The sequence below is a fragment of the Anguilla anguilla genome, chromosome 16 (assembly GCF_013347855.1).
Source record: "Anguilla anguilla isolate fAngAng1 chromosome 16, fAngAng1.pri, whole genome shotgun sequence".
NCBI lineage: Eukaryota > Metazoa > Chordata > Actinopteri > Anguilliformes > Anguillidae > Anguilla > Anguilla anguilla.
Window position 1 is genome coordinate 13,722,211 of NC_049216.1, and position 280,695 is coordinate 14,002,905.

The 280,695-nt window shown below is 41.4% G+C and overlaps 10 protein-coding genes and 1 long non-coding RNA gene across 25 annotated transcripts; 3 read left to right on the forward strand and 8 right to left on the reverse strand.

The window, feature by feature from the left end:
* Positions 1–4,523: 4,523 nt before the first annotated feature.
* On the reverse strand, positions 4,524–104,485 carry LOC118214916. Of its 6 annotated transcripts, XR_004762721.1 has the most exons (7): positions 104,361–104,485; positions 103,005–103,095; positions 88,223–88,283; positions 78,185–78,295; positions 16,024–16,217; positions 12,956–13,103; positions 4,524–5,776 (listed from the first exon to the last, which is right to left on the reverse strand). It is a non-coding gene; the product is annotated as an uncharacterized LOC118214916 (long non-coding RNA). The 6 variants fall into 6 exon arrangements; XR_004762722.1 differs by lacking the exon at positions 12,956–13,103; XR_004762718.1 differs by lacking the exons at positions 4,524–5,776; positions 12,956–13,103 and adding an exon at positions 64,255–64,331 and having other exon boundaries at positions 15,474–16,217.
* An 822-nt stretch (positions 104,486–105,307) lies between these two features.
* On the reverse strand, positions 105,308–118,252 carry LOC118215696 (very long-chain acyl-CoA synthetase-like). The gene is made up of 10 exons (XM_035396648.1): positions 117,639–118,252; positions 114,744–114,953; positions 114,081–114,239; positions 112,267–112,391; positions 110,026–110,220; positions 109,757–109,847; positions 107,777–107,975; positions 107,083–107,180; positions 106,130–106,260; positions 105,308–105,901 (listed from the first exon to the last, which is right to left on the reverse strand). Exons 1-10 carry the CDS (start codon positions 118,111–118,113, stop codon positions 105,725–105,727), a joined length of 1,860 nt encoding a protein of 619 aa, XP_035252539.1. The 5' UTR covers positions 118,114–118,252; the 3' UTR covers positions 105,308–105,724.
* Positions 118,253–122,920: 4,668 nt separating this feature from the next.
* On the forward strand, positions 122,921–159,931 carry LOC118215268 (high affinity cAMP-specific and IBMX-insensitive 3',5'-cyclic phosphodiesterase 8A-like). Of its 4 annotated transcripts, XM_035395880.1 has the most exons (23): positions 122,921–123,143; positions 124,082–124,208; positions 137,509–137,565; positions 139,913–140,103; positions 141,450–141,506; positions 141,612–141,666; positions 142,145–142,233; positions 142,587–142,665; positions 143,510–143,650; positions 144,342–144,430; positions 144,586–144,637; positions 144,723–144,765; positions 145,172–145,249; positions 145,593–145,663; positions 146,304–146,468; positions 147,968–148,016; positions 148,806–148,941; positions 149,494–149,692; positions 150,505–150,722; positions 151,967–152,099; positions 152,774–152,938; positions 156,664–156,793; positions 157,153–159,931. In XM_035395880.1, exons 3-23 carry the CDS (start codon positions 137,539–137,541, stop codon positions 157,257–157,259), a joined length of 2,274 nt encoding a protein of 757 aa, XP_035251771.1. In that variant the 5' UTR covers positions 122,921–123,143; positions 124,082–124,208; positions 137,509–137,538; the 3' UTR covers positions 157,260–159,931. The 4 variants fall into 4 exon arrangements, with proteins under 4 accessions (XP_035251771.1, XP_035251768.1, XP_035251769.1 ...); XM_035395877.1 differs by having other exon boundaries at positions 122,921–124,208; XM_035395878.1 differs by having other exon boundaries at positions 122,921–124,208; positions 142,587–142,656.
* Positions 159,932–162,212: 2,281 nt separating this feature from the next.
* LOC118214847 (fibronectin type III and SPRY domain-containing protein 2) lies at positions 162,213–171,155 on the reverse strand. The gene is made up of 13 exons (XM_035395111.1): positions 170,690–171,155; positions 169,323–170,118; positions 168,912–169,007; positions 168,344–168,577; positions 167,754–167,776; positions 167,087–167,208; positions 165,997–166,158; positions 165,286–165,420; positions 165,020–165,176; positions 164,185–164,318; positions 163,597–163,729; positions 163,124–163,300; positions 162,213–162,790 (listed from the first exon to the last, which is right to left on the reverse strand). Exons 2-13 carry the CDS (start codon positions 169,938–169,940, stop codon positions 162,538–162,540), a joined length of 2,244 nt encoding a protein of 747 aa, XP_035251002.1. The 5' UTR covers positions 169,941–170,118; positions 170,690–171,155; the 3' UTR covers positions 162,213–162,537.
* A 5,945-nt stretch (positions 171,156–177,100) lies between these two features.
* Positions 177,101–201,128, reverse strand: LOC118215382 (homer protein homolog 2-like). Of its 2 annotated transcripts, none has more exons than XM_035396113.1 (9): positions 200,980–201,128; positions 188,502–188,658; positions 182,519–182,650; positions 182,174–182,266; positions 181,198–181,334; positions 180,926–181,082; positions 180,325–180,435; positions 179,917–179,997; positions 177,101–178,866 (listed from the first exon to the last, which is right to left on the reverse strand). In XM_035396113.1, coding segments are annotated over exons 1-9 (1,059 nt in total). In that variant the 5' UTR covers positions 200,982–201,128; the 3' UTR covers positions 177,101–178,677. The 2 variants fall into 2 exon arrangements, with proteins under 2 accessions (XP_035252004.1, XP_035252003.1); XM_035396112.1 differs by lacking the exon at positions 200,980–201,128 and adding an exon at positions 200,209–200,663.
* Positions 201,129–201,191: 63 nt separating this feature from the next.
* On the forward strand, positions 201,192–205,170 carry LOC118215383 (RNA guanine-N7 methyltransferase activating subunit-like). Of its 3 annotated transcripts, none has more exons than XM_035396116.1 (3): positions 201,192–201,241; positions 202,804–202,974; positions 204,142–205,170. In XM_035396116.1, the coding sequence occupies exons 2-3, from the start codon at positions 202,805–202,807 to the stop codon at positions 204,305–204,307; spliced, it is 336 nt and encodes a 111-aa protein (XP_035252007.1). In that variant the 5' UTR covers positions 201,192–201,241; position 202,804; the 3' UTR covers positions 204,308–205,170. The 3 variants fall into 3 exon arrangements, with proteins under 3 accessions (XP_035252007.1, XP_035252006.1, XP_035252005.1); XM_035396115.1 differs by lacking the exon at positions 201,192–201,241 and adding an exon at positions 202,282–202,549; XM_035396114.1 differs by lacking the exon at positions 201,192–201,241 and adding an exon at positions 202,306–202,561.
* A 5,056-nt stretch (positions 205,171–210,226) lies between these two features.
* Positions 210,227–213,290, reverse strand: c16h15orf40 (chromosome 16 C15orf40 homolog). Its single transcript, XM_035396027.1, has 4 exons — positions 212,932–213,290; positions 212,561–212,678; positions 212,206–212,333; positions 210,227–211,934 (listed from the first exon to the last, which is right to left on the reverse strand). Exons 1-4 carry the CDS (start codon positions 213,145–213,147, stop codon positions 211,842–211,844), a joined length of 555 nt encoding a protein of 184 aa, XP_035251918.1. The 5' UTR covers positions 213,148–213,290; the 3' UTR covers positions 210,227–211,841.
* Positions 212,945–226,186, forward strand: glsl (glutaminase like). 2 transcript variants are annotated; one of them, XM_035396022.1, is made up of 22 exons: positions 212,945–213,080; positions 214,327–214,778; positions 215,746–215,846; positions 217,325–217,386; positions 218,517–218,610; positions 219,089–219,221; positions 219,460–219,526; positions 219,925–220,037; positions 220,573–220,702; positions 221,175–221,245; positions 221,638–221,801; positions 222,225–222,283; positions 222,370–222,414; positions 222,699–222,757; positions 222,839–222,905; positions 223,080–223,130; positions 223,388–223,564; positions 223,761–223,892; positions 224,051–224,143; positions 224,416–224,477; positions 224,784–224,924; positions 225,682–226,186. In XM_035396022.1, exons 2-22 carry the CDS (start codon positions 214,729–214,731, stop codon positions 225,779–225,781), a joined length of 1,971 nt encoding a protein of 656 aa, XP_035251913.1. In that variant the 5' UTR covers positions 212,945–213,080; positions 214,327–214,728; the 3' UTR covers positions 225,782–226,186. The 2 variants fall into 2 exon arrangements, with proteins under 2 accessions (XP_035251913.1, XP_035251914.1); XM_035396023.1 differs by having other exon boundaries at positions 221,178–221,245.
* A 194-nt stretch (positions 226,187–226,380) lies between these two features.
* Positions 226,381–231,591, reverse strand: LOC118215340 (BTB/POZ domain-containing protein 1-like). 2 transcript variants are annotated; one of them, XM_035396024.1, is made up of 8 exons: positions 231,029–231,591; positions 230,406–230,562; positions 228,708–228,813; positions 228,295–228,492; positions 227,802–227,994; positions 227,576–227,663; positions 227,323–227,469; positions 226,381–227,027 (listed from the first exon to the last, which is right to left on the reverse strand). In XM_035396024.1, exons 1-8 carry the CDS (start codon positions 231,565–231,567, stop codon positions 226,869–226,871), a joined length of 1,587 nt encoding a protein of 528 aa, XP_035251915.1. In that variant the 5' UTR covers positions 231,568–231,591; the 3' UTR covers positions 226,381–226,868. The 2 variants fall into 2 exon arrangements, with proteins under 2 accessions (XP_035251915.1, XP_035251917.1); XM_035396026.1 differs by having other exon boundaries at positions 227,802–227,931; positions 231,029–231,590.
* A 1,048-nt stretch (positions 231,592–232,639) lies between these two features.
* LOC118214781 (hepatoma-derived growth factor-related protein 3-like) lies at positions 232,640–239,453 on the reverse strand. 2 transcript variants are annotated; one of them, XM_035394998.1, is made up of 6 exons: positions 239,024–239,453; positions 236,819–236,895; positions 235,972–236,110; positions 235,529–235,672; positions 234,350–234,499; positions 232,640–233,890 (listed from the first exon to the last, which is right to left on the reverse strand). In XM_035394998.1, exons 1-6 carry the CDS (start codon positions 239,105–239,107, stop codon positions 233,864–233,866), a joined length of 621 nt encoding a protein of 206 aa, XP_035250889.1. In that variant the 5' UTR covers positions 239,108–239,453; the 3' UTR covers positions 232,640–233,863. The 2 variants fall into 2 exon arrangements, with proteins under 2 accessions (XP_035250889.1, XP_035250890.1); XM_035394999.1 differs by having other exon boundaries at positions 234,350–234,496; positions 239,024–239,449.
* A 3,931-nt stretch (positions 239,454–243,384) lies between these two features.
* Positions 243,385–256,863, reverse strand: LOC118214842 (zinc finger protein basonuclin-1-like). The gene is made up of 5 exons (XM_035395105.1): positions 256,575–256,863; positions 249,558–249,663; positions 248,741–248,976; positions 246,087–247,876; positions 243,385–245,794 (listed from the first exon to the last, which is right to left on the reverse strand). The coding sequence occupies exons 1-5, from the start codon at positions 256,581–256,583 to the stop codon at positions 245,080–245,082; spliced, it is 2,856 nt and encodes a 951-aa protein (XP_035250996.1). The 5' UTR covers positions 256,584–256,863; the 3' UTR covers positions 243,385–245,079.
* Between the last annotated feature and the right edge of the window lie 23,832 nt (positions 256,864–280,695).

Consider the following 280,695-nt stretch of genomic DNA (forward strand, 5'->3'; position numbering starts at 1 on the left):
CCTGTAGGCTGTTTCTCAAATCAATTTTGGGGATGTTTAAATTATCGGTCACCTGTACCAACTGAACATATTTTTAAGCGTCACTTGTTACAACCCATGACCTGACGATCTAATTGGAAATCAAATTTTAATTAAAAGTTAAACAAGATAGCATCAGAATAATATCAATAACCTAATCAAAATATCCAGAATTGATTCATAATCACAGGGGCTTGATATTGCAACGTAAATGAATTGCCCGAACGGCCATAAACCGTAACGGTAGTCGTTTTGTAGGCTACAAATGATTATTCAAACGTATATTTCATGAAATACCATCGGAATTCTAATCGAACCTGTTTCTTGCTGCCATTTTACTAAGCCAACAAGTTGTTACTTGTGTAGGAGTACAACAGTTTAGCCCCAAAAAACCATAAGATAACAAAAGCTGAACTTCAAAATGAATCGCCTGCATGCAGTAGGCCTATACATATCTTACATAACGTAGGCTTATAACAGTCATATAGGCCTACGTGTGATCTCGTTCTGGGCACCATGCTAATGGAACCTTCAGACCTACAGTAGACTAAAGCAAAGACGTCTACTATTATTTTGCCCCGTTTATACTCTCGTTAAGCATCAATCGCTGAACGCCTGATGATAAGTTCGTCTGCACAGAGCAAACAGAGACAGTTAAGCATTCAAAATGTTCGATTAAGCTGGTTAAATCTGTTAAAACAATCAGCACACAAAACATAAATGTCGGCAATCTCAGTCGCTCTTATCAGGGAAAAATCAATATGGTCATATTTCCCCCAGGTTCTATAATGCTATTATTCAAGGCAAAAGCAAGCAAGTGTCGGAAATCATCACACAAAATAGTCTAGACCATAATGAAACTACTTTCACTAATTTCATAAATTAAGATTAATTCCACAATAATTAATCATTAGGCTTTCATTAAGCATCAATAATATTAGCTAAACTTGGCTAAAGGAAGACTGGACTTAAAACTTTTTTTCTTGATTGCAGCGGTGCGTATGTCTTTCTTATTTTTAAACACGTACAGCAACTATCCATGACATAAGAATGCTGACCGGAAGAAATAAAGCTGGAATGTTCAGGTGAGTTAGAAAGGTACAGGAAAAAGAAAACAGGTGTTCATAGCATGTCTTTTATAATTAGGTGTTCATAGCATGTCTTTTATAATTAGAAGAGTGATGGTGGGATGGGGGAAGTGTGTGTGTGTGTGTGTGTGTGTAAATGAATGCCTTCAGATCCCGGTAAATATGAGCTGTAAATGCAGAAATAGAACAATTCTGCATGTGTCACTTCATTTTCATTATTTTTGATAATACAGATGGTGATTACGAAGAAATATGATTATCGCCAACGGTGAAAACAGTAACAACAACAACAAAAATAAAAGAATAATAATATTATTATTATTATTATTATTATTATTATTATTATTAATAATAATAATAATAATAATAATAATAATAATAATAAAAAGCCTGAGAGTCAGACCAGATTATGCCAATTATGCAAAACAAATACCAGCATATTTCACTGAGTCATTCAGAATTGAGAAAGCTATGATAGCTATTTTTCACCAAATCAAATTAAATTCTGAAATATTTCTCAACATTTAAAAAAGTAAGAATTTATCAAGAATTTATAAAAAATTATTTACATATTTACATTTACATTTATTCCAATTGGCTACATCGACCTACTAAAACAAACATACTGTTTTCATTCGCGAGACAATAATTACAAGTATATCCTTCGGTATTGAAAATATCTGATTCTAAATGTTGAGTGTATTGCATCAACGTTATTTGATACAGCTTTGACAAATATTTCTCAGAACATGTAAAGTATACACCCAAGCGATCCGCGTGCACTGTGATGCGAAACTTTCTTTCTAGTTGCTTTACCACTAAGCATTGGACTTCTGATGTTTTACAGGCGAGGAGTTACTTTATGATATTGTAGGTGCGAGAGCTTATGACGCTTGCTGACCTCTGTAGAGATTTAAACCCTATCTGCCAGACCACTAAAGCCTGAAAGGTGCCACATGTCACTGCATCACTCTTAAACAACACATAACCAGCGTATCCTTTTTGCCTTTTTCTAATCTCTTCATTCTTTCCTCGCTTTATTTTCCCGCTTACCCCTGGGATCCGCTGAGTTCAGCCGATTTCAGGGGATGCTGCATCTTTTGCCATCCCGCATTTAATGATCTGCACAAACCAAATAAAGTTGCATCATTTCGCCTGAAATAAACATGCCATGTTCCTCATTTCTGATTTAGATTTTTTAAATGCCGAATTGGCATTGAAAAACGTCAGTGAGTAGTTATCGCTGTCTGTCCGACCGAATCGTCTCCGTGTGGCGTTCCTCGCGCTCACCCCGATCAAGCGCTCCGTGTACCTGCATGCTCCGTCTCCACGTCGGGGGAAAAGATAATCGCGTTTCTCCATTTTCAGCATATGTTAGTCAACATCCAACGGAAAAACCCAGGTCTTTTTATCCCCTGACTCTTGGACAGCTCTTTTCGTCGGTCTGTGCCTGCGTTTAGAGACGCTACTTGCATTTGAATAGCTGCCTGAGTTGTTATGGATCCGCGGGGCTATGAAAGGGAATCAGTATGCAAATTGTTTCAGTTACAATCGAAAGGTTCGATCTGTAATAGCGGTCTTACGGAAGTTCGCTTCGCTCCTCATAAGATTGCACTTCCCCACCTTTCTCAAAGGCCTTTGCTTGGATAAGGTTTTATTATATTCATTTGTATAATTTGAATCAGTGTATTTATCGAAAAATAATTGTTCAGTGAATTTTTTGTGAAGGATGCCAATGATGTTTTTCGTTTATTCAAAAAACATTAATGCATTATTTGTTCTTAGACTACTGTAGGTTATAAAAGCAAACAAAATGTCAAACTGCAAGATGTTGTGTTTGCAATTCTGTACATTAAAATATACGTATAAGATATATTTATGCTGGTACAACAAATTATTCAAATATGGAAATGATTATTATCCATTAATGCGAATGGTTGAAGACTTTCCTTTTTTAACTAACATTGTTGTGTAAATGTCTCTGACGGAAATAAGGTGATTCCGACGGCTTCTTGCCATTCACCCTGCACTTCTACACTGACAACGCTTTTAGAGATGCAAAATAGAATGTAGCTACTTCTGACATATTTTATTCGTTTTCAAATCTGTAGAAATGAGCGGTGTCATATTTAGGTGGACAACGCTTTTGACAGACTACAAAATATTCTGACCAAGGAATCATCAGTATTCGAAGAAAGACGCCCGTTTCATATATGATCAGAATGTTATTTTAAAAAATGAGTGCAAAAATGTATTTCCTTACTTGCAAGTGAAACAGCCAATATTATAAATACAAAACAGGGCACACAATGAACACAATACTCTAGCCAATAAAATCCTAATCAGAATGATAATGAAATACGCAGCGTGTATCGATCCCCGTTCTTAAAGCACCCCACCTTATTCTAAGCAGTGTCAGCATGTAGCCTACTTGACGACCAGCTGAAAAAATAACGCTATGGTGGTTGCCAACGGTATAGTTTTCCATGACTTAACAAGTTGGATATGGTTTCATATTACTCTCCCAGTTAGTTGGACTGCGAAATGTACATTAGCTTGTTCGGTGGACGGATAAAAAGACCAAGATTTATGAAAGAGTCAGGCTATATACCGGTTTCAGATGAATTATTGGTCAGTCTGTATGTATTTAAACAATTATAAAATCAGATAAATAATACACCACTGTGTATAAAAAATACATCCCACACACGCACACAAACAAAATTCTCTTCATTATTGTTATCTTTTGTGAGGAAGTATATTTTCCTTTCTTTAAATTTGGAGACAACTGTAAACTTAAGGCAATATGGACACCTAAAAATTGCGACCATATTATATACTGGAGTATTTTTTTCCATAGTAGTACAGCAAAAGGATGATGAGTGACCAGAGAGAAGCAAAGGTGAAAGGTTTGTATTGCAGTGGTTGAGAGACACCCACATGCCACGGACATGGTAAGGCATGGAGCAGACTGCACTTTCAATGGCAAAGTGTTTCTGTAATATGCAAAACCGTGATACTGGATCAGCAGTCATATCCGAACATTATGGAGCCGTTCTTGTGCACTAGCTCATATAAGCGGACCATCTGCCATTCAATTAAGGTTCACGTGCAGCTGAAGGAGGAGTTGGGGGTCACTGACCCCAGGACAAAACGGCCTGCTGCTGCAGGAAAGACAAGTTCAAATGGTAAACGCTGAATACTCAAAGGGACCCATACCCACCCAAGCAACTGGCCTATGGGTTGGCATTATTGTGTATGGGTTTCAGGATTCAAGATTAAATCCTCTGTCAGCAAATACTTTGGTTACATCAATGCACCTCTAAGACTCTAGTGTAACCTTTAGCAAACTAATATATATCTATTGCGAAGCAATTACAAAACAAACAAAAAAACCCCATAAAATAATAATTTAATAAACATGTTTAAAAAGTTGCATTACATACGTTAAATATTTCAATAAATACAAAGTCCACCATAAACACTAAAAATGGTTTCCTGAAGTTACTTCCAGAAGACATGTAAACATTAACCATGTTTGTCATCACAATCAAACATACTGTGAAAGAACGTTAATTATAATTTAATGATAGCAGATAAACAACCATAAATTAATGATCACGGTCCTACACGTAGACTAAAATTGATAGATAGTGCCTTCACTGTGGATTCTTTGTGTTCTTTTGTGTTCTACTATGCAAAACATAAACAAAACAACAACACATGACTGTTGGGTGTGCTGTGTGGTCGACGTGCCAGCAAGGGCAGTTATGATGTCACTTTGAGCAAATACGTTGGATGTTAATGCAGTTGATGTCCTAGTGTGGGGATATCCAGGCTTCCCAGTAATACTCATTTAAATTCCCCTTTTGCATGTTCACTTCCTTCCTGATGGGAGTTTTGGCAGAGTGCTAGAGTCTGAAGGTACAAGGGGTCATTTTAAATAGGTCCAAATAACATGGATTATGGTGAGCGGAGCTGGAGGAGGAACATTAATAGTAGGTGTTAAAGGAGATTACACAGGTTCCTGTGTTGTGTAACTGCCATTTATAGGATTACGGTGACTTGCAAAGTATGGATATCTGTTTTCCACTTAGCGGGCACAAGCTTCATCAAAATGTACCGTGTGCAAAAAGGTTGCAGCTGCAATAGAATGTGAATTGTACATGGATTGGAACTTGGTTATACGCACATACCTGCATGCTTCATTGCCCTGTACACATGCACATACACAGAGAAACATATATCCACCCACCATTCCACCCTCAGCATACACATATACATACAAACCCACACAAATTCTATTGGGTGTAATTAACCAACATAAAAATAGAAACATGAGCAAAATCAACTATTGTACAAATACACACAAACACACGACAGAAGGACATCTTTGTCATCCACAAGCAAAAATGCAGGCTTTCTTTTTTTGTATGCAAGCAATTACATTTTAAATGCTTTCCAGTATCGCGAAAATGAAACCCAATCGTGTGTGGTATGTAACAAGCCTTTATCTTGCATCCATCTGTACTCTTTTGCTTTTGATGGCCATCTGAAATGGTCTGGCTGTGCTGAATTAGACGTGTGATATTTAAGAATGGCTGGCGGAGCCCAGCACACAGGTGCTGGGATGAAATGCAGCGTTTCATCCGCCTTTGTGTCTTTTGTGCCTGGGGAGCAGATAGAGGAGGGCATTTTACTCAGCGTGAACTATAAAGATAATCAATAACTAAGTGGTTGAGGAATGCAAGAGATTCTCCGCGGTTTCCAGGAGACGGGGGCTCGTCAGAGAGTACCACATTATCTAGGTGGGGTGACTGCTGATGTTGGCGATGCTGTCAAATGTTTGGGCTGCAGAATGTATGGCCCTGCTCAGCTTTCAGGGACTAACAGCATTGTTGCAGAAGGAGTTTGGGAATTAAATTAGTCAGTTTGATAATTATGTTTATATATATATATATATATATATATATATATATATATATACATATATAATATGTGCCTAGCAAAGGGCTAGACGGGAATCAGAATCAAACAAAAATAGGGTTAAATATGCAAAGTCAAATGAAGCAATCACTATGAACAAACTACCGGGCACAAGTTCGAAGAGCTAGTCTCCACTGGTAAGCGGCAAATGGTGACTTTTTCAAACAGATTAACCGGAGATGGAAATGACCAATCAGATGACAAGCCAGAAGAATGAAACACAAGCAACAGAGACAAATGGAAACAAAACTTATGACAGGGGTCGTTATGGGACAGCAGTAACGAACATGCCCACGCCTGTATCCTGAAGAGTGATTCTGATCTGCTTGACAGGTGTTTGGGATTTTTTTTCCATTAAGGTGAGAATTCTTCTGTCATCAACTGTAGAGGCCTTCCTTGGCCTACCACGTCCTTTGCAATTATTAAGCTCACCAGGGCTCCTTTCTTCTTAAGGATGATCCAAACAGTTGATTTTGGTAAGCCCAAGGTTTGGCCTATGTCTGACTGATTTATTCTTATTTCTTGGCCTCATAATAGCTTCCTTGACTTTCATTACCACAACCCTGGTCCTTATGTTGACAAATGCCAATAATAGACTCCAAAGGTAATCAAAGGCCTATAATCAAGCCTAGACACTGAAAGCTCTCTTATGCCTGCACTAAGGAAGCAACTGAACACAACTCACTAATCAGAAACACATGATGGAAATATATATGAGAATCTGCACTTTGACCACATGCAAATTGATTGATTACAAATGTAAAATTGTGGAATAGAGTTAAATCAAGAAAATAATACGCCTTTGTCCCAAACAAGGAACTCACTGTGTATATAATTGTAAGTCATTCATCTTATCGGTTTCCTTAGCAGATAGAGTCTGCTACAAAATGTCTCAAACAAAATGGTCATCATGTTCATACCATGACATATATAATCCTCAGTTCCTGTCTTCTTTTGTTTACCTTATTTTTTTTCACATGTCCCCATTTTATACAGCTGAGCTGAATACTTTCATAGTGGAGGAACAGCTGAAGTTTCTGACTCGGGTGTATCACAGTGTGATTCTAAAACCCCAGTGACTCAGCCCTCATGTAATTTTAAAATTTAGAGTGAGGCTATGGCAAAGTGAAAAAGTGTTGCTGCAGAATGAGAAATTGGTGTTAGATGTTGAATGTATGCCTCACTGTGTTTTAGCCATTGCAGGACTTCTAGTGGGTCACCAAGAACTTTTATTTAAAAGGTTCCTCCATCACAGTCCAGTTTCCATGGTAGAACCTATATATTAATTAGGGGTGTATGATATAGAAATACTCCACTGGCCATATCAGCCTATGCCGATAACTACATTTTACATTATAGCACAAAGGCAAACTGCAGCCAAGTTTCCACATTCATGGAAGTAGATGAGCACAGACCTCAATTTCTGGTGAAAAAATGTAAACCATCATATTAGTATAACAACATATTTTATATATTATAAATATTATTAAGAAGATAGCATTTAATATTATTAACCAAAGAGCATGAGTCTAGAGAGCTAGTAAGTATGGCTTTAACTTGTGAGTTCAGCTGGTAAAAATAAAAATACAAAAATAATATGCAAAAAAGGTTCAGATATTTACGACTTGACCACTTTTTGAGCAGGACATTTTCATGCATCAAATGTGTTGCCTCTCTGGCAGATATATGCTGATGTATTACCCTAATAAGTCTGTGAATTAAACTTTAGGCTAAGAACAACTGTGTATTGAATCCTGGCCTGTGTCTACTGGTCATGTGAGCTGACAATCACAGTCCTAGGTGATCCAGATTGAGGAGCACAGGAAAGCTGTGTTACATTGATGCTGTGTTACTCCTGCCATGATGTCTCACAGCTGAGGAATGCTATTTGAAATACATAAAAAAAATATGGGACAAACAGAGAGCTATCTATGCTTTATTGTCTTCTAAGGAAAATGAATCGTTGCTCCTGGTGACTGGTAACTGGACACCAAATGGCTCACCATTACTTAAGTCTTACTTACTTACATTCATTATTTTCCTTAGATTTGAACTGCATAGCCATTTCTACCAATTCCCACAGCTGGTCTCATATATAGAAATATTAAAATGCGTAAGTATGTATTTATATGTATGTGTGTGTCCGTACACACACACACATAGGGGAGTGTGTTGTCCAGGGGCCATAGGATCAACCGCCTCTTGGCTTTTTGATAGCATCTTTGAAATGGAAATGGCCAGCTGGTCAGCCTTCTGTGTGTCCAGTGACCTTTCAGCTCAATGTCAATGGCCAGGGCCCCCAAGCTGGTCAGCTTTGCGGACGGACACCATGACAATGACTGACACAGCAGTGTCACTGTTTACACTCTAGAAAGAAAATTTGAATTCTTACAAATCTCAGGTACACATTTTCAAATCTGATATTATCTTGTTTTTCTTTTGAGTGAAACAAAATAATGAATTTCACACTCTGACATAGATTAAATTCACCGTAAATATGTGGCTAATTTAAAAACATCTGCTTTGGGAGTTGTCCTTAACCTTGAAAAACACATTTAACTCGTGTTACTTAATTAATGCTATATTTGCCATAAATGCCTGTCACTCCTAAGTCATAATATTATGTAAATAAAAAAGAGACACTTATATTTGTTATATGAAGATAAGTGCAAAATGCAAACCAGTTGTGAAACCCATTAAGAGCATAATCCTATCCTTTTGATTTGCAGTTTTGCAGTTTTAATTTAGAAAGATAAATGGAAGCCCTTTGCTCTGCATTTGGTCTCAAATGGTATCATTTGTCTAATGGCACTCTGGGACCTAATAGTTGCAAATTACTAACAAAAGGGGATGATTTGCCAGATTATCAATCTGCCTCTTTATGGAGAAAAAGAAAAACGCTTTGGGACAGCCTAAAACATACATCTCCAAGAGAAACTGCTCCCTGATCAAAACTAGTGGTAAGGATAATGATACTTGTAATAATGAGTGCCTAATCTAGGTGATGAGAGTTTACCTTATCAAAAGCCCCCGTGTCAATTAGGTCAGCCTGGGAGAGATTAGCTGCCAGACAGCACAATAGTGGTACACAGTCATTATGGAGATGAGTCTGCTTAATGCCCCAGTGTTTGATTATCTAAGCCTTTTATTGCTCGTTTATGGTATCGCCAGGTTTTATAGGACTGTTTTGTGCATGCAGGTAGCAGCACAGTGCCTTGTTCAATGAGAGTGGGAGAGGGTAATGGCAGGCCCTTGCTTTCCGTTTCAGGTGACAAGGACCATACAGGCATTATGGGCCGTTCTGAGCTATACGGGCATTCACATAAGCACACGTACACCCATGAGCACAGACACACAGCTGTGATAACATCCCTATTCCATGTGAGGTCTTCCTTCTTCAAATAAGTACCTTCATTCACCTTATGGGAAGCATGTAATTATGACAAGCTTACGTAGGTGGAAAAAAAGTGATAACTGAAAGATTACAACTAAGCTAAATCATACAGACTCAGAAATATAAATGTATTTCTACATTTATTTCATCATCTTGTGGCATTACAATATGCTTATTTTGTTTTTGTAGGTCTGTAGCTCAGATCTGATCTTTCTACCTCCAAAGAATGCAGGCGCACTTTTTGTTGAAACTTACAGCAATAGGTCCTTCACAGTTAATATGGTAATGGAAATCAAGTCATAAAACGATGAAAGTGTTAACATGGTTCTAAATATTTTATATGGCTGTAAACAGAGAACAGCTCTAAAAATAGGAAGATACACACTACAGGCTCAGCCCTGAAAATGCACACTGATCAAGCCACAGCTCTGATAATGCACACTGATCAAGTCAAAGAACTGAAAATGCACACTTATCCAGTGCACAGCCCTGTATAGTCAAACTGTGCTCATGGCCAACAAAACGCAGACAGAAAGGTCAACAAAGATTTTATTTAATCTCAAATATACCTGTTCTCAAACTGGTATTTGTGCTCTTTACTAAGGGACACTAAGCAAAGATCCAGACAGCAACTGGAAGCAGGTGAATTTTGTGAGATAAACAACAAATAAGATACACAAGTTGAATGTATGTGATGTCTTAGAAGATTGCTGCTATTGATTAATGTCCTTGGGTTCGAAATGGCACCAGATGAGACATTCATTGGGCAGCAAGTGCATGAAGGGCACAGAATCAGCTTTGCTTCTTTACATGCCAATCATAAAAAACCCGAAACTGTTTACAAGGTTACATATAGCTACTTTGAGATATAATCAATTTGATTACTAGAGTGCTTTGGATAAAAAAAGTCTAAGAATCTCAACAAATCTATTCTGTGACAGCATAAAAAGGGAAATGATATCTGCATTTGACAACAATTGTCTTGTCACAGGATCCTTGCGTACAGAGGATATCTTTTACTGCATTGTCCAGCAGTCCACACTTCGGCTGTCAATCAGGCCGTGCTTCCAGTCTTGAGATGAGAGTTATTGAATTGGTGTACTTTGAGCCCCAAACTCATTGTCTTCAAATTACAGCAACAATTCAATACAAATTAACTCAACACATTGCTTTTGATATGACTCACGCTGAAAGGTCTGGCAATCTGGAAGCATTTCCAGTCCATGGGAGATGTTAATATCTAGATATTTATAATATTGACAGGCTATTTGAGTTTATGGGCTTGTGTGTTGTGCTAAAGCTATCTGTCAGCATGAGAACAATGGGGAAACTCTGCAACAATTTTTATTTAACATATTTGATTAAGCAGAAAGGCATGAAGATGTCCGCGCAGTAGAAGAATTTGTCTGTTTGACCAACCATATTTATTTGTAGTAACATGATCTTAGAAAATAATACAGGGCTTTCAATGTAATTTTCTGAATTTCAAGGCAATGGACAATCTTTCATCTTTCACAATGAACCTTTAAGTGGATAAAACATCAAATGTATAACAGAAGTTTAGAAGAAGCATCCAATGCTATTACTGAATGCATGCAGAAATACTGAATGCCAAAAGGTATGGATGGTGTTGATCATTTTCAGACTTCTTCAAAAGAGTGTTTCAGAGACCTGGTTGCAGTTGATGACTTCAAATAAATGCAGTTCAAATAGATGTGGAAGCAGACTGGGTTCAAAAAAGGCCTTTGTGCTAATGATTCTTCTATTTTATCTTTATAATATTTCTATTTGGTTAAATATGTATTAGTGTAGATAACACTAAATAATAAACAATGTTATATAATTTCAATTTCAAGTTTAAGCAGAATTGAAAAAAAAAACAGTCAGGACAAAATGGCCACACAAAAGTCATGGATGGAATATTTTTTCATGGCCACAGATCTCCTTTCTTTGTTTCCACGGATCTATTATTCTATCAAATCCCAGGGAAGGAGGGGAGGGGGAAAAATCAATGGCACATGGTCTGCCTCTGGCCAATCTGGCCACAGTAGAGTGAACTCAGGAAGTGGTAAGTAAAGGAAATGTAATAAATAAAGAGAGAGAGAAAGAGAGGGTGAGAGTGAGAAAGAGAGAGTGAGAGCAGGTGAGTGTGTGTGTGTGTGTGTGTGAGAGAGAGAGAGAGAGAGAGCACTCTGGACTAAAAACACAAGACTGTGGTTCTAAATCCAGCAGAACCTCCCAATTAACTGACAGGTGCAGTGAGGCCACTTGCATCTGAACTAATCTAATTCCTAGTGTGGCAGTGATTGTATCATTCATACACATTTCCCTTATGGAAGGCACATATTTTGAATGGCTTAATACGGTGAACTATGCTGCCCTGATGCACAAATGTACAAGCAGGCATACAAACACACATTCACAGAAACAAAAAGACACGAACACACACAAATGCATCCTCAAGCCACACCCTGTCCTGCACTGTACATGACTATGCCCCACACCCCTACTTGATCCCCCAGACACAGAGGCCACATTCTCCTCTCTTTCTTCTCCACTCATCTCCCTACTCTCCTCTTCCTCCTCTGTATCCTATCCTCCCCTTTCCTCTCCCGTGTTCCCCAGGGGTAGACCCAGAGGTGTTAGCCATTCTACAGCTGCTGCTCCTCTCACATTAATCTATAGGAATCAATGGACATTTCATTAGAGTAATCAAGTGTGGACACACGCCACATCCCCCAGCCTGCCCGTCTTTTCTCCCTGTGCTCCACCTAATTGGTCTGAGAGCGGAAAAAATGGGGGCAGAGTGGCGTTCAACTTTCAGAAGAGTGTCATGGCCGACTCTCGTTCTGGATGCTGGCGAGCACACCTAACATGGCCGTGCAAGGGGTGCATGGGAGACGGCAGTGTGCTCTGCAAACACAGCTACTTCACCTTCCCTGCCGTCTCTTCCTTTCTCCTCATGCTCATTCTAGTCTCGACCATGTTAATGTCTCACAATAACAGTTTTATCAGACAGGTCTTACTGACTTCTTTTTTCCTTGAACACTCATTCAAAAATTTGAAGGGTTTTTAGCATTAAAAATAAACATTGAGAACACCAGAACACACAGGGCGCTGAAGGAAAAGACAATCATAAAGAGTTGTGCTGATATACTTGGCCAAGAGAGCTTCCCTCCTGTTCTTTCAGGCAATAAAGCAGTGTATATCCAAGCATAACCTCTCCCACACCACATTTTTGTCTCAATTCAATAAACATTTTGCCATTAATTTAACTTATAAATACATACCAAGCTTGATTTGTTGACCATTTAATTAAAGACAAATGTTGACTGAATACCGGCACACACACATGCACACAGGCACGAGCACACACGCACACACGCACACACACACACACACACACACAAATATTAACAGCAAAGCTGGGTGGAGAAAAGAGAGTATGGGGGAGGGGTAACTGACTGACCTCCTGGCTGGAGGCACTCTAATTTGCCACATTGGGGCCTTCCCTGGAGGCCCCTCTGGACAGGTCATCCAATCAGCCTGGATCAGCTGCCCTCCATCATCCAATCAGCCTGTATCAGCTGCCCTCCATCTCCACAAGACCTTGAGCACTTAACAAGACAACAAGAGGGCCATCCTCTCACCTGACTCTAGCCCACAATCCTGTGTGAGTATGTGAGTCTAAAACAGGTGTGGCGATTGGGAGAAGTATGGGAAATTATATTTTGTGTGTGTGTCCACACTGTAAAATGAAGCTATAAAATCATGGAACTTTGCAAATAAACATGACTGGGTAAATATTGCTCAACTGGACCACAGACATTTTAATATTATGAGTAGGCCTGTATCACATAAGTTTTTTAAAAACTACGTCAGGATGCAGTTTCTCTGACACAAAACTTATTCATGTCTGCTGATGTTGCTTTTTGTTGATAATTTATGATTTATCTCCATAAATCCAGCATCTCTCTCATTCAGCATATACAAAAGACACATGCACACACACACACACACACTTGTGTATGTATTCTGCCCAAATGGCCTTTTTCCCCACCAAAGAAAGAAAATTCTGAGAAAACCTTTTCTTATTTTAGAAAAATGGCCGTTGGATCAGAGTTGATGAGTGCCTCCTTTCACATGCTGGAAACAGGGCCTCTGGACAGCCCTGGGAGACGTGAGGCAGGTCAGCTCATCTCTAGAGCAGCCATTAGCCCTCCTTAGGCCCTACCCTCACAGGCTCATTTGCTCTCCTCCAGGCTTTTAAAGGCAGCCAGGACTGCGGCTGCTTCAAGGCCAATGGCAGGTTCATTCCAGGAAAGCATCTTGAGGGGGGTAAGAGCTGGCGGAAGTGATTGTCCGCATCCTCCTGACCAATTATTATATCTGTGACGGCCCTCAAGATATCTCGATGTGAAGAGACAGAGAGTTTCTGAGCACCGCTGACATAATGGAGCCTCTCATAAGGACCAAACGCACATAATGGAGCTAACATCCTTTAATCTAATTCAGGGCTTCCTGGTTTTCTGTTCTTCTTTCATTGATTTCATTTCCACAAAGTTGACAAATACACTAATTGCTATGAGACCTGAAGAAAAAACTAAGTACATCATATAGGCTACTTCAGACTGAAATCTGCTATTAGAGGCTCCTACCTTGCCACAAAACATCTCCCTGAATGTGATGAATCAAACTTCCTGGAAAAAAAACCCTTTCTATATTTCGAGTCAGTGTTTTCAGACAGTGCCAGCTTCAGACAACCGCACTTAAATATACAGATTAGGTATATATCTTCCATCAGGTAAAGGAGAAATAACACAGTAATCAACAAACAAGCACGCTATGAAAGACATGTCAGTACATTTGACACGATCATTAGAGGTATCATACAGAGACTGCAGCTATGATTAATGTAGCCTGGGTTTTAATTGCATTAACTGCAGGGTAACCCAGGATTATGAGCAATGGAAAGCAGCTGGCTTTCTATTTCATGAAACAAGTATATGGTAGTTAGAATGAAGAACATAAAAGCAAATATTCCCACAAGAGAGCAGGAACGGTCTGAGAGGTTTCTGGATGGTGTGAGGTACGTGGAATATGAGAAGTGGTGGTGAAGCGCTGGCGTCTGTGTGCATGCGCATTAGCCCTGGTGAAGGGAGAGGATCTTGTGGAAGAGCAGCTGGGTCTGTCTCTGTATGCCTCAGTGAACAGACCAGTCAGTCAGTTCTGGAGCTGAAGTGTGCCATCCCAGAGGCCCCCAATCAACGAGTGGCCTTCAGGTGGTGGGGCTGGGGGGAGGGGGGGGCGTGTGTGGGGGGACTTGGGGTGATGTCCGACATGCTCACTTTGCCATGTCAAAGCTGTTGGAGATGCAAGCTTCCCTTTTCCAAGTCTGGAACCATGAGTGGTTGAAGGACATTTTGAAAGTCACTTGCAGCTGCTTTAAAAAAATTATATATATATATATATATATATATATATATTTACTTTCAACCTGCAGTTGGAACCCATGACTAACAAATATAATGCTCTGCCTCCACTTCTAACATGATTAAGCTAGTATTGCACACCCACAATTACAGTATAGCCACTTTGCCTAGAACTGCTTATATGCAGGACAGAGAGGGAGTGGTTTCAAGCATGGTGAAACACTGATCCTGACATGGTGACATAACTATTTCTGGCAATGGATCAATGTCCTCTCTCCAAAATGAATTATTCAACATTGAAGTATTCTATAAGTCATTCTGATTCAGAATATTAAAAACTGTAAAAGGTGTTATATTTCAGAATATAGGCTACAGCCAGTTTATCTGGAACTTAATGCTATTTGCTGAGAAAAATGCAATAGAAACAAGGAACCAGGCTTAAGTGGAGTATGCAATATCTTAGATGCATTTGATAACTTTAAACTTTATTCAGGGCATCATTTTAAAAACAATTACTTGAAAAGTTATAGACATAAAAAATGTATTATTTTTCTACACAAAAGCAATATGCTTTTAAAATTTTTTAAAGCACTTTTCCTGTACAGGCTTCCAGCTGAATCTGACATGATATAAAAATGACTGATGATGAAATGTTGGGAAACTGTTGAAAACTAGCATGGTCCCTTCCCTTTAATAGGTGGCTCTCTCAATGAACTGATGGATGACTCAATCTAAGTAAGAACTGATATTTTTCTGCAATGTTCCTCTTGCAATGTTGGTTTCTTGATAATTTCATACTGGTTACTATATACTAATCCCTTTTATCACAGATGTAGATGATCAGCGTTTTGTGTTTTATGCAACTGAAATCTGCATGACCATAATAAACCATTTCAGCACACAGAGAAATAAATAAAAACTACAAATCCCAATTCTCCTGTGAGCAGAGGGAAGAATAGTAGCAGACAGCCTGACATGAGCAAGCAAAAAGAGGTGCATTATGAACTTTTCCAGCCAAGATTCTCACATTTGCAAGGACTAATATCTAACATATCCCCAAAGTCTCACAGTGGGTCCTGATTGATAGGTCTTGCTGCCCACATACCTGTGGCTGATAGGAGGCTGTCCCCAGTGAGAATATTCTAGAACCCAGGAAACACCTTCCCTGTGAGACCCATGGGTGCAGGGGGAGTGGGAGGGGCACTTATTCTCAGTCACTCTCCCTGCCTGTCTGCTGAAAATGTCATTCCCTGGGAGCACAGCAGCCCTTTCCAGTCTCTACCTTTCCAGATTCAGCATCTAAAAAAATAATGAAATTAAGACATTCAGTCATGCTTAACCCAGTATCAAATCCCACACTGAAAGAACAAATATTTCCCTATAAACAACCTCAGATATGGATTTCCAACAAAACCAAGGGCAGTGCAAGACAGAATACAGGTGACTTGTTAATTGGAGTGGTGTGTGGTGTTACTGACTTGGTGAACAGAGCAGAGGACAACACTTCTTTTATTCCTGTTTTTTCATGTTACTCCAGTTGAAAGGATCATGCTTTTAAACACCCGGAGAAGTAATGCATCACCTTCAGGGTCAATCAAATAATCCAATCCATTAACACAGAGAGAACACTTGAGAGAATGAGACAGGATGGACGTTTTGCTCATCTAAAGGATTGAAATTTGTGGTTGATTTAGAAATTGTTATAATAACAATTTTATCGGCTCCTAATTAATACGTGACAACAGCATATTCATTGCAGAGCAAATATAAAATGAAAAGAAAGGTAAAAAAAAAAAAAAAACTGCAGTAAACCATGCTGTAAACTGAATGCAAAACCAGTCTTGAGAGTTTCACAAGGTCTTGCAAAAAAGTGTTGTCAGAATAGAAATTGATCAATAATGTGTAACGTAGAAACAGCACTTAAAAACAATTCACTCCACACAAGCTAGCCAATGCTTTTCTTATTTCATATGACACAGAATAACAAATGCTGGAAAACACATATACCAAAATTATCTATATGTTTAGCTATTTCAAATATTAAGATATATAAAATTTCAATATAAAACTTACATAGACTACAACTATTGAAGAGTTGAAGGCAAAAAAAGTTATGTTCAGGGTTCGGAGTACCACGGGTTCACATAAACAGTTGGAAAACAGCTTCACCAAATAAGGAAAAAGAAGAGAGGAAAGAATGAAAGGTATGGAAGAGAGAGATAGAGAGAGAGCGGAAGTATATGTGTGTGTGTGTGTGTGAGAGAGAGAGAGAGAAAGAGAGAGAGAAGCTGATCACCACTCCCCGCAGTAGTGCACCTGCATGCTCTAATTCCTGTTTTGGTGCAGAGGGCTAACACAAGAAAGAGGGTAAAAAAAGAAGAAAAAAAAAGAAAAAAATCTATGCAGGGAGGCAGGGTGAAAGAGAGCGAAAGGGAAAGAGAGCGCGCAGTCTGCACCGAGCCGCTTCCACAGGCAGACTGCGATCAATAAATCAATAGGAAATGCTGGTTGGCTGTAAAATGGGGGAGAGAAGCCGGTGTCAGGCTGTCTGAAGATGGATGGACAGAGAGACCGGGAGCCTGAGGAGAGGCCAGGGGTGACTGTCACCTTGAGACGAGATCGCGGGCTGCTGGCCTGACAGAGCTCTGAGCCTCCACTTCATGATGAAGTGCTGGGGCAGGGCTGGCTGGAGCACATGGCCCCTCCCCCTGCACCCCCCCCTCCCCTCCCCTCCCATCCCTCCAGTCCCTTTGCCCCTCCCTGCTGCCCCATCTGCTTCCCCCCACTGTTGAAAAGATAGTTTCGCCACCACCTTGGCCCTGGCAGTGGGCTCCACTCTACCTGCTGTGTCCAGTCCATTGAAGCAGTCGCTTCTTTTGCCTCAACCAAAATGGTCTAAATGCTTTGTGCGGGCTGAGAATCGATCCGGGTAGCAGGGGTCTTCTATTCAACAGCCAGACTTTTGCATAAAGGAAAAAGCTCCTAAATTAGCGGTGGATACACCTGCTATAGACCTTTAAAGGTCTCTCTACTCCCCGGTCTCTTTGGTTTCTGTGCAGTGGCGGTGGTGAGACATGACTACACCCACATACACAAACCTTAAACCCACAAGCTCATTCGACAGTACATGGTACATTCAAATTGACAAATTGGGGAACCTCATAAGCACCCATCACAATCTATATTTGAATTAAAAAAAGAAAAGACGTATTTTACATAAGACATATAGATACAGGTATACGCCTGTTTTTTTTATGTGAAAGCACACCATATGTACACGTTCACACATGTAAATTGATTTCTTGTGCTCCTATCCATTGATTGTGTGAATTGATTCTGTGTCTTCTTCTTACTCTCCCACTGCATTCAGAACCATGGCATCCATTTCACAGCATCTCATGCCCTTTCATTCCGCTTTCTTTCTCTGAGTACAAACCAGTTTTCAAGCAAACAATACCATTCTCTGATGATGGATTTTTCAAATGATCACGATGACATCTTTCACCCACTGCCTGGCTGAAAGCGCAGATAATCTTAAGACATACGCCTAGCCGTGTGTTGTTACAGGGCATTGATATAATGAGTATTCTTGTGTGCTACACTTATGCAATAATAAGAACATATGAAGCAGTGTAGCCATCCAATAATGCCTGCTCATTTCAGAAAACAGTACTTTCTAGCAATTAATTTTAAAAAATTATGATCAGTGCATAAAGCATGTTGTTCCAAGGATTTGCTTGCTTAACTCTACAACAGAGTGAAGGCCCATTCACAATATCCATGGGGAAAAAAATATAACAAATAATGCTCCATGTAAAACTATGGGATGCATGCTATTTACAGACAAATCTAGAAGATTAATTAAAATCCTACACACATTGGGATGCCTCGTACTGAGACGCACATTTCTAAATATACATTATTTTTTTTTAGTTCCCCTATTGAAAATTATCATAGAGAAACTAGAGGAACTGATCTGAAGGACGTTTAGATCAAGCCACCTGACATTAACCCAGAATTCAGCTGCATTTGTCCACTTAATTTAAACACAAATATTTGTCCTTTGATTTTAAGAACATTTCCAGAGAGCTTAATGTGGGAATATGGGAATTCACTCCTGTGGGGGTCAGTGCGATGGTGACTTACAGCTCTAGTATTATAAACACTCACACAGCACATTTAAAAAATATTTAATTTGGTACATTATAAATAAGTCATCAATCATCACTCATCAGTGTTTAATGTCTATGATCATTGTAATAATGAATTATTGTGCATTATTTCACACACGCAATTTTATCTGGTGTATGTACCCCGACAAACAGTGCATATCTTTTGACAAAACATGTTTAAATTTAAGATTTACATTTTTGAGGTTTTTTTTTTTTTTTTTTACATTTTATTGTATCATTTAGGCCCCTTCATGTGGACTACGCCAGGCAGGGCAGGGTGCAGGTTGTGGGCGGAGCTCTGTCGCCGGGTCAGGCAGGCTGGAACGGCACCGCGCGGGCACATGGTTCTGCTTGCTCATCAGCATGGCCGTATCTCGTAATTGAAATCTCAAAGGGGGGAAAAAGGAGGAGTAAAAAAGGATGATTTGTGTTAGCTCTTCCAGCCAATGAGGCAAACTCCTCGTTTTCTGTCTTCCTGATTTCTTTTTTCATTGCTCTTTTGCGCCGGAGGCTCTCTGGCCTTGTCAAAACATATCATCCAGTTAGAGGCTAAAAATATTTTCCTATTGATTGGGGCCCATTGATTTTTTTTTTTTTAAATCAGTACATTGGCTTAGAAAGCGTGCGGGGTGAGGGGTCATAGGTCACAAGCTTAGTCTGCGCTTTTTTATCTGGGTGCTGGGACACGGGCCTGCTGGGGAATTTGATTTCCCCCACCAGGCAGCCACAGTGCACTCTCTGCAGCGATTGGCCCATTCCCTCCCTCTTCCGACCCTGTTATTTTCTCTCAGCGCATTAGTGCATCGAGCACAGCGCTCAAATGTAATCATCCCCGCTCATGTATACATTTACAGCATTTTCTATTGATGAGCTGGTGATGCCTCTTTAATAAGTGGAAAGTGAAAATCCAGGCCAGGCTTTGCACGGGTTCTTTTTTATATTAGCAATGTGACGAGCTGCCCACCGAGCTCTCCTCCTATGCACGACGGGAAAATGAATCATTCTGTAAGGCAGTGGGCAGCATATGTACGCATTATTAAAGCACATTTATAGATAACATCAACTGTAATAACAAGCACAATAATCACGACTGTGACAACAATACAGATTTTCAATGCTCCTTTTAACGCCAGTGGCGCATCTCTTCCTCCAACACTGCAGACCTGGTGCATTGCTGCAGCACACACGGATGGAGAATGTCAGAACTGAGCTTAAGCAGATGTGGTTTAAACATGTACTGTTCTTTGAGGGAACAGTGAAGGAGCGATTAGCTCTTCAAGCACACAACCTCAGTCTGCAGCAGGCTTTTACAGCCAGGCACAAAACAGGACAGCTATGCAACATTACATCCATCAGACTGTACAAATTGTGAAACTGTCTGGAAGAGCATCATTTCAGGGCTAGCATGCTTGCGCATTGCATTGCAATAGGCTGTTAATAATAGGCTGTTGATCAATGTCACTCAAGGACAGGTGGCTTTGTGAGCAAGGCTGTAGCTTGATTCATATCAGGACAAGAATACTCAGCCTGTTCTTATAGCTTAAAGTTTTGAAAGCTCTGGAGAAGGGATGCAGAGCATTATATTAGTTAAGGAATTGGGCTTGTAACTAAAAAGTTGGGTCAATGCTGGGGCACTGAGATTGTACCCTTGAGCAAGATACTTAACCTGGATTGCTTCAGTAAATATCCAGCTGTATAAATGAACTGCAATGTAAAAATGTAATCTGCATAAGGTGGTCTGAATAAGATAAATTCTGAAATGTAATGTAATGGAAAATTGCTTATTCCAGGATTGGATTCGATTAGTCACTGTGTTCACCTCATTGTATCAAAAACATGCATCTCTCTTGTGATTAAACGTTAATTGTTTTAAAGCTAGAAGCCTATGAAAACAGAACGCTCAGCCACCATCCAGCTATCAAGCAAGACCCAGCAGATAGAATTGACGTGTCGACAGCCACCTAGAGAAGCACAAAGCATGTCCCTGCAGTGCTGATAAGAAGTGATATCACCAGAGACAATGAAATGTGAAAACATGTAGAAAAACACAATTATAGAAGAAAATAAAAAATAACCTAAAAGTTTAAGAAGGGGACTGGAAGAGGGAAGGAACAAATTTTTATTAAAAATATTTCTGGGATACTCGTATTGACGGGGGTGTTAATGCACCGGACATTCACCCCTGAGGTGAGGATTCTGGGAAGGATGAAAATGACCATTAATCATGGGGATCTGACAGCTGCAGCGGTCGCATGTGGGATGGAGTTTAATGGCTTCGGCCTTGTCTCCAGAGAGATGGGATTGTGTTGCAAAAATCATTGGGTGTAATGCTGAGATTCTGCAATTCTGTGCCATTAGTGGTGCTGAGGGGGAGAGAGAGAGAGGGGCTGCCCACATCAGGCTGCCTGGCTGTCCAGCTGCAGGACTCTCTCTCCTGCTTTAGAAAAGAAAGGAGTTTTGTGGAGGCGGGGGGGGGGGGGGGGGGGGGGGGGGGGTTTCATTGTGTATCCCTGGAGGTTTTTGTGTTTTCTCATTCAATTCTGTGAGAGAACCAAGTTACACATCCCAGTGAAAAATAAATAAATAAACCGTTTGCATGGAAAAAGTGTATTTAGCTCTAAGTCAAAGGACAAATGTTGGTTGAATCCGGGCATATATCATTTAAGGGACAAATACAGGGTTTCTTGGCAACAACCTCTTAAGAAATCCCTGTTTGTGGTTGTGCTTGCAGGCCCCTTCACCAACACACACTGATATGGTACGGTATGTGCGGATTGGTGCAACATACAGTTGTGCTCGTGCTTGTTCAGAATCACAAGGGGTGACTGTGTAGCATAGTGGTTAGGGAACTAGACTCACAATGTTCCGGCTGTAGCTTCAGTTCCCAGGTGGGGCACTGTCATTGCACCCATGAGCAAGGTACTTAACCTGAATTACTTCAGTAAACATCGAGCTGTATAAATGGATTGTATGTAAAGAATGTAAGCTGCATAAGTCGCTGTGGATAAGTGTGTCTGCTAAATGTAAGAAATGAAATGTGAGCTCTAGGACTTTCTCCCCCACTGGGTATACAGAAATTTTTTAAAATTTTTATTACACCCCCTCCAACAATACTAGAGGGTTAAAGCGCATGGTTTCCATTGTAAAAACATGAGACACTACCTGCTTGCATAAATCGAATATTAGAATAACAACATAACTCACATAGTATGATGAGATGAGAAATCAATGTGCTATTGACCCACTTCGGCATGGCGGTGTCCAGCTTGCCCTTTGCGGTTGGCTAAAGCCCACTTTGCGATTACAAAGAGCCCCAACCCAACTCCCATCCCCTCATCAGGCCAGACTGCACCATTTCAGTGTGCATACAGATTGCTATTTGTCAATGTTTTACGTCTGTACTGCACATAGATTGGGACGTGACACCTCTGTGCTGTTACGGTTGCGCAGGTGAGAGACGATCAGGGTTTACACCTGGCAACGGTGGGACAGTGGAGGCAGAGTTTTGATGCTTATGTGGAGTCAACGATCTGCATTTAATACATTTTTTGTTGCTATTTATGATACCAGATCCCAATCCACATAGAACGAACAAAAAAATCACCAAAAATGATCTTGTGACTGCAGTAGTTTGTAGAAAAACAAATCAACATTCATTTCATTTTTAGTTTTCATTTTGTTATTATAAAGGACTACTTGTTAAACAGTAAAATGAATATTTCACTCGAAATCTGAATGTTTAAATGCACTATCAGTCATGCAGACCTTCAGAGAAAAACCTTAACAACTACACCTCAATAGTTCTGGAACAAGACTAAAATGACAAATAAATTTTATGCAAAGCCAAACAAGACCAAAGCCTTATGCAAAATAGTCCCAGGGTAGGCCCTTAAAAAAAATCAAAAGCTTACAGACAGCACTTGCTGGACATACAAAGCAATTATTTGGCATATGGACTTATAGTGGGTGAATACAGTGCTTTAGTGGTCATGGGCATCCCTTTTGAAACTTGTGTCTGACCTCTGTGCCTGACAACAAAAACTTGGTAGTTTTCTTTAGTGGACACTAGAAAACTCTGTCAATCACCGGGTCCTGTCCTACTCCCCCCTGATCCTCCAAGTGCAGAGACAGCTCTGGAGTGGTCACAGTGGCCAGCGCCAGCCTGTGACCTACGGAGTCCGCACAAACCCCCACACCTCCCTCTCACATTACATCTCTGACTGTCCCTCTGCTCAGCATGAGGTCGGAGGTCAGAGGTCAGGGTGGCCCCATCCCCTTGGAGATGATGCGCATCAGGTCCCTGGCCTCTTGCCATCAGAGATGATCGCCTTTTGGGCTGACACCCCCCCCCCCCATTGCAGATGGTCCCATATTTCAGATTTTATCCTGAATGGCAGAGCCCTCTGAAAAGGTCATTTCTTTTCTTTCAGAGCAGCGGGATCAATTTTTCTATCTCTTTAGGTGAGTGTACCTGTATGTGTATGTGCATGAGTGTATGAGAGTGTGTGTGTATGTGAGTGTGTGTGTATGTGTTTATGTGTGTGTGTGCGTGTGTGGGCGTTTTTGCGTGTGCATGTGTATGCGTATGCCAACATAGGCTGGCTCAAACATCTGTAAACTGGCTGTTTTCCACATTACACTGAGGGCCAGACACATAAGGTTTAGGAGCCATTGAAAATGATGTGGCCTCATGTCTGGATCATCGAAACATCTGATCTCAGACAGCTGCGTAAGTGACCTTGTGATCTTGCTGGATGGGTGCACTTCTTATACTTTTATAAATATTTTAAAAAGTCATTATCTCACCTACTGTAGGATTTATAGCACAATAAGAAATCCATGGGGCCCAATATCCTGGATCTCTCAGACTCGGTAATTTGTAAATGATCAATAATCAAATCAATTAGGGATTCAACAAGCTGAAAGGCTACACAGTGGACAAACTCCATATGCCTATATATCTCTACTATTGCGGAGCGAGGCTCTTTCAAGCCTCTTTTTAAGGGACTTATTAAAACACAAAGTAGAACTCTGCAAAACTCTGTCTAATGTGTAGACACAAGGAGAGGACATGCCCTAGAAAACACAATAGGTGAAGACAGAAACAGCACTGATATTACAGATTCTCTGCATTTATCATGAAATCCAGTTATGGGAGCTTAGTCTTAATGAAATTTACTGCTACAATGCACTGAACCTAAGATGATATGACAGGAGAACAAAGGACAGCCACGTCAGTCAAAGTGCATTTGAAGCTGGGATTTTTGGATTGAAAAGCTCCCACAATCTAATTTTCCACCTACGTGTCCAGAGAGTTCCTGCCCCGTTGACATACTGCAGCCATGATGTCATGTAGGGAGCACTGTCCAAATGGCACGGTAAGATTTAAGAACGTCTCTAAATGTGCTCTGTTCGATTGGTTCCAAATGACTTATGGACACAGCATATTGTTTTGACCATCTGAGTTTCAGTTATACAACCGAAGAATGTAGCCTTGTGAAGTAATACAGAAGACAAATGAGCTGCTTTCAAAATTAGCTTTGTTTGTCAAGCAATAGCTGGAGTACAGTTCTTTAAAACCAAATGATATTACCCTTTTATATTTGATAAAAGTCATTAATAAATTGCACATATTGCTTCTAGTGTTATTTAAATGTCCAGATTAAAATGAATAGCTTATTATTATTTCCTGAATTATTTCTGCCTACTTTGATAAAGAAATATAAAAACTATCACACTGCTATTCTTGCATTGGGGTCTGTTGTACAGCAGTAATCAGCTGCAGAAACAGAAATGATAACGGGATCTTATTTTGAAGAAAAAATCACCTCATTTTCAAAGCTTGTGTATGCTTTGCACTTAGGCTTCCAAGATGCACAAATTCTGCATAAAACATAGCCTTTCATGTTTGAATATTTTCTATATATATGGAAAAATACATTTATGTTAATCACAATTCATATAAACACTAATACAGTACAACATGATATACAGCACCGGATCTCAAATACACAAAGATAGTATTCTGAGGCTTGACAAATATAAAAATTGAAGCCTTGCAGCTTCCTTGCGCTTTCCTTTGTCTGCCAATCAATGAGAATTTACAGCTCTGCATCTCTATCATATAATTCCCTTCAGAGCTCTTAAAACGCCCAGACTCACCATAATCCTACCACAGAACTGTAAAGAACAGTACAGCATCAGGAAGTCAGCCAGTTTAACTTGAAAACTATTTGTGGGAACTGAAATGAAGAAATATATGATGCGGTTGAACATATTCATCTGACATGGCTGACAGTTATGGGAAAGAGAATAGGCCCTGGTATTACTGGGACCAAGGCTAAAGAAGACGGCTCCCAAAATAGCAATTTTAGATCACTGATCTGTCGGATATTCATGGATTTGCAGACAACCACTGACATCTGGTGTGATGTAACACACATAGGATATCTACAATGTCTATATGCAATATTTCAGCACAGTTAACTTTTCACACATTGTAGCTAAAACAAAACAAAATTAAACCAATTGAACTAATTTAAAAACAACAACAACAACAACAACAACGGTGATAATAATAATCATCATCATCATAAAAATCATAATATATTAGAGAGCACATCTTATGAGAGACTGATGTTTCCATCAGACATTTTGTACCATTGCTGATTGCACTTGGTCCTCATTTGCTGAAAGAAATGGCCCTTCGCCAGCTGCTGACAGGTCACCCAATCACACTGCCAAATTTATTTCTGCTAATCAGGTGAAACTGACAGAATCTATCTCAATGAGGACAGAGAGAGAGAAAGAGAGAGAGAGAGAGAGAGAAAGGGAGAGGGAGAGAGAGAGAGAGAGAGAGACCTTCCAATTAACTGACAGGTGCAGCGAGACCACTTACATCTGAACTAATCTAATTCCGAATGTGGCAGTGATTGTATCATTAATAAACATTTCCTTTATGGAAGGCACACATTTTGAATGGTCTAAAACAGCAGTGAACACACATTCACATAAACAGGAAAACACAACAGCAAAAATAATAATAATAATAATAATAATGAGAGAGAGAGAGAGAGAGAGAGAGAGAGAGAGCTCTCTGGGCTTTGAATTGAGATCTTCTCAATCCTTTCTATTTGTCAGGAGCCACTGAGAACCACTGTGATACATTCAAGAATCCAATGTGCATTTAGAAAGTTTAAAAAAAAATAGCAGAATGGTCAGAGTTAGGGTTAAGACCATAAGATAGTGACTAAGAGTTTAAGATATGAAGCTAGCAGAAAGACAAGATTTGATCTTAGCAAAAATGATTAGATTTTACGTAGTGCATTATTATCATGTCATAACAGCTTTATAAATCATTCCTCTAATGTTCCAATACATTATGAAGGATGACATAACTTATGTAAAATGCTATTTTCATTACGATGTGCATGATTGCTTAAGGTCAACCACTTACATCAAAGGAACACACAAATTCATATGAATGATTTCTAAAGGTGGCATGGTGCTATAATCGTGCCATAGGATGGCATTAGAAAAGCACTCAAAATGGGGTGATCAAAAAGAAACCTGCATCACCCAGGTACAACTACATGTTGCACCTAATTAATGAGCTTTATGACAGGCATCTGGACTTCATGAGCCTCCAGCTCTTTGACTGGGCCGAGGAGGCACTGCACAGAGAGCTGAGCTCCTTGTGCAAGAGGTCAGGGGTTAACCCTTGTGAAAAGGGGGTCTAAAAATCAGCATTTAACCACCCAAAACAAACCGGCAGGCACTCCAAGGGGAGGGGCGGGGGTGGAGGTTTTAAGAGGAGGGGGTACGATGACAGCACTGTGGAGGATGTGACTGGGCTAAAACCTAGTTAATTTTTAAAGCCGATCCCAGGAGAGGTGGGGCTGATCAAACGGACAGAGGCTCAGGCAGAGCACACGCGTTAACTCCTTCCTCCCTGACCCTGACCCCGAGGCCGGCCCGGCACCCGCACGGCCTGTATTTACATTCACCGTGAAAGGAAAAACATCTCCGCCTAATGCTAATGACCAGAGCAGGGTGACAGGGTGAAGAACCAATAACGTCCTCCCCTCACTCCCTCACGCTCTGCCGGTGAGGGCGGGGACAGACGCATAGGGGCCTTACACGCTAGCTGCTCAATATGAGCACTGTTATTGCATGTGAATTCGTATTAAAAATATGGCAAGCATTCTCTCACACACACACACACACATATAAATATACAGTGAGCTACAGAATGTTTTGGACAAAGGGATATTTTTGTGCGTATACATGTGTGCATGCTTGCCATATTTTACATGTCTGCATATATACATACACATGCACATGCATGCACGCGCACGCGCACACACACACACACCTTATTCAGATTCGGGTCCTCATTTTTCTAGTGAATGAGCAAAAGCAGAACAGTCACCAGAAATCACAGACAGAACACAGTAAGCCAATTAGAATAATACCTTCCTCACTATTTGTTCATTGAAGAGCCTAATTACACAGCTTCCTAATTAAAGAGAGCATTTCTTGTCGCACTTACAAAGATAAAGAATAATCGTTGGGCTATTGAGAGATAATTACATTATATGGTACTATAAATAAAGACCACAATACTAACGGCTGTGGAAGGCCTGTTTAATGACTTCATCCTCTCAAAGCCTCACTGGAATTTTGCATTAATATAGAGTGAAGGCTGGTTTGAATCTCCAAAACAGCATTAGTGGTTTATCCTAAAGTCAAAACTGAACATGTATTTCTGGAAAAGAAAAGTATATATTTTTTTGTAATGTACTTGATAATCTAACATTATAATCAGCAATGACAGTAAAGACCATGCAAAACTTTTCAAGACCCATTACTGTAAAAACAGACATAAAAATATTTGAAAATAAAAAATACATTTTTTTTTTAATAAACACAAATGTTTTTAGGCTGGATCACAAAGGTTATCAACATAACAACAGCAATCAAATAACAGCCAACTACTATCAAACATGCTTTGCCATTATCAATTTTATACGCAATATTAAGATATATCAGCAGCTTATTGATGGATACAGGTCATACAAAAATAGTCATTAAACCATAAATGAGGCTTTCCAGCCCAATGTATTTATAATTTTATTCTAAACACTCATTTTGCAAAAAATTATGTTAGTTCATTGTAGATGGAAATAAACAGTTTTATGGTTCAGACATTAATTTCTGACGCAGTAATCATAGCACACTGTCAGACCGCTAAACCTCTTTTGTGTTCAGTGCAAAATGACACATATCCAGTAAGCATATTATGAAGGCTTTCCTGGGTATATTACTCTTTCGTCTAAGTGAACAGTTAAAAAATGAACGGCACGCATTTGACTCCAGCCGTTGTTGAAACAGCCGATTTATTTTGGTCTGGAAGTCACACAACCTAAATATTGTAATGAATGCCCCCCACCCCCACCCAACCCCCACCCCACCGTATCGATCTCTCCCTCAGCCTTTGTGAAAGGCGACATGTTTGCTGCCATACGATAGCCTCAAAAAAAATCTGTTTCTGCCGTTAATCACCACTGTGCTTACAAAACAATGCAGATCAGATGAGGTAAATTTATATACGTTTACCATTGCTTAAATGAACAGAAGACAGTTTGTCATTTCTGTGATTTTAGGCAGTCACATCAGCTGGATTTTAGTAAATAAATGACAGATGTATTATTTACAATGACTGGTTTGATGCAGTTGACTCTGAGCAGTTCCCTCTTGGATGATTAGATGTATCCAAGAGGGATACCTGCATGAAACCTGCATCCCTTCAAGAATGCAGGTTTCATGATGCGATTTCGGAGTTGATACACAGCACTGAGGTAGCGCTGTGGTAAAGCTGATAAAGTGTTTGGCTCTGTTTGAAAAATTCACTCAGTTATTGTATGGCGCTCACCAAAACAACATCCCAAACACAGCATAAGACATGTGCCATAGACAAATATGCAATCAACAATACTAATTATTAAGCCTTTTTAAGACATAATCATCATCATTGTCACCCATCTTCCTTCTCTGGGCTGTGGGCTGGACACTCGACGAGGAAGACTGTGTTCCTATAAGCTAATGTCTCCCCTCACATATGCCTCACTCCCGTTAACTGATCCACAATCCATGGTTGTCTGCATTATACTCAAAGAGATAAAGTGGATTCTCAGCACGGGAGATTCCCTAAATCAGGAAATGGTGTAAAGTGTAAGCTCTCAAGGTATAAGCTGAAAGGAAAGAGGAATGCCTTCAATTACTCTCTGACTCACAAACAGGACCTCCCTCCCTCTTTAAAACACACACACACACACACACACACGTGCGCATGCACTCATACGCAAGAACATGCACACATTCACAAACGCGCACGCAAGCACGCACGCACACACACACTTCCTGCTAATTGGCTGCGGAGCGCTCTCATTTTCTTAAAGGGTGACGGAATTCGGGGAGCGTAGAGGAGAGCGTGCGAAATCCCTAGTCATCGCGCACTGGCTTAATTCCCTTCACCTTAATTCCCGTAATTAATTGACTCCTTATTCCCATTTGATTTACGGGTTCACGAAACAAAAAGGTTACATCTCATTATGGGTTTTTATGTTGCTTTCGGTTGTGTTCTCTTCCCCTCTCCTTTTTCCCTGGCAGTAAACACCTGCAATCTCAGCGGTCCTAAGCCGCTCTGTCTCGGCCCGGCGAGGCCGTCAGTGGCACGAGCGCCCAGATCAATACTCCTTTCTCTCTCCCTGAGCCCACAATAATCTACACAGCACACGCCCGAATTCTACCTTTCTGCACACGTTCTCCATCAAAAGACAGGGCTTTTATGAGTCTGCAGTCAACCAACACGAGTCCTTCATCAACCATGAAGGCACGGCGCGTCTCCCAGAGCAGGCGCTCGCAGACCAAACAAACAAAAGAAAGCAGACACACGCAACACAAATACGAGAGCCATCGTTTGTTAAATGGCTCCTTTGTCTAGAGTGAGAGGACCAGGAGAGAACAAAATGAATACTGCTGTATTTTAATATTTCAAAAAGACGTTAAAATCAATATAACAATACTGCCAACGCGTTTTTGTGCTAAACCGATGCCGAAAAATTGATCTATATTCATCATGTAAAAATGTTTGACAGCAATAAATGAACTAGGATTCTATATTTTAACATGGCTATAGATGTCATGACCACTAATCAAAAAGCCACGAAAATCACTACATGGAAATCTAAATTAATACATTTAAAATGACAAATTTTTCGTATACATATTTTTGTATATTTTTCTTTTTACAAACACTGCAAACTAAATGCTGAAAGAAGCAACCGAAACAAAGACTGAATGTAAAAGAAGAAACGCATGATTTAATATCGCTCCATTGTTGTTGAGCTCATTTTTTTTTTGGAGGAAGGGGTCATCCGTGAGGTCGTGCCCTTGGCAGCTGCTCCGGACCCGCCGATCAGCCAGATTGACAGGACGACGCTCTGGCCTGTCCGGCCATGATGGCCATTTGGCGATCGCGCTGCCCGGCAGACCGGCCGGTGTCCGGCCCATTGTTCCTCTTGCCCTCTGCTGACCACCCCCCTCCCCTCTGCGCTGGCCTCAGAGGACCGGCTGCCATCGCCACGGTGAGGGGCTGGGCCGGACCGTGCTCCAGCCACCCCCCCCAGACCTTTCCTCCAGCAAAATCTACAATGTACACAAGCACACTTTGCGTGTTTTAAAGGGCTCTACACTGCATTGTCCAATGTATTAAGCAAAAATAAACAACACCAACAAAGAAAGCTCACTTGAATTTACTGCAGTGGGTATTGATATTATTGCCATTTGCTAAAGATCCTCGCAGTAAACCCAGTTTTAATGAACGCCTAATGATTGCAGCATTAATAATGTGTGCCATAGATGAGAATGTGAATAAACAAAACAACAGAAAGCAGACAAAATTAACAAAGCCCAGAATTGTGAGAAAAGATAGTGAGTTTAATTCCTAACATTTTACGCATGAAGATGGTCTTGCATACTGCCCAAGGTTTTGGCGCCTGTCTGAAAGGAGAGCTGGAGAAGCGCCGTTCACACAAAGCATTCTGAGTATCTTATTCTGTGCGGGAGAGAGCGCTAATGATTATTTGCTCTCCACGTGTATCTAAATCACACGGGGTGTTACGCAGAGCACAGTAAATAACTATAAAATAAGGTTTTCTGTGTGTCATAGTGCAAGCGCCGTTCACAGTGCTGTGTAAATTGAATTTAAAGCGTGGCTGATGTGCCTGCTCAGTGTGTGATTGGCTGTGAGGTGCAGAGGGGATCTGGGCTGTGTAGCACTGCCGGTGGAAAGCGTTCTATTGCTGCCTTTGTTGACGGTCTGCACAGGGGGACAACGCCCTCTAGCCACAGATACCGCACACAGCAGGAGGATAATGGAGGGGGATCAATAACCCATCCCCCTAAAACCAGCGAGCGTGCATATGAGCCTGCACAGCAGCAAAAACACAAGTGTTCACAATGCTCATACACACACACACACATGCACAAACAAACACAACCACAGCCACTGGTAATATTCAACTGATTAACTGAAATTTAGCAAAGAAACCCTGCAGGCTATAATGCATTCTTCATTATATTTTCCAATGTAGCCTTGCATCAATTCATTTATTTGCTTTAAACAGCTTGTGAAATAAGACAAAGGAGAAAGACTCAGAAAGATGTTTTCCTGAGATCCTGTGACTGTTGGGCAGTGTGGCCTGTACCATCCTGTGATGAGGATGTTGTGATCACACAGCACCACGTTGCTGTAACTAGCCCCTGTGATTTCACTGGCTAATAAGTCTGACTGTAGCCTGAAGCATTTGGCTGGGTTCTGTTATGCCCTTGGTCCTAGTATGACTTAGAGAGCTAGCCAATGCAGCAGTTTAACAGTGAGAGCACGGACCCATGTGTAATGTGAAGACCATGGTCCACGGAGGTCAATTAACACTACAGGAGAGGATTCTGTCAGAGAGGAATCTAGCAGGAAGACCTAAGCTTAATGACAGAAATTCAGAACAATCTGTTATCCTTGATGAGTCAGCAGACTGGCTTCAGGCATCAAGTGATTCCTTATGAATACAGCCACCCCAGCTTAATTTATCTCCAGGTGGGAAATGTGCGAGTCAAATAACTATTTTTTTCTCACTTATCAAAGAGTTGTGTGCATGCATGCTCTTCACCTCAAGTGCAAATCATACAGGGTCAATATCTTACACAAGAAACTGCAAAGTTTTTAATTCCTTCATAGTTAAACCTGAAGACCTCACACAGTGTCTTGTCTTATTGTATTTCCATATTCATAGAAGGAAATATTATAAGTGGCACTTCTACTGCCATGAAACATTTTAGCTGCATATGACATTTTTTATTACCAAACCAGATCCACAGAAACTCACACAATTTATACTTCATGACTTATCTGTTCACATGTCTCAATGATTTATTGAGTCAATGGAAGTACTGTACAGTGCCTTGGTCATGGCTCAAATCCAGACTGAAATCTGGTAGTTAGAAGCTCAATGTGTTATAGCACTTCGGTAGGGGAACTGTTGTTGGATAGGTATGAAAGCACTTGCCTCAAGTTAGGCTTTCACCAGCAAGCTCCCATTGGAACAGGAGGATGTGGCACACAGTATGGAATGCTTGTGTAGTGTGTATTTAAAAGTTATCTTTTTGAGTCTTGTAAAGCTTAATGCGATAATCTCTGCCTCCCCTACAGTCCATTTCATGAGCCATTTTGTAAGGTGTTCACACTGGGCAGCAGACAATATGGCAGTAAATCCAAATCCCCTCAAACACAGCTTCAATCTGTCTGGACAGCCTGACATTTTTATAAAGCTTCAAAGACCTCTCTGCTGAGTTTTAACATTCAATTTAAGGTACTGGCTATGTGCAGAAGCTCAGGTAACAATGCATAACAGTGAATGCGTGAGAGCATGTGCAGTCATTAGTGCAGTTCTAAAAAGGGTTCTGGCCCACATGCACAGTCTGGAGCTGCTGTGTTAGCCTGCATGTGCTGGGGCACATGGACCCAGCCCCTGAGTGTGTGGCTGCAGATCAGAGGATGCGTCTTCTGTAGCTCACTTCAGCATCACCAAAATACCACAGCCAACACTTGCATTATAACATCCCCAGGCAAAGACCTCAGATTTAGGGTCACAGGCATGACTAACTGTTTTGTCTTTCACAGTTATTTATTTTCTTACTTTACTTTCAAGTTTTAAATCTCAAAATGTGGCCCTTGAGTTGCCACGGTAGCAGCTGCACCTGTGAAAGAAACAGTGTGTACACTTCTAACACAGCCACCTGGGAGCCGGCCCACACCACAGGCCACACTGTACAATGGAAAGGTGTACCTCTCACAGCTGATAGTAACTTTATGCATAACGCACCTTTCATACAACTGTTAAAGACCAAAGTGCATACAGAGTAACAAATAAAAAGAATCAATCAAAGAGCCTAAAAAACAAATATGACAGCCGATAGCATGACTGCTGGCAACATTTCTAAGAAACATGTAATGTCAAAATGTATAAAAGTGGCTTTCATTCATTCTTGGCAGGACATTACAATATACTGCAAAGTAAGAAGTATATGGATGTTTGTGTGTCTCGAATGTAATAAAATTTGGTAAATGGCAATGAGTTTCTTACACTGTCCAAAAATACACTTTCAAAAATATGATGTGAATTCCTTCTTATAGTGAAACACCTCCAAAGCACCTGCCTGGTGACTTCCCCTCATAAAAGAGGAAGAAAATATAGCAATGTAGCTTTTAGCTCTTCTGAAAGGAAGAGCTGAAAGAGACCCAGCATGGGTTTCAAGGTCTCAAGCTAGCAGGTATCCAACCTTGAGTGGACTTCCTATTTATTTCTTGGGTGACTTTATTAATAATTCCCAGTGAAAGCCATAGTAATGAAGTTAAATTCTGGGCAAATAAAGGGGTGGCCATGACTCCTGGATATGTGCATGTGTGTACGTATGTGTGTACATGTGTGTGTGTGTATGGGTGTGTGCGTGTGTGTTCCCATCAGGCTACAGACACAAGACTGTGCTACATAAACAGAGGAGTATGACACGCATCAATATGCACCACGGGGCATCGGCCTCATGTCAAATTAAAGCCCCCAGAAGCCCCAGGAGAGGGTTCCGGGCCATAATAAAAATCCATAATCAGGACGCAATTATGAATAAAATACTTGGCCTGCCAAAAATGGCCTACAATGGAAAAATGTTTACCCATCACAAAGATTGAAGAAACATGGTACACAATGACCATTAAAAAACTAAAAGCACATTGTTTTTTCTTTTCAGAATATTACATAGAAATCTCAAGGACCAATGGTTCTCATTGCTCAGCAGTGTTTTTACACTTACTGTTTCAAAACGAAATGAGCATTACATTCAATTTGAATGTGTTATTTCAACATTATCTATCGGAGGTTCAGAAATGCAGGGCTTACTCACTTATCATATTAGTACTCTATTTTAATTCTGTACTTGGTGCCCTCAGTCACACAGTAAAGCCCCAGGTTAAGTTGACTCATGGGCCTCAGCACTACTAATTGATCTGGGAACATTGGGGATCGGTGTCAACAACAGCTCCGGTGGACTACTTATTCAAGCCAGCGAGAATATACAAGATGTCTGAACTGGGCGTGTGAAAATTATGAGAGCAGCTTTCTATCGAAACATTCAAAATCAGACATGAATGTACAATTACATAATGTAACCTGCACCACAAACATTAAACAGCGACACCGCCAAATCTCTGAGCGCGGCAGCCGTTAGCTAATTGGCCCACAGCTGATTCATTTCACAAACCTGAGATTTGGAGATTTATATTTGCGTGCGCTGGCAGGCTGCCAGGGGAGTGAGATGGCGGCCAGGAATCCAGAGCCAGAGTCAGACGCAGAGAAAGCAGACGTGCGTGTGCCTGAACACGGCTCAGTTCAGCCTCACACTCCGCCCCTCGCTGCCACGACATGCTCAGCACAGGGGGGACTTCATTGGAAAATTGATAATTGATTTAAGCCAGTCGCTTGGATTTTCTCTGCTTCAGCTGAAGCTTTCCAAATTAGAAAAGGGGATTTCCCTGAGAGTCCCTCCCCAATCACACCTAAAAGATGTCTGTCCGAGTGAGTCTTTGCAGCTGCGCTCCGCATTTTCACTGCCATGTTGGCCTCAATGATTATTGCTGAATGAGGCCCAAGCAATGGAAAGTAGAATCATAATATAAAGGATGCAACAGCATCAAGGGAATGTACATGACAGAAAAGATACAGGAGTCATGCAGAGGAGAGGTAATATGGGACTAAAGATGGCACATTATGGCTCCAAGTCATCAACTGTAAATGTTGGACGAATTGGATGCATCATTACCGAATATGTGATCAAGGTTCTCTGGAAGCCTTGTGGTTGTGTACACAATTAAATTGCTTTTCCTTTTTCTTTCATCGCTTGTCTAGTTCCCTTCATCATAACTCACTACTGCCCACCCCCATCTCCCAGCACACCCACCCCACATCACTCTCTACAAATAGCCGGAAGGAAGAATTTGTAGACGTTATTTATTTTGTAAGGTCTATTTTTTTCCTGCCAAATCCCTGCCTGCTGTCTCTGTAAACCTGTTTGAGTGGGCACAGGCTCAACAGCAGAAACATCAACCATTTTGGCTCCAGGCATTTTCTCCTTCTCTCCCTTCTGAGGGCCAAATGAAATTACCTACTTCTCATGACCAGGGGGGTGTGAAACCGTGGCAACTGGGACACTTCCTGGCTCAGACCAACCAGATGGACTCCTAAGGCTCACAAATTAACAATACATCCATAGAGTCCATATCAACACACACAGGTCTCCATTCCCTACGATGCTGTCAATAATTAATACTAAAATTTCAATAAAATGTCAGTCCAATAGGTGCGATTGGAGATTTAAATTAATTTAGGCTGCTAATTTATATACATGAATGTAGCAGATCCACCAATAAATGCAGCTGGTTCAGATTTGCTTCACAGGTTCGAACGCTAACATTAGCTAGCTAGCTACTGCTGGCTAAGTATGTCAGCAAGACATTATTTATAGTACTTCATTGTGGGATGTAATTTCAGCTGAGCATCCTGCTGTAAAAGAGTAAACAATCCTGACATTAGTCTGCAGCTAGTTACAACTCCTTATATTTAACTATACAGCTAGCTTGCTAATTAGCACACTTATTGAATACTCATTGAAAGATTCACTGATCCAAATTTATTATTTCAAGTTTAGTGTTAAAGTGATTTTGATCCTGGCATTTGTTTTAGAATTATATTGAGCATCAAGCATGCTACATCTATTCAGTAATACTGAATGCAGTTCCAAACAGCTTGACATCTACTAACAGATGACTGAATTTTGTGATGACAAGAAAAAAATGAATGTTCTCATATCTATATTCTTATATAAAAACATTTACCCATCCAGAAACTCTTCTAGATAAAAAAAAAAAAGCGGGTTTCAATATTTTTGAGACTTTGAGAAACGTCCAGACTAAATGTTTTTAGAAGGCCGTGTTTATTTGGAGGCCATGTGGGAAGCGTAATAGGATGACACGTACAAGACTGTCAGTGCCAAATATTTTACTCTTATTATCATTCCATGCTTATGACTGCTGCTTTATTTTACAGAGCTGATGGGTATTTACTCATTTACTGTTTAAGAGGACGCATCTTCCTGGGAGGAAAAATGGCCGTTGTCATTTATTGGAATGCCTTTTACCCCAGCAGCTCTTCCTGGGCATTACATTTTATAGTTCCCAAATAAAAAATGAATCATCCCATGTTTCAAAAGAGGAATATTTAACAAGTCAACGGTGGCATGTTTTTTTTTCTTCTCCTGAGTGTACACCGTCATTCATCAACAGGAGCGCACTTTAATTAAAGGCCGGCCTCTGGGCTGTCATAGCGGAACAGTGGTTGATGGGTTTTGAGTGAATTGCAAGATACCAGGCCTATAATTACAGTGGGCCTCATCGCAACTCTGAGGTTACCGTATTTTCATTCCGTGCTGGGAGCAGCATAAGGCTTTGGAAATGGCTTTTACTTTGCATATAATATGCATAATGAATTCCTGAGTGTTAACCTCCCCTACATAATCACTGGAGTCCCTTCGCTCAAACATCTATATACCAAATGGGACAATGTCAACAAAATCCTTCTCTGCATCAGTGCAAATGGGATAGTGCACTAGAAATACAGCCCATCGAATAAAATAAACCTAAACACAATGTTGTTAAAAGGCTGGAACACTGCTGATCTCAATACATTGTTGGCTCTTCTCATTCCCTGCCAGAGAGAACCAATACTGCCCCAGTCCTACACAAGTGTCGAGAGGCACTTTTGAGCCCTGTGAGGGGGTGTCCAGGTTGTGATTAGACAGGAAGTGCAGACAGGATGGTGTGAAGAGGGGGCTGTTATTGTACCCTTGATGCCAAAGCAATTTACTCTCACAATCCTCTCACAATTATCTGAAATCAATGAAATGGGCCCGCCCACACGCCGCCACCACTACCCCCAAAAAACCTTTATTGGATTCTTTTAGTGCTTCATGCATTTAACCTTTCCCTCGTCCCTGAAGCAGCGCACACACGAAAAAGGCTTCCCCATTAGAGGGAACAGCTGTGGGACTGCAGCACAGCCACAGCAATTTGTATGTGCAAAAGAGAGTCAGGGATGAGCTTCATTTTATGGGGGGGGGGGGAGCAAGATATGTGATATGTGGTTTGGATTACATTTCTATTGTACTGCTTTAGTTACTGATTTCTTTGGGCGAACAATTGTTTATTCCCTCCCTTCCCTCCAATTCGGAATGGCAAATCATAATTGTGCCCATCCATTAAAACAGCAGCTTTCCTAAGCACATTGAAAAAAAATCCTTGGTTGCTTTAGCAGTATATTTGGGGTCATTGTCCTGCTGCAAGAGAAAGCACCAATGACTTTTGAGGCATTTGGTTGGATCTAAGCAGTTAGGTGTTTCTGCACACTTCAGAAGACAGTACATCCTGCAGCAGCACATCACCAATGAAGGCAAGGGAGCCAGTTCCAATGGCAGCCAAACATGCCCGAGCCATTACACTACCTCCACCACATTTCACAGATGATGGGGTGGGGGGCTTTTGGAGCAGTTCCTTTCTCTCTCCACACTTTCTTCTTTTCATCACTTTGAGCTGCAATTCCTACACGGATCACCCAGTATGGATGTAAATATCCTCAAATTAAAGCTGACATTCTGCACTTTTACCTCATATTCACCGTTTTATTTCAAATCCAATGTGCTGGAGTACAAAGCCAAAATAACAAAAATTGTGTCACTGCCCCAATACTTTTAACGCATTTAAATGTAGATAGAAACTGGGCCAGTATGTGAAAGAAAAAGAAAAACTCTTGGGACTGTGAGACTTTCTCTCAAGACTGCTTCAGGCAACAGTCCTCTCTTTGTTGAATATTTCATCAATCCTGGACAGTGCAAGTAATTAATCCAGACAGCCAACAGATCACTCACCTCAAAAGGAAACAATGCCTTTTCAACCACATATAAACATTACCATTTTTGTGAAGGCCAAAATGCAAGCAGAGGTGCAAAATCAGTTACATTACATTACAGTTACAAATAATGTCTGAGAACTCTGTGGTATTTAAACTTACACATACCTGAAGGCAATACCCACACACTGTGTGGTGTTTTTAAACATCACTAGCAACAACTAATAACTCCCTATTATGTCATAGTGTTTACATTTTCTGTCTTGTTATGCAAATTTTACACAACTTCTAAATCTGCCTGTTTTTATTGGTCTCCGCTTGTTATTTTAAAAGCATAGTTTTTATGATTTAATTCTGCATTTTTGCTAAATTACTCATTACAGTAATTATTTTCTCATTACAGTAATCATTATCTCATTGCTGTAAAATGTTATAAAGAAATAAAGCAAAATGTTACCCTAAATCACAACAAAGCTAATACCTGAAGCTCCCAAAGACATGGGATCATTCCACCAACAAAAGGTGATCTAACATACCGCTGACCCAAAATTAATTTATATTGGCATTTAATTCTTATAAAGCTGTTACTGCTGCAACAGCAAATGCCACTTAACATTAGCAAAGCAGCTGCTGATTAAAAGGGTTAAACTGGGGTTCAAGGTTCAGAGCTCGACTCTGCCTCGCTCTCCACAAAGAAATCAATGACTGAGGCACAGTGACATTTTCGTCTAAAGGTCTTGCGTATTTGTTTTCTGGACTACGGAAATTATCCCTAATGTACATAGCGGGACCCAGAGGATGAAGGCCACAAAGGAATTTTTTTCTTCTTCCTTTTAATCCATCTCCTCCACCTTCTACTCTTCCTCCAGCCCCCCTTCCCCAATCATCCCGTTTCCTTCCCCCTTTCTTCTGGTCCCATCACAGAGACAATCACCAATTACCCTTATCCGCCTGTGCTATCTCATCTGGGTTCATTTTGGAGATGAAGTTTCCTAGGTGGGACTGTGGCTGCCCAATCCTCTCTCTGTCTATCAGGGAACCCCTCTACTGCTGTTCCCTGATTGACAGCTGGTGAGCAAATCAATAATTATCAAATTGCAGGTGCTGTTGCCCAGGTTGGTGCAGAGTAAACATTCACACGTACAGCACTGCTAATCTAACTATGCAAGCGTGCAGTCGCAGCGGATTTGGTCAAACACGCCACAGATTAACAGCCAGGGGTTTGTGCATATTTTACTTTGGCCATTCTATTTGCGAAATACCCTTTACTTTTATCCATCTGCCACAAGCCCAGTTAAGTGGAAAAACAAAAACAAAATGCACACACATATATTGCCACCAATTAATTTAAGATATACAGATAAATAAAAATGAAGTATGCTGACTAATTTGAAATCCCAAAGAAAAGAATATTAATTAATTGAGCAGATGGAGAATGTCTATCCCTATTAGTGGTGCACATAAAGGGAATTGTGGGGTATGTTGATCCTGACCAACTCTCACAACACTCTGCAGTGTGAGAGCCAATGCTGGTCAGGCCATAAGCAATGTTCAGTTAATGACTGCTTACTGCTTTCCATACCATTGTGGTTTGTGAACATATTTCATGATAAAGGTTTGCGGAACTTAAGCTGCAGATTTCATGGAATTCCAAATTTCTTTGCTTGAGCAATCACACGTGAACATCTTACATATCTTTCAGATTATAATTCATGAAGCATGGAAAGGCTAAGGCACAGGTTCTCCAGACAGAGCGAACAGCATTGTTTTATTACAGATCATACAATAAAAGGAGAGTAAAAGGAAGTGAAGTGAAAAAACAAGCGCTGCTACTATGAGTGGAGCTTCGCTCACCTTCAGCCTTCCATTTAACTCACTGTTCTCCTCTCTGAGTTCCTACTGCATAAAGGTGGACGTGGTCCAGGTGATACAATCTGGAGTGTTTTAGGACCTGCGTTTAAAACACATCCAGTGCACAGCTGGGTAGGGTGGGGTGATGCGGGTGCCCCTCGACGGCCCACCACTGGGTCACGAGGATGATGAGTGTACACAGAAATCAATACGAGCGAAGCCATCGCCATTGGAAGATGGTTCCCTGGAAGGTCATCGATGAGTGTCCTCATTCCATACCACTCCTGGAGAGTGACATTCTGACTGACACTGGAACAGCTAATGAGTATCAATTAAATTTGACAGCTGATACCAGCAAGAACCAACACAGAAGAAAAAACAACACAGGCTTTTCTCTTTGGGGGCTCACAACCGATCCAATGAAGTTACAGTATGCTTAGCTGAACACACATTAATATTCAGAAAATCATAACTTTAAACCCAGCTAATATATTTTGATCAAACTTTTAAAAAATCTGTGACACAATGTATCAACCAAGCTGACAAATGCAGTGAGAATAAATTCTGCACTACAATGTAGAGACACTTACAGCTATTCATTTATTTACATTAAAATCTCCCAAAAGCAAAAGAATGGGCATTACAAAAATAAACAAGTCACACATTTTGCGGATAAAAATGACTATAAATACCATCAAAATTGGACAAAAGGGCACATTCTCAGCTCTATTTCTAAAGAATATTAGGAAGGCAGAGTTTGATCTAACGAAGGACCAGAACAAAAGGGATCAGTTTGCAATCCCAATTGCTGCTGGGTTGGTTACTTCTTATGAACTTAAACTAAGGTTTGTAACTACTAATTAAAATTATATCATAATTAAAAAAGATTTAAAAAGTCAACAGGAATTTAAGTGATGTTTCTTATAAATAAAGAATTCAGATACATTAAATAGGTACATTTTAAGGTTCTGAATATTTCATAGTGCTGAACAACCTTCCAACAACCTTCATTGTGTCTAGAAGTGATAGAAAGTAAAGGTTTCATGCACTGTATTCCTGTATAACACTAGGATGTTTGAGAACAAATTATAATCTCTACTCTTGTTCCCCTCATGCAGTATTATTACTTAAATTCTGAGCTACAATCATGTTTGTATCTTTCATGTTGACTTTCTCTTTAAATTAATGACAAAATCGCTGGCAACAGCTGTATCCTCTTGGAAAATTTCAGAACTATCCGAGCACTGACACATTGACAAGATTTCCAGTAATTTTCCATCTCTTTTTTTGTGAACCCCATATGATGACAGCCAAGGCTCTCTCTCTCTTCCTCTATCGATGTTACGTGCCCTTTGTAAGACACCCTGCAGACTCAGGCTCCTCCCCCCCACGGTTTTATCGGACTTGGGAAAGCGGCGGGGCTTCTCACACATTAGGCCCTGTGACATTGCATCACATGAGGTCAGTTATTGCTCCAGAATTCAACTGGAGCTCCATCTATTTGCCAGCGTGGATCAATCCTCACAGCACGCAGAGCATCAGTGGTCAGGCACTCTGGACTCCACACCCTGGGACTGGGTCCATCCGACAACAGTGTGAACATCCGCACATCTGACTGAGAACACAAGCCAACAAGCAAGGACCGTGTTGCACTGAGCCGATCATTCAATGAAATTGGCGTTTATTAAACTTCTTGCTGTTTCATTTTTTATATATTTATTTTTCATAAACTTGGCACCCAAGGTGGGGCTGAACATGTCCAAATTTCTACCCTAATTTGGAATGTCCAGTTATCTGCAACTGCAGCCACGAGATCATGCGTGAACCCCACTGCTGATTTGGGATTGATTAAAACATGCAATATCACCAGCCTGCTTCTTTTCACACCAGTCCACAGCTAAGCCTGCACAGAGTGGAGTTGGAGGAAGACCATTCATATCCTGCTTTAATTTGCAGTCTATGGGTGACCGATCGCCCAGGAGGGGTCCCCTTAGAGCAATGAAATACAGACCCCTAACCGACTGAACCCTCCCCACACCCTGGGTAACCAATTGCACATAGCCCTGTGGAGCTACCAACCACATTTGGCACTGGCACGGTCTGGATGCGATCTGAGATTGTGGGGCTCATCCTTGCACCACAGCCAAAAGCCCAGCAGTCCATTTGATAAACTTTAGTACATGCACACTTAAATACTACCACAAAGCAATCCAAAAATTATACAGTATTTTCTTTTTTTTTTTTTTACAAACGAAATAATGGAAATAATCTCATCTGTTGAGGAACACAGCAAGATCAGTTTGGTACCCGCATGTTTTTAGCTCCAATAAATTCCCCAAAGTTGTTTAATGAGACGAGGCAGAATCACAGTCAAAGCAGGATTTGTCCAGAGGACGCGAGAGTAATTCATTAGGAGAGTGGCCTGTCAATACGCAGTCCATCTCCCCTCTCACAGCTTCTCTAATGGAATTACCCACTGTCTGATCACCATGATTCTGTCCAGCATTAGCACAATGGAACATGCACATATATTTTCCTGACAATCTGCTCATACTGTCCTGCCTATAAATAACAGAATTTAAAGATGTACAGGGCAAAGAGGGCATTTTTCCTCCTAAGAGCAGTCAATGCCATATACAGCTGAAGATCTCATTTTCAAAATTACTTTTGCTAAAAATTTTACAGAGGCCTAACCAGTTTGTTGAAATTAAACGCACACTCAGGCATTCTGTTTTCACTTGCCTGCTTGCATATGCATACAAATCAAACTATTTTCATTTTGTTTGTATAACTTTCTTAATCGGTCAGCTGATAAGTTGTCAATTGAGCCTGCTTTTCTTGTACTTTCTGTTTGTTTTTGGGGCTATATTTTCACCCTGTAGGGAATTACTGCACATCAATCCCTGGTTGTAAGTTGTTAGATGCCAGGAAAATAAAGGAAATTAAAATAAACATGTTAAGAATGATCACTTAAACTCTCAAAAGCCTAAACTGCCAATGAAGTGAGAGGTCTTCATTCAGTTAGGAAGCAGTCTTGTCCACCACCATAAAGGCATGATGATTAAGTTTTCAGGCTACATGTGAGATAATGGCTTTCAGTGCTCAGAAACATGGTGCAGGTCAGCACCAATCTCATGCTAATCCAGTCATGTGGAGCATCTGCCATGCACTTTGCTAAGAGCTGGGTTTTACACTGACACGTAAAGGATCCAGATAAGATCAATGAAACTCAAAAAGAGGAAAATATCAGTTGACCAGGTTATGCCCAGAGAATTGCCATGGCTGTTTTTTAGTCACTCTACTGTAGTTGCAATTTGGCATCCAATAAATCAAACATCAATAATTTATCTGAGGTATTCTCTGTCATACTGGTTAATGGTGAATCTGTGCTGCATGTTCATGGAAGGTAACCGTAGGACACTCATGACACTGCACTCTAGGTTTCAAGCAATTGATATTGAAAACATTGCATTTTTTTCCCCCTTCAAATACTTTTTGCAAATCATGGAAAAATTAAATAATAACTATATCTGTCCACAGGAGTTCTGCAGAAATGTTATGCTTGGCTTAACTTAAATTTTAAAATAAATACAATTGTTGATTAAATATGTATAATTTGGCCTAGTTTCCATTTTTTTTTTTGATTTTTTAAAAAATTCCTATTTTTCCAATGTTTGGAATGAATGCATCCTCATATTCAAATTGAAGATCCAGCCAAAGAAACTGATTCATCCCTCCTTCGTCCAACAACTGAAGCTTCATGCATGAACAGCTTCTATTGGAATCCATGGAACCGGTAAGCGGAAACTGTCTACGGTTCTTGTACTGTATGTCTTCACGGCTTTTCTGGAGTGGGAGTGTGAGCAGGAGATGGGAGGAGAGCTCGTGTCATACCCGGTCAGTTAACCAATGAAAAGAGAGCATGTGAAAAAATGTGCAATGCCCACCAAAAACTGCCTGTTCAGCTTGAAGGGTCTCACTGGGTTGTTGTACGGCAATATTTTTTTCCTTTTTTTCCCTTATAAATGTGTTTGGTAGACCTGAAAAATAGTATAGAGGGGACTTTTAAGGTGTGAGGCAACTCAGATCATGGTTCTGCATGTCCAAGGTTTACATAAAAAAAACAATAAACCAAGAGACAGGATCAAATGCAGGGATATATAAAATATTCCAGATGAAAGCAGGATCCCAGACCGTGTGCAGGGAGTGATGGGATGCTGCTCCCTGTGGGCCCGTCCTGTGATGGGCAGGTGAGAGGTGATCTCCTGAACAATCAAGAAGCTGCATTCACTGTCGGACGAGGGTGGAGAGAAATGAAGACTGACATGGACAGCATCAAATGGGACAGCCTCACTGCTCCAGAACAGACTGGAGAAGATAAACAGAGCCAGTTTGTTTCATGCTTTAGCCCATTGAACTGGCTTTACAGGGTACCCAAGTCAAAGATCAGGGAATTTTGTATGGTATTAGATGGTGGATAAGGACACCTGGCACACTGGGGTAAACTGCTTTCCGGAGACTGGGGGTTAAAATACGTAATTATGTGAAAATGCCCAAAGAGGTGAGGTAAAAAAAAAAAAAAAACTGGAGATGCTTTTTGAAAACAGAAAAGTCTCTGCATGAACAGTCACAGTTGTCGCAGTTGTCCCAGGGGCATGTATCAGAAAGCCTGGGTTTTCTATTCTCGTTGAATATGATTTGGCTGCAGCTAAGAAGGTTGTCTGTGAAATGTGTTCAGTGGATCCACACCCAGCTCCCACTGAATATCTGACTGAGAGCAGAACTGGCCAGCAATCTGGGGAGGTGGTGGAGGGGGGCAGGGACATTTGGGGGGAGGAGGGGGCGGGAAATATTGCTGAGGCCGTTATCTTGCGGATACATTCCCCAGATTCTGAGGAGAGGTAGGACTCTGGTCTAATGGTTTATGGTGAGCGGCTAGGAGGTCACTGATCCTGGCTTTGAATGTCATTGACCCCTGTCGTGACCTTAAGAGAGTCACTCAGGGGTTAGGGAATGACCACCTCCTGAGGTGGATGTGATAGGAGGTAAAAGGGTATTGGATGCTCTTCCCAAAAGACCCAAGTGCCTTATAAGACCAGGCATCATTTCAGACAGCACTGTTCACCACAAAGGGCTAACACCTTGACCTGACTTTAAAAACAAATAACTGTAACACACTGTAACACTTCCAAAAGCTGCATCCATAACTGTTCTTAAAAAACCTAGACAGAAATGAAATATACATATTTTTTAAAACTTGTGGACTATTTCTATGTCACAGTACTATTTGAAACCTGGGGTAGCCCTCTACAGTATGCAGTTACAAACAGCTGCTGTGTGTGAAATGATGAATCACTGTCATCTGAGAATCTGAGATTATGACCTGGGATCAGAGTTAATCTCAAATACGTAACCATCTGGGCTGTAATCCAGAGTTTCACCAGTCATCCACCAAGTGTCCCTGTAGGCACTTCAAGTTCAGCAATCATTCGGCAATTAGCTGATGTTTGTGTGTGTGTGCGTGTGTGTGTGTGTTTGTGTGTGAGTGTTTGTGTGTGTTTTTATGTGTGCGCGTGTTCTTGATGGAGGACTTTAACAGTGACATTTCTTTCAGACACTGCAATCTCAATAGCAAATTCAACAATGTAAAAGGGCAGCTACAATATAAATATAAAAAAAGAATTACTATATAAAAATAGTCTCTGTGTGATTGTCACAGACAGAATTTGTCTTTAGTTTACAGGGTAAATATAATTGCTGAAAACTCTTTTTCCTTTATTTATTTACACATAAATAGGGGACATCATCCAGTCTGCCTTTCAGCCCAATTATATAACCAACCAGCATTCATTTTCAGCAACCATGGACTTATTCATGTAGTGACAGTAACAGACAAAGAGACTTTGATTATTTTTGATTGCATTTTTAGATTAGGACTGCTCTGTTCAAAAGCACACCCAAGCCTGCAATTTCCAGCTTCAACCTGGATTACTGTTATTTATGAATGTTAAAAGTTTCTTCCCCCAGAGTCTTTAAAAACTTTCAGAACTCAACATGACACCTCTTACTTGAGGTCCAACACCAAATATGAAATAAATTTAAATTCAGCCACTCCATTACAGCATATTTTACCAGTAAAATAAGTAATATATTTCATCTTATAATGATCAGTGCTCATTATTGCAAATGGCCCAGGCAAACTTGCTCATCCAGCTCGTCTTGAGGTTAAATTATGTCCACTGCATTCACACTTGACTGGTTATGCAGCGTATTTTAGTAAAGAATTGTCGACAAATAGAGAATATCTTTTATACTTCTACCCATGCCTATGAAAGTCTGACCTACGGTGCTCCCTCTCCACAACATAATTAAATATGAAAAATGGATTGTGGTTTCTAGTGCTTTTTTTCAGGCAATAGGAAATATATTTTACAATGCCCAGCCTTAAACCCGACCACATGCACGCACAGTCAAGAAACTTGCATTTTGGAACTACGGCTCCACTCTGGGCAATGCCCAGAAGGTTGCAGGTTCTAGTTTTGGTGCCTGCCTGCTGCGAGACCCAGGTGGAGATTCAGAACACATCTGGGAGCTGCTGCACTCGTCCAACAAGAAGACCATCAAACGGCCCTGGTGGCAATGGCCTCACTGAATCTGAGGTGAGTCCTCACTTCCAACGTGGGAACTAAAGTGGGGCCGGTAAATGGCCTCCTTACTTTGGTGGGGAGCTGTGGAAGTCTCATTTTATCTGTCTGTTTAGAGATAGGAAAAGAGGTCATTCCCGGCTGCTGTCGAAATTAGTTTGCGTTTGATATTGATTGTGTGCGTGTGTGTGTGTGTGTGCGTACGCGTATGTGTGTGTGTGTGTGTGTTGGCACAGGCAGCAAGATTGTGGGGTGCCATGGGCCTTATCATGGATGATCTGGACGGAGGAAATCAGCACCTTAATTTCCCAGAGGCCTCTGCTGCTCTTGACTTAGGCCTCATTCTGGTTAATCACACTGTCATTCCCCCCAGAGACTGCCATTCTGACATCTTCATCTTAGGGCAGAAATTATACAGCTCTATGGCTACCGTGCTATATGAATAAAGCAGAAGTAAGTTACACTGAACATCTCTGTTTTATCTAGAAATATTTACAAGCTAATGCTGACTATTTTTACTTTTAGTGCCTGGTTCTGCAGTCTGAACTAGCCACAGTTACAGAATGACAAAAGGTTTCTTTTTGCGCTAACCACCTTGACTGCTCCGATCAGTCTCCTTAGACCTTACAACTTGATCATTTCACAAGCAAATTTATTCTTAAATTGAGTGCATTTGAAAATGCAATGAAAACCATTTACACTATACTTTCTTACACACTTGGATATTTAAAAACACTGATTGTGATTATGAATTAATAATGAAATATTTACAAAGGAATGCACTTCACCTTTATAACAAATGATAATGTTGGTCTTATACATGATTTGAAAGAAATAGATTACAGTTATATTGCTTAGGATTTATTTGGAGATTTTGAGAATGACTGACACCTCAATGATGCAGGTTCCCTCTGAGTCATGTGACTCAGGGATAATCAACTGACCTTTCACCTTTGCTCTGTCAGCTCTATTAGTTTGGTGAAATAGATAAAGACTGAATTTCTGATGATTACCTGTCTTCATCCTCCACACAGAAGCTAAATGTGCTCTCCTCACACATGTGCATTGAGTAAAGAGCTTTGGGAAACCTTTGACAGCAAAAGATAAGGGGAGTTTGAGGTTAGTTTAATATTGGGTAGCCATTGTTGAAACCACAAAATTCCACCCGTCAAAAACACACACCACTTTTATAAATGAAAAATTATCTATACACAAATTTTATATCACATACATTTTTATATTGCAACATAATGCACAGTCACAACACTTTAACTTATGCACAAGGCTGGTAAAATACCATAACATGGTGGCACTACTTCAACAATATTATTGCAACCCTTGAACATAACTGGCGAAAAAGCCTAGAGAAAATTATACAACCTATTTGTTTTCATTATTTCTTATTGTGCTCAATACCTGAGGCTATATAGAGATAACCAGAGACTGACAAACAATGGAACACTGCAATCAAGGCAGAAAAATAAGGAATGACCACAGCCATTGACATGTTTAAGTGTTGTCAGGAGTCAAATCTGAGTACAAAACCCAATAGTACAATAATCTTAACAAACAAATCTTTAACTAAAAACCCAATCGGTCGACCAGAAGAACATGGATAGGAAAGGAAGCCTTAATCGTGCTGGCTTACTTTAGTCAGAGACAAGCGATTTTTCTTTGGAGGCACCAACACAAAAGCACATCTACTGTCATCTCTGGGGGGAAAAAAACAAGCTATTTTAAAAAGTACAGATCTGACATGACAATCCCTGTCTTGCATGGCTTCCCCACTGAATGACTTCTCCTTTGCTTTGAGCATCTCACTGGAAATGAGGGCCTGGATGCAGGACACCAGCGGTATAATTTCTGTGGCAGGATGCCCAGTGGTCACACAGGCAGTGCTTTACAATGCCCTTGTATGATTGGAGCAGAAGAGTTGATCCATGAAAAAGCCCTGTTCTGCAGTCTGCACCTCTGAAGGCAAGATCTTGAGGTGGGGGAAAAAGGCAGTTTTCCTACAATGAATAACACTGACAGCTTTGTTCCATCTCCTCCATCACATTACTGCACTATGCTACACTGCATTACTCCAGCTACAGCCATTTAATACTGCACGTTCATTTCATAAAGAATAAATTCACCTTACTGTATTTCAATATTTCCAATATTCAAAATAAATAATGAATAACCTTCATTAAAAACAGTCTTGAGCGGCTGTTTTGCATTTTGAAGGCAGAAGGGCTAAATGCCAGCGAGTAGTTCATGCCTTTCACATAGGGATGACAAGGAATTCCTTACACTAAGGAATGAGACTACATTGACTGAAAGTGCTGGCGTTGAAATTCTATAATGATTGGTGGTTCAGTATTTCAAATGAATACTGGAGACACAAGAACCCATAGTGGAAGCACTGAAACACCACTGCTTAAAGCTAAAATTTCTTTGACCTCCAGCATTCAATTAGTCAAACTAGAGAGTGCAATTTTTACAGAATCATGGTGTAGTGCAAAGCAAAGCCTTTTATTTCACCCTTTATTTCTCACATGACTTCCCTTAATCCTAACTACAGAGCCTTTGTAGTCTTTAGCTAAATTAAAAGCAGAAGAGTCTTTCAATTTGAAAACAGGGGTAATTTAAAATAAACTGCAGTAAAATGGGTGAAGAGCTTTAAAAGTGTCGTATTGATTGCTAAAGACTCCATCCAGATGAAACTGAAAGAAACACATGTAGCTGTTTTCCACCGAGCAAAACTGAATAGTTCAAAGGATGAGAGAATATGCCTTTCTCCACATCTGAAGGAACTCTGAACAAAAAAAAAAATAAAAGTTTCACTCGCTGCATTCCAGGAATGTTTTTTTCGCCCAGTTTTTGTTAACGCAAACTACAGCACTCACAATTAAAAAGATCGCCGCATGTATGGCTGCTACTACTAAAATAGGGTCATTGGTCAAAGAGTATTCCGTTTGAAGCGCACCAACAAAAAACAGGCTTTAAATTTCAGCACACCGTTAAAACCAACAGAAGGGATCAGACTGGGGGGAGAAGAGGAGCAATCCCCATGCATGGGGTCAGAGATGATTTGATTCCCCCGGCTCTTTCATCTTCAGCATGGGGATGGCCAGAAGACACATGGATTTACGGGAGCACAAGTTCACCCAATTAGTAAAGTAAGAATCAATAGCCTGAGAAAAGGAAGATCCCTTTTCCAATAGCTCGGTTGCAAACTATTCTCTCTGCAGTAGCTGCAGTAGGACTCTCAATTTCAATTCAATTTAATTTTATTTGTTTAGCGCTGTACAGAGACACTGTGATAGACTTTTTTTTTTTTACAGAACTTTACTTTCAGATTTGAAATCTAGAGGAACTCCATAGTGATCGAATCATATTATGCACTCTTCTCTTTATGGACTAAAGGGTGAAATCGCAGACGAAACGTTTGATGATGCTACTGTGATGATACTGGTGTTTTTTAGTCAAATGTTTATGTGAACTTTATGTTTAAGTATGTTTCTTATCGTTTATCCTTTACATGGCCCTATTTTAAAAGACACAATCCCATACACACCAAAAATACACAGAATGATGCCGTAGCACCACTCAGAACAAGATAATTTTTTTCTTGTGAAATAGAAGACAGTGGCCTGGATTCAAACATTTATTATTTTCTGTGAATTAAATGCAAACATTTGTTATTTCTCTTTTTTTCTTTGTCAAAAAAGAGATACTACTTGCATTTTTAATTCAAAGTTCAGAACAAAATATTGATTTTATCCAGACCCATCTCATGTGAGACTGTCAAAGTAACTTTGACGAATCAGAAGTGACAAAATGAGCAGGCTGATTTGGTTTCCGCATTTTCCAAAGGCTGTTATATGTTTGCGGTTAAGTGTGTGGTTCAGGCTCAGCTGACCTTCTTGAAAAATCAACCACTGTAATTAAGTCCATTAAGTCAGCTCTGGATGGATGTTTTCTTATCCTAAGTGGGCAAACACACATCAATCCACACAGTAGTCACTTTTACACGGAGCATAGGATGATGATAATTGCTACTCCGGTGACATGTCCTCTACACAGACCCTCATTTTGACATGGATTGGAAAAACAAACAATGATCACAGGAAAATAGACTAAATCTCAAGAGTAACAGAATAACCTTCTCCCCAGACACTTTGATTTACAATTCTAACCAAAAGTCCTGTATGCAAGGAATAAATCTTTTTAAAAATATTGCTATGACTGATGAATGAATTTATGTTCAGAAGTCATTTCTAATTCTGTACCGTGCACAAACTGTATTAGCACAAATACGCCAACAATAACCTGCATTTCTAGTTCCAGAGATAGACACTAGTTTTTCAGGTTGTACATCCCTCTATCACATCTTATGATTATTAGTTTCTATTTATTAGTGATAGGTTGCAGGAGAGCACATTGTATTTAGATTTCATTGGAATCCAAGGGCGAAAGGTTTAAGAACCATGGTTTAATGCAATTACACACAACACATAGTACTCACTGCGCATGTTATGTACTTGCAGGCATACAGTGTGCTCACGTAACACTACAGGCAAGACTGAGGTTTTTATTACCATGCCATTTACTCCCAAAGCACCACTGTGTCACACCACACCTCCAGTCCAGTCAAGCCTACAAACGCATCACAGCCATTTTCCCTGAAGCAGCACTACGATGCTTTTTCCTCTGTGACATCACAGCTACTCTCCAGGCTTCCCACACAAAATGGCATCCTTTCAGACAGAATCAGGCATTCATAAAGGCTTGATTAATTTCAACCCAACACAGCACAAGACACCGTTTTATCAAACAGCTGCATCAAGTCCCAAAATCCTTTTATCATTCATCCTTGGAAGCACACAAGAAAGGGAAGGGGGCCATTTGTCTTTCCACCCTCCTTGACTGCTCCTATGAGGAATGGGACAGTCAACCAAAGTGTGCGAATTGCAAAATTTAATAAAAAACAGGACATTTCCCATTCTGCTTTTTAAAAGCTAAAAGCTTTTAAACTAAACATGTTTGAAAGATGCAAAATGCAAACTGTTCCCTAAACTGAGCCAAAAAATGTGAACATATCTGTTCCCTGATGTCTTTAATATCTATGAAATATATATGATGTCTTTTTAGAGTGTTAATGTAGTTCTACACCTCAATTCAGTCATGGGTATGCAGAAAAAAAAATCAATGGGCAAAAGCAAGAGAATGCCCTATGTGGTCAAGCAGAAGAACAGAAAGTTTGCTGCTTTGTTGTTGTGGCGCTGTTCCAGTCCCCTCAATACCACAAGGGTAAATGTGAACAATTTAAGCCTCAGTAAACACAGACTTACCCTCCCATTCCCCTCACTTCACAATACAGAGCACCATTCCCCCAAAGGAAAGCTCAAGATTAATTTATGCAGTGACCCCAGATGTTGTTAAACTATAGGTTTGCACAAATACCCGAATGTCTTCCCAATGCAATTATAAACTTAGATATTGTTGTTTGTTGAATTTAATCCATATTAGCCTATTGTTTATGCTTCTGAGACCTTGATTAAATCAATACTGGACATTTACTTTGACAATTAAACAAAGGTATGATTTGCTAATCTGTAACTTGTGAAAAAAGAAATTGCTTACAGAATACTGTGAAGTCAGCGAGTGGTTATAGTTTTATAAATATAATATTATCAATACTCTTTGAGCAGGTCAGTACTAATGTTCCTTTACCTTTAAATCTGCTAGCAGTCATTTATTCTATGTTATACAGTGATCGCTTCCGGTTTTTCTGGATAAGATCATTTTTTAAAAGTTCTGTCATGGTTAACCTGGTAATAAATGCAGGGTTAACCATAAAGAGAGCAGACTCAAGGCTCATATTTTATAATTACGTTTTACTTTTGGAGCTTGGTGAGCATCTTCCCTGTCACGCAGACAGATATTTTGCAAGGACATTTAGAAACTGAATCCACTCAATTGCACAAAATACTGTATACTCTAACCACAAAATAGTGTCTGCATGACACCCTGTATCGCCCAGACAGAAAACAAAAACAATTGTCGACAGTGCAGTATTTTGGACAGTAATATGGGTTACTGCCTATTAGCTCTGTTAAAGGAGTATTTGCATCATTTTATTTCGACTGTCCTTTTCTATGATTCATTCAAAGGCCACAAGCTCTACAAAGCAGCACCGCATTAGTGGGCCAAGAAGGCCTAAAACACACATAGGTGAAAGCAAAAAGTTCAGAACTTGCATCTGGTCAAATCATTTAGTTCAGCTTCTGCACATCCACCATCCCACCGCTCTCAGGGGGCAAAGCAGCTCTGTCGCTTTAACTCACGATTACAAGAAGCACATGCGAGTTAAGAGGGAAGGTAGAGGAAAATCAAAGCTTCTCAAAATTCCCTTGGCAGGCCCTTCCCTTGCCCATGCTTCTGTAACCCCCCCCCCCCCTCCCCCTTACAAACTGATCTGTGGCCAGACTCCTGGCGAGGCATAGGGAGGGGTAATAATGGGGACACCCCATTCACCAAATGACCACATCGGTTTGCCAGTGGCCACAGAGCACATTGTTCTGGTCCATCTACCACATTTGTCCTTAAATACCGGCTTCCCTCAGGGCTCCGGTGAACCCGACTCGGCTCCCCAGATCGATACGGTCAACTCCGGTTCAGGAAGCTGCCTCCCCACTTCCACATAAAATAGCAGAGAGACGAAAACATCTCTGCTTTGAACTGGCTGCCAAAGTGTCTTTTTCTTCCAAATGTCCAACCTTTTATGTGGACTGAGGATAAAGGTTGAAAAAACTTCAGATATGAAAGTTTCACTTGTTTTAATAAAATACACAAAATTTCATATTTAATCAGTGCTAGAAATTGTACCAAATAGCCTTGTTGGATAATTCAGGCATGACAATATTATGACCCTTAATGAAATGGCAGCTCAATCAATAAAAATACGGTGCCAATGTGTCTAAAAAAAACCACGTTAACCTGAGCAAAATTTACATGAATCTGACACAGAACCTAATGTGCTTCCACAGCCAGTTAGCCAGTCAGCCACTCATCTATCTGGATAAAAGAACATAAAATTGACAACATAAACCAAACCAAACCAAACCAAAATAAACCATAATAAATCAAACCAAACCAACGGACGGTGTGTGTGTGTGTGAGAATGGGGGGGGGGGGGGGGGGGGGGGGGGGGGTGTTCACCAAAAGATTTAGTCAAAAGAAATCTCCCCCCAGTAATTACACAAAGCACATCCATTGCCAGGCATTCATAAAGGTCCTAATGAAGGCAACAAGGAAAACCTTGGCAAAACACCAACCAACCTCTCTGCTCTTCCTTTACCCCACCCAGAATCATACTTAAATGTTAGCTATTTTGAATTTGAGGGACTGCAGATGTGAATTAGCTTGAGGCTAACTCTAGTGCAACTTAATTTTAATTCTGCATGGCCCCTGCTGAAAAAACAATCAAATAAGCTAAACTAATTCTTATTTTTCACAAAGATCGGTCCAGTGCATCTCAAGGGCTCTGGACACTCTGGAATTTTCCAGAAATGGCAGATGGCCTGGCCAGTCCTGGTTGCAACTAGCTGATCTCATCTCAGTGGGTCATAAAAGCATATGAATAAGGAATGGGAAGAATGATAAAATACATAAAATTATAAGAAGGTTAAAAAGTAACTAAGTACCATTCAAGGTCTTGGAGGAGGAAAGTGCACATAGAGATGATAGGGCCTGAGATGAAGCTATTTCTGTTGACTTCAATGTTTTTCTTTTTTTGCCTCAGCCCCTAAGGGAAAGAACTGTTAAAGTGTTAGAGGTTTGATGTGCAGGCTCAAAGGGGGTGCAACATTTTGAAGAAAATATATATTTTTTGTAACTCCACACAGCACTTAACGATTAAAAGAAGTCTTAGCTGAAACGTGCCTCTTCCCTGGGGTTAAAAAAGCAGCACTGTTTCTGCAGCAGTTTCTCCTGTTCTTTCCCTTCATAAAGGTCAGACGACTGATTTGTATTCTAAAAGTTTGTTCCTGTATCGAGATGCGAAGATCTCCACTGTAACTGCAAGTGTACGGGAGCATTGGTGCTCTCATCTACGCACAGGGGTGAGCTTATCTGAAAATGAATCTGTAATTTGGTCCTTCATTATAATTCACAGGTACAGGAAAACAAGTGATTTGAGCACTTAAAACTCGAAACATGGAATTCAAAATGACTTGCATTGAAGAAGCAGCCAATTGCATAAAGAAAAGTAATCCTGTTGTACAGGAATGAAAAGATGGCTTTATATGCCACAGCAATATGTTTCTGCGATTAGCACAATGAGACATTGTTACACTGAAATCTGAATAAAAGTGTACTGGTGACCTTGATTAAGCTTTATCAGTATGCTTGTGCTGTAATTAAACTGTGTATGGTAGGACAGTGGACATTTGCTGTATGCACACACTACAGCAAGAACTTGAGCTCACTTTGGTCAACTGTGAACAAATTGTCTGTCAGTTTCTCACCAAGTAGACCAAAGTGAATTCAATTGCCACTGTCAATTGCCTACCCAACCCCAAGACCCTGTGCTTTTGTCTTAGAAGAATCAATGTTTTGTATCCTGCAAATCAAAGCCAGGCGTGAACATTACATTGCAGTAAAATCACTCAGAGGAAACTTTTATCCAGAGAGATTTAACAAGCGTAAAGGTCTCAGAAATACAAAGGTGTGATATCATCAAGAAGGCACAGAAGGCCCCTTTATCATTAATAGATCTGAAGTCTTCATGTAGTTCTTTTATTTTGGTGGTACTCCTTCTGACTATTCCTTCCCTATACAGTCACAATTTAATAATGTTAATACTGATAACTAAAAACGAAGTTGTCAAGTTGCTGGTAAATTATACATTGAAATTATTGACACACAAGTATTAATGATTTATCAGCCTACTCAGCATTTAGCCAGTTGTTTTTGAGGGCTGATTTCAGTAATGGATGGCCAAATAATTTTGATTATCATGATTAATATAATTAATGCTTAATTGCAATTGAATGTAAATTCCATAAAACAAGCGAAGTTTGCTATAAATAGCGCGCTGAAGTCATAGCTAAGGCCGTCATTCCTATGGTTGCCCTCACTTTTCAATTTTCAATTAAGATTTTCTCCTTTGCCTTCAGTTTCATTTCAAACCATTTTTGTTTAAATAGTGTATGAATAACATGAATAGTACGAATATGTGTTTTGGCTTGTACGTCTATGGGCACTTAAATCTCCAAGAGCACCTCAATCTTCTCTCCAGAGTTTTTTTTTTTCTTTTGTCTTTTCTCGACCATCTCTTTAAATTGCCTGCAATGGAATTCCAAGCTCCTTGATTTTATGGATGGCAATTACAACTTGCTAATCGCAAGTTCTGTGAACACCCTTGTCATTTATGACTGATTGGTATTTATCAACATACACACATGGATATGAAAAAGGTTGTCTACATGTTTTTGACAAATCTGGCAGAATTTGTTAGTTTGCGTAGCGCATAGATTTGATGCATAGTTTGTAGGAGTTTGAGGCATACATTTACACATCGTTTTATGAGAATATTGATAAATGCCCTTTGTACAATATTGAAAAATAATAGTTAAGAACCTGCGCTGTTGATAAGGACATGACCCTCGGCATGGATCAAGTTTGTTCTAGTTTTAACCTAATTTTAAAAGAAAAAAGTTGCTTTGTGAAAAAACTAGCTGCCTCAAGAGACTGAATACACTGCATTTTCTCAGCAGTAGATCAGAGAACTTTGATTTCACCATCCTTTATTCCAAAGACCCCAACCTTGGAAGACAATATACTTTCAATCTCTTCTTCAGTCATGTCCATTATAATGGGCCTGTACCCTTAATTGCCGCTTATGGCTATATTTATCATTATTCTTGTTGTTGTTGTTGTTATTATTATTATTATTATTATTATTAGATGAGACTGCCACCTGTCAGTCCCACAGATGGCACGTTACTTTAAGATGCCGGGGGCGAGGGTCAATATATCAGCATGCAGGATCTCTCCTGAGGTCAGAACTGCATAAAACATGCCACGTCAACCTTAATGGCACGCAACAGTAGTTATAATTCTGAAATTGGGAGAACCCCCCAGGAGCCACAATCTTCCATGCGTGGAAGCGCGACTCGGGAAATCTGGCTTAAACCTTTACGCCTCCATGCAGTCTGACTGCAAAGAACATCCAGTTTTTCATTTAGAGTGAGGAGTTTTGGGAAGTGCTCATAGTTTCAAGCCTTCTTAATTACAGCAACCACAAAACTGATTAAGCTGTTTAAAAAAAGGTTTCAAATATATGTAAATTGGGTTTAATAAGAATGCAAATTACACTTATTGAAACAGGGCCCAGTTTTACATAACCCTTTTGATGTGATGAACATGAAAGCTATCATTTCCACATAAATGCCTGGGCTCTCTAGATACTGTGCAATTCAAGGGCCAATATAGTTAACATTGAAACAATTAGCTTAAAAAAACAAGGACATGCCCAATAAGTAATTTTAGTAGCATGCAAGAACCTTCACATCAGTGTTTTTAGAAAATTCATTTAAGTGTATTTCTTTTCAAGTATATAAAGCTTGCATTTTATAACCTGCAGGCATATAATATTTAAATGAGCACCGTAACATGTCTCTGATGCATGACTTCCCATGAGGTCATACGAGAGAGGAGCGCAGAGAATGATACCAGTTCTCTCTGCTCTTGTGGTCCCAACTCTAATTTCAAAGCAAACTGTGAGCCTCAGTATGAAACACTGTATCAATGAGATGGGAATCAATATTTTTTGCACCATCATTTGTCACACATTTACAAGGCCAAGAAACAGTCCATTTTGCTGTGGAGTAATTTGTCAAGCAGTGACGGTAGAGGCTGTGTGTGAAGCCTTCTTGCCCAGCTGGTCACTCATCTTTCTAGCCTGGCCCATCGGTCAGTTTGCTGTGACGAGATGACCCGAAATCCCTGTGCTGAAGGCAACTGTGCTATTCAATTAAATGTGTATTTTCTTTGCTAATTATTGGACTGCTTCCATAAAGTGATCTATGTATCCCACTTTGTCTGAAATTGAATTTCCCAGCAGTTACTTATAATTTAATATCTTGTTTCAGACTTAAAATGGCTAGCCGATTTTGGTGGATTTGGTGTCATCTGCTGACTGGTGGTCACAAATTTGTTTTCACAAATACCAGAGTTCCATTCAAAACTAAGCTATTACTAGGAGCAGATTGAGTGCTTATTTTTTGTCGAAGATAATCCAAAGGTAGTGTACTTTGGAGGAAGAATACTGCCTAGAGGCAACCAACGGCTTGATTAGTTGTACCAGGTGTGCTTCAAGTGGAAAACATCAAATATCTGGATCCAGTTGAGGCTACTCGAGGAGAGGTTTGGGAACCACCGAAGAAGCATGTCAAAATATTGCATGGATCAGATATATCATTGATACAGTGAGACATATATAAGACCTATTTAAGGCTACACCACTCCTTGTTAAATCGGGATTTCTATTCTTCAAAAATATAGAACACAACATTTTTAAAGATCTATAAAATATAATTTTCTGACAGGTTATACCCACTTTCAAATATGACATAATACAGCGCTGAAAAAAGTGTTTGCCCCCTTCCTGATTCCCTCAATTCTTAGATATTCATCACTGAATGGTATCAAATCTTTAGCCTGAAAAGTAATATTAGACAGGGAACCTGAGTAAACAAAAAACACATTTTTTAAATTATCATCATTTCATTTATTTAACCCATTTTTCAGGCTGTAGAGGGTTAATATGCATTCATTCTGCTTATTCATTCTCGATAGAATGTCCATTGTTTACTTAGAAATTCTCTGGAGGAATTATCATCTCTTTCGCAGTATGCCAAAAATATTGTGTACACAGGAATGTTATCTCCGGTTTGTATAGATTCTCTGGAACAAAACGAGCCCACCTATAAGCTTCTATGAACAGGACTTCTGCCTAGTACTCTGCCAGCAATTGCCAAGCTATTATAGTGACGATTGAAAAGCATTTAAAATAATGAAATTGCGTTTATAAGGGTGTATCAGTTGTTAGGCTTGCATAAAAGCCCGCACATAGTTTCTCCAGGGTAAACAAACCATATCTTTTTCAGTGTGCATTCTGAAAACATTACGCATGAGCCTCAAGGTTCTGGAGACAGTATGCCTACAAAGCTTGTTTTATGACAAAAGTTTATTTTGCAATGCAAAGTCTAAACAGAAGACCGGGTATTTGGAGGCCTTGGGAGAAATCACTCACCCGAGTGAATATTTCTGAGGAGGGCAGCAAAAACAGCTTTGACAGAGGGCATGTGCAATGAATGACTTCCATTTTATATTCGTGAGCATCTAAATACATTCTCAAAATGTATTTAGTGTAGACATATTGAACAATAATAAAAATATATTGAGAATATTGAGAATTGAGAATACTTTGAATGGACCTCAATCAATGAATTAGTAGCAAGGCGAGAGCAAGGACAGGGAGGTGGAGAAGGAGAGGAAAAGGGAGGGGGAAGGCAGATGGAAGGGTGAAAGCAAGTCACGACTTCATCCATGAGTATATAGTACAAGGTATATGGAATTTTATAGCTCTAATAACCTAATATAATTTGGTTACCAAGTGTCCTTCTAGAGTCTCCAAATGACTTTTTTTGGGAAACCTGCCTAAACATAGCTCCGAAAAAACATTGCAGAATGCTCACTTTTGGTGGTACTGTCATCAAATTTGAACCATAATTATGTGTGTAGTCAAAAGGGTTCAAGAATAGTAACCATTTTATTTTGGTCATGTCATTTTCTGGCTTGTGTTAAAAAAGGGGGTGATATGTAAGGGGTGAATGAAAAATGTTTTCAAGCACCCATATGAAAAAGTAATTGCTCCCTTAAACTTAATAACTGGTTGCACTACCTTTAGCAGCAATAACTGCAACCAAACACTTCCTGTAATTTGATACCATTTCCCCTTGATCTTCGCATAGTTTGCTTGTAGAAACGTGTAGTGCTTCGCATTTACTCATTTTCCCTTTGTCTAATATTACTTTGTAGATATTAGACCTAAAACCATTCAGTGTGACAAATATGCAATAATAGGGGAAATCAAGAAGGGGGGAAATACTTTTTCATGGCACTGTAAATGTTTAAAGGGTTCTGCTGAGCACTTGTTTTTTATGGGGTCTTCTACTGGAACCTTATGTCTGTTTGGTAGGTGCATGTTCTAAACCTGGAGATACAGCATGTAACTTTTACCATAGAAATACACTTTATTGGATAAGTCATAGTGACATTAATGCTTTCAGCCCATGGGATGCTCACAAACATGTAGCAATACTCAGAACCCTTGCTAGACAAGGGGGACAAGTTTTGTCCATTTATAGACATTGATTCTGTAAGTGAAGTGTCTTTTGGGCCTGTTGCGCCAAATGCCTCAACTTTCAATGCTTCAAATGATCAGCCTAATCCTTTCCACTTCTATGGCTTTCATTACAGAAATTCACTTCTATTATGATAAGCAAACTCAAAGGAACAAGCCAGTCTTTCTGATAACTATTGACCTTTGGATATCTAGTTATCACTTACCCAAAATAAATATAAACACACACAAACACACACGCACGCACATGCATGCACGCACACATACATACACAAGGAGCATATGGAGTTGCAAAGGAAAGGAAAAAATACCCTTCTCTTCCGTTTTTTGTTTTGATATAACTTTGGTTTTATTTCTTTTAGTTGGATACATTTTAGTTATTCCATTAACCTTATGGGAGAACATTTAACAGATATTGAATGTATGTAAAAGGTAAATGCCATGTTTAAGGAAATGTCAGTTCCTACAGTAATAGTCCAGACATATTGCTTCATAAATCAATTTGTTATATAAACCCTTTCTGAGCAGTTGAAGCACAACATTTGGATTTTTAATTCAAATTCACAAAAGCTTCATCTGGCATATTCCCTTTGGAACATCCAAGATGGGATAAGCTTTTGGGTAAGGAACTGGTCTTATAACCTAAAGGTCACAGGTGGTTGTGCCCTTGTACAATATTTATCCAGCTGTCTAAATGGATGCAATGTAAAAGTTTCGTAAGTCACTCTGAATAAGAGTGTCAGCTAAACGCCTGTAATTAAATTTCTTATGCACTTATTGTACGTCGCCTTGGATAAAAACGTCTCCCAAATAAATGTACTGTAGATATAAAACTTCAAATCTAAAAGAAACCAGCTTACAATGAATGCGATCTAAAAAAGAACAAGCATGCTACATTAAGTTAAAAAATGTCGCGGAGATCTTCATTAGATCATCAGAAGTCTTAATTAAGGGAAATCAATTTTTTCTGATGAAGAACGGATGAAGGCAGCGGCTCCAAAAAAAATGTGATTTTTTCATAAGAGTCGCTGTTAGCCTTGGAACAATTTCCACTGTCTTGATTTTAATTTGTCAGGTGGCAGCTTCAGTCACCAGATGTCAACAACTTCAGCATTTATAGAGTACAGATCGATTGCCTCTCTCAATCAACAAACCATTCAATAATTCAATCAATCTAGAACTGCTTTTTGAACAACCACAGGAGACATGTTAGCTGATTCAATCAATTAACAAGCCTTTGAATAAACATGCTACACATGCATACACCATGTGACCTTGTAGGACAATTCAAAATGGCTGATTCATGTTATAGATCAATTAACCAGTTAATAGTTAGAAATCTATTATCACCTGAGGAGTTGCACTTTCAGTTGGAACTAAAACCAGCGGCCAGTTAATCCCAAGGACTGTGGTTTTACATCTCCTGTCATAGGGTTCAAAAACCTCCGTACGGAAAGTGACACAATCACTGAAACCTAACACAGTTAAAAATCCCAATAAAACACAATCACCCACAATCAACCTGGAAAATCCTTCACCATCAATTTATGCAAGCCTGTTCCATCCTCCTGTCTCTTCACTCACTCTTCAACCACTTCACTCTTCAATAGAAATATCACCATAGTTTGTCATCATTACAGGACAATAGGAGCAGCTGTTTCAAACCCATTATCAAAATTGCTGGAGATGACTTCTCGGATTTTCTTTAAAAAAGTGGAAGAAACCCCCCCCACCACCACTATCTAGAATCAGTCAATGGAAAACTACTCACAAGGGGTGAAAATTAGACCAATTTTGGAAAGAGCTGAGAGATGTGAGCTATGTAAGAAAGTTTGAGACACACGCACGCACATACACACAAAATATGTGTGGTACTTAAATTTAACCACTTTAAGCCTAGCGGAGGAAGAGGAATCTGTTTACTTCATAATTTGGCATAAATTCAATTTATGTTTGTTTCAAGAAATCGTTTAGTGAAAATACAGAAATTGTATAGTAAATACAGTGCCAGTTCCTGATTTCCTCTATTATTGAATATCTATCACTGAATGGTTTCAGAGCTGTAGACAAAATCTGATATTAGAGAAAGGGATTGAACACAAACACATTTAAAAAAAACTTATTTCATTTATTTACTGAAAAAGATATCAAACACCCATATTACCCATGTGGAAAAGTAATTGCCCCATTAAAGTTAATAACTGGTTGAACCACCTTGAGCTGCAATAACTACAAACAAATGCTTCTTATAATTAGATATCAGACTTTCACATCACTGTAGAGGGATTTAGCCCACTCATATTTGCAGAACTGCTTTAATTTTAAAAGAAAATGTGTAGGTTTTCAAGCATGAGTTGCTTGTTTCAGGTCTTGCCACAGAATCTCGATTAGGTTCAACTCAAGACTTTGACTAGGCCACCCCAAAACTTCAATTTTATTTATTTTCAGCCATTCTTTTGTGACTTGTTGCGGGATGAGTTGTCGCTGGGATATTGGAGAGATTTTATCAGTCTGGCCACTCCTCCTCATTGGGAGATAGGGGCGCACACTGTGGTGCAGTGAAGCCCCAGAGCCGTATAAATTTGGTAACACTTTGTAACCCTTTCCAGACTGATATATTTCAACAACTTTTTTCCCCTCATCTCTTCTGGAATCTACTTTGATCGTGGCATAGTGTTCTTATAGAAACTTTGTGGTGATTATTTCACTCTGATGGTAAGGTTCAATATGAGTGAGGTTTCGATAGAACAGGGCTGTCTGCAATCAAGCCTGGCTGTGTTCAATCAGCAGAATCTAATTATCAATTAAATTTGGTTAATTGAGTAACTAAGGGGGCAATTACTTTTTCACATGAGTGATATGGGTGTTTGATAACTTTTTGCATTAAATAAATAAAATAATCATTTAAAAAATATGTTTTGTGTTTCCTCATTTTCCCTTTGTCCAATATTACATTTTGTCTAAAGATTTGATAACATTCAAAGCAACAAATATGCAATAATAGAGGGGTGCAAATACTTTTTCACTGGACTGTGACACAGTTCAGTACTGTACACTTTGTGTATTGTGGCACAGTTCAGTACTGTACACTTTGTGTATCGTGACACAGTTTAGTACTGTACACTTTGTGTATTGTGGCACAGTTTAGTACTGTACACTGCATGTATCGTGGCACAGTTCATTACTGTACACGTTGTGTATTGTGACACAGTTCATTACTGTACACGTTGTGTATTGTGGCACAGTTTAGTACTGTACATGTTGTGTATTGTGGCACAGTTTAGTACTGTACACTGCATGTATCGTGGCACAGTTCATTACTGTACACTTTGTGTATTGTGGCACAGTTTAGTACTGTACACTTTGTGTATTGTGGCACAGTTTAGTACTGTACACTTTGTGTATTGTGGCACAGTTTAGTACTGTACACTGCATGTATCGTGGCACAGTTCATTACTGGACGACATAAAGAAAAGAGGAATACCCAAGTGAACATGGAGGAAATGGACATCCTTAATCCCATCATCCTAAATACACAGCTATGAAGTGACACTTTCTTGGTTGGTGTGTAGAATAGTAAAACTGTCTATTTTTCATCCCTGTCATTTGTTCCTTGATCTAAGACAGACTTTACAGTGATTTCCGCACTAGCTGACCTTGGATGAATATTTGTGCCTGTACCTGACAAATGAAGCTGACTTGGTACATCCATATTTCGCTGTGGAGATGACTGGCTGAGACCTCTCCGGCCATCCCACCTGTGTGACACACAGGAATCGTGATGAATTGTCTCCAACTTCAAACCAAGATTGTTTTTTAACATTTAATTTAGTTTCTTCCTGTGCTTGGATGAACATGGCTGTGTTATGGATTTCTATCCTAATGTACTCCAGCAGGCCAAGAGATGTGCCCCAGCTAGCCATGGAAATTATAGAAGCCAGATCAATAGTCAAGGTCATAACCTCCCCAGACCCCTCTGCCAGACCCCCATCTTCTGCACTTTACCCTAAGGATTTTTACCCCCTGCCCTTCCCCTAAGGTCTCTGGCTATGCCTTTAACACAAAAGGGCAGCACACTGCACCTACAAGGACTGCAATTTATCTAGGCAGGGGAGGAGGAAGCCAAGTACAAAAAAGGTTGTTAAATGTTGTTGTCCATTTTCCTAGTTGCACGACAGAATATGTCCAACCTCCCTATTAGAGATTCACTTGATTAGCCTTAAGCGATGCTTCAAGCCAAACTGACCACTCTTGTACTAGTGATCAAATAAAAGCTGACACCGATAGTTTAGAGCTCTTTATGCAACACAAACAGAAAAAAATTAAACTAAATGAAATAAAATCAAATCCACATGAATTTCTATGACATAGTGATTTACTATCACAATATTATTCACACATACAGACACACACACATACACACACACATATATATATATATATATATATATATATATATACACACATATACACACAACATACACTCAGTGGCACATATGTCAGTACGTGTGTACACACCCAGCAACTGCAGGGGTTAGGTTCCGGAAGACCCCTGTGGTTGGCAAAACCACAGTTGGTAAGGTTTATTGGAAATGGGGGGTTAGGTTCAATGTCCATGGTTAACACTCAACAAAGCCTAAGGTGTTTCTCCGAATCTCATGACAGTTGTCAGTTGTTACAGGCTATGATACTTCTCAACATAACCACAGCAAGATTCCTTAATACAAAATACTCAGAGACCGTTTAAAAAAAAAAAAAAGAACAACAACAGCAAAAAAAAAACAAAAAAAAAAAACAAAACACGATATTAGGCGTTAAGTGATAGCAGCAGGGCTTGACAATAACTTTTTGGCTCACCAGCCACTGTCGCTAGTGGTTTTCCAAAGCATTTACACTAGCCAAAATGGAAGGTTCCTGGAAGGTCGTATCAATAATTCATATCTCATATACATATCTCAATGATTTCAGTGTCAAGTACACACACAATATCACACATAATTTCAGCTTGTGGTAGGCTTATCTGTATTTCAAAATAAAATCTATAAAGAAATGATGCAGAGGAGCGTGACTACAAAATATTCTCACAAAAATGAATTGATCGACACGAATGTCACACTTGCAAGTAGAATGGGGATTTGCAGTAACCCTGAAGCACCCAGATTTTTTGTGAATTGCGCATGACAAGATCATTCTGATCTGCAAGTTTAGTAATGAAATTAAATGAGTCCCAGGCTACAAACTCATCTTTGCAAAACCATGATGATAACTAACCAAATCTGAATGTTACATGTTTCCCTCCCTACTGACAAGTCTAGCTAGTGTTGTTGTAGATGCTAAACATTAACAGCTGGCTGTGCTATTGAATAATGTTAAACCTGCTTTCTTAGTAGTCATAGATATTTTGTATTATCCCTGGCTGAACATTGGATATATAAAACAGAAGGCTCCAGTTGGTAAAATGGTTTACAAAGTGAAAACTGCAGATGCATGGAATCTGCGGCTGTGCGGCTGGACTGCTGCACACGCACACAACCATCCTTCAACATCTTTAAAATCTTTAACAAGCTTTAACATCTCAGAGTCACAGAGGAGAGCAGGCATAGAGACAGAGGATGGGAAATGGCCATTGCTAAGTGACATTAAACCCCTTAAACCCTTTAAAAGATTGCTGCTGTGTTTTGACAATGCTCCGTAAACTATCTAAATTGCACTTTTTTATCCTACAAAGCTGAACCTGTCCAGCTGTCAGCCACTTCACAGCATTAGACGACCCTGTGTCAAAGATGCCTTTTTGCGCAGTTATTGTCAAAACTGCCCTTTTAAAAGTTTTTCTTTTTTTCCTTAAGATTGCGATTCCCTTCTTCCACCCTGGGCAAAATGACCCTTTTATTTTGTTGTGGACATAAAATTACGGCCCTGGGAAAATTGGACGCGTTTCTGTTGAGGGAAATCAATTTTCTTTCTGCCACATGTGATCAACGTGTCAGAGCCATCACGCGGATAATGGTAAAAGTCCAGGCCAAATGACTGCTAATACTGGGCTGCAGGAAGAACAGGAGGCTGAAATAACAGCTCTCCCTTTTGGGGGAAAAGCTCTGCAGTCATAGAGAAGAAACATAAACCGGGCGTTGGGAGGGTAGCCTCACAGCCAACTGCAGCCCATTAATTCAGCCCAGTCAGACATGCACGTCGCCTGCAATGCATACGACTAACATGGTGCACCTCTTTTGTTTAAGCCCTTGCCCTTCTAGATCACGTTCAGTCTGACTGTTAAAGGGAGGGGGGTGAGTTGGGGAGGGGGGGGCTTTGGGGGAAGAGCAGCTGACTGAAGACTCCACAAAGGCTCCTGGGCCTATTTAGGTGGAGGGAAGACAGACACAGGGAGGAGAGGAGGGTGAAGAGAGAGACTGAGAGAGAGAGAGAGAGAGGATAGGAACATGCTGTATCTTACTTTGCCCGTCCAAACAAAAGGAAACATCAGATCCGACCTTGGCCTTGGTGTTAATGGCTTTTCTACCACCCTCCCCCCATTCTGCATCCCTTTGAAGCCCGATTCTAAAAGCCACCTGACAGCCATCATTTACTCAGTCAACAGGATTTCAGCACGCAGATGAAGTCTCAATAGGGTGAACAGAACTAAACTGTTGCTTACCTTTAAAATACAGAAGTATCCAACATACAAGAATGATCATACAAAAAGGAGAAAACAATAAGAACAAGTTTAGGGTTACTGTTTTCTGTTCAGCACTGGATATCCTTTCTTTTATACTTGGCTATTCATGTTCGAGAGCTCCTTCTCATTTGCCCTGTACAGATTTTCCTGTACAGATAACATGGTGGGAGTGTTGTGGTGTGGGCCTGTGTGGCAGCCACAGGTACTGGGTCACTTGTCTTCATTGATGTGGAACTTCTAATAACAGCAGGAGGATGAATTCTGAGATGTTCAGATGTGTCTTATCTGCTCAAGTTCAACCAAAGGCCTCCAAACTCATTGGATGGCACTTCATCCTACACCAAGAAAAAGATCCCAAGCAGGAAAATTCTGGACTGGCCTAGTCATTCACCTGATCTGAATTCAATTGAACGTGCGTTTCATATAATGAAGAGAAAGCTCAAGGCAACTAGCCACCGAAACAGGCTGGAGCAGGAGACAGCTGCAGCGTAGGTCTAGACAAGCATCCCCAGAGAATATACTCAACACCTTGTGATGTCAAACAGTCATTGCATGCAAAGGATAATCGACAAAGTACTAAACATAATTTAAATAACACTATGATGCCCTGTAATAAGGGGCTATGTACAAAAAAGTGCTGCAATTTCTACGTGGTGAGTATAAAAATACCCTTCAATAAAAGCTGAGAATGTGCAACTTAACCACATCTGAATTGCATGATTACAAATCTAAAATAATGGGGTACCAAGCAAAATCAAGAAAAAATATCCTTGGCCAAAACATTATGAAGCTCACTGTACTTTCTAGTTCTGAAACTACAACATCAAAAAAATATACACTACTACATCTTTTACCTGTACTTCCATTTTTAATTAATATCTGAATTCAAATCCATTTTAGCTTTGACACCAGAAATGTTAATGGAGACAAAATGATCCTTCTTTCTCATGAAATCCACAGCAGCTCTTTAGTTTTGTCAACTTTCATTTGTAAGAAATTCCTCTTGAGCCTCTTGTGCTCAATTTTTCATTCAGCACCATCCCTTTTAATAATGCATCCCAGGACACTAGAGGAACCTTCAAAGAACTTCTGAAAGCAGCAGAACAATTGATTCTTTCGGGATCTCCTATGCAAGACACAGGATTTCAGAAACATATTCATGGAATTTAACTGCAATCTACAGCACATAGCCTAATAGATTATCAAAGAACCGCTTAATGGTGAAGTAGCTCAGCTACGTGTCATTCAGCCTGTATGTAAATAAGTGTGGTTGTATGTTATTTTTTTGCTTCTGCCGTCTTATAACAGGTAAGAGGCATACAAAGAGTTACTGAGACTCATTATCTAGAAAATGTACAATGTTCCTTAAAGCTATTTTCCTTTTGGTAAATTAATAACCACTGTGCAGACAAAACTGTGTGCTGAAAATCTATAGCAGTGTTATCAAGTCTAACATTCTGTGACACCGTTGTTTTATCGGCCCCAACGTTTTCTTCTCCAGAAACTTCTGAACCATTTTGCCGGGCAGACAATATGTAAACACTGCCCTGATAAGAGCCTGATTATACTCTGTGCCTGGTAGCTCCTCTAAAAGAAGAAATGTTGATCTGTTGTAAAAAAAAAAAAATAGGAAGTGCCTAATGTTCTCCACTGTTTAATTTATGGTGATTGCTGCTTTTCCCCATTCTGTTTAAGCTATTTAAACATTATTATTATAAACACATTAGACAGCATTAATATTATATATTAAGTCAGTTAATATATGCACATTCATTAAATAACAAACCAAAGTATAAACAGTCTCAATTTCTACCAACAATAACTGACCTCCCTGCCACCCCTCCACCTCGCATTTTGAAAAATGATTGACAGACTTCAAATAATTTGTTTAATTCTAATTAAAGCCAAATGAGGCTGTTTCAAGCAAAGTCGTGTCTAACATTATTTTTTAGGTAAAACTCTTTTTGTGTTGTAAGTAGAAATAGAAAAAGTTTATAATTTTGTTTGTAATTTAATAAATGTACATATATTAACTGAATTGTTCTCTACCTTTTAAACCACCTGTGTCCTTATACTTTTGGCCTGTACTGCATGTATGTATGTATGTATACATACACACACACACACACACACACACACACACACAATTGTTACGTAGTCATAATGGACAAATACAGAGATACTGATCGCAAACTATGATGATGGCCAAAGCCAATTCATCGCCATTTTGTGAGGAATGCTTCTACGTTTAATCAAAACGTACATCTTCAGCATTCAAACAGCACAGCAGTGAGGAACTGCCGCTCATCTCCTTATACAGGTATATATTTTTTGGTACAGTGGAACATAGTTGCTGTCTAAGGTTGTCAGTGTCACAGCATGTACATTGTGTATTTACGTTTGAATGTCTGGCTGGTTTATAATGCAAAGCAACACACAGAGAGGGTCTATAGTGGGCGTTTCCTACAAAAGGGAAAGAGCAGAATAAAAGAACACATAAATGGAGCTGGGGAAAAGGAAGAAGCAGTTGGAGCACAAAAAGAGAACTGGTCTGAAAGAAAGAGTACAAGCAGTTCAGGGCTTTCCAGCACAAATGCTGCAGTAAAACCGGAGTGAAAGGGATAGAAACCTGTAAGTGAAAATCAATATATAGAGGCAGGCAAGCATGATAACCAAGGGAAGAAAATAACATACAGATCAATTCTGGGGAGAAAGAGAACCACAAGAAAAATTATTTTAGCATTCTGGCATACACAATGGCTGCATTTTGATATAGTTTCAAGTGATTCTTCAGAAGAGCAGAATAAAAAGAGTGATTGTCGTTAAATTGTGGTATTTTTCTGGAGTCAGTAAATGAAGAACTTGATGCTCTCTATTAAAAATGAAATCATGTCTGGAATGGCATTATTCATTTTACAATATACATTTTGCAGGATGTGGTCAAATAGATCTTTTTTCACATGGTCCTGTAATGCCAAATAATGTTTGTTGAAAGAACCTGGAGGAAAGATTCGAAAAAGATTCAAAAATCCAGTATCCATAGTGACAAGATTTTTCAAGCTACACCATTATTATATATTTCAAGCTACACTCAGTATTAAAAAGAATCAGTTGCTTTCAAAATACATTTGTTTTTAAATTCATAGGCCTTGAACAGTAGCCCCGCACAATTGGCTTCTCTGTAGAATACAGATTTGCACGCCCTCTGTTTAAGTCAATGTAATAAGAGAAGCTTAAACTGTCAACTACCTACCCATCTCTTGCAAACTCAACTCTAGATTTATACAGCTTTCATGACAGTGAGCTGACCGAGTGGGCAACTTAATCTATGCTGCCATTCTTGCGTCTCTTTAAATTATAAACAGCAGTTTTTGATACTGCTAAAAAAGGGTATTTAATTGTATTTGAAATGCCTCAGAATACTGATTGAGATCAATAGCGAGCCATTGATCTGTTTATGCAACTCCATGTGCATAATATCAGATTTGGGATCAGATATTTAAAAACTCAGTTATTGATCAGCTGCCTCTGTGATCCAGCTCAAATGATGCTTGAGATCATTACCGGAAAATGTTTTATTTTGGCTGGTTTCAATTTTCTCTCTTCTTGTCCAAATGATACTTTCAGTCTTTAGAGTTGACTAACGATTGTTGGGTGGGCCAGGTCAACCTAAATTAAGGACACAACGAAGAGAGCCAGGTAGTGCAAACAAAGGGACAATCACATATTCCATACCCAGAGCTCAGATTTCATGGAAGGGAATACATTACAATGATCAAAACCATGGTCTGATTCATACATACCAATAGTGTCATATCAGTTGGTAAAGTATCCAATAGGGGCAATTTTGTCAGGCAAATTGGTCAACAGTGTGCAAAACAATAGTGCCCCACCCTCAATACTGAGGGTGTCCCATTCATAAGCACACTGTGCTTCAAATCAAGTCATATCAAATCATTTCAGATTTACGAAAAGGAAAACAGCCTCAAACTGTTTAATCCACATTGAGAAAACTGCCTGCTGAAATCATGCAATGAAATGCATACAGGTGTATAAAGCCATTACTTGCTCATCAGGTATATCCTACATATTTCCTAGACAAAGGTGATTTTGGCAGCCGTTGTATTGCCTGCAGTTCTGTTTTCGCAATATGAAACAACGACAGTGAAAATATTGAGTTTATCGTTCAATGACAATTAGACTCTGCCCATGAGAGAAAACAAAGGATACAGAATCAAGAAAAGAACAGGAATTACAGCAATCTTGCAGATCCCTAGTATTGAAGTATGGGGGGATAATATTCCCCTTTCAGATGTGATGCTCTGCAGTCCCCCTTTTCGGAAACATCAACTGCCGGCAGTCACATAACCCTCTATCAACAACAACAACAAAGAAAACAGAAAGGAACAGGGGGAGGGGGGGTCCAAACAAGATCAGTCACAATGCACCTCCCTATTTATTCCTTTTTTTGGGTAGAGAAGACTGGAAAACTGGTCTGAGAGCACCAGTGCTTATTACATTTGTGACTCTTTAAAGGGTTTGGCTGCTATTGATTTTGTGTCAAGGTTACGAGCTCATTCAAGCAGAGTGCACTGCTTTTTTTTAAAGGAACTGGACTGTCTTGAAACACACTGTGGTCAATGCGGAGCCAACAACCTTGAGGCGATAAAAATAGATTGACTGGCCATGTTGAAGGGGTGCCTCTCACCACATATGACGCCCCAAAGGGGGGGGGGGGGGGGTTGGGGAAACAAAAAATAAGAAATTAAAATTTAATCTGAAAATCCCTGAACAGCAAACGCCTCCTTTTTAGGAGAAATGCACAGAGTTTTAGGTAATTGTATGAAATTTGCTTTCAGATAAAACTGATTGAAATGCAGACTTCCTGCATGCACCCCTGGACAATGGCATCACATAAAAAATGAGATGTGTGTACCTTGAGTATTTGAAGCTTTCTTCCCTGGCATTTCTCTTTAGTGAATGCCGTTTCTGGTACCGGGCTGGCTGAATATGAATGAATCCTGTATTTGTGCAGGAAAAACATTCCAGGAAGCAGGTGCATTTAGCATATAGGACTGGGGAGGGGAAGGCCTGGGGGTTTGGGCTCTAATGAGATGATGCTTAATGTCTTGACCACTCCTTTGGATAAAATTAAACACTCTTACTGCTTTCGAAAGGACCCAGAAGCCCATTCCTCTAAGAAATCAGGTTTGTTTTCAGGAAACCAAAAACAAACAACACACAGAAACAATTCCACAGTACCTCTTCATTGTATTCCACGTGTGCAATGCATATCAGCAGCAGGAAGTAAGGCAATGAGCATATACATTCTTAAGATTTCTAGACAATGAATTATCATATGAATTTATTAACATGACCATGCATCGCATATGCATGATTCATGGTCATGTTAAAAGGTACAGATAACGGCAAATTAATCACATTTTCTAATCATAATTGCACCATTAGATACACTTCTGGAATACCAGGACAGTGGGAGATGTATAAAGGCTCATTAGGGGCATAACTATCCAATTAGATTGTGTATTCATAACTCATCATATAAAATCAGCATTATACTGTATATATAAATATACACACACACACACACAGACACACACAACTGCTGCCTTTGGGCAAAGGAAATAATATGCCCTTTATAAAATATTCACTGATTACAGCAGGAAACCTGTGGTTCAGTTATATCTTGATGAAAGGCTTTCATTTGTTTTCCAGTCGTGCAATGGTATGGTCATAAATAGTTAATGGGGAGCAACTTTGTACATTGTACAAACTACCCTACTTTTCCAATCTGACACACAACAAACATACATTCATACTTGCATACATGAACACAAAAAAAAACCATTCTATCAAACATGACTATTAATCACTGAAATATGATTAACTGATTTATAAAGCATTACATAGAATAAACTGTTTTGGGGGGTTTGGGTTGATATTTTTTCCTATGGAGACAATAACTAACTACCTGTTCCAGCAGCCAGAGGAACGTAAAGGCAGAGGAACCCTGCAGACTAATGTGCTACTGTCACCTACATGGCCGTAGGGCCATACATTAGAGGAGCCAAAATGGCCACGGCCCACTCACTGCCTGTGGCACCACAGAACACCTCCAGAGACCTTTCCTTGTGAACTAGCAACTGCATTCATTTCTTGAAAATTCATGTGGTTCTGGTTGCTACTGGAAGTCAAGAAATAAACATATATTTTTTCCCCCTGCTATTTATTTTCCTTTTTGTCATGGGCATGGCAGGTATATGACATGGTGAGAAAAAGGTTAGTGCAGGCAGTCTATGCATCTGTACAACGATCATCCTGGTTAGAGGTGGAACACTTGGTGAGAGAACAGGCAAATGAGTTTCACCTAAAGGTTGTGAAGTGCAATCACTGCACCTGGCCCAATTCCTCCCACTTTGCAGTTTTAACTCATCTCTAAAATAACAGTTAATTTGAAAAGCGTTGTAATACTGCTAGATAAATATTACAAATATTACTACAAATATTACTACATGAACTTAATTTGAAAAAATCTTTCTAAAGTTATAATTTATTAAACGTTTTGAACAAATTTCTATTAATACATTGCCCATCAAAAAAAAAAAAAAAAAAAAAAACTAGCAAAAAAGGTGGTGATTCCTGATACTTTCCCACAATGCTCAGCGCTTTCAGCCTGCTGCTACCTCCTGTAGCCCTGCTGAAAGGTTATGGGATCTCAGAGTGCAGAACATAAACCCAGAGTTTTTCAAATGAAGCGTTTCTTTAGAACAGTGATATTTTATCGGAAACACCTACAGCGAGCGATAGATTTCCTTCTGGCTTTATCAGGCACAAATATCCAGAGATAAAATAAAATCCCTTTGAATCTCCATGGGCTCCTCTTTGAAGAAAGTACAAACGGTAGGTGTTTTAAAAAAGCTGTGCATCAGCAGGAAAAACAAGCAGTGAGAGAACCTGTTTAAGCTGGTTTCAGTCAGCCCTGGAACACTGAATATATGAATATGGACCCATGCAGAATATAGGCTAATTTGCTAACACTTCATTTGACATGAGGTATATGTAACATCACAGCACATTATCACGGGCAATATAATGTATAATCACTACTGTGTTGTCATAAGCACACATAAATATTTAACCATTTTAACCCCCTTGTCCACAGAACTAAAAATACACTGGTGCTGGTCAGAGAGGCCCTCCTCTCTGCTCCAACAGCTTCCCCTTCCTCCGTTCTGATTCTTGACTGCTCTGCGGCCTTAGCCACCTATGACCTCCGGATTCTTCAGTTCTTCTCTGTCTGCAACGGGGCTCTGTAGCCCAGCCCGGATTGTGGCCCACCTGCCTGGATGTTTCTTCCAGCTCATTTGGGGTGGCACAATATGGACACTCAGTATTTCGCCCGTTTACAGGCGTCCCCCAGGGCTCTGTCCTTGGTTTCCTCCTCTTTTCAATCTACACCAAACTCTTGGGTCCTGTCATCGCTGCTTATTGTATCACTGAAAGGCTGCCAACAACACTCGACCCTTTCTCTCTTTCACACCAAAAGGTCTGACCTACAGGTCTTCACACGCATCTTAGCTGGCCTGAATAACCAATGAAAATCGCCACCTTCAGCTCAAACTGGCAAAGACTGGGCTCTACATTCCTGCTGTGCGTTCTATCCTACGTGATTCTAGCTGACCTGGGGTAGCACCACTATGTCAGCGTCTTCTAACACGAAGGTCCTCAGAGTGATGTTGGGTAATAAACTTGCAAACAAGTTTATGTAGTGAGCCACACATTCAGATTCTCTCTCTGCAACATCAGGACGATTTGCACATTCCTCACAACCAACTTAATCCAGATTCTGGTTTGGCACTGGTCCTCTTCGACTTTAAATACTGCATCTCTGGACTTCCTGTCTCTGTAGCTCATCTAGAATAATACTGCTCACCTGTTTCACATCCTCCTAAAACACAGCCACATCACCTCCTCACTGCCCTCCACTGGCTACCCATAGCAGCTCACATCAAATTTAATACCCGAAGAAGCTGTAAAATTAGGGTCCATGATGCACAATATACAGTAAACTACTGTTTGTTACTGTTTTAAGGAAGAACACTTCTTACTTACTTTCTAATGCTTCATTGTGAAAACCCCCCTCTCATTTATTTTTGTCATGTGATGTTGGATAGGATACAAAAGCACCACCACATATACTGCTTTGGTCTAATTTTTAAGGGTAGAATAATTATGGACATGATGTTCAGGCAAACTATGAAATAGGCACTATTGGTAATATCTAAATTTCAGAACAGTACACAAGTGACTGGAAGGTGGGGAATAAGTTACATTTAAAAGAATGAATATACTGGTGTGTGTTGAAATATCGTGTGAACTCCCATCCTAATTCTAATGCTTTTGGCATGGACATCTGTTCTTCAAAAGTCACAAGTATATCCACTATAATCAAGTAATTTAAAAATAATTAATCCTGTATCTGTTATATCATTATCTATCATTCTCTTTGTTTCACAGAGGCCTTTTATGATGTGGCATTGAAAACACAGAGAAACATTTTAAACATTCAACAACCCTGTACTGTGGCCTCCAACACACAACAGTGTAAACAGACAAAAACCACCCCAACGTTCACGGTAATTGGATATCAGCCGCAATGAACGTTCAAGGACTCTGCGCTGTGAGGATTGAGACAACCAGTCCAGAATTTCTTCTTCTTTGCTTTTCTTCTTGTGTCCTGTCTTTTAAATCAGAAAGTGAATACAGCTGAAACTGTATAGCACAGGCACTGCACTCTAAGTGTCTTAATATCTTATCAGGGAATGTCTGCCGGCTGCACACACAGGCCAGTAAATAATTCATTAATAATTCACACTGGACACTTTTTTGCTGGGTGTCCCTGAGCTGCCCGGGAGCTGGAAGAGGGCTGACAGCTGTGTCAGGGGCGGGCGCCGCAGATCTGACATGACAAGAGACTAACAAGTTTCTCTCCATCCTCGCCCGAGGAAGACAATGGCGCAAAGGTGCAGAGTGGCGGAGGGGGAGGGGGCTGGCGCTGGGGGGAGCAGGGACGACAAGAAGAGAAGGAAAGACAGAATATATTCCCTAATCCCCTGTCAAATAAGCATTCTGTTTTAGCCCATTTAATTTATAAAGCAGTAACCTCCTTTTTCATTTTTTAAACAACGTAGCCCCCCAACCTCCACTCTCATACAGCCTCCAGGCTCTTTCAAAGCACCCCACACCCAGCACCCCCCTCCACCCAATCTCTCCCTTTCCCTGTCCTCCCCCTTTACTCCCTCTCACTTGCTTGGTCATTTATGCCTGTCCCTGGATCAATACAAGCAATTCTTGGAGAACTGCAGTGTCTCCATGGCAACCAGGCCACAAATTCTGGGCAGAAAGCAGTGAGTCCTGCTGCTGGACCCTCTGGAGGGCGGGGCTGTGCCGTCTCGGTACAGAGGACCAGACTATTACAGTACAGCGCATGTAGTATATAACCTGACCACAGGAAGGTACAATTACGGGGTGCATAGAGTATGGAGATCTAAGATCCTGTCATGTGATGTCATTCATAAACTTGTTTAAACTGCACGAGTGGGACAGACTGACTATGAAGAGAGGTGAGTGTGTAAGAGGGGAAACAGCACAGCGTTCCCATAGTATAGGTTTCATGCAGCCGCCCAATCACAGATCTCCATCAGACCCAGACATTCTTTAAATCAGGGGCACACAATGAGAGTGATCCATTTCGAGATTCCATGCTCTAAAATGATTTGATTAGCCCAATTATTTATTTATTTTATCTGACATTTTGAATGAGGTAGCGTGCTAAAACCACAGACTGCACGTAATTGTTTACGAAATGCGTTGTTGTGGTCTGATACAACAGTAAAGCAGCACTGGTGTGTACAGCAGGATGGGAGTAATTGGTTGGTATAAAATGGACGCGCGTGCAGGTGCGCTGAGAATGGAGCCGTGTACCTCCGCCTTAACCGAAAGGTCAGATGACATGCACACGCAGCCTGGGACCCAGCGCACAGCCAACGAGGACGGACCGAGGGACAGAAGCACATCGCCTCAGAATTGATTACAAGGCTTTTCCAATATGTCAGAAAAAAAGCATTACACTTAAGCACACGGAGCGTCCGCATCATGGGGGAGGAAATACCAGCCATTTGAAGAATAGCTCCAGTAATTTCTGTGTTCAAAATAATATTTACAGAAACATTCTTTTCCGTGTGGCACTGCTAACCGAATCCGAGACCAGTTTTAATCATGAACCAAATGAACAATTGTTCTCAAAGAGACAATAATTTACGGTATTCAGCTAGCCAATCAATCAAGAGTCCCAATCTTGGAGAAATGCTTTTGTACCAGTATAAATATGCACAGTACACATAGGCCTGCACAGTAAATACACAAATTATGCAATTTATGCTTTGGATGCAAAGGCTGACTGGGCTCTTTAATTTTTAGCAAAACCTTAAATTCCCTAAAAAACTAAAGGAATTTCAAGTCCTCTTAAAAAAAGAATCAAGATTTTTTTTGACAGAACAGCACTTCTCCTTTGATTGCTTGGATGAGTTTGACTGAACCATGGGTGTCCGTCCTGAGCATGAACCCTGACTTCCTGCATTTTGTCATACTGTAAGTATAAAATTAATTCCTATGCTCCAATGCTCCAAGACCCTCCAATGTATGTAGCTCCTCACCCATCCAATGATATGCCAGTCATTATGACTCTGCTCCTCCCCCTTAAGAGCCTCATAGGCATGTCCCCAGGTTGTGCCTTAGCCTATAGCTCCTCCCACATTGCCTCCAACCATCCATTCACGTTTGCTGTCTATGCAGCGTGATCCCCTCTGTCATATTTGTCACAATGGCAACTGTGACCGTCTTTTAAATGAGTCTCACCTGTGCTGTCAGTGTCTCCAAAGACGCATCAGTTGCTTCCTGTTGTCCCCTGGCATGGAGCCAGCTTGAGCCACAGTCACGCTCGGCCACACTGGCGGCAACTATGAAGGTCTGGAAGACAAAAAAAAGCTTCTAAAAATAAAGTCAGGTCCTCCCTCTCCTCCCCTTGTCTCTTTCTCTGTCTCCCTCTTTCTCTATTGTCCAATTGTCCTGAGGAAACACCTTGTAAGTGAACATAATGAATTGAAAGAGACAGGCCCTTTAAGTGTTTATTGGCAGCTGTGCAATTGATTGAAAAAATCTGTACTGGTGACCTCATCCAGGCGGAGGCAGGTTCAAGGTGTTGTCGGTACACCACAGAGCCAGCTACTCCATGAAAGGGGGCAGTTCTTCACAGGGTCAAGCATTTCCACAAAAGATGCATTTACATTATTATTCACATCTCAGAAAGAGAGAAATAGAGAAGCACTCAATGTAAATAAATAAAAAACAAGATGAGAAATGACAACAAATTCGACTTCGAATTTACATTCAGCACGACCTTCCCATCACACCACCCCCCACCCACCCCCTACCCCACATGCACTCAGAATGTACTCAGCAGAAGCCAAGCACACTTCAACATCTCCGCAGTTGGCAAGTGCTGAGAGATGATCCTTAGCACTTGTGAAAGAGATGGACAGACAGACCCAGCTTGCAACCAGATGTGGCACAGCAGTGATATGGGGAGTGTCACTGGTTCACACAAGTTCACTTCACACAGCTCCATTCCATTCCCAGCAGACTGCATGGGAGCAGTGTGAAACAGTGTTGTAGCGTAACTGCCTGTGTGAAGCACGCTCTGCCTCTCCCCCACCGCATCACCACTCACTAGGGCTGTCAGATTTACATTTGAAATAGTATAATTCCTTGAGTAGGGATTTTTTAAATTGTTAAAATTAACATATGATAATGCCTTTTTTATCATAAGTTCAGGCCAAAAATTTCAAAAATACTTGCTTTAAGGACAAATTTGCCAAATTGTTCTCCAGGCCATTATTCTAAAATGAGAATGTGGTGATAAAAATGAAATAACATTAAATTACATGCACTAGAAAGTTGATACATAATCTCAACTGTCTATGGTATTGCACCAATTTTGTTTACTTGACATCTACGTTACAAACAATAATATTCTCAGTCAGTTTGCTTACAGTTAATAAGGGTGAACCTAAGGGTGAAGGGTGAATTTCAAAAATTGAAAAAACAAATTGGGATTATTTTCAAAATATAAATTGTATTGAAACAGAAAAGTGAAAATTGTTCAACACTTACACACACACACACACTCACAGACACAAAGTGATAATCACTCAACAACACACAAATTATATATGTCTATTAATCTATTAAATAAATGCCGACAATGATAAATAATTCATAAATACAGCAAGGATTTCCATATCTGCTCATTTTCATTTGTAACCACACAAAATATAACTTTGTCCAGTTTAGGTGAAAAGGAACACGGATATCCTATTGTACCAACTGTAACTGAAAACTACAAAATCTTTCATGAGCTGAAACATTAAAAAATTAGTTTTCCTTAAAAAATAATTTTTTTTGTACATGACTGTTCTTCTGTTTATTTCTTTCAAGAATAAATAAGTGAGACCTACCAGATTATAATATATTTTTACAATAGTGAAAACATGTACAGTATATTTGGGCCTCCTGAACCCAATTAAGTGCAAACACTGGTTGAACACTACACTGACACCAAGAACGGCCAGTACACAAATAGGAGTGAAACAAAAATAGAGAATTATGGGCCTCAAGGCATTATGTGAAAAACCAACACAGTCAAACCCACAAGTAGCCTACACCAGAAATATCACTGTGCACACAAAGAAAAGGCACTGGGATGAATTCAAAAATAATCTTTTAAATTAAAATGAAACGGGTTTAAAGGTTAATCAAATTTCAGCATAAGGGAGAGCAATAATGAAAACCTGTTACGAAGCCTGCATTGTCCTTAGCTAAGCGGAATTATGGACATTACAGCAATCTTTCCAGTAAAACAAGATGCATCATTTGACCAATATCGTAATTGAAACACAACAAGGGAAGGGGAGAGGGAGGGCAAATGCATGCAGTCAAGCAAATAACTAAGCACGGGGAAATCGCATATACTGTAGCTTGAATGCTTTAAATAACTAATTCATTTGAACTAATATAGGTGTACAAGTAAGCATGACTCATATCTCATACCTGTCAGCAAAATGCAAAGGTATTATCCATCAGAGTGGTTAAATGTTCATTCTACAAATACTGTTATTAGGACACATTTATTAAATCATGCTGCTGGAGCTATCAATCATCCGCAGTGGCACAAGGCCGCTTGTTCCCTCTCCCCTATCCTGCTGTAGAGATGAAACCCCCTCTCTGACCTTGTGCATGTTTTCAGAGGTATAGTGGGCCTGCCTGCACAATGGCCAAGTGCTCACGTAATTAACGCAAGTGTCCGGAGGAGAAATCAATAACTGCCTTCATTTTATATATTCACATCTGAAGGGTGTTCATGGAAGGCGCTAATGTAAACCAACAGGTGCTGTATATGAAGGCTGTGGCATTACTATGGTGATGACGATTATGATGACAATGATGAAATGGCACCAATAATAATAATAATAATAATAATAATAATAATAATAATAAGTTTCTCTGTCTGGAATTCTAAATATTGTTTATATGAAATTTATAAGAAATGCTTGTCATACCAACACTGGCAGAGCACATTCCCAGCATAACATCCTTCACCCTGGATTGATTATTTTGGTTTTGTTTTCACAGGCGTATCGCTTCCCCTCTTGTTTATCAATGGAAGCTGGAGAGGGGGCGCAGTGCGTAGGGCTCCGGCACCCAGACTAGGCCTCATTACTCCTGCCGACAGCATCTCCCCATGCAGCCGTTATGGAATTCCAGCCCTGCGCTGTTCGTCATGGAAACCCGGGAAAGCGGGCGGATACATCGCAGAGGTGATCAATACAAGCCGCCGTCTGACCACAGCCCCTTCCACCGCCGCAGGACACCGGGATCAAGGGCACTGTAGGCCAATAGATCAGGCGCAACACAAACACCACACCCACATCTGCTCAGATCCATACACTGCACCATACACGTGGTTCTTCTGGTTCAGTATACAAAAGGTTAAACAAAAGGTTCACAGAAAAATTCTAATCAACCAGTGCGCAAAAGGGAGTACAAAGTACTTGATGTTCACTGCTAAACTGAGCTTATTTAACAGTGGACATTTTCTTGTGTTAGATTCAGTCAAACCACAGTTCTCCTTTACCGGTAAATAAAACAGCAAAGGAGGTGTTTGATTTAAACTCCATTTTGTTATGATTCTGCAAAAAAAAAACAAAAAAAAAAAAAACCTTTTCGCAATGATGGCTACTTTGTGCATTTTAAAATAAAAATTTAAAAGGCTACAAAAATGGAAATCAGAGGTATAGAAGAAGTAGAATATAATCATATAAGCCTTCTTACAGGAAAAATGGTGGGAACAGAGAGAGAGCTGTAAGGATCATCAGGGTTTATGTTCTCATAGCGATGCAGAGAAGAGACTGTCACTTCCTCTGTCATGGCCTGTGCCCCAGCTCCAGCAGTCACAGAACCGCTGTGAATATTAAATGAGACCTGTTGACCCCTGACCCCAGACCTGGGCAGATCAGTGTGAGTCCCTCTCACCAGATGCCGTTAGCAGAAATGCAGGGATTGCTCAGGGGTCTAGTGACTTCCCTTATACAGCAGATGAGGAAAATATCAGAACATCACAATTGTTCTAAATGAGATAGGCCTATGTTCTAATCATTGCGTATGTTGCTGTAATGTACCGAATGGCATACATCATGAAACATTTTGACTGTTAAATACAAATTCTTTTCCATTTAAGAAAACAAACATTTACTAAATGTGTGAAATATTGACCAAAACTACAAAATGTTTTAAAAAGTTTAGCATAAAAAATGTGTTTCATCCATTTAAAATATAATTTAGTAAATGTATGATTCAATAAAAGTTCATATGATCAGAATTTAATAACTGAATAAATATTGAAAAACACTAATAAAAATTTAGCTAACATATATATTTGTCTACAGTACATAATTGTGGGATATATATCATCATAGAGGGAAAAGTAAAATCTTTGCATTAAATGTGGCTGAAAAAATGCATGATAAAATAAGTAGCCTACATTTTTTGTTGCACTCAGAATCCCATACTTATGTAGGCTAACTCTACAGGACCAATACAGCAATAAAGACTAACATTTGAAATGTTTGAATACTTTAGCTTCACTTACACTAAAAAAAGAGGTCTCTTTTTTTCCCCAAAGTTGAGCATTATGCACGACTTTGACAAGAAACAATAGAAACACTGTCACTATATCAATAACCTACATGTTCTTAAGTATAACTGTTCAGCGTTTCCATGGATTGCCCTTAGACTCAGCTTTGAGCATAGCCTTGTAATCGTCTATCTGGCGCCTAAATTAAGAAAATGATACAACCAATTATTTTATTAGCATCCATTGAAATTGTAAAAATAACCTGTGAAAGCTTTCAGTAAATCAGACCCGTAGGCTGAAAGGCTGCCATATATTAGAGCAGATACCAAGCAGCACACAATATATCACCAAGCCATAGACAAGTTATTGAGCTGTCTATGAGAAACACACCAAACAGGGAAGCTTTCAGCCCAGGAGCACAGTGCAAGAGCTGATTGATGGGATCGAATGATGTAAAGCTGTCTGATGGCCTTCTCCCAGCATGCACTGAGGGTACTCAAGGTCTCAGTGATGATCTCTGACCATGGACAAACAGCTACTTTATTACAGCATGGAAACGAGTTGTACCGTAGGTCATATCTCACCATCTTTGCCATGCACATCCCACTTCTGAGCTCTCTGACAAAGACTCAAAAACATGAAAATGTCCTCTCACCCATGTGCATTTTTACTGTCCGGCTTAGTCCATTGCCAGATTGTGATCCACGAATGGAGATGTTTTTATGACCCCATCCCACAAGGTTTGGGGTTCATTCATCAGTAATTTTGCTCAATTGAATGTATTATTTACTTATCCTTTTACAGAGTATATAAAGTGTATAGTAAGTAGGCTACAGTAAGTTAGGAGTGTTCATTTGAAATCAGTCCCTCCTCTCTCCTCCCTGGGCTGCACATCCATAAGCTTGAGGGACTCGCGCTGGGTTTCACTTCACAGCAGGAACATATGGCAAGCCGTTTTATCACTTAATTGCACAACATCGCAGGTTAAAAACACAGCCTTATATCTCATTATCGGCATTGTTTTGTCTCAAAGCAACACTTTTTGTTCACAACGCAGCACGTATCCTATTGATAACGTTTTACCTCCCTGATATCAAAAAGAAGGTCACTTGATCAACAACATTTGTTTGCGGGTTGTTGTTTTTTTGCTAGCAAGCTGAAAATTCTCAAAATCTAGTAGCCTACCTAGCCTGGGAGGTAGGCTATTCCACGAAGCTGGCTCACTCAGTTAGCGGGATAACTTTAGAAAATATTTTGAGTAGGGTGAACTTTGATTTGATGAAATCATGAGTTTTTCCAAAATATTTACGAAAGTTATCTGGTTAACCAAGTTAACCAGCTTAGTGGAACAGGTTTATTTATTTGCTTGTACATGGACGTTACTTATGGGGGGCGATATAGCTCAGGAGGTAAGACCGATTGTCTGGCAGTCGGAGGGTTGCCGGTTCAAACCCCGCCCTGGGCATGTTGAAGTGTCCTTGAGCAAGACACCTAACCCCTAACCTCTAACTGCTCTGGTGAATGACAGGCATCAATTGTAAAGCGCTTTGGATAAAAGCGCTATATAAATGCAGTCCATTTACCATTTACTTAAACAAGCATATTCTAAACATAAATAAGAATTAATTAATGTACAAAAAAGGGGAAACAATAATGTGTACATGTTACTTGAAGGACATTACTCTAAGCATAAACAGCGCACCTTCATCAGTCAAACTCTAACATTTCCCAAAAGTCTCTGTTGCACTGACATGCTCCTTTGCCTTTGCATGAATCTTAACAGACTTGTTGAAATTAGCTGGCCGCTCCACCTCCTCGGATCATGAGTTTTTAATAAACTCCGACTTACCGAGCCCACTTGCCAGATCAAATTCAAAGGAAACATCGGTTTCCTCTGTGCCTTCACTCACAGCCTTTCTTCATAATTTAAGGACTGAAAAGAATCCTGCAGAACCATATTCAGGATGTTTACAGTCACATATTCCATTCTCTTGCAAATTCAGTCAAATGAAATACCAAAATGCTAACGTAACAAAAAGCGAACTTGTTCAGGTTAGCTAGTTTTCTGGCTAACAAGTCTTGTTACATGCACCATAGACAAAAATTAATTGCTTGCTAGCTAGGTGGCTAGCGGGGCTAATGCCGCTAGCCAGTGGCCAACTCGCTAGCCATATGGCAAACAAACATAAACCAGTGGCCAAAATGTTTGCTAACCCTAACCAAATATGCCACAAATCCATATAAGACACCATTCCATAATGCAACCACGAAATAGCTTCTACAAATAAACGCAAAACAAAATTGTTTAACGTGCAACCCGACCCAATTATGAAAATTTCCACTCCAACTGCACGATAATGCATAGTCAGCTAACATTTTCTGTTTTGACCACAGTAAAACAATACAGGTAGCAGCCTAGCAAGAACTCAGAAAGATAAACAAGCCCGCCTACCTTAAAGCCTGCGAACGCCTGTTGTCTTAATTGACTTGAGCAGATTATTTTGTTTTAGCCAACCAAAGTGTTGACGGTCACAGGTAATATTTCGCGCTTTCAGAACGCGCTTATATATTGCGTGCGTGCTTGGTGTGTCCAATGGAGGAAGGACCAGTTTAGCCCTTATAAACCGGTTGCTCTTCCATCGGTTTAAAATCGTTTAGTGTAGCCTAACATTACACTGAAACACAAATGCATGTTTCACAATGTGGTGTAGGCCTATATTGTATAGAATTAATTCTAGCTGAAATAATGTGCTCCATATGATTGAGTGTTATCAAAATACTAACCAGATCCCAATAGAATATTGGGAGCGTTTTTGAAATAGCCTAATAACCAGATCCCAATAAAATACTTTAAAGAATATGTGGCCTATGGTCAGTTATAACATAGGGTTCCCACTTATGGTTCCTACTTATTTTCCTTCACAAATTTATATAATTACCAGTTGATATAATTGAAACAGAACACAGCCAATACTCATTGGTGTGGATTTCATAATGGAAGTCTGGGACTCTCCTCTTTTCAATCAAATTAATAATCTGTTAGCTTGGGTCCATTAGACCTTAGCAGCTCAATCTTCTGACCCTGAATTACAGTACCCTGAGACTTGGATCTGGGTGAAATCAACTGTGGAAATGATAGAAATTGAAAATCTCTATCACTATTTTTTTGGATCATCAGATGTCCTCCAGTACAAGAAGAAACACTTTTTTCCCATTTGGGTGTTCAGGCACTCACAATAGATTTTGCAACACAGCAATTTCTTCTTTTATTAAATCTAATAGAAATAGAATGTTTTTTCAGAGGCAGCGTCTTTTTTTTCAACATCACAACTATCCCATGCACACACAATGCTCCATTATAAGAGGGATGACACACACGCAGTGCACACACACTGTATGTGGTTGTATTTGCAACTATTCATAGACACAGACACACAAAGATGTACATGCATTCCAACTCTGCCACGTGCCTATACGCACATCAAAATTTACTGACCTCGTTTTTATAATGTTACAACAAACAAACAAACAAACAAACAAAAAAAAGCTATCTGGGTTACTATTTAATGACTTTGAACCTGCCACCCACTGAGAACCAGGGGCTGATTTATAATAATAAAAAATGCTTATACTGGTTTGCGGCAGCACAATTTGCCAGAGGGCTGCACCTCACCCAGCACATCTGGAACTTGGCCATGTCTTTGCTTTGGGGTTATCAGATATGTCACTGGGCTTTGTATGTGTTGAGAGCATCTCATTCATCACCAGCTGTTCTCCATAAATCTCAATCTCTGCATCCTCCTTGTCTGTTTCCATCTCCCTTTCTTCCCCTCATGGTGCAGATTTATCTGTGATCTCTGACAATATGGCAATTGGGAAAGCTTTCATCAGTTCATGTTATCTCAATGCATAACGTTTATTTCTCCCTCTTCACCACTCCCCGAACACACACACGCATGCACACACACACAAACATACAGACACGCACGCACGCACGCATGCACACACACACAAACATACAGACACACACACGCATGCACACACACACAAACATACAGACACACACACGCATGCACACACACACAAACATACAGACACACACACGCATGCACACACACACAAACATACAGACACACACACACACGCACGCACGCACGCACGCACTGCTGATGATGTGAACTGACCACATTCCAAATTCAGTGTGAATTTGTGTGCCCTATAAAAAAATAATAAGTAGTTTTTGGAAGGGCTTTACTTTTTTTCTGAGTATGTGCCTTGGACTGTTATTGGCAGCTGGAACAGAGGAGAATCACTGGCCCCAGTGTGCAGCCGATTGGCTGGAAGAGCAGAATGCTGCAGCCCTCCAGGGTGCAGAAAGACACGACCATACTAAAGGGCTAAGGCGCCCTTCCAGATGCCCCTTCCCTTTGCATTTGGAGCCCCTCAGCAATCGGCCACAAGGTCAAGGGTCACCCTGACCTCTACACGTCAAGGCCGTCTGTCCAGTGACTGTCCAACGCAAACCTTAGTGTGAACAGATGGACAGTCCCCCCCCCCCCCCCCCCCCCACTCCCGCAAAACCCTACTGAGAATAAAAATAAATTGAACTGGCTCTCAGAACAGTAATTTATGATATGCAATTATAGAAAAGTGATCCTTTACTACAACCTCAGCCCTGTGAGAGGCACAGGTCACCTGGAAGGAAAAAGCACCCTGACCAGTTCAGCTCAGTCAAACATTATTAGAAAACTGTATTTATAATAAAGGTATGCTTTAAACTGTTTCTGTTCATCAGAATATAATTAACTACATTCAGAAAAGGGTCAGCGTTGTTTATTTTAAACAAACTATATTCAACATATAAAGTATGTCTTGATGTGACATCACACCAGCCAATTAAGAGACTGTGCATTTCAGGTATCCAGGAAAACTAACTGTCCCAAGGATCTACCCAACAGAAAAACAAGATATATCAATCAATAACTAATTCTATGTGACTTTAAATTCAAGGCAGTATTTTGATGTGAACATACATTCCTTCATTTGCAAACATTCTCCTCTACAGTCCAACAGAGTACAATTTTAATATTTTGTAGTGAAAAATGCATTGGTCTTCAACGGATTCCTCATGAAATGTCTCATCTCTATAGCATGGCATTGTAGTCTGCTGATTTTTATATGACACAATCTTAAAAAAAAAAAAGTTACAAAATAGGTTTTCACCTGATTGGTCAAGAGTTACAATAAATAAAATGACAATAAATACATAATACATGCATAAAGCATTCAAATAATTAATGCAATTTACCATGAGTATACACATTAACCATTATAATTTTCTATAATATTATAATGTTCTATTTTCAAAAGACTGCATATGCAGTGGACATCCAGCTGTTGATTAAAATATAAATTACTCCATCGGGGAAGGCTTAATTGACTCCATCCTAAAAGGGCATTAATCTAATTTACTGCTATTAATTAAGCAATTTGCCAGTATGTGCAGACAACACATAAGAATTATTCTAAGGAGGCATGAAGCTAAATGATCTATTTTGTTATCTGTGTAGTTATGTTGACAAAGATGTTTTCCAATTAATGCAAGTGATAAGTGATTTTCCTTATCCACACAGACAAAGACAAATCAGTTCATGGTGCAGTAGGGAATTAAACCCTTTGAACAGCGAACAAGGACAATTACTTACAATTTACATGAAGCAGAGCACTGCTGGTCCCAGTCATTGTTGTTGTTGACCAGTTCAGCTTCTATATGAAAAAAAATCAGCATCAGAAAAAGCACATTTTTAATCATCAGCACTATCTGGTTCCTGATTTTGTGATGAGCTGCAGTTCTCAAAGGTTATTACCATTGGCCATTCCTTTAAAGTGTGAGAAACTGCTAAGGAGACTTTCAGGCTTTCAGTAGATTGTAAAACAACAAAATACTTATTTTATTGAAATATGTCAACAGCTGGGATATGACTGTACACTACTATTTGTGTTTCTATCCTTAAATTCTTTAAATTTATACAATGCAACCTGCACCAAAATAATGTGACCTACTTTACTCTCACTGAATACAACATATATGGACAAGTACATGGAAACTATAAGTGTGCCGTGCATAGGCAGACTTGCTTTACTATTATTTTGACTTTGGGTCTATGTTGAAATGAAAGCACAATTTTTGTTGCATTTAAATACACATCTTTTCTTAAACAAAATGCATTTGCTCAGTACAGCTAATACTCTCATGTAGGAAATGGAATAGCAAGACATGCTGACATTCCTCACAGCCGAGGTGAAAGAGCATTATGGATTTCAATGGGTTTAAAACGATGTTTTCTGATTATATTTCACAGAGGACAAAACAAGATTCACATTTTGCCTTCAAAAGATAATTAAGAATTAGTTCAACATTCCTCATGCACTGTTTCACTACAGAAGAATAAACAGAGATTTTTGCATAGTGCAGAATGCATTATGGGGATAAAACCTGAAACAAAGGAAAAAGATTAAAATAGCTATGAAGTACTGTTGTATTAGACTGTGTGTTTCTGCAGAGCTTGATGATGACCCAGTCATTTGAATGAGGTGTGTTGGAGCAGGGAAACATCTAAAACATGCAGGGCAGTGGGTCCCCAGGAACCAGGGTTGAGAAACACTGTATTAGACTATTCTACTTTTTTTCAGTAGGATGCTAGTCAATAAAAACAACCTTGCCTCAGGTTATTTTTATTGCCTTAGGTTGACTGTAAACATAACCTGCAGTCCTATATTAATTGTATATATAATGTAAATCAGTATTTAAATATTGAACCCCCACCAAATAGCCCAAAAAATGTTCTAATATGATTACTCATGCTTACAGTACATACCATTGTGTTATGATTTTACTAATGTCTGCATCTGTTTATACATTTACAATAATTCAGAAACATTGTTTTTTACAGCATATGGTAAGAGTACAGAATGCATGTTTCTGTGTGCTTCAGTAAGCTGGTACTTCAAAACAATTGACTACACTTGAACAACAAAGTCATACAGGTTTAATTGTGATCTTCAGTCAAAATTATATCCTTAATATATATAAACTGCAAACTTGTAGTAAAATAAAAGGACAATTGTGCTACTCAACCCTATTGAAGGGAATACATTCACAAGCTCTTTGAAGGATTACAACAGCCACCTGTCAGGTGGTGCTATCTAGTACAGAGAGCAAAACAGTGACAATCTACAACATTTAAGGTATTGTAGCAACTTTTAAAATGGGTTTGGTGATATACAGTATGATCGAAAGATATGCATTAAAAGTCAAAGCACACCACAGATGATGATTGAATAGGGATAAATAGGGATGGTTAGGTGTAAAAATCATGGTCACTGAAATGACTGAAATCACAAACTGTCTCATGTTTCTTTTCCAGACAATAGTTGGCATTTTATGAAAAGAGGTAGCAAGCAGCAATTTAAATTGATATAACATGGAGCTTGCCTTTATGATAAACCCAGAATTTTCTCGTATAAATCACCACAACAGAGAGAAGCAGCTTGTTATGAACAAGAACACGATATTGATTTTTAACCCTGTTTTTATCTTGTGGTACGGTGCTATTTGGATTCTGTCAAAGGCTACACTTCACCAGCTGCAGTCAAATTGTTCTATTTACAGCAAGGTCTCTTGTCAAATGGACCATAAGTATCCAGACAATACTCTATTCAAATGGCTTCTCAGCTCGCGGCAAAAAATCCCCCAGTTTGATGTCTAACTTGGGACAACATAAGGGTGAAGTTCTTCCACCTTTGTTACACATCCGGTGTGGGTGCACACCAGTCTTGGCCCAGCAAGCATAACGACCCATCCTTTAAAGGATGCCTAATGTGAACTTTTTTGTCCTCGCAAACTTTCCATAATGAACACACATGCTGTGACAAGTGCATTTGTCACGGGTGGTGGTCAGGGTAGAAGAGAGCCCCCCAAGCTCCCCCCCCCCCCACTTTCTGGCACGTGGAGGACAATAGACACGCGCAGCTGGCAGAGCAGTGGGGAATCAAAGCGCTCAGCCATTGTGTGCCTGATTCAGGCCATACACAACCACTTAAGTTCCACTGAAGGACAGTCGGCTTTGTGTATTGTTGTGTCACCCCCCCCCCCCCCCCCAACAAAAAAAAAAGTCGCCCATAGACTCACAGAGACGATACTGTATTTTCACAATATTTTCAGAACTATGGAAAAAATGAGAAAGCCTCATTTCCATATAATTAACAATACAAACACATAATAATTAATGTAATGTTTGAACTACATTATAAGAACTTACAATAATACAACTAATAATGCAAAAATAATAGGAATATGTGGCAAGTATTCCTTGTATGCCATATAGCTCACATTAAATATTTAACTATTTAAAGATCAAAGAAGCTTTTTATCTTCCCTAAAAACATTCAATTGTATAAATTGAATTCATATGGCACAGTTTATTATTTACCTATATGAATGTGGCAGCGTTTTGTGTATTTTAAATTGAAAATGTATTTTGCCACTTATTAGAAGTGCTTGAGGGTTGTAGATTTTGTTTGGACAAAATTGCTTCCATGCTTAATTGTATTTTACATTAAAAGTGTGTATTTGCTAATCAATTTGGACCTTTGATTACAGAGGGAGAGCACATCATACTTTCATAAAGAAGCATATTTTTTTATTTTTGAAATTTGGAACCACTGCTACGAAACTGAGCAGATTACTATGTTCTGAAGTTTACTTTAACAAATAATCTGACACTAACACAATAAAAATGCACTAGCCTGAATTGTCAGAGTTTTTCTTAGTCTGAATATTGTATGAGGAATTTTTCTGGTGGTATTGTTTAATGCATTTACCCTTGAGTAACTTAACTTTGATATAATACATAATAAAGTAATAAATTAGTAACAGAATATAGCCACATTATAAAAAAATACATGCATAACGATTAAATTATCAAATAAAGATGTATTTATTTATCTTCTCAGGTCCAATGAAGAGAATCCAATAAGCAAAATAGACTAAAAATTAAAGTGAGTGACACCATTTATAAACCCAGATTCTGCCAATAAAACAATTACATTTGGTATGAATAAAATTCCTTTTATATCCAAAAAGAGAAAACTTAAATAAATGAGCCAGAACCAGGTTTGGAACTATTCAAGGCATAAGTCCAACAGCTGCTTCTCTGGTAGCTTCCAGATTATCAACAAATTCCTGGCTACACCACAAAAATACGAGCTGCCATCTGTAATACAAATTAATATCATGCTGGGCAGGGCTTTTGAAAGACATCTTGCAGTTCATTGTACTCAGAACAAACAAGTTATCTTTATTATATATTATCTCATAATTATGTTTAAATATTAGCCCATTGCTCCATTTAACACTGAAAAATATCACTTGTATTATTAAAATTATTCACCATCATTATCTTGATCCCAAATTTCAAAAACCACAATGTGTTGTTGGCTGGGGTTTCTGGAGGCAGAGTCCCATTGATCTGCACACAGCAGTGTGCGCATGTGTGTGTGTGTGTGCGTGCATGTGTGTGTGTGTGTGTGTGCGTGTACATGTGTGGGTGTGTGTAGGTGTGTGTGCATGTGTGTATGTGCGCGTGCATGTGTGTGTGTGTGTTCACGTACGTGTGGGTGTGTGTAGGTGTGTGTGCATGTGTGTATCTGTCTGTGTGTACGAGAGAAAGACAGCGAGAGAGGAAAAAAGAAAGAGAATGCATGCAGCATCACCACCATTACTCGGCTCTCATCATTCACATACCACAGGAATATTACACCCAGACTCATCACTCATACAGGAAAAAAACCAAAGCCGACCGTGTGACTGAAATAAGATATGAAGCTCCCATCTTGTGGCTGGCAGTGCAGGGGTGGGATGCAGACCTGGGCCTGGCTGCTGTGCTCTTCAGGGCGGCTGCTATGCAGATGGCCAGGCCCTGCTGTTCTGCTGTGCTATATTGGACACCCCGGATCAATTATCACCATCTGAGATTGATCACGGAGAGCACGCTCAGTTTAGCCAGTTGACCCACTGTCTCCTCCTGCAACATGACTAGAGGCTCCAAGCAAACAGACGCAAACTTAACAAATTTGGAGTTTGCGTAGCAAGGAAATTTCAGATCATTGAACCACTTCATGAGCCGTACATGATATTGATCAGATTCAATTTTTAAAATGTTCTTCTCCAAAACCATGTTATTTTTTTAGCATTAATGCTTAGAAGCAGGTTTGCAAGAAAAAATATAAATTCATAATTACAAATAAAAAGGTTAATAGTATGTGCAAACAGTTAAAATTAAATCCAATGACAGAGCAAACTTCAGATGATGCTTATGTGGCAGCGAGCAGTGAAATACACATACAGATAAAAACCTTACATCTGTACTTGTAAAAAACGAGCATTAAATCAATAGGCCATATAGGATTTGTTTTAGTCTACTGGTACCATACATCTGTTTTTCTTTCCATCATTTGCATATGCAGCACAAATAGTAAAACAATGGCTTCCCACATTTGTGGGAAGCCATTTTGAAAGCAGCACTTGCCATCTCTCTGGCTTTGTCTTTCTATGACAAACTAGGTTTGTACACAACTACATGTCTGTACAAACCTTCCCTGGCAAATGTACATATTGTTTCTCACTACAGCCAAATGGCTTGGTTAACAAATGGCTTCATCTTCCAAAATTGAGCATTAACACACACTCTGGGTAGAATGTTCCAGGACCAAGTAGTGGCACACACACGGTGTAGAATGTTCTGGGACCTGATTTTTTCACTTTATTGTTTTTTGTATCCCAGCTTTCTGCTATCGATTGATTGCAAATGAGATCAATAGCAATCCACTCTGTCCACATACGGCATTCTGAGGATTTAAGCCCAGTGTTATGACTGGAATCGGCTACATTGGTAAATGATTGTAGAAATGATTCAAATACTGCTACACAACAATCATTATTATTTTTATTACTGCCATCATTATTGTTTAATTTAGACCATGATCATTACACATTCATAAAATGATTGTTTGTTTCCAGGTTATGGAAATATGTCTTGCTCTTGACAACATATTGCCTAAAGGAAGTCAAACTTATTGGGAAATTTGCTATAGGCCATTTTACCCATAGTTAGACAATAAGATTGATATCAATTTCATCCCTGTGCATCCAGTACAAAATTAGACAACTTGTATGGGCTGCGTTCTAACTGGCTACCCCTATGAATGGCTACAGATGGATACAATGTTAGCACTGCTAAGTGAAGTGATGGAAATACATCTTTCACATCCCCACACTGGAGTTATTTAAACTTGCATCTGATGAGTTTATAACATGCAAGTAAAAATAAGAACCAAAAAAGAGATTGTAGTTGTTTTATAAACAGCTAAATTCAGAACTTTAATTGACAAATAAACATGCATCCATCCACTGGGCACAGTGATAAGTAACTATTCAGTGCCCCTTGGAGCGTGAGTTTGCGGTTGCCAGATATGCAGTACTATTGGCTGCAGTGTGCATACCTGGCAAGCCCCAGCTCAACGCTTGTTTTCCATCACTTCACTTAGCAGTGCCAACGCTACTTCCATATGCAGCCATTCATAAAGGTAGCACAGTTAGCATGCACAACATAAATACTGTGTAATATTATTGTACTGGACACATATGGATGAAATGGGTATCAATCTTATTGTCTAGCCAAAAAGTGATTTTCCCAAAAAGTTTGTCTATTTTTTAATATGTTTTTTGTGTTAATGGTGATCAGGCTGTGACATGTGGAATTATGAAAAGGAGCAGTTGAGATCACTTGTAAAACATCACGCAGAAGCTGCATTGCAAAATGCATAACAATCGATGTCACAGATTTAACATCCCTGGAGCAGAAAATTTATGACTAAGCAGATGAATAGTCCTGTCCTCACTGCCTGTCCTCCGGCCCACGGGGGGTTCAGCTTAAAGGCTATAGTGACCTCTTTGACCTTGACCCTAGCTCGGCCACAGCTTCCAGTGCATAAAAGAGGCTACTGGCGGATGTTTATCAGCTGGGACACACACACACACAACATCACTCTGACCAATGACCTTAAGGGAGAGGGGGGGGGGGGGGAGAGAAAGAGAGGGAGAGAGGTAGGGAGAGAGAGAGAAAGTGAGAGAGAGGATACAATGATAGAGAGCGAATTCAACGAAAAGAGTCGAAACAGTAAAAAAAAAAGGAACCATATATCTTGCTGTGTATCAAAACATTCTTCCCTAAAATATATTGTAACATTAAGTCAATATAGCTCATAGGGCGTTGCACATAGCTCAATGAATGGCAGTTTGTTTTTTCCAAATAAAATGTTTGAATTTAAAACAAACAAACTAAAGAGAATAAACCTTTACTGGTATATTTTCTTAGAAAGGTATAAGCAAGACAGTTCTGCTTTGTAAGTTCAAATATTACTAATACTTAATATAATGTGAATTTAACTCTCAACGGAATTCTTGATCATAAATTTAATTAATCAAATTGAATTGTTCGGTTTCAAAGAGGCCAGGCGCTCACAGTGAGAATCAGAAACCGAACAGCTTGCTTCATCTGAATGATGTAATTTCCTTGTGGCTGAATGTAATGTTGAAAAGTTGACATTAAATCATATGTCACTATTGATTATGTTACACAGCTTTATGGTAAGATGTTGTAAACGGCCTGTTTTATAGTGCAGCTGTTTGAAATAAATCTGATTAAAGTATTTGCTCTGTTAAAGAGATTGTGTGGAAAATAGTTTAAATGCAGCCATTAGGAATTACTCGGCAATTAAAACATTTGCCGATTATTATATGACCTTTGTCAACTTGTCAGCACAAACATTTTCTAATTTTTGTGTGTATGCTGTGGAGCATTGCCATAATCACACAACAAAATCAATTCATAAAATAAACACATGCCATAAAAAGCAGTACATTTTCTATGCAGTGGCACAGCAATACAGTTACATGGTAAAGCATGAAGCAAAGCACATCTAAAAGTGTAAATGAACACTTATACAAATATCAATTTATGTTAGAATACATTGTTTATAATTGACATTTAACTGCATGTTCGCAACTTATCACTTTTTCCCCAGAGGAGGATACACTTGCAGCTGTAACATTCACAAATATACAAACTCACTGCATGAGCCCCATTTTGAGCATAAATGCCATAAACACCTGAGTCAACAAACTGAATCTTCGCCTACGCTAGATTTGGTAGTTTTTTGGTCTTATTTTACAGTACTCAGCTTGGTTCTGAAAATCTGTTATACGTGTGTGCTGCATTGTTCGGATGTACACACGCATACACTGACAGCTGGTTCTTAGGCATCAGAGTGATAGTAAGTCTCTAATTACAGCCACCTAACAGGTTGTGCTTTTCCAGCAAATGATCCTGAAATAATTTGAGCAGACAGAGAAGTGTTTAGGGGAATACTCAATGCCTAATAGGTGAATGTGAATTGCATCTTATCATAATGACATTTACATACTGGTTAGTGAACACAGATAGATAAGAAGGAAGGGAAGTAATAACCATTTTTAAAGCCATGTGTGGTGTTCTTATCACAAGTTGCCCTTAGTAAAGCAAAGAAGTGGTATTTAATTATTCCTAATGATTAGCTTTTAAACAACCCGAATAAAACATCCTCTTCTTCAGGCAAATATTAGTCTGCTGCTTTACTGGATTATATCTAAATAAATGGTAATGCAATGGCTCCTGTGCAATTTCATTAAGGATATGATGTACATTTAAGTAGGTTAAGGAACTTTCACATTAAGAACGTTCTGAACCATTTCTGGCTCTGTGTCTTATAGTCTAAGATTTTAAAAAGTAAAAATGACAGTTACTAAATTTTTGAACACTAAATACTGCCATTAAATGGCCTGAGTTACAAAGACCTTTAGCATGTGCAAAACCGTATAGCGCACGCAAAAAACAATAACATGGCCGATTATTGGCCATGGTATTTGTTTTGCACCAATCAATGGTTGTGTTACTAATTTAGTGTGAGCTAAAAGGTTTTGCATATGTCTTAGAACATGGCTACCAGTTGCACTGAAGCACTAGAAAACAAGAGGAAACATCAACTTCTACAGAAACAGCATCCACATCACAGGAGGCCACCTTTCTTCTGGCTGAAGCCACACAGAGAGCCACTCTGTGCCTCCCCTTCTAAGGGGCAGCTTTAAATCACAGGCTGTCCCTGGTGCCAACTGCAGGAATCAACTCTTTATTAGCAGAATAATCGCTATGTAATTGGTCTAGCCATTCCAAATGAATTCCACTCTCACTCCACAAATGAGACTTATCTTACATACAGACCTCCATAAAAAAAACAAGGTAATATATATGAAAGTTAAGGAAAGCCAAACTGCCCTGACACATACTTGTAAATTCAAAGTAAACACTGCAGTGCAGTGACCTCAGATTTGTGTCAGCGAACACAATTGATGATCTCGAGCGAACGCAAATACATTCTTTCATAGAGACCTTAGGATTGCAGCGACCTTGTGTAACATTTAGGGTTGACACTTTTATTGATTAGTCCCGGCACTTCGTCTCTCACTAGGGCTAGTGTCGAAAAAGTAGAAAATTACACCCATGCACTTAATAACTTTTTACCCGGCAACTTGCCTTCACTTCGCAAAAGTAATAAACATGCCACAGACCTCAGAACTGCAATAATCAAAAAGCAGACAACACTGCCAATAAAGCACACAAAATGTACAGTATCATAAGCATCTGAAATGGACCTGCCAACAGGTAAACAAGTAAATATTTCAAAATGTTTTTTTTTTTTTTTTAAACCCGGTTTGGTTTTGGCTCATTTCATAGAAAAGCAAAAATGTAATGAAATTATAGAACTACCAGTCTGTTGACACAACTGAGATGAAGTGTGCATTTGAAATGCTGGAATGCAGTCATATACTTCACCTGCTTGCACTTCACCTGTAAAAGGCCCAGGCGATGGAAATGCTGCTTGGTTGCTTTTCAATTGCCCGATTTCTCTGTTGGGAGACAGTGCGCTGGTACTGTATGATTTATTTTATAATCAATAACTTTTTACCATGCACCATGTGATTGTTCCAAATGAACATTTATGCCTTCATCCCTTGGTTCTGAATAGTGAAAACACCAGCCCTCTGTTTTAATCTTGCACATTGCAGAAAGCAACGGCCAACGGTAATACATTTGACATGCCTTTGCACAGTGTATTTATCAACTAAAATCTATTAAATATAAAGAATGGGGGCTAGCTGCACTGCAATGTTCAGGTCAAATAACAAAACCTGTCTATCTTGATCTTGCCACAAAATCTTCATTTTGGCTGATTGACTCTACCATCCCATGCATTCCCTACCCATTGAACTAAATGAATAATGAGTAAACGGTTGACTTTCCTGGTTAAATAAACAAAGGTTTAAAGTGTAATTTTAAAAGTCTAAATTATACTTTATTTTGAAAATTTCAGGGTTGGTGGGTCGTAAACGTCCTCAGTGTTAAAAAATAAATTATGAGCGTCTGCTGATTTTATTTATGGATGCTGAGAAAAAAAACCCTTTCTACCGGGAAAATTCAGCCTGTTTGCATATACCAGTACTGAATACACGCATCATACTCTCAGTGTATACTTTCTATTGAGTGGATGTGTCAACGAGGCGAAAATCCTTGTCTGCCTCCCTGAGTCGCACCACATGGTCACCACCACACTTAATTTGTGTGTAGCCTCCTAAGACCCAGAAATTCAATTTTGTCTCCTGTAGGGGACATGAGCCTCTGGTCTTAATCTAAAGAACCATATCTTCCTCTGTACCAAAACATACACTGCAAGGATCATTCAATAAAAATGAAATAAATACTTTTGAAAATATTTTCATTGCTGCATGATTTTGTCATCCAAGACAGTTGTATTATGATTTTAAAAACATTTTTAAGTACTTGGAGGCATTTTTCATGTGGCATTGCTGTTGTAGTTGGAAATGATAAGATTTTCAGTTTTTTCCCTTTTGAGAATGGAACACTTGTTTCACTGAGTGTATATCACCTGGATAACTTCAAATGAAAATGTATAACAATATTGCTCAATAAATGACTCGCGCTGATTACCCTGGCTAAAGGTGCTAAAGGCAGTAAATGATGCTATGTAAAGTTCCAAGAGGAGTTTAAACAATGAGATGCCCATCAATTCACATATTTCATGAGAACCAGTCAAGCGCTTGGATATGCTGAAAACATGACTTCTCTAAACACACTCCCCTGGAGATAAAGACTATCAGACACTGGACTGGCTGGCACAGTGTAAATCTGTACAAAACCCAAAAGAAACAGAGAAAAGCCGTGTGTAAACACCGTCCCGCCAGACTACACAGGAGTGCTGCCCTGCCCGTGACCTGTGTGCATTGGGAACGAGGCGCGGGGAGTTATTCTGCAGGTGGGGCTGACGCGCGGCTCCTCTGCCGCGGCCTTGGGAAGCACCCGGAGGCTCGAGTGTCAAGCGTGACACACGGCTATCGATTCTGCCGCTCTGCACCAACAATGGCCTCAAAGATCGGCCAGATTTAACACACGCCCAATACCGCCAATGTGGGAGCTGCTTTCATAAAAGGAAAATGAATATCTGGGGCTGAATAAACTGATAACTATGATCACAAATTGAAAATCTGGCCATGATGGATTACCCGCATCCCCCACACCCATGCCCTTCCCCATCTGTGTTTAATCTCAGCTTTCTGTTCTTACCTAAACAATGGACGATTGGCTGAATTCAGCACAGGAATCAGGTTATTGGTGGCGGTGTCATTCAGTACAGCAATTGTGATTGGTAGTGATGTTATTTAGCTCTGGATTTCTGATTGGTCCAGGAGTAATGGAATTAGTCTGCCTAATTGAGTAACCTGCAATCATATGGACTGGGAAAATACAATATAAAACTGATTTCACTGCATTTCGGATGAACACAACTCTCATCTTGCACCCCAAAATAAAACTAAATAAAGGCAAGTACATCTCTTGATTTTAATGCCGTGTATTACATGCACTGCTGTGTATTACAATGCACAATGCAGAACATTTATATTAGTACTATGATTATACAGATGTATTTTTGGGAATAATTACAATAGAACTGCAAAATAATGCAGATAAAATAACGTAAACAGTATGCTTGGATATACAGAGTGAAATGTGTCACAGAATAGCTTTGAAATTAAAATGTCAGTTTAAATTTTGTAAATATTTTTCAGTTGTTCAATGACATACTCAATACTAAGGCTAATAATACTAATTAGACAAACCACAGCCAACAAACCAATCAACTAAACTAACACAGACACACAAATATAGCTGCAAGCAGCAATGTCAGGGGCCAAGCACCAAGGGTGAGCCTAGTCAAATTTCATACAATTTGGGTTTATGGCACCAATCCAAATTAAATTGCAGAAAGAGCCCCCTATAGGCCATATTGAAGTATAACATTGCATGCCTGTGCATGCTCATAGACAACATGGATTTCTCTCATCCTTTGAAGTATCATTGCAATCAAGCTAAATCTGAGACTATATACATAATTTGTGTGTGATCTTTGAAGAAATGAAAACGTTCTTCTCAATTTAACATAGGGATATACTGTAGATCCTGCATGGCAAATTTAGTAAGAATCAGACGAACATTGTAGGAGAAGTACAATGAAGTTTGTTTTTCAAATAATTCAAAAACTGGAAAGGTTAAATGTCTATTGCTCAATTTATGCGTATTCATATTCAATTATCTTTAAGAATCTTGGACAGAGGGAAACTCCACAATCTGGCTATCAATTCCCGGAAGTATCGTTGCAAGTGACATAAATTTGTGGTCATATGCACATACTGGGATTTGTCAACCATTTTTGCTAAATTGAATTATTGAACACAGTATTTAACACAGTATTGCATTGTAAATCACACATGCCAATTTCGGTGAGAAATGGACAAACATTGTAGAAGTACAAAAAAGTTTGTTTTACAAAACATTTGAAATGACAGAAATATCCAATATGGTGGACATTAAGGGGTCTATGAACTTATTTGTTCAGGATGAGGAGGTACATGTGGAAATTTGGTGCATGTGCATGAAACAGAATGGCCATAATTATTTTTTCCATTGTTGCAATTTTTCAGGTGGTGCTGCAGTGCCATCTAGGGTGTCAGAGGCACGGGTGTCATGCATAATATACTGGCAGCTATACTGGACATGCCTGCTGAATTCTGTGGGTTTCTGATCATGGGAAAGGGATGGAAATGTAGGAAGTGGAAGAAGGAGAAGAGGAAGAACAGGAAGAAAGAGAAGAATACTGTTTGATGCTTCAAAGCCCACTACTGTCTCCTCCCACCTTCACAGCCACTCCTGAGTTCCAGACACCACATATACAGCCACAAGCATGGACACAGAGAGACTCATCCCCACAGATACACTTATATTTGAACTCACTGATGCATCAGTCAGATGATAGTCTGATATGACAGACTCAGACTCCATCACAGATACAAACACAGTTCCATAGAGACTCGCACAGACACATAGACATAAGCCAATCACACTATAGCAGAAATACACTCAACACAAACACAGCCACAGAGACACTTATCAACAGACACAAATTCACAGGCAGTTGAACACAGAAAGACACCCACGCACACAAATGCACAGACAACCACAGTCACACAAACATAAATCTGTGCCAAAATATAAATTTGTGGCAAATACAATTTAATTGTACAACAGAGGCTTCCTTTTTTGGTCTTACTATTTCCACTTAAACATGTACCCCTATTCAAAAACCTCAATAGATTAATTTCATAATTAGAAACGCATGAATGTTTATAAGCACATTTATAAGCCTGACTTTCCTAACACTTTGCCAAGGCATATTGACAGATGCCTCAAAGGTGACTGTGGAGGCCTGTACAAGAGAATCTGCTACATTACAAAAACATGCAAATAAGTATGAGTGTTCCTTTTATAGTGCCTCCAATTTTCATGCTGCTGCAGAGCGGACTACACTTCTGACAGACCAACAGGAACCTGAAATAGCAGCCCCCAGTCTCTATTAACGGTCAGTAATTTCTAATGAGGGAATTAAATAGTGGGTCCACATTGGTACTAATCTGTAGCAGCCTGCTGCTTTCGTTGTCAGCTGTGTGCGGTGAACGGCATTTGTGTGTGATTGTACACTAATGACCATCACATCTCAGATGTCATTTCACTGGGCCTGCCTCTTTTCTCTTCCTCTGTCTCTGCGCTCCTCTCCCTAGGACGCGGTGGCAGCTGCTTGGTCCTGCATGGATAATCTTATTTCTTCATCTCCCGCTGCTCTGAACAAAGCCCCTCGCTTCCCAAACTCCAGGCAAATCTTCAGGCGCCATCATTTTTGTTTGGCCCTTTCATGGTGTGTGACATGGTGCCATTTCCTTCAGCAAACCTCCCAGAGTTCACCTTGTACCTACACCTCCTGAGGGGGCATCCCCCTTCTGGGCCCAGCTGTCAGCAGCTGAAGTGTGTATATGTGCGTGTGCCTGCATATGTGTGTTGTGTGTGTGTGTGTGTGCACATATGTGCTAAACTCCATTCAGCCCATCCTATTCCTTCTCCCATTTGTAGTTAAGTTTGGTATGAAACTGCCTGTGTGTGCAAAATGAGTTATTTAAAGTAAAGGGGAAAGCAAAGGTGATTGAATTGCATGGCCTCCTTCATTACTGATATTGCCGAGTCTGCAAAGAATCGCATGTTTGAACTTTAATGTACATAATAGACTTCCTTATAGCAGGTTTCTTGAATGTTCAAACATGGCATTTCTTTCTTCTGGAATACAGATAGGATATATAAACATAGACAAAGGAGGCTGAAAAATGTGTGTGCATTTGACCTTGCTTATCCCTGACATGGTGCAAAACCTCCACCTAGCGGTAGAAAGAGTCGCCTGTGGGAGATTTACTGTCCATGTGGGGTGGGGTGGGGGGGGGGGGGGGGGGGTAGACTTGGCCACCCTGAGGCCTGTGTGACAGACTGTCTTATCTGGAACTACATATATTTTAACAAAATAATGTACACTACAGAAAACTGAAGAGTTTTTCCTAAAATTTTCTGATGTGGTAACTATTGTCAAAGTTTTTTCCAATTATAAAAATGCATTATACTATGAATCAGTAATAACACAATTACATAAGATAACCTTACAAACTTGTCAGATGAAAGCAGACACTCCATGTTAATATTCTACCTGCCGGAGGTGGCACCTACTTAGCATCTGTTTGCAAAACTGATGTCCATTATACAAGAGAGAGATAAGGAGCTCACAGTCTCACTGGACTGTTATGTCCCATTGTCACTCCTTGGTGGTGGGCACTAACCTTAGACTTTAGACACAAGCTCCATCTAGAAGCCACCAGATAGCTACCTGAGAAGCAGACCGAGGAGCTCTGTCACGGTTATCAGCTGCTGGATGACTGGGCTATGGTTGTGATTAGCTCTTTGCTCTTGAATTCCAACTGCAGAAAAAGTGGGTATGGGGGTGATAATGGCGAGTGAGAGAGAACAAGTGAGTATGTAAGTGAGAGTGAATGAGTTTAGGATCGAATGAATGACAGAGAAAAAAAAAATTAATTCGTGATTGAGGGAGTGGGTGAAACTCATTGAGATTTTCTAACTGTCACTAACACACAAATGGATTTTCTGCATACTCAGAGAAATAAAGCTACATCCATCCATCAAAACATACATCCATCAAAACATACATTTCAATGGCATTTGACAGCAACAAGTAAAATATGCCATTTTGTGTATCATCAAATATAAATTTCATATTTATGGTAGTTCATCTACAGTTTTACATTCACTAAGATGGTGTCAGTTAACTATGTCATACTATGTTAGCCAGCAAGTAATTTTTTATTAATTAGTGAGAGTTATTTTGTAAATCTCAAAAAACCAGTTGACCCAATGATATGATCAATATTTGAAAGCTTGAAAAAATTATATTATTTCTAAATATAATGTATAGTAATACACTGAAACACACAGCTATTTTATGTTCCTTCTTTTGTTTAACAAATCAGGTAAACTAATTTACTGCATTGTTTTATGCTTACATTGAAGTTCTTATGCTGTCATATAATGTTTAAATAAACCCTGAATTTATAAAATGTAATAATTATTATTTATTATAATGGGCACAAACTGTCGGGATATAATGGCGGAATGTGATTTAATGTAAACGCCGATGTACTGTATGATTAATGTAACTCTTCGGGCAATGCGTGATGTAATGTCGCCCCCTAGTGTAATTTAATGTACATAGCACACAGCATGCGGAAATTCACACAAACTACGTTTTAAATACAGAATTATCTATGCGGGAGGTCGCACTGGTTACATAACAGACATGAAATTATACCTCCTGTGGTGGAATGAGTTACCAGAAGTGGTCAGGTCAGCATTACCCATTTTCCAATGCAGACTAGGGCTTTAGACGGTACCACATCGTAGCTTAATTTATCCAGACCCCCAAAACACTCCTTCAAATTTCTTAGGCCATAGCTTAGTTATGTTTTATTCCTGATATACCATATAAGATAGTACATTATGATTGGCAGTGTATAAACATTGGTCCCCACGGGTGTGCTACACTCAAACCACTATGTTCTGGCTTTCTGTTCATAGATATAGCCTAAATTCAATGAAGCCACAGAAAACGCCTTCGGGACAGTAATACGCGCTCCAATGTATCAACTTTTCTTTGCCTTGTATTACTCACGTTTTGATGATCTTGATAGATGGACGTCTGAAGTAATCCACGAAGCAGGATATTGTTTGTTTGATTTTGTATGAGCGTGCATGCGTGTGGCGCAATGGCTTTCAGTAAATAACCAAAACAAAAAAGAGCTATGATGCATGCATCAAATAAAGAAATATATCAAAGCAAAATAAAATAGTATCAGCTGAAATCAAACTAGCCTAAATCAATTCAAAATATGTTTTGGCTAGTATTTGGTTGAAAATCAAGATAGAGCACAGGGGTTGGTAAAAAATAAAATAAAGATTTAAAAAAAACTGTTTGTCGGCAGTGCCTTCCCCGTTCAAACACACACCTGCTCTAATTATCGGCGCCACAGCCATGTTAATTAGTCCTTATTCCATGTAGCCACTAGGGGACACCATTTACATATTTACTCTTGAGACATTGGCTCCAACACACTCCACACCCTTAACAAACACTGAAAACTCAGGGTAAAAAGCCAAGCGATTATCATTACCGTAACATTATTTTAAATAAATAAATAAATAAAAATAAAAAATATATGTGTGCTCACCCCTACGGCTATACAGCAACAGCTGGAGAATTGAGCCCCAGTGGGAGCTGACTGTGTCACTGCACTCAGAAAGACAACCTTTTCCATTAAAGCAGTCAGAAAATGGAACTCACATCCCACCAATATCAGAGTACATCAGTTTAAACATTTTTAAGTCAAGTGTGAAACTGACTTAAGACCACATAATCATGTTCTCACCAATATTTTCTTATTTTCTTTCACCCAAATACAAACTGTCACAATCATGTGAGAACTGCTCCCCAGTACTTTAAATAAAAAAATGTACATTTCAAAAATTGGTATTGTTTGTGAAATTAATATCCTGATATTAATAGATATGTTTCATAACTACCATACAAATATTGCACATTAATAAAACAATTCAGACATGTCAGGCAGCAACTTTTGCTTTATGTTAGGAGAACACCAAAATGAACATGATTAAAAAATATAACAATCTTTTCCTCCATATAACTTTTTATACTGTTAGATTTGCAGTTTTGTTTATTTGCAGCACAGCTACAGTATGACTACAGAATAAGAAGGAAATACCCAGTAGAGTTTAGTAAATGCCACTCATATTTCACAAAAGACGAATTAAATGATTGTCATATTTGTTACATTTAATGTGATTCATGAAAACATCTAATATCTAACATCCCTGAGGTATCCTGCTACATGTTACAATCATTCTATTAAAAATTGACTGTGTTGCCATATTAAAAATAGGTTACACTGTTTCTTATTCACACAAGGCAATAGTACCTCAGAATAATGTACAATGGAGAGGGCACTATATTACAGTAAATCAGAGCTTAATGACCTTTGACTCTATGGAATTGTAAATCTGCTGGGTCATTGGTACGTAGCGCTTCTCTTTCTCATCCAGGAAGTAGAGGGGGTCAGAGACAGCCGCTGGGCAGAATCCCTCTTCGACCAGCTTAACTTTCATCTGCTTGAATGTCCCAGTCATCTCCAAGAAACCCTAACATTGGTCATTGGGGGAAGAAACAAAACATTATTAAGGAGAGTACACGGGTATTTGCTAGAAGACATTTTTATTGCTTACGTTTTGTTGTCCAAACTTCCAACTACACTGTATCCATACAAGCACTGAATCACCTCTGGTCACAGTCCATTCCTGCTCCTGCAGGTTTCTCATGACCAGGTTTTTTAACCACTCAGGTGGTGCTGAGGGAGGAAGAACTATTACCTGGATCCGTAAGAAACGTGGCCAGGCATACGCAGGCAGGTAGCCGCTGACCTGGCTGAAGACGCCAATGGGATCAAACTCTGCCCCTGCTTTTAATGTGACAGCAGCCATACCTATCCTCCCCTCATGCCCTGGGGAGACACGTCAAATAGAAACACATTCCTGCAACATTCTCCTTCAACTCCGTCATGATCAAATGGAAGAAATAAAAGTATTACATATTACATTAAAGGCACATAACAAAAGTAGACACAAGCTGGATTTAAAAAAACTGCTATATCTACAACATGGAAAATGGCCATAATTCAAATTCAATTAAATACAGAAGAATAACAGGTACTGATAAAGGTTTTTATTAAGATTTTGGGTGCAACAGTTCAACAGTTTATAATCTCATGATTTATTGCAGTGGTAACAGCAGTGCTACATTATGCTAGAAGCAGATATTCATGTTACAAAGAATGAATATTCCAAATGTATTTAAGGACTTTCAACTAGCTATAAGACAACAAATGCTGTGGTAAATTATTTATTTTGAATATAGGAATAAGGCTAATAAACATTTTTATTTGATTTAGATGACAGACCTACAAATGAAATTAAAGTACTAAATTTTGAAAATATGGACGCCTGGTCATCGGAACATGGAATTTGAATGTTTTCAGCAACCTAATTTACACAAGATTGATTTGAATGGAAACCAGCATACAAGGGATACTCCAGAACCAGAACCAGGGTTGAGAACTACGGATTCATTTTACAGATCCTGGGCTGAAAACATGTTTTGTATTAATGTATCAACATTGGGTTGTACGGTATTTAAAGTTCTTACTGCCATGTAAGCGAACAAACACTGCAGTATCATATAAATCTACCAGAACAAGACCTAACCAGACCACACAAAATGAGTTTTGGACACTGTCCTTTCCTTGCCACAAATACAGGTGTCTCACCTGGCACTTTGACACCGTACACGTTCGCCTCCTGGATACAGTCAGCCATAGCGAGAACATCAGACACTTCTGTGGTTGCCACGTTCTCTCCTTTCCACCTGCATAATGCAATTTAAGACACAGCGCTTCAGAAAACAGGGAAGCATATTTCAGTAATAATAATAATACTGCAGTCACACTGAACAGTTTATTAGTTGAAAGCTTAATCAGGGAGAGTTTACAAATATTGTATGTAACCTGAAAACAGAGCTAACGAGCCGTTAAAGATAGTTACTTATCACCATTTTACTTAACACTTTTTTCCAGCCTCATGTTGTTGTCACCTGATATGCTTTAAGCCAAATAGAACAGGCCTGAACAGGTATCTGCAGAGAGGAGCATTGCTTCACTTGCCCTTGTTTGCATCTAAAATGGCCACCCCCACATTTTGAATTGACAGCAGTTTTTTTCTTCAAAATGACACCACACAAAAATATTTTAGACTGGCAATATGTCATGTTTATATTGTATCTAAAATATATATGGATTACACTATAATAGGCCACCCTGTTCCCATCACAGGTCAAATATGTATGGATTACAGCTATAATTACATATCATACTCTTACACCTCCTTCTGGTCTAAAGCCAAGTGTGAAATCCCTGTTGAGATGCTTGCAATTGGCTGAGGTTGTTCGGGTACCAGGTAGGCTACCTGAAAGTGTCCCCGACACGGTCCTGGAAATAAATGAAGTTTTGGTGGTCTATCCTCAGCAGGTCTCCGCTGTTGAAGTACAGATCTCCTTTCTGAAAGACATCACGCAGCCTCTTCTTCTCTGTCTGCTGATCATTTCCCGCATATCCAACAAAAGGAGCAATCTTCGTTATTCTGGAAACCAAAAGTCCTATCTCCCCTTAAAAAAGAAATACGGAGAAAAAAAAACCTGTTGGAAAAACCATGTCTGGGCATGTACACTTACCCAGTCACTTTATTAGGTACACCTGCTCGTTAAAGCAAACAGCCTGCCCCTCAGAATAGTAGATTATGTGGCTGAAATAAAGCATGCAGACATGGTGAAGAGGTTTAGCTGTTGTGTGGCCAAACATCAGAATGGGCAAGATGCCTGATCTAAGCCACTTTGACCATGGTATGCATGCTGGTGCCAGACGTGGTGGTTCATCTCAGAAACAGCAACCCTCCTGGGATTTTACGTACTACAGTCTGTTTTCAGAAAATGGTGTGTGTGGTAAGGTGGGCGTGGTTTTTGCGTTGGCTGCAGAGAGAGAGTGGGCGGGGCGGCTCTCGGAACTCTGCGCCACGGCTGTTGGGGTTTATTAATCAGCACGGATAGTTAATTGTTTGATTGATTGACAATGTGCTGATTACCTCGACAGTGAGCCTGGACGTTTAAAAGCGGCTCGACAGAGAGAGAAGGAGGAGAACTGGAGGAGGAAGAAGAGCTGACGGGCAGTCAGCCATGAATTGTAACTTATACCTTGTGTATTGCGAACAGAAAGCCGCGTGGCGGCCGGAAAATAAAAAGACGCAGTCGCGTCCTGAAAAAGAACTTGTCTCTCTCTCATCTCTCAAATGAGCGGTAGCACTCAGTTTGCTACAGTGTGATAAACAAAAATCATTCAGTGAATGGCAATTCCTTGGCCAAAAACACCTTGTTAATGAGGAGAATGGGCAGACTTGTTCAAATTAGCATAAAAACCACAGATGCTCAAATAACGGCTTTTCTACAACTGTGATGTGCAAAAGGGCATCTCTGAACGCACAACACTTTGAACCTTGAAGCAGATGTGCTACAGTGGCAGAAGGCCATGCCGGGTTCCAATCCTGTCAGCTAAGAACAATAAAATGAGGCTACAGTGAATGAATGAATCATTGCATTTATATAGCACTTTTCCGAATGCTCAAAGTGCTTTACAGTGATGAAGAGGAACTCACATCACCCACCATCCACTACAGTGGGCACGTAATCACCAAAACTGGACGACTGAAGATTTGAAAAACGTTGATTAGTCTGACAAATCTCAGAATTTGGTGTAAACAGCATAAATCTATGGATCCATCCAGCGTTGTGTCATGGATGCATACTGCTGGTGGTGGAGTAATGGTGTGGGGAATGTTGTCTTAGCCCTCAATAGGTCCATTAATACCAAATGAATGCCACATCATACTTAAGCATTGCTGCTGACTATGGTCATCTCTTTATGGCCAAAGTCTATCCTTTCCAATTGGATACTTCCATCAGGATAATATACCATGTCATGCAGCACACATCATCTCAAGCTGGTTCCATGAACATGACAGTGACTTGACAGAGTTTACTCCAATGGACTGCAGTCCCCAAATCTCAATCTACAGTAATAGAGTCCATCTGGGGAACGGGAGGTTTGCAGCATGAATGCGCGGCCAAAAAATCTGCACAAACTGCGCAATGCTATTGAGTCAGCATGGACCAAAATCCCTAAGGAAAGTTTCCAGAACCTTGTATCCATGCCACAAAGAGTTCAAGCCATTCTGGAGGCAAATGGGGTCCTAGTCTGTACTTGACAGGTGTACTTAGTAAAATGGGTGAGTGTATTGGTGAGTGTATCTCTCAGATCTTTATCTGAAGTCAAAGAGGGATACAGACAAAAAAGGCTATGCTAAACTAGTTCAGTTGAAAAAAGTGGACAGACTGACCTTTGGCAGCTTCAATGCACAGCCCCCTGTGGTCTCTCACTGGCTCCTCCCTCTCTGCATCATATTTAATCAGTGTGTAGGGGAATATTTTCTGCAGCACATCAAGTAAGATTTCCCATACTCAAGTTTGTTTCCATTAAAAAGCAAAATAAGTTAATGATTGTGTTCTGTATTCAGAGTAACTAACATTAAACCGTGTTAAATGATAAACCTTCTGGATTCAGGAACCACAGTTTTCAACAAATTCCCACTTGCTCGATACACCTTACCCTGTGGAAGTAGTTGACACGTCCGACGGCACCAATTTTTCCTGTGTAGTTCACAAATCCCACATTACCCTCTGTGGCAGCATAGAATTCTCTGACTTCAATGTTGCCAAATCTGTTCAGGAACTCTCTCCATACATCTGTCCGGACACCGTTGCCAATAGCCAGTCTCACTTTGTGATCTCTGTCATTATCTCTCTGTTGAAAGGAAATAAATATGTAAGTGTGTCTGCTATCAGCCTAACTTGGGCAAGCTGTCTGGCAGTGTGATGAGTGGCTTGTAGAGTGCCCCTTCATCTGCAGTGCTCCCTATGTGACTACAGGTGGCAGAAGTCATGTAAAGGCATACTGTAGTAATTCCAAACATTGGAAAATGGAGATGGAATCAAAAGGAAGTAAAAAGAATACGAGAGACAATGATTCTTGCATTTTTTAGGGAACGTTTGAGCAGCAATTTGTTTTGTTTTTTTGTTTGTTTTTTTTGGTTCAGCCATGCCTGGTCCAGCTCAACTGCCTCCACACTCCTGAAAATATTAATTGCGAGAATTTTGTAGTGTAATATAATATAATATAATATAATATAATACAATATAATACACCCCTTACATAAAAGCACACACTTTCAAACCAGACAAAATATCCCAGGCCAATTAACATTGACATCATTCAGAAAGAAAGACATTCCATTAGATTTTTGCTGTGAATATAAGCTACACTATATGCACACAGGTATCTGGACCCCCCTTGGTCTGGGGCTGTTTTTCATGGTTTGGGCCAGGCCCCTTAGTTCCAGTGAAGGCAAATCTTAATGCTACAGCATATAATCACATTTTAGACATGACCTGACAACGCCCCCGGGCACACAGCAAGGTCCATATAAAAATGGTTTTCTATTGTGTAAGATGGTTTTACACATTGTGTAACTTGACTGACCTGTGCAGAGCCCTGACCTTAACCCCTTCCAACAGTATCCATTATCTATACCCACTTATCCTGGGGTCAGCAGGGTCGCGGGGGGTGCTGAAGCCAATGGCTAGTATCATCCAAGTTAAACTATGCGGTTGTTCCCTGCACTTGGAACGGTACTTCTCTCTAGGGTTGTCGACACACTTGTTCCTGGTTATGGTTATACACTTTGTTGTACGTCACTCTGGATAAGAGCGTCTGCCAAATGCCTGTAATGCAATGCAATGTAATGTAATGAAGCCTATCCCAGCGTGCATTGGGCAAGAGGCAAGAATACACCCTGGAAAGGCTGCCATCCAACATGTTTTGGATCAATTGGAAAGTCAACTGCAAACCAGGCCTCATCGCCCAATCATTGCCAGACCACACTAGGAGAGTAGAGGCTGTTATAGCAGCACACGGTGGACCAACTCCATATTAATGCCCATAATTTTGGATTAGAATTATGTCAGGTGTCCACATACTTTTGGGCACGTAGTGTACATTCACTAATGGCTAGTATCATTGTGGGGCGACATAGCTCAAGCGGTAAGAGCGCTTGTCTGGGAGTCGGAGGGTTGCCGGTTCGATCCCCCGCCCTGGAAACGTCGAAGTGTCCCTGAGCAAGACACCTACCCCCTAATTGCTCTGGTGAATGCGAGACATCAATTGTAAAGCGCTTTGGATAAAAGCGCTATATAAATGCAGTCCATTTACCATTGTCATCAGTGTCAGAAAATTGTGGGAGTCTATGTATTCACAAGTAACATGCCTGATATAGCATGCCAAAGTACCTTCCAGACACTTTAGTATGCAACAAGTTGTTCAGCCATGTGGTTTATTTTGGAAGTTGAAAATGTACAGAATATTGGCTGATACTTTAACATCTGTATAGAGTATGCTGAAATGTGACTACTATTACTTTCAATTTAGGTCACACTACCACAACTCTGCACTTGTGAACTTTTTGAACCCGTGCCCTTATCTGTAAGATTAATATCAGCTAAGATGTCAATACAACCGTTTCAAATTCCAAATGGACCACGTGGCTGGGAGACCCTGGTTATAGATTAACAGGAGGTCATTTTAGCTGAAATTTTAGACCTGCTGCCTGCAAGTACATAGACTCATTAGTTTAGCACACTAATGGAAACAATGCCAAATACTGATGCATGTGTTATGCACCTAAACCCTTCTCCAGATGTACACTATGTAAAATTCTAAGGAAAAAATCAAGATTGGTGAGCTAGGTCACATAAGGATCTGTCTTTTAGCCTGTGGTCAAAGGAAGAGACTTTCCTTGGGGGTGTTGCACAAATACCGCAGAACCTCTCCGATGTACTGGATCACTGTCACCTGGTGCTTCCTGCAGTCTTCCCAAAACTGGGAGGCCGAAAATTTTCGTCGTAAAACTATGGTTGAACCTGATGTGAGAAAACAATTAACCAACTATTATTCATTTATGCATTTAATATTATAACTATATGAAAGTGCAATTGGCTAAAAGGGATGAAATGTTTACACTTTTTGTCCCCACAACAAATACAACAAATACAGAAAAGCAGCAGACTGTTTGGGTTTCAGTAACTTTCAAGGCTTATAACTCTTCTAAACAGCAATCCTTCAGAGACCACTGCTGCCTAATCTGTACACGAATGGAATGAACTTTCCCCCACTTGGAAAAGAAACCTCTCTCTTTCTCTCTCAAAAATGTGCAGGGCCGTGTTTTGCATTTCTTTTTTTCCCCCCGTCGCCTCCTGTTGTTGAGATTTTACTCATAAGTAACACCAGTAGATGCACAAAGAGCTCATTCATTAGCATTCACCAGAGGAGGCGGGGATAGATGAAACACAGGGGAAAGAGTTCCCCGGCTCTGAACATTAGTGGCTTAATCTGCCCTCAGAAGGAACAGGTTTAAGGACATAATTACAATCAATTACACTTACAGTCGGTGCAGTATGTTTATTTGTTCCTCTGAAAGTACAGAGCAGACAGCTTTACAGGGAAGTACATATACGGTCCAGCTGTGTAAAAACACCTGCTTTCTTAACTTGGAATAACTCAGTAAAGGCACAAAACCATTGTGAAGGAAGGGAAGTGGCTCAGTCAGTAAAAGCAGGCACCATGAGCACAGGCTTAGCTCGGTTGCTGAGACATTGCAGGATTGAGCCTTGGCTGGGTCACTAGCTGAATACAGCTGCATCAGAAACCAGGCCACCCTGTTCCCATCACAGGTCAAACTGCTGCAGAGTGCAGAGGTGTGGACTCGGTTAGTACTTTGATGGGAGTCAGATCTCATGTGAAAAATAAGCTGCTGTAGGGCGTGCCTGACAGGGAGGACCTCTTTCCTCTGGACCACACTGATATCCAGTGCCCCAGTACAGTATTGTAGAGGATGCCATCCTTTGGATGAGATATTAAACTGAGGTCCTAACTCATTGGTCGTCAAAGACACCGTGGAAGTTTTTGGAAGAATAGAGGGGTCAACCCGAGCGTCTAGGCCAAATTCCCACAAAAAATGGCTCTTTACATCTGGCCACCTTGTCATCCCCTCTATTTCTTGCACAACTCCTAGATTCTGCAGGTCTTCCTTGAGAATTGTGTCCTCAGGTGACCTACCTGGCTAAACAAAACCAAAGTAAAAAGATAAAGTCAGGTAGTCTACAGAGATGGGCCACAATTGGCTTCCTTCCACGGAATAGGGTGGGACCAAGTCTGGCAGGATTCATTTGGGAATCACTGTACAGTGTACAAGCACCCTTAGCTGCTACCTATACAAACAGGTTACCAGCTGTCATGCGTGATAAGCCACACCTCACCTCTGATCAGTGCTAGCTCTGTCCTGTAGTAGAGTGTGGACTGCAGTGCTCCCTAAATGGGGGTGCATCGTACATTGGTAACAAGACTGCCAAGAAAAATTAGTGATTCAAACGAAAGAAAAAGGAAGAAAAAGGGAAAAATAAAAAAGGCAAATTATACACCATTCATCCTGCTGTGACTGTACTGTTAGCTCCTTCCCAAAGGCCTACAGAGAATATCATTGTTCTTCCTTGGCACATTTTCATGCTGCACTTGAGGACAAAATGGCAGGGGACCAGAGAACTTTACTTCACCCGTTTCAATGGAGCCAATGAATCCGATGATGAGGCCAGCAGCGTGGTACAGAGGAAGGTTGATGTAGATGATGTCACCTGGAGTCACCCCATTGGACGTCAGCACCGCCATGGCAACCAGGAGGCGGTCCTGATTGATTAAAGCAGCTTTGGGCAGCCCTACACCAGCAGGAAGAGACAGTGGTATATCAGGACTGCAAACACAATGACTAGTATTGGGTTGAGCGCACAGCATAAGTGTGCCATCCTCGGTGGTGAGTTCAGTTATCAGTGTGTCTGCTTTACTGTCCACGTCCACATATATGTGCAACTTATTTTTTATTGAGCCCATGCCCTTTCTGTACATGTTCCCTCTGTAATAGCTCGTCATAATGGTCTAATGCACTCTAAGCTAATTCAACTTCCTTAAAATTATTGCGGCTGTTGTGACTTCTTGATTATTACTTCTGTGTTTTCTTGAGTCAACTTGAGTTTGTTGTCAAATTTTTCCCGTAAATCTGTTACTGTGCACAGCATTTACAGCAGCACATTGCTGCAATAGCAAGCAAACTTTTTTTCGCTAAGTGACTCATTTTAACAATATTTTTTTCTTGTTATAATGAGATAACTTAATATTTTGTGGTATATTTTGACATTATAAGGACACAAGGTGTCCTCCTGTACCTGTTGTGCCGGACGTGTAGATGTAGACGGCGGGGCTTTTGAAGGTCAGGTGTTCCCTCCGTGACGGTGATATGGGGCTGTCCTCAGCCTCCTCTGCCTTGTCTAAGAGGCTCTCCATGCCATTCGAGCTGCACTCCCTGGACACTATGAACACGACCACGCCCTGCTCACGCAGGGAGGGCAGCACATCCGCCACTGCACCCTGCAGCTCTGAGGAAACAACAGAGGCCAGGCAAATCTGTATTTCCTCACATTGAAAAATATTTTACAAGAAACACAGAAATCAATGTTTGCTGCATTTTGAAAGCACGGGTACAGAACCCACCAAAATTATTCACACCTCTGCTAAAGATTATCAAAAAAATTTACAACAAGTACTAGTCTTGCTGATCAAATATTTGGTTGGTTGGTCTTCAGGGATGAACTAGTTGGGTTGGGTACCGCCAAGGAGAACCATTGCATGGAATATCCTAACACATTTTTTTGTTGTTGTTATGTACAGCCTGTTTGTTTGTTTTGTACAACCTGTTTACTTTTGTTTATTTATGATTTTTTGTGACGTCCGCATTATTATCATTCTGCTCTTGAGCCCGGGTACTAGAATTGCACCTGCTGTAAATAAACCACTGATGACCCAATGTGTGCATGTATGTCATTTAAAGCCTACAGTGGTTGCACTTTAACAGAAACACTGTGGTGTAGCCTGATAAGGTCAGTTTTTAGATGCTAGTGTAAGACAGCCAGTGAATCTTCCTTCCTGGCTGAATGGAAAAGATAATTCTGCAATGAGGAGTCAAAAGCAAGAGACATGGGACAGCCAGCTGGCGAGAAGATGCTCAATGGAGAGGTTGGGTTGAAGGGTATGGTGTCTGAAGATAAGATGGGGGAATACCATTGGTATGCCAATGAAGGGTGTTCAGATGTGGCCTGTGTTCATTTAAGCAGGTTGAAAAGCAAGCATGCAGCACTCAGTTACAATCTTAGCTAGTAATCCAGAGTCACATCAAGATCCTTAACCGATTCCCTGTCATGCATCTTGACCAGAGGTCTCACTTGGTCTTTTGTGCATTGCCCTACATGGCTCCCAGCTACAGCTGGTACAGGCAGGATCTAGATTTGCTTACTCACTTCTGGAGTCTTTCTTGAATGGTGAATCAGTGCTTAATAACATCTCCATATTTTTTCATGCAAGAAAATCAATGTCTTGCCAATCAAATGGGTATGTTTGCTTGTTGAGCCTGCACCACTGTTACAATTCCATTGTCATATTTTTGTAATACAGAAACTGCATGTGACAAATACCTTGGTGACATGATGTAGGTTAAGCTATATGGCTTGTAGTCCTGTTCAAGTTCTGCGTTTATGTTTTTAAGAGGTCAACATTGACGGATGTCTACATTGTGCCAAGGTGGAGGATTAGATGCTACCGTCTGTTAATTTGCCAGCATATACAATTTATCTGAAAGTAAACTGTGAACAGGACAAAAACATATTCTTTGTATATTTTATCGAACCAGAGCCAGTGGTATTTTTATGTGAAAAGGAAAAATTGGTGACCTGAATCGCAACAAACTCAAACGCAGCTCCCACGTAAACGTGAATGTTCGCATAAAAACATAATGAATGTGTTTGAGAGGATATATAAAACAGTTAGTTATATCCTATTTCTTGCATAACAACGGTCCAAGTCCAACTACCAACGACAGTTTTGCTTGACGGTAAAAAGGGATATCGGTAACATGTATTTTAATAACTTTATATAATAACAACAGCTAATAACTTTACCCCTTTTTAGCCAGGCCCATCTAAAGATAAAAAACCCAACTCTGGTAACAAATAAAACCAGATTTGTAGTGCAGTGTAGTATAATGAGTTGGTCTTGTAATCTAAAGGTCACAGGTTTGATTCGCCAGTAGGACACTGCCGTTGTACACTTGCGCAAAGTACTTAACCTGCATTGCTTCAGTATATATCCAGCTGTATAATTGGCTACAATGTAAATGCTATGTAGAAAAGTTGTGTAAGCGTCTGCTAAAAATACCTGTAATGTTTATTCCTTCTTAGGCCGACATCTAGACATGATCCTACATGGCACAGACGAGTAACGCGCGCCTCAGTTCCGTTCCACTTCTGCGTCGTTACAACCATATCATAGAGTTCAGTGGTAACGACCACAGACACGACCGTAGGCTACACTTCTGACTAGCTACACTGCAGTGTTGGCTGGCCCGTTTATAATAGACTACACGACTTGTTTTTTCCGAAGTTTCTTGAAAAAATCAGAAGTCGCGGTTCGCCGTTTAAAAAAAAAAAAAAAAAAAAAAATATATATATATATCTGGGTTACTATGGCAGCAACTGAGGAATAGTATTGTAAAGGTCGCAGCTATCGCCCCTATGAATGACTAAATGTGCCCAAATTAAATAATTAAATAAACAAATGTGTAATTATATTGTGTATGTGTATTATATATCTAAATAAATAAATACACTGGCATACATTTCATAATAACACGTTGTATCCCCCCCCAACCCCCGCCCTCCCCCTCCAAGGTTACATTCCCCCACCCCGTCCTAAATTGCTCTTCCGAGATCTTTATAGTTATTGTTCTACAGCGCATTTTGTCTCGAAAATGTATTAGTAGAAAACAAAGCGGACCTACGCCGGAGGAAGATGTGTAACTTTACACGTGTGACTTAGAAAGGAAGCACATGGGTGAGTTATGTAAGGAAGATATAGGCATACATAACTTACCAAATAAATATCATAACACGGCCTTGTTCCAAGTAACTTGTTAGGATAATCACATTCACAGTCAATAGACTACCGTGCTTTCAGCTCTATTACGATTCCTCGCACATTGCGAAGAGCAAAGCGGCGGCGAAGTGACGTACCTGCGGCTGCTATGAGCAGTTTTGCTCCACAACAACTAAAACAGTGTAGAAGAGACTTCGACTTAATGTTGGTGTTGAGCAGAGCTACGGGGCAGCCCAGTTTAGCCAACGCCAGCCAGGTAAAAATAAAAGTGGGTTCATTTCCCATGTAAAGCGCCACCGTGTCCCCCTCCTTTAATTCGGTGTACTTCAGTAAAGCATTGGCGATTTTGTTGCTTTTTTTGTCTACATCTCGGTAGGAGTATGATTTGTCCTCAAACACAATGAAAGCTCTATCTGGATGATTCGAAGTTTGTTCAAAATATCTATCCAAAACGAGGAATAGTGGTTTTCTCCTCCTCCGCTTGCCAAACGTAACCAAAATCCGTACCAAGTTCATCAGATAGAACAAATCATCCCAAAAGTAAGGACAAAATATTTTTAAAACCAGTGGGAAAATAGCCACACTGGCTAAAACTATAGATAGAATGTACATATCCACAAGCAAATGTCTGAATGAACGGCAAGATACACTTAAAAACAGAACTAACGAAGCATTTCCACTAAGTATGTCGAATGCCTCTCGATGCAGCGGCTTAAACAGCCACTTGCTCCGAAGGCGGAGCGTTGGGGTATACGATCATAGTACCGACCCTCAAGGGTTGTCTTATCTGAATGCCAGAGGGATAGCCCAGAGAGGCAACTTTCTGGGTTTTTGGTCCACGCGAACAGCAACATTGTATGCAATCTTATTATATTTTCTCCATTATTGTCAAAAGGGAGATTTTTTTTCTGACAGATTAAACAAGTAAATATCTTGAAATAACTTATTATTAATTTATATATTGGCAAAATAATATGAATAATATTCTATAGAATTAATTGTGTGAAAGTGCGTAGGCTTCTGACACTAGGGCGGTTTTAAATAAGCATGCATGTTCTTTCATCTGGTTACTCCGGTTTCCTCTCACAGTCCAAAAACATGCAGGTAGGCTAATTCGATACTCTAAATTGCCCATAGGAGTGTGTGTGAATGGTGTGTGTGCCCTGACGGACTACAATCTGAGTAAATTTGATGACTCAGTCTCCACTGGCTTTCATGATGTGTCTTGTCATGCCCCCACCATCTTACTACTCTCTCGCGATCCGGGGAACAGCTGCGTGTTTTTTTTACGACTAACTACGCCCCACCAGAACTAGACCACGATTGGGCGGTTGCGCTACACGGAACGGCAATGCATACACGTTATCGCATAATTTCTCACATATTGATAGTCATATCGCTGCATTGTCCTGCATGTCCTACGCAATGGAGCAGGACAGTAAGACGGCGCGGGACAATTAGAAGTATGCCAGTACTGAAATCAGATAAACTACTGATATATGCAGTCCATAAGTATTTGGAAAGTGACATAATTTTTTGTAGTTTTGGCTCTGTACTTCAAAACATTTGATTTGAAGTAAAACAATGAATATGAGGTTGAAGTGCAGGCTCTTTGTGATTTCTGAGCTCACCAGTGCTCTCTTTCTTAATGATGTTCCAAACAGTTAGGTTAGCCTAAGGTTTCGCTTATCTGACTGCTTATTATTTCTCACCCTCATAATGGCTTTCATTGGCACAACTGACCCTCATGCTGACAAATGCCTATAACAGACTCCAAAGGCAAGAATCAAAACTAGATACTGATAGAGATCTTTTACCTGCAAGGAAGATATTGAACACACCTAACTAATCAGAAACACCTGTGACACCATTTGTCCCAAACATTATGAAGGGGGGGGGGGGGGGCTATTTATAAAATAAAAGTGCTTTATGAGTAATTTCTGTATGGTGAAACGGAAATGTATAAAACTGTCCTTAAATGCATACTATGCAGGATTGTTTTGCCTGTGTTTACTACCAAAGAAGTCTCATAATGGATATGCCTTAGCATACTTATTTTAGAATATTTTAAAAATCCTGTATTGTATGCCTTTAAATAAAAGCTGAGAATGTGCACTTTAACCACATTGTTTGATTGCAAATAAAAAAAAATGCATGTCTTTGTCAAACACGGACTCACTGTGCCAAATGGCAGGGTTTCCTTTTATCAAACAAAAGTCTTATTTCTGCCTTTCCCTTTGTCTCCACCTGCTGAAAGATTTGCCACACTTCTACATGAAAATAAAACACTGGAGGCTAATCAAAGACTGGAAGGATGGAAGTGCTCTCAAAGTCACAGGAAAACTTTCCAGGCACGTTGCATTATTAACACAGTTGCTAATACTGGCTTTCAAATAAAAGGCGAGAGGAGCTGCCAAAAAAGAAAGAAAAAAAAGATTTAAGATAAAAAATATATACAGTAGTACAGTAGGGGAGACCAGAGCATGTTGTCACATGGGTAAGTTATTACACCACTTTTGACTCCAACACCAGAGGGTGCTACCTAAAAAATGTAATGGTATGTGTGGCCATGAGGTCAAGGACATAATAATCTGGTGCACGCATTTTTATACTTTTTCACCCTTTAAAGTAAAAATGAAATAATTTTTTTTTTTTAATAAAAAAAAAACCAAAAAAACAATAGCACTGTGCACTTGTATGTAAAACACTTTGTTGTGTATGGAAATTTTTTTTTTTTTACTCGGTAAAGGAGAGAACAATGTGTCTTTTGATACTTCATTTGTAATCCTATGCTAAATGATTTTGGGATTTAGCCAACATTTGGGCAGTTTGGGGCAAATTTTCCAATGATTTTGGGGTAAGTCGTCACATTTGACAGCCTGCCCTTGTATAAACATAAACAGACACAAGTGACACCCTGCCCCAAAATTATTGTGACATTGTGTTATCAGCTGCTGTGTTTCTGACAGAATTGTTAAATTTTATTCAACTTCACTACTCATCATTTGCTCATTGCTAGATGATCATATGTATTGTTTAGAGCAGCAGACATACTCCTGGGCCACACAAGATAAGCTACATCTTGGCTGAGTCTGACTATCAAGTTTACAAAGTGTGTGTGCATACATGTGTTTGGACATACTGATTCATACGGTGTCATGAATATAGAGTATGGTTATGAATGGTGGTGTGACAGCATTGGGGGAGGGGTCGTAGACAGGGAGGGGGTGTAAAAAGCTTGTAGTTAATATATAATTACAATGAGGAAATGTGTGTTTGTCAGAAGGAAGGAAGGAAAAGAACTAAATCTGAAGTTTTTGTTGATCCCCTTTATGAATTTAAAAGTCTTAATCCAATCACCCCTGAGTCTCCTTTTACTAAGCTTGAAGAGGTTGATCAACTATTACTCCCAAGTCTTTTTCAAATTGCGCACATTCCAATTTTGTTCCTCCCATAAAGTAATCCTGCCTAATGTTTTTATTTCCCACATGCAGAACTGTACATTTGGCTATATTAAATTTCATTTGCCAGGTTTCCACCCACTTTTGGATTTTATTAAAATCTTGGATTACTTTAGGTGACTCCAAACTATTAACTGGGCCTCCCAGTTTTGTATCATCATATGAGGAAGAGCAGTGGTCACAGCACCGATCCTTGTGGGACTCCACTTCCAACAGTTCCCTGCTCAGATAATATCCCTCCTACTACTACTCTTTGTGTTCTACCCTGTAGCCAGTTCCGAATCCGCTCTGAAATACGTCCTCTAATTTATAGTGTCTTCATTTTACTAACAAGTCTCTCATGTGGTACCTTATCAAATTTTGGCCTTTTGTAAATCATAATACTTATGTAACATCATAATACTTCTTATAATCAAAACACTTGGTAGCTTCTTCAAAGAATACCAGAAGGTTTGTCAGGCATGACATTCCCTGAGAAAACCATGCTGGCTATCCCTTAGGATGTTGCTATTTTCAAGAAATACTTACAACTTGTCTCTAATGGTAGATTCCAGTATTTTACAGATGCAAGTTAAAATGTAATATGGTCCCTTTTCTTCTAAATTGGTATTATATTGGTACTATATTACCTCACTTCCAGTCCTCAGTTATTTCTCCAATTTCTAAGGACTGTCTAAAAATACCTGCCAGTGGTTTAAAGATGATCATATTTAACTGTTTGAGTACTCTTGGGTATATGTCGCAGGGCCTGCTGCCTTATTTGTCTTTAGTTTAAGTAATTTATCCTGTACTTTTTTATTCTCTATTTCATTATCTGATAAGACATTCTGAGTACTGAATATGCCTTCCAGTCTATTATTAACCTCTTCTCTATTAAAACTCTCAATAAAATAACTATTTAAGGCATCAGCAATATCTTTGTTCTTAGAAAGCAATGCTCCTTCTTCATTCCTGATGCACCTTGATATCCTCTTTGACATTCTGTTTCCTACTACAGTATTGAAAGATACATTTAGGATTAGTTTTTGCATCTTGGTCAATTTACCTTTCAAAGAGCCTTTTGGCCTCCCTTTGGTTCTTTTTTAATCTTTGCACGCATATTACAATATTCAGCCTTATTACTCTCAGTGTTGTCATTGTTATATATCTAATACAGGATTTTCTCAAACTGTCTTGAATGACTTTTTTCATCCCCTGGGGAGACAGCTTCTTCAACATAGAGGAGGCCTTATTAATTTACCATAATACATCACATTCAACTGCAGAATGACTACGCTGTGTCCCACAAAAGTGGAACACTTGGGAATTATGCATAAGAGCAGCTCTAAAACAACTGATAGCCTACTCCTGTGCTAGCTGAATGGCTGGCGATGAAACCATCGCTCTAGATATTGCTGTTTATTATACAACTGAATTGATGTCAGCTTAACCGTATACCTTTTTATTTTGATGATTGCACGAGCAACAATTGCATTTTGCCACAAAAGTCGAACACTCGGGAATTATGCAAGAGTAGCTCTAAACAACATCGTGGTTCCTGTACATTAGCTAGATGGCAGGCTACTATTTTGGATGTATATTGGAGTGGTTTAAATACCTCTCACATATCTCAACATGCAAGGAAATTATTTACGGGTCAGGATGATAAATAACATTTTTGCCAGGTGTTTTTTTTTTGGTGTAGAAACCAATAATGCTGGTAAATCATAAATGGAACCACGGATGGAATATCATTATCGCTATATTGTTGCATTTTTGTGCCATATTTTAAAAATCGCATACCAAAAATAACGTGTTCTCGTCGTCATTATGAACGCGAAAAAAGTCGCCTGTTAATAACGCAGATCTTTTTAAAAGTTGCCTCTGAAAGTACGTTCCGCCCACCAGTGAGCTTCATGCAACTGATTCGCTCAGTTGAGCTAATTTGCATTGACGTCAGTAAAGGCTGGAGGTCAATCCTTGCGGGTACTCTTATTGGATCTGCGGCTGTCAAGCAGTGCTGAAGAATTGGAAGGGCAAACGCTGGAAAGGCAGAGAAAGACTAACAGAAAACAGCATTATGTGGCTTATTTTTGCCTTTACGTTTGGACATAAAAAGGAAAAGGCTTCTTTTTTGCTAACTGAAACTTAAGAACGGAGAGCTGTGTGTGTGGATTTATACGATTTCATTCTCCAGAGGAGGTACCGCAGACAAATTGACAGCCTTTACATCTTTTTTAAGAGGAAAAAAGCAGTGGGCCTTTGAAACATTGTAATCCGTTTTAAACGAATTTATTATTATTACACTTCGTCACTGAACTAATAATGGTCTGTATTGAGGTTTTGCAAAAAGAACGATAGCTTATTTTCCCTAGGCTAATTGTATTTACATTTTGGCTTGTTGGAATGTTTGATCGGACTAAAGCGCATTTCGTTGTGTGCAGAGAGTCTTCATATGAAAGCGGGTGTAGAGAGGATAGGCTACTATGCGTTGTATATCTTTTAGCCTGTTGATGATGTGCAAGTGTGAAGTGGATCAAACTGGAGAACAGATTTGTGCCCCGTGTTTTAAATACGCGTCCACCAGCTCGTTAAATTGAAAAGATATCGCAGGGAAGATCGGATATAATTTGTAGTGGGGGAAAAGAAGCAACAGACTTTGACAAATGGATAAAAACAACTGTCTGGGTTGAGTGGGTGATTTAATTTGGAGAGAGAAAAATACAAAAATAAAATTGCACCTTCACGATGATGCGGTAAGGCAACGACGAGACGAGCCAGCGGAAGAGGTCATTAGCGTATGGAATTAAATAATCAAAGTAAGACTACTGCGGAATTAATGCTTTTGCAAGAGAAGCGCGCGTTTGCGAAAATTAAAAATAAATTACTTCATGTGAAAGTCAGAAAGGAAATCTATTTCCTGGTTGGGGGGCTAGGAGGGAAGGAAAATATATTATTCATGGTCTCCGTGAGGGAACCGAGAGAAAGAGTGCGTTTTGCCTTAAAATTAAAAGAAAGGCGTAAGAGTGAAACGTAGGTGTTAAAAATTGGCAGAAAGGCCAAAGCAAATCACTTGAAAGAAATTTCTGAAAGTGGCGTTGAAGCATGGGCTGCGCGTCGAGCATTAACATCTCGGACAGGGTGGTCTATCACAGAGGGAAAGACTCAGAGGATTCACATTCACCCCAGCAGACCAACACTACTCTTCAATCTCAGCATCAGGGGAATCCAGCCCTTGGATTACCCGCTAAACCTTCCGACAATAAGGTGAGGACTGCCCCCCTCTCCTCCCCATGAATGAAAAAGGTCACAGTGTGTGTGCGTGTCAATGAGAGAGATACCTTTAATCTATTTCTCCTCAAGCATCTATAACTTAAAATATGAATTGGTACACAGTTGTTGTTTTATATTGTATATAAAGTGCACTACCAATAACGACCAGATGTCAGTGAAGTTATTGGCCGTCTTCTTGGCCACCATTGGATTAGCAAATTGCTTGTTTTCAAAAATTATGGAAATGACTTTATACGCTATTTTTAGTCCTTTTTTTCTTTTAATCTTTTACCTTAAGCCTACAGCACTTAACATGTCACTTGGATTTTATGTATGATTGTTAGATGTCTGTGTGTTGTATGGTGTTTTATGTCAGCACCATCCATGCTATTTTACCCAACTTAATTTCCCCATGTGGTATAAATAAAAGGTACTAGTGAATTCAAAGCATCTGCTGACACATCCTTCCCACTTTCTTAATGTATTGGGAAGTGGTGTCCTTAAAGGGGCAGTTCACCCAAAATTAAAATAAAACTATATTTCCACTTGCCTGAGTGTTGTCTGTTCATTTGCATAGTTTTGCTGAGATTTTAATGAGTTTTCTTGATATCCTCTGCAGCTCACTGTGAAACAACAAATGTCAAAGGGGCCTGTTTTTGGTGTTGAAAGCACCAAAAATTAACAAAAAAAATTGAACAGAAACATTTCTTTACAGATATAATGGCATGGTTACTCACAAACATCTACAGACCTTGTTGTGCACCTACATACATTTCTGTGCATCTACAGACCTTATTGTGCCTTGAAAACTACTTTCTACCAAAGTACACCAACTGTTTGTATCAATGTCTCTGTGCAAAGTCTCAGCCAAAGCATGACAGTATTCTGGGCCACAGTGTCAACATTGTTAAACTAAACAATTAACAGAAACATTGGCCTTGTTGAGGTCCATTGTACGAGGGTGAGTTGCAGCAGACATCTAGAAAACATGTCAAATCTCAGCAAAACTATCAGGATGGATAGATAGCACTCAGGCAAGTGAAAATATAGCTTTATTTTATTTTGGGGTGAACTGCCTCTTTAAGAACACATAAGAATTTACTTTTATGTGTTGCTCCTCGAGTGAGGCTGATAGCTGTTTAGCTTGTGTTATCAAGTTTTTGACCATTGCAGCATATTTGGATCACCTAGCTTCATGTGGAATGATGAGTATTTTCACATTTTTTCCTTTATTTTTGATGAGGTAGTATTTGATATTTTCAATTGACTAATCATTGCTTTGACAAGAACATGGTATGAGAGAACCCTACCATTCATAGGCACTAACTGGTGTGAGGTTAATGGGTTTTATGAGGTCCTTGCAGCATATTTGCCTTGAACATACCTGCTTCATGTTTGGTGGTTTGGCAATGACTATGAACAGCGTTCAGTAAATGATAAAATGCACACCATATTTGCATGGAGCAGAATTACCTGTGGCTCCAGGTGTGAATAGAAGGTCTTTCCCAGATGCTTTGAATGTGTTTATGTCTTGGACAGAGAAAGAAAGTTCTCTATCTGTGCCAAAGGGATTGATGGGCTCCCTTCTGCAGGCTCATGTTCTTGATACAATACTTTATTTATTTTCACAGAACTAATGAGAAAGTATTGAAAACAATGAGATATAAAAAAATACTGGTTTGTGGACCGATGACAGAATGTAACCCCTTGGAGTTGTAGGGAGTGAGGTGTAGAACTTTCTCTTGTGAGGATGAAAACACACACTGAAAACCCCTAATTGTTAGTAAGTGGTAAGAACCCCTTGATAGTAGCCAAAGTTGAATTGTTAGAGTGAATCTTTTCTATCTAGGCAGATAGAAGGAACATTGCCCTCCTGAGGGGAAACCAAGCTGTACCAGGATGTACAGTAGTCAGTGTTATTGGTTATTAGCAGCTGAAGTCACAGTCTTTCATAAAGCAGTTTTCATCAAACTGGGAAGGTCCTGCATCATTGACATAGGTTGTCTGTGTGGCATGTGCATGGGGGTTATCCTGTGGTGGAAATAGAGCCACTGCACATGAAGAGAAAGTCTGAGAGATGTTAGTGTTTGTGCCCCTCTGGGCAGATGCAGATGCATTCCTGAGAGGTCAGTGTCCCTTGTCAGCGTGCGAGTGGACTGGAGCTGGTGGGAATCTGCGTCATGCGTGAAGTTCTCATGATGCCATTTCACGTGCGGTGGCTGTGTGGACTCGAGAGCAAAGGGAGAATTGGTTTCCTCCCCTTTCGTGTTCAGTCGTCCGGTTTGCCACGTTTTTCTTGCTGCGTTTCTTTATCGAGATGCGTTGACGAAGGTTGCATTCCTGCCTTGGCAGAAGTGCATTGCAGAACGTGAGGGTGTGTAGAATAAGTACGTCATGTAATGAAAAGAGGAATTAGTTTTAAAGACCGAATGCTGTTACTATTTTAACTAATGCTCTTTATTTTTTGAGCTGAAGAATGAAGTGGGAGGAACAGGCCAGACGAGGTTTCCCACCACAGTGTAGTGCCTCAAGAGTTATACTGTTCCTGCATACTCGGGTAACCTGGACCTTATGAATGGGACAAGCTTTCTTCTCCTTAATGGTGGATTTTCCTTCTTTGTGTTGGCATTTGCCAAACAGAACCTGCTTATGGAGGTCCCCCCCAAGGAAGCCTGTGTGTTAAAGTTACTCTTTCAGGAGAGTTTCTGTCTGGACGCCCTTATCAACAGCTACTCCCTGCGTTTCAACTCGCGTCTTGGCAGTTGGTGGAGCAGACAGTTATTTTGGTGGATTGTGGGTTTTCAGTGGGGGCAGATTGCCCTTGAGAGTAGCAAGAGGAGTGTGAAGAAGAGGGGACCGCGACAAGGGTGCACACGTCACCATCCAGCCTGCCAGCTCTGCGATAAGGGCAGAGGCCAAGGCCCCAAACTCGTGGGGTGAGCTAACGGGGAGAGATAGAGCACCGCTTTGGGACGCACCATACTGCCGGCTGTCCCACATGCAGAGCAACCCATCAGACTGCAGGCCACTACTTTGTACAACTCAGGTTTTCTTTATTTTTTAGGGCTGGATTCCATTATTGGAGAAAGTTACCCCATAAAATGCTCACTTGCTAACTCAATAAGTGACCAGCACTGAAAAGGCCAGTTAAGAGGGTCCCAGAAAATGGTCACTGGCGCTAAATGAATCCTGTATTTTTTTAGTGCAGCCTTCAGGAGTTTTAAAATGTGTGTTGGTTAATATCCCCTTGCTGTGTGATCTTCTTCTGTTAGGGGTGGAACTTCACACGCCACTAAGGAGCTGAGTTGGTAGGAGACAGGCTGGTTGTTGGTCCCTGTCTGTCTGCCCTGGCTGCGCAGTCATGCTGGGCTGCCTGAGCACAGCATCTGTGCAGTCTCATCTGAGACCCAGCTGGGTAATTCATTCCAGAGGATGGCAGAGCCTTAACTGGCTGATTAATTAATCCACTGTTTCAGTTTTCCCCCCTGAGCTCTAGGACAGAGAGAGGCAGCCATGCAATCTGTAGGCACTAAGCAATTTTGTAGTTTTCTTCAATTACATGAAATATACTTAGCTGGTTTATTTATTTAGTGAGCTGCATGCCCAGTGACTAATACTAAGTTATTTGTACAAATGTAAATCTTATTTAACTTGAATTCTGAGTGCATCAACAACCCCACAGTGGTGTCATGTATGTAAATGTAAGTTGTAAATGTAAGTTCTATCCCTGTTTATCAGTAGGTCACTTGTTGTCAACCAGTTTGTCATTTATATGTATTTAGAATAGAATATAATAACTTTATAGGGAGAACTTACCCAGCAAAGTACAGTAACTGGTGTACAAGAAATTAAATAAACAGTGTACATAAATTACATTAAGAAATATAGCCTAATTGCAGAAATTGCATTCAGAGGTTCCTAAATTACATTACTTTAACTATTCTATTAAGGAAATTCAAGTAAAAAACTTCCATACATAAATTATATTGAACTTATATATATATATATTACTTGCTAATATACATTTCACGGTGTGCTAAATCAGAAAAAATAAATGAAGTCTTCTTCCAGTGGCAGGATTTCAAATGGATGATTTAAGGGATGTGAGGGAAGGACCAATATGCTTTCTCCTTTCTTGACTGCGCCCTCCTCATAAAGTTGTTTCATTGTTCTTTGTTGTCTCCATATCGTCGTTCTACTCAGTAACGATATCCTCTCCAGCTTAGTTTGTCTGATGTCATTTGGAGAGCCAAACCAAGCTTTTAGGCTGAACGTCAGTGCTGATTCAAAGGAACAGGTGCAAAATGCCTTCAGTACTGACTGACTGGCACTGAACTTCCTGAGTTTGCGGACAAAGAACAATTTTGATTTACTTTTGTCATGCACTCTGACAATTGGCTGCAATGACCAGTTTGTTGTTTAAAATGGTGGCCAGATATTTGAACTCCCCAACTCTTTCCATTTTTTTTTTTGCTCTGATGGTAAGGGGCCTCACGGGCGACAGTGTTCTTATGAAGTCCATGACTATTTCCTTTTCTTTCCTACATTCACAAATTTAGGTCACACTGTTTTTGGAACTGGCTGATAGTAGTTTGGAGCTTTTCCTCATAGTTGGAGGTGTCCACAGTTTTTGTTATCGGACTATACAAGAAAGGTCATTTCAGGGCAGTCATTTTTGTAGGGTAAACAACACAGGAGAGACCACTGAGGCTTGTGGTAAGCCAGCGGAGATGGTCCTGCTGTTACTGCATTGGCCTTTTTTGTGAATTTCTGAATATGTTTGTAAAGTCACCATAACCAGCTGTGAAAAGAATATCCTCTTAAGAGGACATTAAATGAGGACGCTAAATATCTAAATGGGAAGTGTGCTATCATAGTTACTGTATATAGCAAAGTTTGAGATATATGATGTTTAGCTTTGACGTAAAATTGATGCACAGGAAACCAACTTACTGATGTGGTGTGACTGCTGTGCAGCTGAAAGTGACAGATTTTTCTAAAGCCTGTGAGCTGCTCTTCCTGTTGTGGATATCTCTCAGTGTTATGAGATTATGGCTCATTTTATATGGCCGAGTCATGCTTGGCACTATCTGAACGGGCATACATGTCATACGGAGAACAAAGTACTGTGAACAGAGGAAATGGTTGTTTCACTTGGATCATATTCTCTGTTAGGCTTGATGGCTCTCTGTGGAAATGCTTGCTGAACTGCGGTGCTCTGTAGTGGACAGTGGAAGAATTGTCCACATACTTCTCCTTGCTGCAGGTAGCTTATCTTTGTTGCCACTGTCTTTATTGCCTTTCCAGCCTGATGCAGTGTACATTGGAAGGTGTCGTAACTACAGGGGATCTCTGGGGTTGGAATTTGGTGATGCTCTCCACTCGGGGCCCCCCAAGTCTCCTTTGGAACCCGTGTTCCAGACGAATGCTCCTGTGGTTACCATGGATTTTGCTGGCTATGCTACCGCAAGCAACACCCCCCATGGTCTAATAAAGCGCTCCTTTGAAGCTGTGGTTTAAATATTGCAGCCCAGTAAGGAATTAATTAGAAACCTTTTGAACTTAAGGCTATAGAGATAATTGAATAACAGAATAAGTCTCTGAAGCAGGTGTTTTATGTGGAAATTTATTGTGTGGTGTATTGGCCCAGACGAGACTTCTTTTGTCTAAAAGACACAGGGCTTACTGGCTTGGGCAGACTTGGTAACCCGTTTGTAGTTCTGTCTGATCTCTGCTGTTCTGTTTTGTTCTGTTGCTCTTTACAGCACGCCAGTTGTTACTTGCTTTTTTGAATGGCAGTTCTGTTATTTCTATGGGTGTAATGGTACATGTATTTGAACAATTACAGGATTGCTTTGATGCACATGTGGAACTCTTGTTTGCATAATGACACCACTATCTGGCTATCAATACGTGTGTGGTACTTTCCCAGAGTAGAGGCCATAGCAGCCCACCTGCCGAGTATGGTTACTTTAGTACTTGCAGTTTCTGAAGAAAGAAAGAGAACAATAAGGTTCCAGCATGTGCTAGAATAATAACAATAATGGCAGTAATAATAATACACTGTAAATCATAACCGCCATCCTGACAAAATGATTTGATTACAGTGTACTAAAAAAATTCCAGTAGTCAGGACAGCTGAAATCAAGTTCCATTTACTGAAATATCCATTCAAGTCATAAAATTAAGTGAGCAGTGCTTATTTCATTTGTGTGGGGCTTGCTTGAATTTTTTGAACCTTGACTTTTGAGTAAGCTCCACTCAATTCTTTGAAATAATTAAACATGGTAAATTTGAGCTCAGAAAGTTGATATAATAGTAAAAAAGAAATAGCGGTTAAACCAATTAAGTGGTATTAGCTTCAAAAAAACCGCATAATCTGCATTTGGCTGTATTTGCTCTTGAAATATTTGGACTTGTGTAAATCGAGACTAAGACACAAGGTCGATCACATCTGTGTTCACCTCTGGCAAGCTGCAAGGCTGGGTCTCCCTCTATAAGTTCTGCACTGGACTGAACTATAGGCAGTCTTGTATTATGATTAGGGAAGTGTGAGGTTGTAGGTTTGGTATTATGGTGGGGGACACTGTTGGGAAAGGTGCCTAACCTGAAATTCTTCAGTTAATATCTAGTTAAATGGATTATCTGGAAAAAAGAATATGCTGTCCAAATGTACTGTAATGGAAAATGTGCTGTGTCCAAAACTCAGGTTTTCAACCTTAGTAACCTGTGTTTGTTAGGAGGTTTGATGTTTGAAGAGTTCTTGTGCCCATGACAGTATCCCCTGCCATCAAGGCAGCTCTGCTCTGGTGCACCAATGGACTGTTAAGTCAGAATCAATATTCTTCTCGTCTTCCTGATTTCAACAGATTGAAAGACTGCTCCATTAGGTGCGCTTATGAATGTGCCTACATTACGCCATAATAGCTTTTGGAAAGGGCATTATAGGATACCACTGCTTCTGTAGTTAGCCTAACTGCTCGAAAGTATTATGCTAGTAACTTGGGTGGCTGTGTAATCTTGCCAGTCATACCAGCTTTACCACACAAGGATAATGTGTGGTACTGAAGATTTGCCGGTCTCAAAATTTTACCTTTTTTCACATTCAACCCAAAAGCCTCTGTGAGGACAGCAGTTTTTATTCCGGTCCTGCATTGTGGATTCTACTGAGCGGATTGACTGCTTTGTTGGTCTGTGGAAAAATGTCTAAGCCATTTTCTAAGGCTTTAAAAGTTTGCCATGTTAAAAGTTGGTTGTTTTAAAAGTTGGTTTAAAAGACTGGGCATGTGTCAGCTTCGGAGAGCGTAGTTTGAAGGCAGTGCCTTGTCATTGAATTTTAAGCGGTGGTCAAACTGAAGACCCCTTTCAGAGCCCCTGTGATTCCCCCTCTAGGTGTGAATGTTTGGAATCATGTGATGGAGGGGGAGCATCTTTGAGGTAGTGAAACAGTGTAATACTCACTGTGCCTTCATGCACAGAACTGTTCAGTACTGCATTTGTGTTGGATTTGTGAGCAGGTCTATGTTGTGTGAGAATAAATGCTGGCTTTTAAACAGGCTTGTGTTGAGTTAGAATAAATGCTGGCTTTTTGAACAGGCGTGTGTTGAGTTAGAATAAATGCTGGCTTTGTGAACAGGCTTGTGTTGAGTTAGAATAAATGCTGGCTTTGTGAACAGGCGTGTGTTGAGTTAGAATAAATGCTGGCTTTGTAAACAGGCTTGTGTTGAGTTAAAATAAATGCTGGCTTTGTAGACAGGCTTGTGTTGAGTTAAAATAAATGCTGGCTTTGTAAACAGGCGTGTGTTGAGTTAAAATAAATGCTGGCTTTGTAAACAGGCGTGTGTTGAGTTAAAATAAATGCTGGCTTTGTAAACAGGCGTGTGTTGAGTTGGACCCAGGAATGTACACCAGGCCTGGTCATGGCAGCGCACTCATGTCTCACTGAGATCCTGCAGCTGCATCGTTGGTCCTTCCTGTTACGTGTGGGCAGTTCGTCATTTTTTAGTTCAAAGTTTGTTTTGTTCTTATGGGTTACTGTAGACAAACGTTGCAAAGGGAGATGGAGCACAGGAAGCCAGTGATTCAGAAACCTGGCTGAAGTTAAAGCCAACCAGCACCATTCATCTGTCTTTGGGGAAAAGAAACCGCCGTGTTTGAAATGTGTGTAATCTGTGCCAAGGTCATAATCCCTCGATGAGGTAAAAGGGATTTTAACCCTCTTGGGTGACTGACATTCTCTTACTGTATCCATGTGCATGTATGTGATGAAGGATCTACGTTCACCCTCGTTGCCAAGTAAAGGCCAGTTAGGCCTTCAGAGACCAGCTGCATGGTACAGTAAAGCCCTAGTTCCTCCTCCGGGCTGATATGACCCTGCTTTCCCTCATTACTGCGAATGTGCTGTGTGCACAAGGACAGGAGTCAGGGATACGGCACTGCTGTGAGCAGCAGGGGATAAAAGCGTTTTCATCTTTCAGAGGAAATGGATGAAGGACGGTCCTGGCCCAGACCCCCCTGCTACAGCTCCCAGTCCACGGTGACAGAAGCACTGGGTCTCATTAACATGTCACTAATGTGATCAGAGGCCGGAGTCAGGGGTTAAACCTCTTTAAAGGAACGATCTGCATGTGGGTGACACAATCCCCCATCCTGCAACTTGGTTGTGCATGATTTAAGTGGAGGATAATTGACAGCTGCCAAGCCTCTGTGTTTTGGGGAGGTGGGGAGAAGAGTGTTCAGCCTCAGTCTTCTGTTGGAGGACAAAGGAGAGATTGAAATGACACTCCCCATGTGTAGCACATTGAGCCATGTCAGGTCTTGCTAGCAGTATAATATACCAAGTTGGAGACACCAATGAGGTTCCCAGCCGTACACCTGTACACACACTACATGCCTTAAAATAAAGAAGTAACTTTGGCTGAAAAGTAAGCGTGAAAATGCATCGCTCTGGGGAAACCATGAATGAATATCTTGCTATAATGCTAATAACTATGCTATTTCAGGTGGAACATAGTTTTGTTCATTTTTACATTAATTAAATACAGAATAATTTTCGGGACATTGGGACCCACAGATTTTTTTACTGATCACCCGCTCCCACCCGCAGTACGCTAAATATCTCCCACTACCGCACAAATGACCAGGAGTCTCATGGGAATCCCGCCCTAATGCAGGCGACTAGCGTAGGGGGAAAGAGTCAGTCTGTGCCTTTAGCTGAGTTCACATTAGTGGGTGAGGCTGATGCTCGATTCTGTAGCACTGATGCGTCTGAAAAGGACTGTCCACATTTTCCCAGACATCTGTAAGTCATGTGAAGCATTTTGGTTGTTCAAAATTAGTTATGGTTTGTTCTCCTTGGTTACAGTGCAAATGGAGGCATCAACATGTTTTTACACACTGGATTGCTTTCATCCACAGATGTTTATAAGACAGGCATATTATTGCTGTGAACTATAGGTCTGTGTCAGATCCCACATCTGTACACTTAGCTAGTCCCTCTTTGTGAACTGCGGGATAGTAAAGCCTAAAACTTGTGAAAGGGTTTGATTGGCCTGGCCAAGCACTAACTAGTCTTGCCACCTGTGTGCCATATCTCCCTGCTTGTCCTTGTGACTTCTGACCAAACACTGAGTTGTTTTTCAAATATTAATGTTATTATTTATTCTGCAGGTTTTTTATTTCATTTGTACTGCTGGACATTTTAGGAGGCTATGTTTATACTCATCAAATACTCAGCTGTGTCTGTTCTCATGAAAAATTAGAATGATGTTGTTATCTAAAGGTATTGTTGGTCTTGGTGGACTGCATTCGTACCTGTATCACACTGATGCAGTTGTGTGGGTACTGAAGCAGGAAGGGACTCACTCACTTTCCTTTGTGTACGTATGTGTCTGTGAGTGTGTGTGATTTAAAATACAGTCTTTTTGTACAGTTGGTTCCTATTGCAGCCCAATTTCAATTGCAGGGAGTGTGAATTCCCCTGGCAGTGTCGATGTAGCTTCGCAAACCCACCAGTGAGACACTGTCACAACACATATATACTGTATATGCTGCAAGTGTATATATATGGTAAATGGTAAATGGACTGCATTTATATAGCGCTTTTATCCAAAGCGCTTTACAATTGATGCCTCTCATTCGCCAGAGCAGTTAGGGGTTAGGGGTTAGGTGTCTTGCTCAAGGACACTTCGACACGCCCAGGGCGGGGTTTGAACCGGCAACCCTCCGACTGCCAGACAATCGGTCTTACCTCCTGAGCTATGTCGCCCCATATATATATATATATATACAATACATACAGTATATATACTTGCAGACTAGTAATAGTGGTCTTGTATGTTTTCAGGAGCGCAAGGTAACAGGACACAGAGGGTTACTGTGTTACTGCACATGGAGGGTTACTGTGTTACAGTGTGTGCAGATATACTGTTTTAAATGAGAAAGAGAGAGAGAGAGGCAGTAGGTTCTGAAACCTGACTCCTCTCAGATGTGTTTTTGTTGTTGTTTGTGTTCTACAGTCAGTTCAACCCTGTTCCCAAAATATGGAGCCGCCATTGCCCTGCAGCAGAAAGGCTGACATGCTTTAGAGAGGCTACAATAAACCAGAGTGTTTCAGTGGACTGGCCTGTTGTTTTGGGCCACTTTTTCCCGCTGTGGTCTTATTTAGAGGTCATTGCATGCCGCGTACTGAGGACCCAGACTCTTCAGGCTTTGCTTTTCCAGAGCACTGCCTTACATACAATGTCTCACCTCTCTTTTTTTGTCCTTTGATCTGAATTACAGATGTCTGCGAGTCTAACACGCTTTCTCAGCCCCAGAAATGGTAGTGCCACACTGTTGCCAATTCAGCCTCTCACTCGTTTGCTCACTCGCTCGCTACGTCCACGCGTGTGAGCAGCTTCCCCTGGGTAACGGCAGCGCCTCACTCTCCCCAGGGCCCAGAGAGGCTCCCAGCCAAGCAGTGCAGTTTCATTTCTTTTTTTAGATTGATAAAGTTGAGCTTCTGGGGGGGGAGGGGCAGGTTTTTTATAGACATTTGTTCCAATTTGTTGCTTGCTAAAGAACAAATCACTTTTGTTAATTATTTATGTTTCATTTTCCCAGGCAAATCCCCTTGAAATCTCTTTTTCAAGGGGCCCTGGCCACGAGTTAGCGACACACATCTGTAAACATGTCTCATCTATCGCCTCCCTTCAATTGCAATTAAAATTTGGGAACATGACAGGTGTTGCCCACCTGTATATTTAATATAATCATAATGTGTACTGGATGACCTTATGTCCAAGTGCTGAGTCTTTTTACTGAGCAGACATTTCTGTCAGGTTTGTTTAGGCTGTGACAGTGTTACACAAATTGTATTTAGCTTTGACTAAACCGTTCTGTTGTTATAGGGTCATGTTGAGGATGCAAAATGGCTTATGTTAATACGGCATGTTATAATGTTGTGGAATGTATCATTACGCTGTCCTCTGAGTCTGTTTTACTGCGCGAAGGCCAGCCGATATCCCAGGATTCCATGCGCCCGAGTCTCTCGGCTGCTGTTGGGAAGCTGTTTACCCGTAATGTCTGTCTCTGCTGACGTCTGCTCGCTGAACAATGTCATCACGTTTCCTGTTTTTCAGTGCAGTGGAAAGCCACAAGTCCAGCGTATACACAGGGCTCTGAGTGGTGAGGCGATCCAGAGGGCTGGCCCCACCCAGCAGACAGGATGTAGGGGGGGTCAAAGGTCATGGTGCTAAGTAAATACAGTAGGTGCGTGATGCCTAACTTCACCATCTGACCCCGCAGGGAGCATTATCATCCGTTTGGTGGCGGTTTTGGCGATAAGCACAGGACACAGCAGAGAGGCTTGAGCGCATGTAGGCTAGGTGCTGCAGCCTTGCTCTGGTGTGTGTTGCTTGCCATATTCAATGAAGTTCTTGGAGAGGCATTTTTGTAGATAATAATAGTCCTCCATAATAAACATTAAACGGATGGTTGAGTGATGCTGGTTTCATAAAGGAAACCGAAATAGCCCTTTCAATTCAATTGCTTGAGGTGGCATTTCTCTTATTTCAAACTATTTTTTTTCTGCATTTCCTAAAGGTGAAATGTGGAAAAAATTATACTATAACATTTAAGACATTAAGCTGTAGCCACATATTGAAAGAATAAAATTTAGAAAATAATATGAATAATAAATAAAGATCTGTGTGGTGCCTGAGAGGTTTCCCGATGGTTGATTGGCTGCCTCGTTCTGGGTGTGGCAGGTGATGTACTGGTCCGGTCCAGTGCTGGGGCTGGGATTTTTCACACATCTCACGGATGCAGTCTTAAACAAATCATTGCTCTGAAGGCCCCCTGCTCAGACAAAACCACTGATCAGGTATGGTTGCCTGATTTGTAGTAAACGTTTCTCAGATGTCGCGAGTGGGAGAGGTATGCAGGCGCAGCCAGAATGGCTGGTATATTTAGAGGAATATACCTGCTTGGCGCAGGCCTTCACGCTTAATAATACTCCCGTGGTCGTGGGCCTTCTTCGCGTTTTGAGGAAGTGCTTCAGTTTCACTTCAGCCCCCGATTTGAACTCTTGACCTCCTGTGCCTTTCTGCTGGCCTACATGCAGCATGCGCGTGCAGCGTTTGTACAGACCTCGTACAGCGGAGAGAGCAGACTCTGATGTCATCCGCCATCGGCCAGCTGCGTGCGACGTGCGTCACATCACATCCTGTTCCCTTTCTTAAGGGCAGTCACATTTCTGCAGACGCATGAACGCAAACTGTGTCCCGTTTGCCACGCCGTGTACACTTCACAGCGGGTCACACTCGTATTGTTAAATAATTATCTGCCCTGTGTGTAAAATTCCTCTCTGGACATTTCTCATGTGCACAAATTGTTGGCTGGTGGGAGGAATTCAATAGGGGCAGCTCGCTGTCGTCAGAGGCCCTTGTTGCCATGGATGCTTACCGCTGTGTGATATCACATGAGGAGAAAAAGGAAGCTACCAGGCTGAATGTTGATTTTTTTTTTTTTTTTTTTTTTTACAGTTACAAGAGTTACTCTGTTTTTGTTGTTTTGCTCTTATTGCCAATTAAAGGTTTAATAGTTTTACTATTTGACTGCATGTTTTAAATGGGTTTCAAAAGTGTTTCCATCTATAAATATAACATCAGTAATGTGCAGCAGCTTTAATATACTGTATTGGTCATTCTTCCCAATTCATGTTCCCAATCTGGGATTTGGCAGTCACCCTCTATAATAGAATTCTAATAGTCTTAAAGGCAAATGTCTGTTTTTGATTGTGTTTTTTTTTCAGCCCACAGTCACAGAGTTGGAGTTTGGACCAATGAGGCTCTACAAAGAGCAGCTGCAGGTAGAGTTCACTCTCCTTTCTTGGATCTCATGTAGACTGGTAAAATAGATGATCTGTGGCATTAAACACAAAGCTTATGTGCATGTATGTCTGAAAATGCACTTGCATGCATTTTTATATGTGTGTGTGTTTCTAACTATATTAAATGACAACACTAGACGTCTAATGATTCCGAGATGTCAATTCTAGATTATTTATTTTCTTAGCTGCTTTTCAGATGTGCTGGCATATTAGTCTTCCAGATTGGTTGTCAGAATATTTTGAAAAAACTATTACACAGTGTTGCTTTGCTTTAAATAAAAGATCTGAGTCTTGGTAATGTTTCTCCCTTTATGGTCCAATATTTTGCTTTTGGAACACGAATACCAACGGCAACATTTCAGCTGATGAATTCTCTACTGGAATCATCACCCCTATAGCTTTGAGATGCCAGTACTCATCCTAAAAAAAATAAATAATAATAAATAGATGCATTATGCAAGTTATACACTGTCACTGTCACCCTGGAACCCCACCCAAATATAAAATGCTATGAAAATACCATAATGAGTACATGTTATTCTAGAGGAACACAGAGGACCCAAGGACAAGTGAAGTCATTGCAAGCTTTGACTACTCAGCCATTCAGTGTGTCCCACTTATAAACCACCAAGGGGAATAGAACAAAAAAAGATGCTTAAAAAACCTTTAAGACGTGTTCTGCATTACTCAGATGCCTGTGTGAGAGAGAGTGGGCACACATTGTCCTGTGCATTCTCTGTAGGTTTTGCAGTCAGCCCCCACCTCTTTTCATTCTGTGCAGCCCTAGGTGGCAGGAGCCCAGTTGACCAGGGGAGCTGCTATTGGCGAGTGGGGCACGGAGAATGCCTTAGAGTACAACTGTAGGCCTCAGCCTGCGCTTGTAATTGGGCAACATGCATCAAGCTGCACTTCCTCGCTAGTTATTAGCTCCAGTGTCTGTGCTGAGGGTCTCTGTTTGAGTGAAAATTGTCAGATATTTGGAAAATTGGAAATTGGTTGTCAAATAAAAAAAGGCGATGAGGAAGAAAAAAGTGCCAAGTTTCTACCCATGCCAGGCGTATGATCACATCTTCAGGTATGATTCTGTGCCAGCCTAGAACGGCATTGGGGCAGGATCCTGCAAAGCAGATGAAGCAGGCATTGCCAGGTGCATTGCACTGTTTACAGGGGCTCCTGTGAAGGAAGAGTCATTCTTCACGTGATGTACTGTTCACCCTGCTTTCCAACATCTCTGCCTGCTACAGTACTGCAGTCTGTTCTTTAAAGAGGGCTGAGAAGACCACTCATCACCTCTCTGTTCCCGGGGTCAAAATCCTTTATACTAATACTCACCTGTGTCTTTGTGGTGAGAAAAAATGGCAAACACTCCAAACTTAAAGTGGTCTCATTTTAGCTGTTTGGGGGCCAGTGGTTATCATTGTGTTTGGCCAGTGAGTTGGGCATTGCTGTTTTAAAACTGAGTTAAAGGAGAATGAAATAGAAATATCCCCTTTCTGTGTTTGTCATGCTCCCTTCACCACCAACCAAATCTCTTCTCTCTACTACAGCCTGGAGGCATAATGTTTAGAAGCAGTAAAGGTGCGTCCATGCCGTGCTGGTCTGGACACATACAGAGATGAGTCCTGGTGATGCTTCTTATAGTTTCAGTTCATATAGCGGGGTATCATTCAGATATGTACTCCTGAGAGAATTAAAAAATGTCAGAATTAAAGAAGGAAAAATATATTTGTCCAACTTCAGCTGTAAATTGCTGTACACCAGGGGACTGAGTTGGCTGATCAGCTGTGAAAGGATGTTTTGCTTCGTGCTGAAACTGAGTCCTGTCACTGTGTTGGACTCATGCTGCAGCCAACGGAACCGTGGGTCTCTGAACGCATTCCCCGCACTGCCAACCGTGTCGGTATGACGTCTGTTTATTCCTGAATGACTCATTATTCTCTTCCCAGTCCTTCTTATTTTGGCAGGGTGCCTAAATATGTGCCATGGGTCTGAGTAAGCAAGGAGTTGTATTGAATCATTTTGGCAGTAGGCACATCCAAAATGGCTGACCGAACCAAGTACCCGACCTAAGCCGCTTTGTTATTCGTGGCCTACCCTGGAAAAGAGCAGACTGATGCATTTGATGTGGTGTAACCTTGTGTGGAGGGATTGCTGACCTGATTGGATCACCATGTGAAACTTGGAATGCTGGGGGATATTAGGAACGCACGGCACTTGTGGGAAACAGTGTAGTCAGAACCGAATCCGTGGAACTTCTTTCCTTCTACTCTGATCGCAAGTCGGTGATCCCCCTGATTGAGTCCTGTCTGTTTCTCCCTTCTGTTAGGTGCTGTTAGTGTTTGCCAAAGATGACAACCAGAGTAATGCTTTCTGTTGGGCCTGTGAAAAAGCCAACTTCAGGTGTAGCATAGCCAGAACCCCCGAATCTGCACTGGAATCCTTCCTGGAAAAGCATCATGACATCATCATCATTGATCACAGGCAACCGAGACACTCTGAAGCAGAAGCCCTCTGTCGGTATGCACCTGAAACTATGTAGTTCTGTGCATCCCTGTGTATGGGTGTCATTTTACACTGTAATAGAGCATTATAAGCCTGTGCTTATTTTCCTGTTTATTGTACATTTTTATTGAATAATGTAAGGCTATTTGTTTTTATTTAAAATGTACATGGAAAATTGCAAGATTGTATTTTTTACATTTAACTATAATTGTAGATTTTAAATGTAAATTAAAAATTCTTGTATAAGCATTTGTGTTTTATTGTTATTTAAGATGAAGTAATGCATGTTTTTGTCTGCACTTTCACATATATTTTTGCAGACATCAGCAGTATTTTATTATAGCTGTTGACCCTGTTCTCTTACGTTTTCTGCTTTTAAATAACACATTAAACTTCACGCTGAAGAAAGGTATAGGCTGACTGCAGTAGTGTACTGACACGCAACAGTACAGTGTACTTACCAGGTCAGATAAATAAAGGCCAATGTTAAAATGAATAAATGCATGTAAAGATCTTATCCCAGGGATTTGCCCGGGCTCTGAGGCCTGTGGCTCTCAGGGCTTAACCTTACTCATGTTTCACTGCTAGCCTTATCTCCACACAGAGTGACAGAAAACAAGATTATGGACATGGGCTCAGCTGACCTGCTGTGCACTGTGCCGTAACGTGTTGGCTGTCCTCAGTCCGTATGTCCAGCGTACACACGCGGTTTCACGCCTGTGACCATGAGGGGGGGGGCTTAAACAAGCTTTACGGTGGAACCGTCCCGGAAACCTGGCGGCTGGCAGTGGCCATGGCACTGACCCACATATTTCCATTACATTACATTTAGACATTTATATAGTATCTGTTAACACAGCTGGATATGTTCTGAAGCCATTTGGGTTAAAGGGATAGTTCATATTTTAGTATTTTTTTGAGTATGTTTTCCATTGGTCCATACAGTTTCTGTGTGGTGAAGTATATTTTAGATATTTACAGGTGTTTCCGATAGCCTGCTGGCTTTATAATGGCTGGTGTAAGGGCTCTCGCAAATTAGTGGTTTAAAGCAAGAAAATACACGTCAAGTAACTCCAAAGCAGCTTGCATAGTGACGTTCAAGTAATTTAAAGTCCCTTTAAGCGCCTTGCTCAAATGTGCAACGACAGGGCCATAACTGGGAAATGACTGAGGTACTGTACAAGCCCAGTTCCCTAATATTCTACTGAACTGCAGATGTCTGACCACAGGCATGAAGGATGACAGTTTCAGCCCAGGACTGCCATGCCAGGCATTAAAGGGATGAGCTGATAGGAGGTGCATGATGGGATGGCCCACAGTCTGGTGCTACTCTAAGCTGCTCCCTCTTTTCGCATCCGCAGGTCTATCAGAGCTGTGGGCTCGTCAGAAAGCGCGGTGATCGTCGCTGTAGTGAAGAGGTACAGGCCGTGCGCATCCCGTGTCCTGGAGGTGTGTTAATGTGCTGCAGTGGAGGCGGAGATAGTGTACACTCTGACTGTGTCGGGTGTGCTGTGCTTTTGCAGGCCTGAACGAGAGGAGGGCTCCGTGATGCCTCTGATCACAGCCGGATTCAACAGGGTGAGCAACGCGAGGTGGGGTTAGGGGCTGGAGGTGTAGGCCGGGGGGCTGCTTTGGATACAAACGCATAAGAATATTGTGCTCCCAAAACACTAGTAAGGTAAACGGACAGGGGGAATTAAAAGGCTTTTAGACTGGAGGCATGGCCATTGTCTGCTGGGTGAATAAGATGATGTAACACAGGCTGAATTAACCCTGCATGGCAGAGATCCTCACTGCTAAGCACCAGTGTCCTAAGAGCCCTCAGTTTCAGTGTTTCACATGCAGACTTTGCCTGTGCCCCCTTCACAATGACCAAGTCTTTGGAAAAGCTGAAGGACAGAGGAGGAGTTTTGTCACAATTTACAATAATTTTTTCAAGTGTTGAAACAGTTTGGGTGAAATGTTCTTATTTGTGTTTGTGATTTAAAATGCGTTGACAATGTCGAGCCAGTGATTTTATTAATATTAATTTACTATGTTTTTAAAACCCCAACAGAGATATGTAGAAAATGGAAACATGATGAGCTGCTATAACGAGCTGATCCAGCTGGAACGTGGGGAGGTGCGCGCTCAGGTCAAACTGAGGTGAGCGGAGTGAAAACGCACCTTCCGCACTGCGCAGCTGTTCTGTGGGGGAATAACCTGCGCCTTCTCCACACAGCGTTTGGTCGAATGCTGATAGTGGGTCTGTGTGCAAATGAGCACCTCAGGGAAATCGCTTGGTTGTGCCGACAGTCATGTCCGTGCGTTATGGCTTATTATCAAACACTTACTGAATTTCTAAAAGAAATTAAACTAAATAAACTTAATGCCCCAGTTAGAAATACAATGTAAAGGACTAATCCAAGCATAGCCTTGGCTACCATTTAAACATCATTTGGTTTTTGTTCATCTTCTGTATTTGTTATGGTTGTTTACTTTTGTTTTAAACTTTCCAGAGCATGCAATGCACTTTTCACTGCCCTGGAACAAAGCCTTGATGCTGTGGAGATCTCGAGTGAAGACCAGGTGATCCAGGTAGCATATGGCATGGAAAGATTCTGCTCTATTCACCCACAGAGTCATTGTTTCACTAGCCTAAAGAGTGTTCTATTGCTGCTCTCCTCAATAATGAGACCTGTTCATGGTGGTCATATACACACATACACAAATACAGTATGTATGAAGCATTTGGTCACAGAGTGCCTATTTAATCTGTTACTATTGCTACTGTTCTATTACTGTTAATTCATAGAATTAATTTAGAATTTCAAAATGTATTGCTGCCTATATTTAAGCAGTAAGGCACTAGAAACTATGCTATATTGTGAATATATATAACTTATTTTTGCACAGCTGAAAATGGCGGGACTCAAAAACACAAAAACAGCCATTTCTGTTAAGTGGTAAAACATAAATGCATGTTTCTACCATGAAATAAAAGCTGACTGTCTGTACTTTGGTTTCATATTCATTATTTTCTTTTGATCATAAGTCCAAAAGCCTTAAGTAGCAAAAATAACAAATTTCACTCTACTGTTTCCACTTTGGTGGGCACTATACTGTATATCGGTCCTATATATTGGCCAAACATCATCCTTGATTACCGATATAGATATGGGCCAAAAATGCAAATGTTGGCCTGACATATTGGGCATCCATTATATTGGTCGTACTCTACCTTTCAGGTGTACCTGAAGTGTATGGGTGTTTAGTGTATTTTCGTCTAGAAGGAAGGTTTGTGTTCCTATTTAATGCTGTGACGAGAGACACAATGACTCTGTTAATGAAGTTGTGTGGTCATGCTGCTCTCATGTAAATCATGTACAGGCCATTTAGATGGTGGCTCAAGTGTTCAAGTGTGCTCTCCTTTCTCATTCAGTATGTGAACCCAGCGTACGAGACCGTTACAGGGTACCAGCGGGGTGAGCTCATTGGGAAGGAATTCATCGAAATGCCAAAGAGTGAGAAGAACAGGCCTGACCTGCTGGAGACCATAAATACCTGCATCATGAAGGGGAAGGTGAGAGTGGATGAGGGGACAAGGGTACCGAGGGGTTTCTGGGAGGTGTGCATATGGTGGATGTTGGGGTATGTTCAGAGGCTGAGGTGTGGGTTGTAAGGTCTTTTGGTGGCATGGGGTAGATTTGGGGCATGTTGGAGATTGGGGATGCAGTATGGTGTGGACTTTGAGGTGTGTAGATTTGGGTATTTGGCGGGGGAGGGGGGTGTGTGTGAAAAGCTCTTGTGTGGAGAGATTTGCTCCCCAGGTGATGTAGATAACTGTATGGTGGAGTCCTGCATTACTATTAGTACCACATGGCTATTAGTAGCTGCTTCTGTTTGAGCATTTACTTTACACTTTTTGTCATTTTTATTTATTTACCTGTTTGAGGTTTTTTTTTTTTTTTTACATTTCTTGCAGTTTTGTTTTGTTTTATTATTTATCTGCTGCAGCAAAGACCAAATTTCCCTATGGTGCTTAATAAAGTGCTGTCTATCTAAGTAGGTCAAAGGTCATTTTCAGTTAGAGGAACAGTGTGGGAGGGGGCTCAGCACTTTCTCACATGGGACTCACTTTTTCTGTCTGGTAAAGCTCTTGTTATTCTATGGTCATATTGATTTCATAATGGCCCTGGTTCCTTTGTCTCATCACTGTCTGACCAACTTTAAATATGTGTAATTTTCCCCTTTGTATCTCTGTTTTTGTAAAGGAATGGCAGGGCCTTTATTATGCCAAAAAGAAGAATGGGGATAGTGTGCAGCAGAATGCGAAAATCACTCCTGTGATTGGACAAGGAGGGTGAGTGACTGAGTTTGTGTGACATCATCATTAAATGCAGGGGACTGCACTGTCCAGTCTACACTGGAAGTCCGGGTTCCTGCTTCAATCTGTTCAGATTTTGATGAAATTTTGAAATGCAAGCAAACTCCTCTCATCTCTTTTCTTTCTTTCAGAAAAATCAGACACTATGTGTCTATTTACAGGCCTTTAAATGATAATAATAAGGTGAGTACGTTTGTTCTTTGTAAAAGCTGAAATGCCGGTTTTTCCTGACTTGAAACATGAAAAGATATTCTTTTGTCTTTCCTAGACTGACAAGTTCAGTGAAGGTGTACCAGCAGAACCTCACACAGGTATGAACTTGGCAGCCAACCTCTAACTGAAAACCTTAGCACATGCTATTTCACCCCTGATCTTTGACCTCTGACAACCAGATGACCTCAGAGAGTAATGCCTTTTTTAATCCCAAACTGTTCCCAAACCTATATCTTCAGGGGGTTCTTGTAAATAATGTGTTGAGAGGGGATTTATTCAGTACCTCATTCAAGATTTTATGACCTGTTATTTTTTCTTGAATAGCTGTGGCTTCAAAAGTTTCTAAATTGATAAGATGCAGGTTTCGGTTGTGTGATTATGAGGCTTACAGAGGCTTACAGAGGCTCTCGCCGAGCGGACGCCTGCCTTACTGCTGATCGGTAAGGAGAGCCTCTGTGAATGGGTTCCCTGCACTGTTCATGCTGCTGCTCTCTTTCCCCACAGACGTGCAGTTGAGCAGACACAGAGACCGGAGGAAAGGCTCCCTAGACGTCAGATCAACCACGTCCCGGGGCAGTGACGGTGAGTGCGTCCTGCCAACCAGAGCATCATGGGAAAGCTCCCGGACAGCGCTATGGAATCTGTCACATGAGGGAAGTGTATGGAATGGGGGGAGGAGGGAAGGGGGGGGTTCCTCCTGGAGGGGTGTACTGTGAACAGTGCTGGTGACCAGCTCATTGTGCTGCCCCTGTGGCTGACTTTGATGGAGAGAACAACGGAATGTATTCATGGCTGCAGTGATGTGCGGGATCCTTTCAGTAATTCAGTTAAACTGCTTTAGGTTTAATGGTGTGCTCAGCAGAGCAGTTTAATCTCTGAACTGATTCATTGATTTAGTTTTTTGTTGTTGTTTGTTCTGTCACAGGAAGCTCTCAGAGAAGGAACTCTTCCATGGCCCGGATCCACTCCATGACGATAGAGGCTCCGATAACCAAGGCAGGTTGATCAGGGGTCTGTTCACATGGCAACGTCACGAGGACTGCTCGGGGGCTGCTGAAGGCGGGGGGGGGGGGGGAGATCAGTGAGCACGGCCTTTTTACACTGGCTCTCATCCTGCTTTTACATATGTGTGCTAGTCTTAGGCACTCCCGAGGCCCTGCCAGTCAGTGAGACGTGACTGCACTAAGTAATGCTACGGGCTTCTTAGTGCTCTGCACATTTACTTTCTTAGTTTTTTGGGTTTTAGTAGCTTTTTCCACGGGGGACCACATGGACGCGGGTAAATATGGGCAGGGTCAGATCCAGGCGAAACCTGTTGGAAGAGATCTGGGGTTAGGTGTGCCTGTGAAGTCTTGGATAAACATGAAGCGCTGTTTTTAGTGACTCGAAGCCATCGTAACAAGGGCCAAGGACCCTTTGATGAAGGCATTGAGAAGTCGGTATTAAATATAGAATATGGAATCACAAGCTGAACGCGTGCACACCCTTATGGAGAAGGCTGGCCAGCATGCCTGTGGTGTGGATTTGCACGCAGAGCCCCTTCCAGCGTTGGCTTCTTCCGCAGTTACACGGTGCCCTCGCATACATCTCAGTCTCTCCGGCTGATTGGCAGCATGCGTGGTGCTGCCCCCTGCAGGTGATAAACATCATTAACGCGGCTCAGGAGAGCAGTCCCATGCCCGTGTCGGAGGCGCTGGACCGCGTGCTGGAGATCCTGCGCACCACCGAGCTCTACTCCCCGCAGCTCGGCACCAAGGAGGAGGACCCCCACACCAACGACCTCGTGGGAGGGCTGATGCTGGTATGTGTGTGGATGCCACATGTTTGTGTGTGTGGTGTATGTGTGGGTGCTGTATGTGTGGTGAATGTTTCGGTGGTGTATGTGTGGTGAATGTACGGGTGCTGTATGAGTGCTTGTTTCCGCCCCTGATTTTCCCAAGGATAAATCAAAGGCCCGCAGAGTTCCTCTCACCCTCACGACATTTGCCTCAGCCTGTTTACTGAACACACACCTACATCTGCTCAGTCTCCAGGATTTTCTAGGAATGCACATTTTTCACAGTGTTCTTGAGGAGATGATGATGGTGGTTTCTAAAAACCCTGTTCAGTCAAAGTACTCATTTTTATGTTATATTAGTTACATTATGCCAAAGAAAACATTCTGTGATCATAAGGCTATTTAGTTGGTAATTTTAATTCGTTTTTTAAAATTTATTCTGAAATCAACAAAGTTATGAAACTGAGGATTCAGAATTGGTCGTTTGGAGGCCATGTGTAATTAATGTGCCATGTGCATTTTAAACATTTGGTGGTGTGACCATGCAGTGAGCTGCCAGTCTGGAGTGAACTCCATACAGGAGACTCGCTGCGTCAGACCGCTAACTGTCATATTTAGATGTTTAGAAAGTAGTGTCTTTAGCGGTAGCACTGTACCACCTCCTGTGCCATCACATTACATTACTGGCATTTTGCTGATGCTCTTATCCAGAGCAACTTACACAACTTTTTACATAGCATTTACATAGCTGGACATATACTGAAGCAATACAGGTTAAGTACCTTGCTCAAGGGTACAACGGCAGTGTCCTACCAGGGAACCGAACCTGCGACCTTTAGGTCACTAGACCAGGTCCTTACCCATTATACTACCCTGCAGCCCAGCACTGCTGTGCCCCCACCCTGCCGGTTAATCGAACGTGAGGCTGTAGAGTGTGAAGAAGGGAAAATTGATCTCCTCTGACAGCTCCCTCTCACTCCCCGATGAGGGCTGTAGGGAAACAGACTGGAGCTGCTGTTCCACACCACTAAGCTCAGGTGTCTCATTCAGTTAAAGATCCCTGATTGGATTAAATGGTTCACATAGATGTGTAATTGCAGAACATCACAAGTGTCGGTTCACTGCTGCTACTGGTGAAGAGTTGTGCCTTAATTCCCCTATGCGTTTCTTGGAATGGCTGGATCTTTTTTTGTGAGAAAACATCTTGTGACACGTTGCTGTGGTATTCAGGATCTCTTCTGACGTTCTATAATTTCCTGTAATTCACACCTATGGAAGCATGGAACATTTGTCATATGTTGTTTCATGGTCTATTTATTTCTAATTTCTTCTAATTCTTTTATATACTTATTATCCCTGTCACCTATTGTCCTTATTTTACAAGTGATGTCAAAATATGAAAAGTGTATTAGTGACAGGGCATCTGCACAACAAGTAAATAGGTGTGAGACGGTGTGTTCCTCCTCTCTCTGACATCACGCACTCAATGACCCCTCTCTCCCTCTCTCCTTTTCTCTTTGCAGGACGGCTTGAGGAGGTTGTCTGGAAATGAATACATCTTTGCAACCAAACGTACGTGTCTGGAATAGCTGTTTCTGTTGCTGAACTTTGAATGGGAATTTGAGGGATAACATTGGGCCTCATATTCCAGGCTCACACTACACAACAAAAAACCCATGTCGGAGTCAAATCGGTGCTTGTGCCTGTCACCAATGGTCGTTTATTATGAGTGGTTCTAAGACTCGTCTAACCGTGATTTTGAACAGTCCCAGACACCCCAATATTTTTAAGCGTGTTTGAAATTATTGCCACACAATCTTGTAGCGTGAGCATACACAAATTCTCATTAGTAAATAAAAAAGTTATGCACAGCTTGAACAAGCACAGGCTAGCTAGCTACATTTGCATTGAACTATTATTTGGGGTTTATTCCAACACTTTCTGAACAGAATATCCTTGCTGCCCACATCACCCCAACCATTCTCTCCTCCATATATTGCGTTTCGTCCTATTCTTCCGCTCTTCAGCACAAATGAGCGCAAGCAAAGAGTCACCTCTGGCATGTTATCCTGAGTTTTGGGATCCCCGACCTGAAAGATCTTGAAATTTGTGAACACCTCAGTACAATTGTGTAGTGTGTGCACCACTATGTCGGCATGACAACGGATTACAAGATAGAATGTCATGTAATGTGAGCGGTGCTGCGATTTTGAAAGTTGTGTAGTTGTTAATGGTCGTCAGCCTCCATGAGTTCAGCCCTATGTCTGTCTGCTCAAGTTCAGATCTATGTCAGTCTCCCTGAGTTCAGCCCTGCGTTTGTGTGCCTGTTTCAGCTCTTACCGTGTGTACCTGTGTTCTCAGACACTCACCATATTCCCAGTCACCTGATCACACCGCTCTCCCTGAATGACATCCCCTTGCGCGTGGCCCAGACCATGGAGAATGAGGAATCCTGGGACTTTGACATCTTCACCCTGGAGGCAGCCACACTCAAACGGTGAGGGCGGGGCGGACACTGGCTGGTGTTCGGCCCATAAATAACTGCTGTACGATGTGGTGCAGTGGTGTCGTTCAGCTGGGCTTACCACCGGAAGGTTATAGGTTCAAGTTCAAGTCTAAAGTTAACCTGGAAATCTCCTCTTTGGAGCCGGAGCCTATCCCAGCATGCATTGGGCAAGAGGTAGGTCACCACCTATCCCAGCATGCATTGGGCAAGAGGTAGGTCACCAGTCCACCATTGGGCCCACACCATTCACTCACACTTGCATTCCTCTGAGCAATTTAGACTTTCCAATTAGCCTACCGGCATGTCTTTGGACGGAGGGAGAAAACCGGAGTAGCCAGAAGAAACAATGTGGACACGGGGAGAACATGCAATCTCTACACAAAGAGGCCCCTGCTGGGGAATAATAATAATATTAATATAGATAATTATAATAATAAATGTGATGGCAATAAAAATAATAATTGAAATTGGAGCTCTGTATGAAATTGCGGAGATGCAGGATGGTTATGTTGTACTAAATGTTTGCTGTATTTCCCTCTTCAGCCCCCTGGTGTTCTTGGGTTTGAAAATTTTTTCCCGATTTGGGGTGTGTGAGTTCCTCAACTGCCCCGAGACCACCCTGAGGGCGTGGCTGTCTGTGATCGAGGCAAATTATCACTCCAGCAACTCCTACCACAACTCCAGCCATGCCGCTGACGTGCTGCATGCCACCGCCTACTTCCTGTGCAAAGAGCGTGTGAAGGTGTGTGCTGCAGTGTGCTGGTCCTCACGTGCACGTGTGCGTGTGTGCGTGTGTGTGTGTGTGTGTGTGTGTCATAGACTGTAGAAAAATCTGTGATGACACCCATGGACTCTCCATGGGCTTGATGAAAAGTGTTTGGAAGCCCAGGAAGTGCAGTTTGTGGGTGCTACCATTCTGTATAAATTGGAGCCAGAGACTGCACAGTATGAAGTCCTGTCGTCCACTAAGCGCATGAGATGCAGTAACTGTTCCTGATTCATTAGAAGTATTCATTTGCAGTATTCTCCAAATAACACAATAACTTTAGGGACAATAACTTTAGAGACATTAGACAGTAAAGTAAAAACACCTATTGCGACTACATTTGGAAATGTATAAAATGGGAAAAAAATTATTGTATTTTGATTATATTGTTACCGTTGACATGCATTAAAACGGGTGGCTGAAACACCTATACTGGAGCCAACCGCACTGGCGCTAGTGAGCAGTGTCTCTCAACAAGACAGGGAAGTGAGGTTCAAAAGCGCAGCCTGGTTTTGGCCGCTTGGTGTGTGTGCATGTGTGTGCGTGCACGGGTGCGTATGTCTGTCAGTGTGTGCTGACAATTGCAGAAAGTTGTGAAGTAATCAGCTCATAAGAAAGTGTAAATATTTTTCTGTCAGTACTGACATGTGAAAGCTAATTTAACACTAGTTTCACACTTATCTTATACTAATTCAGTACCAGTGCAATGCTCATTTCAACACTGATTTAAGTCACTTAATGCACAAAAAGACAGCAGGGGGCGCAGTAACTCTTTGTCCGTGGTGCAGCAAACCCTGGACCCCATCGACGAGGTGGCGGCCCTGATCGCCGCCACGGTGCACGACGTGGACCACCCGGGCCGCACCAACTCCTTCCTGTGCAACGCGGGCAGCGAGCTGGCCATCCTGTACAACGACACGGCCGTGCTGGAGAGCCACCACGCCGCCCTGGCCTTCCAGCTCTCCACCCGCGACGACAAGTGCAACATCTTCAAGAACATGGATAGGTGAGCTGTGGTCAAGCCGCCCTCTAGTGGATGTGTGGTGCACTACTGGAAGAAATGAGCTGATTTGAGTTTTTCCCAGTGACATTTCCTTAGCAAATGCTTCCAGTAGGTGGAGGCTTTCCCTTAATACGAGTGCCATTAAAGTGGAATCTGACCAGGCAGCCCAGTATGAAAGCAAATAAAAAAGCCTAAAAACCATGCTGTCACATGAATAAATTTCAAAGCTGAGAACTTGCATATACATGTTCTTTTACCCACTGATCATCAAAGTCTAGCCTGTTGTGTTAAAACTGTAAATTCTAATAATGTTGATGTCAGTAGAAAGTCTATTATACACAGTGAGTTATGACTAAATCATATGGTGACAACTAATCCTCCATTTGGACATGGGAGTTCTTGTTAGTTACAGTGTAATTATTTTGATTACTGTAATATGCAAAAATGCACACAGTAGCTATTATCTGCATTACTCACAGGAAGCCTCCCACTGTATCAGTAGCCCCAGCATACCCAACATAGTGCCCGTAGGTGTATTAACCAGTTTTACTGTATGGAATCCTGATGGTGTGAGGTATGCCAGAGTGAGGTTTCTCAGGCCACCCCTATTGACACATCCACACCCACACGCACATACACGCACATGCACACAAACACCCCCCCCCCCTTTCCCCACACACACACACACGCACACACCCACACACACACATCCACACCCACACACACATACACACATACACCCCCCCCTTTCCCCCCACACACACACACACACACACACACCCACACACACACATCCACACCCACACACACATACATGCACACATACACCCCCCCCCCCACACACACACACACACACACACACACGTGTACTTCTGATGGCTACCCTCCCAGTTCCTGCTCTGTGTGTCCTATCTCTAGACCATCCTGCCCCCCCCCTTTCCCCACACACACACACACATCCACACCCACACACACATACATGCACATGCACACATACACCCCCCCCCCCCCCCCCCACACACACACACACACACACACGTGTACTTCTGATGGCTACCCTCCCAGTTCCTGCTCTGTGTGTCCTATCTCTAGACCATCCTGCCCTAGCCCTTTGAAGTTTCCTTTGGCCCAGAACAGGCCAAATCGTGAATTAGACTTCCAAATGCATTTCGCCCATTTTCTTGATTTATAGATTTATAGATATTTATTTCTTGATTTTCACTCTCAGTTTCCTTGTTTCCGACCAGGAACGAGTACCGCTCGCTGCGGCAGGCCATAATCGACATGGTCCTGGCGACTGAGATGACCAAGCACTTCGAGCACGTCAATAAATTTGTGAACAGCATCAACAAGCCCCTGGCTGCCTTGGAGGAGAACGAGGTAAGGTAAAAAAAAAAGACCCAGCTCAGCGGTCAGAAGGAGCCGGTGTGCAGTAGAGATCAGCAGAGGGGTTGCGTGTTCAGGGCAACGGGAAAATACTTTATGCGTAGAGCAGAGCAGTGGCCCCCAGCGGGAAACATGGCAGCTAGCCCTGGGCTGTGCTCTGGGGCGGGAGCTGGGAATGTTACAGGCTGGTAGCAGCTTTCTCAGCCCAGTGTGGAATGCCCTGCCTGGCTGCTTTAGAGGATCTCCACTGGCACTCTTTCCCTCGGACAGGCCAAACCCCCACACTCCCTTTTTTACGTTTTACTGTTGTGTGCACAGGGTTTCAAACAAATTTAAGGGAACTGCTTTCTCAGTAAGTAAATCATAATTGCTAAAAAAATTGCTCTTTGCATCCGAGCAAAGTCACTGTGCTATTTATAAGTAATTGTCAGCTTTGCACTTCCTAAATATCAATAAATTGATAGTTGCTTGTTCTCCTTTTTCAGGAAAAATATGTATACTGGTGGTAATTTCATTTGACGAAAGCATTAAGTTCTGCTCAGGGCATTTTATAGAGGGAGAAAGTATTTCCCCGTCTTTTAGATGTTTTGTGATGTAACGATGACGCTAATGGGTCAATGCAATACTAGTGAGTCATTTTTCATTGCTGTTTTCCTGTCTGGTTGCAGGGAAATGGGGAGGAGGACTGTGCCAGAAGCATTCTGACATCACCGGAGAATCGCATTCTGATCAAGCGCATGCTGATCAAGTGTGCAGACATCTCCAACCCCTGCAGACCGCTGGAGCTGTGCATCGAGTGGGCGGGGCGCATTTCAGAAGAGTACTTTGCACAGGTAAGGAAATGACAAGGCAAGGCGCATGGTGCAGTGGCAGTCTGCAGCCCTGACTGTGGTAGAGAATGTAATGGGCTCCTCTCATGACTGGTAGAGAATGTACTGCTGTAATGGGCTCCTCTCATGACTGGTAGAGAATGTACTGCTGTAATGGGCTCCTCTCATGACTGGTAGAGAATGTACTGCTGTAATGGGCTCCTCTCATGACTGGTAGAGAATGTACTGCTGTAATGGGCTCCTCTCGTGACTGGTAGAGAATGTACTGCTGTAATGGGCTCCTCTCGTGACTGGTAGAGAATGTACTGCTGTAATGGGCTCCTCTCATGACTGTGGTAGAGAATGTACTGCTGTAATGGGCTCCTCTCGTGACTGGTAGAGAATGTACTGCTGTAATGGGCTCCTCTCATGACTGTGGTAGAGAATGTACTGCTGTAATGGGCTCCTCTCATGACTGTGGTAGAGAATGTACTGCTGTAATGGGCTCCTCTCGTGACTGGTAGAGAATGTACTGCTGTAATGGGCTCCTCTCATGACTGTGGTAGAGAATGTACTGCTGTAATGGGCTCCTCTCATGACTGTGGTAGAGAATGTACTGCTGTAATGGGCTCCTCTCATGACTGTGGTAGAGAATGTACTGCTGTAATGGGCTCCTCTCGTGACTGTGGTAGAGAATGTAATGGGCTCCTCTCATGACTGTGGTAGAGAATGTACTGCTGTAATGGGCTCCTCTCATGACTGTGGTAGAGAATGTACTGCTGTAATGGGCTCCTCTCATGACTGTGGTAGAGAATGTACTGCTGTAATGGGCTCCTCTCATGACTGTGGTAGAGAATGTACTGCTGTATATTGGGCTCCTCTCGTGACTGGTAGAGAATGTACTGCTGTAATGGGCTCCTCTCGTGACTGTGGTAGAGAATGTACTGCTGTAATGGGCTCCTCTCATGACTGGTAGAGAATGTACTGCTGTATATTGGGCTCCTCTCGTGACTGGTAGAGAATGTACTGCTGTAATGGGCTCCTCTCGTGACTGTGGTAGAGAATGTAATGGGCTCCTCTCATGACTGGTAGAGAATGTACTGCTGTAATGGGCTCCTCTCGTGACTGGTAGAGAATGTACTGCTGTAATGGGCTCCTCTCATGACTGGTAGAGAATGTAATGGGCTCCTCTCATGACTGTGGTAGAGAATGTACTGCTGTAATGGGCTCCTCTCGTGACTGTGGTAGAGAATGTAATGGGCTCCTCTCATGACTGTGGTAGAGAATGTACTGCTGTAATGGGCTCCTCTCGTGACTGTGGTAGAGAATGTACTGCTGTAATGGGCTCCTTTCGTGACTGTGGTAGAGAATGTACTGCTGTAATGGGCTCCTCTCGTGACTGTGGTAGAGAATGTAATGGGCTCCTCTCATGACTGTGGTAGAGAATGTACTGCTGTAATGGGCTCCTCTCGTGACTGTGGTAGAGAATGTACTGCTGTAATGGGCTCCTCTCGTGACTGTGGTAGAGAATGTACTGCTGTAATGGGCTCCTCTCGTGACTGTGGTAGAGAATGTACTGCTGTAATGGGCTCCTCTCGTGACTGGTAGAGAATGTACTGCTGTAATGGGCTCCTCTCGTGACTGGTAGAGAATGTACTGCTGTAATGGGCTCCTCTCATGACTGTGGTAGAGAATGTACTGCTGTAATGGGCTCCTCTCGTGACTGGTAGAGAATGTACTGCTGTAATGGGCTCCTCTCATGACTGTGGTAGAGAATGTACTGCTGTAATGGGCTCCTCTCATGACTGTGGTAGAGAATGTACTGCTGTAATGGGCTCCTCTCGTGACTGGTGGAGAATGTACTGCTGTAATGGGCTCCTCTCATGACTGTGGTAGAGAATGTACTGCTGTAATGGGCTCCTCTCATGACTGTGGTAGAGAATGTACTGCTGTAATGGGCTCCTCTCGTGACTGTGGTAGAGAATGTAATGGGCTCCTCTCATGACTGTGGTAGAGAATGTACTGCTGTAATGGGCTCCTCTCATGACTGTGGTAGAGAATGTACTGCTGTAATGGGCTCCTCTCATGACTGTGGTAGAGAATGTACTGCTGTATATTGGGCTCCTCTCGTGACTGGTAGAGAATGTACTGCTGTAATGGGCTCCTCTCGTGACTGTGGTAGAGAATGTACTGCTGTAATGGGCTCCTCTCATGACTGGTAGAGAATGTACTGCTGTATATTGGGCTCCTCTCGTGACTGGTAGAGAATGTACTGCTGTAATGGGCTCCTCTCGTGACTGTGGTAGAGAATGTAATGGGCTCCTCTCATGACTGGTAGAGAATGTACTGCTGTAATGGGCTCCTCTCGTGACTGGTAGAGAATGTACTGCTGTAATGGGCTCCTCTCATGACTGGTAGAGAATGTAATGGGCTCCTCTCATGACTGTGGTAGAGAATGTACTGCTGTAATGGGCTCCTCTCGTGACTGTGGTAGAGAATGTAATGGGCTCCTCTCATGACTGTGGTAGAGAATGTACTGCTGTAATGGGCTCCTCTCGTGACTGTGGTAGAGAATGTACTGCTGTAATGGGCTCCTCTCATGACTGTGGTAGAGAATGTACTGCTGTAATGGGCTCCTCTCGTGACTGTGGTAGAGAATGTACTGCTGTAATGGGCTCCTCTCATGACTGTGGTAGAGAATGTACTGCTGTAATGGGCTCCTCTCGTGACTGTGGTAGAGAATGTAATGGGCTCCTCTCATGACTGTGGTAGAGAATGTACTGCTGTAATGGGCTCCTCTCATGACTGTGGTAGAGAATGTACTGCTGTAATGGGCTCCTCTCATGACTGTGGTAGAGAATGTACTGCTGTAATGGGCTCCTCTCATGACTGTGGTAGAGAATGTACTGCTGTAATGGGCTCCTCTCGTGACTGGTAGAGAATGTACTGCTGTAATGGGCTCCTCTCATGACTGTGGTAGAGAATGTACTGCTGTAATGGGCTCCTCTCATGACTGTGGTAGAGAATGTACTGCTGTAATGGGCTCCTCTCGTGACTGTGGTAGAGAATGTACTGCTGTAATGGGCTCCTCTCATGACTGTGGTAGAGAATGTACTGCTGTAATGGGCTCCTCTCGTGACTGTGGTAGAGAATGTAATGGGCTCCTCTCATGACTGTGGTAGAGAATGTACTGCTGTAATGGGCTCCTCTCGTGACTGTGGTAGAGAATGTAATGGGCTCCTCTCATGACTGTGGTAGAGAATGTACTGCTGTAATGGGCTCCTCTCGTGACTGTGGTAGAGAATGTACTGCTGTAATGGGCTCCTCTCATGACTGGTAGAGAATGTACTGCTGTAATGGGCTCCTCTCGTGACTGTGGTAGAGAATGTACTGCTGTAATGGGCTCCTCTCGTGACTGTGGTAGAGAATGTACTGCTGTAATGGGCTCCTCTCATGACTGTGGTAGAGAATGTACTGCTGTAATGGGCTCCTCTCGTGACTGTGGTAGAGAATGTAATGGGCTCCTCTCGTGACTGGTAGAGAATGTACTGCTGTAATGGGCTCCTCTCGTGACTGGTAGAGAATGTACTGCTGTAATGGGCTCCTCTCGTGACTGTGGTAGAGAATGTACTGCTGTAATGGGCTCCTCTCATGACTGTGGTAGAGAATGTACTGCTGTAATGGGCTCCTCTCGTGACTGTGGTAGAGAATGTGAGGTGCATTAACAATCTCCTCTTTTGAACACACAGACTGATGAGGAGAAACAGCAGGGTCTGCCGGTGGTGATGCCCGTTTTTGACAGGAACACCTGCAGCATTCCCAAATCCCAGATCTCCTTCATCGACTACTTCATCACTGACATGTTCGACGCCTGGGACGGTGAGTGACTGCAGCATTCACGGTGAGGTCCCCTCTCCGACCAGCGTGTTCTTAATGGCTACATTAGCTACAGTACATTTGGTGGATTAATGTTCTGTGGTAAATTCCCTCATAATCTCACTGATTGTTTCAGGAAGCATTGAAGCAACTTCATTGTTTAGGACACATTCTTTTGAAAAACGGTCATGAATTTACAAATTTAGACAATATAAACACAAACGTACAGGGAAAAGGAGATGGCTGAGATGGTGACGTATGCTATTACAGGAATTAGCCATCTCTGCATGTCGTGCTTATGAAGGGTGTTAAAATGCAGTCAGTGTTTGCTCTTACCTCACTGTGTGCTCTCTCTCCCACAGCGTTCGCTGACCTGCCCAATCTCATGCAGCACCTGGACAGTAATTTTAAGTATTGGAAAAGCCTGGATGAGCAGAAGCTCTGCACGCTGCGGCCTCCTCCAGAGTAGCCGGCCTATCCCACGCTGTGCTGCGCAGTGGGTGGGTGGGGCCTCCCTTGTCCTGTCCAATTACAGCCTTGCTGAGGGGCTGCTGTCAGCGCCCTCCAGAACGTCGCCCTGTCAGGGCCCTACTGACTCCTGCTTCCTGTATCACATTACTCTGAGAGAGGTAGAGAGAAAGAGAGATGGAAAGAGAGAGATGAGTAGCAAGATGGATGGAATTATAGAGAGAGAGAGAGAGAGAGATAGAGAGAGGGAGAGAGAGAGAGAAAGAGACAGCTTGGAGAACACATGGCACTAGCTTGGTGAGCAGGAGCACAATTAAAAGGATGAGTGTGCAAATAGCCCACCCCCAGCCGTCCAGCCTTTCTGGTGAAGTGTGGCACGCCTTCAAAATCCTCAGCCCACCAGAAGCACTGCAGTCAACACAGATTGTGCTCTTTGCTGTGATTGGAGGAGCTTGTGGTCCCTCGAAAGGGGAAAAACCAAATGGTTGTATTCGTGTCTAGTGAGCAGTGGGTTCATGTCTTTCGGCCTCCTCCCCACCCGAGACAGAGGTGCAGAATGCTGCATCGAAGTGGATAGGCCACCAGGGGGCATCCCAGAGGCCTCACACAGGGCAAGAGGACAAGAGCTCCATTCTCTCCTTTAGGTGACTCCCCCCAGAGCCAGTGTGCACACTCCCCCCAGAGCCAGTGTGCACACACTCTTATTCATTCTGTCTTTCCTTTCTTCTTGTGTTCTGCTCCTTTTTTCACTGTCCCCTTCAACAATATGTCTTTAGATTCTTGAGAAGGTTGTTCAGACAGGAGAGGGGTCATGCAGTTACTCTTCTTTTGGAAAGGGGGGGGAGGGAGTCACCCTTCGATCTCATCTACAAGTAGAAATTTTCAGTTTATTTATTTTGTTTTAATTATTCAATATTTATAAAAATAAATGAATACATAAATACATAATAATAAAAAGCCAAAGTTGAGTACAGTATGGGAGTCATATCTTTGACATACATTTCATCCAACGTGAAGACACTTTTATTTTCATAATGCAAATATCAACTAGAATGACACCTTTATATTGCACTGTAAAGAAGAATAGAAGTGTATGTCATAATAATGTGTCTGCAACTGGGGTGCTGTGTTCTGGCCAATAAGCTGTGTAGCTGTTGATTGTTTGGGCATGAGAGTGTGTTTTTGTGGTTACGGCTTTCCAAGATGCATTGTGCTGAGAACCACATGGCTTTCCGTAACAGATGAAATCTGTGAAAGTGAGTTTTTTTTTCTTCTCCCAGAAATTTTATATCTGGTTTATCCTACTGAGAGACTGCCTTATTTTATACACTATTTATACAGTCCGCCCCACTGTGCAAATGCAAAGAACATCTGAAGTTTTTTAAAAAATAATTAAGTGAAAGTAAAATACTGAAATCTTAATATTTTTGTAGACTATGTATTTTACACTGGAGTGTTGAAATGAAAGCAAACACAAGCTTGGAACTGGCATTTTGTGGAGACATTTGACAAAACCATTGAAAAAGGCATTGCAGTATACAAAACCATAGCTTTTCAGGACGTGCAGAATTCAAAGCTATCTATCACTGTCAAATGTTGGTCTTCTACCACACTGCTCACTGATTATGAAAAGCAGCAGACCATTAGTATCCATTTGTTAGAAGACCTATCTCCACAGAAAACCCAGGGAAAAAGCATTATACGTCATTGGTTTCTGATTAAGTATGTGTGAAAGAATGTTCCTTAAGATTATTTCCTATTTTTATTTAAAGAGTATATATAAATCTGCCATAATACAGAAGACTATATAAGGGTCAGTATGATTATATTGACCTGAAGCTTTTTTCTGTCTCTTTCTTTCAGACAGAATTTTAAATTCATTCAGGAGTTTTGTTTATTTGTTCTGATTCATTGCTTCTGCTGGTCAAACAGCGCCAATGGGAGAGGGGGAAGGGGGAGGGGAAACATTAGAAAATTATTCTATTAAAAATAAAATGATGACAGTAATTGTGTTGTGCCTCATTTCTGTAACCCAATGCTGGTCTGCACTTTCATTGGCTTTTTGGAAAAGGACATGCTGAAACCCATTCACTGTCTAAAGGACTGTATTTGCAGTTTAAAGGACTATTCACTGTCTAAATAAGTGTGTGTATGTATATTTGTATGTATGTTCATGTGCATACAGTGTTCCATAATGTCTGGGACAAATATTTTATTTTTCTTGATTTGGCTATGTACCCCACAATTTTATATTTTGAATCAAACAAGTATTTGATTGCAAATGCAAAATTGTGGAATACAGAACCAAATCAAGAAAAAAATATGCTTTTGTCTCAAACATTATGGAGCTCACTGCATATATACACGCACAGACACACATTGGAGAATGTTGAGCCAATGTGATGAAATGTTTTAAATGTGATGCACATTGTGTGTACATGAATGTTTATCTAGTGAGGTCACTTAGACCATCTATGACAGGGTTTTGAGAAAAACATAACATTTTGGAGGTGTTTTATTGCATGCATATGAATGAATCCCTGAATCTAATTGCACTGCAAGTTCACCTGTCCCGATTTAAATGCAGGTGTGTTACTGAAAAGGTTGTGAGGAAGCATCTGCTTTCTGGTTCAGGATTTTTAAACTTTTAAATAAATACTTTTGTCATTTTAATGGGTGGTGTATTGGCCAATGCTGTCACAATTAGAAATCATTTTCATTTTGCACCATGTGAACTTTATCTGAAAGTCTAAAATGTAATTTATGGAATATAGAAATCTATAAAATACAATTGTATTAAAACACAAATTAACTTACCTTGATATTAAATTGTAAAAAAGACATGGGACATGAAGCAATTGGAGATATGACATTTGTTAATTTGCTTCTTACTTTAGATAAGATATGGCCCGCATTCAAATATAAAATTAAACTATTTTCTTGAAGAATAAAGGGGAAAATATTTTTTCACCTCCAGGAGTGGTAACTTAATTGTGATCAGCTTCTTTCATTGATCGTTTATGTGCTGAGTGATAGCTTGTAGAGCTTTTGGACAAGCAGATTAAAGGCTAACTGTCCAAACTGTCCCAGAAGCTAGGACATGTTAAGTAGTTTGTGGGCTGGTTTTTGGATTTTTGCCATCTTGTGGTGAGGTGACGCTCCTGTTGTAGTCGTAATACTTTGTTGGAGCCTCAGGAAAAAAAGCTTGCGTTGATCATTTGATGCATGCTGTTCCTTTGTTTTGCCAGTTAGTCATTGGATTGATGATATCAAGTGCAGATTAGTCCCCATACTTATATCACATGCTGTGCACAGCACCTTTGAGTTAATGGAACCCCAGCCACCCAAACTCTGGCTGAGTTTCTTTGGGGCTGAAATGGAAGCTGCAGAAGCCGGCTGGAGTTTTCCCTAGGGTGTGTTTGATAGATTTCCTGTGTGTTTGATAGCTGTTCTGCACAGACTGTAACTGAGGTATAATAAGGTACTGAAGGATTCTTAGTTAGCACTGATACCCTTCTCCTAGAATAACAGTACTGGGAACTGCCAGACTACCTTGAGGCCAGTGTTCTCACCCACTAACAGCCCCAGGGTTTAACATTTGTGAATCATTCAGCGCTTTTTAACTTACCTGCCCAATCACAGTGTCTGAAGTATGTATGTATTTTGTATTTCCAGTAGATGCATGCTGGGAAGGCCCACAAGGTGTCAGTTCACACAGCCACCACCGGGTTCTCTCAAGGTGCTAGCTGTGGGGAGCACCTTGTGTCTGTGGGGATTCCCAGGATGCAGTGCTTAATGGAGGAATCCAATTACCCTGGCTAAATGAGCTAATTGGCTATATACAGCAACATTGGTTGACTCATAGATCACAGCAAAACATTTCATATAGGAACACAAGAGCAGTCTTCAGCTGTCATTCATACACTTATCAAGAAATGTAGCTAACATGTCAGATGGTGTGGGGCTGATTAAGTAATTAAGGACAGAAGTTGGCATGAAAACCAGAGACAGATACGGCCCTCGTTGTCCACCTGTGGTCGAACATGTTCATTATCCCTCCGTCTCTGCAGACAATACCCGGTGTGTCCAAGGAAACCACTGCCTTACCTGGCACGGGTAGTTCTTGTTAGAATAATACAAAACTGTCATACCTCATTAGGACACAGAACAATTGGCTCTCTTGTCAGTGTCTCTGAAAGGGGTTTTCTGAGTGGGTCTGGAAATTCTCGAGAGCCACAGGGCAGCTTTAATCTTGCAGCAGCTTTGATCTTGCACCAGGTCAACACTGATTGGTGGTAAAAACACTGCTAATGAGCTTAAGACCAGAGGACATAAATATGTGCCAAAATTCTAACTTCGTGAGGCTTTGTGTCTTGGATTCTTGGAGTTTAATTTTCTTGTGGTGATTTATAGCATGCTGGTTTAACCACATTTTCACCAATAAACGTTTTGGTTTGCATCTGTTCCGCACGTGTGTGTAGCCACTGCAGTTGGTCAGGAGCAGAACAACAGCTCACCTGCAGGCTGCTGTGAGGGGTCTGAGGGTTGGGTACTGCTGCCCTTTCAGTGCTGTAGACTGATCCCTGGAGTCATTCTGCTGTGATAAATTACAACAGCAGATTACACAGCTAAATGAAGACCAGCATACACTATTAGCTGTTCAGGACCAGGGTTGGGAATCCCTGATTTGGTGCTGTAGTCCCAGTGCGTTCTACTCCATTATCCACCCTGTGGTTTAAACACGGTCTGGTCTTCCCGCGTCTCCCCTCCACACGATCCTGTGGCCTTACGTGTTGTGGACTCGTCTGGCTCATCAGATACAACTCGATCTATGCCGAACATGCGGTTCATAAGTGTGACAGTAAGAAGGCTTCTTTGTGGAGTAGACCAACTGAAGACCTGCACAGCAATGTCTGGCCCACATTCACACAACCACCCACCCCACCTCCAAAAGAAGGATTTAGCTTTACCATGAATGGCAGGTTTTATTATGACACCCCACTGCCTTTCCCCCAAAAAACATCTTTTTAAAATTAGCACAAGTACAGCTGACGCATGCATACTTCAACTCGACTTGAAACTTCTGATGTGGAAAAGGGTTGTACACCTGTTCCCATGGGAATCCAGAACAGAATATGTAAATATCCGTGGTTTGTATATGACATATGCTAATTCACAAATGTATTTTTTACAGCACAACTCTGAAATTCGTATATATTTCTGGCTTCAGACTTGCAGTGGGGTGGAGTATGAAGGCTGCAGAGTTCGGTTTGAGGGGTTCAGGTGTAGCGGGCGTAGTCGGGGGCCTCGATGCCGTTGTGGACAGTGAGCGTGCCGGGGTGGTCTAAGGCAAAGCAGGGGTGGACGTAATGCAGGAAGTGACACTCGAAGGTGTAGAGGTGCTGGGACAGGGACGCGTTGAAGAAGGACAGCTTCCCTGCATCATAGTCCAGACACACTCCTATCCGTCGGGGGTTGATGGTGATGCGGATGTCTGGGGTCCAGCCATTGTGTAGGAATTCATACTTGTGTCTGGGGGAGGGAAATGTAAATGACCACACCATTACCCTGCTGTTTCAGTTTTCTGTAAAGTCCTGCAAAATCCAATACCAGAGAAATGATCTATCTGCAAGCTGGAGAAGCATCAAAGCCATTCATTTTTAACAGCAGTTGACAACACATCTTTGTATGCTATCCTTTAGCTGACTGGGGTTGCTTCTGTTGCTTTTATTCTTATTTCATTTTATATCTTGTTTCTGTTTGTTTGATCTTGATTTTATGTATACCTGATCCTGATCCAGCGATTGGCGTGTATGAGCACAGCGCGAGCGCAGCGCGGTCAGTGTGGCCCCCCGTGGGTCTCACCTGGAGGGCGTGACCACATGCCTCATGCACCAGGATGTGTTGTTCCCGCCCAGGTAGCCGTTCCTCTGGGTGTCCTGGTACGCCACACCAATCCTGAACTCTGTGCGGTCCTCCACCTCCACCTCCCAGTAATGCGTTCCTCTGACAGGAATCAGCTCCCCCAGCACTGCCACGCACCTTTACACAAGCGCGCGCACACACACACTTTTACACACACCTAAAAGGCTTGTGTTTATTCAAATCTATACACAAACACCTCTAGTCAAATATCCCTACAGTATAAAAACATCTTACAAGCTCTAAAAAACACATTTAGCTGCCTAAACCCATCTATACACACTGAAAATGCACTTTCTACTCAAAATCCTTCTATTCATCATTGCAGATATTTACACGTATATGTTTACACAAACCAAACGTGATTCTATGCTCATTACGGTTATCATTATGGTTAGGATGGTAATAGAGCTCACTGGGCAAATGTGTTGTCACTGAAGATCATGTCACTTATGGGTATGTCCTCGTCCCCATAGAACATGGTGAATCCGTCCTCTGAGATGGACAGGCAGGGGTGTGCCGTGTCCTCCAGCAGGTGGAAGAACGTGCCTGAGGGGACAGGTAAAAAAAACAAGGGGGTGCCATGTAGGTGAAACATACAGAACCATGACCCCATGAACATATTTGGTCTGTCAAAACCTTGTTTGGACAGGTGAAATAAAAGTCACCCATTTACATAAATTAATTCTGAATAAAACACAAATCAGTCATTATTAACAGCATGGTATTCTGATATCAGCTTCAGTTAATGAAAGGAGCGATTCATGCATATTTCTGTGCATTTGTGTGTGTGCGTGTGTATGCATACGGTGCGCGTGTGGTGTGTGTGTATGTGTGTGTGTAGATACCTGTGGAGTGTGTCGGTACCTGTTGGTGGGTACCTGGAGTGTGTGTGTACTGTAGGTACCTGTGGTGTGTAGGTACCAGTACCTGTGGTGCGTGTGCATGTGTGGTGAGCGTGTGTGTGTGAGTGTGTGTGTGTGGGTGTGTGGGTGTGTGTGTACCTGTGGTGTGTACATTGACAGGGTGGCTCCTCTCACTGGGCCCGCCAATGTTCACAGCCCTCACGCTGATGCAATACTGCCGCCCTGGCTGCAGCTGCACCAAACACTCACAGGTGGGCACGGCAACGATGGACCTGAGGGGAGGGGGCAGTCAGAGACCTAAAGTAGGTCATTCTGAAATGTGATACACCAGCCAGCCATTACTCACCCTGCCCTCCCCACTCCGCTCATCACACTCTAAATATTACACAGCTTTCTTTCATATCCACTTCCTGTCTTACATCATATTTTTGCTTTTTGATTGCTCCGGTCTTCCTTAGCTGATTACAAAAAACAATCATGCCATTACAGGACCTTGTTGTGAAGTTAGAAATATTTACAGATAAATATCATCTGTAAACCTATGGGCTGTACTTCATTCCATAAAATTACAAAACTGTACTGCTGTGGCTCATGCCTGACTGGTAACACTGTCAGCGTAAACACTTTGAGTGTAAACCCTGTGTAAATGCTGTGAGCACAAACACTGTCAGTGTAAAGACTGTGTAAATGCAGTGAGTCTAAACACTGTGTAATTGCTGTGAGTCTAAGCACTGTCTGTGTAAAGACTGTAAACATTGTGTAAATGCTGTGAGTGTATCAAAGGCGTCAATGCACTGTTATACAAATGCATTCTCACTTCCTGTCTAAATACCACTAAATAAATGGAGGTGTGGCACACGTACGGCACCCAGGCCCCTCCTCAGTTCACACTGTCTGTATAAAGGCTGTCTGTGTAAACGCTGTGCACGAGATCTTGAAGGCCATGTGACCGGCGACCTCGCGGGGCTCGTACTCTGCGACTGTGACGGTGTCGCTCGTTTCCTCGCCGGTCTCGCTCAGCTCCACGGTGTACGAGTCGACAGGATTGGTGTTCCCCGACTCCCAGCGAATCAGAGCCGCGCTGGGGCAGCTGGCGCATTCCCGGGGCTTGATGACGGGCGGGGAGGGCACTGCAGAGACCGAACCAAAAACGTGACGCTCACGCAGCGCCCACAAAACAGCTCACACACAGCGCTGGCTCCGTCATGTTCTCCTCTCACTGCAGCACAGCTCTGTTACCTGTCATGTACACGGCCTTTTCGCTGGGAGGACTGATTCCGGTGGTGTTGGTGGCCGTCACCCAAAACTCGTACTGCGCGTTCGGCAGCAGATCAGTCACCGTGCGGTAGGTCTCCTTCACCTTTACCTTCGATTCTGAGGGGTGGGCAAAAATCCCAGAGACGGTGAGAAGCCTGGCTTTACCGCAAGATTAGACCAAAACGGCCTCCGCTGCCCACACCTTCCCACCTCTCACATATCAAGAGAACACAAGAACACGTTATGATAAGAACCCATCTCGGCTCACCTTTTACCTATGATTTAAAATTAATTTCTGACTTCCCTCCAGTGTCAACACCAGTGCTGGGTAGTGCCTGGCAGTCTGACTAAAATCCACCACAATTGGAAAAATTGGGTTTCAAAAAAATACAAAGCCATCCAATGAAATGACCAAACCAATTTATTTTATGCACTGGTTTAAAAAAAAAAGTTTGTAAGAAAATGATCCATTTGAAGTATTTGTACCTAAACATACATTAAACTGTACAGGGATACTCCACCCCCAGAGAGGCAGAAAAGGGGCAGGTTATCAGAAGAAAGGCAGGTTGTGAATGAGTGGTGGATGGGCACAGAGGCATGACATTCCCGCGGTGGCAGCAGACTCATCCCTGCATGTGGTGACGGATGTAACAATGACGGACGTTTGTGGGTGTGGTCCTGGGTGGGCGGTACCTTCAGCAGGTGGCTCCTCTGCAGTGGTGTCCTCCAGCACAGGTCTGTAGTGGAGCTCGTAGTACTCCACCGTGTCGTCTGAGAACAGGCTCCAGCACACGCGCACTGAGGTGCTGCCGGCCGAGTTAGGGACCTGTGGGTTAATGACCGGTGCAGAGGGCGCTGGAGGACATCACACACATGCGCACACACACACACACACACACACACATTCGCACACACACACGCACGCAACCGCACGCACGCACACACATACACGCACGTGTTTATGAAGCTTTACTCTCCAATGACTATGCACCACAGAAAAACCCTTTCTTTAAAAAACTGAAACAGATGTGCGCAAAGCTGTGGCTATATTAAAACAGTCCAATTCTGGAAGTATTCATTGAAAAATAGGACCAAAATCTTAACTAGAAACAAGCAGCATTTCCTGGAAGAGCATAGCACTTTTTCCTCAGACAAAGCACATAATTGCTCAACCATAATTTTATCTCGACTGCTCCACAGACTCGCAAGGATGACAATCACTCCCCCCTTCATATCATACATTTTTGTATCCAGCAGTGAGTGAAAATATGGGCTTTGTATGTGCAGCCCAGTTCCCAGTGCCAATTATAGCTCAGAGGGACCAAGCTCTTCTGACAGCATGACTCGAATACAAAAGCTGCAAAAATAAAAGCGTGTCGATGAAGCCAATGGCTGCATTCATTCAGCGACACACTGTCATAAACGCTGTTCCGTCAGACCAAGCTTACTTTCAACAGCACGACATGGGCAAGGAATTACTCCCTGGTACGCACTTCTCAATATACCAACTCAATATACCAAGAGAAACCGTGAAAGTGTCTGTCTTCCTCCTTAGTGATGGAGGGAGGGCTGCTGATTGGATGAGGGAAAGGGTGCATCCCCCATGTATGATGACAAAAAATTCACTCATTTGAATTTTTCATAAGGGGTTGCAGACTTTGTTGGGGAGGGGTAAGCAGAAAATGTTTAAACCCCTCAAAAATCCAATGGTTGATTAATGATGGACACGTGTCCCCTAGACAGATAAGACTACAAATTATACAATGTTTGTGTGGGGAGGAACCTGGTACGATGTTGATGGATTCCATCATTTGCTTGACATCAGACAAATCTACCACAGAATTTTCAAACTCCATATTGGCAGCCAGGCTGAGATCCACCTCCTCCTTGGTGAAATCTTCTATTCTGTTACAAAAGAAATGTGCATTAAATAGACATGGTGAACAGTTATATAAGATTCATACCCTCTGTTGTCTCAAATGGTTGTAACTCTACACAAACCACCATTCATAGCCTATAAAATTGACATTCTTCAAGGCAAAAATGCTTACCAAACAATACACAAAAGCAAGTATTTATATTCCACTATTTTCAGTTATGAGGCTACTTAAACTGAAACCCAAAATCCAGTGATATTTTAAACTCTGGGTATATGATATTTTAAATGTATCATATTTGAATAATTAAAGTAAGAAACAGCATGAAGCACCATGCCACGTGCAGTGCATGGACACAGGCGACCAGACACAGATATACTGCAAACAGTAGCAACAGCACATCCTATGACAACAGTTTTGGAAATATCAACAAATGTATGCCAATTGATTTTACACTGCAGTCACAGCATGCGGGGTCAGTATGAACCAAAATTGTTTCGCATTTAGCATTCACTATACTTTATATAATAATAACACAAGTCAAAACTCCAAACTCAAGACACCTTACAGTACCTGTCTATGGTAGGAATAACAGCCTATAAATTGAAAAAGGTTCACATTTTAATTACTCTCTGAAACAGTTACAGAAAATTTGATAATATGAAGGGCTAAGAGTTGTGGAACATGCAAAACTGGTTTGGGGGACAGAGAAATGTAATTTTAAAAAATACTTTAAAATACCAATAGCACTGTATTGTAAATCAACATGTTATAAGCACTGGCAACAGTGTGATAGCTATTGAGAAACCACACGAGGTCAATAGGTTGCATGTTTTATCAGTGGTAGTGCCAAACACTGTTATACTTCAACAGTATTGTTTTCAACCTTAATTGCTTCAGTGATGCACTTACATAATAATAATAACAACAACAACAACAACAACAGTAATAATCGTTAAGGGGTGACTGTGACCAACTTGGCATGAATTCAATCATTAGGCTCAAACTCCTAGACCAACTGCATAAGAGCAGGACCAGCTATTTGTTATCTAAGAGATAAGAAGTAGCTGTTCCAGTCGTTATGCAGTTCCTTGGTCCAGGGGCTGATACTTATGCTGGAACGGCAACACTGCAACATTACGAAGTTATCGATCAGAACAGACCTGAAGGAAAGCCAGCTTGTCTTCATTTCTATACACTTCCTGTGCGGCCTCAATCAGCTCTTTGGACACATCCAGGGTCTTCCCACAGTCCACCAGCTGGGTGTACAAGGTTTCCAGTTTCACCTTCTTCTCGTCCTCCAGGCCTGATGCCCGCTCATCATAGCGCTGTGTCAGGGTCTGGATCACATCGTTGTAGTGCTGTTCCAGGTTCTGCTCCTGTCTCCCAAAGTTCTCCTGCAGGGACAGTCCCATCTCTTTTAACTCCACGTTTCCTCTATGAACAAAGATCTTGGTATTGTGTCATGTTGAGCTTGCACAGGAAACAGCCCTTAACAAATTAGTCACGAATAGCATGGCAACTTTTGCGCCAACACTGTATGACACACGTACTTGCAGGCAGGCACACATGCACTCGCAATGTAACAATTTATTCATGATGAAATAATGAAAGGCAGTGTAACTGCTATAAGAATTTGTTAAAATGAGTCACACTAGTGTTTACAAATCACTATTTAATACTAAGAAAGCATAGGCCTATAATTATAATTACACGAAAATGTGTCTTTACTTCCACAGTGATGAATATCTCCTCCAAGTGGCCAGCAAAGTTCTCCATCTGTGCGATCTGTTCCTCCAGTTTGCGCACCTTCGCACACAGATCATTCTAGAGCAACAGGGTTCATATAAGGATACAGATCAACACAACAGGGAATATTAGCTTGAAGGACAAGGATTTATATGCAATTTTCCTCTTTGTCTAATGTCATGATTCTGTTAAATTCTTAATCTTAAAACAGTAGCTTTCAATTTACTTTGTTTCTCTCACTACATTACCATGGAAAGGTTGATAAATGACCACATCATACAGTGCTTACCACATTCATATTAAAATGAATATTACATTAAGAATGTGCAACTAAACTCAACCAAGTGTGTGGCAATGCTAGGTTTTATGGTTTAAAATGATTCAGTAACCTACCTTAATTTCCATTGAAGCTTTGGTTATCTGCACAAGGCAATGGTTCTTGTGAGGTCCAAGAGGCCTCTGAATAGTAGTTTTGCACTCAGTGCAGAAAACATCTGCAGCCTCCGGCTCACCAGCACCTGCGAGGTCCTCCACGGCTCCTCCTCCTGCAGGGTCACCAATACTTTTCCCACCTGGTCTTCCAGTCCCCGGCTCCACTTCAAACACCTCGTCACTGTACACCGCGTTCCCGCTCTCTTGCCTTAGCTGCCCCGGCTCTTCTTCGTCCGACGGGATGTAAGGTTCGAAACGCAAAGACTCATTGGTTTCCACCGAGAAACGCTGGAAGGTGGACACCGGTGGACTCGTCTCCTTTTTATCAGGGAGGTCCATCAACACCATCTCTCCGCCTGATCCGCGAGGCCCACCGTTCTTCTCCGCCACCAGGACGTACGGTTCGTTGGTAGGGAGCTCCACGTCGATACCCGCCTTGTCCCACATCCCATACTGGCCAGCAGTTCCACATTCATCCGCGTTGCAGAGATTCTCATCCGCAGGCTCTGGCTCCTGCTCCGTCTCCGTGTCCTCCTCAGCAATGACCTCCAACCTGTCTCCGGTCGTGTACAGGTCCATTTCACAAAACCCTTGCGCCCCTTCTATAATGTATCACGTGCAGTTTTGAGCTGATGGGCAGATGTTTTTTTTCAGGTTTTCAGGTTTCCATTTCCCTCTCAAAAGACAAACTCACCCGTGGGCTTTTTCACAGATCTGTCCAGCCCAGGTTGTTCAAAGGTGAGTACTAGCATGCAGGCTGGAAAAGAAAACATGGGGTCAATAATAGGCTGGCATTCTTTAGTCACAGGCTAGCAATGTTGTCATACGTATATACTTAAGCAGGATTCAAATGAAAACCATTTTAAAGAAAGAAATTAGCTAGAATCCATCGCCAAAATGTTGCATAATTTCCTTTGTGAATGGATCAAAATGTAGTAAACTTTGTTGCCTATATGTTAGCATGCTGAATATACACACGAGTTGACGTAGTTATCAACAAGAAACACCTCAACTAAAATGTGTCCAGTCCATTCTACTCTTTGAAATGGGTGTTAGCTTTGTCTAGAAAATCCCCGGGGCTACATGCGAACAGTATGAATGCGCTTAATTACATTGCGTGTAATTAAAAATAATATATTTTTTTCTGTAGGCTAGGCAGGCTAATTGTGTCGTTCGGGGAAAACAGCCAAAGTGACCTGGTAGGAAAACTACAATACTTACACATTTATAACATTTTAATCGGCATAGAACGGTTAGAGGAAATAAAACAATAAACGACCTAGCACACGCACAGCACACAGTGTGTACAGGTTGAAATATAAATTTACCTGTGTAAAAACAGCTTATTCTCGAAGGTTTGTTCTCTTTTTACTTGTTCATTTCAACGGACGCTTTAGGACGTGCGTTAGCAGTAAAATTAGCCTCAGCTTTCATTCCTAATGTGCAAGCAGTTTGGCAGCCGGTGACAAATATAGAGCAGGGTTTACCAGCAAAGCAAGCGTCTAAAATAGCAGCAGGGTTCATTTAATATCTTAAGCATGGCACTTCATGCAACTTGCAGGTTATCAGCAGATAAATTAACATAAATATCCAAACGAACCAACTTGATTATTTTGACAACATCAAAAAGAATTCAACTTAAAATTAATTGCCTATAAAGAATCTATGCTTGCCCAGTTAAAGTATTTTGTTGACGCCCTTGAAGCGTCATATATCTCAACATTAAAAATCGTGTGGCATTCAATTAATATTTCACACAATGTTGCAAATTAACAGTTTTGCCTAATTAACAAATCCTTTCAGTGAATACTACAGAATTGCGCAGTTCGAGACTGCGGTGATTGCAGACTTCACACGCAAAGTTTAAAACTTGCTAGTAGGCGGTCCTGAATACGCGTCATCACTTGGAACACGCCGACGTCTAATATATGATATGTAAACAGAGCAGAACAGGTGCATTCCATAGGCAGGCCCGCAACAATTTTGCATCATACCACAAGAGAGAGCACTTAAGTTACTTACCTAAGTAACATAATAGTTAAATTTAAACCAGTGGTGTAGCCAGGAGAGAGTCAGAGGAGATGTTGTTTGTGGTAATGTAATTCAGAATGGCAGCCAGTGCGATCTGCAGATTTCTCCAGAAAGAAGCTTTTCCCTGCAGAGTGAATTATGCATGAGCTGGGCATATTTTGAGGACTGATATCTTCTTTCTTTTGGATCATCTTTGTTGACAGTAGAGTCATGGCAACAGCAGGTAATAAGCATGTCTCCTACATGAAAAGAATATCTGTGAAAGTAATGGAAGCTGAAAGAGTATAATATACTGTATTGTTTACTTTTAATGAACAGTAAATGTCTTGGGCTGCTAAATTCATTTTTGAACACCATTTTGTAATAACACCATTCTGTAACCTGAGATTGCAAGACAGTCAGAAAAAAAAGAAAAGTAAAAAGAATGGAGAAGCAAAGCCCAGGAGGGGTGAGGGGGTGCTCTGGCTGCATACTGGAGTGTTGGCTCCCTCTGTATGCATTGTCTGGGTGTAATCCCGTGGGTGTGCATCTGCAGTGGATGTTCTCGGTGCCACCCCCCACCCCCGGATTCTCGGCTGTGCTCCTGGTGCTTTGTGGAATGACGTGCACGGTGGCTGACGCGGCCTGCCCCGGTCTCGGTGGCCGGCTCAGGCTCTGGGGTCCCGCTGCGGGGGAGGCAGTGCCAGCCCTCCTCATGACTCACACAGACAGAGCTCCTCTCATCAGGGTCTCAGGCCACTGGAAAGACCTGGCTGTGCGGCTGCTGTAGGAGATGAGTCACCGTCCTTGAGCGCAGTCTTTCCCTCTCTGCCCACCCATGTCCTGCAGCCACTCCCGCAGAATGGCACACATGCAGATCCTCTACGGCTGGGGTGCACAACTCTGGTCCGGGCCGATCTTCGTGCTGGTTTTTGTTCCAACCGATTACCATAGATATAGTTTTCCGACAGCTCTATAAACTATCTTGCTTCACTCCTGCACTTGAGCTCAGTAAAATCTCTAGGATACACTTGCAGTCTGCGGCTGTAGCTGGTGCTTATACACATGTCAGATCAAGATATGATTGGGCTAATTAAATAAATGTTGGCAAATGTTCACACAAAATCCTGAAATGGATCGGCCCTTGTTGTGCACCCCTGCTCTACGGGCTCCCGAATCACACTGCAAAACTCCCACATGCTGGGATTCTATGCATTGAAATTTTAAAAATTCTAATAATAATATAATAATAATTTAAGAGACTTCCGTGGTCTGGGGTCACCATGGTGATAACATTAGCACCGGTAGCCGTGGCAGTAGAGCAGTGGCTCATGCCAGCTCATATTAAAAATTGATATAAAGCGAGTGAGTCTATATTATATAAGTGAGTTACATTTCGATTTGAATATTGTGGACATACATTTAACCAAATGAAAAAAGAGGAAAAAAAGTAATTTATAGATAGTGTTAAATTACATTTACATTTCAGCATTTAGCGAACACTCTTATCTAGAATGATCTACATGGGTTAATATTACATACAGTTTACATACAATTAATTTATACGTACAGCTGGATATTTTTTGTGAGGTAATTAAGTAGTTAAGAATAAATGCCTTGCTCATGGGTTAAACAGCTGGGAATCAAACCAACAACGCATTTGAGTTATGAGCCCAGTAATTAAGATTACGTACCTTGCTCAAGAGTTGAACAGTTGGGAATCGAACCAACAACCCATTTGATTTATGAGCCCATTTCCCAAACCAGTACACTATACTGTCAATCCTATGACAAAAATATATAATTGTGAATGCTTTAAAAAAAAATAAAAAAGACGGCCTGATGAGTCACTGCAGTATACCTGCAACACTACAGGCTATTCATAACCTTGACTGCTCTAAAGAGAGTTTTTGAAAATGTATATTGATTTTTTATAACCTGTCCCTCTCACCAGTATTTACTGGTCCAAATAAGGCTTCATTCTTTGGACACTGTTAAAGAAAAGTAAAACAGAAGTTTCTTTGACAAGGTGGAGATTGTAGTCACCATACTATGGATGAAGTGGTTGTGACGGTCAACAAAGCCCTCTCTTTAATCAGAGGCCTTTGGAAAAAAAAGTGCTGCATTCATAAGTCATCTGGCTCCTGGTAAGTTCCCCATCTCCCAAGACTGATGCATGCATGCCCTTAGCAGCTTTACAGTGGATTCGGCCTTTACATTTTCTCTTCCTCTCATTTGTTCCTGTTTGACCTCTTTGCTGAATAGGTCCTTCTCACCCAGGTGGACGAGATCGTTTATATACTTGAATGGCTTGCTGTGTGGCTGACGTTTGTTTTGGCACAAAAAGTGCCTTTGTCTTTTGTATTTAAGTGAACAGAGTTTAGAACAGAGGTGTGCAGTGTGGCACAGTCATAGGAACTTGCTTTTTTTCTGTATACGGTGGTATAAATCCCTTTTGACATATTTAACATATTAAAAATTTGTTGTCATTTTGAATTTGCATGGGCCTGGGTACATTTTGCTTCCGCCCAGCAGTAGAAATATCCAAGCCACTTTTCATGTGCACATTTAATGCCTCTTAAAGTATGGTAAGTCTGTTTACTGTGGCTTTCTGTTCATTAGTGGCATGGGAAAAGGAGAAAGCTTTGATGTCTATTCCAGGATCAGCCACACCGACACGTTGGTAGCACTAAGGACAAACCTGCTGTGTTAGCCAACTCAGGGTTTGCATAAATAATGTTGTGCATGCAGAGGGCCATCAAAAAGTTTGGGATCCAGGGCACAGATGAACCCCCCCCCCCCCCAACATTTTTGGCTTAAAGGTGGATGACTCAGCCTTCTGTATGCTAAGATTCAGTCTGTCTGAGCAAAATCAGGTATAGAGTGCAATCAACCAATCAGAGCTGTAGCATACTGAGGCAATCAGCCAATCAGAGCTATAGCATACTGAGGCAATCAGCCAATCAGAGCTATAGCATACTGAGGCAATCAGCCAATCAGAGCTGTAGCATACTGAGGCAATCAGCCAGTCAGTGCCTCCGCATTTTGAATCATTTGAGCCCTATGTGGCAAAGTTCTGAGGTTGAACAACTGTGCATTACATCAGAAGATGAACCAGGAAATTTTGTAATTTGTAGCTTTTCAGACTGTCAAAAAAATAACCTGCATGCTTAACAAATGCTATTCATAAAAAAACATAATACCTTGTTTACAACCATTAGTATAATGGGTATTTCATAAAGAGAGAAACTATGTTCCGCAGCAATTTTTTTGGTTATATGCCCTTTCCTGGAAAGTACATCAGTGGAAATATAAAAATCTGTCACATTACCCAAAAGTATTAGGGTGACAAGAGTATGTGCAGAGTAAGTTGCCTTCAAATTAAAGAGTGAAATGGTGTCAAAGCTCTTCCCCAAAAGCTGTTGGCCAATTTGCTTTATTCGACATGCTGTGGGATGTGTTTTATTCATGCAAAAACCCTTAATTGCAGCCCTTGGGAATACAGTGCTTATTGCAGATAGTTCTGCCCTGGATGTGCTTTTAATAACACTGGCTTCCATTTTTAAGTGTAACAAAGGCTCATGGCTCCTTGTAGGGCCTCCCTGCAAATAAAAAGAAAACAGGAGGAAGTGAGCAGGTGACAGAATGAGATCTCACCACAAAAAAGGAGTAAAGTCAGGTGTGCCAAATTAGGGTTGAAATGAAAATCGACAGGACGGTAGATCTCCAGGAACAGGGTTGGTTACCACTGCTCTACAGACATAAAATGAAATGCACCTTCATCCACTCTTGGATCCCTCCCTCTGATTTCTGTCAGTTTTTATCTTTTTCTTTTGCTCAAGATGTGTAAATGAGGGTTCAGCATCTTCATCCTTACAGCCAGCTGTGCACCTGTTATAGGTGAGTATTACCATTTGTTCTGCCGGAAGTGCATGTGCATAGAGTCTGCGTCTGGTTTCAGCTCCTTGTAATCTCAATTTTGGATGCACAGGTACGGAAAAGAAGCTTGTCCGAATTCACCAAGATCCACGTGTACTTCTGTGGAACCATTGGACAGCCACAGCAATACTAGCCACAAGGGGGCAGTCTGTCTTGGCTTCTGAGGGAGAGAAAGCAGAGTGAAAGGTGAGAGGAGAGTAGAAGAGAGGGCAGAAAAGGGATGTTTAAGGGGAGAAGGAATTAGAGCAGAGCCATGAGGAGTCATTCAGAGAAGTCATCACACAGCAACCTGCTGTCCAAGGAGGGGTCCATTTTTAATGCAGTCAGTTTAAAAAACTATACCTTTCCACCATTCAGGCTCTTTCACATGTAGAAAGGACAAATTTTACTTAGGAGGCACAACATTGTTTTTAGGTGACCAGAGATATACAAAGAAACCCTGAAATGCAGTGTACAAGGCTGTACGCTTTCAATTTATCTTATTAAACCATTTAAATATTTCTGTCATATACAATTTTTCTCAGTAGCATTCAGTGTTCTGATCAAATAGCCAGAAAATAAAAAGTTGGCTGGAACATGTCAGCTGAAAAACAAGTAGCAGAACATTTTGCTTGATTTGTCCCAGTCCTTAAGAAGAAAGTTACAGAATAATTGTGAATACTCTGTTGCGTTTCATTTGCCGCTCAATCCCCCCTTGGCTTCATGAAGCTCTGTTGTGCTGCTGGCTGTAGCGCAGGTGAGATTGTCTTGCCTTTGGGCAACAGACGGGAACACCTGTGGGATTCACCACAGGTACAGCGCCAACCGAACGGAGCAGAGGCGAATCCCCGCGACTGCCGTTGCTATGGAAACAGGACAGCTCAGGCACCAGTGCTGGATTACGCCAACATCTCTAGTGCTCCGAACGATGCTTCACCCACTCGCCCACTTCATACTGTCAGACCGGTTCAGACTACTCCATAGAGAGCCAGGGCATTTTCATAGGTGTAACACAAGAGAAATACTCTCCATGCCCTCTCTGCATCAATATTAGCAACATTTTAAAGCCAGCTTATCAGGGCTATTTCAACCGGCAAGCTAAGAGGACTTGTATTTTAACATGCGATTGCATACTTTTTCTAGTCCGCCTGTCTGTATTGCTGGCTGGGGTCATGTGTTGTCTTCGCTGTCTCATGTCACTTTGGTTACTCTTTTCTAATTGACATCTAAACCATGACATGGATGCATCCCCAGCAGAGATCATACTGAAGATTTTACACATTATGCCTTTGGTTGGGATTCACTCAGCCACTCACAAAAAGAATGCAGTAGGCACTTATGCGTGGGGGAGTCATGTTGCCAAGGCAACGTGGCCTCTGACAAAGACGTCTCCACAGCAGAGAAATTGTAAAGTTCACCCCTCCCTTACTCTCCCTCTGAAAAGATTTAAGTGATATGAACATATATTTAAAGCAGAACAAAAAGTGCACGCATGAATCTTTTTTTATTTTTGGATAATGTCAGTGTCATTGCCTTGTTCAATGTACCAGAGGCCAGGGACTCTTGTCTTGACTGTGGTGGCAGTTTAGCTTCACCCTGCATATCCTGACAAAGAGCTAAGTATGCTGAAAAGTTCATAAGACTGTGCTCTTAAACACCTGATCCAGTAACCCATTGCCACCACAACCATCTTTAGTCTCTTGCGGTTATAAGACTGCTGACACATGGCACACCATAGATCACCATATCTCAAACCATATTTTAACATTAATCAACACATTGTACAATACAGAATGGAAATCACAAAAGTGTATATAGGAGTAATTCATTTATTTAGCAAGGGAAAAAAGTGACATGTTTTCAAAACAGTAGTGGCAGAGATGCCCCTAATCCCAGTTTGACTTCCGTAGTGAACATCACCTTTCAGTTTCAAACAGTGATTAAAAACACACTCACAACATCGTGATGTTTCATGTACAAAATTTTTTGTGGATTCCCACAAGAAGCAGGCATGGCTCTTCTCTCAAACAGTAAACAGTGTGTACATATTCAACCAAAGTATTACATATAAAGTGACTGAACCCAGAAAATTCCCACTGCTGGAGGACAAAAAAAAAAGTTAAAAATCTACAGGCACCAGGACTAAGTGTCATTTTGGAGAAACAGTGAAAATGAAAATCAGATGTTGGAAGGTCCACAGCACCCCTTACACTTAAACATTATTCCGAAGTCTAGCAGCGACACAACACCGTCCTTTCCCCCTTCCCACAAAATATCGCCATAATGGAAAAAAAGACAGTCATGTGGGAAGTACCACCACAAACTTTGTACCAAGAATCACCTAAATTCACACCATACATGCAAAACCCTTTAAACACAGCACTCAGAATTGGGGTCCCCATGGCCCAGTTTGGGTGTGGCTATTGCTCTCAACGTCGAGGTTAATCAGACTTAAAAAGATCCCTTACCCTAATGCACATACAATCTTGCAAACGGTGTATTCAAAGCACCAGTAGAAGATTCCCAGAAACCAGCAGACAGGTGGTGCTTTCATACGCTTGATGGAGGTACAGAAGCCAAAACTATGTACCTTAGCATTTCCAGGATGCGTCTGCATCTTTTTTGTTTTTTGAATGCACTCCCTGAATCTGTGCTGTTAGTGCTGTGGACATGGTTCAAAATCTGAATTGTTGCAATGTTTGCAAACATAGAACTTTCACATTAGTAGCAAGATAAATTCTTCCTTAAGTATGCACATGTATGTCCATAAATCAACACTTTGATTATGATGTTAGTCCTCAACACTATAATCTCAATAACTCCAGTTATAGTTGTATAAATGTGTTTACCTATAGAGAGAAAGGAGCCTTCTTGTCAGTCCAGAAGGTCCCAGTACTGAGGCACTTTGTGTGACACTGTGCAGTGTTTGTATGTGCATATCCTGGAAAACATACTATTTCAACTGACCTGAGATCAGTGTGAATTAAATGCAGGCAGTCATACATATTCACATTTCCCTTTTTTCCCCCCACAGATTCACTCCGACTATTTCTTGCTTCCTATGGCTCATTTCACCATTGAATTATTAGCCCTTTCAAAATGTCCTCTGAAAGTCCAAACCTGTGGAAGCCAAACACACTTTACTCAAGAAACCTGAGACTCAATCCTGTCACGGTGAATTGAACCAACTGCACAAACCCCTCCCCATCAAAAAGAAATAAGTAAATCACCCCAAAAAAAATTCAACTTGCTGAAGTGGTCTGACCTCACATTTAATCTCTTTTATGTATTTTTCTATTTTTTTGTGCAGAAGGGGAGGGTATATGGCACCAGTTCTCTTCCCTGACATTCGCTCTTGCATTTCATTGGCCTCCTCTGGCCCCTCCCCTTAATTGTCAGCCCCCAGTTTGGAGAGCCCCTGTCTGAACTCCTGCAGCTCGTCCAGCTTCCCGTCCAGAGTGTCCGTCAGCTTCTTCAGCTCAAGCTTCATGTTGCCCTGCTGCTGCTGCCGCTCTTCCACGTCCCTCTGAAGCGCCTCCACACGGGCCTCCAGCTCGCCGTTTCTCCGCTCCGCAGCCTGCACAGCCAAAGGGCAAGGAGGAGCCATTTTAGCACAGCAGTGTGTGGAAGGGGTTAGGGAGAATACAAGAGTCTTATAGGACAAAAGTGTGTGATGTAGAGGTTTGGTAGATCACAAGCTTAGTGCAGCAGTTGGGTAGTAATGCAATTACAGTGTGTTCAGCAGTATAGTAGTTATTGGACAGAAATGTGTGATTTTTCTATTTTTTATATATTCCTTGATTTGGAAGCTTCTACAGTGCAATGCACTTGGTCATATGTCACATGGTAAGATATATTAAACACAGGGCACAGGGCTCAAGATATTTCAGCTGGTGACGAAGCAGAGAGGGAAGTCTGGAGAGATCATTCCAGCACTAGGAGTGGCATTACGTAAACACACTTGGGTCGGTAATACAAGGTCTGCTGGTTTCTGTTTGTGTTGCAAGAGGCAAGAATGCAATTCAATCACAGCACTGCCAATTTAATATCACGTCTGTCGGTCGGCCTGTCTGTTTGCACGTACAGTGATGGTACAGATAAAACACTCGGCTAACTTAGTGTGTGAAGAGGTTATTGTTTTTTCTCAGAGGCACAATAACAAAATGTGCCTTCCATCTAAAAGGCCTAACACCCTCCATGCACTACCATTCTCTTAATTTGTGTCACCATTAAAGCCTAATCCAATACACTGACTGCAATGGCAGCAGGTGTATTGGCCTGGCTGGTGTGTACCTGACAGGTGGGGGGGGGGGGGTGACATGTGAGCATGTACGGTCCTGAAATGGCACGCGGGGTTGAGTTTCACTCCTGCCTGAAACTGTGGAAAGAGCCGGAATGCGGACAGGCAAGGCTGGCGCCATGTGCAGAAGCTCCTCCTCCCAGCTGCTATTTAAAGAGTTGAGATGCGGGAGCCCTGAGCTCCCCAGGCCTACTGCACACGGAGGGCCTTGTGAGCGCAACAGCTGTACAGCAGCTCACTTTACTGCCCTGAGTTGGATTTAACACTGAATCTGTGCTAGATTTACAGTTGTCGGTGGTGATGCGATGATGTCACAGCATTATGTACCTTTAGCTTCTCAGTGATGCCATCACACTCGCCCATGAGTCGAGGGATTATCTCAGCCTGCTTCCTCAGGTTCTCCAGCTCCTGCAAGAGATGCCCTGAGTTAAACCCTCTAATCAGGACAGCCACCACATGTTAAATGAGGTGTGAATCTCAGAAAATGTGGTGACCTGAGCATACACAGGGTTAATGGGTACAGAATAGAAGGCTAAAGTCCGGAGATGGCTGGCTAGGAGAGGAGTCGATGATCCAGAGTCCTGATGCTGCTCCTCTTGTGGGCTGAGTGGCCTGTTCTCTCCATTATCAGTCATCTCTTACGAATAACAAAACCCAACTGGCCCAATCAACGCTTTTCTTCCCTTTTCTTTCTTTTTTGGGTAAAATATGCAAAAGTTATCTCGTAAGTCTTACCAGATCCTTGTCCTGCAGCTCAACCTCCAGTTCCTTCACTCGATTTGTAAGCCGGGTGTTTGTGTCCTTCTCCTGACCGACCTCATTACATTGTGCCTCCAGTGCTGTGATCTGCAGCCAGGGAGATGGGACATCATCACATCACAAACTACAGCTCCCAGAATCCTCCCTGGGTGTGGGGGTCAGGGGCTCATGGGCCTGTAAGGTCAGGGACTATGTGAAAGCCAAGCTCTGACAGCTGTGCAATAGTCTTAAGAAAACATGGCCAAAGAGGTTAACTTGAAGAGGTAAAAGGACAGTGAGCTATCAACAGAGTATGAACAGAAACTGGTTTCCATTTTTCGATTGCAGTGCATTACAAAATGTCAACTTGCAAAGGCTAAGAAAACAAAATTGGCTGGTGCGCAGCCACAGGCTGGCAGGACTCCCACTCACTGGTCAGGAGAGAGGTGCTGTCACATGGACATGCTGAAGGCCTGCACTTTGGTTCAAATACTGAGGGTTTTTGAGATGTCTACTGCGGTTCTCCATCTGTACTCTCAGGGGTAGGCCTGCACACGCTGTCCCGCACTCTCATGTTCATGCCCACAGACGTTCTCACCTTGTTTCGTAGGTGGCTGCTCTCCTCCTGACAGATGAGCACCTGCTTCTTCCAGGTCTCCACACTGGTGTTAGACTCCTGGAGTGAGTCGGTCAGCCGGGCATTGCTCTCTCTCAGGGTCTGTAGCTCCGTCTCCCACTTCTTGACATTTGTGTTGCTGGGCGACCAAGTAAGAAAGAGAGATTTAATCAGAATAAGAAGATTGGCTCGGGTAAACATACAGAACCATCAACTGTGACACAACTCTGACTCAGCTTGGACACAACTGTTACCTCTGCTCCACAGCAGCCTTCAGACTGTCATTCTCACTCTTCAGCAGCACGTCTGGTGGCCCATGATAGATCTTCTCATCGTCTGTGCCGTTAATGCTGGAGGCTTGTGTAGAGGACGGTGTCCCACGTCCAGATTCCTATCAGAGCAGAATGAGAGTCAAAAATAAGGCAAGTACATTGGTTTAAAATTTTAACAGCAAAAACCTGTGTGTTCCAGGGACATACAAACAGAATCAGCTTTTTATGGTGGACAGTTACACACCTGTTCAGTCACAATCAGCTTACACAGAAAACAGCAAAAATCTATAGTTTGCAATGCAATGTGAAGCCTGAGATAGTCAGAGTACTGGGAGTGTAAATCAGTCTGGCATTAAGCACCCACTATCGCTGCTCCCCTCCACTCATCTCAATACAGTGAGCCCAACATCCTGCTCTCCTCTGCTGATCCCAGTACAGTAAGCCCAGCATCCTGCTCTCCTCTGCTGATCCCAGTACAGTAAGCCCAGCATCTTGCTCTCCTCTGCTGCTGATCCCAGTACAGTAACCCCAGCACCCTGCTCTCCTCTGCTGATCCCAGTACAGTCTACTCTGAGCAACAAGACATAATCTGTCAGGTATCTTGGACAGTCATCCGTGGACCTGGAGGGCCACAGTGCCAGCAGGAACACTCAGCCCTGGTGGAGTTTATCCCCTGCGGAATGTATTCCCACTGTGTAGTTCAGAGTGTAGGTGCTTTAACAAGCACAGGAATAGAAACACTGAGATATATCCTTTCACCTCTGACCCCTGACCCCATTCCAGTGCTTCACCATGGCTATCCATTAGCAGTTGTGTCACATGTCCAGAGCATGTGCATTTATAGACCTGAAACAGGCCAGCTGATGCCTGCAGCAGTCACAGGTCACTGGCATGATTAGGGTTGCTCTATGAGGAAAGGAGTGTCACAACAATTCCCCCAGTTCATTCACTCATATACCTGGGAGTGATTACTGGACGTTTCCATCTTCTCTTGAGATTTGTCCCTCGCAAGTTTTGCCGACTCTTTGACTTCTAAGAATTTTTCAGCAAACTGGGGAGTACACAAAACAAAAAGCAAACAAGTAAATGTTATTCTCATACATATATGCGATACATATACATATAGGTAAGTAGTTGCCCAACAAACTAAACAGTATACATATTAAAATCAGTAAAATCACAGGATTAATAAAATGATGAATAAAATGTGATATTTCCGACATGTATGGTTATTGTGTGGCTAACGTAGGCATGGAACACGGGCGTGGCTGAGCGTGTTGGAGTCAGCAGGGCGGTAATGGACCTTGGCCAGGTGCTGCTCGGTGGGAAAGCCGAGGCCAAACACCGTGTTGGCCCGACTGTCAGCCCACTGGCCAAACTTCTGTGAGGTTTTGGTGAAGGTCATGTTGGGCGTGATCGTGCTGTTGATGATCACCTGTTAGAAAGGGAAAAAAATCCAGTTAAGCAGGAAGAGCGAATCTTTATTTAACATTCAATAATATCCCTCCCACGTCCGTCTGCACCACATCTACTGTCCACTCCCCACCCCCACCCCAATCTGTTCTTCCTTAGCCTTTTGTTTGCTGTAGATTTATTAGCATTTAATCTGCATTGTATTACAGTGAGACCAATTCAAATCTGCCCTGTCCGAATATGTGTTGTTTCTTCAAAATTCACTTATTTCATAAAAAAGAAAGTATGATATGTAAATGCAAGGAAAGAGTTTGTTCTTATGCTAAATTAAGGCTACAGCAATTTTATTAATTGTCTATAAGTACCTTGATTTGAATGATGGTTTCACTTTGACTACTGTTCACTGTCAACAAAAGGTTGTGCATATAATTTTTAGCCAAACTTGGGGGATAAATAGGCGGTAGGTAGAGACCCAGCTTGGGAAATTTACCAGGATACCGGGGAACCCCCTACTCTTCTCAGTAAGTGTCACTGGGATCTTTAATGATCACAGTGAGTCAGGACCTCGGTTTAACATCTCATCCAAAAGACGATGTCTCCTAAAGCACTGTGTCCCTAACACTGCACAGTGGCATTGGGATTTATTTGACCAGAGGGAAAATTGCCCCCAGCTGGCCCAACCGCACCACTTCACGCAGCAGTCCATACCAGACTTAATCAACATCATTTAAATTTATATACGAACACACCTTAGCACCAGGCCTGCCAATGCTTGAAGCCCCTTCTTAATCGTACAGAGAGAGAGAGTAATCTCTACACACAAAAAGATTTACTTCTTTCATCTTAAACAGCTGGTTATATCTTACCCCTGTGTGATGAGGAAAGCTCTTCAGAGCCCTGAAATCCTTCTGCTTAAGAACCTAAAGCTGCACTTTATATAATCCTCCATTTAGGGTGTATAAATGTGTCTAACATGCATAGACCATTCTGGAGGTAATGTTACTCGTACACCATTAACAATAACCAAACCAGTAGAGAATTACAAATGATGCGATCAACACATTTGAGTCTACTGCATGGACATATGTATGTTAGTGCTGACAATTGAATAGTAGACACAGAAACATGCACAGAGACCTGGGTGAAGTGATGAACACATGAGACTGTGGTGAGTCTTTATCTTGCTAGTGCTTCCAGCAGCAATAGCCACTGCAGGAGAGCAGCACATGAAGGCATGCAAATGTGCATTCACTCTGCGAGCAGCACTCGAGCTGCTCTCAGCACAGCGTTACACGCGACACACTTGACTCTGTGCTTGTTCCCACTCAGCTGCTGCTAGAAACTTAGACGAGTGTACAGCTAAGGTGCTTGTCTGCTCATGGATGCTGAATATCACCAGGGTAACCAGAGTACATTACTGGCCGTGGGAGTCAGGCTGCAAGCTCTGAGAGTAGGGCTCCCATACAGCCCCTCCCCCAGCCCATTCTACCCCCATGCCTCACATTGCAACAGGGTGGAGGAAAGAACCCAGCAATTCCAGGGAAACAGAAGACAGTTTAATTATGCCGCCTCTCTCATTTTATGACAACGCGGTTCAATCTGGAAGTATGACTTGCTGCCAAAAAAAATCTCCTGTTCTCTAGCTCTCCATCTCTCCCTCTCCCTCTCTTTCCATCATCCTCCTCTCTCTGGTAAGTGTGATGCTGCTGTCTGACACTGAAAAATATTCTGCTTTTTTCGCTGGAGTTTTTCCCAGAGCCAGGGGACAAATGGAGAGCAGTGCTTCAGTGCTGATACACGCACATGGCTGTCAGCAGCTCATTGTGTGGGACACGCGGCTGGGGTATCAGGCAGAGGCAGCAGGACAGTGACCCAATCGCAAAGGGACCCTCATTCTGAAGCCTGGCCAGGAGTGGATTCACAGAGCACACCGGTCAACCTGACAACCCCACCCCAACGCGCTGGCACTGCTCACACATATTTCACACCGTGTGAAATGTGTGTACATCACTCTGGATGACAGCATCTGCTCAATGCTGCAATGTAATGTACTGTGTGTGTACATGTATACATAAGTGCGTGTGAAAGTGAGTGTACAGATATAACAGTGCATGTGGGTGCACGAGTGTGTGTGTGTGTGTGTATGTGTGTGTGCGATCATGTGAGAGAGTGAGACTGTGTAAGAGTGTGCACACACAGAGCGCATGTCCAAGAGAGTGAGTGCGTTTGAATGTACAGGGGAATACAGAGTCAGAGTTGATGGGTTCAAAGCAATTGTGAGGAGACTCATGCTGTGCTCATATTCAGGGTCTGCATTCTTTCACCAAATGGTATCTTTTCCATGTCCTGCCAGAAGGCCTTCCTCCATTTCATAAGAGGTGACGTAAGGGCACTCAGAAACAACCAATCAGAAAATTTCATTTTGAAGAGTGCAATCACCCTGTGAGTGCAATCACCCTGTGGGACAGTGGTCCCTTCCCCCTCACAGCCTTCAGAGAAGCTCTGAAATGTTACACAAGCATGAAAACAGGCCATTCAGCGAATAAAGACGCTCCATTTTCAGAAGACCTCTCAGAATTCTTCAAGAAAACAAGTTATGTTGGTAAAGCAAAGTCATCTAATCAAGCCATTAATCTGACCTTCAGCAACCCACCACCTGCTCAAGAGAAACATACTGCGAACAGCAGCGAAAGGTCCAGACTTCCTGTCACATGGTGTGTAACAGGATAATCGGCCCAGACTGACACATCCTAGGAAATAATCCACTTTGCACCAGTGAAACCAGCAAATCCCCCTTGCTCTCTCTTTCTCTCTCTTCGTGGACTCCTATTCCATCCTGCTCACCCAGGTCTCATAAACGCTACTGATCCTGGGTGCAACAATGTACACCAGAGACTCAAGGTTAAGCCTGACCAGTTGTCCTCATAGTACGCACTGAAATTAAAAAGAAAAAAACTAATTCTAGCTGAGGGAGGTGAAGTCCCTTCGGTGAGAATGGCCAGCACAGAATATTTATATTTGGCAATAATGTTTTGTAATTTTCTGTTCGCTGGGGTAGCCACTCCTAGAGTACCATTCCAGTTAGCTCAGCCCAGCTGTCATAACTGTCATAAATATTAAAGGGTAAAAATGAGGAAGAAGGGCAGGATGTGCCTGCCTCTTAGTGGGGGTGTAAGTCAGGAGGTTGTGACTGAAACCCAAGGCTACTGGGTCAGGAACAGGGAGGGGATCCAGGTCGCCAGCTGGCACAGACACAGGACACCCAGTCTATCATGGCTGGCTGGGACTCCTGCAAGTAACTCCAAGCACTGATCCTGGATCAGTTTCAGCCTCATCTCTCCCCCCAGGAGAAGGGCTGGAGACGCCACAGGCATGCTGCTCAATCAGCTGAAATCTGACAAAGCCAGCGTGTGAGTGTGACACGTGAGTGTGCACGTGTCCACTTGGGTGTGTGTGTGTGTGTACATTATGTGTGTAAATGGGTTTTTAATCCCACATGCCCCAGGATCTTGCAGAGGCCCCTCCCTGGTAAGGGATTTGGGGGAATTCCTCTTGGGTACCCCCCTGTGAGGAAGATGCTGCTGGGCTGGCGGGGCATAAATGATGAAGGGGTTTAGCTTAATCTCTGGCGATCAGAGAGGAACACAAACTCTCCTAGCACCGTCTCTTCAGACCACAGAAATCTGCAGACTCATCAAGGTGGGGAGGTCCACAGAGCGCAGCAGGTGCACAGAAGGTAAGCAGGAGGTGTCTAGGTACTCTCTTGGGCTTCCATTGCATATTTTCAAATTTGAGCCAATAGCTGCTGCCAAAGCTGGTTCTCTCAGTCTGTCAATCTGGTGGAATGCAACCCAGAGTGTTCTCTGGACAGGAAGGTGGAATGCCGATGCGTTCAATGTAAGTCTCTGATTACAGGCGAGTGGAATGTCGATGAGTGGAATGCAATTCACAGTGCTCTCTCGTTAAAGGTGAGTGGAATGTAATTCAGTGTTCTCTGATTACAGGCGAGTGGAATGTAATTCACAGTGCTCTCTCATTAAAGGTGAGTGGAATGTAATTCAGTGTTGTCTAGTTACAGGTGAGTGGAATGTAATTCAGGGTTCTCTGGTTACAGGCGAGTGGAATGCAGGTAAATTGAATGTAAATCAGTGTTCTCCTGTTACAGGTGAATAGAATGCAATTTGAAGTGTTCCCTAGTTACAGGTGAGTTCATGTGCTATACTGAGCAGTGTGGGGATACGCTGTGCCAGGAAATCCGCAGCACAAACAGGCACCCCTCCACATCAGTGGTGGCACAGAATCTGAACAGAGATAATGCCGTTTGGCCCGCTGCCAAAATCCAGGACAATAACGTCCTGCCAAGAGATCCGATCCCTCCCCCTCCCCTCCCCGCACGCATGCATGCAGAGATGTGAGAGATCTCATCTCCCACCGCGCCTGCACGAACAGCTCCGCACCACATGACACACACTCATTCAACAGGGACCCGTCCACTGGATCTGACAGAAGCTCCTCTCAACTGAGCGAGAGAGTGACTCCCCTTCAGCACGGCTGATTTGCATGCACAGTGTGCACGACAGCCTCACGCAGGAATATCATCACTCTGCCTGCGACTTTGTGTGAGAGTGCGGTAAAATCTTTTATTTTAGAGGTGGGGCTGGCTTCATGAGATGGATGCCTTGTTTCAATACCTGAGTTCTGCATCTCATAAAATAATTGTAAGAACAAGCTGATGTACATTCATGATGTGCTTAAACAGGTCTTCTCATTTCCCAAAGGATGCATAGAAATACAACTCCTGTTTGGGAGAGGATTGTGAGGTCATGAATGTGCAGCTGAGATGGAGAAACTCAGCCTGAACCAACAGACTGACAGGAAAGCAGCAAACTTGTGCTGCCACTGCCACACTGGCACTGCCATGCCCAGAGAGCCTGCCACACCCACACTGCCATGTGCAGCACAGTGAGACACAGCTTCCCTACAGTGAGTACCACACTCAGTCCTGCCCGTCTCCATAGAAATACAAGTGCATATCTCATAGCATGAGTAGGAGGAGGAAGATGAGGACAGAGAGTAGGCTGAGATGAGACGTCCCACAGAACGAACATCTGTTAGCTTCTGAGAGAAATCTGTGGAAGTCAGCCAAGCTTTTAGACTGTGGTAAATCAGTATAGCTTATTAACAGCTTTAGGGACACAGAGTGTGGATCGGTTCCCTAGCAGGGAAGTCCCCACAGTGGTGTCGGCACTCAACCGTGAGGCAATGTGACAGGACAGGTCTTAATTTAGCCATGTCCTGGCTGGCGGTGTGGTCCAGTAACATGATGTCCTTTAAAGGCCCCCTCTTTCACAATCTGTGACTCCATTCTGAAGCTCCACTTAAATCACTCAGAGACCACACACCGAGCATTCCCCCAACACATGCAGCTGTCCATCATCCGGACACCACTGCTGCATAAGTTACACATGACTTACGCATATCTCACTCAGCTACAGGGTCAATGCTTAGCATTTTGATCATTGAAAAAGCAGATCAATTTCATTAATTTCAAAAGCTCAGTGCTCCAAGTGTCTTTCAAACATGTTTTCTGATATTAATACACAGAGGACAGTTCACTATGCTGTTGACACATAAGTTCTGATGGCTGTAGCTGGGCCCAGCCCATGGCCCTGTCCTTGGGGGACTGAATGGCACTATCACTGGTCTACAGTTCTTGCTGCTCTTGAGAGAGAAGGCTGACCTGTCACATCTGCTCTTTGACACAAATTTCAACCAGCTACTCCTCACAGACAGCCTCAGTCTCGCCTAACTCTCTTCCCTAGCTCCGCCCAGTTCCCCGCCCTTGCCCCCCTCAGTCCCACCCTCACATTCACCTTGGTGCCATCCACGCTGATGATGCGGTAGCTGTTCCGCGTGCTGTCGTAGAAGTAGGACACGGTGACAGCCTGCTTGCTGGCAGGGACCCAGTTCTTCTTGGTGGTCGGGTCGATTTGGAAGACATGAGCGCGGGTGGTGAAGATGGGCTGCTCCCTGTGGTGGGGGGGAGACAGGAAGCTTACATTTGCAATAGTACCACACCTATATAATACTGATCAATAATAACACCAATAAGTCTTCATCGTCATCAGAATTCCTCCTCACTGTACTCAGTCTGTGTTGGAGCGGCATATTAAATCAGTTCCCAGGCAGACCGTGTGACCTTGTGCCCCCAGCCACCATCCACAGTCTTGAGTGAGAGTTAATGCATCATTACCCATAGTTCCCCGTGGAAGCCCTGAACCATTAGCGCATCAGCACTTTTTATACACATGGAGAGGAGTACACCAAAACACACAAGGTTACATGTAGGTTTTTTACACCCCACAGGTGCCAGGACCAGGAGAGTTTGGCTAGGGGCACGGAAGGTGGGGGGGGTGGCTAATGGAAGTCACGGCTGTACTGTGAAAAACACTGCACAGGTATCAGTTGTGGAATTAATGTACAAACTATTTAATTAGTCCCCCCCCCCCCCCCCCACAAAATCAGGGAACCCACTGGTATGATACCACTTTCCAGGATGGAAATATGACTGTTCAGTGACTGTGTTTGAACCTGACTGGTGTTTCTCATGCCATTCACTGAGCCTCCCACACCAGCCAATCAGAGATGGTACAGATCTGTGAATCTGTAGAGAAGGACACTCTCAATCACCCTCGGGCTACACACTTAATACTGTAGCAACCAATACACATGTAAATAGAGGTGAATATGAGCAAAAAGGCTTGTTAAAAAGTGGGCTTGGTATTTAATGCTGAATTAGAGCACATTCCAACAGCACTGTACCCATGCAGATCACACGTACACTTCAGTGCTGACAGATCTGGGCCGACCGGATTTACCTACACCTAAAACAAGCACACAAACAGAGCACTGCTCTACATCGCTCCATAACGTGTGATCAGAGTGAATGCATTATAATATGGATCTTAAGAGCCACTGCAGTACTATTCTGGCAGCGTCCTTGTCTGTACTCTCCTTTTCTGATTGACTAAACAAGATGGACCAACGGATATCATTAAGCCTTCCTAACCTGAAAAATAACAAAAGAAAAAGTTCAAATAAATAATTCCCTGCAACTTACAACTTACATTGCAGGGAATTACCTATCTGTGTGTATCTGTTATTTGATATGTTGGGTTGCATAATAATCACAGCACTTCATTCTTATACTACAAGTTAGCATTAATACTATAATAGCTGCTTACATAGCATTACCACAGGCAGCATAGCCCTGCGGGCACAGTAGCCTAGGTCTGTCAGTGAAAGTATGTAGCGGAATGAATGAAGGATATGAATGAATGACTCAGTACTTCAGAAATAATTTTAAGTTTTTGATGAAGGTAAATCCAATATTACCAACCCAGACATCACAGGCAGGCCCGTGAGGCGAAGAGATTGGCACAGACAGTCCAAAACCACGCACAACCTACCACCACATTTTTATGCTCTTAATGAACTACGGACTGGATTTTAAATTACACATTTTGGAAAAAAAAAAACACTTTTAGTTTCTCCATTGAACAAATCAAACACATACACAGAGGTTTTGGCAACACAAACCCCCCGGATGAATCATTGACTCAGCATAGGTTACACACAGGAACACATACCAGCCCCCCATCCCTCATCCCAAACGACAGCGCGAGTCTTTTCTGCGAGGTAACTGCAGGTGTCTGGTAGCTTCAAACCAAAATGAGCCAAACTCTGAATGGTGCTGACTGGGGCAGTTGATGTCCTTCATGCCCTAGGAGCCCGGTGTCCCTACTGGACACAACTGACCCAGAATAACACCAAAAAGAACCTCTATCAAACACTGCAGTGTTATTTTCCACAAATTTCCAGACTTCACATCAAACAGATCTGACAGGAAATTCATCTTTTAAGTGAAGCATAGTCAAAGCATTTCAGGTTTCTTGAGAGGAACAAGGAAACAAAACTGCCAAGTGATGTAATCTGTCATAAAAATAATGCATTGCTGTGCCACATACTACTAGATAAAATAATAAAATGATGAATCAGAACTTGAATGTTGCATTACTTCAGAAACAAGATCCTCCCTGTGCCTGTGGTCCCTGAATGGGAGTGGCCTCAGCCTGTGGGCGTGGCTCTTCTTATATCTGACCATGATGCCCTTCCACCTGAGAACATTTCCATCGGGTTATGCAACATGCACCATTTCTTTTTTGGATGTGCGCCACAAAAACTTTTAAAAGGCGGCCACATTTGTCAGGAAGCACTAAAGCAGCCACCAGAATGTGAGCACCGCTCAGAGCAAAACTTTTCAGAAGCAGCTCTTTGTAACCTCTTCCCCTTCCACTGCACTACACTTGCAGTGGAATTTAAATTATTTACCGATGAGTGGGTGTGCTGTGCCTCAGTCGGATGGCATGCACCAGCACAGTACAGCTGCCAGGCATGGCAGAGAGAGAGAGAGAGAGGGAGAGAGAGAGCGAGAGAGAGTAAAGGGGGGAGAGAGAGAGAGAGAGAGAGAAAGAGAGAGAGCGTGAAGGGGAGAGAGAGAGAGAAATTTAAAAAACATTCTGAGAATTAGCCAGAAATAGTCAGACACAGAGAAGTTCTGTTTTTTTGCTGTGTCACACAGCAACACCTTGATCTAGGCTACATCCTACTCAGTGACTAACCGTCCTTTCTACTGGGAAGTGACATCATAGCAGAGCACCATAGAGCAAAGGGCAGCAGAGCTGAGAGGGAGACAGCGTGGTTATAGACATGCACTTCTGATAGCAGCATAGTTATCAAATGCAGTGATGACACTACTGCACTTTACTGCACACAAATGATCCTGAAACTCTAAGCTCCTATCATACCTCCATTATAAAAGAATGGAGCCGCACTGTTGGGCGTCCAGCAGCGACGAACCCTGAGAAACAGTGAGAAGCAGACCACCCAGAGAACTAATGGTCATCATTTTTATTATTTTTAATAGTTTCACAGTTCTTCAATAATCATAATCATAATATATGTGTTCTTAAAATTAGTCAGTAAATGTCATCATCTAGAGGAGAGACTTTGATGGCCCTTTATTATTATTATTATTATTATTATTATTATTATTATTATTATTATCAAATAAAATATATAACAGAGAGAGAGAGAGAGAGAGAGATTGAGAGAGAGAGAGAAAGAGAGAGAGATGCTGCAAACCTAAAACCGTTGAGACCATCTCCCAGCATGGACAGCGGAGTATAACCTGCCACCATAACAGATAATAATAGGAATGTTCCATTGCGCAACTCAATCACGGGAATGTTTTCACAGCAACACGATTGAGTCACTGGCACAGAGACACACCTCAAGTGCTGTCTTTCAAACTCTCTACAACTAAAGAGCATTTGGAGATAAAACTACAACGACACAGGGCCTGTTAACATGAAAAGAAAAGCACACACAAAATGCAATAACAAAGCCTGACCACTGATTCCCTACGTAACAGAGCCCAAACCATCCTTGCAGTCTACGCCTTGGTAATACAGTACAAATTGTTGTATTTTTTGCACCAATAAAGCATTTGGATTCATTTAACTGAACTCAATAAAGCCAAAATCATCATCCATCAACTCATCTGCACAGGCCAGAATCCTGCTCATCCATCACTACACCTGTGTCTGGAATGTCTCTTTTGGGCCACAATCGCCCTTTAATAATAATCTACCCCACAGAATGGTTCACCTGGAGCTAAACACGACCTCAATTACACAAATGCCTGTACAAATGACTGGAATTACATGAAAAAAATAATGCCCTCTTCCATCAACCAATTTTTACATTTAAAATGTAAACCATTTACAGGTATGCGGGTCGTCAAGTGCGGACCAACTTATTTGGTCAGAGGCCATTGTAATGAAGCACTGAGCAAGAGGTTTTCCAGTAACAAATAGCCTACTTTCAGTTGGACAGCCCTGAGGACACGGTCAGCCAGACTGTCTTACAGACACAGTCAGTCAGACCACAAAAGACTTTTGAATTTCTAAGAGTAACACCAATGCACTCCACTTTTGTAAATCACTCTGGGCCTGCTAAGTGGGAGAAAAAGAAAGAAAGAATCAAATCATCGATTGTCAGCTTTCAGTAACTTCACCCATTATGGGATTTAGAAGAGCTCATTCCATCTACAGTACTTTAGCCCCACTGATCCCACAACTTCTAATTTGGCACACAAACAGCCAGACACTGACCGCAACCATCACAGAAAGACAAATCACAAATCACAGCAAATTAGTGCATATTCAAATTATTCTAATTTCCCCCAAAACAACTGGCACATCGCACCTTGGTCATATATTCATTGTATAATCACCCTGAATTGACCATGCCTAATGCAGAAAAACTCCTAAAATGAAATGCCTTTTTGTAATTGTATGTGCATTTGTACATTCCATTTGCTGTTCTCTCAGGACATCATTCTACCAAGCATTGCAGGGAAAAGCCATTCCCACAACCATGGAATTTCTACCGAACAAAAAGCACTTCTGAAAGCCCTGAAATTACCATCACTGTTCAAGCTTCATTCATAATCAATCTGCATCATTGTAGATCCATTTAATGCTAATTCTTATCATTTTTTTTGAATGGCAGCCAATTTCTGAAGGGAGAGGGCTGAATGACCAGACTGCTCCACATCTCCTAAGTCTTCAACAATTAACACATTATTCACAGGGGAGAAACAAGGTTTAGTCAAAAATATATTTTAAGAAATGGTGGAAGATGTTTCATATCACACAAAATTATCCTTTCAGAGTCTCTGCCTACCCACAGACCAGCACTACTGAGTGCTAAACCCTTCTCTCCCTCCACTGATCCCATTATTGCCATTGACTCTTACTGTGAGCTGCGCTACCATTCGCTCCCCATACCAGCAACAGAATCAAGTACCAACCCTCCAGTCACATGACCCTGGAGAGTGGGCCGATTTTAGGCAGGAGTCTCTGGGTGACGCTCACCATCGTTGAGTTCCCAACCAACAATCTTTTGGCAATTTTCCAAACACCATTATTCCTCATAATGGCTTTTGGTTTCAGTCTGAGAGCACCTCATCTCAGTCATGATCTGGACAATAAAGTACTGTATGTAGAAGGGGCCTGTACAGTGACAGAGAGACACATCAGCCAGTCTCCTAGGAAGAGCTCCTTTGGTAAATAAAATGGACTGGACAAACTGCAAATGACCTGGCATACAAAAAGTTATAATCAATGGTAGAAACTATAGAACGCACACATTTTTATATGCAGTACATTCAGTCACACATAACCATTCCTCACACTATAGCCATTTGAAAATGCTAAATGTTTAAAATATAAAAACTCTTTATATGAATTTGTTTGAATCATACACCTCTAGTGTATGTGGGTATGGTATAATTGCAAGAAATGAAAGAACTCACTTAAAAAAAAAATATTATTGCAAATACAAAGACTGTATTATGGGATGCGTCAGAAGTGGCACTGGCAGCAAAGTGCAGGGGCCCTTATCTGAGTGTTTAGTCATCTATGGCCACTGTCAGCTCCTCCAGAAGAGGTAAATATCTGTGTGCCAATATGCATACAGATCCTCTGACTGCACAGGCAGTGTGTAAGGAGTCAGAGGTAAAAAACACTTACTGTCCTGCCAAAATGGCAAAAACACTGGTAGCCTGGTCCTTGACCACAGTCCTGCGGATTTCTTTTCCAAGCATAAAGAAATGGTTGGACCTGGTCATTAGATTTAACTCATTACTGCGCTCGTCTAACCCCTTTAAACACTCCTCAAGGGGCAGGTTGAAGGAAAGCCCCAGAGGCTTGCTGATGGCTTCTCGTTTAATACCAGGTTCAACCCTTCCCAGCACAAAGCAGCCCACCAGATTCACAATCGTGTCTCAATTATGTCATCACAGCCACTAATTGGTCGGGATCCTGAAGCCCTCAGTGTTCCAGGTGAGAGTGAGTGGCTGCCTGACAGGTATTTGCAAGGCCCTCAGGGTGCGGAAGAACTCCACTGGACTGAAGACACAGGCAGAACTGCTACTACAATGAAGTTTTGTTATTACACCTGTTCTGTGATTGGTTACTCTAACCTCCTCCTGGTAGTCTTAGGGGTTGTGATAGCACATCGCTGAGGATTGTCCTGCGCAGGCTGATGGAGAGCTCAAGTCACACACGCGTGATCCAACAGTCATGCCTAAAACACTTTCACAGGGCCATTCCTGAGATTCTTCCAGTCTGAAAACATAGCAACGATGCAGAACCTGCTCATCTACTTCAGCCCGCCTCACTCAACAGGACCCACAGCCCTGACGCAAACTGGCACCGGGGACAACATAAGCTGCCCCACCAGCAAGGAAGACGGACAAGCAGGCAAACCTCTCTGCAGCACCCGATATCACAGCGCTTTCCTATCAACCAAACTGTTTTCACAGTCTCTGCGTGGGTGGGTCCAAATGCAACTGGAATCTTCAGAGCACAATCAGATACATTTTCTAGGCTAAATGGCATTTACAGAGTAAAACATATTTCTTAAGATAACTGCCATGGGTGTTCACGTAAGAGCTTCTCCAAAATAACCAATCACTTATTAATAAATTAGGCCTAAATCATCCCAAAAACAGAATACTGGAGATGTACTGGCTGTGTTTATTTTCTCAGCACTCATCAGAAAAATTAGGCAACAGATTAACTGGCAAGAGGTTTCACAAGCTTATACAGCCAGGCAATAAGAGTCTAGTCTTAACTGGCACAACACTCACATGGCAGCAGAACATTTTCAACCAAATTGTCAGAAACTTGATCAGATTGCTGTATTTGATTCTCCTATGAATGTAGTGTGAGAGTGTGGGGAGCAGAATGGGTAAGGAACTGGGAACTAGCAACTCTAAGGATGGGCCACTGTCACTGTAACCTTCTATTATTCCTGTTCCTCTATTATTCCTGTTAGCTTTTACCTCAGCTGTAACCTGCTTAACCCATTTAATTTGCGGTCTGCTACTTTACACCAGGCTGGCCAGTGGAGAATGGGCTCCCCCTCTATAGCGAAGTTTCTTTCCATTGGGGAGTTTTTTCTCGCTGCCATTTGAGGATTTTCTCCCCACTGGGAGTTTTTTTTACCTTATGTACCGGCTATTTGTGGGTTCAGGTGTTTGCTCTATTTGCTCTTTTCGCTCTGTCTTTTGCCTTGCTACTCTGTAAAGTGTATTTGTGACAGTTCTCTGTAAAAGCACTATGCAAACAAAACTGAATTGAAATTGAATTGAATAACCTTGAGCAAAGTACTCAACCTGATCTGCCAGACAGTATATACGCATTGCATGTAAAAATAACGTAAGCTGCCTAAGTTTCTCTGGATGCTTGAAATGTAAATGAAATGCAGAGTGAAGCATGCTGGTTATCTGGGAGATTTCATTTCGCCAGCACCATGTGGGAGTCAAGGCTCAAGTCCAGGAAACGTGGGCTGTCTGGCTTAACACCACAGTTTTGCAAAGATCAATAATTATTTCAATTATGAAAATATCGTGTAACAAGTATGTGAAATTTTAGCCGTGAAATTTAAGTATTATCAAATACTTTGCTTGCTACATTTTTCATTTAAATATTTTCTGAACAGGAGGCCATGCTTCTCTGACTTGGCCTAGTCAGGTCCGAGTTAGTTCAGGTGAGGGCAGATGTTTGTAATTATGCACTCTGAGTGTGTAATTTACAGTGTGAGGGAAGGTGTCTGGAGAGGTGCGGAGAGCCGCAGCAGATGGCCCAGGCCCCCCACCATCTGCTCCAGATGACTCTCACTCCCCACCGGCTCACCTGCACCCACTGATCAGCTTTCAAGTAATAGTTGGTAACAAACCACCCCAGCCCTTATTCTGATGCCTCTCTAGCTCTCTCTCTTTCTCCCTTCCTCTCAGCACGAGCTGCTCAGACCTTCAGCTTTAGAATTTGGGAGCTGTGTCCAGAAGAGCCGCAAGCACATGAATACATCGCCCTGGCCACTCAAAATCAGCATCCTCATCACCTCAGCTGGCTAGTGGCACCCTCTCGACGCATCTGCTTTTAATAGCCACTGCCACACCACTGATTGCCCAGCCTCTTTAGCCAAGTCTGAACCACGCAGCAGACTTCAATCCCCGAGAGAGAACTCAATAGGCTGGACAGCTGACTTTCTTCTTGTAAGCAATGTTGAGACCTGATAAACACCCAGCCAATCAGTGAGGGGGGCAGAGCTCAACTAGACTTTTAAAAGAAAATAAAATAAAATTTAAGTGGTAGAACCTAATGCCACCTCATAAGAGATATACACTATTCTCAGGGTCTAATTTATCTCCCTGAAATCAAGGTACGTTAAGGTCTTCCTGCCAATCAGAATCTTAGCTGACTGGGTGATGAAATCACTGATAGATAGCCAGAAGGAAATTGAATAGCCTAGTGGGTTAAAGACTAGAGAACAACATGGTTAATCTATAACTCTGTACAGGACAAACAGCTCTGAAAGCAAAGCCCCAGTTTAAAAAAAAAAAAAAACTAATACAGTAAATCGATAGCACTGTGGGGACCACGATCACTCTCAGCATTAACTGTGAAAATGCAGCCTGATGTTCCAAAGCACTTCTTTCATAACAACATGCTGCTTAATTATTGACAAGTGACCAAAGTCCAAAGCAATATTTTTGAAACAGCAGACAGCACACGCTTTTGAATTTTTTAGATCAATCACAGGAAATTTTTTAAATATCACAATTTGAAAAAAAAAATCTTGTTAATGTGATAAGAGCAAATTCTCAATTCACCTTTTCAGAATTCTTAGCAGCCTGTACACACCCATGTAAAAAGAAAATCTTTCTGGTGTCTAATTTGCCACAAGGTCACAGACTATACCAAGACTGATTTGTTCAGTTTCAAGGAGGAGGCCTAATTACTATGGCTTTTAAAAACACAATACAAGATACGTGAGTATGTCTGCTAGAGGCCAGTATCATGAAGCAGCATTGCTGAGTCAGCCGGACAACTGCACTGACTAAAACCTGGAACCCTCCCTAACCTGGAACATGGACAAAAGAACAGTTCCGGGTTTTACTTGGCGTAGTTATACAGCTAACACAATATCCTGCATCGTGATACAGGCCCCAGGGCGCTCCTGCACACCGCACCCTGAGCCAGGCAGCTCCCGAACAGGACTGAATTTGGCTGCTGGAGGTATTGATCACCTCCATCACCACAGACAAACCCTCATTAGCTTTTGTAACTGTACTGCCGTTTCAGTGGCAGTTACCAGAAACGCCCACATGGCACCCTGGAGACAGTCCCGAGGAACATTGCCTAATCCCAATGGCTCTGTGATGCAACCGTCTCCAAAGGGGGAAAGGGCCTTCATGTGCTGGCCTTCACCTCCTGTAGTCATTCCTCTGGCTCTGTCCATTCCAGTTCCATTGCTTTACATTACATAAGTTTTTATTCAGCCCTTGCCTCAAACAATGTACATCTTTCAGCAAAAAACAAAAAAAAACAAGAATGTGCAAAACTGGTTCGTCAGGTTGCCTGTATGGTATGTAGAGAAGGCAGGGTACTAAGGAACAGGAGCTCAGAGAAACCGGTTTCAGCAAACATTTGGAAAAAAACATTCTCTCACTACTACAAGAAGAAAAACCCTTTAGTTGGTGTGAACTGAAAGTGGCAAAGGTTTGTTCGTGAGACTCTGGGTAAATAAACATTCAACCCTCAAGTTTGAGTTGTATCAGTTTCTTTTAGAAGCAGTAACTCATTCAGAGATTAATTACCACTGAGCCATTCAGGAGCGCAATCAGAACATACATTCATCTCTGTCCTCATTATAAAATCACAACCAGTGTGTCCAACGTCAACCAAACCCTGTGAGGAAAGGATTCCAAAAAATAACATTTTTTATTTGAACTTGATATCATGGATTCTTTGAGCAGCATTACAAGGGACAATCATCATTCTAAAGTGCCACCAAAGATTTGAGATCAATCACATACATTAATGGTCACCTATGTGTGTAGGCCCTCAGTAACACACATAGGACATCCACTCTGATCAAAGGATTGGCAATTCCCATCCTGAGTTCGGCAGGTGTGCTGGAATTTTGCATTCATTACATTACATTCATTTTCTAAATAAATTAAAAACTTGCTGTTTGGTTGTTTAAAACATAGTTATTGGCAAAAACATAGACTAGCTGGCTGGGTCTGTGAAAAATATTTTTCCTGAAAAAACATGAAGGCTTATTCATAATCCCGTGCTGCTGTGAAAAACACGTCTCCTTAAATCTATCGGCGATAAACATGAAAAGGCCGTGGGAAGGAGGAATAGTCACGTCTGAATCAGAGGATGAGGTCTTAATCTATCGCTACCTCTTCTTCTCTCCCTCAGTCTGTAGCTTTCCCGTCTCTTGCGTCCGCGTTTGCTTTGCCATGTTGTGCCACGTCTGTTGACGCTGCCAACAAAGTGGACCGGTCTCCATTGGAAACTCTGTTAGGTATCCATTGGATTCAGCAAATATCAGTTACGAATCCGTCATATGCCTCCTCGGGTCTCATTGTGCGGGTAACAGAATGTCCGGTGACTTTGCCTACGCATTGATGTGAATAATTAGCAACTCGGTTCTAATAATGAATATGGCACTCCGAATCTATTTAGAGCCCTCAACAAATCACACATGCTAAGGCATTTTTGTTACGTTCTGAAACAGATTTAATTTAGAATCAGCTGGTGCCGATGAGCCTACTGGAAATTTGGGCATCATGAAGGTAGACAAATAAGCTTCTAAAATCTGTGAAGCTTATGTCTACTTCATATTTCAAATGGTTCCATTAAATATTTTGTAAACTTCCTCTGTCCGAACACTTATCCTGAGGTGGCACCGTCTAACGCATAATCTAAATAAGCAACATGATAGTAGTTATCTGTTGGTGTTGCCAAATAAACAGCTTATCTCACAAAAAATTTGAAACTTGTTTTATCAAGCCATCAAATAAAGAAAAAAGAGCGTTGCGTGAGCGTAGCAGCAGCACAAAATAATGAATAGCCTACATCCCCTCCCTACGTGCGCCAGTAAACAGCTCACTGACAGCACGGGAACGAGGATTACCAGACCTACCAGGCTGTATTTGAGGAATTTATTTTGATTTTATCCTTCATTTAAGCATCGGAGTGTTCGTGCCACAGTCGTCAAACTTTCAGTGGTCTCTCTCGAAGTCGAACTGCCATTGCTCACCGTCAAATATATTTAGTCTATATACAAAACAATAATTAGGCTAACTAGCACGCTCTCATTTATTGGTCCACGTAATTTAAGAGATTAAGGTGTGTAGGCTACGTTATATATATATATATATATATATATATATATATATATATATATATATTTTAAACGGAACGAAAAGTCGCGCGATTCTCAATGAGAGTCGAAAGATTGGTTGGATGTATGCAAAACGACTGAAAACATAATTGCAAACAAGTGGAGGCATTTGAAAGCAGTTGTCAAAATAGCATGCATTTGCGATTAGTCTGACAGGCAGCTATCATGTTATGGTCGGCTACTCACCCCATTTCCACGGACTTTTACAACAGAACCCCAGCGTCCAAAATTATATCCGGTGTAAATTACAGTAGCTTTGTATAAATTAAAAAGATTCTGAACGAACTAAATCTCCATTCCTGTCATTAGCTCTTCGCTGAGTCCATACCGGCTCCCCACTCCAAGAAGCAGTCAGCGCAGAACTGAGATCTGACTCACTCGCGCACTGACGCTCTTTAAAATGTTCGTCGTGGTGAAGGCTTCCCCTGTCTACACACGGAAGCCTGTGTCATTTAAGAAGCCTTCCAAACGGTGAAATGACAACAGCGCAAAATACCGCAGTGACAGTTAAAATATTGCGCTTTAAAAATATATAGGATATTACGACGTTTCATGCATTTCTACGCTGATAGTTATCTCTGTTCCCATGTGAGCATGGACCATGAGCTATAGCCGATTTCTAACTCAGACAAGCTACAGCAGCGACACTGAGCGGATCACACCTGCTCACAGTAGCCCTCCCACGCACGCTAGGCTATTAGGAAGCATGTGCGTGCTCCCCAGGAGTGTGAACAAAACTTAATCTCAGTTATTTTGCATTGCCCTGTGTTTGGTATTCGACAAGTCTTACAAAGATCATATTGAGCGTATGCGTGCAATTTCACATGTAGCTCAAATCTGATGCCTGGTTACTCTATTGCAAAAGAATGTTATAGGTTCACCTGGTTAAGTAAAGTAGGATATAGGCTAACGAATACCAATAGGAGTGCCTATTGTTTTGAAATTCATGTTACTTACATCGTTCTTTTATAGTTCACAAGCACGTTGATTGACTGTAGTGGAAAAAGAGCACAGAGACCGTTAAACGCCTCAGATTTTAAATGAAAGAAGGTTAAATGTAGGCTAGCTCAAGCCGTGTTGCCTCTAGGCTACTTAATGTTACGATGCACTTAAAAGGGGGCGTCCAATAACAGGTGAATTAAATAGATTCATGGGAACATTCTCGTGCAATATACCGAACTTGTCAACAAGACCGTGCTTGCTACAGTACGTGTCACAGGTAATATAGAACTTTGTAGGTGCATCACACTCCTCATTGTCTGGACGGTGGGTCGTATAAATTCACAACCTACATTTTATCAACAGCCCAGCTGGAGCGGTCATTATGTCACATTTCACCGTCTTTTTTCTAGCCTATGATGGAGCACGTGTAGCGGACGCTTTTAATCCTTTCAAGAGTAGGTTTTTATGTTTGTTTTTTCTTCAGAATTCTAAGTCAGTGTTCTAGAACTCCATTGCTAGAACTGACATTAGAATATTCGTTCAGAACATTCTAATCACATCGGCCTATTTGTGATCTTACACAAATACGTGATTAATCAGTTACCGTTTCCTACTTAACCTTTAAATACAGTAGGCTAAATGACGAATGTCTTTGCACGTGGTTTGCGTGGTTTCCTTTGCCTAATTAATTCAAATAAGCAGTTCGCATTAGGGCCAAGATACGAAGAATAATGTGATTTATCGATGCATTTTTTCTTCTTCTCGGCTGTTCCAGTTCGCGGTCGCCACAGCCGATCATCCTGATACGCATATTTGATTTGGCATATGTATTTAAGCCGGATGCCCTTCCTGACGCAACCCTCCCATTTATCCGGGTTTGAGACTGGGACTACGAACGCACTGATTTGCGCATCCCCCGTGGCTGGGTTTTTGGGGGCATTGGCTGGGGATTTCTGGATGAATGCATTCACTTAACTTAGACAGGTCAATCGATACAATTGTAGCGGAGACAGAGCCGTTCAGTTGGCTTTCTAATTGCCAGCGAGGTGCACAGCATGTCTGACGTGAATTTCGGTATAAATTGACTACTGGATAAGCAACAGTAGGGTAGACCTATAGCCTAACGAAACTTTGGGGAAAGTTTCACCTTTCAAGACGAAACAGTTTATAATTATTGAACACTAAAATTACCATTACCGAGAGAAATTAATATCAGTTAAAATGATCGTATGATTACAGAATTGCATATATTGTTATATAAATAGGCTACCCATAATGAAAAGTCCCTCTTTGCTTCTCAAAGTGTTAAAGCAGGGGTGCGCAACTCAAATTACCCTAGTTGCTTTTAATTAACAACTCTTAGATATGATTGGGCTAATTAAATAATTAAGCATAAATCGACACAAAATCCTAAAAAGGATCAGCCCTTTTTGTGCACCCCTGGGCAGAATAATTTCGGCAGGAATATGTTTCCGGAACCAATTTTACAATTCTGAGTGGGGAACTAATATGTCGTTGCACTGCAATGTGGATACAAGTTACAAGCTACTGCTAACAACACTTGCAGACTACACCGGATTTCTTGGTATATTTTGAAGTTAGTAATTCCATAATGTTATACGATCGAGTTACTGGCTTGCTACTTAATACAAAAAGTAGCTAATAGTGTTGAAAAATTGTCTGGGTGGCTTGCTAAAGAACCACTTTCTTTGCTAGCTAGTAAACTAACGTTAGCATTGCAAAATGGTTCGTATAAGTTATTGTTTAATGCAAGCTACACGATGTAGCTAACGTTGTGCTAGATATTAAATTATAATACTTCTGATAATCTGATTTCAGAATGTCAAATTCTCCCGAGCCTTCTCCCAATTACGAAGAACAGTTTGCTCACCGGTTTACTGCAGACGATAAACAATATCAGGAATACCTCCAGCGCTCTTCAAATCCACCCCCGATGGTGGAAGATTGGAGAGTTCGTGGGGGTGGGCACCAGCGCGGCAGAGACAATCGGTTGGTACTCCGGAGCTTGCTTCCAAGATAGTTATATGTTATGTATTATATAATACAACAACCTTAAGAAAACGGTTTTTTAAAATTATTTGCTCGAATGTAGACAAGCATGGGTAGTACCGCTATAAGATACTGTATGACTTGTCTAGTTTCTGTGCAACATGATGGGTTTAGTTATACTTGCCATTAGGTTCATAGCAATAATATGTTACGCAGACAGAATGGACTTCTTTTTTTATTGGCTTGTATAATATGTATGATTTCTGAAGTGGAGGAGGAATGGTAGTGAGTTAATAATTTCAGGAATGGAGTCAGGGAGGTTAAAGATGAAGATAATGGAAGAGATAAGGCAGAAAAACTGAATGATACAAGTTTGGAGCTTTATTCCCACGGTAGGCTGTGGGAAGTTCTATCTGAATTCTGTGGGCTTACACAAGATAAGAGGGTGAGAAGTTAATGTTTGTGAGGAGACAGAGTCTGTGGTCACTGAAGGTATTTCTGCTAAACTCTCTGAACTATTTGAGCATGCCCCCAACCAAAGCATACCTTAGATGGAATACTGGGCATTCCAGTGGGGTTTAGTTTACATTGTCAACACTATTGAACTCTGAAAGAAATACATTTTCACAAACTACTTGGTTATTGACATTGCAGTCTCTTTAAAAACTGGGGATTAAAAAAAAAAAAAATTGGCTTGGGCGATTGTCCAGTTTAGCAAAGCTTTCTGAGTGAGTGGAACCCAAACTTTGGTGCCTTACTAATGACTTATTCATGCTCGTAAAATAATTCTATGGTGGGACAGGCACAGCAGTCCATGTCAATAAAGTTGTAATAATGGATGAATTCATGGTTATTTAATGTGACCGTAACATGACTGTTGAGACTAGTGATCACAGCTGTCAAGCAGGGTGACATCCCATGGAAGGAGCATTGTAGCAGGACATTCAGCCTAGCCTATTGGCAGTGAGGCCATTGGCGGTGGATTGGGAGAGCGGTGTTCGCTTCTTAGCCTCCCTGAGAATCCCCTACTTGTGAGAATGTTACATTAAAAAAACAACAACCAAAAAACAGACTGCCAATGAATAGCTTTAAACTTGCATGTCTGGCTTGTATTTTACTTAACACAGCCAACCAAGTGTTGACTGCTTTTTGTGGTCCTTCTTTCAGCTTCCAGGAGCATCGCCCGTTCAGAGGGCGTGACCGTGGGCGTGGCTGGGGTTGGTCAGGGGAACAGCGGAACTCTTCTCATTGGCAGGACCGCCGGTGGGGCTCAGGCAGTGGGGGGTATGACCAGGGATACAATTCCTACAACCAGAGACCACGCAACTACTAGAGATGTGTTTCACCCTATTTTTGTACAGTCTATGGTTTCACCCCATTGATATTCAAATATTCTACTGCTCCCAAAAAATAATATTTCAACCAGTCTTGTGTGAATGCCTTAAAGCAAGGATATCTGCATTCACCTGCATTTTCAGGATGGAAAGTGAGCGATTTATCTGAGATGAATGACCTGCTATTTCATACTGGGCTCTTATGGGCTCCTTCACTAATATCAGCAAAGAATAAAAACTTGATTTCTTTATTTTGTATTTTTTTTGTAATATACAGGCATTTTGGACTAACAGGTTATGTCATGGTCAAATCATTTCGTCTCACTATTAGTAATTTTCTCTGAATGCTTCTTGTATTAGCATCCCCAGAACCCAGAAATGCTAGCCTATAGAAATTTCATGTTTGTCTGCTTAAGTTATGGATGAAAGTATTTTTGCATCTTTAACTGAACTATAATGGGAATGTATTGAGATCACTGTCTTTCAGTAGTGTTGCCTGTTACACAGTCAGTGTTGGGGGCAAGTGTGGGGATCAGATGTAGACGTCAGATGTGGATCAAAAGTCCTTCAAGGAGCAGTGTTTCATAAACAGTCTTTTTTACTTGTTTTAGGGATGTGATTCTAACTGTGCTTCTCTTCATTTGATATCATTTGTTGTACCGAGACAAGGTTATTTGGAGCCATAGTATTTGTGCTGTGAAAGAGCTGTGCTGCATTACTGACTTTTTACTTTCTTTAAAGCTTTTCAGTTTGTTTCCTCATTTAATGCGAGGAAATGAGGTAGCTGTTCTGATTCCACGTCAATGCTGTCATTCAGCAGGCCTGAATATGCCCATGCAAAATAAATTAACCTTAAAATTAATACAGTATGCTTTTACTGATTCTTTTATAATTAAATAGCTAGTTTATATAAACTAGAAAGCTAGTTTATATGAACTTGCTATTTAACATGCATGTGTGTATGTTTGATATTGCTGTATATTTGTATGTTAATGGTATAGTTTTTTTCTCTAGGATAAAATATTGAAAGTGCATTTTGCGTGTGTGCTTTTGGCTCTCAAGTGGTAAGTGGTTTCATCTGAAGTGCTTGCAGACAGCTGTTGATCCTTTTCACTGCAGTCCACCAGCTGAGCTATGCAGTTGCACCAGAGGACTGCACATTTTATGCAGATCGCTCATGCACCAGATTGTCCAGAACGGTCACTGTTGTGCAAGAGCGCAGGTCTTAGTGCCTTTTAGCACTGGCACCATGGAGTCTTATTTCTGTAAAACCTTAGATAAGCACTCTGTGGATATTTTAATGATCTATGGCATTTTTCTTTTTGTAAAAATTGTATTTAAACTCGTACATTATGACCTTCTGTCCAAGAATAATGGTACAACCTTTCGTTTCAGAAAGGGCAATGCTGCCTGCTACACCTAAACCAGTATAATATAATTTATTTTGTGTTATGTGTGGTCAGACACAGTATTACAGAGTAGTAGTATGAGTTCACATACAGTACATTGTATGCAAAAAATAGATCATAGATAAAAATCTGTCAAAATATGACGTGGAGTCTTGGCATAATCCGTATTTCTCATTATTTCCCAGGTTCAGTGCTGTTTAATTCTTAAATAATAAAGTCAATTGCACAGTTGGTTTAACATTAACATTTGTTGTATTTCTCTTGCCACAACAAATGTTAATTTAATCAATGTGTGCCTTGAGCAAGATTTGAATTGATTGTCTAAAGGAACTCCTTAACCTTTAATTAGATTTGTGGAATTTCTGTTCTGAATAACAGCACATAACTCTTAGGTGAGCATTAAAACCATGCTTTGGGAGTCTCAAGCACCATTTCCCTGCTCCGGTCCTGTTTGTGTGTGTGTGTGTGTGTGTGTCTGCGCGCGCGTGCGTGTACTGGTTTATGTTCCGAGCTCTCATTCATTTTAGGCTTGATTTAGTTAATTGAATACTGCTCTGCAAAGAACCGAAGGCACTTTCCTGTTAGAAGAATAGAAAGGTATTTATGTTTGATAATTTGTGCACCCAACAAATGGACGCACAAATTGGAAGCACCAATCAAACACATCATTGTTCAGGTCCAATGCCGATGGGCTGTGTTTGTATGTTTTTTTTTTTTTTTTGGTAATTTGTGGTACCAGATGGCAAATTAGTTTAAAGATGGTAAATGAAAATGAGGAGCCCTGACTCTACTGTCAGCAGCAAAGGCACTTATTTGCTGTCCCTGTTTCTGCGACTCGGCGCTTGGACACATCCATGTGGCTTCTCCTCATTCATCCTCAGTCTGCTGTTGATGGGCAGCACTGTGGAGGACTTGAGGCGTTGATCTGCCAGGAAAGAGGGTTCTACTCTGCCCCGCTGACAGACAGGAGAATATAACACACCAAGGCCAGCAATGGGAGAAGTGCATTTTCTCTACATCAAAAAGTTGATTAGTGATAGTTCTTTAACTGTTTACCTCAACTATGCTTTGTAAAATTTATCAAATCCGTACTGAATCTTTAAAACTTATATCCACATTTCCCAACAAGTTTTTTGTTCAGTCTAGTATATAGCTGAAGGACATTTGACAGCACTTGTAAGTCAGATCATACTTCATTAATACTTAACATGCACACTGGTTAATATTCACCGCAGAGATGGAAACAGTCTTTTTAGTGTGAGTGTACATTGTGTAGCACCTCCACGCCCAAGAACCCACATCCTCTGTCCACCTTCAGGCTGGGAAAATGCATAACCATGCAAATACTTGATAATGTGTGTGTGTTTTGATTTTAATCATGTTTAGTCACTTTCTCTTAACGCATTATCAATAATTCAGTGTCTCTGCATGCTCCCTCTGGAAGACGTGCCTGTGAGCTCCTGCTGTCTGTTGGGACTGGTGGTGTGATACTGTCTGCCATGATAGCTTACACTCAGTGGGACCATCCAGGAAAACATTTTGCAGAATGTAGAGGAGGAGCAAGCCCTTCTAACGGAGGCTTGGCTCTGTGGATGGTATAACGCCATTGATGGTCCCTGTTGCACAGCCTGCAGCCCTGCTACTGTGGCCAAGGAATGGAGAGCATTTGGGGGCAATTGCCGGGGGTCCAGGCCTTAGGCTTTGCAAGGGGGAATTTGGGCCTGAATCTGGTCAGTTAGGTGGCTGACCCGGCTGAGAGAAGAGCCTGAGAGTATAGTAGTATAGCTGCTGCAGTCGTTCCAATTGTCCATACAGATGAAATGCGCTCCACGATGAGTGTGTGCTGCAGGTGAACCAGCGCAGAAAGATGGACTGCTGCTTGGATTTTGTGCCACGTCACCACTGTGCTTTGCTGTTGAAATTTTAAAGATTTCATTCACTGCAATGAGGATTGGAGGCAGATTTGAATTCCATTAATGAGTCCTGTAGCTCTGGGTTCAAATAGCCTACTATTCATAAATAAAAAGCTTTAATTTATTGTTTGTTCTGATATTATATTTGCCAGAGATTAAAATAAATTAAGCTAGCTTTTGGTCATGAATTTGAGTGCTGTCAACAACTGGATATCAGCAGGCTGTGATTGCTATAGTTTGCTTCACAGAGGAAAATTGAGTGTGTGTGGGAGGAGAGAGAACTGGAGTTTTGGATTAAGTACATATTCACCTTGCAGCCACAAGCCGTGTCTTGTGTATAATTTTCTTCTGGTTTGTGATCATGTGTTAAAGGTGGTGCAGCACCTACAGTGATTTAACTGCAGTGTATGTTGGGTAACTTTCATCGTCCAGTCAGAATACTTTCTCCTCATGCTGTGCACAATGTACCTATAAAGGTTTGATGCAGTGGAAAACAAGGGGCCTGCAGGTGGTGATTTTTTGCATAGGTTTTTGAATTTTACCTTCATTTAACCAGGTAGGCCAACTGAGAACTGAATATATACAGTTTATATAGTGCAGTGAAGACCTGGAGAATCAGTGGGTAAGGAATGCAAGGTATTCCATAGCCAGTCAGATTTAGGGGATGATAAGGTAGCCAGTACTAGACAGACAGGTTCATTGGAATTTGACCTGGAAATCAGGGTCTACATCCCTACTAAAAAAAGTGCCATGGGATCTTTAATTAACAGTGAGCCAGGACTGCAGCTTAATGTTCCTTACGAAGGACGGCAACTTCTGTTTCACCTTGCTGTGGCATTGGTTTTCTGTTTGTTTCAGAGTGCCCTTCCTGGCCCACCTGGCCGACCTCTTCCAATACCAACTTAGTTTTCACAGATCTCTCATCCAAGTAGATTAGACTAAATCTGACCACGTCTGATTAAATGCAGCAGGTGGTATGGCTGCTCGCTGGTGGGACATGTATTGAAAGTTATCACCTGGCCAGGAACTACAGGAAGTAATTAGCTCTTGAGAAAATATTTTTACCTTGCTTTGTTTTTTGAACTGAATACAAAGAGCTGTTGAGAATTTTGCTTTGCCACTAGAAGCAGTGGCAAATTCCTATGAAACTGAACCTGGTAACCAACCCTGTTCCTGGAGATCTACCATCCTGTAGGTTTTCATTCTAACCCACACTTCATTAAACAGCTAGAGATCTTTGTTGAACTGCTAATTAGTAGAGTCAGGTGTGCAAAATTAGGGCTGAAATGAAAACTTACAGAAAGGGAACAGGGTTGGTTACCTCTGATCTAGATCTTTACATTATACTACAGCACCTGTAAGGCACTCTTATTACCCAGAACTCATTGGTCCACCCTGGTCTGTAAAAGATCAAAGCTCTTTATATCCTTTCATCTTTTAAACGCACAATTCTGAAAGTAATGGTAACCCAAATCAGGTTTTAGTCCCCTTTCAATCGCTTCCCATGTATTCCTTGTGTAGGAAACACATTACTACACAGACTTGTGAACAAGGGCAGAATGCTTCATTTGGAGGAGCCAGAAGCTAGTTTTAGTGTTGGGTGTGTTAATGTTACCCTCTCCTCTGTGAACTCAACAATAGTCCTGACTCTTTGTGATTGGGAGGTAGTGGGCCCCTCCTCATCCCACCCTCCTGCCAGGGTCCATCTCAGCCAGGTTTCCAAACCTTGCTCTGCATTACAGCAGAAAACCGTTATGCTAATCTATTCTCTGGGTCTCTACTCCTCCTTGCACCATTTGCAGCTTTATGCACACATAATCTGAATTTGTCACCCACTGGGGAGATTTTAAATGAAGAGTGGTGAGTCAGGCTACTGTACTTGCTAGACAGAAACAATTACTGCACCTGGTGTGTGTGTTCACTGGCCTCACCTTCTAATGTTCTTTCACATTTTCTCGGAGTGCATGTGTAATCTTCTGGGACATAAACTGATTGGGGCCAAAAAGTCAAGCAGACATGTCATTTGCGCAAATTGCACATTGAGATAAAATGGGCAGCATTATCTCTGCTCTCTGTTCCCTTTACGTGCTTTGGAGTCTCTCAGCAGAAAACAGGAAGTTGTGTTGAACTGGGTTGCTTTCAAAGCTTGGGCTGGAATGTGTCTGAGAGAGCCTTTGATTAATAAGTCACGTTTATGACAATATCATTACAAATGACTGCATTATGATCTTTCATAAAAACGAATGACCCCATGGACACGTACACATCAGGGCACGTTTGTGCTTCAAATCACACACCTTCATGCTTACTGAGGATTTGTTGTTCAGGAAAGACAGAATTAAGATAAGAGTATAATGGGACTACTCCATTGGCCACAGATTGGAGAACTACTACTTCATGCCACTCCCATGTATACACTGACACCATTATAGAGACAGGACAGTTTCAGATCAGTACATATACTCAATCCAGCAGTCAGTATCTCTCTGGTGTCCCCTACTGCAACATTATGGAAACGCATGGAGTTCAGACTTAACCAATCAAGGACAGATATGCACATAAAGACTGTAAAAAGAAAGAAACCACCAAACACTACTCTTCAATGCTCCCATTTATTAACTACAACACAACGTTTCAACCCTCAGGTCTTCATAAGGTCAGGTATACCTTATGGATATAACTCCAGCACTTAAGAAAATAGTTTTTTTCTACTTCTGCACATAAAGTAACATTTTTCAAATTCACAAGAACTAATGAAACAACTGAAACAACTTGTGTTCAATACTAATGCGTTAAAATAGTTTTATTTATTTGATGGTCATATCTGGTGCTATAATACATGCCTATTTGAGTACAATACAGCACTGTCAAATGTATTAATTTCCTCTCCAAGATAATTGCATTGGGAGTTTTTATGTTCTTTTATCTGTGCATTCACCAACATAGAAATCCCCTGACCATAAGCAGCATGAACTACCTCCTCCTTGAAGGCCAAATTTTGGCTTGTATATGCAGCTTTATTTCTCTGCAGCACCATAATTACAGTAAGTTCTCAATAAAATAATCTGCACTTTTGTGAACCTGAGTGCTAATTAAGAATAGGGTCAAAAGTGTAATCACAAAGCAAAAATATTTTCTCATTTCAAAATTATCTGAAAATATAAATGCAGTTTTCTTTGCAATTTATAATGATTAATAATATGTTCAGTGCATGAGTACACATTTTTAAATTCACAAAACTATAGGATATACTATTTTTTCCTTAAAATGAGAGCCATAGACCCCAATACTGAGAAGTTATCAGAGAGCCCAGTCCACACACTTTAAGATAAACAATCTCAATTTTAGGAATATTTCATAAGGAATACAAACTTTATTTCCCATATTTTCCAGAACACATTCAGTCTGAGGAACACAACAATGTAAAAGCCACAAGTTACAGCCAGTATTAAAGCGCATGATCTTTTAAGATATCCAAAATAGCTTAAATCCTACATAATGAAAAACCTGGTTGCACCATGAATGGTCCATAAATGTGGGGACAAATATAGGAGTTTTAAATTGTAAAGACCAGTACTCTGTTGCTCACTGACTGTGGATGATGGGTTGGTGCACTGTACAGTAACTTTGTCCTCTCTCAAGAACAAATCTTAATCAAGTCAACTTCCTAGCAGAACACTGCTTTTAAAACTCTCTCCTGCCAATATAATTATTCAGCTACAACTTACCATCTGTAACAGTCTTTATCATAAACACAACAGTAAATATTTGTAGGGGGGAGGGTGTGTCCTGACACACTCAGGTAGACTGTAGAGCTGGTACACTACCACGAATAAATCACTATCCAGCGTTCTGCACAATTCTAGTGTGCACCACAACCATGAATGCAGAACTTGAGAGCTCCCAGGTGACTCATTATTAAACATTGGCTTTAGCTGTCAACATGAATACACAGTCAAGACATTGACCATTATAGGTATATTAAAAATACATATATACCAGAAAACAAAATATACTGAAATCAACACATCCACGGTGACGGAGCAATGACCACTTTGGCGCAAGCCGTACCCAAACTCTGAATGGTGGCTATACCATCTGCAACACTCTGGCGCCGTGTTGTAGCGTCCATAGGTGCAGTGGAGCTCAGGCGCTTCCTCGTCAGAAAAGCAGTACTGAAAATTCCCCCGGGATTTCCCCCCTTTATCGACTCACTCAGCCGCGGCTCTTTTTAGCCTTTCAAGAACTTCTTCTGGACTTATCGACCCAGATACCTTGATCAGTTTCTCTCTTGATCTGCAACCCTGCGTAAAAATGAAATGGGAGCAGGAAAACAGATCAGATTCCATTGAGAAGTTCAGCCTTCTGAAACCAGCCACATAAGAGTAAAACAAGTACATAAGCCGAATTTTTGATACTAGATATCTGAGTTGGTACCATACCGTTTTACAGGCCAGTAAACACAGTGCTCACACATGACATGTCTCCAATGGCTGACAACGAGTAAGCATTTGGTTTTGTTTTGTACTGCAGCACGAGAAAGCATCCAACTGACCAAAGAGTCTGCTTACATACCCGGTCCAAAGTGATCTCGCTCTTCTTCAGCTCCAGCACTTTAGATAAATACCATACAAGTTCGGCGTTGGCCTCCCCTTCAGATGGCGGCGCAGCTATAGCGACACCTACCGCCTGTGGAGATACATCTGAAGAATACCGAGAGCGCATAAATTTCCAAATTTAAGAAACTTTATATTTTTGAGCTTACGTCGACCCCAATACTGAGATTTGTTCACTTGTAAAAATTCAACAGGGTACAATTAGCCTTTATTACTATATTTGTATTTTGTCTTGATTTGATTACAACTAATTGGCATTTGTAACTTAGACGTTTTTGCTAATGGAGTTCTCCGTGGAATATAGTGACGCTCACCTGTTATAGAATTCTGTTTGGATCCCGGTTTGGCGTGTATTGCGATGCAGATCAGCCCACTTTTATCTCGTGTAACTGGCCCCGGAGCCGGCTCCACTTGCTTCTGTGTATTCTTACCCTTAAATGTTAAAAGAAAGAACTAATAGCGTAGTCATATTTGGTTAAATGTAGCTATGTTCATGCTAGATCACAACCAATGACCATTCACTGCAGCGTATTTGTGCAGCAAGCTAGTTAACATTAGCTAGCACTGGCAGCTCAGTTAGTTGCCTACTGGTTACAGGGTGCTGGAAACCGACAGCAAGGTTTAATTAAAAAAAAAAAAAAAAAAAAAACAGAACTACAAAATGCGCCAATAAATGTCTCCATACCGGTTTGTCTTTTTTTGGCATAGTGTACCTCCCAGAATGGTTTCTTCTTATGGAAAGTTCCGCGGCAGAGATGGAAGCTCCCTCCAGCTTTGACCAGGGGTGCACACTCCGGCTGAACGTCAGGAGAGACTGGGGATGAAGGCCTTCCCGTATGTGTAACTGTCGGAATAACCCATTTAATGAAAAACAGTGGATGTTAAGCATTAGTGCATTCATTGGCAAAAAAACAGCATCTTTAAACAAACGTAGTGTACAAGTTTATTCGCAAATTGCATCCAGTTCCTTGTCGCTCATGCACGCATGCGTAGAACGCGACAGCGAAGATTTCAACTTCGTAAGATTCGCTTGTCATGAACATAGACTGCAAAAAGGTCATGAAGCATTTGTGGCCAGATCCAGCCGGCACGTGACCGACCTTAAAAAATTTTTTCAGTTGTTGTTTCAACGTTGAAACAACGTTTAATGCTAAATAGTTGTAAACAGGTTAACAAAATACTTATAAAGCATCGTTGAAATTTTAACAAGATCTGTACGTTGAATCAACATAATGTCTTCAACATAACGTTCTGCCTTTAAAATTATTATTATTATTATTATTATTATTATTATATATCACAATAATGTATATAATTATATATTATAATTGACTATAATTATATATAAAGTTATGTTTTTTAATTAACACGTTGAAACAACGTCGCGATATCAACGTTGATTCAACCTTGATCCACGTGAATCCAACCTTGATTCACCCGTGAATAAACGTTGAAATGCCGGCTGGGGAGCTTTGAGTTTGTCTATTCTGTCTGTACGCAGTGAAAGAAACTCGTCCCTCTTGCAAAATTTCCTAAAGACCGAACAAATAAAAACGTAGTATATAGTTTCCATGATCAACCCCTGGAATGCTACATTTTTTGTATTTTAAATCGTTATATTGCCAGTATGTGTGTGTGTTATATTTGCCATGGCTAAGTCAAAATCCCCTGGGTGAGATACAAAATTTATATAACAGGAGACCCTTAAAAACTTTGGGGCTGATGCTCAGGGCCAGCGAACATTTGGAGCAGCAAGGTTATGGTTTCCTTGGTGTTAATGCAACATTGTAACAGTGTTGTGGAAATGTGTCTGGACATGTGTGTAGTTGTCACAGCCTTGTGTAATATTTTATTCCTTGTTGAAGCTAATGCAACAGCACATCATACAGGTCTTTCTCATCATTGGACTCAAATTGTCTGCTTTTGTTTTATTCACTGTGCAGAGTATCATGTGTAGTAAACATTTAAATTTTAATTAAAAATGCTTTATTTTCAGAACAATTGTGTTGCAAAACACTTCTTTCTTTCTCCATTTTTGTCATTTCCTCTCATCCCCACCTTTATCTTTCTCTTTGTTTAGAAATGCTAAAACCCCGATACAAAGGATAAAGGATACCTTGCACAGAAGATCACAGCTTTGGTGATTGAGTGGCACAGCATTCCCTGATGTGTCATAAAGGCATCCCACCCCCAAATTCTCAGGCTCCACCCTCAGCAGCCCCCCCATCACTCCGCACAGCAAGCTGCAGGCAGAACCTAACACATTCTCGTTTACCCTGGAGTTTTCACAAGGCAAATTCCAAGGCTTCAGTTCATCTGCATACGTACATGCAGGATATGATAGGCATCCTTGCCTTTTCACTAGTTTTGGAAACTGCCAGATAAAGAGTACAAGAGAAGGGAAAAGAAGAAAGTTTAGAGACTGTGATCACCAAATCAGACCTAACGCCCAACAGCAAGAGTGCAAATCAGAGCTCTCTCAATGGAAAAGGACCCAAGCCATGTCTACAGTGAAGAGAATCCTTACCTCTGGTAAGATTAATGCAACTCCTTATACTGTAACATGATAAAGTGCAGTATCTGTGTTAGCAGGAACCTTTGTTCCTTTCTGTGTTTTGCTGTTGCCTGCAAGAAGAAATATCTATGGTGGTTTAACAAAAGGGTTTTGTACTCCAGGTACTTTGCTACAGTATATGTTTGTTCCAAGACTTTAAATGATTAAATCATGGGCTTTAGTATATATGCAGAGGTTAAAGCAACACTATCAGTGCCTGGTGTCCAGGTGTGATGGGTTGCAGTCGCACTAATGATAGTCATACCATAATTGTTGCTGACAGCCATAAATATATCCACACGCACAGACACACAGAGATAATGCGCGAGATGAGACTTGTTTCTGTGGACACAGAGGAATCCTGCGAAGTGGTGTTCTTTATAACAATGGGTTGGGACTGACTGGAACAATTGGAATGGTTGAGATGGGTTGCAAGCTACATATGGCATAAATACCTTTTGTACACTTAATTGCTATACATATAATGCACTTTTATTTGCATTCACTCCATTCAAAATTAATCTGTACCTGTTGAATCCACCACATGAGATGGAGTGTTCTCGTGTCAACAGAATTGCATGTACATGTGTTAAATCATTTGGCATATTCCATATTTTAACATGATTGTTTCAGATGAATATGGTATTTTAATAAGGGGTGGGTCCCAGAAAATATATTAAGTGAAAGTTTATTTATTTCATATTTATTTAAATAGGGACTGATACATTTACAAAGAGTATTTAACAAGTAGTCTGTCATCACAACATTTCTAGCACAAGCTAATTTGTAATGTTTGATGGGGTTTTGTTACACATGTATAGACACACACAGAATATTAAATATACAACATAATCAATTAAAAACATCATCTCCAGTTGGGGAAGCGCTGCTTTAAGATACCGTGAGCCATAAATGTAGCTGTTGCTAAGGTTCCTCTCCTGTTAGCTTCCAGAGAACTCCCTCCCTTCGACGCAAATGGAGGAAACGGTATGGAGGCTTGGATGGCAACAAACTGCTGGAGCCCAATAAGGAGGATGACATTATAGGTGCGTCAGTAATATCTGTGTGTGGAACCCATAGCCTTAACTGCAATTTCCCACGCTGTGAGTTGGCACACACTGGAGGGCTGTGGGAGGGATTACTGAAAAAATGATATGCTGTCAATAATACACTTTTCATTGAGGTTCACATCTGTCAAATCAAGCACTGCACTGCACTGCACTAGTTACAGAATAAACTAATGGTAGAATTCATTCCAAATTTGCTAGTATAAATGCTAGTTTAATTAGCGTTGCGTCCCAGATGTTTTCGCTTATTAAATGGATCAAGAGTCACGGAATCAAAGTTTAAGAACCACTGATATAAAGCATACTGCTTTTACTGGGTGATTTTTGGATGGATCAGGGTCAGGGCTCTGGGGTGTAGCTCAAACAGGCTATATTAGGAAGGGCAGAGCGGTCTCTGTGATTCTCCATCAGGCGGGATAATTAAACGTTTGGTTTGTGCTCCCAGGCTGGGAGACTTTAAAGCGGATGTGAGTGTGGTCAGGTCCAAAATCAGCCCCAGGCAGTTCCATGTGGCTTCTGTTCTTTATGCACAGGATCAGCAGAAATGCACACTTTGGCTGTGTGTGGAAATACACACTGTTATAATGCTCCTGACTCTTTCATCGTTTTCTCATGCGCACCACCTGAGCTACGTCTAGGTGACTCAAACATATCCTGGAGAGTTTCTCCCCTACCGACCCCCCTCTCACCCCACACAGCTTCAGAGGAAATACTGTCTGCATTCTTTTGTCTGGAATGTTCCAATATAAAATGGCCACCTTGCAAATGAAATTAAACTGCCAAACATATACTGGAGAGGTCTGTGCAGTAACAAGTCAGCAAAACAAATCCAGACTTCATCCAAATATTCTCTGTCTCCAACACATTGCAGTTTGAGGGGTTAGTTTAGCATGGGCCAAATATTTACTTATTCTTTTATTGTATCTGGAATTAATTAATTATGCCTTTTTTCTGAAAGGTTTTAATGATCCAGCACATTTGATCACAAATTTAACAGGCTTATTAGCCTGAGTGTATTTCTGCTGAGTGGATTGCTGGTTTGGCTTTCATAACCCCTGTAGCAGCAGAAATGGAAAACAGTAGTCTGTACTGTGCAGGGGAGAAACTCAGTTGCTTTGGCTGTTTGAACTTAGACTTAATGAGTACTTCCAAACTCTACATTGCTAAGTTTTGGTGAGTGAAGGTTAAAAATAAAAATAAAACCATGTAAGGTCTCAGAGCTGGAGGAAAACAGTGGTTTCTACTGACGCTTTATTCCTATGTTCAGGGAGTGGCATTTTGTGGGATTTTCCCAACTGAGTTTTTGAGTACGTAAAAAAAGACAAGACAACAACGAGGCAAGAAACAAGAAAGACAGGGAAAGAAAAGTTAACTATGTGGTCAGGAAGAACTCTCAGCTGCTGAGCTATAATCATCCCCCTGAGGTTCAGCATAATGGGGTCTTCTGTGCGTTGCAGAAAATGGAGCGTTGACGGACATGGAGAGGGACTCTGCTCCAGTGAGGCATGCTGAGAGCCAGGTATATGCATGTACACCAGGTGCACACACTGACACACACACACACACACACACACACTAACACACATACTAACGGGCAGACATTAGCACACTGACACACGCCCTAACGTGCACATACTGACACACACACGTGTGTAACCATGCATGCACGCAGATATAGATACTCCAGCTTGGCTGCAAGCACATAGTCACACATTCATACAAAACTAAACCACACACTTACACACAGGCGTACACATATACTCCTCTACACACACATTGTGCTGGATCACAGTGAAATGAATACCTCCCTCACTGCAACAAGAGCCATGTAAAAGGGAATGCTCTCCACTGTAGGCCCCTCTCATGAGTTGCCAGTGTTTTTATTCCGTGCCCCTGGGGGATGTGAAAGGCCAGGGCTTTCCAACCCCTTTGGAGTGAAGGCACTCCGTGGAATTACAGACTTACCTGAGAGAGCTGTATGAAAGAGGGTAGAAGGGCTGAGGGCATGGTGGTGGGGTGGGGGTGGAGTCTAAAGAAAAAAAAGTGAAGCCTTTGAGCTTAAAAGGAAATCAGCATGGGGGAGGTCTGGGGGAGCAAGCACCCTTTTCTGCTGTAGCTATTGGAAGTGATCTCAGCGTGCCCGAACAGACGCTGCCTGCAGCCGTCCCTATAAAAGCTGTAATAAACACAGTGGCTGTGGCTCTGGAGCTGCTGGCACCATGCTCAACACAAGCTCACCTGCGTGTTCTTTGTAAAGGTAACAATTACAGTTTATTTCCAAAGACAGAGCCTGGGATTACTCTAAGATCAAAGAAAACATGGCTCCACTGCGAATCACAGCCAAGCACAGCCTTCTCACTGTCATTTGTGTCTTACCAATAAAACAGCCAGGATTAACCCTTTTCTTATTTATTACAAGTGTCTGCAGTAACACTGTGGACTTTGTGATTCTGGACAGTTTCACAAGGTGGTGATACTAATGATCTGTATGTTCTTTAAAGAAGACACATCATTAATATAAAACTACATCTATCTGGTGAAGTTGCTTCTGGTTCAAACGTGTTAGTCAGAGAAACCTTTAACAACTTTTTATTTAAAGTCCTTTAACAACTTTTTCTTTCTTAACGACTGCTGTTCTGGTGTCCTTAGGAGACGGCCTCAGTAGCGAATGCCCCAACTCCCACATCAAGAAATGCATTCCAGTCACAGAAACCTGTCAACTTTGTCACTCCAGGATCAACAGGTGAGCTCAGCATACCAAAAGGAAAACTAGGAATGCCACACAGTGCTAGTAGCAGAAACATACTGACTGATTTAGCTTGTCTCTGTGGGCAATGATGCTATAAATTCTTCAAAAAGGGTTTTGTTTCTATTGCATCTATGGGTGTCTCACTGTGGAAATAGCAGGGTATGACGGTCAACATTCACTTTTGAAATGAATCAGTCAGCAGCTGTGACAACCTGTCAGCAAACTATACTCCCTTCTGCATCCTTTTAACTTATCAGTGACAGCCCCGATGTTTGTTTTGAAAATTTGTCAAAATATTCCCAGAACACAAACTTAAACTTGTGGTTTATTGATATACACACTGATGCTAAATAATTGTCACTGTACTACATGTGTATGGGAAAACTACAAAAGTACTTTCCTGAATTTATTGTCTCCTTACAACCTTTATTCTGTGAAGCCAAAGGCTTGCAATCCTGTTTGTACTTGGCAGGTTCTCCATCACTGGCCAGCAATGGGAGTCAGAGAAGTGCGGGTCCAAATGGAGAGCAGATCCGCAATGCCAACCCCTTCTGGCACAGCATCAGCAGGCTGGACCCGCAGCAGGGCCATGGCAAACGCAAACTGTGAGTCCCCAAACAACCATGGGGGGAAGTGGATCTGCACTTTATTACATTATCAGCACCAACAACTAAAATACATGGTTTGCTGGGCTAAACTCAGTTGCCTCTAAAAATGAAAATAAATTAAAACTGAATTAAGTGAGAACAATAAATAAAATGCCTCTCCACATTATGAGCTATTAAATAAAAATATGAAAAGTGTGTGTCTTCATTAATGATCACTGGTGCTGTGTGTGTAAAGGGCGGCTGATGTCCTCTTTGAGAGTTTCGCTTCAGAGGGAAGAGTCAACATGACCCAATTTTTTGAGGTACAGTTAAATTTTTAATATTTTGCTTTTTATTTGTTTTAGATATATATGACTGACCAACTGTCAGCTGAAAAAAACAAAATCATAATGTTAGAAAGCCAAAATCTTCAAGTCCATCACAGCATATATATCAAAACAAATAAAGATACCAACTGGTATCTTGCAACAAATAATTCACAAAGGAAATGCAGAAAGGTCTCTCTGCTCGGGAATGAGTTTGTCTTGCTAGTTTAAATAAAAGTGACTATTTCCATTTGTTCTGTTGAGACTTTGATACAAAATCGTGTTCAATTGAACAAGTCAGTGCAAAATCAGTGACGAGACAATTCAGCCAGGTTGACTGAAAAACTAAGCCTGAAAGCCTGATTTGTAAGTTCGAATACTTCCCTCGGCTGTAGGCAGTATGGAGCTCTGGGATAGTTAAATCTGACCCCAGGATTAAGGACTGCTACTTACTGATGAAGAAGCTTCAGGAAGATGATGGAACTGTGGACAGGAACACATTCCACAGGTCTGTAGATCTGTTCTGTAATGCAAATATGTCTTTAAAACTATTTTAAAACATTTCACATGATAATGCTTTGTGTATTTTCTTTTTGCCACAGTAAAGATGGGAGCTAAGATATAAACTAAAGTGAGAGTTGACCTTATCATTGATAATGATCCTGAATATGTTTTTCACTGTGAACAAACTCATCAGTTTAGTTTAGGATTGCCTCCCAGATGCTGAGTCCTTAAGTCTGTCTGATATGGTAGCATTACCCTTTTCCATTTATACACTTCTACTATAACAAACTTATCCAGATGTAGGGATAACTTTGATTCTAACATATCAGCTATATCTTATGAATTCCTAAAGAAATAGGTTAATGGCTGTTATTTATTTGAGTGGGAGCTGTTCATAAATGGTGAAACTGACACATGTTCAGCCTCTAGTGATCAATGTACACCTTATGCTTAATGAGAATTAATTTGAACAGGAAAATGACCTTGAGTAAATGTGATGGGGAAAGGATGTTCTTGACTGGCTGTTGGTCTGATCGCAGGTGTGTGACAGGTGTTGTGTCTTTCATCCTGAAAGCACTGCAAGGGAGGTTTGTCATTCCGGATTTTTATACCTTCGCTGAAGAAGCTCAGAAGCTTTTTCTGAAGAGCAAACAACTTGCTCCTGTTAAGGTGTGTATCAGAGCTGTGAGATTTCAGCTGCAAACCATGCTCATATTCACACAGAGAAGATGGTGAGAATCATGTTTTTAAAGTGAATAATAAATGAGCGACATGTGGAATGTATGAGGAATCAGGTAATTTGCATAGACTGGATCGACCTTCTCATTTGCAATTGGTCAGCCAAATGTGTGTCTAAATCCCTAGTGTGTGCATCACTTATGAGCCTAATAAAAATGAAGGCCATACAAACAGAAGGCACAAAATTAAGCTTGAAGTTTAATTGGTTTTAAGACAGAAAAGCATGGCACGGTTTTAATTTGCATGCTGCATTTTAATTTGTTTGACAGGATTTTTTTCAGGAAAGAACAGTGTTTAAGCTGATTTGATACACATAGTGATTAAAATGTATTGACTCACTGCAAGGTGTTTAAACTGCTTTGACTCACAGAACAATGTTTTTTGTGTTTTCCATGTGGTGTAGCAGGAGCAGGCCCCAGTGAATGGAGACAGTGGAAAGTGGGGAGTATCTATCTGCACTGTCGACGGCCAGAGGTACTGCTGTGTGCGCCACTTGCAGCTAGAGAGGAAACCCACAATTTACCCTTTCAGCACTAACCCATTCCAATACTTACACTTAATGGCTTTTCACAGCCATTAAGTAAACTAAACAGTAAACTAAACTAAAAGCACAATGTTATGACACTGTCTTTGGCTGTGTGGTTCCAGTCTTACACTGTATGCCGGGAACGTAAATGCAGTGTTATACTGTGTTTGGCTGTGTGGTCTGAGTCACCTACTGTGTTTGGCTGTGTGGTCTGGGTCACATGCTGTGTTTGGCTATGTGGTCTGGTTCTCATGCTGTGTTTGGCTGTGTGGTCTGGGTCACATTCTGTGTTTGACTGTGTGGTCTGGTTCTCATGCTGTGTTTGGCTGTGTGGTCCCAGACTGTCTGTGGGAGACTGTGCAGATCCCTGTGTTCTGGGAGAGATCTCCTGGCCGCTCATTTATGGCATCGCAGTGGACCAGCTTGGGGCTGATTACGTGCACAGATACGTTGGCGTGGAGGAGTTCTCTAAGTACGAGTCTGCTTTTACCCTCACCAAACAAGGTAACAACACCAGATCAATAAAATAATGCAATGATGTGGGTATTTTTTGCTTCGGAGATCACAGCTTATGTCCACATTTGACATAAAGTGCATGTCCCACAGAAAGCATGTCTACTGCCTACATTAACATAGCATAGATATTTACAAATCATTTACAAGCATTGGTGCAGAGTTCACCCTATGCACTGACAATGTTTTACACCACATTTGCAAATAGCTGTTTACATGTAAGTATGTGTTATGTCTTCCTTAATAAAGCATTGCCTTTGGTTTCATAGCATTAGGAGATGTTAGAAAGGATGCCATGCTCTTCCTGAAGGCATTACAATAGCCAGCTTCATGTAGTCTTACCCAGAAGTTTCACTTAGTGCAGTATGAGGTACGGAGTTACTTCATTTCTGATGAGTTCCTGTTTCCTGTCAGGAGTTCCTCACAGTCCCCTCACGCAGACAGGAGCCATCATCACTGCATCATTACTGCAGGTATGACACAGCCAGCTCCTCAGCTGTTATATGTGGAAAGACGTGACTGCTGTTACTGAACTATGTGTTTTTTCTGCTGTTGGCAGTTAGCAGCCAGGCTGGGAGCAGAAGAGGATGAAAAATATGAGTCTGTAAGTCAGATTCCAAACAACAGACAAAATCAATCAGCCTCATAGCCCAGCCAATACCACCAATCACATCCTCACAACCCAGCCACAATAGCCAATCACATCCTCACAACCCAGCCACAATAGCCAATCATGTCCTCACGGCACTGCAAAAACCACTAATCATATACTTATTACCCACATAAAACCATCAATCTGTCCATTAGACTTGTGGCATACAGGAAAATCATTTGTCTTCCAGTAATGGCTAGGAACTGTTGAGATTTCTTATGTTTTTTTTTTTGCAGGTTCTGAATATTTTCAGAAAGCTTTGCAACAAAGAGCATGCAAACTTAAACTGCACAAGGTAGATTTCACACTGTCTGAAATGTCTAAAATAACAGATATTTTGTGTTTGTGAAATGTCTAAAGATGTGTCTGTTTTCAGCTACCAGACCCTGAGAAAAGACAGCATCACACTTCATGCACTTTCTTTCTACCTTCAGGAAAAGAAAGTACGTTCAATGGAACATTCATTCATTATTTGTTTAGAGGCCTTGTGAAATTGTAAGGTAATATGCTGAGCAACTTTTAGAGTTGTCTAATTTTTTTTTTTTTCTTTTTACAAGAAGTTGCTGATGGGCTTTACAAAAACTAACTTACTGCTCTTGAATAATAATGCTTTTCAGTGTTTTCCTGAGTCTGTAGACATCAACACCACTCTGGATTTACTGCTGCAGGTAAATATGTAGCATATGTAAATATGTCTCTAACCACAGAGTCACATTTCTTCATTGTTTCTGTTTTACTTTAACTATCATTGAAACTTTTATTTGTGTTCTGTGTATACAAGAATGTGTTATTTTGTTAGTATGTTGGTAAGGTAAGGTAAGCTCTTTGGTGCCCTGAACATAGTGTTGTCAGTAAAGAATTCATACATTCATTCATAATTTAAAAATCGCCCTGTGGCATCTTATATCTGGTGGAACTTTGTCAGTGTTCTTCCACAGAAGTGACGTGTGAGTCTGGGGCTGCCATGGCTGCCACCTTAGCCAATGGGGGGCTTTGCCCATTGTCAGGTGACCAGGTTCTGTGTCCTTCATCTACTCGGAACATGCTGTCCATGATGCAAGTAGCAGGAATGAAAGACTACTCCAGAATATTCCATTTCAAGGTGAACTATTGTGCATGAAACTGCACCTCTTTACAGAAGAACAGACCAGATAAATGTCAGAGGAATGCAGATGTTAATTTAGTATTTGACATTAATTCTTTTGGTTGCACTGCTGGTTTGTCAGATAGCAAAAAAAAAAAAAAAAAAAAAGAATTAAAAACAATTCTGTGTCAAAGGCTTTGTGCTTTGTTTGCAGACCTCAGTGCCAGCCATGTCCAGCCAATCAGGGGGCTTGCTGATGGTGGTGCCCGGAGTCCTGGGCCTGATGTGCTGGTCGCCAGAGCTTGATGCCTTTGGAAACTCCTGGAAGTCTGTGCACTTCTGTGAGGTGCTGACAAACACAGAGTCTTTCACCCTGAACCCAGACGCAGGGATCCGTGAGAGAGAGAGAGAGGAGAGACGAGCTTAGGTTAGACAGCATCACTTTGGACATTGCTTTCATTTAAACTCTTTTTGTTGTTACTGTTTTTTGTGTGTTTTTTTAAGGAACTGGTGTTGACATTCCAGCTGCACAGCTTTGATGTGAGAACTCCGTTCCGCCAGGTGGTGGCCTATAGACAGTGGAAGGCTGAGTCTGAGGTCAGAGTCTCCCCATCACTCATTTGGAAGAACATTACATACTGAATTTGACATTATTTTCTGTGTGTGTCTATGTATGTATGTGTGAATGCATGTATGCATGCATGCATATATCCGATGCATATATTCTATATGTTATATGAAATTCATAATTTATATTATATTATATGATATTATATGATATTATATGATATTATATTATATTATATTATATTATATTGGGTAAAATATGTTGTCCTCATGTTTATTGTTGTGCCTGGTCCGTTCTACAGGGTTATCAGATAATGAACATCTTACTGGCAGCCTACAGAGGGGACGTGCAGTCCTTACGCAGGTAAGAAGGGTCACTGACTCAGGCACGTTTCCTATCAGCATGTTCTTATACATGTTGATATTATTTCATAATGCTTGGCAGGTGCCTGTATCCTTGGCAACTCACATTTGGTTGTGTAATTACAGTTTTGATTGAGAGCTACGGAGAATGCATTGGTCTTTAACAACTCAATAAATCCATAAAAAAACAGACTGGAACAAACCCAGCACACGCACAGCATGTTTCTCTGGGCTGAGACTGTGTGCAGCAATGCATTGTGGGATTTATTTATCCTAAAGCTGAAAGTGTGGTAAACTGAATCCACAGATATTTCCTGTCTGGAGCTGACCTAAATGCGGTTGACTATGATGGAAGATCAGCTCTACATGTTGCTGCCTCAGAGGGCCATGTGGAGGTCATCAAGTTCCTGATTGAAAATGCAGGGGCAAATCCCTTAGCCAATGACAGGTATAGAACCCGGTCATGTGATTCAGGAGTGTTTCTGCATGATGACAAAAAACAGGAATGGGGTTAGAGACTACACACCTCACATATGTGTACTGAAAATGCCACTGAAAACAACCAAGCAGGTACTCTCGGCTTTTTGCTGTTTTCATACTCTTTCAAAGGTGGTACGAACGGTATCGGGTTAAACGTGGTCATTCTATTGAATTACCTCTTATCACTATAATATGAGAAACTGTAGGAGAAAGTGTAAAACTATAGGAGTTTCCTTTTGTGTTTATATTTGATTACAGCTATTTGAGGACCACAATATACAATAAAGGAATCTTAAAAACTACATGGGCAGGAACTTTGATGGCTGTCACAAGAAAGGACAAGCTTGCCTTGTGTTAGATTGTGTCCTGTATGAGACATTCTATATGAATTTGGACACAAAATGTACTTGATGACTCAGATTTTCCTTAAATTTAACTTTGCATACTTGTGACCAAAGTGCCCATTCTGAGGAATTTTTGGCCCAGTAGGTGCTGCCTTTAAAATAACCACTAATATAAATTGTACTGACAGTTCTTAGAAATCCTTGTTTTGTGTTGAACAGTAATTTACTCATTCAGAAAATTAAAAAAATTGTATTTCAACCAGTTTGGCATAAAATAACATTCCTCCATAGGATCTTTCTCTAGAAAATTTGCCGCATCAAGGGAATTGCCTGCCTGTTCACACGATGTCATTTATTTTAAAAATCTGAATCTCTGGGCAGGTGGGGAAACACAGCCCTGCAAGAGGCGGTGAGGAGTAACCATGTTCAGACAGTCCAGCTTCTGAAGAAGTACAGAGAACAGCAGGAGGTGTCCCTGTGAGCCGCGTGGTGAACACCTGACGACACACCATGCCATTCCTACAGAACTGCCATTGCATCCTCTTTTCTGGTCTTAACAATACCTGAATTTATTAGAAACCTCATCTGGGCGAAGTACACTTACCTCCAGTCCCATGGTCTCTCCATCCTGTGTTCAGCCCATATTGCAGGAAATAGTCATTTCAACTGAACCCAAGTTTTTGTCACAAACTTGACCACTACCTAATGGCATTATATCTTTGTGTAACTTTTAAGAACATTTTTAGATGTTGTGTTAAACATTTGTAATGAACACATGCAGTACTGAGAGTTTCCTTTGAGGCCTGCTGTCTAATTCTTTATTTCAATGCATTTGAAGTCAGTAACTGCAAATTATTGTTTTTTGCAATATATTTTATTGCCCAGGCTTGTGTGTGCGCGTGTGTATGATATATGTATAGATATGCTTTTGCAGTGAGCGATACAAGGTTTCCTTACTTATGCGGCAATGTAGACATACAAAGGAGCTGTGCTGGCCTCATTCACAAGCACATTGTTTTTTTAAGCCTGTAAACATTTAACATTTCTGTAGAAGCGTTTCATAGCCTTTAGAAGCCTTGATACTCTTTAGTGTTTTATTCCAACTAAACGTGACAGTACAAAAAAAAGAGAACGCCAAAGTTCAGCATGATGTTGATATGATTCCTGCAAAGTCACAGCCAACATCGAGGGGAAATCACTAAACATTTGTAGAAAGGAAAAAAAAAACAACCATCACAGGACAGGCTGCTGCTATTTACAGAAGAGACAGAGCACTGTGAGCAATCCCTAACAACATACAGGCCCTGTTTGAGACAGATGATACATGTAGCTCTGATAGTCACAAGTTCTTATGGTATCGTCCCTGATCTGACTGTTCCTGGACTGACCACTTTGTTCCAGTTGAGAGCAAGCCATGAGGATTAGTCAAATGCACATAAACGGCAGTATGTTTTGAAAGCCCAGCTCAACACACAGTTGAGATTGAGATCTTCTCAGCGGTGCATGTATACAGAGCAGGTTCCTCCTCTACAGTGTGCGTACAGTGTGGGTTCCAGCCGATGGTATTTTTATGAGTAGAAGATGATTTCTGGAATCTGTCCGTCCTCTACCGACGTGCCATTGTTATTCCCTGGAGAGCTGAAGAAGAAGAAGGTTGTCTTGGTCCCTGTCGCTGATTCATGACTCACTTTCTTTAGTCCTTTTGTTCCATAATGGGAATCTGGACCCTGTGGGGGGAAAAGTCAGTGTACTGAGTATAAGTGCATTGAATAACCAATGAACTTTGAATAATCGATACACTTTGAGATTTACATTGTATACATGATATTTAGACAAAATGTAAAAAAAACTACATATTGTAGCACAAAAGGATATTTACTCATAGAATTACTTGCGCATTATTTAAGTATGTGTGCACATCAACCATCCAAAATTACTACAGAAGACCACTGTAAATGGTAAAAATGAATGAATGGTGCATACACAGCGCTACATCACATACTCCTCAGAAGCCAATCTCACCTTGAGTGTTGCGCAAGCCGTGTAGCTGACATTTGCTATGATTTCAATAGGCTCCTTGAACATCACTCTGAATGTGCTTGCCGTTCCATCACAACTGAACCCTGTGTCATTCTGCCCAAGAGTTAAGCCCTTGTCACTTTCAATGATCTGTATGGACAAACACAAATTGCTATTTAAACAACAACAATTTAAATCACATAAACGCCATATAAATCATCTGGATTTATGGTTTTGCACTGCATATGAAACGTACCTGTATGTTGACCTGGTAATCTGTGGGTCCATGAATAGAACCGTACAGTCCAAGCCCCACTATTGATATTCGCCTATTTACATTGAACCTGTAGGGAGGGAGAAGACAAACAATTAGCTATGTCAGCAAAAGTAAATATGTAAAACATGTAACTTAATGGGGTGAAACTAATAAAACAGGGGGGATATGTGAGGCCTATACAATGGGTAAAGCAATCTCAGCTCACCTAATTCTGTCACTGGTGCCACTGTATCCCCAGCGACTTTCAACCTGCTGGAACCTATTAATGCTGCATTCCTTCCCCCTGAGACAACACCTGGGCCTGTCAATGTAGTCTACGCGGGGTTTGGGGTTTACTGTAAAGTGTAAAAACATATTTACCACCTCCCGATCGAACAAAATCCCAGACTGGGCAGGCCCTGTTGCATGAGAAAGAATATCAAACTGGTTTCGGTGATTCTTTCAGAAACAAAAAAAGACAAACAGAAACAGCACTTTCCAAATTCATTAACTCTCCTGTAATGCTATACGTACAGTATATGCACAAACACAGCATCGTTATATTTAGAAGTTATCTGTTTAATCTGACTTCAAAAATGAAAAAAAATAAAAGCATATGTTATGTATTAATACTTAGCTATGGATATCCAAACACAGGTAAACCCAAACAAATGTATATATTTTTTTCTACAGTCTTTTTTTGAAAAACGGACATTTACCTGCCGCAAACTCTTCCACAGTCATGAGTGGGAAGCGAATGAGCGTGAGCGCTTTGCCCAGAACTTTCTGTTTGTTCTCAGAGGTGAGAGGCAGCTGCTGCCTATAACACTCTGCGTCCGCCCAGCGCACCACCGCGCCAAACAGGCGGCTCTCCCGAATCCCCAGCGTATCGCGCTCCAGCACGGCGCACAGCGTGTCTGCAACCGCAAGAGGAAAACTTAAGGGACGCACACCGAGGAACATAAAACGGAGGCCAAATACCAGTTTCATAAACACGCAACAATTGAAGAGATTGACTACCTACCGTATAAACAGGCAATCATGGCTAAAAACTAGAATATTCACACAGCATATTATTGACACATTAAGACAAATAACTTCATCTAAGAAAACGCTTAAAGGAGTCCCGTACCTAAATCAATGTCCGTGAAGCCTTCAGCATTTATTGCATCTGCTGTGCTTTTATCTATTGTGTCCAGACAGAGGCTGGCGAGTTGAGGTTCATCAAACAATCTAGCCTTGAAAAAACAAAAACAATCCATTCAAATTAGAAAGGGTCACTCCCATCCACAATGGTGCCATTGGTTATTTCTGAGGCGAAATTCAAGGACTTTTCAGAGTAATCTGCAAGGTTTTCTAGGACCTCATGTGGGATAACAACCTAATCATTAAGGTTTAAAAAAAAAAAACTATTACAATTTTTTACACTGTTTATCAACCTGTTAATCAGGGAGATAATGTGTTTGGAATACAATGTAGATTTCACTGAATTCATCATAACAGTCTGGATTTGATTTTCTGTAAGCAAAGTAACTGTACACTGAATATAGAAATTGACAAAATCAACACTGCTCACACTTCATCAGTAATAAATCAGGTTCTGAACGATGCAGTGTTCCCACCCACAGGGGTGCTACACCCTGTGCCAGGTGGAATCCTCAGTTCTGGAGAACCAAAGGGTCTGCTGGTTTTTGTTTTGTTGGCTGAATCCCATTTTCTGGACTTGTGGACTCAAAGGTGTTTCCCTGCCAAGTGAATGAGGGCTTAGGGCCGTCCCATTGTCAAACCGCTTTTGCACGTGCTCTTGTGCAGACATTTTGCACAATCGAACTGCCCTCTTGGTAAGTCTGCATCACTGCAAATTCAGACTGAGGGAATAACCAAAAAATTAGGTTAGGTGGTGGATGACTCACCTCTTCCTCTCTTGTCATTCGAATTTGAGTAAAGAAATTGACATTAGCCCAATGTTGATTCACAGTGTGTCTAGGTCACAATGATAAGAAGATCATTTGCAAAGCACTCCAACTCCAAATGCCGGCAATGTCAACAACATGGTTGCATCTTCGTCTCTCAGCAACGCGTCGGGTGTTGCATGATGTCAGAGGTCTTGTTTATTTTACCCTTCATATCAGGGGCCTGCAACCCTGGTCCTGGAGAGCCACAGGCTGTGCTGGTTTTCACTGTTACTCTGCACAATCAATTACAGCAGTTGGTAACACAGTAAACTTTACTCGATTATTTAGGTCTGACCTGTGTGCTGAGTTTAAGGTGAAAACAAAAACCAGCAGAGCTTGTGGTTCTCCAGGACTAGGGTTGCAGACCAGTTTTATATAACTCAAGCCCTTGTCCACTTGTGCTTTTGCATGTCCCAGGAAATGGTTTTTAAAGGCGTGAGTGCAGATATCACCAATAAGCTGCGTTAATTAGTCAATTAAGTGAGGAGTATAAAGGAAAACCAGAACCCATATTTTTAGGATTTTTCAACCAAATTACCATTCATGAAGCACTGCTTTGTGGAATTTAAAAGCCAGTGGCATTTTAGATCCCCGTGTAACGAAAAATAAATAATTTTATTTTAAAATAGCAAAATGAGCTTCTGCACATGGTTAGAAATAATCATATTCGTGTTTCGATAGTGACAAGTTCATTATAAGAAGCGAACTGAGTATTTGAAACGTTTGCAAGCAGGGTCGTGGGGTGCACTTGAAATAGTCTTATTTAAATTTACCTCGGAAACGGTGAGTAGCCCATCCTGCGTCGTTTTGCTGATAAAGTGAACGGTTTACATACACAATTGGAATTTTGCTAATGTTTCGTACTATAATCTTACCTGTGTGAGTAGCATGAAAGCGTTGTCGGCTCTGAGGTGCTTGGTCAAAAATTCTACACAATGCGCCTCCAATGCAGGAACCGCGTATTTTTTTGCAGTATAAAGTGTGGTCATGACAGTCTCTGGACCAATGTGGACTTCGTCAGAATACAGAAACCTTCATTCAATCAAGACAGAACATTAAAAGCAATTAAAACCAAATGTAACTTTTTGTTCTACTAATGCCAATATCAAATGTTCAGTCTTGTATACACATGCCGCTAGGCGACTACCTCATTGAAAAGCATGACTTGCAGAAAGTTAATTAAAATGAAATTCTAGACAGAAAGCAGAAGCTGACATCATCGAAGACGATACAGGCTTATCGAAGTTGGTTATACACCAAAATATAAAATTAGCAAGTAAGCTAATCAGTTTTATAATTTTACGTCAGAAGCCTAGCTAGGCAGCAAGCTGTTGAAAACGAATGAAAACATGGTCAATTAAATCAGAATCAGCCAACCTAGCTAATGTTAGCCACAGGCACTTGCACTAATTTTTCACAACCTTGCTTTTTTTTTTTTTACTGCATTGCTAGCTAGCTAGTTATCTACAGCTCGGCATTTTCTTTTCCACGAGCATACCTGAGCAACGCCAGGAATGCGGCTGGCTCCACGTCCGGAAGCTCTATCTCGGCTGAGGTCGTCGCCATGCCCCCGTTGAACATGGCGTCAAATACAGCGCTACCTGCTGCTAGTACAAATTTATGCGCCGGGATCCTCTGTGCCTGTCTGCCCTTGCCCACCACAAACTTCACATCGCTCAGTAACTCATTATTAAACAGAAAGGCAAACCGTTCTTTAACAGAGCTTTTTGTGGCTTGCCAATTGTACATGGGCTCCCGGTGGAGGCCTACTGCCGAAGGGGAAATTGGTGCAGCGGCTGCGGCTCCATTCGGAAGCGCTGCGGCGTTTCTTCCCACTCCAGAGTGCGCGTAGTTCGAGGCTTGTCCTTCCAGATTTTGTGCTGCTCCACCACCCGTTGCCATATTGCAGTGTAAGTTAGATTTCTTTTGATAACGCGTCGTATCAACGATATGTATTGCTAAAACGATATCCCTGAAACATTTTTCTTTAAAGAGGACAGCCTTTTCTATGTCATGGCCTCTGTTTACTATGCACATTCATGACGTCAGACGGTAGACACTTCCGGTCTTTTTTCGCAGATGACAAATGTTGGCCACTGGGGGCAGTATTTCATGTTCTTTATTGACGCTGGTGCCGGATACAGGTCCCTCCGCTTGAAGGTTATTCTGGTATGACAGTATTTGATCCTTTTTCAAAAGAGATTTACTCGAAACTTTAGCTGAAACGGACAGTTAAAGAAAAAAAGATTAAATAAATTATCAATGAGCGCAGAGGTTTCTTACATGTTGTCTGAACCCTCATAGTTTTGTTGAAATTAACCAATTTATTTCCTACAATGTGGCCCTGCTTTATTCTGATGTGCACTGCTCATCGCAGTGTTTCCATGCTGTAGCCATTGTGCACAGCTGTTGGGACATTTCTGGACTTTTTCTGGTTTGATTTCAGAGGTGGCTGCAGTTAAACATTACATTTAGCATATGACCTTCTATTCAGTTCATGGGCTTTACGTCAGTGCAGCCTCTGCCTCTGTAAATGCCTCCTAGATGCCTGTCTGTTCCCTAGCACATTCCCTTTAAAGTCTGTAATGTGTTGCTGTGCTCTCTGGACAAATATACAATAAACAATGAGAAATTAACAGACAGCAGGCAAAACCTGCCTGAAACCTGACAGCAATATTCCTACAAGTACTGTTGCATAAGTGCTTACAGTGCCACTGTTTATGAATGTGTTTATTGCTGTGTTCAGGGATTGTGCATCTCAATCACTCATAGCTTCTACCTTGACCACAGGGGATCAAACAAAATGTTAAATGAAATCAAGCAAGGCATAAAAGCACAGTACATCATGCTGTGAGGTGATTGCTTGGTAGAGACAGAAACAAGATGAGCCAAAGTTGTTAATGTCAGATAGCCCAGCTAAAAATAATATGAGCCCTGCATGGCATCCAGTGGGGTGTGTTGACGGCCTTGTTTATCTTTTCCAACTTCTCAACTGCACACTTGGAACAAACAGGAAAATGTTTGCTACTGTACAGAGGGACAATGCCAATGCATTTCTGCTCTTATCAAGTAAGGGGGATTTCTGTGAAAAACACAACAGCGCATGATACACTCTGCATTCCAATGATTTTATTGTGCAAAATCTTTTTTCCATAAATGGCAAAAAACTACAATCCTGGAAAATGTAAAAACATGTCCAATCACAAGCATAAACAAAGATCAAAATGTCATCGAAACTCAGGAAAAAAGAGGTTATATCTCCCCGCAGCGTTTCTACTTAGCATCAAAAAATAAATAGAATATATTCTTTGTACTGACAAAAAAATAATAATCGCAAAGCAAAAGGCAACTTGTATAATGTAAATGGAATGCCTTACTTTTGGAAGAGGAAATGTGAGCACTGAAATGCAGGTTTCCCCCCAAGCTCACTGTTAGAGAAACACAGTCGTGTCGCTGAAGAACGGAGAGTTTTTATCACGTCATCATGAGTGCTGCTTCCCCAGACTGCAGTGCACAGTGGTATACCTGACCCGTGGCAGTAGTGCAAACGGTAAACTGCGGGTTGATGGGAAAACCGAAAGGAACGTCGGTAACCTCTTGTGTCTCACGATATGTATGTGCAGTGGTCATGCATGCCATTTTAAAAGCCCTAAAAACATAACCCATTCCAAAGACACACAGACGGGTAATATTTTACTTTTCCGTAAAAAGATGAGCAGTCGCCTAGAGGTTTAGAAGAATACTAGTGATACTATATTCTACGGCAAAATAAAATATATATGAATATATTACTGAGTTACAAATTGCAACCCTTTGTGCACAATACTTCATACATTTAGTCTACTTTTTCCATTCAGTTTTCTTCTGATTACATAAAACAGTGATGTAGCGCAGAATGAGCTTTCTACAGACAAATATTCCAAAAGGTAGTCCATTTTCTTTTACCATTTTATAATAATGCAGTTTTATGCGACAATATACAAGTAATAAGGTGAATGCTGCATTACAGATACTACTGACTATGAGAGACTGAGAAAATCATTGGAAAATGAACAAATGGCACAAGCTGAACAAATCAGCTGTGATCATATGCTGATCTGTTTGGTCTGCTTTGGTCACTCATTGGAATTGACCACATAGTTGAATAAGGAATGCTTCTGTGTCATGGTAGGAAAAAACATTTTTTTAAGCTGAGATACAAGATGAGAGCCCTGTTTAGTTGGGATGGGTGTTTGAAACGGAGAGTAAGAAAGTAATGAAAATGTCACATTTCCAATAACACTTGACAGTCACAATTTAATGACTTCCCTTAAAGCCGCCTCCTCAGGAAAGGCTAGCGTTCTTCTCTGAGTAACTGGGTCTGGAAAAGAATACAACAATTAATGTTTTTTTACATTAAAACAAGTAGAATCCACACAGAGACTGCACCATGGCAGATCAAAATACAGTAAACTCAATTTTATAGATACTGAATGATATGCAAAAAGCCCCATAAAAATCTGAACATTTGTTATAATTTTACAGCAACTGAACATAAAAATGTACAAATATGTCTAACAAATATTGTCTTTCAGATAAGGAATACGGCTTATTCACCATTTCAGCACCCCTTGCAACAGAAAGTTTGCCCCATAGTGGTACCTTTTCCATTTAACTTTCTATAAATCTGATTGTATTCCTGTTTATGATGTTCTTTAGGGGTTAAGCTGTATCGCTGGAAACTGAGTACTTTCTGAATTGAGCTGAACAGAATTAAACAGACTTTCAGTGTTATGCAGGAGTTGCTGTTTGTGACGGTGTTGGCTATATTAAAAGTTACCCCTTGGCTTGCTTTCTTGTTTTCTGAAGCATTTTGCAAGTCGCTGTCATTATCAGCTTCTCCGGCCTCCGAGCCACTCTTGTGATCTTCCTCCTGTCCATCCTTCTCATCCTCCGCACCCGAGCCCTTCCTGGACAGCTTGGAGGCCTTCTGGGAGAAACATGCTCAGATCAATGTCCTTTGAGGCATTGCTGACATCTGGTTGGTCAGCAAGTCAGTAGGGTGAATTATATCTCTCCCTGAAAAATTGATACCTTGCACATCTATGGTGTGAATATATTTAGCATATTATACATTTTTCCCCTGATGATTAGCTTCATGCAGTGATTAGGTGAAGACCATCACTTCTTATGGCACAGAATCCAGTCTGAATACTGTCTCTCTTTGTCATTTCTTTTAAGTAATACACATATGAAGTTGAATTTTTTTTACTTTAAATTCTGTGATCACAAAATGGATGAAAAATAACACAAGGCAGCAGAAAACTTTTTTAAATCCACTATGTTAGTGACTTAGACTAACCCATTCAAGCCCAAATTAGTAGGGATCAGAGACCCTGTGCAAAAAAACATAGTGTAAGCTGACATCAGCCCTTATTTATAAGCAAATATCTTCTAATATACTACTGTCTAGGAAATGGGTGCTTACCAGGCACTGCAGTTGCTAAGCAACAGTGGTTGCTAAGGAAAGACTGGAGAAGTGCTGCACCAGGGTTTTCATTATTTATTATTTTTTTTTAGAGGGGGTGGGTGTGGGTCAACTCTCTGAACATTTCTGTCAGCTTCATCTCTCTGCTGTTATTGAGGGATGAAGTATCTATAAATATATTGTAAAAACCGCGGTGTGCAATTACAGTCAAAGCACCTCTGAATTGGAACATGTCCTGTAGATTGAACCTTTTTTAACTATAAATTATATGCTGTTAAACTATCAGTTTTCACAATTCACAGACATGACAAATTAACGCAGTTCTTCTGTTTCTCTCGCTCTTTCTCTCTCTCTCGCACACACGTGCACACACACAGCACTTAAAATGAAAGGGAACTTGGATGGATACGTTAAGATGGAAGGTAAAATGGATGAGATAGATGGAGGTAGACAGAAACTGACAAAAAATCTCCACCTCAGTGACTCCCCCATGTGCCTTTCAGAGTGTTGTGAAGATCTTGACGTTCGTACCTTTGAAGAGCCGGTCTTTTTCCGCTTGGACCCAGCCTTGTCCCCCTTTGTCTCTACGGGGTCACCCTCCTCACCCTCGCTGCTCCCGTCCGCTGCGTTTCCCCCCTCGCCTTCTGTTTCTGAGGAGCTCTGCTGCTGGATGGCCTTTGCACACAGCACAGGGTCAGCAAGCCTCACCTCCTCACTACATCATCACCACATCACTACAAGTGCTGCTTTCTGATTGGGTCTCCATCACCAATTTCTGCATTCTCATTATTACATGATCACTTACCAAGATCGCCCTTCCAACACTCATTACATAACATCCCCATTTAATTAATCTCTTCACTAATTCCATAAAACATTACCTGTGCTTATTTAATCAATTCATATTCCACAATGTTCTTTTAATTCTCCACACACATCCATCGATAATAACATAAGCATGGAGCACTACCCACCTGGTAGCCAGTGAACTTAACGCCAGGATTATTCTCAATTTCCCACAGGCCTTCATTAAAGCCTTTCCTTTTGTTGGATTTGCCAAATTTATCCTTATAGTCCTTGTATGGAAGCAAATCTTTTGGCCCCAAGAATGCCCTGCAATTTGTCGAAGTGGGGAAAAAGGTCATGTCAGTGGTTCACCAAGTCTCCTCTTAGTGTGCCGTCTCACATGCACAAAGTGAAACTATTATGTGTGTTGTGTTGAATTATCAAAAAAAAAAAAAAAGAATTATACAAAAAAAGTCAAACTGTAAATACAGGCCCATACTGGCTGCCAGTATTCTGACACCTAAAGTTAAAGCTCATTAAGACACACAAGAAGTCAAGAAAATTAAACAATGTCAGGAATAACAATCTTTTCTGATTGGTAATAAATAATGGCAAGGATAGTATAACTTTATCCTTTATTTAATAGTGATTACACAGTTGTAATTTATTCAAGTTTTTATTTTATTTAAACCAGTGCAATTCTTTAATTGTTAATATAATTGTTGGTCAGTACACAGAGACATTCAATGTTTACTGTAAAGCCTGATGGGAAGTGTAGTATAGTGCTTCTTAAACATATTCCACAACATTAAGCCCTGGACTGCATCTCCCATCAACCTCTTGTTGTACCCTCTCTGTGCCCCCATGCCAGCTGAATACTTACTACTTCACAAGTATTCAGAAGCCAAATGCTTCACTGTGAGACAGACTGGAAGCAGATAATTTTCCACTCAACTTTCATCACTGAGATATCAATACGGAATCTTGATTATTTTGATTATCTGGGATAATGCAATAAAAAATGCATAGGCATACGTTTCATGAGTGCCAAAGAAGAAGATCGGGTATTTATTTGCAGGTGGCTTGACAGCTCCTTCCGGAAGTTCGTCGATCTGGAAACAAAATAAGGAATAAATCAGGCAAAATTAAAATATGACCAATCAATCAAAATGATCATTCATAGAGCAGGTGTGCTAGCCGCTAGAATGAGTGTATGTAAATACAGGGATCACTTTAAATACTGTAAAATGGAAAACTGTCATTTGTTACTGTATTGATAAATTTACACAGTTCGAGTTAGGACATGGATCGATAATGATTTGAGTGTTTGGATTCTACATGTGTCACTGCATTCTCTGTATTATAACAGTGTCTTTCACTTTCAAGGTACAACTTTATTTCAAAAGTCAGACTACACCTAGCCCAGGCAAGCCATCAGTAAGTATACAAATAAACGCTAAACTGTGCTGATGATCTTGACTGGTAAGAAACAGGATAAACAATTGTTCATGTTGAATCAGAAAAAACTGGAAGATTATATTTGCCTCAAGCTTTTTTATTGGATACTTCATATATAGGTATAGCATTTCAGCCAGTAATATACTTTAAAGTGAATCGTTTATATCTGTAATTAAATATAGCTATACTCTCCTATAGAATATTGCCAGGAGTATAATCTTAAGTCTTCATGAAATTGCTTTGTGTTTGATATAATAGGCTAAGCAACTTTGTAAATAACTCATTCCATGGACATTGGACTAATATTCACATCTGTATTCCTTTAAACCTTTGAAAAGTAGGTTTTATGGAATGTATTTGTTTGAATGTGTGTCAGTTTTCTAAAACTCCACTGCTTTCAATTACCAGTAGTGATTGCCACATCAGCTTTAGAATGTCCAGTTAAGAACATTCTAATCATATATTTTTGATCTCACACCTTAAAGGGTTAAAATAAAAACTACAAAGATTTTACAAAACTACGTCAAGGTCAGATGTTCATTATATATTAAACGAATTGCTAAAAATAATAACCTAACTATTCATACCTGTATCCATGGCACGAGTCAGTCTCTACATGCAAAATATTTGAATGTAGAGACTGCTGTAAATCAATAAAAACCGGAAGTGATGAAACTCAATCAAATTGATATCTAATGACGTCTATACGCCAATTCTCGTTGAATTTAACCCGGAATGACCTGAATGCAACAGTTTCCATGGTTACGAGTAGCTAATGACGTTTAAATCAACCACACTCAAGGCTACTGTGAATCTATTTTTATTACAATTCAAATGTTTAACGTTAAATATTGTTACAGCATCTCAACAGTACATTGTTACCACTGTAGGCTACAGTTGGTCATCTCAAACATTGTGGGTTTGAAAATGTTGACTTTTAGTTTTAACAGCTTTGTAATAACCTCGATCTCGGCATGTAAACACAGTTACGTGACAGTTAGTTACTACCATTAAGTAAACGCGTTTGTAACACTCCCTTCCATGAATGGTAGCTTGGCAAGACAATTTGGATTTTCCATTGACTACAAGAAAACGCTGATTCGCTTATAGCACAGTTAGCGGTCGGGCTTAATTTAGAGCCCCGCCTAACAAATCTGAAAAAGTTCATATATCCACGTAGGCCACTGTGACATTGTCCTCACAGAGGTCTCGCCTCCCCGTGAACTGTAAGCCACGCAGCCGTGGAACGGTGTTTGTCACTCGCGAAACAAGGAATGTTCAGTATCATTACGACAACAAGCGAGCGCACTGCTCTTCCCTGAGAAATTGTTTACAATTGGGAAATCTGTCCCCCCGACTCATTTTAAACACGACTGACCTAAAGCGTGGGCTAAATGTCACGTTCCAGCCTCTGCTTCACAAAAAAGCATGTAAGATGGAGAGAAGTTAAGGAAACACCAGCGTGGCATTTACTTACACTGCACAAACACAATCGATATGGCCAGGAGAAGACTGCTTACAAGATAGCAACCTAACTGGCGAGTCAATTCCCTCGCATTTATAATTTGAGTGTAACGTATATCGGACCAAATGAATCATATAGGCTATTAGCGTAAATAATAATGGCCTGTTGAAGGTCAATGCTCAATAACGCGCGGTCTTCTGCGGAAAAAGATTTAAGACGCAAGCACTACGGCATCCACCGTCCTCTGCCGGTTGCATTGTCTCCGGCAACCCCGCCTCCCTTCTCCGCGGCCCGGCTACATCACATAGCCTACTCACCCTTGCTGGCCAGTGTGGGTATCCTTTCATTTTTGCAAAAACCAGATCCCCAGATTTGTACTCCCGTGGTCGGGGACGAGCCATTATCAATTCAGACTAGATATTTCGCTGTTATTTACGCGTTTCCTCGCCACCAGCCCCGTTTGAGGAAATGAACGACTATGTTTTGATAGGAAGACAGCTGCTTTCTCTTCTATGGATATAAATTAATTTATAAACAGAAGGCCTCCGATATTCCTTCCTTTTATATAAAACACCCAAATTCCCAGATTCGTCAAAAGCGATGAGAAGTAACAATCCAAACACCGAGCAAATCTGAAATCGCGGTCTTCCTAGACTTTGATGTTTTGCCACAGAGCGTGAGCGACAACGCGGTCCTCGGCTCTCTGCTGGCTCATTTGAAACACGGAACGGCTGCCGAACACCGAAAAAAATATGGATTCTTTTCGGAATAAGTGTTGTGGCCAGGGAAGCTTTAACATTTCATTTTCACTCTATGGGACGCGAAGCCTGCAATTATTAAATAGTTCATAACATTTTTTTATCTTTCAGTAAACAGTGCCATTTTAAATGTTAAAACTTCTTCCTGTTAGGCCTTATAAATGGTGATAGGTAGATTAAAGTATGCTAAAGAAATGTTAATGATTGTAAAAGGGAAAGTTATAAACGGACATAAAGGAATAAATAACAAAATGTAAACAAATAGAAATTAAACGTTTTATCTTAAAATAAGAAACACATAGGCTACTGCGTCTCATTCGCATCGATTTGGGCCACTCTGCTGTGGTACCTTATAGCTTATGTAGTTGCATATCGTAATTGCATTGATACTCTCATTTAGAAGCTGGGCTGCTGATTAAATGATTGATAATAATAATAATAATAGTAATAATAATAATAACAATAGTTGTTGTTTGTTGTTATTATAAATTTGTTAAGGCCCCCCCCCTCTCTAAATTAGGCCAATTATCGTATAAATGCTAATGATGTGTAAATTATGGTGTAAATACAAATAATTTATATTTAATAATATATTTTCATAACATATATTCTACTAATTGCTAAAGTGCAATACTGCAGATATACTGCAGACAAGAAATGTGTTTTCTCCCCCTCTCTAAATTCCTTGTGTTAATCGTGCAAATGCTAATGATTTGTAAATAATGGTACAAATATTTAATTATATATTTTCATAAAGATATTCTACTATTTGCTAATGCAGTGTTGTAGATGATACTCCGCAAACGAGATATGTCTTAGTAATGTGCGTCAAATTTCGCCAGTCAGCCTAGGTTGGAATGCATCTCTTCCCGAACCGTAAGCACGCTTAGCCTAGCCTATGCATTATAATGTTTAAAATAACTGCTATGGAGCTTTATTCTAAACGTTTATAAGCAAGTATTCCGCTTCTCTCTCAATTAATTTAAGATGCCCTGTATTACATTTTCATTGAAATTTAGAGAGAATGCTGTGTATAAATAAAAAAAGAAAACAATATTAAATGAAACAGTATTAGCCTAAATATTTACCTCTCGGAGTGCATATACTTTTATAGTGCATAAATGAATCGTTTCATAGGTTTCGCTATTGTAGAGTATCTTCAAAAATAGTTTATAAAATATTTATAAGATGAACGTAGAGCTATTTCTTAATAAAGGATTCATAAGGTGCTGTAGTGTTTTCTGAAGACTGATACACATTGTTACTACTCATACCTTATTTACTAGCTACTCTACCATGTTTCATAAATAATTAGATGATATAATTAGACTGCTCTGTTTTTTTTTAAGGTTCATTATCAACCTTTTTATGTAGGCCTCATTAAACATCATTTGAAATGTAACCTCTAAAACAACATGACAAATTTATTCATTAAAACCATTTTTAAACATTTATAATGACACAATGCAGCTTAAGTCGGTGGTATCAAACTGTGTCTGCGGATATTTGTGGTTTTCTTTATATTGGTCTCCTTTAGCAGCCAATTAAGGCCTTGAGAACAGGGTGTCTACTGCCAGTAAACGACTGGTATGAATCACTGAAACACATCAAAAAGCATAAAACACTGGCCATCCTGTACTGGATTCTGACATCCCTGACTTCAATGTCAATTGTCCTGAATTTGTGATCTGAAATGCATTTCTTAGGTGGCGTTTCTCGAGGTCTAAATTGCAACATAATATTTTGTCACAAGGTGGAGCTATAGCACAATACTAAGCATTTCATAGGATTGCGGTCACTTCATTAAGATTCCTGCAGATGGTGCTTAAGTTAACTGTTCAGCAATGAATTCTGTGAAACAAGAACTAAACAAGACCAGGTTAAAACCTAGTATATGGCTGGACCGGCCGACCAATGGCGTAACGTCATCACTCACTCAGCCACTCAGTCACAGACATTCGCGTTTATAGGGCTGGCCCAGCTATTGCGCACTATAAAATGTGCACTATAAAAATGTATTATTTAGTGCACATTTTTTTTGTTAGTGTATTCTTTGTATTCCTGTTCATAAGAAAATTATTTAAAGGCATATAGATCTGTGAACATAAATTAATGTAAGTATTAATATAGAGCCTACAAACTTGCACTAATGTGGTGTAATGGGTACTGAACTGTTACAACTTCAGGGTTGCAAGGTCACGTCCTGGCATGGCAAAATTCATGTGGACTTGCTTCAGTAAATTACCAATTGTATTTAATGATAGTTTCCAATAATGGAAAGAATTAAGTCTCTCTATGAAATAGCATACTTTCTGTTATGCTAATGAAGTAGTCCTACAACGCGTGGGATTTAAGTTCAGCGCTATAGAACATAGTATGGATGAAAGGTGCAAATTAAAAGCTCTTTTTCTTCCTTGCTGTTGGAATGCACAGATTACAGTTAATACGTGAATGTGAGGGAAGTGAGCATTGCCTTAGTGCTACTGTTTGAATACTTTTTAGTTATTTTTTGTGTGTCCATGTGCTGTGTGCTGCCCACCTGTCTCCTGGGGGGCAAGCTCAACGGTCAGCTTGTGAGGTTTCCCTAAACAATCTGCTCTCTCTTCTTCATGTGCTCTTATTCAGAATTGAACGGATAACTGTTTGTCCAGGATCAGTGCCCAACACAGCAAATACAGTGTCCATGAATACACATTGCAGAAAGCCGCCCATGTTCAACAGAGTTCTCTAGGTGACATCAGAGCAACATGGGCCAGACTCTTGTATATTTTTATTTACATACAAACATATTTAGCGAGAGGCTATTACACAATTGCACATCCATTTTTCTTTGAAATACACATACCTTACACAGAAATAATTATATTAAAATCCATGGGATTTAGAGCGGTTGGCTTTCTACTTTCCACAAATGCTAAATTAACACTCATGGCCACTTGTTGGGATTCGCTTTTTAGGTTGATTTTCAAGTGTTGACAAGTGTCCATATGAAAATGTATATCATAATGGTGGGGTGATTTTTACCAGTCTGTTATGCAAAGCTTTCAGCTGTAGAGCGTTCTGAGTAGGATGGCACTACAGTATTCTAGTGTCTCCAGTATGGGACTTACCTCCTTGGTACTTTGTCAGTTTCCACCTGATAGGAATGCCTGCCAGTGCCAGGTAAAGCATTGATGGCCTTTGAGAGGAACAACACATGCCGGTTTCATCCTGCCCACTCATATAAAATGAAAGCTTGTCAAACAATTCACAGCACTGTTTCCTGGCCGAGTTTTAAAAAGACAATGTCTTCCCATGTGGACATGTGTGAATGTGTGCATGCACATTGTAAAAAAAGAAAGTGCAGAATTATCTCATTTTCAAGGCAACTTCACTGAATTGTTTTTAGTTTTGAGCTTATCTTAGTTGTGGCAGAACAAGACATTAATCTTTCACTAGCACTTACTTAGGCTGTTCAAATTGAACTGGCTTGCTGCAGGCCATTGCTGGAATGTGCTTGTATATGGTTACTATAGAAATCAGGTTTGTATTTATGTTTTGTGTCAAATGTCAAGTGGATGAAATTAGTAGCTGTTACTGTAAGAAATTTCTTTTTCATGAATTTCTTTTTTTTTTGTAGCCTAAGTCAAGAGTTCAAATGGAAAATCTGTAACGAACATGGAGCTGTGACGTTCCATTTTTTTATTTATATTTTGTGCATATAAAACTTTTTTTTTTCAAAGGATGAAAGTGGAAATGAGTTGGAAATGAAATGAGTGGAAATTAATTGGAATAAACACTGTTAATAAATCACAATGCTTTTGCTCCTTCCAAAACCTCATCATTGAACAAAGGAATATTTGTTTATCCCTGTATGTTTATTGAAGTCAAGCATGTTACAGTAGTGTTGCCTAGCAAACGAAAAAAAAGTGAAACCAGCAAAAGCTTGAGCAAAAGCATTTATTGCGTGAAATTTGAAGCTTGTATCTGTTACAGTAGAATATTTTTGGTTTCTTTCAAGTTATAAATTATTCTGGTTACAAAATGTACAGTAAATGCACAGAATGTACTGCATGTCATTAATGTACCAAATTCAAGATTAGTATACAGACATCACAGGAATGATGTGGAAATTGTGTCCTGCAGAGTCATGCTTGGGAAATTGAGGCATGGCAGGTTGGCCTGACTCCTAGACTGGTGAGTGACGACATTTCCTCTTCAGTATATTGAAAGTCACATAAATACTACAATAAATATGAGACTATGTCATCCCTGCACAACATTCAACAACACTGCATACAGCATATTACTAATGTAGAGATGCTGTGGCTACATTTATCAATGGCCCATGTTATGCTCAGTGTTAAACCATTGTATAATAGCATGTTAATACTGAGGCATCCATTTTGACATGGATATCATTATTGTAGACCACGATGTTAGATTTGGATTCCAACATCAGTCAATCTGGTATTATAGCCCAGATTTCCCTCTTTGTAAAACACTACCTTATCATTATTCATTTACTAACAAAAAAAGATGACAATACTGAGTTCTTTAGTGCTTGAAACAGTTAACTATGCGAACAGCTATTATTATTCTCATTTTTACTTGTTGATATAAAACAATGAAAAAAAAACATTCATTAATTTTACAGTTCCTTGCTTGAACAGAACCCAAGTCCACACACTGATATGAATTTGAATACTGCTTACCTCCAAAGGGAATATGTGTTGTACACATCTCAGAAAAGGTACATCTTTGGTCAAATTTAGCCTTCCAAAATGGCAAAATCAAACAAGCAGAAGAGATCCTCCAATGGAAATGGAATATATTTGAAAATATTTTGAAATAAATTGAATATATTGCAATATATTGCACTTGAAATACATATTTTATATAATTTCACATATTTACAACACACATTCCATTTCCATAAGGGAATGGATACAAGACCGTATCAAACCATATCTCCATCAGCTAGAATACGCTGCCTCTAATGTGTTGTTGTGAGACACAGTATGGCATTGGGTCCACACCAGAAAGGTGAGTAACATTCCCACCATCATGTGTATGGATATGAGGAAGAGGAAGGGGTGCTGATAGCATATGCTCAGATGTGAATCATTAAGGATATTTATAACACATGCAAATTGTATTTATGGATAAAATTATTGTTTTTTCCCTCCATATGAATTTCCAAAGTTAAAGGTATAGAGAAAAGGAAACTAGGCCTGCGTATTCCTGAGTCTCCTACTTTTAAAGAATTACTGAATGCTCAATAACAGTGCTGGAATTTTCAGTTTTTTGCACAATTTCCAGTTTCCACTGAATTCCTGCACCCATTTAACTATTAACTATTACTCATTTCATTGGAAATTCAGCCAAATGTCAACAACTTCGACAAGCATTCTAACTGTACTGCCTTTAAAGGGATTAAACCATGCCCCATGTCCTAGCCTATTGAGTGAAACACTTGGGGGAATAAAAAAACCCATGTAGACATAACCTGTCGCACGGACAACTGTAGCACGTGATATGTACAGTTTGGCCCATTCAGTTCATGTGGTTCATGCAGGTAAATTTATTTCACGTCTGTAATGAAGGAGTTTCCTGCCTTTGTACTGGCATGCGTTTCATGCGAGTAAGCCATGAGCGCTGTGTGAGGGCTGCTCTCGCTGTGGCGAGCGGTGAGCCGCGGTCGTGGTCAGGTTGCGGTGCAGGTTGGGGTTCTGGCTGTGCCGGTTTCTGCTCCTCACAGAGGAGAAGGATGTGCTGCACCCGGGCACTTTGCACTTGTGCAGCAGTCTGAGGTGCACGGTTTTGTAGTGGGCCCTGAACGTGTTCCTGTTACTGTACACCTTCTGGCAGGCAGGGCAGGCGATGGGAGCGTCGCCCAGCCGGATCCCTGGACCTTCGCTCGGGTTTGGGGTGAGACCCTCCCTCGGCGGCAGGTCCGTCCCCTCCTGGCTGTCGTTGCTCTCCTCCCCGGCCCCGCCTGCTTCGCTGTCTCCGTCCGAGTCCCAGGGCGGCCGCGTGTGGTGCTCTGATTGGCTGGCTGACGTGGCACTGAGATCCAGCACAGCCTCCTCCTCCTTTTCCTTCTCTTCATCATCCCCTGCAAGCACTGCCAGGCTGTTCTGTGCTGTGCTCATGGGGTGCACCAAACCCATTCTGTAGTGCCCTTTAAAGATCACAGATAGCTGCCCTGTAGGGTTGATCAGGGGCGGATCCTGAGGAAGGCTTGTGGGCATGTCCCTGCAGACAGAGGGGGCGGGGCTGACTGTGTCCGAGGCCCCACAAGGATCTCTGGTCAGCACCGTGGGGTGTGGGGTGAAGTTAGTGTTGTGCCTAAAAGTTACAAAATGAACAATTACCTTCTGACAATACAGCATGTTTCACATACATTGTATTACAAAACACATTCACTCCAGTATTTTGTGAGAACAAAGCTCTCTTCTCCAGCATACTCTACCTGTGCTGGCTGAAGGCATGGCTGGACATGTGCTGGCTAAGGGCGAGGCGCTACCTGTGCTAGCGGAAGGAGTGGCTGCACCTGCATTGGCTGAGGGCGAGGCTCTACTTGCGCTGCCTGAGGGAGGGGCTTAACCTGTGCTGACTGAGGGCGGAGCTGGTGTCTCACCTGTCTTTGCTCCTGCTGCTGGGAAATGTAGTGTTGCAACCGTCTACACTTCTGTGTATCTCCTGCTCATTGGCACTACAGTAATGCGTTTTGATGCTATGAGAGTCAGGCAAGGTCTCGCTGCAGATCTCACAGTGATCGGTCTCCCCTCCATCAGCGCGGACTGACGAGGGGCTGGTTTTGGGGGAGGAGTCCTCTCTGTCACCGAGCTTGGGGGTGTCCCTGAATGTTAAAATTCTGAAGAGCCCGCTGCTGGCAGTGCTGTAGTCCTGCTTTGCGGTGTCAGTTTCACAGGGCTCTGTGCCGTTCTGCAGGGGCGGGACAGGACAGTCGCTGACGAGGCTGCGATGCTTGGTTAATTTGTGGTCCTGGGGCGACGTACTCGTGATCACACCCCCCTCCTGGGTGTGCAGCACCCTCGTCCCCTCGTCCTCGTCGCTGCGCGGCTCTGCTCCATCCTGGTGGCAGCTCTCTGGCTTCTCGCACGCCGACCCGCTGCTGTCCGGCTGCTCGGCGGGCCCGAGCGGCGGCGACGGCGAGGGTTCCGAGCGGCTCTCCGCGGCCGGCTCCACCGCCTCTGTCTCGATCTTCACCGGCATGCTGGACTTGCGGGACTTCTTCTTCGGCACGGGGTCGGCGACGGGATCGGCAGCGACGGGGCCGTTGTTGGCCGGCACGGACGAGGAGGAGATGTGGGGCAGGGAGGGCGGGGCCCCGGGGGTGTTGGCGAGCTCGGCGGGCGTGACCAGGCTGCGGTAGAAGGGCAGAACGGGCTGCACCGTCTTCAGGTTGGGGAAGAGGATCCCGCCGTGGCCCGGCCCGGAGTGGCCTGCAGCGGGGAAGACGCTCTGGAGCCTGGAGTCGGAGCTGCTCACCACGTAGCTGGAGACCGGCCTGCTCTCCATGCCCTCCTCCTCCTCCCCCTCGCTGTACGCGCCCGGCCGAACGTCGCGATCGCGCCCGTTGCGGTTCATGGGCAGGTGCAGGCGGGGGTTGGGGTTGGCGCTGTGGCGGTTTCGGCTACGCAGGGAGCTGAACACCATGTTGCAGCCCTGGACGGTGCAGCGGTGCTTGATCTTCAGGTGCACGGCGTTGTAGTGGATCTTCAGCGTGCCCTTGTCGTAGAACGTCTTTTCGCAGGCGCTGCAAAAGACCCGCCCCTTCTTCAGTCCTCCACCTGCCCCAGGGGCCCCACCCTGCTCTGGTAGGTGGAGCTTGCCCTCAGGGGATGTCTGCATAAGCTCAGAGGTCATGGAAGGTGTGGAGGGGGCGTCCGAGTATGTGTCGCTGGCAGGGATGTCCTCAGCCTCCATTTTGGGGGTGGCAGCACCGAGGACTTTGCTGCTCTTCTCCACATCCAAGTCAAAAGTGGCGGAGCTTGAGCCCACTAGGCTGGTCTCAGTGGAGAGGGTGGGGATGGGGGTATGGTCGCCAGGCAGGAAGGATCCAGAGGTGGAGCCTAGCAAGGGGGCGGGGAGAGAACTCAGGTACTGAAATGGCAGTAGGAAAGCCATGCTGCTGATGAGGTTCTCAAAGTGATGGATGCTGCTGGAGGCGGGCGGACCAGGCGGGAGGTCAGTGCTGCGGTGAGCGCTGCTCTCAATGAACGCCCGGATGCCTGAGCTGGTCCTGGTGCTGGGTACGAGGACTGTCTGGCTCTCTTTGTCCTGAACCGCCATGAGCTCCACAATGGATTTGGTCTCCCCGAAACGCAGGAACTGCTGCAGGGCGGCCATCTCCTCCTCCAGGGTCATGATCACCCAACGATCCAAGACTCTGCCAGTTACATCCTGCCAAAGCAAAGCCAAATGCCACATTTACATTAACAATGAAACGTATTAATTTAGCATATGTTCTGTAGTGTGACATGCAACACAGTGCATACAATTAGGTTAGATAAACTAAGCAGAAAGTCAATGTTGCAATGTAATGTAATTTAATAGCCAGATAAGGGCCATTCTGCAGAAGTAATATTAATACAAGACCATAGTCAAAGAACTCACATTAACAAACATCCAGCCTCGTTTGTGTTAAATGAGAGAGACAGGAAAGTGTTCGCACACCGGGGAATGAAAGGCCAGGAGCTGAGATTCTCATGCCGCTCACGAGCATGGAGGCAAAGGAGAAGGAGGCAGCGCGGTGTTTGATCTCCTTCTCAATTTCTCCTTGTATAAATCATGTGGGTTTTTCCCACTGCGTGCGGACTTCCACTCGCAGAAGGAGGGATGATCTTGCATTGATCGCACAGGCGTCCCCCACAATCCATCCCTAATTACGCACAAGTGCTACAAGTCTTTGAAAGTCAAGCAGCATTTTCATGCGGCGGTTGTGATAAATATTTCATCGCGTGGCGTTCGTTTGACGGCCTGTCCGGAATTTCCATTTTACATTCCGTATTAGAGCAGCTCGCATGAATTAAATGCAACAGCCTGAATATTTCATGCTCTTCTAATAGCCTCTACCATGTAGGCAGCTCAGTGCAGGTCTGCGCTGAAGTCGTGTCTTTACAAAAGAGGTTTTGCAATTGTGTTTCTCTCTGCAAGGGACATTCGCTGAACATTAAAAACTACTGTAAGAGGAGGTCTTACTTTCCCCATAGATATGAGTTAATATTTTATAACGGCGGCGTACGTGAGCGGTTTGACAGCACTCACCTGCAGCACATATCCTCGGATGTAGTCCTGTAGAGTCCAGTCAAGTGCATTCAGGATCTGGACGACCTCCTCCTGCTTGAGCACGCTGAAGAGCCGATCCAGCAGGATCTTCAGCCGCACGGGGATAGCCTGTGTCCCGTACAGCATCAGGCTGCAGATATCAAACACCACGCTGGAGTGGACGATCTCCACCTGGCCTCCATGGAACAGGTGCTGCACCTTCAGCTTACTGAGAGCTGCCAAACGGGAATACACACACACACACGCACACGCACACATACACACACGCACACACACACACGCGCACACAAACACACACATGCACATGCACACACACACGCACACACGCACACATACACACACACACACGCACATGCACACACGCACACACACACATATGCAAACATACATGAGATACATGCCGATACAAACACACACACAAAAGGATACACAGACATTTGTGCAGGCACACACAGACACACATGCATGCACAAAGCATGCAAACATGTACAAGCATGCACATGTGTGTGCAAATACATGCAACAAAGTGCATGCAAGCACAGATCCACATGTGCACAAAACACACATACAAACAAATACATGCAAGTGCATACATGAGCATGTACGCATCCAGAAATATGGACAAATGTATGCAAGCACACGCATACAAGCATATAGGCACATGCAAAGAAGCAAGCATACACCCACGCACACAGACACACACAAAGCAAAAAAACACTATGTTAAAGGACAGATTGTTGGCATTTAGAAATACAGTTAATAATGTTGTCTGTTTGCTGGCGGAAGTCCCTCGTACCGTGTGCCACCCATCCGTGTTTGCAGTGTTCACACTGTCGTCGTCTTAACTTCCCAGGTTTAAAACTCTCACAGGAACAGCTCCCCAGGGTGCAGCATATAGCCTGCTGTATAGAAGCAGAACTGTCATGAATACTGCTGTTGTAGAAGAACCAATCAAAAATCAATAACTGTTGATACGTCTGGAATTACATAAAAATAATTTTAGACTGGTTTTGAAGCAATGTTAACATGGCTGAAGTTGTAAAGGAAATGAAAGGGCAATTTACAGCAGGTTTCAATTCACACAACTAGAATTACAGCATTTTTTTTGTAAATGGCAATAATGGTCCGAAGTCCAATATCGCACACTTGGAAGTGTCTCCTTGAAGGAAATGTGGAGGGAGTGGGAGCATCCTTGTCACTCTTTTTTACCGTTTACTCCTCTGATCTGGGAAGCCCACCAGAACAGATGTACACTTCTATCTTACACAGATCATTATAGGGAAACATTTTCAGCAGAGAAGTGAATCTTTGTATCTTCACACCCGAGAAAATGGGCACTTAACCAATACTGCCACAAGCACTAATGATCAACATCTTTCAGTATATCTAACAACGAGGTTTATGTTTCTATAACTTGAGACAGATCAAAATAATTCTAAGGAAATTATTGCTTGATTGATGATGTTCAGCATTGCCATTGGCTGCCTCTGCATGGTAAATACATTTTTTAATCTCTAGGAAGTTGAGGGGAGGAAGGCGGAGAGCGGTGACCGTAAAGCTCTGCGATTGCTCGGGGCAGCTTACACCGTGTGTATCTACTGTGACTACGAGGGCTCGGCTGCGTGCCTCGCACTCACCTGTTCCAGCACTGCTTCCTCGCGCAAATCAATGCCTCGGGCACTTATCAGTCGGGAGTCAGAGATTTTGTTCACCTAATGGGGCTCATCGCTGGTCGCTGCTGAGAAATGCTTTGATTTAACGTCTGCAGCACGGCGCTCCTGTGCTTCCCGTCTGTGCTGAAGACCAGCGAGCGGCCAGACGAAAGTTACGGGCTATCTCGCTGCTTGAACAGACGCGGTCGCAACTTTTTATTGTCAGCAATCTACAGCACCTCGTAGATAAGCTCCGGCTTCCTCTGTTCTGCGCGAGTTGGAGTTTTACATCCAAGTGCATCTATGGGGGTGGGCGCTGTTTCGGATTTAGGGTTTGCGAACGACTTCTGCTAATTCTACGCAAATTGCTCAGGCCTTCCGAGGGTATTTCTTTTCAATTGAGGTGGCCGCCTTCTGCCGCAGGGTGCTTATTTCAGTGACCAAACAACTAAACTACTGCTGCATATGTATACGTAGGTCAACACAGTTTATGAGCTTGATGCTCATTTGCTTTTCTCCTGTGAAATTAAAGTGCCCTGTTGTTGTATATTGCAAGTTAAGCGGGATGTGAGCATGTGTCAAATTCGAAAATAACGTAATATAATGTGAAAGGATTAGCAGAATGGGAATGCTTCCGCCTTACGCATAAGATATCTGTCATCCTTGCCCATGTTGACAGCTCAAGTTTCAGGAATTTGTGAAGTAATTCCAGATAAGAGCCCCTGTGTTAGGATACAACACCAATGCCCCAGTGGAAAATGTTTATCTGTATGTCACCTTCCTTAGCAACTATTAGGACCATAAAGAAATTCCATCAATCGCTTCATTCTATTATCAGTAAACATTGAGACTAAACCTGATTCAGGAAAAGAGAGTGAATACATTGTGTTTAAGACTGGATTACAAGGCACTTTAAAGGGAGAAGCTAAACATTGTGTTAGTAATTATTTGTACCAACACTCTTACGCCTGTTCCAGGTTATCAATATTGCATGTTCAGCGCTCTGTGTAATGACTCAATGCTTGGAAGGTCCTGGAGTGATCCTGAAGAGCTGAACAAAGCAAGGCCTCTTACCCTGCTAATCAGACATGACCTCTGACCACTGCTTGAGTTTAATTAGCAGAAATACTGTAACTTTGACCTTCCTGCTCAAGTCAGCCACCTGATTTTCATTTAGAAGAATAAAGAGAGATGAAAAAAAGCAGCTTAGTGCCTCTAAATCCTACCGTCATGTGGCCAACAATGAGCACTGCCCAATTAATGGAGTCTCATTACACACACGCAGCCCCTCAGCTGTTGAGTTCAATCTGCATCTCAGTCAGCTTGGATGGAAACGGAGAGGTGCAATCGCCACTGCTGCCCCCGCCGACTGGAGCTTTGCCTCAATTAGCTATTCACTTCATGCTCTTGGCCAAAAATATGAAGACATCCTGTGCTGGTTTGTCTTTCCTTCTTTGTCAAGTCTTGTGACAAGTCATTTCAAGGGACATCTCATCTGCATGACTGAAAAACAAAGTATTTCGCTTAGGGGCTTCAGGTTTTTCTTTGATATAAATAAGATACAAGGACGAGATGGTAGTATTGTGGAGAAAGTACTTCTTGAAAAATGAGGTCCTATATAATTTTCATTTTTCATTTCATTTTTCCAGTATACAATACATGACGTCAAAAATATCCTAATATGAAATGTGTCTACTGACCAATGATAAACTCACAAAGATAGAGAACAGGGCTTCTTTAATGCTGTAGTTTGATTCCCATATAGGGCACTGCTGTTGTATCCTTGAGCAAGGTACTTAACCTGAACTGATTCAGTAAATATCCAGCTTTATAAATTGATTGTATGTACACAAAGTAAGCTGTACAAGTTGCTCTGGATAAGAGTATCTGCTAATGACAAAAATGTGTAAGTGTAAACTTAAATATGCTTATTCTCTCTTTGTGAATAGATGTATGATAGAACTCACCAGAAACAACCCCTCCTCAGTATGAATATAATGTGTTATGAACATATTGGATGTATGGTTTGGGATATAAGCAGGCTGCCTGGGACGTTGCACATTCTCTGACACCGATACTTAGCCTCCAGTGGTAACTCAGTACCCATTTGTCACAAAAGTGAATTGTATTGAGTACCATTAACTTAATGGCTTCCATCAGCAAATCAAGTGCTCATTCGTATTGGCTCATTTAGAGCCTCCCACAACATCTAAAAACAACACACTGTCATTGTAAGGACACACTTCCAATGGCCCCTATATAAGCTCAGGAAAATCACCCATATACGACATACAATGTATGTATACATGTTTGCCAATCTGCAGATATTTTTACAGTGCCCTAAAATTATTGGCACCCTTCTTGGTAAAAAGTGTAAGGATATATAAAATAAACAACATGGGTGTATTCTATACTGCATACACTGGGAACATTCTACTAATTTATACTGAAACAATTTCTCACAGAAAAGGACTCAACCATTTTTCCCAAAAATATTTGTTACAATCATTCACACCCCTGTTTTCAGTGTTTTGCACACTCTCCCTTCACAAGGCTCAATCTACTGTGTCATATTTTATGGTATCCTGACTTTCCCATCATTTTAGCGTGCAAAATACCCCGTATTGTTTATACAGCCTTCTTTGCCCATCTTTATCAATGGTGTGAATAATTTTGGAGGCCACTGTACCCTTTTTCTCTGCTATCTGAATGTTTATGCTGAGAGAGTTGAGTAATGAGTTTAACAGCCAGTCATCCTCCATCAACCCATTATAATGCAGAAAATGTGGCGAGGAAGAATTTTTTTTTACTGTTATTGCTATCACTCAGAGTACAGTCATAGCCACTCCACAGCTTGGAAAATGGCATGCAGATGTGTGGAGACTGGAGAGGTGTTCTCTTTCTCTCTTTGGCTGTCTGTCTCTTTCTTTTGAATGAGGAACTGAAGCACCTAATCAACACAGTAGGGTTTTCCTGCAACCTCAAACTTACTGAAACAACCCAAAAATATGTCCTCTCTCCAGTCAGACTGAACCTTCTGACAGCTAGTGTGGGGTGTGTGGTGTTGGGTGCAGCCTCAGATTCTGCCAAACTCCACAAACACCCGTAACTCCATGAAACATAGAGAGACCGTGGGACATAAAGGATGGTGATGCCAAATACAAACAAACTACAAACTGCAGGACTGAAAACACAGACTATGTGTGATCTGGCCATTTTAATAGATCTGGTGATGGTGGTAGTGCTTCAAGAATTATTGATATGAGCGACTACTGTTGGACTGAAAGTAAGAGTATGGAGTAGACCTGATCAGTACAGTGCAGGCATAGCCTGGAAGAAGCGGGCTTATTATTTTAGAATTTAATTCTGATTGAATTTGAGTGTTGGCTATAAGAATGTGCATCCCTTTCAAAACAAGACATGAAGGACTTTATATCTTCGCTGAGTGACAGAATAACGCTACCATCATTGTAATTGCATGGACCATGGAAACATCATTTCCTGGTTGACAGGTGATAAATCGTTCATGTTTTATTGTGTTAATAAAAGAGAATAAAAAAGAACAGAAGACAAAAACATAACTCACTGAGAAGACACAGCAGATTCACTTTTCCTTAACAAATCAGACATCTTCATACAACGGACGCACCGTAAATCCTGCGAACGACCCGTGTGGCTAATTAGCAGTGAGTGCTAGGTTAGCGATACAGACTCAGGCTACAGTCTAAGTGCCGCTTCAGCCTCACCCTGGGCCAGAAACCACAGAGGGACCACTAGACTGCTCTATGGAACAAACTCGGATAGAGCTGGAATCAATAACGACCTTTTCCCACGCTGCTTTTAAAATTCATGCCACAGCTGAAGAAAACGACCTCGGTGGAGCTGGAATGTGGCGTGCACATTACTCTATTGCCCTGCCACGGTAACTGTTCAACAAAATGACCTGACTGACCACGGAACATGGAACGCAACGGGGAAGCGCCATGACCAAGCCCTCCGGCAAAGCCAGTGAAATCTATGGATTGCGGTTCCATTATTTCCTGGCATAAAACATGTTCTCATGCTTATAAATGTTCATGTAAACCAAGCAGCTTTACAAGAAAAGATTGCCAGGTTGGATGACCTGAATGTCAACTTAAATGGCTCAACTAATTTTACAGGATATAAAATTCATTGGTTTGAGTAATAGGGCCCACCCCTCTGCCATTACCCACAGTACAGTCACTTCCTTTGTGAACTACGTTGTCCTTAATGCAGGTTTTGATTCATTGTTCCATCACAGGAAAAAATGACTTCAGATTCATACATCTCCAAAGCTGGGAGACTGACAGGGGTGATGAACAAAGTGAATTTCTAGACAGCTAAGTGCGAGATCAGAATTAGCTGAACTGAAGGTACTTGTAATAAAAAGAGAAATTGATTTTCTGACAGCCTTCAAAGACACCTCAAGATGAGCACCACGGAAAATAATGTCAGATAATAATAATCCAAACTTGCTGCCATTGGTGCTGTAAGGGTTGCGGTACATGCTCTGCTTCAGAGTTTTTCAAACAAAGATCCAGGAAATTGGTTATTTTCAAATCAAAATGGCAAACACTTGTTTCTGTCTTTAACACAAACCTACAAAAGTAGTGGCACCACTTTACCTGTATAGGCTTAGGCCTTTAAAAAAAGTTTACAGTTTAATCAGCTTCCACTTCAACCTGTTTGGTGGCAGCCAAAAACAGAAGCAGTAAATTAGAAGTTAGTATGCTGCATCTGAGTGTTTATCTCAGAGCTTTGTGCCAAACATTATGAAATTCCCCTTCTCTTGGATTGCCCCTTTCCTGATGTAAAGGGGCAATGTTGTTACATGTGGCTGACATATCCTCTGAAATTGGTCCAAAACAGCCTGAAGCTCCAACCCTCAAGCTGATGTACCTCAGTGCATTAAAGAAGCTGTTCTGTTTCAATCTCTCTCTCTCTCTCTCTCTCTCTCTCTCTCTCTCTCTCTCTCTCTCAAGCATCTGTCTCTCGAAAGTCGAGAGAAACAGAGGTAGAGAGAGATATGCAGGGGAGCATAAGAAGAAAGGTAAAAACAACATAACTTTTCATTTACTGTACCACATATGCAATTCCTGCATCGCAAAAAAAAAGAGTAATTGCTGAGTCAATACTATTTTGTCACTCTTGGTCATTGTATTTCTCCTACTCTGTCAGGTATCTGCTGCCATATCCCTGAACGTGATGTTACGAAGTCAAAGTAAAATGTATATTATAGATACTTATTCAACAGTAGCTGCCAACTAAACTAAACTCCCTCTCTCTCTCTCTCTCTCTCTCTCTATATATATATATATATATATATATATATAAAATGCAGGTGATTTGAAGAGGCAAGGAAGTGCCAAGCCCGGTTGGTATTTTGTCTGACAAGAGAAAATATATATAGTGTTTTTGTTACCCCTTGTGCAGTTCTTCTTTTTTTTTGTCGGATAAAATACCAACCACGCTTGGCACCCCCTTGTCTCTTCACATCACCTGCATTTTAGTGCAAGCACAAACCCCTGGAAGTCATCTGTTGTTCTACTGCCACAACGGGACTCCAGGACCGGCAGAGTGCCATAATGGATTGGCCTATTAATGAATACGCTACCATCCCTGATTATTGCTCTAAAGATCACGAAGAAACTTCGACGCGCTCTCAAAATTACAGTTCAACAGTTATTAGATTGAGGCCAACTGCAACACTGCGTGAGACCCTCCTGTGCGAGTTTTGCACATCAAAAGGCAGGTACTGCCTATAAAGAACAAAACGAATTAACGAACTGTTTAAAAGAAAAAACCTCCTAATGAAGTTCCTGAGATCACCTACTGAAACTCCGGCAGAAATGAACAACCAGGCTAAAAATTAGTTAAGTAAATAGGCTTCTGTCTATATGTGGACCGAGCTGGATTCCTATGCTAAAGTTTTTGACCTGAAGTATTCACAGTGCTCGAAAGGCAAACGTGTGGTACGGACTCCCCCGCTTATTCTGCGCGTAGCATAGGCTACCTCCCAAATGAGAAAGCTTTGCGCTAGTTTAAACGCAGAAGACGCTCCACGGTACGGTAACTTGTAACAAAATTTCCCAACTTTACGTTCATATAAACGCACATTTTAAACACTAAATTTTAATTACCTCTGACATTCTCTTTAAATCGATGTTTCCAGGGTAACCGCGCAGCTTGCCATTCCCAGCGAGTCCTACAAAAGAAATGCCTCAAGCTTCAGCTCTCCTGTCTGTACAAGTATTATGCCAGAAATGCCATCGCGCACCGGCTCTCTCTCTCTCTCTCTCTCTCTCTCTCCCTCTCTCTGTGTGACACACACCACCCCCTCCTTCCCTTTTTCGCTGTGGTCTGGGATCTAAACTGCTCAAGATGTGCACTGTGTTGAAACTGGGCACAGGGGAGTGGAATCAGATCCTCCCACAGTCCCGGTGTTTTCTCCAGAGTCGCATCTCACCTCAGGGGCTGCTTCTCCCTGCAAGCCCTGGCCTGGCGTGCCCCCCCTCCTCTCCCCAACAGGGCAGCCCTCACAGCTGGCTGGGGGAGGGCAGGCCACTCATCTTTCACAGAGATTTCATCAACAGGAATCACACAGGCTAGAGGCGTTCTTAATGTTCTCTGGAGTGAGCCTAGGCTACTTAATGCGCCACTTCACCATACTCCGCCAACACTCGGCTGTGTGTGTGTGTGTTGTGTGTTTTTGCATGTGTGGCTTTGTGTGTGTGGGTTGGGGGGGGAGGGGGGGGCGGGGGCGTGGTTGTGTAGGTGGATGTCTGGTGTATGTGTGTGACTTTCTGCGCACATGGAGACATCTGTGGGTCTATGTGATGTGTGTCTTTATATATGTGCAAGTGTCTGTGTATATGAACGTGTGTTATTATCACCCCCTTCCTTGGGCATGTTCAGTTTTACCAGTTGTACTTTATGTCAGTAGGAACTTGCATTTTTGGGTGTTTATAAGGACTAATCTCTTCAAGCTATCAGTGATACTTAAGTTCTGTTGTGGTCTGAAGACTCACCCCTTCAGACTATACCTGGACTAACTAACTATCACCACTCTGCGCAGCACTCCCAATCTGGGATTGTTTTTATCACTTAAATCCCTCTAATTTGATCCTATAGCACTTTCATGTTACATATGTACCTCCTGTGCCACTTTCATGTTACATGTACCACCTAATTCTTTTTTAGAGTGTACTTTGATTTAAAAAATATTTTTAAACAGTAAATTGTGTTGTTGTAACTGGCATGTCACATGATCTAGCATGAGCAATGATATTACATTGGTGTATATTATATGAAGATGTTATATATTCTAGTATATTAGTGTGATAGTAAGCTTTGTTGTGGTATACATGTTAATGCTAAACCTTTAAAGCTGAATAAACAATATCAGCAAGCTAATTTTCAAAGAAAGGGAAAGTTGTTTGTTTCCATGATTAGGACAGTTATTGAACTTGAAATGTAAGACTGTATAGACTTTACGTCTGATGTTACATTGATACTTCCACCTGTGAAGGCCATAATAACACCTTCTATAAAGACAGTAATAATGTATTTATAACGACAGATCTTGTAACAGGAAACAGCAGAGAGACCCCTCTTAAAACTCTCCATTCAAGAATAATTTTGTTTTTTAGTTTTCCATTACAGACTAGTAAATTTGCAGAAATTTGCAGCCAGCCTCTTCTTTTGTTTACTGGACAGCTAAGCTGTATGGTCATCATGCCAGAGGACTGCTCTGCATATGACGACTGCGGTCACCCTGTGTGACTACTGGTACTGGCATTGTTAAGGTTCTATTCTGGACTATAGGGCAGCAGCTCCCCACTTAATGTTTGAGATAATTTACTACAGAGTTACAAAATAGTTTTCTGATTGCAGACTTTAATAATCTGGGAAGCCCAATGCCTCTTCCCATTTTCCCTGATGTGAGGCAATAGGAGAGGAGTAATTGGGCCCAACAAGGGCTCTCTGAGGGTGAAAGGGTTAAGGGCAGGATTAAGGTGCTTAGCAGGAAGCTCTGAAATCTACAGCTAATGGGAACATGTCCTCAGAGTATGACTTTGAAAAAGGGCGCAACTGCGACTTGAACAAAAACACTTTAGTTCTGATGCAAACCCTTAGGTGTGGTTTCAAAATCCAGCAAGTTTTAACAGGTATGATTTGTCTGACTCCAGGACATCCATAATTAGGCAGATGCGGTAAAAAAATTCAGCTATTTTCTGAATCTGAAAATGACCACGTTTAAGCTTTATCTACACATGAATGAATTATCATACAATATTTGACTGCATATCTAGAATATGCATGAAGTGAGCATGCAGGGTTTATAATTGTGTGCTTATAAAATGACAGGACAGAAAATTAAGCCCTTCAGTATAGCAGTAGAAACTAGAATGGGAAAATACAGGATGTCAGGTTCATTTTCATGTTTTTTAGTTCATGTTCTTATAAGGCTGAGCTCAGAAAACACCCTAGCCTCTTAAGAAATGTAGCCAAAATGTTCTGCAACTTTGCATTTCTTATACCTAAAGGGTGCACAAAAGGATGAACCTGCGTGGACTGTGCTGCTAGTTGCTGTTTTCACACATGCTCCTTGTAGCCACAGCCTTGAGTCATGTTCTTTGTCTCAGGGCAATGTGTAAAGCTGTAACTCATGTTAAGTCAGGAGGAGGCAGCTAAGGAAATGCTACCTAGTTCCTAAATCTAAAATTTAAAATGCACTTTGTGCAAGTTACTGAAATTTCAGCAATACGTGTGATGGTCCCTCCTGTATGAACACGATGGTGTCTACAAACTGGCAACCATGAAACCCCCACTGTCATTGCTTACTCTGATTTGGTTGAATGTTGCTAACAGGTGAACATTACCTGAACTGCAGTGTTGAAGCACATAAAATACACATGTATTTTAGCCCTAAAGTCCACAAAAGACTGAAAGTACTTTTAATTACAGAGAAAGTCCTAAAAGTGAGGGAGTGGCTGAACAGGCAAATAAATCTGGTCCCAGAGCTGGATGCCAGATAGGCTGTATCAGAACTGAGGTGAATTACCCTAGGACTGCGATAATGCCTTCTCAATGATGAAGGGGGACTGAGGATCCTGAACCCTGAGGAGAGTTCATGTCTAAAGAATCCCGAAATTTGGAAATACATTAGGTTGTGCTTACTATGTTTATCAAGAACATAGTTCATGTAGAGTGATTTAAAACCTGTTTTTATCACAGGGAAAAGGGAAAAAGCTAGGTCAGTCTAAAAACAAAACCTTCAATTGATGTGACTAACTGGTTAAAAGTCACCCAACCTATCCTCCATATTCTTTTTACCTTTTGCAGAAAAAAGGTTTTAAAATAAACATACCTCCATGTCTTTTAAAAAGTAGTTGTCTTCATGGTTCATTTCACAGAAGATGTAGAATCTAAGGCCCTCTTCCCCTACCAGCATGCACATGGAATGACATCACACCAGCTCAGCACTTCCTGTCTGGCCGGCTGTGTGGCGATGAGGTCGCAGGGGAGTGGAGAGAGAAGGGAGATTAATAAGCCTTTTCCTTCCCCGCACCACACAGGGTAGTCTGGTATTGATTAGTCACATCCCACATCAGGCTCTGAGCTTTTATACTAATTTGCCCCCGCATCATGTAATGGCTACATTACAAGCATATCCCTTTATATCTGACACCTGTTTCTAATGGCCCCTTAATAGGGTTTGGGCACTGGGGGAACAACTTGCTCAAAGTTCCATCCAAAGTGCACTGTGGGAAGTCATCAAAGAATTCATCCCAGTTGTAGGTTTGGAGACAATACTGCATCAACTTTTGTGTTTTAGACACCGCTGAGTTAGGGTGAATTAGGGTTAAGCTAAGGTGACAGGATAGATGGCCCAGAATTATTTTCTCTGTTGTCAGGCTGTTGTCATTCTGCTGCACAAGCATTGCATGGAAATAACTGGCAACACACTACAACAAACCAGGGCCAATGAGCTCTGTGCCATGGACCTGACAATAGAGGTCATACAATCAGGAAACTCAGTGGAACTATGTACATTCATGCTGGTCAAATAAATGAGAGGTATTTTATGAACCTTTACATACCTAATTTTATTCATAAGCTGCAGTGGTTCTCGAATTCTGGACTCATTGGCAAGGTTACTGTTGTGGTTGAGGTGGTGTTGTGAGATGAAATGTGAAAAAGACTCATTTAGTTTTTGCAATGACATTCACACCAGTAAAATGAAACACCGCACAAACTGCATTGCCCTGGTTACTGTGTACTATACACATGTTTTGACATGTATTAAAAACAGTTTATTAACATATTTGAACATTTGTTTGGCTACATTTTAATAAAGGGTTGTGCAATCAGAAAGTATGGGAGGCACTGATATATTTTAACCATTAGTGCACGTATGCCTGCATGCTTTCGCTTTCTGGTGAATTCTACATGCTGGTGTCACAGGACGTATCACGTTTACATGCAGTGACAAGCCCGTCTCAGCATCGCATGTCATGCCCTCTTAAAGTGAAGAACTGAAAGTCTGTAGGTTTCTGCATTCATTGTTTATTTTATAACAAATTGTACACATCTGAGTGGTTGTCTGTGGTTATCTTAGAGGTTGATGAACCTGTTTTTGAACTTTCTCAAATAACATTGAGTGTATAAATTTTTTAGGAAGGAATTTCTTTGCAAGGAATTTGTCACATGATGACAAGGAAAATTTGGCACTTATTGGGAACAAGGCAATGAAAAAGTACATGCAACTTTTGACCTATCCAGGTTTTGTAAAAATTAGTTTTGTGTTATAATTCTGAAATGTGGCTAAATATCTGAAGAGAACAAACAGTTACTTCAGCATATTTTGCAGCGGATGATATTTGAGCCTGCACAATTTCTGTATATAACTTTGTTTCTTCGTTTATCTTTTAAATTGAACACTCTTTACTGTAAGGTAGGAGTGCTGGCTTTCCTAGCCCCCAGCTGCATAATAACATTGACACCTGGACACCGTCATTCTCAGTCAAGGTAAACATCCCCCACATTCCTGCCGGCTTGCTGGCCAGCAGAGGTGAGAGGTCGCAATGACAAACGAGTGACCCAGGAGCCTTGAAAGGTAGATAAGCTTCTGGAGTCTGTCAGCGGGACACCGAGAGAGCTGGAGGAGTCATTACTGGGGCGGATATGCCTGCGGCGTTCTGGGAAGAACCATCAGGAGGAACTCAGTGAAGCAGCTGCGACCACACCTTAAATACTCAAACTGACGGACTCACATTGACTGACCCGCGCTAACTGCCTCACACTGAGCAGCAAACACACAGACTGGCTGACACTGAGTTGCTCACACTGACTGACTCACACTGACTGACCCATGCTAACTGTCTGACACTGAGCTGCATGTACAGACTGGCTGACACTGAGTTGCCCACACTGACTGACTCACACTGACTGACCCATGCTAACTGTCTGACACTGAGCTGCATGTACAGACTGGCTGACACTGAGTTGCCCACACTGACTGACTCACACTGACTGAATTGCATTGAATGACCCACACTGGTTGACTCCCACTGACCAGACTGATTGAACCACACTGACTGACTACTAGTAGTTACTAAGAGTATGTCAGGGACATTTCCCATTGGAATGTGGTGGTGTGTGGAACAGCATGCATTCAGATGAGTTATGACTGGAACAGACAAGCTGTCACCACCGTGCAGGTAAGAACCATTGGCTTGTCACCTCCGGCAGACTTTTAAGAACTGCTTCTCACATGACAGTGTCAGACTTTGCTTTTATTATGTACATTCTGTGTGACCTATAATTCAGCATAAAGCAGCAACACGTACTTTTATACATGAAGGTGTCCTGAAAAAGAACTATATGGAAAGAAGTAAAGTAAAATAGAATGCCTTCCAAAATTATTGCTACAGAACAGTAATTGTGTGGTGAGTTTGGGTGCTTGTGACCATTGTTTTGTCGAAAAATTCATTTGTGACCATGGCTTAGCTTCCTGGGAGTGTTGGCCAAAAAGCTATGGTTTTGATTTCATTTGACCATAGAATGTCATTCCAATCAAGGAACAGTGTTGAAACCAGGTGTTCCAGTAGAAAAAAATATGATGAGCGGCTAGAATGAAGAAATCTGCTAAGCACACATACATACATACTACTACTACTACTACTACTACTACTAATACTAATAATAATATTGGCATGAAAATATTGAATACTACAGTCCTAACATGTTTTTTTATGCTTTATGCAAATAAAAGGCCTGGAGAAAAAAAACACAGTAAGGTTTTTCTTTCCAGTCTACAGTTTTGCTCTTAAATCTATCATATAACAAAAGAATGTCACTTATATATAATGTACACGCTATAATACTCTGTATCTCAATGCACAATCATATTTCATCTTAAACCCAGGCAATGCAGTTCACAAAAAACATGCCAGCCAGGCAAAGCCGACCAGCAATTTCTGTGGCATCAGCACTCTTAAAAAACAACATAATTTATGTTTTGTTTTAAAATAAAACAGAATGTGACAGAGAGTGAAGCTCGGTGTCCGTGCAGCCTGCACGTCGTTTCGAATCCAGTATGTCTCCATCTGCCAGAGATTATTGTCCCAGACTGGTGTAAACCCTTGCGACCCATATGAGCAAGGAAATGGAGTCATGGGGTCTGTTTCAGCCAGCAAACCCTGGAGGCCACAGAGGCTGAGGACGGGGTGGTCCCCGCTCCCCACATTCAAGTAAAAACATCACACCCTGTCAACCATAGCTCCTCTCCAGAGCATCTGAAGATCCGGCTTCCAGTCAAAGTTCTGCCTTCATTAGTCTGCCAGACGACTCATTCACCCGCAGTTGTGCCGTGTTCAGTATTTAAACAGAACAAGCGCGATGTTGGCTTATTACAGTCTGACATGCAACATGGTTGTCGAAGCACTGGCTGGGGAAAATGTTTTTAGTTTTCCTCTTAGGTGAAATGTGAGACACAAGCAGCATTCCTTTCAGAAGTTACAGCTCATGCGCAACAATCAGCGGCTCTCAAGTGGTTCCAACGCAGCGCCGAGCGATGACACATAAAGCCGGACTCATAAACCAGATTTTTATTAAAACCAAATATGTTCCGTTATTGACCAAATCTCTGTGAGCTCATAGTTTTCCATTTGAATGCTAAAAATTTGCATTTGTGAGTAGTGACTCAATGTACCCTACTGCTTAACTTTGAGGGCACCATATATATGGTTACATAGAGGTAGAAGCCCCTGGGTCTTTCATCCTGACCAATAGATTGTGCCAACACTTTGTTGAATGTATCAATTGTTTTGAAAGAAAGAGAAAAAACTTTTTTAAAGGTGAAAATGTAGAGTTTACTAGCATCTTGGCCCAAAATAAATCTATAAAGTATTTAGCTGGATCTTTGAGTGGATACAGCCATAAAGACACACATTTACATAAATAAATATTCATATTTAAGTGAGAATACTAGTTGTTCATTGTGTCTCAAACAAGCTAGCACATTTTACCCTATATAAAATCAAGAAATAACTTTCTATTGTTTCATTTACACATTTAATGATCACAGACATACTCACTCCATACAGAGATTTTAAAAAAAATTAATTACTAACAACACACACTTCAGGATAATCCTGATCTGTTCTCAATCAAACAGCCAGCAAAAACTGGAGACATAAGAACACCATGTTGGTTTGGGTTGTGTTTTAGCTAAACACTACAATCTGAAATCCCTGTCATAAAAAATGTTTTATCAAAAAGAACTAATAAAAATAATTATTATAAAAAATATAATAAATCAGTTCCCTTCTACGTTTAACCATGTGACTGATACTGTATTGTAGTATTGTGGTGAGTTCAGATTATACTGAGAAAGAAGAAATAAGACACAGACAGTCTCTTCGGATTCAGACACTTCCTGCCACCCCACAGATGTCCCAGTGCCGTGAGCCACCCTCCAGTAGGGGGGATGATTCACCTGAAAGGGGGGGACTGCCAGATGTGGTGGGAAGCTGTGCCCGGGACACGCATGCTAACACTGTCTCAATTGTGTGAAGCATATGCTTTCAGTCAAGGGTGAAGAATGCAGGCACCGACACATGCCAGGAGTCTCTCAAGCATAGCCCCCAACTCAGCCCGTCCATCTCAGCCATTAGCGTGGCTTGTGCATGTCACTGCAATGCAAGTCAAGGCTAGTAGTTGCCATTTTTAAAAAAAGCAATTTTTTAAGTCCTCACTATAAGTTAGTACCTTCTCAAAAAACCAAAAAAAAAAATTTAAACAACAGAAATGATGAAGATGATGGAAGGAGATGACTCTCCAACTTGGCTGGAAACTGTTCTGAGCCCAGCACGGTACATGCACACTGAATGCTCTGAGATTCAGAAGTGACGACTGATTATGAAACATTGGCAAACATAACTCACAAAAACCATTTGTGTACAAAACAATCTTAAAAGGATAATGTTGCGATGGGAAAAAGACCTCTTGCTGTCTTTGTGCGGAACACTCTGCCCCACTGATGCCTGTGGTGAATGAATGACTGGGACATAGCTGCTCTTCTCGACTCAGGGAGCAGGAGCGCTCTTTGTACTGTAATATTGGTGGGCCAGCAGTGGTCAATAAAATGGCCTCTGGGTCAATAAAAATCCAGTAAAATATCTGTCTGTGGTTGCAGTGGTTATTAAAGACCTTATGGCACTAGTAGAGGTATCAACCATGGGCAGATTTCCCTAAAAATAGCTCTCTAAATCTGACCCTCTCATTCCTTCTTTGTGGCATTGGTTCCAACAGCTTCCTTGCAAATCCCACACAATGTGTCCTTGATGTTGGCGTCATGCTTCCTTTGACTTCCATATTTGGATAACAAGCTGCCTGTGAGAACCCTGCCCTTGACCATAACCACACCTCTTTACCCCAGTGGAGCAAAATGAGGATTATGGGGATTAGAAAAGCCAAAAGTGACGGCTTGAGAAGAATAACTGAGAAACTACCAAAGCCTGGAGGTGACTTTGGAAATGCAAGAAGCTCCAACGTGTGCTAACTTGCCTGTCATTGGCAGGTTGTGGAAATGCAGTTATTGAAAACCAGGCTGCTCAGGCTAATGGGATGATAATGTAACAAAAGTGCAGTACTGAGTGGTGGTACTGGAACCAACATTGACCTTTAAAATTTTGAACAAAAAGTTTGAAACCTCACCTGCCTGTCTGACCAAACCAGGTGCAGGGGCTTTCCTGAAAGAAGCGGACTGTGGATAGAGGGTGTCCTCCCTGCAATGACTGTCCTCCAGATCAGAGAAAATATCTTCCATTGTCCTGAGGATAAACCTCACTTTCTGATTTGCACATTATCTAGACTCACAGCAAAAGATAATGACTGTAATTAAACACCTTCGTTGGTGGAGATGTTGTATGTGAACAGTGCTTTAAGCAGTTGGAGCAAATCCTCTAGCCTTGAGCAATGTCTTTTATAAAAGTTTACACTGCCTGAAATGCATGCTCCTGTCTGGTTCCTTTCAAGGTTTGTCTGGTCACTCCCAAGGTTGCTCACCTGGGGAGTTTTTCCTTGCCACTGTCACCCTATGTTTGCTCGTGTGGGGGTTTAGGCCAGGGTCCATTGCAAAGCGTATTGTGACAAATGTTTATAAAATGCACTACACTTATAAATTTGATCTGATGCCCCTGGCAAGCTAGATGCTTTTTTGTTGCCGTCTTATAGCAGAGACACCCACAGACTAATCAAACACTCAAGACAAGGTGCAAAACTCTTGGGAGCCAATGCAAAGTTCTGTATGGTGAATCAAAACCACACAAAAAATAATATCCACATTTCAACTCCCACACTGTCTGGATATTCATGAGAAAATTACTCATCGGAATTTAAAATTAGACTACCAATTATGTGCTGTTAGGACTGAATATATTCTTCTTTGAATGTGAATGTGAAAGTTGTGGTAGAAACATATTTCTGCCACTTGCTTTGCTTGCAAAGAGCTGGAAGCTGTGTTTAGAACTGATGCCCTGTCTTATTAAGACAGCATTTGGCGATAAACATGCAGTAACACATATCCTGAGAGTTTTTTGTGTGAGCCGAGAGTTGCAGATATCATATCTAAAAACAGTTATGCCCAGAAGTAAATTAACATGGGGGGGGGGGAGTCTTTTCTTTTCCTATTTTATATGCTCCTGCGACCCAGTACCTTGCGGTAGTTTTTTGGAGTGTGTTTAATTTTTCATACACTGAGTAGGTCCAAGTGAACCAGTGATATCAAACTCAAATCACGGATAGCCACAGCGCATCAGTGCCTGCTGGTTTGTGGTTGAGTTTAAGTACTTAAGTGCTTAATAATGCCATTGATTGATGAGCCCACACTTCTTGTTCCCAAGGCCTAAACTGGCTTCTGATTGGCTGCAACCTTCAGGACTTGAGTTTGCTTTTGATTGATTAAACCCAATAACTGCTTCCTACTATACTGCCATAGCTCTGCCTGAACCTACATCACTGTTAATTACAGTGTTCATTACTACATTATCAGAATGTTCTGTGACCATGAATCTACCACAGTATGAAGACGCATGCTAACATCTATGCACTGCACTCTTTAAGGTGTGTCGGTATTTTACAATTCTGTTTTGGGGAGAGGAGCAAAGGTCCCTCTGCCAGTCTTTGAAGGATTCCCATCCTGCCTTGGAGATGGTTGCTCATGGAACTCCTGAAACATTAATGTAGGATCTGGAATACCAGGGGCATCACAGGCAGTCAGATTCAGTCTATTGATTTTCAGCAAGGGGCATTCTCCCATGACTGAGAAAAGCTCAGTGTTGGTTTCACTAAAGGATTTCTCAGCTTTGCCTATGTTCTCTGACATTTACTGGTTGATTTATTCAGAAAATTTGGAGCGATAGCTAGTCTGCTATACATCTTCAATAATAACCCTATGCAGGGTTCCAGGATTTAAAAAGTTCCATCCTCATCTTTCAGGAAATACGCTTTTTCATATAGTGATGAGGATGTGTAAAATATGAATAAACAGATTTTGCCACTTCAAAAATTAATAATATTTAGGATAAAGTACTCTGAAGCACTTATTTAGGATAAGTGCTTCACAGTGTGTAAGCCCAAACACTGACTGGAGTACAAACTTGGGAACATGGTAGTGCAGAGTATGGATATATGCAGTTTGGGACACAGCTAATGTGTGTTTTGAGTGCAGCTCATTGGAACTCAGTGATGTCATAATCACCGGGCAGTTAGTGTGAGGACCATCTGTCACCCTGAGGGCAGCAACACAGAAGGCTTCTGCCAATGGACATGAACACTGCTGATACCCCTCTACCCCATGTGGTCCTACTGGAGCTCAAATGTTCCTGGATGTATATGCGAGAGATCTCTGCTCACCCTATCAGGCAGAGCGGTTTGACCAATACCACTAATGTCACCAGGAGGGTGTGTTGGGGGATTAAGCTAGCAAGCTAGGAATGGGGGAATATGTATCCAGGTCAGTCAGAGGAGCAGACACTGGGGAAATGCCCAGGCTGTAACCCGGGGAACGCTGTCAGCTCCTTTTATCCGTGACCTTTGAGCAGTGACTTGGCGGTTGCAGGCCCCTTGTTTAGACCACATTCTGGGGAGAGGAGCATCTCAATGCACAGCACGTGTCTCTGAATGAGAGAAAAAAGGTAAAAAACATTTAAAGGAAAACTTTAGATATGCGTCACGTTGATTTTTATCATTAACCCCCCGATTATGTCGGCTTCCGGTTGCTCTGTCCAATGATGTTTCTTCTCCATCGCCTCCTCTGCCGTCTTCTGTATTGACCCAGCTTCCTCGCCTTTGCACTTGTTTCTGAGCTCTTTCTTGCACCACTTTTATGCATGTCTGGAGAATGATTGTTGAGTTGATAATTGTTCAAAGAGGTTTTGCGTGCATGCAGAGGAGGATCATAATTTTGGGAGCATTTGCTATCAGCTGTAACCAAATGTTTCAGTTTTTTTTTTGCGTGATTCACTTAATTGACTTTTGCTTCTTTGGTGTAGGATTATTTACTCTTTCGCAAAAATGTGCTTAACATTTTAATTTTGTAAATCACTGTGAAATTGCTTACTGTTTAGCAAAAAAAAAAAATCAAAGTGATGTGCTCATGTGGGTTATGGTCATCATAATTAAGTGGACCACAATTTCATTCAGTGTGACTTTTCATTCACACTGATTTTCATTCAAAGCAATGGAGAAACATTGTAAATCAGTGGTGTTTCACCTCAGACTGCCCCTGTGTTGTCATCCTCAGGTAATAAATTGCGCTGAGGCCCAGCTGCATACCTGCGCGACAGCCATTGGGAAGGAATATCCTGAGAGGGCGGCAGTAACTCCCCGTCTCGATCTCCGTCTCATAAATCCCGGGCCGGTGGCCTGCTTGCACTCTCCCTGGGTCTCCTGCCATTTCCCACGGGTGGCGAGGATTGAAGGGAATGCCGTGTCACCTGGAGGCTGTCTCCAACCTGCCACCTCACACTGAGCTCCCGCCCCCTGCAGGCACTACGCTGTACTGCACCACACTGAGGAAGTCTGACATCCCGAGCTCTGTGCTCCTGCTCTATGCAGGTCAGACAGAAACAGGTGCAGCCAGAATCATCACCAACCGAGCAAATGTATGCACACACATGCACACACATGCATGTAGGCATGCACACATGCACACATGCATACACCCACAGACACGCACTTACACACACCCAAATATACCCTATCAAATAATGGGCTCTTAAAAGTCAAAGTCCCCCTCTCTTAAAAAAAGTGATTTGCAACACGCTTTATGAGCAGGAATGTGATTTTTATGAGTAGCTTCTCTTTTGCCAAAACACCGTGTGATCAATGTACTGTGTACAGTCAAGTGACTGCATCTCAGCGAAAATAATTTCCCTCTCCAAATATTTGGAAATGGTGCCAGATGAATTCACAAAATGGGCTCACCCACACAAAGCGGTCAGCAATGGGTCACCAAAAGAGCTGCAATGTGTAACGTACTGGAGACCATGCCAGAACCCTTCTCTCCACATCTGACTGAGTCAGCCCAAAGCCAGTGATGAGCAGCTCAGGGAGGAAGAGAAGCAGCAGGTGATGGAGGGAGGGAAGGAGGAGTGAATTATAGATGGGGCAGTGCCGTGGAGATGAATTTGAGTGTGAGACTGTGCCTGGCGGTAACTGTCCCGCCTGCTCTCATGCCAAATAGAAGGGCGGAGATTTATGAGGGTAGTGGGTCCAGGGCCTGCAGGGCGCGGTCTCTTTGGCCCCCCTCCCCCACCTGGCCCACCTCCTCTCTCTCTCTCTCTCTCTCTCTCTTTTGCTCTCTCTCTCTCTTTTTCGCTCTCTCTCTCTCTCTCTTTCTCTCGCTCAGGGTCCCCTTATCCAGCTGTAAAAAATCAATAGGATTAATGGAGAGAACATGAACATGGTGAAATGTGAACTTCAGCATTTTGTTTTAATGTCCAGAGAGCTGATTGCTGTCACAGAGAACTAGACTGTGGGCATTTGTTTATCCTTTATATAGTACAGGAAAAATCATTTTATTACAGTACTATTACAATGACTGCAAGCATTTCACTAGTACTACAATGGCAACTACTACTGATGCTATTACTACTATCACCACTGCAACTACTTATGCTGCTAGGATGAATAATGATACTACTATTAACAATTATAAACATAATTTAAAACAAATCATATCTGCTGTTGTTAATTTTTGGTTTAGAACTAATTGTGGAGTCCAGCAGAAATACAGATTATTTATAAAAAATAATGTATTAAGTTAAGCTCTTAACTGTGGGCTTGCTGTGGGCTTAGGAAAACGCTTCCCCTTTCTATTTCGAATCTTTATCAGTTATTTTATGGTAATGAAGTGTTCCATGAACCATCTTGACATAATTCAGTGCCCATCAGAGTACAACAAACAGCTCATTGTAAAGATTATGTTGTTTTTAAATAAAAACAATTTAATGCAAAAAATCTATGTCATGATAATTGTCCCTTGAAGCTTGAGCATAAAGCTAAATATTTCTTCAGTGTTCAACTCAGCAGCCATTTTGGCTCTGGTTTCCCTTCTTCCCCCCTGAGATGTGGGCCTCTCTGTGCACAGCTGTTTTTGAAGGTGGGCCTGTGGAGGGAGTCTGAAGGTCAGGGGTGAAAGGTCAGTCATGTGGCTCTGGTCAAAGAAAAAAAACATTCTGCTCTGCTGCTCTGCAGTTCTTCCCCTAGCAGCAATCAGACACCCACACTTACATACACACACCACATACACACAGACACACTCCATCTCTCTCTCCCTCTCATTCTTTGCCACGCACACACTCTCACACACACTTTCACCTCTCTCTTTCTCTCTCTCTCTCTCTCTCAGTCTCTCTCTCTCTCTTTCTCTCTCCCCCTCTCCCACATACATTTATGCTTGAGGGAAACCTGTGTACCGTCTTCCACTCCTTATCTGCTACCCCAGTCATACACTAACCTCCACCCCACCGCCCACTCACACACTCCCTCCCACTTCAAAGTCTGCTCTGTTGATATTCACCATGCACATGCATGTCATCCCACACAGTCCCATTAAAGCATTCCTCTCCTGATCCAAGCACACTCACTTTTAAAGTCAATTAGAGTGAGTTATTTTCTACCATACGGATGGTACCATGCAGCAGTCATCAGCACTGTTAAAATCCTGGAGGTAGGAGGTATTCAGCTTCCACAATTCCATGCATGGCTTTACAATCAGCGTAAACCAAACCACCGCTTTATATGCAGCATGTAGCTGTTAACTAGGCATTTAGACAAGGCCCTCTTTTTCTTGCTCCTCTTGGAATGGAACAGTAGCAGATGCTGTTATCTCATTGGGCTGTGGTACTGCTGCTGGTCTAATTGGTGCATCCCTGGTGCTGTAGAGGGTCACTTCAGCCCCGTGCCTGGAACCCATGGGGAAAATACATTCCTCACATCAAAGGAGAAGCCTTATGATCAAAGGCCAGCATTGCTTCAATCAATCCACCACTGTTTACATGAATGGGCTTATATGAAATACCTTACCTTTAGAATGTCCATTATGGATACAAATATTTTGACTTCTGAAGTATATGATAGCATTTGGGAAACTTTCTCTTAGTCAAACTACCACTTTTTAAATATAGTAACAACTAAGACTTGTATTTGTAGGCTGTTCCTGACTTTTTATTTCCTTATTTTTAAGGAAAAAATAAGGAAATTTTCACAGTTCATAATGGCCAGTAATAATTGAAGGCCCATCATTGCTCTCCTGCATCAGTTCTAGAGCCTGTGATGTGTGCAGCCAGCTGCTGATGTTCACTCTTAGGCAGACTGCAGGTGTCTGATTGACCAGGGGAATTAATGCTGCTTGATTAGGCATGAGTAACACTACTGTTTACATGCGACAAAGACTTTTTGCTTCAGCTTAACCTTTCTGTCACTTAGTAATAATGGATACTGACGATTGGAATAAGGAATTCATATTTTGTGAACACTTGGGGCCGAGTGTCTGAATATAAAAGGAAGACCATGATACTTGGGCACACTCAGGGTTGGAAGTTCAACTGCAGCACCTTTTACCCAAAAATATAAAACAAGTAATTGCATTTCCTATATATCATTTTTGTATTAAAAAACCTATTTCTTGAGGATTCAGTGAAAATTTGGTTGCTGGAAAAACTGCAGAAGCTATAACTAGTCCCAGTCACATGATTTCTCTGGTCCCTGTTGAGTGATGGCTGTCAGCTCTTGGCGCTGGTTGACTTAAGGTGTCATATGCGAGATATGGTAGCCTGAGAAGCAACATCTACTCAAGCTCTTCAGTAATCTCAATCTTCAAAATTGCAGAACTTGTATGGTGATGTGAATATTTGTTCTCTGACTTCAACCCGTGTTATCTACATTGTAAAAATACAGTATGAAGCATTATCCTAAAACTTTGTTTGATTTAAGGCATCTCCTCTGTTGGGCAAGCCTTCAAAATCTGCTGTTGGGCGTGCAATTTTCAGCAGAAAAGCAGTCTACTCATGGTAGTGATAACCATAAACTCAGTTAAAGTACACAGTAAAATGTCCAGTGTTAATTCAACTCTAACATAGTACAAATTATAAAAATCTTCAGCTTGTACATTTTGAGCAGTTAAATTAGGATTTAGTGTTAACTGAAGCTATTGCATGCACTGGACTCCTCTAGGGAGGAAACAGTGGGTCCCAAGAAATTTATTTTGTTGAAATGATTATTTTCATCAATAATTGTCCTTCATTCTTGTGTTGAGTCGTAGCTTCTTTGAGCGGGACATAGTTTCTATAGGTGATGCGACGAGGAGGCCAGGGTAGCCTGGTGCAGGAGGGTATTAAAAAATTATTTTGGTCATGGACTCCCTGGAACTCTTTCTTGAAATATTCAGCATCCTTACAGATCATTAAAGCATGTTTTGTATAGTGCTTAGGTATATTAAAGCTGAATTTATATTTCACAAGCTTGACACATTGACATCTTGGCACCCCTGTTTTGAATTTAAGCGTGTAGTTTGACGTATTTGTATTATAACATCATGTTCTCTGAAGGCTATGGCCCCAGGCTACTGAAGCTGAGGATTTCAAACAGAATTCTGTAGCAGTCCTGGGATTTGGCCTATCAGTCGTGGTGCTTTTGCCTGATAAGGGTCTGTTATACATAGAGGTTTCAGTGCACTAGAGGGTGATCTCTTCTGCTTCTCTCTTCATGCATCCTTGAGATTGATGCTCTCACTGATGATCATACCTGCAGGCACCACAAGGTGGTGCTGTTGGTTGTAATGGACACAAAAGCTACCAATAAAACATTGTGTCCTGCTGCCTAGCAATGAATGCTACTCAAGTATTTTGCTACCATGTTCTCTTTTAATATGCTATAGGTTGCTTTAATTCTGTATTGGATTATTTGAGGTTATACTGCTACAGTAACCAAGTTTGATGAGGCAGCATAAATGAGGCTCCACATTCAGAGGTAGATGTTGTAACTTTAACGGTGCAGTCTGAGACGTGCTTTCAAGATAAAACAGTGGGGGTTTACTATACAGTCCTCTCTCAGGTTGTGGAAATGTGCTGCACTACAGAGGAAGAGGAGGGGTCAAAGTTCAGAGTTTGGTGTGATCTCTCAGGTCAGACATGTTCTGAGGTCAGGTCTGTTCCAAACATCTAATCATTGGCCGTCAGACTCAGCCATCTGTTTTTCTCACTTGTGAGATCGGGTCTTCTGCTAGCCTCGAGGCTTCGCAAGCCCTCTAGACTTTATTCCTTTCCAGGGAGAACCACAGAGTCAGAACAACAGAACTGGTAAACATAATCTATCAGGCAAAGCCTGGTCTGTTTAAAATCTGCTTGTATTAAATTTTAATTTGGTAAGAAAGAAAAAACCCAGGGTGTGAGTTTAACTGGATGTACAACTGCACCTGCCATTTATAAATCTGTCCTGTGGCAGTCTACCATATACTCTGGGGTACGTGGTTTGTCTATCTACTTTCTCCAGAAAAACTTTTTTAAATAGAAGGATTGGTGAGAGAAGAAAATCAAGTTCAATGGTAAGATTGTTGCATTATTTTCAATATGTGTAGGTTTTGGAAATAAGCTATTTCCGATATTTAATTCAAATCAGATCAAATATAATAATTAGAAATTAATGTTCAAATGATAATTGCAACTCTTACAGCCCTCAGTCTAATGCTGCATTAATGCCTCCTGACAAAATTATATGATGTTGACTAAGGGAAAGGGATTCCTATGCAATTTCTTGCCAAAAAGATTTATATTAATTAAATGGACTGCATTTATATAGCGCTTTTATCCAAAGCGCTTTACAATTGATGCCTCTCATTCGCCAGAGCAGTTAGGGGTTAGGTGTCTTGCTCAAGGACACTTCGACACACCCAGGCTGGGGTTTGAACCAGCAACCCTCCGACTGCCAGACAATCGCTCTTACCTCCTGAGCCATGTCGCCCCATTAAAAATATATTGATTTATTTGAATGTATGTTGAATTGAGCAAAACCCATGGAAGGTAATGTCATGGTGTATGGGAAAATGAAAGACAAAGAAATAGAAGAAACATTGGTGCTGTGCCCCCCTAGTGAAGACATTTTGTTACTACACGTATTTCATTTGGCATCATTGAAATTTGATATAAAACTGGAAATATCTGCAAAACAAATGTTTATCCCTTGTTGTTTTGCATAAAGCCAGAAGAGGTTTAATGCACCCAGAAGAAGTATTATTAAAGACATTACAATAAAATGTATGCAAATAAGATGAATTTTCATTCAAGGAAAAACATAGGCCTATTAATACAACAATGCTTATAATAATGTTTCTAATTAATTACATACCTTTACTACTCCAGTATTTAAAATAAAATGTATTTTCTCCAAATAATTTTAATCAGATATATCAGTTATAGTCATTTGTTTCATTCTACAGAGAGCACTGTGCCAGTCAGCTTGTACCTGAGAAATGATCATGGCTAGGGTTTAAAAAAATTTTTTATTAGATTTGCCATTCCACTCTGGGGCTGGTCAGAGGAGAGAGATCATTCATTTTTCTTCTCAAAAGACAGAGCCATACTGGAGGGTCTGCAGACCGGCCACCCTTCCTCTGTGGGCTGCCGTCACAGTGATCCATCCAGACTGCTGTAAACTGCCTTCTTCCTGGTCCCTGCAAGTGGGCTAAAGTGAACACTCTCACATTTAACCTCCATTATTTATTTTGGCTCCTGATTGGAGAGCTGCCATGCATGGTCAACATGAATTTATGAAGCTGTGATTTTGTGTGTTGTTTTTCTGGACGTTTTGAGCATGCAGACCAACCTCTCTGAACCCTTGTGTTTTAAGCATGGCTGCATGTGATCCCCAGAGCATTTTCCAGGGAAGCCCTTTCATCTGGGGGGCTCCCTCATTTCCAGTACGGCTGGAGGCATTTTTTTAAAGTTATTTTGTACACAGTCATTTCAATATTTTAGCTGCGGTGTATCTCTGATTTATAGATTATGAAATCATGTTCCACAAAGCCATTGCAGAGATTTCAGTTTACAGCTGCACTCTTCATCACTTCACAATTTCTGATGCTCAAGCAAAAATACACAGACATTTTATCCACGTTCAAGAGCAAAACAGAAGTCCTGATTCTCCATCAGTCGTTAGGCTGAAGTGACGAGGTTCTGGAGTCACTGGTTCCTCTCTGCGTCTCAGGGGTCCCACAGAAATGACACCTTGTCAGATGGAGCCGTCAGAAGAAGGAAGAGAAGAGGAACAGAGGAGAAGAGGAATGAGGGATGGCGCTGTGGACCACTGAGAGGGATGTGCTGCAATCTCAGCGTGTTTCTGCCTTCTGTTTGATCCGGGGATGACGGCAGGAGCCTCCAAGGTCAGGGAGAGTTAGAGCTAGCCCCGGCAGATAAAAGCCCTGACAGGCAGCTCCAGGGAGACGCTTTCTCTACCCCCCCTTCCCCTCACTGCGAGGCCGGGTGTCTCGGCACAATCTGCCAATTAGTGCCAATCAGCAGAGTGACGTGTGACGCACCGCACTGCGGGGCGACCACCAGGCTGCCGGTCGCATACGACTGCTCGCTTTTGCAACTGACCCGGGCCCCGCCCCAGCCCCCATCCTGCCATGCTAACACTGGGCTGTGTGGTCATGGTTTATTTATGGCACAGGGTTCGAAGGTGTACGCTCATCTCGGGCTCTGATGAATCCCAGTGCTTTATGACTGAAGATCTGTGAGGAAATTGTAACTGATCTGTCTGCTAAATAATGCATCACTGGGGTATTGCGATATAGAAAATGTGAGTCTGTTAAGAACAATGCATCACGAATATATCTCCCCTCACAGCCCCTTCACAGCTTCCTCACAACATACTTATAACCTCTCCACAACTTCCTTACAACCCCCACAACCTCCTCACAATGTCCTGACAACCTCACATACAACTCTCCCACAACCGCACCTGCAACTCTCCCACAACTTCCACTCAACCTTGCTACATCCTCCGCATAACCAACCCAACACTTCTCTACAATCGCTCCATAACCCTCCCACAACCCTCTTACAACCTCCCCATAATCTCCCCCAGTGCTGCTGGGAAAACCCCTGCTGTTCGGATAATTGACAAGGACACAAAGACTCATGTGGTCTCATTCATGTTTTTGAATTGTCAGCTGCATTGATAAGGACTGAAAAAAGAAAAAAGAAAGGCAAACCCTGACTTTGAATTCAAATAATGGCAGTTGCCATTTTAACATGGCAACTGCCATTATTAACATATAATAAGTTACTGCTGCTTTCTCCATATTAACAGGGAAAAGGTCAGATTTTTTCCCCTGCTGTAGTTTCAGAAACGACATGCTCTTTTAAAGTTTTCTGCCCTTGATCAATGTTCTGATATACCGCATGGTCAGTCATGGAGGTCACTGAGGGGTTTCACATCAGGCTGACAGCCATGAATTTTGGGACGCACTAGCTCTTTGCTGATTAGTCCCAAACCTGTTTTTGTCCACCCTGTTCCAGCCAGGCAACATACAGTACCCACTAGTTGCCCACTAGCAGCCTGGAAGGATTTCCCAGATGCATCATCATACACCAGCCAACCCAAATGCCAAACCATTCTTTCCGCAAATAGAAAATCACGTTCAGTTTAGAAGAGCAGCCTGCAGCACACCGACACACCTCAGAGTAGAAGGAGCAGTCACCTGCCATGTGAGGAGAAGGAGCAGTCACCTGCCATGTGACCAGTGAAGCATCAGAGTCCAGCCGGGTGTGGCTCTGGTGCATCTGTGGGGCTGACAGCTTTAGGCTGGAGCTTAAATCAGGTCCTGCACATCTCTTTGAAGGTTTCCTGAGAGTTGTGTGGGCATGCTTACTGACTGTCTGCTTCATTTTTTAAGTTGATTGGAGCTCTATAGCCAGGTGGGTCCAAAAGCTTGAATTCAGGCCTAAAACCTAAAGCTACTGTTGGTTCTTATATTCCACGTCTTATACTAAAAAATATGGATTGAGGGTTTTATTTTCCTTTAACAACTCTTGCAGATAAAAAAAATATTTTGTCACAATACAGGTCACATCAATTAGTCTACGGGTAAGACAAAGCAAAACAAACCGTGATTATGGATGCTTTCCCTTTAACATCACATGGAGATATGGCCTGTACAATGTACACTTCTGAAAATGTAATTGATGAACCAGGATGATGTCTTATTGATTATAATCCATCTACATCTTACCTCTGGAATATTTTCACTTAATATTCCTGATTAGCATAATAGAATTTTGACTGAGCCATGTTTTCACTTCGCAGGGGCCATCCAGTGTTCACGCACATCAAGTCAATGTGGCCCTCTAGTGGTTTAGGCCATAAAAACACCCATCATCAGCACCAGGCTGTGCCCTATTCTAGTTTCAGGAGACAGCGGCAGGTCGTAATAGGCCTCATCCAGCTAGGCGTAGAGTGGGTTTATTAGCCAGGGTAGCTCAACCACAACCTTAGTTAGCTTAGGTGAATATCAAATGAAAACATGTTAAGATGAAAATGATACAAAACATTAAACAACATATTTAAAAAAAATATTGCTGTGTCAAGATGAACGCCTAGTCGCTTCATAGAATTTGATGGATTTTACTGCCACCTGCTGGCTAAGGTTTGTCATGCAGTGATGTTTAACACTGATTGTATTATTATGGAAAGTCACCTACAGTGCCATGAAATAAAGTATACATGCATTTACCCCCTACCTGATTTCCTCTATTATTGCAAATTTGTCAAACTGAATGGTTTCAGGTCAGACAAAATGTAATATTACACAAAGGGAAGCTGACTAAACACAAAACATTGTTTCAATTATTGTTTCATTTATTTAATGAAAAAATTAATCAATCACCCATATCACCCATGCATAAAAGTAATTGCCCCCTTAAACTTAATAACTGGCTGCACCATCTTTAGCAGCAATAACTCCAACCAAGCGGTAACAAGAGGGGGCAGTTACTTTTTGACAAGGTTGATATGGTTGGCTGATAACTTTTTCCATTCATTCATTCATAAAATAATTTTTAAAAATGTGTTTTGTGTTTACACAGTTTCTCTTTGTCTAATATTACATTATGTCTAAAGATCTGAAACCATTTAGTGAAAAAAATACTGGATGTAATAATAGAGGAAATCAGGAAGTGGGCAAATACTATTTCATGGCACTGTAAATGCATTTTTTTTCTCTCCAGAAAACAGTACCACTGTTTGATCTATTCACCATATATGACCTTTGTTATATTGAAATTTAGCCAGCTGTGATTACTGTTGCACTGCTATTAAATCACTTCTATGTTTTCTTATTGTGAGAAAGTGTTTCTTGCAATTGTTTATACAATGCTGCTCTTTATATATTATGTTAGAGACAATATATGTATGCAACTGTTTATAATACCTTATCACATTAACTAATATGTATATCACTCTGGATATATTTTCCATATTAATAAACGTAACTGTGTTCATAGGAAGTAGCATTCTCACTTTGTAGCCATTCTATTTTTAAAAATTTGAATACAATCATTGTGAAGTAACTTCAGTGAATTACAGTCAACTTCTAGTTTAAACCTACATCACATCCTCTAGCTCTGGATTTCAGTCCCTAACATTTACAGTAGTATCAGTCCACCAGAACTTCACTAGGCCAAGGTACTGTATTATTTGAATACAATTCTGCAGTCACACATCTGATGGCACAAGCTACTCAGAAGAACCTGTAAATTCTAAGTTCCCCGATCACAAGTTCACAACTAGTTCAGACAAGAAAATCCAGAGATTACCCAACAAGATGTATGTCTGAAGTGGTTGAAAACCAGGAAAGGCCAGTCCTAATTATATATTTTAAAACTTTAATAATGGTTTTAAAGAAAATAATTGTGGCTTTGGCCTCTGGCAGCCACTGTTTGTACAATTTTAAATGTTTCTATTTTTGCACACATAATTGCACAATTATTGGTTTCATTATTTAAGAGGTCACACTGTATATTCAGTAACTTCCAAAAAGATTCACTTCTTTGAGAAAGATGAGCAGGCTGTATGCAATAGATAATGCAAGTAACGAGGTATATTTCATGAGCAAAAATGATTAATTATATTATTTTAAAGGAATACAATTATTCAGGGAACAGTTTTTTTCACATTTTATATATTTTGTTTCCAGAAAGATATTTCACATTTCATTTTCAATTGTTTAAATCCAACAAAAATTAATCTGCATTAACATGTTTATTTTTAAGTTGATCTCAAAGTCAATTAACTGTATTATGGCCTTGCATGGCTTCCTCTTTCACTGGGGCATAAAAATGAGATAAGACACATGAAAAATCAATGTATCATCCATCACACTCAGAATAAATGAAACAAAGGGTTATTGACCTTCACATGTCAGGAAATGGCTACAAACAAATAACTGGCAAAATTAAGATACCACTTTCAACTATAATAAGGTCAATAATTAATAAGTTTAAATCCACTGGAACAGTGGTAAACCTAGCCGATACAGGATGGAAGTGCATCTTGCCCTCACACAGAGTGAGGCAGATAGTTTTGGAGGCAAAGAAGAACTCAAGGCCCATATTTGGAGATCAACAAATCTTAGTTGCATCCTGGGGACACATCTCTGAACCAAAGTCAAATACAAAAGCATTTACCATACAGACATGGAAAGGAATAGGCATGGAAAGTAACAGATAGACAACAGACAACTTGTTCATCACTGCTCAAAATGCCATGCCAACTTTTTCTGTTCTTTTTAATGTAATTTGCCCAATTCCCAGTCTTTAATTTGTTCTTATGTTCCATAAATTAATGAGCTACAGCTGAAGACTTTACATGCATCCTTGGTGAAAATGTTGATATATCTGGGAGAGCTCCATGCATTGATGCATAGAGCTGATTGGAATAAATCCTTTCAGGATTGGAGCTGTGCACCTCTGATGTAGAGGCTTTGCATAGTATATAATGGAAACAAACCTTGGGTGCTTGGGAACCCATTTTCACCTATTAACAGGTGGCTTTACATGACATATGGCTGACACAGTACAATTCATGTGTCAGCTTCCACCTGAAAAGGTGACAAATGCTTTCAAACTGGCACAAATTATAATACGTCTATTATGTAAAACACATTACTTTATTGAAGGGAGCAATACAAAGGTA

Coding starts and splice junctions, on each gene's coding strand:
- LOC118215696 (XM_035396648.1), bottom strand. CDS start 118,113: ATGTACATTCTATCTATAGTTTTAGCCAGTGTGGCTATTTTCCCACTG. Junction 110,221..112,266: donor ATTTGTGCAACACCCCCAAG/GAAAGTCTCTTC, acceptor TCCTTTCAACAG/AGAGATAATGACAGAGATCA. Junction 109,848..110,025: donor GTGTCAACTACTTCCACAGG/GTAAGGTGTATC, acceptor GATGTGCTGCAG/AAAATATTCCCCTACACACT.
- LOC118215268 (XM_035395877.1), top strand. CDS start 124,047: ATGGGCTGCGCGTCGAGCATTAACATCTCGGACAGGGTGGTCTATCAC. Junction 140,104..141,449: donor GAAGCAGAAGCCCTCTGTCG/GTATGCACCTGA, acceptor TCGCATCCGCAG/GTCTATCAGAGCTGTGGGCT. Junction 144,431..144,585: donor CCTGTGATTGGACAAGGAGG/GTGAGTGACTGA, acceptor TCTTTCTTTCAG/AAAAATCAGACACTATGTGT.
- LOC118214847 (XM_035395111.1), bottom strand. CDS start 169,940: ATGGACCTGTACACGACCGGAGACAGGTTGGAGGTCATTGCTGAGGAG. Junction 165,421..165,996: donor AGAGGAGCCACCTGCTGAAG/GTACCGCCCACC, acceptor CCCACCCCTCAG/AATCGAAGGTAAAGGTGAAG. Junction 164,319..165,019: donor GACACCGTCACAGTCGCAGA/GTACGAGCCCCG, acceptor CCCTCCCCTCAG/GTCCATCGTTGCCGTGCCCA.
- LOC118215382 (XM_035396112.1), bottom strand. Junction 182,267..182,518: donor CCGAGCAGCACCTGGCCAAG/GTCCATTACCGC, acceptor TGTACTCCCCAG/TTTGCTGAAAAATTCTTAGA. Junction 180,436..180,925: donor GCAGCCACCTACGAAACAAG/GTGAGAACGTCT, acceptor CCCTGGCTGCAG/ATCACAGCACTGGAGGCACA.
- LOC118215383 (XM_035396116.1), top strand. CDS start 202,805: ATGTCAAATTCTCCCGAGCCTTCTCCCAATTACGAAGAACAGTTTGCT. Junction 202,975..204,141: donor CAGCGCGGCAGAGACAATCG/GTTGGTACTCCG, acceptor TCCTTCTTTCAG/CTTCCAGGAGCATCGCCCGT.
- c16h15orf40 (XM_035396027.1), bottom strand. CDS start 213,147: ATGAATGCACTAATGCTTAACATCCACTGTTTTTCATTAAATGGGTTA. Junction 212,679..212,931: donor TGCCAAAAAAAGACAAACCG/GTATGGAGACAT, acceptor TTAACATTTAAG/GGTAAGAATACACAGAAGCA. Junction 211,935..212,205: donor GCGAGATCACTTTGGACCGG/GTATGTAAGCAG, acceptor ATTTTTACGCAG/GGTTGCAGATCAAGAGAGAA.
- glsl (XM_035396022.1), top strand. CDS start 214,729: ATGGAAAAGGACCCAAGCCATGTCTACAGTGAAGAGAATCCTTACCTC. Junction 217,387..218,516: donor TGAGGCATGCTGAGAGCCAG/GTATATGCATGT, acceptor TGGTGTCCTTAG/GAGACGGCCTCAGTAGCGAA. Junction 219,222..219,459: donor GGCCATGGCAAACGCAAACT/GTGAGTCCCCAA, acceptor GTGTGTGTAAAG/GGCGGCTGATGTCCTCTTTG.
- LOC118215340 (XM_035396024.1), bottom strand. CDS start 231,567: ATGTGCATAGTAAACAGAGGCCATGACATAGAAAAGGCTGTCCTCTTT. Junction 228,493..228,707: donor CTTCACGGACATTGATTTAG/GTACGGGACTCC, acceptor TTGCGGTTGCAG/ACACGCTGTGCGCCGTGCTG. Junction 227,664..227,801: donor GGCACCAGTGACAGAATTAG/GTGAGCTGAGAT, acceptor CCCTCCCTACAG/GTTCAATGTAAATAGGCGAA.
- LOC118214781 (XM_035394998.1), bottom strand. CDS start 239,107: ATGGCTCGTCCCCGACCACGGGAGTACAAATCTGGGGATCTGGTTTTT. Junction 234,500..235,528: donor AAAAGACCGGCTCTTCAAAG/GTACGAACGTCA, acceptor TGTTTCTCCCAG/AAGGCCTCCAAGCTGTCCAG. Junction 233,891..234,349: donor ACAAGAAAGCAAGCCAAGGG/GTAACTTTTAAT, acceptor ATTCTTTTCCAG/ACCCAGTTACTCAGAGAAGA.
- LOC118214842 (XM_035395105.1), bottom strand. Junction 248,977..249,557: donor ACACGGATGGGTGGCACACG/GTACGAGGGACT, acceptor CCCGTTTGGCAG/CTCTCAGTAAGCTGAAGGTG. Junction 247,877..248,740: donor TCCGAGGATATGTGCTGCAG/GTGAGTGCTGTC, acceptor TTGCTTTGGCAG/GATGTAACTGGCAGAGTCTT.